Genomic DNA, 258,367 nt, shown 5'->3' with positions numbered 1-258,367 from the left:
TGGAGTGCAGTGTTGTGATCTCAGCTCACTGCAACCTCCGCCACCCAGGTTCACGCAATTCTCCTGCCTCAGCCTCCCGAATACCTGGGATTACAGGCACACACCACCAAGCCCGGGGTAATTTTTGTATTTTTAGTAGATGGGGTTTCACTATGTTGGCTAGGCTGGTCTTGAACTCCTGACCTCAAGTGATCCGCCCACCTCAGCCTTCCAAAGTGCTGGGATTACAGGGATGAGCCACTGCTCTGGGCTGCCCTGTTGTTTTAATTTGCTGGAGGTTTCTGGGTTTTGGGGGGGGATTTTTTTTGGAGGGAGTTATTTGTGGTTTGTTTTTTGTTTTTGTTTTTTAAAAAGGAAGGCATTTATTTATTTATTTATGAGACAGAGTCTCACTCTGTCGCCCAGGCTGGAGTGCAGTGGCCATCTCAGCTCACTGCAACCTCTACCTCCTGGGTTCAAGCAATTCTCCTGCCTCAGCCTCCCAAGTAGCTGGGATTATAGGCACCTGCCACCATGCCTGGCTAAATTTTGTATTTTTAGTAGAGACAGGGTTTCATCATGTTGGCCAGGTTGGTCTCGAACTCCTGACCTCAAGTGATCTGCCCGCCTCAGCCTCCCAAAGTGCTGGGAATACAGGTGTGAGCCATCATGCCTGGCCTTTGCTGGAGGTTTAAACATTTATTTTGAATTGTCACATGATGTTAAAGAGGACATGACTTTTATGTTTTACAAAGGGAGATGTAATGTACGGCAAGGCGCAGTGGCTCATGCCTGTAATCCCAGCACTTTGGGAGGCCGAGGCAGGCAGATCACTTGAGGTCAGGAGTTCGAGACCAGCCTGGCTGACATGGCAAAACCCTGTCTCTACCAAAAAATACAAAAATTAGCCAAGCGTGGTGGCGGGTGCCTGAAGTCCCAGCTGCTCAGGAGGCTGAGGTGGGAGAATCGCCTGACCCTAGGAGGCAGAGGTTGCAGTGAGCCAAGATCGTACCACTGCACTCCAGCCTGGGCAACAGAATGAGACCCTATCTCAAAAAAAAGTGGGGGTGGGGGGAGAGATGTGCTAATGTTTTTTAAAAGGCTGATAAATCTTGTGCTTGGTCCTGCTTTGGCACAAGAGACACCGTGTTGCACCCTCTGTGGGTCCCTTCCCCTTCCTTGGCACACATGCCAGCCCTGTGATTCTCAGTGTGGCACCCTGTCCGCAAGGCCATGCCCAGCTCCTGAGCTGAGAGGGTTCTCTGCTGGGCCGTCTGCCACCACTCATGCCCCAGCCTCCCACCCCATGAAGGGAGAGAGTTCCACACAGAGGCACCCTCATATAAAAAGAACAACAACAAATTGATCTCCTGCCTCTCCAGCCCCTGCCTGCTGGCTTCACTGTCCCACTCCCTGTTCTTCCACCATCCCTATCTCTCCTCTGTGGGCCCCTGTTCAGCGGGCACTGGGGAAACCAGAGGAGCCTGCCAGTTCTGCCAAGGCACCATGTTGACTCATGAGGCAGACCCTCAGGAGTATACAGGTTACAGTTGGGGGTGACTTCTGGCTGAGGTGATCAGAGACAGGGCCTTTCAGGGCAAGAGGGAAGGATCTGATGGGCCTGAAAGGCAGGCGTTCCAGGTGGCTGGAGCCTCCCTGCAAAGGCCCAGCCGCAGGAAGAGCACAGCACATTCCCATCCCTGCTCCGTGTTCAGGGATCTGGCACGGCCCTTCCCTGTGGATGTGGGAAACGCAGTGGGACAGCAGTAGCCCCTTGTGAGGACTCCCTGGGAACCAGAAGCATCTGGGTGAATATTCCTGGGCAAGAGAGCTGCTCGACATCCTGCCACAGAGGAGATCAGGGAAAATGCCACGAGGGCCTCATCCATCTCACTCACAGTGGCTTCCCCAGTACCTGGCACCTAGTAGATACTCAAAAAATAGTCATTGAATGAATGGAAGTCTCCTATAAGAACGGTACTTTATAAAGGCACTGGCTGTCCTTGAAGGGACCAGCTGGCCTCATTCCCTGATGCTGAGAATGTCCTGGTCCCAGGGCAATGAAAAATATCCACCCTCGAGTGAAAAGGGTGGGATTATGGGGGAGGTGATTTCACTTTCCAAGCTATACATTTTGTATTGATGTAACCTGGACAACTGGCATGCTTCGCTTTTATAATCAAATGATACAGGAAATCCATACACACACAACTCAGGACCTCAAATGGCTGCATGGGTGACTTGCCCCTGTGGCTTGTCCTAAAAGGAAGACAAAATCATAGACTTAGGTCGAAGCTTGGAGGGCATCCTGACCCCCCCAACCTCAATCCAGCATCTGCCTGGATGGGATGCCTCTTTGCTCAAGGCAACTTTTTGTTTGTGTGGTTCAAGACTAGAAATCATGGCTGAGAATTAATTGTTACTGGATAAACAAGAATGGTTTGGCCCCCCTGGGGAATGTGGTGGCTCTTGAATCCAGCAAACAATAGATCAGAGCAGAACTCTGTGTCCTGGGGGAAAACAGAAGTGGGAGAGAGAAGATCATTAGCTCCCCTGGTGCTGGGCACCAGGAGAGCCCTGTCTGGGGCCTGAAAGCAGAGCTTGAGACACCTGCATGCAGGTGGTTCAACTGGGGAAGTGATTCCAGGGAAACAGAGCAGGAGCCTGGGAAGCTCAAAACAGAGAAGGCAGGAAAGCCAGTAAATATGAGGGTTTGTGACGGAGTTGGCAACTGGTGTGGGAGGGGGCCTTGATCCTGCTGGGACCCTCTGATGAGCCTTGCAGAAGGCACCTCAGAGCTTTCCACTGGAGGGCTGGCAAAGGTGGGTGTTTGTCCTCCTTCCATCCTTCCCTGTTGGTTAAGGGTTGCCAGTCGGGGTGTTCTCTCTCTGGCTCTTGTGCAAAGGAGGCTAAGCGGTGAGCGAGTGGACAGGAAACGAGGGATCCTCAGTGCAGATACCTGGCAAGGTGCTGCTGGGGTGTGCCTGCAGCAGTAACGGGAGTGGAGAGGGGGACCGGGGGGATGTGGCATGTGATACTCAAGCATCCTGTGCAGGGCCCACACCCCTCATCCATTCCTGCTGGCTCACAGGCTCAGCAGTTTGGACCCTGTCACCTGGAGGAGAGGCGTGTGGTACCCTAGGGAAAGCTGGCTCCCTGGAATCAGAGAGCTCAGCTTTGAGCATGGCCTTGATGAGAGCTGAGCACCTCGGACCAATTACTCAGCACCCCCAAGCCTGTGTCTCTGTGGTGCAGTGACAGCACTAACCCCTCGTCAGGATCCTTGTCAGGAAGGAGGGGATTCATGGGACCAATATGGTGGGCAGATCTCAACGGAACAAATCAACTGGAGTTACCATTATCTCACAGCAGACAGCTGAGCAGCCCTGAGCACTTCTGCCCCAGCATGGCCTGCACAGCTGGCTGGCTGCCTGCCCCCAGTCCCCTCCTTGGCTGCATCTGGGGCCCCGCGACTCCAGCGCAGTCTTCCTCTGACAGTATCGACAGCACTGGCCCATCTGTCCCTGTGTCCTCCCTTCTTTGTCTCTGTCCCTGGTCTCTCCCTTCTGCCCCGTGTTGGAGCCTCCCTGACTCTCACAGGGTCACTCCTTGGGCACTGTGGATGGGTGTGAGAGCGTGTGTGTAGGGCTGTGAATGTGAGGAGGGGTGTGAGGAATGTGTGTGGGTGTGAGAGTGGGGAGTGTGTGTGTGTGTGAGAACGTTCCTTCACATTTGTGTGTATGAGTGGATATGTGAGTGTGCATGTCTGAGAATGTACATTCATGTTGGCATGTGTGTGAGAATTGTACCTTCATGTTTGTGTGTGAGCGCGTGTGTGAGAACATATGTTCGTGTTTGTGTGTGGGGGTGGGGGTGTAAATGTGCATGTGAAAATGCGTTTGCATTTGTGTGTGAGTGGGTATGTGAGTGCAAGTGTGTGAGAATGTAGCTTCATGTTTGTGTGAGTGGGTGTGTGTGATTGTGTGCGTGTGAGAATGTACCTTCGTGTTTGTGTGTGCGAGTGGGTATGTGAGCATGATTGTGTGAGAACGTACTTCACGTTTGTGTGTGTGGGTGGGTGTGATTGTGTATGAGAGAATGTACCTTCATGTTTGTGTGAGTGTAAGTGGGTGTGTGTGTGTGAGAACGTACCTTCATGTTTCTGTGTGTTGGTGTGTGTGATTGTGTGTGAGAATGTACTTCACGTTTGTGTGGATGTGTGTGATTGTGTGAGAACGTACCTTCGTGTTTGTGTGTGTGTGTGATTGTGTGTATGAGAATGTACCTTCACGTTTGTGTGAGTGGGTGTGTGAGTGTGATTGTGTGTGTGAGAATATACCTTCACGTTTGTGTGTGAATGGCTGTGTGATTGTGAGAACGTACCTTCGTGTGTGAGTGGGTATGTGTGGTTGTATGTACTTTCACATTTGTGTGTGAGTGTGAATGGGTGTGTGTGATTGGGTGTAAGAATGTACCTTCATGTTTGTGTGTGTGAGTGGGTGTGTGAGCGTGACTGTGTGTGAGACGTACCTTCACGTTTGTGTGTGAATGTGAGTGGGTATGATTGTGAGTTTGTGAGAACACACCTTTGCGTTTGTGTGTGATTCCGAGTGGTTGTGTGAGATTGTGAGAACGTACCTTCATGTTTGTGTGTGAGTGGGTGTGTGTGATTGTGAGAACGTACCTTCACGTTTGTGAGTGTGTATGATTGTGTGTGAAAACGAACCTTCACGTGTGTGTGTAAGTGTGCATGCATGTGCCTGGGTTGCATCATCCGTCCTGGTGGGTGCCCGCCTCACCTCTTCCCTCTCCTCTCCTCGATCGGTGCCATCCACACAGGACGTGGGCCCTGCTGGCTGCCCTCGGGTGCTGTTTCTAGGCCCCTGACGCAGGCAGAGGGAAGCGGGCTGAGGATGCGCAGTGAAAACATCCAGGCACCCAGGCTGGTGCTGGGCTTGGTTCCGGGTCTTTGCCCCTTGGCAGGTGTGAGCGTCTCCTTGGGAGCAAGGACCAGGGTCCCTGGTTCCTCCTGCCCAGTATTTGAAACAGAGTGGCTATTCCACAGTCTGTCATTGAAATAATGTCACCGGCACACTAGCCACAGTGCCAGTGACACCCATGGGCCCGATCCCCAGACAGCGGCAGCAGCTCCCCTTCCTGCGCCCTGCCCTGCAGGCACCGCGCGCTGCCTTCTTCCCTTTGGTTTCCGCGGTGGGGACTCCCGGCGTCCCTGTTGTGCGGGTGGAGAAGCGGGAGCGCAGAGACATGAGGTAACTTGCTCCGGCCCCAGCTAGGAAGGGGCGGAGGCCCAGGCTCTAGCCACCCAGAAGTCCGGCTGTACTAGGAAGGCTCAGGAAGCTTCCTTTGCTTGTCACTGCTTCTCTGTAGCCAAGGGTGCCCTTGACCTCAGGGACTCAGAGCGAATCCTGGAGAGTCACAGCTCACTGCTGGCAGTTGAAAGAGACTCCAAACACCATTCTGCTGCAGCCCTGGTGGAGACATTGAGGCCCAGAGGGGTTAAATTTGGGGAGAGAAGGACACGTGCCCACGGAGCGTGAAACGGCATGTGAATGCTGAGTAATTCCGAGGCCTCTGCGGGACATCACGTTTCCAAAAGCGCGCGAGCCCTGCCCCTCCGGGAAGAGGCACCATAGAAATGTGTGCTAACAAGCCTCCCTGCGGCCTGCGGGGAATAGGAGAGAGCAGGAAGCTTTCAGAACAACAAGAGTGGCTAGAAAAGGCCCAGGATGGGAGGAGACGAACAGCCCAGCCCCACGGTCTTTCTCATGGGTGGAAAGTCACCAGCACCCAGAAAAGCAAGGCTAAGAGATCCTGGGGAGCTGGCACAAGTTCTCTGGTCTTAAAGACGCATGTGATTAGATCTGGCTCACTGGGATGTTCCAGGAGAATCTCTCCATCTCGAGGTCCTTCAGTTAATCACGTTTGCAAAGTCACTTTTGCCATGTAAGGCATCATAGTCACAGTTTCTGGGGGTTAGGGTGGTGACGTTTTGCGTGGACATGATTCTGCCTATTACGGCAGGCTCCTAATGTGATATAGATCCCGGTAGTACTGATTAGAGGAAGGACTCATCTTAATTCCTCCCATTAAAACTTTTTCTAATGTTTCTAATCTCGATGCTGAAATAAATGAGCCTTTGCCATGTTAAATTGGAGGAGAGGAAATCATCTCAACGGTCTGTGAAAGGGTGATTTTTGAGAAGAAAGAGGTCCTATACATTTTTATGTTTATTTTTTCTCACTCTTGTCGCCCAGGCTGGAGCGCAAAGGCACGATCTCCGCTCACTGCAAACTCCATCTCCTGAGTTCAAGTGATTCTCCTGCCTCAGCTTCCCGAGTAGCTGGGACTACAGGCATATGCCACCACGCCTAGCTAATTTTTGTATTTTTATTACAGATGGGGTTTCATCATGTTGGCCAGGTTGGTCTCAAACTCCTGACCTCAGGTGATCCACCCGCCTCAGCCTCCCAAAGTGTTGGGATTACAGGCGTGAGCCACCATGCCCGGCCACCCTAGAAATCTTTTAATGCAAGAGAATGCTGTAGAAAGAACTCCCACCTGTGGTTCCTCACCACCCTCACCCCTTCCAAGTTACCCTCAGCTGCAACAGGCCAGATCCCTTGTTCCAGGAAGGCTGGTTGGGAACAAGGGACCACCTGGAGTCAGCAGCTGAATGGATGCCTGAGGTTCATGGATTCTAAGACTTTTCCAAGCCCCCTTTCTGCTGCCACTGGAATTGTCTCCCAGAAACACAGTTCAGACTGTTTGACTTCCCAATTCTTTAGCATCCAGGCTTTTCCTTGGTTAGGCCCCAGCCTACTTATTCTCTCATATAATCTGCACACCAGTCATATGAGGTAAGTACAATTGCCATATCCATTTTACAGATGAAAACACTGAGATTAGATTCCTAACATGCCCAAGGTTCCACAACTGGCAAAGGGCACTGCCCATGTTTACACCCACACCTCTGAGTCCAAGGCCCGGCACTTAGACACTGTGGCCTGCTCGACATCCTGGGTCATTGCTAGAGGAATTGGGGGGCTCATGCCTTCTCCTCTGCTTGGATGGGGGCCAACTTAACTGTGGACCAGAAGGGGTGGGCCATGGGAAAGACAAAGCAGGAGGAGTCAGCAGTACTGGAGGGGAGGCAGGGCCTTTATCTTAGCAGCCCTATCTGTTCAAATCCAGAGACATCTTCTCCACCCTGGGAGGCAGGAAAGCAGCCCAGTCAGAGAGGTGGAGCCCCGGACAGCAGATCTGCAACAGGGCAACACCCAACCCTGGCCCAGGGGAGGCCTGCAGCCTGGCCGGGAAGGGCTCAGGCCAGCTTGATTAACATACTGCTGACCCGGCTGGGCGCGGTGGCTGATACCTGTAATCCCAGCACTTTGGGAGGCCGAGATGGGTGGATCACGAGGTCAGGAGATCAAGACCATCCTGGCTAACACGGTGAAACCCCGTCTCTACTAAAAATACAAAAAATTAGCCAGGCGTGGTGGCGGGCACCTATAGTCCCAGCTAATAGGGAGGCTGAGGCAGGAGAAAGGTGTGAACCCCGGAGGCAGAGCTTGCAGTGAGCCAAGATTGCGCCACTGCACTCCAGCCTGGGCGACAGAGCGAGACTCCATCTAAAACACAAACAAACAAACAAAAACAACAATAACAACAAAAAAACCATATTGCTGACCCATTTTCATATCTTAAAATTATAAACAAAAGTACAAGCTCCGGCTATTCTATTTATCAAGTCAGAGCAGAGTGAGGCTGATATTTGTGGAAACTGAGGTTTCTCTGCTCACCTTGGTCATTTAGGGCACCCTCTCCTTGTTCCCCTCTCAGTGTCCAGGTCTCCCCAGTTCTTGCCATCTTCCCTCTCTCCTGTCTCAAAACACTGTGTCAGGACCAGATCCCAGAGAGTGCCCCACCTGGAGGTGATAATGATTTGAATGTTAAGTCTAGGTCTTTAATTCCGTTTCTTCATGCTCCTGCTCCCAACCACTTAGGAAGTAGATCCAGAAATCAGGCAGTTGGGGCGCAACAGATCAGTTTCAGATGGATGAAAGTTGAGTTGGAGGCTGGGGCTTAGGTGTGTGGCCACAGCCTGAGATAATGCTTCACTTTGGACTTGAACTCCTCACCCCATCACAGACATGTGGTTGCCACAGGCCTCCCTGGAGGGTTGGAGCCTGCCCTGGGGAATATGGAATGGTAGGAAGGGGCTAGATCACAGAAGGCCTTGAATGCCTAGCTAAAACATCTAAATTTGGGCTTTGTGTTTTATAGGAGTTGTTGAGGATTCTTTTGAGTAGATGACATGTCCTGACCTGCTACATTCTTCCAGAGGATTGATTTGGGATAAAAGATGGTTTGGAAAAGAAAGGCTGTCAAGAGAAAACTGGGCCGGGCGCAGTGGCTCACGCTTGTAATCCCAGCACTGTGGGAGGCTGATCACCTCCCACCTCAGGCGGGTGGGTCAACCAAGGTCAGGAGTTTGAGACCAGCCTGGCCACCATGGCGAAACCCCGTCTCTACTCAAAATACAAAAATTAGCTGGGCGTGGTGGTGTGTGCCTGTAATCCCAGCTACTCGGGAGACTGAGGCAGAGGAATCACTTGAACCTGGGAGGCGGAGGTTGCAGTGAGCCAAGATCGTGCCGCTGCACTCCATCCTGGGTGACAGAGCGAGACTCTGTCTCAAAAAAAAAAAAAAAAAAAAAAAAAAGAGGGAGAAAACCGGTGAGAAGATGCAAACTAATCACTCCTGGAAGACAGTGGTCCAAATCTAAGAATGCTCTCTAGTATTCATTCCACAAGGGTCTCAGGCCTCTCAAGAAATCTCAGGCTGACTTACATTCACATTAGACACATTCAGGTTTTGGGCTGAGCATATCCATGAGTATTTGCAGATAGTAATTTTTATAACTATTAAATAATTCATGCTGACATTGTTTTCCCTCTTGTGTTCTTGAAAAAGATGCTGTTTCCCGCACAGGCAGTGGTGAAAATAAATTAGCCACCTGCTTTGCCATCCTTTTTCCAATCTTGCTGTGTCCCATGGGGGATGCCAGGCACTGCTGGGCACCTTTCTGAAAGTGTTCTATTCAGTAGAATATGTGCTGAGTTTTTTTTTTTTTTTGGCAAAATCAGGCCTTAAAAAAAGTTACACTTTTTAATTTTCATTTAAAAAATTTCTTTTTCACTCCATTAAAATTCATCTCCGTGAAATGGGTTCAGAGTAGTTTTAGCAATTCTGTCTGTCACCCATTCTGAGATGCTGCTGGCGCCACGTGCAGCCATCCCCTGCTGAATGGGAAGCAAGTGGCAGAGCTGAGTGTGCACCCAGAACCCTAGTGTTGGGGTCTGTGGTCAAGGAGGCCCCCACTCTCCTTTCATTCGCAGTCCCCCACGCCCAGCCCACACTACCTGCCAGTTTTACATCTGTTTGGACAGGAAGGCTTACAACCCTGCTCTGCTATTTTTAGGAAGCACTCACATTGAGTCAGCCTTTCTGCTGGCTTCACACCCTCTGCTCGCTGGTTCTCGGGCTGTCTGCCTCTTCAGCAGGAGCCCGGGGCTCACATCCTCAGACAGTGAGCACAACGCTTCTCTTCTCCCTGCCCATCTCAGCTTTGGTCTGCACCCCCGTTTTTATCACCTTCCTAGAACAAGGGCAGGCTTTTCTAGGGGTCCATATTTTCTTGTTTCTCTCATTAAGAGCTTCCCAACAAGTCATGCACATTAATGTGGATAGAGCTGGAGGCCCTTCCTCTTGTTCACAATTTTGCATTAATGTAGCTATAAGTGGGAATCTTTTTTTTTTTAAATCAAGTCTACATTCAAACATGCTTTTAAACTAAAAATAACTGCATTTAAATAACTTTAGAGAGAATGATATAAAGGAGGATTTAAATGTTAGCTGTAAATTGATACTCACTCTTCATTATTTCTTATCCCAGAGTATAGCCAAGTGACTGGCATAGAAAAGGTGCTTAATAAATGCTTGGAGGAAGGAATAAATGAATAAATTCTAAAATGTTAATAGTTTTGTGATGTGTCCCTCTCAAGGGTGAAACTTGTAATTTAACATGCAGAACTTTTCTTTTTTTCTTTTTTTTTTTTTAGACTGAGTCTCGTTCTGTCGCCCAGGCTGGAGTGTGCAATGGCACGATCTCGGCTCGCTGCAAGCTCTGCCTCCCGGGTTCACGCCATTCTCCTGCCTCAGCCTCCTGAGTAGCTGGGACTACAGGCGCCCGCCACCGCGCCCAGCTAATTTTTGGTATTTTTAGTAGGGACAGGGTTTCACCGTGGTCTCGATCTCCTGACCTCGTGATCTGCCCGCCTCAGGCTCCCAAAGTGCTGGGATTACAGGCGTGAGCCACCGCGCCTGGCCAGAACTTTTCTTTAATAAATTGCAAATGGTAGAGTTTTCAGGCGTCTGTCTAGGTTGCACCAGAAATATTTCAGGTGACTGAGTTGTATTACAGTTGTTGGGATGATTTCTTTCTTAAGTTACCCCATATTCAATTTAAAATGGCTTAACCAGGAGAGAAAATGTATTACCTCTAAAACAAGCAGTCTTTGGATAGGACAGGTCTAAGGTTAGTTATTCTAGTGGCTCGATAATGACTAGGCCAGGTCTGATTCCCAATGAAGCCAACTCTAGTCATTTTCCTAGGAGATTTTATAAACCAGGGAACTAGTTAAACACATTTCATTGAGAAAGTTACACCAAGATTTGATCAGCTAATGAGAAGTACATTTAGCTGTTAAGGGTACCCCCACTTTTCTTGCTTCCTTACTCTCAAGGAGACCCCTGTTTTCAACATTTTCAGTTGTATTCTGTGACTTTTTTCATTTGGCTGGGAATGATGGGGTTGAAGGATCTACAATCTATTTCACAGTTCAGCAACAGAGGCCATTCATTCATTCATTCATTTATCAAATATTTCTTATGCTTTTATTAAGCACTGCAGATACAAAGATTTTTTAAAAGGTCAGGTTTTTGTGGAGACCCTGCCCTCCTGAGGAGAAGATCTACTAAATGTGCCTGGGCAGCAGAGGAGACTCCTGAAAACCTTTCAGAAAAGGAGTTGTTGGAGCTGGATGTAAAAGTTGAGTGAGAGTTTTCCAGGTGGACAGAGGGGGAGGGAGGGCGTGTTGGGTCGAGGGCAGCATGACAAAGGCACAGGCCGTGTGCCATGGTGTGTTCAGAGAACACCACGCTCAGTGTGCCTAGAGGACGGGAGAGGGTAAAGAGGTGGAAACACAGAGGCGGCAGATGGAAGGAGGTCGGATAGGGATGGGCTCTGAAGTCAGGCCCCAGTTTGAATCCAGGTCCCACTTTTGCAACAGCTCAATGGTTGCCTTCATGTCCCAGGGCTGCATAACAAATTACCACAAACTGGGTGGCTTAAAACAAGTTATTCACTCATGCTTCTGAAGGTCAGAGGTCCAAAATCGGGGTGTGTTGGGTGTTGGCAAGGCTGTTTCCCTCTGAAGGCTCTGAGGACGAATCCAGCCCATGCCTCTCTGCCAGCTGCTGGTGGCTGCTGGCAGCCTCAGGTGCTCCTTTGCTTGGGGCTTTAAGATTCCATGCTCTGCCTCTGGCTTCACTAAGCCTCCCTTTCTCTGTGTGCCTCTCTGTCTCTCCTCTTCTCTTCTCTTTGGAGTTGACAATGGATTTAGGGCCTGCCTTAACCCAGGATGATCGCCTCTCAAGGTCCTTACCTTAATCACATCTGCAAAGACCCTATTCCAAATAAGGTCACACTTTGAAGTTCTAGGTGGGCCCATCTTTGGTAGACCGTAAGGCAGCCACTACAGTAGTCTTAGATAATTAACTTACCCTCTCTAAGCACTTTTCCTTATGCAAAGTATAGGGATAAAATATTTATCCTAAGGGGTTATTGTGAGATTCAAATATAATGCTTTTTCATTGCTTAGGAAGTACTTGGTCTATAGTAAGTGCTCAATAAATGGTAGGAACGTGGATATTATCCTATAGGCAACAGAAAGCTTCGTAATGTAGGCGTTTGAGGAGGGAGAAAAAGAAGTTGCTTTCCAAATTTGCCCTCTTTTTTTTTTTTGAGACAGAGTCCCACTGTGTCACCCAGGCTGGAGTGCAGTGGTGCAATCTCAGCTCACTGCAACCTCCACCTCCTGGGTTCAAGCGATTCTCCTGCCTCAGCCTCCCGAGTAGCTGGGATTACAGGCACGCGCCACCATGCCGGCTAATTTTGCATTTTTTAGTAGAGACAGGGTTTTGCCATGTTGGCCAGGCTGATCTCAAACTCCTGACCTCAGGTAATCCGCCTGCCTTGGCCTCCCAAAATGCTGGGACTACAGGCGTGAGCCACCACGCCTGGCCAGGGATGTGCAAGCGCCCAGGCGATGCTGAGGCCACTTTGAAAATCACTGTCCTGCACATCTGCTGTGCTTTGCAAATAGGAGGTGCTCAATAAGTCCTTGTTGCAATGAATCCTATACTTTCTAAAATGAAGCTTCTCTCTTAGGGCGACAAAGACTATTCAAGACTTAATACCAACTAATAATGCCGATTGTAGACTGCTAGTGAGTTGTCAGGTCTTCCTGCATACCACTTTAAACCATGATATCAATTAATTAGACTTCAGCCAAATCCATCCCAATAAATACACTTTACAAAACCCCAAACCTTGCTCCATTAAACATTCCTTGGCAATATGGAAGGGATACTCTCTGGCACAAGATTGAGGAGCTTTGGGGCATTGGTTAACTTCATCAGGTCTACAGGGAAAATCACAAGAGGTGAGTTGCCTTTATGCCTCTGATAGTGAAAAACAGTGTGGTGTAGCCTTTATCAGATATATATATATATTATATATATATATATATTTTTTTTTTTTTGAGATGGAGTCTCACTCTTGTTGCCCAGGCTGGAGGACAATGGCATGATCTCGGCTCACTGCAACCTCTGCCTCCCAGGTTCAAGCAATCCTCCTGCCTTAGCCTCCTAAGTAGCTGGGATTACAGGCGCCTGCCACCACACCTGGCTAATTTATGTATTTTTAGTAGAGACGGGGTTTCACCATGTTGACCAGGCTGGTCTCGAACTCCTGACCTCAGGTGATCTGCCTGCCTTGGCCTCTCAAAGTGCTGGGATTACAGGCATGAGCCACCGCGCTCGGCCTAACAGCAATATTTTAAAATACTGTCATCAGTCAACATACTTAGTGCCTCCTCAAGTGCCCTGTGAGGAATCCTATGAGAGAGAAGACTTTGAGACATCATCCCTACCCCAAGCACTAAGAATGTAGTTGAGGAGTTGAGATCAGAGGGAAGGTTCCTGAGGGGTGGGAGGAAAGCTTGGTTGCTGGAGGCCACATTAGAGCCAAGCTCACTTTCCCCCTTTCCTGGAGTCAACAAAGTGCCAAGCCAGAGTTTGCTGTCACAGCTTGTGAGATCTTATTGGTCGGTGATGTTATTTCTCCTCAACTTGAAATCAACCATAGTGAGTATCTATACTATAGGAATCAAGCAAAAGCTACCAATCAGGGTTTCTCCCAACTCCCTCCCAAGGGAGCCAGTTCGCCAGCACACCAGTCACTCCTCGGGCCTAGTAGAAAACTTGAAGCAGCCTGAGAGGTTGCAGTTGCAGTTTCCAAGAGGAGCCTGGCATGAAATTGGGTCTGACATGGCACCAGAGCCTCAGAGTGGTGATGGCTGGAAGAGAGGCCTAAGGGGATGGGCCTCATGGCTGGGATGGGGAAAGTGGCCCAGAGTTACCAACCCTCCAGGGGGCAGGGGGCAGAGCAGGGAGGCCTAGGGCCAGCCTGGACAACTAGGAGGACCAGTGCTCATACCTTCAGTCTGGAGGCCACGGAGGGACCAATGACATCAGTGGGAGATCGACCAGTAGGACCAGCTAGAGGCAGCCAAGGCTGTGAGGGTAGGGGATGGCAAGTGGACAGAAAACGTTACTCTTGGCCAGAACGAGAGGTGAGGCACCCCCACCCCAACTTTAGATCTCTCCTGGGGGGAAAGAGGGGAGCAGAAATGTGAGGGGGAGATGATCTTGCATTTACTGAGTTTTAATCTTGAGTTAATTGTGTTTAAAACCAGAAGTGACTAACTTACCTTAAGAGGCAAATTTTAAGTTTTCCCATCCTTGGTGAAAATGTGAGCGTGGGAGCCAAGATAACTTCTGTTTCGTAAAAGAATGTCTTTGAACATCTGTATCTTATGGACTTGCTACTGAAAAAAAATTTCTTTTTGCTTCTCCCACCCCCACCAAAATCAAGTCAGGGTTAGCTCTTTTCCAGGAAACATTTTTCCTTTCTTTTCTTTTCTTATTTTTTTTTCTGAGTTGGGATCTCACCTGTCACCCAGGCTAGAGTGCAGTGGCATGATCATGGCTCACTATAGCCTCAAACTCCTCAGCTCAAGTGATCATCCCTCCTCAGCCTCCTGGGTAGCTGGGATTACAGGCCCAAACCACCACACCACCGCAAACAGATAATTTTTTAAATTTTTATTTTTTAACTTTTTATAAAGACAGGGTCTTTACGTTGCCCAGGCTAGTTTCAAACTCCTGGCCTCAAGTGATCCTCCCACCTCGGCCTCCCAAAGTGCTGAGACTATAGGCGTAAGCCACCATACCCATACTACTGAAAATTTCAGACCTGTGATTTCATCTCAAACCTTTGTAAAATGAGATGCCATAATCACTATTTCATGTAGTAAGAATTTAAGGTTTTTCTTTAATTAAAATAAAAGAGGGCTTACCCAGGCATGGTGGTACACACCTACAGCCCCTGTTCCTCAGGAGACTGAGGCAGGTGGATTGCTTGAGTCCAGGAGTTCAAGTCCAGTCTGGGCAACATGGCAAAAACCCGTCTCCAAAAAAAAAATACAAAAATTAGCTGGGTTGGTGGTGTACACCTGTAGTCTCGGGAGGCTGAGATGGGAGGATCACTTGAGCCTGGAAAGTGGAGGCTGCAGTGAGCCAAGATCACACCATTGCATTCCAGCCTGGGTGACAGAGGGAGACTCTATCTCAAAAAAAAATCTATATCTATCTCTGTATATAATTGCTTAAAAAAATAAGGGTTCAACAATGCCTGCTATTCCAAACTTTAGGAAAAGCCTAATTCACACACACACACACACACACACACATTTATTTATTTATTTATTTATTTTTCTTTTCTGAGACGGAGTTTCACTCTTGTGATCAGGCTGGAGTGAAGTGGCATGATCCCAGCTCACAAGTGGCGCAATCTTGGCTTACTGCAACCTCCGCCCCCCCAACTGGGTTCAAGCAATTCTCCTGCCTCAGCCTCCCAAGTAGCTGGGATTATAGGCACCTGTGACCACTCCTGGCTAATTTTTGTATTTTTAGTAGAGACAGGATTTTGCCATGTTGGCCAGGCTGGTCGCGAACTCCTGACCTCAGGCGATCCACCCGCCTTGGCCTCCCAAAGTGCTAGGATTACAGGTGTGAGCCACCATGCCCAGCCAATTCACTAATATTTTAAAAATTAATTTTTATTTTTTCCTCTCCTTTTTTTGCAGGGATGGGGGGTGTTGAAGAAATCCCCCCAAAGAGTAGGTCTCTCCCAGCATCCCCACCTGTTCTTAGATTATTAAACTCTCAGTTAATGTTGCAGTGGAATTATATGCAAGAAGCCTGGGAAACCTAGTTTTTACTGGCTTTGTAAAATTTCATAAAATAATGGTCTTTCAAAAGGACCTCAGGTGTTATCTAATTAAATGGCCTCATCTAATAACGGAGGAAACCTAATCTCAGAAGGTGAATCCACTTGCCCAAGGCTACTCTATTAATGAACAGGAGAGATAAGACTCTATCCCAAGTCTTCTAATTTCAATTCTGCTGCTGCTGTGTTATGTGAGAGTAGAGTTTACGGATATGTAACTACCTTAAGTGGATTTGAAATCCCAGCCAGGGAGCACTGATTGCTATGTTAGCTTTCTGAAAAATTTCTAAGTGATTAAAAGCTTGTTTTCCCTGTAGTCTGAAATTTCTACTAATGTAAAGAAGCAGGATTCATGACAGCCTAGAGCCACCATACTATAAGAGGTCCCCACAAACAGCTTCAGAGTGAGCTTAAAAAAAAACTGGTGCTATGCTTAGTTTTTGGTTTTGTATAGCTTTTTAGATGACCAAAGTACACTGTAATTGACATTCATTTGGAAAACTCAAGCAATATAGACAGGATTGGACGAAAAGTGAAACTATCCTAACCCCATTCCCTAAATTACACTTCCCGGGGAAAAGCTTTAGAGTCTGGTGAATATAAACCACCTTTTTCTTGTGTAGTGCTAGTGAATCTAACACAAAATGCCTGACCACATTTGGGGGCGAGGATGGGGTGGGAAACAGCCCTTTTAGAGCTTCCTGGGTTTTAACTATGACAAAAGAATGTTAGGAACATGAAAATCACTCAGAAACAAAATCCTTAGAGTGGGTCTCTCCCTGTCTCCTGCCTCATAGGTTATTTAATTCTCAGTTACTGGCTTGGGTGGAGGTCCCTTTAGACATGATTTTCAAGCCATTCTGGAGGCATCAGAGGTCCTATAAGAGTTTAAAATTTCATTAAAAAAAAAAAAAAAGTGGCCAGGCATGACAGCTCACGCCTGTAATCTCAGCACTTTGAGAGGCCAAGGCAGGTGGATTGCTTGAGCCCAGGAGTTCGAGAGCAGCCTGGGCAACACAGGGAGACACTGTCTCTACAAAAAATAGGAAAAATTAGCCAGGTGTGGTGGCATGTGCCTGTGGTCCTAGCTACTCAAGAGGCTGAGGTAGGAGGATCACTTAGGCCCAGGAGGTGGAGGTTGCAGTGAGCCGAGATTGCACCACTGCACTCCAGCCTGGGTGACAGAGTGAGACCTTGTCTCAAAAAAAAAAAAATTAAAAAAAAAGAAAGCAAGAAAAGAAAGAAAACATAGGCTCGGTGCGGTGGCTCACACCTGTAATCCCAGCACTTTGGGAGGCCGAGGCAGGAGGATCACGAGGTCAGGAGATCGAGACCATCCTGGCCAACATGGTGAAACCCCATCTCTACTAAAAATACAAAAATTAGCTGGGCGTGGTGGTGCATGCCTGTAATCCCAGCTACTCGGGAGGCTGAGGCAGGAGAATTGCTTGAACCAGGGAGTTGGAGGTTGCAATGAGCCGAGATCGTGCTACTGCACTCCAGTCTGGCGACAGAGAGAGACTCTGTCTCAAAAAAAAAAAAAAAGAAAAGAAAACGTAATAAGTACATCCACCAAATTCCATATTCTAAAGCACTCATGTTAACTCTTTCTTGGTTTGGGCACACCTCAGAAAGAAGTTTCTGTCATTCCTCTGCATACATGCAGGATTTGATGAGGAAAATTATCTATGGTGGTCTTTTAAAAATATATAGACCTCTTTAGGAGAACTGCTTGAATCCAGGAGGCAGAGATTGTGGTGAGTCAAGATCGCGCCATTGCACTCCAGCTTGGGCAACAAGAGCAAAACTCCCTCTCAAAAAAAAAAAATATATATGTATATATATTATATTATATATATTATATATATCATATGATATATATAATATATATATACTATATTATATATATTATATATATCATATGATATATATAATATATATATACTATATTATATATATTATATATATCATATGATATATATAATATATATATACCTCTTTATGTCCATCTAAGCAACCTGGTAAAGCAGGTACAATATGACTTATGAGTGGGAAGCAGAATATTTTAAAATTTGGATCCTGAGCCTGATAGTATATAGTGGGAAGCTGAGTTCTGAAAATGGGCAGTCTTGGGTTTTAATAGCTTTTTCCCCCTGCCCCCCAGGCTGGAGTGCAGTGGTGCAATCACGGCTCACTGCAGCCTTGATCTCCCGGGCTCATGTCATCCTCCCACCTCAGCCTCCCGAGTAGCTGGGACTACACGTGTGCCACCATGCCTGGCTAATTTTTGTGTTTTTTGTGGAAACAGGATTTCACCATGTTGCCCAAAGTGATCTTGAACTCCTGAGCTCAAGCAATCCGCTGTGTCTTGGCCTTCTAAAGTACTGGGATTGCAGGTGTGAGCTACCTCTCCCGGCGTGAATAGCTTCCTGTGTGGCCTCGGGCAAGGCATTTAACCCCTCTGAGCCTCGGTTTTCTCATCCATAAAATGGGGATAACAATATAAAAATAAAAGACATCCATGTTCTTAAGAGTCATTGGTTATTTCTGGAACTTCTCTTTGACTATCTTTCTTTCTTTTCTTAATTCTTTCACTTTTTTTTTTTTTCCCAGCTGGAATCTTGTTCTGTCACCAGGCTGGAGTGCAGTGGCACGATCTGGCTCGCTGCAACCTCCGCCTCCTGGGTTCAAGCTATTCTCCTGCCTCAGCCTCCCGAGTAGCTGGGATTACAGGCATGCACCACCACACCCAGCTAATTTTTGTATTTTTAGTAGAGACGGGTTTCACCATGTTGGCCAGGATGGTCTTGATCTCCTGACCTCATGATCCTCCTGCCTCGGCCTCCTAAAGTGCTGGGATTACAGGTGTGAGCCACCGTACCCGGCCCTCTTTGGCTATCTTTCTAAGGTTATTTAATATCTCATAATTTCTACCATCTAGCATCTTTCTAACTACCCTTCTCAAGACCTCAGTCTTCTATTCCATCTAATCAAATCTTTCTCTTCCTTTAGGCAGTCCCCAACCTCTGGGAGTCTTGTTCATTTCTTTGGAAGAGCGGCTTAGCTCTTTGCCTCACAGCACAATGTCGGAGTACCTTCCCTCATAGCTAAAATTTCATCAGGAAGCAGCATTAAACAGAGCTTCTGCCTAGCACTGCCTTCAGCACGAGGCCCAGCAAAAGCTCTTAACCCAGTTTCCTTGAATACGATTCATTTTCTTGGGCAAGGTGCTCTCCTCCACCAGCATCTGTGGGCAGGAGAGATTACCATCTTAGATCTAAACCCTGCCATCTTCCTCAGGAGGCACAACTGCCTATTCGCTTCTTCTAGAAGGGGTAAAGTTACCAATGTGAACTTACAGATTTGTCCTAATAAAATGTTGCTTTTAGCTCTTTAATATATAGGGGTCCCATGTTGGAGTTTACTAGAAATACAGGGTTTAGTCACTAAAAAAACAGTTGACAACCACCGACTTGGGGCTTTTCTGTTTGCTCCCTGCTGCTCAGAAGGGAGACAGTTTCTTCTATTTTTCCTTTTTTTTTTTTTTTTGAGACAGAGTTTCGCTCTTGTCGCCCAGGCTGGAGTGCGTGGTGCGATCTCGGTTCACTGCAACCTCCGCATCCCGGGTTCAAGCAATTCTCCTGCCTCAGCCTCCCGAGTAGCTGGGATTACAGGCATGTACCACCACTCCCAGCTAATTTTTGTATTTTTAGTAAAGATGGGGGGTTTCACCATGTTGGCCAGGCTGGTCTCGAACTCCTGACCTCAGGTGATCCACCCGCCTTGCCTCCTAAATTGCTAGGATTACAGGCATGAGCCACCGTACTTGGCCTTATTTTCCTTTTGAACCACTAAGATCCTTTCTTTCTTCAGTATTTATTCAATTAACTTTTCCTTCTCTCATACTCCAAAACTAGCAGAATGTTTACATCCTGACATCTGAGGACATAAGACCTTCTCATCTTAATTTCTCTCAATCATAGCAGATTTTTACATTCTCTTCCTAATACAAATGCGTTCATGAGTTACAGCTGCTGATTTTATAATTACCAACGAATTGCTTTTGGATGCAAGGAGACATTTTCTTAAAGTCACAGCATTTAGAACAGTCAACTGACCAGAATTTTAACAAGGTGGTATTATAGGTACACATTGGTTTATATAACTAAAACAACAAACTTAGATTTTAGATATTTTCCCTTAAAATGAATCCAGCTTTCAACTGCTTTAGAAGAATTTGTTAATATTTTCATTATAAATATACAAACTTGTATATAAAGAAAGCCCTAACTAAAGGTTGGAACTATTTCCTTTAATTATTTTATTTTATTTTGAGACAGAGTCTCACTCTGTTACCCAGGCTGGAGTGCAGTGGCATGATCTCAGCTCACTGCAACCTCCGCTTCCTGGGTTCAAGCACTTCTCTTGCCTCAGCCTCCTTAGTAGCTGGGACTACAGGTGTTCACCACCACCCCCGGGAAATTTTTGTAATTTTAGTAGAGACGGGGGTTTCGCCATGCTGGCCAGGCTGGTCTTGAACTCCTGACCTCAAGTGATTCCTGCCCCCACCTTGGCCTTTCAAAGTGCTGGGATTATAGGTGTGAGCCACTGCGCCCAGCTGGAACTATTTCCTTTAGGCCAACCTGAAAAACTGAGCTTGGCATAATGATAATGGTTGTGCTCTCAAAAAAATAAAAGCATTTAACAACCTACATTATCTTCAGTATATAGTAGCAATAAGAGTATTAATTCTGAAATTGTATATCTTGAAGATTTCTAAAAAATGCGAACTTGCTTCTTCAGAAATAAATTACAGAAAAAAAGAAACTCTTCAAAACACAAATTTTAAAAAATGACACTAGACTGTAAGCTCCACAGGGCAGGGATTCTTGTCACTTCTGTGCTCTGCTAGATCTCCAGTGCCTAGAACAGGGCCTGGCACATGGTAGATGCTCAGTAAATACATGGTGAATGAATATATATATATATATTTTTTTTTTGAGATGGAGTCTCGCACTGACACCGGGGCTGGAGGGCAGTGGTGCGATCTCGGCTCACTGCAACCTCTGCCTCCCAGGTTCAAGCGATTCTCCTGCCTCAGCCTCCAGAGTAGCTGGGATTACAGGTGCCCGCCACCATGCCCAGCTAATTTTTTGTATTTTTAGTAGAGACAGGGTTTCACTATGTTGGCCAGGCTGGTCTCGAATGCCTGACCCCGTGATCCACCCACCTCGGCCTCCCAAAGCGCTGGAATTACAGGTGTGAACCACTGCACCCGGCTGGTGAATGAACACTTTAACAATAAAGTTTGATTAAAAATTTAAGAAATTACAGGTGCCCTCGATAGGCAATGGATCAACTGGAAACTAAAAAGCCAGATAATTTTGTATCTTAAATTGACCCTGAAATGAACTGAATAAGTCCAGTTCTTTTCCATTTACAACTGGTTATTGGTTTAAAAAGCAGCCAAAGACTCCAGTTGAGAAAAACTAAGTAATTGGATATATTTTAATACATAAAATGTTACACTTGTTAAATGTTACTGACCATAGCTTTCTCATCCCTGCTTATGATCCTTGTTGGCTTTTAGTTTCTAACATTCTTTAGGCTGCAGGTAACAGAAAGCAAACTCCAACTAAACTGAAGCAGTAAACAAGTGGAAGGACTCCAAGGTGGCTGACGAGCTTGACAAACAAGCTCACGGGCCCTCCCTCAAGGACTAGAAGGCAAGGCTGAAAACCATCAGGACTCTGCCTCTCGCTGGATGTCTGCTTCATTCTCAATTTTTTCCCATGAGGTTGGAATCAAGGTTGTCAGCCATCACTGGGACTTCTTCCTTTCCTGAGAGAAAGTATCTTCCTAGCTTCAGTTGGAGAGATCCTGGGGAAGGACACCTATGTGACCTATTTGGGGTCACATTCCTGTCCTGTGGACTGGTGTCTGTGACCAGGGAGGAAAGATGGGAAAGAACTTGAACTTTGAGGCTGGGCGCAATGGCTCAGCAGTGGCTCACGCCTGTAATCCCAGCACTTTGGGAGGCCAAGGCAGGTGGATCATGAGGTCAGGAGATCCAGACCAGCCTGGCCAACATGGCTAAAATTACAAAAATCTACTAAAAATACAAAAATTAGCCAGGTATGGTGGCGGGCACCTGTAATCCCAGCTAATTGGGAGGCTGAGGCAGGAGAATTGCTTGAACCCAGGAGGTAGAGGTTGCAGTGAGCTGAGATCACACCACTGCACTCCAGCCTGGGTGACAAGAATGAGACTCCATCTCAAAAAAGAAAAGAAAAGAAAAGAAAAAAGACCTTGAACATTTTGAACGTCTCCCCCTTAGACCATGTTAGTAGGATGAAGAGGACAGAGTAGCTCCCCTGAAAGAGGGGTGGGCCATTCTCAGGAATGTCTTACTGAGGGTCACAGTCGGTGAGGAACTGGATTGGCATCTAGCTTAGTATGTTTTCCATTAAAGACCAGTGTTTCCACAAATAAATGCAGCCCACAGACCGGTGTTTGATACTTGGCTTTACTTTATAAAAATACACAACTTAAATACATATGACACTCTGTTTACAAGACATAAACTGGTAGATTTAACATTTTCAGTTATTTCAACAGAAAGAAAATATGTAAATTACCTTGTAAGAGCAAAGAGTTCATTTATAGACTCTGCTTTCACAGTTAAGGGGGAAGAACGCCCAGGGGCAATCAATGCAGGAAGCTAACCAACACTGTCCAGCTCTCCAGCAAAACTCATCTTGCCAACAGGGCCTCTATTGCACCGCCTAATATTGCACTGCTCGTTAGACACCATCTCACTTATCCATGTCACCAGTGTAAGCTTTTGTCTTCTCTAGAAAAGTTTAATGGAAAAAAACGATGTACAAACAGTAAAACTGTATCTTACAATTGTGCTAAATACCAATTATGAGAAGTACGAACCTCTCTTCACTTTGCAAAGCTTGCAATGGAAAGTGGTTAGCTATATTTTGCAGCTAAGTTCATTTTCAAAAGTTTTACAAAACCTTTGATTCAGAGTAAGCTTGATGGGGTACAGTGGCAAAGGAGGTGACATTCCCATGCCTAGTGGAATTAGTTGTAAGACGGGCACTGTCACTGTCAAAGGCAACAAGCACATGGCTTACAGCTCCACCTTTCTAACTTTTGGCAAAATCCCTCCCTTCCCCTTGTGATGTTGTCATTGTTCAATGGGGCACAGCTCCTTTTTTTTTTTTCTTTTTTTTAAAAAACTGATTCAGAGCTTGCAGTGGCTGCTTACTTACTCTGGCTATCTTTCAGAAATTTAGCTGCCTTATCTATGGCTCGTTTAACTAACAGTGAATTAGGTACTAGTTTATAGGTATAAGGAAATAGTTACTTAGTTGAGAATTCAATATATGAGAACATACTAGAGTAAGTTTCCTGAGGTAAATGTATGCCTTAAAGAATGATGTGCAATCTATAAAACTGTGGCGTTTTCTCTTGGGTAGCAACACAATGACCCCCAAGTCTGGATTTTTAAATTAACAGGCTAAGAAAACTAAGGACACATTGATATAGAGAAATAAAATAACAATGCTGAAGTCAAAGAAATATTGACAGCTGAGATATCAATTCAAAAGGAGGCATGAAGGGGAACAGAGGAACAGAAGGAGGCTGTATTTTAAAGTGCTTAGGTAGGTTAGAAGATGAATTTGAAATGCCTCCAGGGATTTCTAACAAGTTTAAAAAGTGTTACTTCTTGGTGACTCAGATGTTGAAGACATGGCTTTTCTTTAATAATAGCTATTCAAACTTTTTATTCTTTTTTGAAAAACAAGATTCTCTATAAAAACGTTTTAGCCATTGTAATTATTCTGCTAGCTGTTACTCTCACTAACGTATTTTGAAATCCTAACTGGCTGAAGAATTTTTAATAAGGTTGAACTACAAAGCACACATTTGCACCAAGAATTTAAATTAATGCATAGATGTCTGTGAAATTCTGCATGAAGTTAGTGCCAAAAAAACCTTTCCATTGCAGATCATGCTTTATTTCTTAATATTCTGCTGAAGGATTATAGAAATCAGAAAAATTCTAGGACCCTGAAGCTTAACTTGCTTATTTTATTCCTTTTACATAAATGAAGTGGTATATGGCCATTCTTAACATTAATAATGAAGGTGTTGGAAACTGAGTCTCAAGACCTAAGAATCAAGCTCAGGCTAAATTTCACCAACTCACACATAAGGATATGAGTGGGAGCACTAATGAATTTTCTCTGCTGTAATTGCTCATCTGTGCAATACGGCTGAATGAGGTTCCCAATCTAGTATTTAATAACAGTGATGAAAACTGGCACCAGCTTTCATAGAGGGCCACACATTCAGTGAGTTGTCGTGTCAATTCGGGCTGACGCTACCATGCACGATCCCTCATTCATATGACTTCTACATTCTGCTGTGAGGACAGACATGTCTGAGTGCTTTCAGCATGATAAAGGCCTTCCTTAAGCAAAATTTAGGTCCCGAAGAACTCTGGGTTGGAGTTCTGTAGCCTCAGAAGCCAGTTAAAGGCCAGAGGGAAACCTCGCAAGAAATAACATATATCAATCAGTTCATTTAAAAAGTTGTTTTGATATTACCAAGATGAAAAGTGCGATGATAAAGCAACGCTCTGGTTTCCTGAAGACAAGCTTAGTGCAGCCCAAGTACAGGCATACAGTGAAAAGCTGCTGTGTGGAAAATCCACAAGACTGCAGTGGGCTTGGATTGGAAGAAAGTGGCTTTTCTTCTTAGGTGGTAAGGTAGATGCTCTTTGGCAATCGATATGGGATAGCTTTTTAAAATTCACAGGACAGGAAGATTTTATATACTTTCAAGCCCCAATTAGTACAGCTAACTGAAAGTATATAAAAATGTGAATTAGTGTGGTTGCAGCTAAAAGTATGAGTGATGTAACAAGAATGACGACGTAATGAGTCAAGTGGTGAGACTAGTTCTATAAGCACCGTAAGGAGTGCCAGTCCTAATACATGAACTTCATCCATCCCTTGTATATCAAGGAGGAGACTGTGGCCAGAGAATGTATTTTGTAAGCTATAGTTTAAAAATACTACTCTTCAGAAATTTGGAGCCCAAGCAGGAATTACAGAGATTCCTCCCAACAGAGGCCCTGAGATCTCCCCTGACTGCCACCCAAAGGATCCACACTTGCCTCTGGTCAACCAGATTCAGGCCAAGGCTTAGAAGAGGGAGGAGGCAGTGGCCAGAAGCCAGGGACTCTAGAGGAGAGAAATGATGGCAGATGTGGGGTTCAGAAAAAACACAAGAGGGGAAGGGGAAGAGGGGAAAAAAGGAAGAAACAACACTGGTGAGGAAGTGTAGAAGAGGCCAACTTTGCTGAGGAGTGGCCCTGCCTTTCTCACCTGCCTGTGGCAAAGGCTGGCAGTAAGACAAGGGCTAAGCCTCATAAGGAGTCTCTCCTACTGCATCAAGCTTGCCCCGAGCTTGGCTGGCCTTTTCCTCTGCTGATGTGCATAATCTTTAAGTGTGACCTCTAAGTACCTTTTTTTTTTTTTTTTCTTTAAGAGACAAGATCTTACTATGTTGCCCAGGTGGGACTTGAGCTCCTGGGCTTAAGCAATCCTCCTGTCTCAGCCTCCTGAGTAGCTGGGACTACAGGCGGATACTACTGCAGCTGGCTCCTCCAAGTACTTCTGTCTTGGGGCCTGATTCCTCATTCCCAGGTGCACAGTGCTCTCTACTGCTACCAGCAACCATTTCTATGGCAAGGGAAAGGCCTCAGATCCAGGGACAGGATAGGCAGCAGCCAGTGTACCTAGAATTTGTGGCTGCCACCACCTTTTCTCTTAGGACTGGCTTGTCTCTCCCACTGGTGGCTGCAGAAGAGGAACAGAGTGAATATCATAAACGAATGCTCAATTCAGAACTGTATCACCTCATTTTACAAACTCCCAAAGGGCTGCCAAGAGTCATCATTATAGATCGATGGGTTAAAATACCACCTAAGGAACTCATTGTAAAAGCAGCAACTTGTCTGTAAGGTCACACCAAACTTACAGGGGTTCTGATGTTGTTTGCTTCCATTTTTGTTATTTTCTTCTCTGATGATGAATTCCGTAAAAAAGAAAAAGTGAAAGGGTCCTCTTGTCCTCTCTTCCCTCCCTCCAGGAACCTCGTGGATTTCCCCAAGTGAAATGTCTAAGGGATACTATAATTACAGAGCTGACGAATGAGAAAAAAATTCAGAATTATCTAGAAATATGAAATGAAGTACAGGGTGTAAGTGACGCTCAGTTCTCTTCACTTCATACAAATGCAGGTCATTTCTCAGTAAAATGTCTATGAAATGGGCACCTGAATTACTGATATACAAATGACAACACATGAATGAAAAGAGCAGTGAGATTCTGGGAAGGAAAACTCCACGTTGGTTATTTCACCTCTAAGGAAAGTCTGTTTGCATTTGAGTCCCACATGTGGCTTTTTTCTGTACTTTCTACTTGATGTTTTTCAGGAGGGCTGTCCGAGCATTCACAACTGCTTTGAAGGCATCTTCACTGCCAGGTGCTACACATTTGTCAGGGTGAAGAAGCACAGCAAGTTTCCGATACGCTTTATTGACTTCATCCCTGGGAAAAGAAGCCAAGATCTATGTTAGTAACAGAGTCAGCCCAACCCACTGCATGTTAGCTGTTTGGACACACATAGTATCTCTTACAGTGAACATATCCTAAATTATTACCCTTTCTCAAAGGCAGGATTAAAGGACTAGAAAACAGACAACCAACCAATAAATAATATGTAATATATAACACAAATTGAAAAAGTTATTATTGCACAATGCAAAAAGTATATAAATGCTAACACTTAGTAAAATAATAATCAGATGAAAACAGGCAGTACTTGGCACCTCACAGGCACTCAGCATATCTTTGCTGATTGAAAGAATAAGGGCTTGGGCACCAGGGAAGGCATCCAGAGTTGCCTTCTGAAAGAAGGGGTTCTGGGAGAGAACCAACAGTGGCCTGGAATGGAGCCCGAACACAGCACAGATGGGAAGCAAAACAACCCCAACACCTGGGCTTGATAAACAATCACAACAGTAGGTGTTTCATGACAAGTGTGTGCTGGGAAAACTGTTTCTTGAAGTTAGGATACAGGAGGTTGTTACATAACCCAGGCATGAGTGAGTACAAGTTTAGATTAAGGTATTTATGGAAGGAAACAAGGGAAGATAAAAGATAAAGAAAGAAATGGCAGAAGTGGATGATGAGCTGAATATCCGGGAGGAGAAGATGAAAAGAAAGGGGCTGAAATGAGCTCCAGGGTCAAGGTCACGAGGAATCTGAGGCCCAAGAAGGTGACACCACTGAGCAAGCAAGGGATGCTGGAAAGGGGTAGCCCAGAATGACAATGAGCTCACGAGACCAAAGAAGAAACACGACAGAGATCAGTATTATCCAGAGAGGAAAGGAGCAGTAGCAGTGCTTCTCCAATCCGGCGGTTCCCATAAACCAGCAGCGCTCCAGGAGAGAGCTGCAGGCTTCTGAGCTCCTCAAAGAGCCAAAACTGGCTGGGGAGGGGCCTGGACCCATCTGTCCCTGTCCCCACTGGTCATCATCCTCTGGTGTCAGGCCTCCCAGAGGGCTCTAAGTACCCAGCCACTCCCCAGTCAGATTAAGCTCTGTCTCTACCAGATGGTTTTATTTCCCACCTTCCTTTTGTAATTCAGGGTTCCAGTGATCCTATAAGCTATATGGTGCTTTACCAAATGCCTTAGCCTTTCTCCTTTATTTTTATCGAAGGATTTCTAATGTGGCTCTTCAAATCAGATGGCCTTTGATACCTTGGCTATGATGGAAAGTTTTATGTATCAGCTTGGAGAGACTGAGGTCATAGGGTCATGTTAACAGTTCTCCAAGTCTTAGGCGTACATTCTAGGGCCTTTTCTGCTTTCTGCTCTTAGAGGGGTCCTGAATTTTCTTGTTCTAGCAAGAACCTCCTTCTTTCATAAGGATACTCTGGGGGACCTTCCTGGTGCCCTGCGTGTTGTTTTTCTACATGTGTAATTCTGATAATTCGCTAACAAGAATGACATTCTCCCTCTCTGAAGCAATTTGAATTGTAAGAATTTTTATTTGTCCCAAAGACCCCGTGTCCTTGAGGAAGGTACAGCATCCTCCCTCTTCCCCACAAGGGAGTCCTGGGAAGGGCCCTTCCAGCCACTCTGCCTCCCCAGAGAGGGTGACCACATGGGGTCAGTAGTTACACCCGATCCTCTGCACTAAGAGTGCCTTTCAAGATTTGCAGGTAGCAGGAGAAACTCTCAAGATGTAACAAATACATCAATTCCGTTGAAGACGAAGATTTTCTTAAAGTTCAAGAACAGTAAACACAGTTAACAGTCAACAAATACCAAAACTCTCTGTAACTTAAGAAAAAAATGTTTTAAGGTTTTTTCCCAAATGTACTTAGTGCCATATAAAATTAGTTTGCTAGGCCCAGTGGAATAAAGGTAAGAGAAGCACATGTTTCTATTGGTTAAGGATATGAAACCTATAGGGGCCTGTAAGTTCTGGTAAATTTCAATTAACCAAAGTGAATACATAAGGAACCCTAAGTTTCTTCTTTCTTAATGAATATTGTTCTAAGTCTACTAACAAGTAGATAAAGTAATTGTTTCTTAAGTTTAGAGCCAGTATCCCTTGGAGATGACACAGAAGAATTCAGAAAGAGACTATGAAGGTCTAAAAAGAAATGTAAAATATACAGATATACAGATTCAGTGCAATCTTACTGAAACCCTACTGGCTTTTTTTTTTTTTTCATAAATGGAGAAGCTGATCTTAAAATATATATGGAATTACAACAGATCCTTAATAGTCAAATAATCTTGAAAAAAAATAGGAAGACTCACATTTTCGAATTTCAAAACCCACTAAAAATCTACAATAAACCAAAGAGTATAGCACTGAAAAAAAAAAAAAAAGATCCCGATAAACTCTGTGCCCTACACGAGGTCATCTGAATTCCCTGACAGTTTTAAAGCATCCTCAATATCACCTGGTGAATGAGTGTGCCCAATAACAGTTTTCCCCTTCCCTTCCCCGCTTTCCTTCTGGACTTGAAGATACGCTGTGAGGTCAGAATGGAGAAGAGATGTGTAGTGCTTTGGGTGCTGACATGGCAATTTCAAGACATACTTTTTTCTTTTGTGAGAATCAAGGTGAAAAAGTAGGAAGGGTGAAGTATGTGGGGGGAGTCTGGGCGCATATTGTACTATACTACAATATGTGTAGTAACGGTAGAATTAGACCGTTGAAAGTTACATAACCATAATGAATAATAATTTAATTTTTGTACAAGCAACAAAGAATAGTGATTGAATTTTTTTCTTAAATAACTCTTTTGACTAAAATAATTAACATAAATACACACACAGAGGGCTGGGTGTGGTGGCTCACGCCTGTAATCCCAGTAGTTTGGGAGGCTGAGGCAGTTGGATCACCTGAGGCCAGGAGTTCAAGACCAGCCTGGCCAACATGGCAAAACCCCATCTCTACTAAACATATAAAAATTAGCCGGGCGAGGTGGCGTGTGCCTGTAATCCCAGCTACTCAGGAGGCCGAGGCAGGAGTATTGCTTGAACCCAGGAGGCAGAGGTTTCAGTGAGCTGAGATCACGCCACTGCACTCCAGCCGGGGTGATAGAGTGAGACTCTGTTTCAAAAATAAAAATAAAAAAATAATAAATAAACAAATACACACACAGATGAGGAACTTGCAGGGCTTTAGAGACAAAGACAGAGACAGTCAAACATACAGTGTTCCAGGGTAAGAACCAATTATACCACTAACTCCGGGGATTCTTGAACATGTTTAATCTCACTGAATCCCAGTTTTCCCACCTATAAAATGAAATGTTTGACAAGTTGATTGCCAACATGCTTTCCTCCTCTAACATTCTATGATTGAAGAATTCTCTTTTGTTAGTTCTTTTTTAAGGTTACATTAGCTTCAAGGCTCTTCTTGTTCCACACAGATGAAAGCAGAGCATACCATTTCATGAAGTATTTATCCACGTACATGACACAGTTTTCTCACCAGGCAACTGTGCCCTCTATTTTGTCTCTTTGGTATTCAGCTAATTCAGTGAAACTGAGTCATTCTAATATATTTTCATACATCTTCGTATTTCCAGCCAACTGGAGGAAGATATACTGCACCTATAATTTTGGTGATGGAGTCTTTCTTTATGATAGCAATCAGCACTAAGTATCCCAGAGCGCTTACCTTGAGGCCCCAGGTTTGACTCCCAGCATGTCCCAACTGTCTTTACTATTTCGAATTCTGCGAATGGCATCTGCTTGTTCTTTGGTGAAACTAGCACTGCTATTTGTGGTAGGGCGTTTCCCGCCATTTTCACATAAATCAACTATGGATATATAAAAGGTCTACAAGAAGAAAACATAACCCAGGGTAGAAATGATTTTGTGAAAATAGGAATTCCTTTTAAGCATCAACTTAAAAGACTTTTAATATATTCCAGCAACTCTTAGAAGTCATGTATAAAGCAAATACACACTTTGGAAGATTTTTTTCTACTATTTAAATATATATATTCATATATTTTAATACACAAAAAGTATAAGGAATAAAATTAAAGTGGCTAATAATCCTACTTTCAGATAACCACAATTGAAGTTAAAAAGTAACAGATGGGCAGGGCATGGTGGCTCACACCTGTAATCCCAGCATTTTGGGAGGCCGAGGCAGGTGGACTGCTTGAGCTCAGGAGTTTGAGACCAGCCTGGGCAACATGGCAAACCCACGTCTCCACACACACAAAAAATACAAAAATTACCCGAGTGTGGTGGTGCACGCCTGTAGTCCCAGATACTTGGGTGGCTGAGGTAGGAGGATGCTTGAGCCCAGGAAGTGAAGGCTGCAGTGAGCCCAGATCATGCCACTGTACTCCAGCCTGGGTGACAGAGCCAGACCCTGTCTCAAAAACAAACCAACCAACCAAAACAACAAAAGTAATGATGAACATTGTTAGAAAAATTCAAATAGTAAAGAAAAGTGTAAAATGAAAACTGTGTCTCTCTACTCCTCAAGTTCCTCTCCTGGAGGTAACCATTGTTGATTTTTTTTGAGCATCCTTCCAGAAAAATTTACCATCAGTATGCCAGTATATACACAGATCCATACTCTTTCAACATGTACTAAAGGAGATCAGACTAAACACATCTTAGCACCTTGTATTTTTTTCCACATAATGCATCCTGGAATCTTTCTATAGCTACATGTAGAGACTTTCTTTGTTCTTCTAAATGACTGTTCAGTATTGTATTGTGTAGCTGTACCATAATTTGTGTAACCAACTCTCTATTCTTGGACAAGTCAGTTGTTTCTAGTTTTTTTTGCTACTATAAACAGTGCTTCAGTAAATTTTTCTTTTGTGTATACATCTCAGTACACTTGTGGGGATACTGCTTTAGGATAAATTCCTAAAAGCAGAACTGTTGAGAAAGAGTATATGCGCATTTTAATTTTTGAGTTTGACAACCGTTGTTAAAAAAAAAAAAGCTGTACCAGTTTACATTCCCATCACCGTGTGTGTGAGACAGAGTGCCTACTTCTCCATACCCTCATTAACACTGACCATTATCAAACATCCTAAGTGTTACTAATCTGATATATATCTAATATAGTTTGATTTGCATTTCTTTAATTAGAAGTGAAAGTGGGTATCTTTCCAAATGCTTATGGCCTTTTCTTTTTCTGCAAACTTCTTATTCTTTGCCCATTTTTACAATTTTTTTTCTTTTTTTTGAGACAGGGTCTCTCTATGTTGGCCAGGCTGGTCTCAAACTCCTTGGCTCAAGTGATCCTGTCTCAGCCTCCTGAGCAGCTGGGATTACAGGTATGTGCCACTGCACCTGGCTACACTTTTCTGATTTTTTTTTAGGTGAAAGCTTTTTTGACCCTGCTCATGTTTCATGTTCTGTGCACTGTAATTATTACTGAATAATACTCATTTACCACACTACAGCTACTTTTAAATGGACATATCTCCTCCTAATTTCTTTAAAAATCTTTTCCTCTTCTTTTTTGGATTCTTTTATAGTTCCTGTTATCTTCTAAAATTTTTATCTTTCTTTTAGACTCTCCTTTCTGATGTCTAGTATTAGCTAATCAACTTGGTAACCTAACAAGAAGCCCTGACGTCTGAAAAGGGGTGTCAAAGGAATACCACTAGAGACCAAGACACAAGACGTATTAGTTTGGCTTTAGTCTGTCTTAATATTGCTCTCTCTGTTAACAGTTATCAATCAGATAAAACCATGTTACTTCCTGACATAAAATGTCTATTAAGTAGATAGGAAATAAAATATTTATTAAATTGAACCAGCAGGAAAGCACTACTTTTAAGTACTTACTTATAGAATACTGTAATTATTCTCTTCTTGTTAGCTTTTTTTTTTTAAACAGACTAATTTATCCATTAGTTCTATCCAAGATGTATCTAAAAAGATAAAAGCCACATAAAAGGGATCACAGTTGCTAGTTGTGTATCAGTAAGACTGTCTTCTAGCCTACGAGTTAACCTGAAATATGAATATTCATAGATTTCTGAGGGCACAAGGATTCATTCATCACACACATGGTTATAGGAGACAAGCCATAGTGTAGGCTATAGAATACTAGGATTGAGACCAAAGCCTGTTTAAATTTCATGTCTGAGTTCCAGCCATGACAGAGTAATGAATACTGGACTAGACTTCCTGCCATCAACTACTATCGAACTGGAAAAAAACTGTTGGCAGTGGACAACAGCAAGTGCAAGACGGCTCCCTGAGAGATAAGCCCCCCAATCACCTGGTTGTCTGCTTGGAGTCCATTTCCTGACCACGTCACAGAGAGCTGGAGTCTGAGCAGACACAAGTCTCATTGAGCTAAGGAGGAGGTGGCTAGACTCTGCAGAGCAGGCCATTGGAGAGGAGAGAGCTGTGCAGAGCTGGGCACCAAGTCCATATGGGGGTCTCTCATGAGTCTGTGGCCAAAGGCTGGGCTATATATGCATAGGGTGAGATCACTCAAGGCTTACCAGATAACAGCTGCTATGGGGTTGAAACAAAACCAATATCCTGAGGTCTAGTGGTGCTAGAGAAGAGCTATCCTGGGAACAGTAGGGTTTAGCCTTGTCAGAGTGGAGATATTGCCTTAACCCCTCATTAATTGCCCCACCATCTACTGAGGCACCACAGAAAGGCTGTGCCCTAAAAATTATAGACTCATCCTAACAAAACCTAAAACCGAGAGCTGACAAGATCTGCAAAAGGGACAGAATTTGGAAGCTGAGTCCTGCCAAATTAGAAGGGCTTGGGAAACACTTTGAACTTCCTTCAAATCCTTGCTATTAAGGCAAAAAAACAAGCCAACACAAGTTCACTGTAATTTGCCAATAATTAAACTGCCTCCTGAGGAATCAAAAATCAACACTAAACATTCTTCAATCAAGAATCAATAGTCAGGCTAGGTGCGGTGGCTCATGCCTGTAATCCCAGCACTTTGGGAGGCCGAGGCGGGCGGATCACGAGGTCACGAGATCGAGACCATCCTGGCTAACTCGGTGAAACCCTGTCTCTACTAAAAATACAAAAAATTAGCCAGGCATGGTGGCAGGCACCTGTAATCCAGCTACTCAGGAGGCTGAGGCAGGAGAATGGCATGAACCCGGGAGGCGGAGCTTGCCGTGAGCCGAGATCGCGCCACTGCACTCCAGCCTGGGCAACAGAGCCAGATTCCGTCTCAAAAAAAGAAAAAAAAAAAATCAACGGTCTTCTGAGGAAGATAAAAGAATCTAGAGTCTCTACAATGTGTTATCCACAAGGTCTGGTGTTCAATCAAAAACCACTACTCATACAAAGAAACATGTAAATGTGATCCATAGTCAGGAAAAAAGGTAGTAAATAGAAACTGAACCCAAGATGGTTCAAATGTTGGACTTAGCAGATGAAGACTGTAAAACAGCTATTATAAATATTTCAAAGAGGTAAAGAAAAATACATTCAAAGAATTAAAGGAAAATATACTCTTAATGAGTGAGCAGAGAATCTAATAGAGAACTGAGAACTATACTGGGAACCAAATGCAAATTCTAGAGCTGAAAACTTCCCTCAGGGAGTTTAACAGTAGATTGTCAGTGGTGAAGTCAAATCAACAGAGACTATGCAATCTGAAAAATGCATAAAAAAAGGGAAGAAAAATAAATATAGCCTCAGGGACTCTGGGACAAAATCAAATGGTCTAATATACATGTAATTGGAGGCCAAGAAGGTAAAGAGAGCCAGAATGTGGCCAAAAAAACTCTGAAGAAATAATAGTAAAACAAAAACAAAACAGAAAACTCCCCAAATTTGATGAAAAACACCCACCTACCAATCTTAGAAACTCAGTAAATCCTAAATAGAATAAAAATGAAGAGAATCACATCTTGGCACATCATATTCTAACTGCTGAAAACCAAAGAAAAGAGAAACTCTTGAAAGCAGCCAGGGGGAAAAAAGGGCACATTAGGTACAGAGATTAATAAGAGTCAGAATGAGTGCTAACATCTCATGACACACAACGGAGGCCAGAAGAGAATGGACCAGCATCTTTAAAGTGTTGAAAAAAATCTCATTTCTAACAAGTATGTCCCTTGGACAAATCACTTTACTACCCTTAGATGCTCTCATATATGAAATGATAACAATACTTGCCACACATTGTTGTTGTAAGTCTCCATGAGATGAAATGTGTAAAATTCTCCAGAATGGTGAAGTACTATTCAAATGGTTAGGTATCATTATTGTACACATACAGGCACAAAGTCACATAGCTCCAAGTACTCAAAAGAATAGAAAGCATGGCAAACCAGCATCAACTTTATTTGATCTTGAAATAGAAAATACTTTTGCTTAATTCAGCCTGTCAGCCAAGGAAGAAATCTGTCTTCTAGTAGGAGGAGTGACATCTTGTGAGAAGGAAATTCAGCATAAAAGATTAAGTACAATCCCACTCAATAATTAAGAACAACTCTTTATAGTGTAACTACATTATTTGAAATGCTAAAAATTCCCAAAATATCAGATATATTCATAAGAAGAAAGCTACATTATTCATGCTACCACTTACTTCCAAATGTATCTATAATTAAGGGCTGACTTTATAAGTTATTGTTTTAAATAGCCCATTTCCCTTAAAATTACTCAAGATGAGTAGGTTTTTTTAAAGTGGCCATCTGTTCAGGTTGTGATGTGAGCGCCTCCCTCTATTTCCTGCTTGATTGGCGAGGCCTTATTTTTATGTGTGACTGGATGGAGTCTATACTGACAGTCTCCTATTCTCTAACTGCACCCCTGTGGGCTACAATATAGGATTATACTAGCGGTGGCAAGGCAATTTTGCCACAGTAATGCTTCTATCTGATTATGCATATAAATGTAATACCATTAGCCAAAGGTAGCTTTGAAGAAAATCTCTGTCCTGCTTAAACAGTGTATAATAACTTTTGTTAAACTTGATATCTTCAGAATCGCCTGGAGAGAGAGCTTTTTCAAAATATAGATTCCTGGGCTCCATTGCAACATAAGCTTCCAGTAGGTCTGAAGCCCAGAAGTATGTATTTTAAGAATTTCCTCAGGTAATTCTGGTGATCAGCTAAGTCTCATCTAAAATAGACAGCAGTCAGATCACTCATTCTCATTCTCTCTTCCTTTCTCTCCCCCTTTCTCTATTTCTATCTCACTAGATTCTTTGAAAAGAAAGAGCTTATTCTAATGAGAAATTCCTATTACTTTTTTGCTTCCTCTAATTTAAACTGAAAATTGGCACAGTGGCCTTGACACAAACCTTAAAACAACAAAATGCTAGCTTACCTGGAACATCTCATTGATGCCTTCTCCAGTTTGTGCTGAAGTTTCAAAGTACAGGAACCCTTTGCTTTCAGCCCAAAGACGTCCTTCACTTTCATCTACACAGCGATGTTTGGTACAATCAATCTGAAATAGAAGGGGCGGGGGACAGAGAGAAGATTACAATCTTGTTCTACTAGAATGCACCCAGTGAGGGTCTCTGTCAATCCTTTACTAAGGCAAAGCTATTCTTAGTAAATGCCTGCACTAGTGTGTAAAATTACCAGGACCAAAGGGACAGAAACAAAACTTAATATTGAATGTAGACTGATATTCTATGGCAACAGGACTAGTGCCTGCTGCTGCAATGTCCCACCTGATCCCTTGGGAAAACAGCTGTTACTCAGTTCTGTGAAAGTTGGCTTCATGACATCTGCCATACCCTTGGGGCCATAGTCTGCTTTTCACACCTTTCCATAGTCCACATCACCTAATTAATGCCCCTACTCCAGTCGGGTCAGAGTCTGATTATTAGGAACCATTGCCCCCACTCAGTCACCAACATCCTTCCCCATGTATGGCACCAGAAAAAAAAAAATGTATACAAATTTTGATATAGCAGGTTTTAGGCTGCTGTGTTGTTTTGTGTTTGTCTTAGGGACATTATGTTTTGAAAGGTTATTGATTTCCATATTACACAATAAGGAATTTTTCTTTTCTTTTTGTTTCCCAACACTCAAAGCTCCACTCTTTCCCTAGAAATCTGAACACACCATTTCCAGAGGGGTTACCTTGTTGGCACAAACTACAAATATAATATTTTCCATGTTTCCATGAGGTCCAAGCTCTTGCTTCATTTCTGCCAGCCATGCATCAAGGGCGTCAAAGGAGTCTTTCTGCCCAACATCATAGACCAGTATCACACCCTGTGTGTCCTTGTAAAACTCATTTCGAACCTTCAAATAAAAGGACAGATACACAAAACGTAGTTTTTGTGATGTTATAAGAATGTATCTCACAGTCATTAACCTGGCAAAGTGTGTTCTTTTGTGTATTCTTAGTGTTTGCTATTGTATCTGTTTCTACTGGTCATTAGAGGGTTTTTTATAGAATCAAAGTAATGTCATTCTAAAAATGTATTAGCATAGAAGGACTTACAATGGAAAACAACAGCCTCCTGCCCCACCCCATCCCACCTCCAGTTCCACTCCCTAGAGGCAATCAGTCTTTAATTATAGTAGACCTTAAAAGAACATCAATTATATAAAATTCTTCTTAGGAAGAATTAGGAAGGTGAGTGAGCAATTCAAAAGAACTTAAGGCCAAAATGACATAAGTGTCAGCAATGGGTACAGCCATTTATAAATCACATCCCAAAGCTGGCTTCCCCCAGGGTGCTAGGCAGAGCTTCCCTGACTCTCGGGTCTGCACACCAACTTTAGAACTCCAAACTCAGAGCCTCAGTGTAATACAATGGAAAAGAGCACAGGCTCTGGAGTCAGACAGATCTGGGTTCACACTTACTTACTAGTTTTGTGATCTTGGGCAAGTCACTTAACCTCTCTGCGTCTCAGTTTCCTCATCTGTAAAATGGGGATAATACTACTTACTTCACAGGGTTATTATGACAGTTAAATGAGATAATGCAGGCAAAGTACTTAGCATGGTGCCTGAAAAACAATGTCTATTTAACACCTTCCCCTTCCTTCCTTGCATTCATTCTCTGGGCTTCATTCCAAATGTGGGAAGAGGCAGCATGAAATATGGGCATACTCAAACATTAGGGCCAGAGAGAAGTTAAGGAGCAGCATTGACACATGGGGTTTCCGGGACAAAGTTCCAGAAAGAATCCTGACAGAGCCCATATATTACATGTTCTTTTCACAAAATTCCCAAATGTACTCAGACCCACACAAGCTATGTAGTAAGAAATGAAAACATGTTATACACATCGGGTAGGGTTTCTGGGCATAGGCAGATATATGGACCAAGGATATTAAGTGCTCCTATTTGTTTACAGAAACCTAAGAAGCTATCCCCTAAGGTTAAAACCAACAAAATCAGAAAGAACTGAAGATGATGAAGCCCACCAGTCCTTTCCCTCAGTACTCATGGTCCTTGGCCCTTCTACAGCAGTTAACGACGGGCTCTCTCTTCTTTTCTAAAACTCTCACTGCCTTGGCTCCCATACATCACATTCCCTAGGCTCTTAAATTCTCTTTCACCAACTCCTCTTCTCTCTATTGCTCCCACTCCAGCTTACCACCAAAATCCCCCAAATCCTGTCCTATGCCTTCTTCCTTTCTTTTTGAATCCTTCCTCCCAAATCAGCAACATCAACCACTTGTACAGTTTCAACTGTGAGAATCTCCAAGATGAGCCCTCTCCTCTGAGGTTCCAGACCTGCATTTCTAATTAGCACCAGATTCTTCCAGCTGAATGTCCTGTTGGAATCTCAAATTCAATATGCACACAGGAAACCCCTCAACTTCTTCCTTCTTAAACCATTCTCCAAAGTTCCAACTTTCTCAAATGATGTTAAAAGTTTCTGATCAGTCCTCCACCAACCTTCCCAGTCTTATCCTCCCACTAGCTCCTGACCTTCAAACTGGGGAATCTCTCATTCCCCAAACTTGCCCAAGCCTTCCTAACTCCATCTGGAAACAGATACCTCTTTATCTTTAATCGTTCAAGCCCTGGCTATAATGATGTATCTTTCATGCAGCTTTCTCTGTTCCATTCCTCACCATCCAGCCCCCTACTCCTGCAAAACAGAATGTAATCTCTATGTCCCCTGGAGTACCATACTGTTTTGTACTTTCATAGTGCCATCACTTCCTGCCCAGTTTTACAGTTAGTAGCATATCCAGCTGTCTTCCCTCCTACACTAGAAGAAATGTGAAGACATGCATCATCTTCATGTATCCTCCCTTGTGTCACCCACAGGGCCTAGCAGATGCAGGCACACCCCACTTTATTGCACCTATGTAAGGCACATAGGCACACCTCACTTTATTGCACAGTATGTACATATCGTGTTTTTTTACAAAGTGAAGATCTGTGGCAACCCTAAGTCAAGCAAGTCTATTGATGCCATTTTTCCACAGTGTGTGTTCACTTTATGTGTGTGTCACATTTTGGTAACACTTATAATACTTCAAACTTTTCATCATTATTATGTCTGTTATGATCATCTGTGATCACTGATATCTGTTACTATTTTAAGTGTTTTGGGATACCATGAACATATAAGGTCATTTAAGACAGCAAACTTAATAAATGTTGTCTATATTCTGACTGTTCCACCAAATGGCTGTTGCCCCATCTCTCTCCCACTCCTGGAGCCTTCCTCTTCCCTGAGACAAAACCATATTGAAAGTAGGCCAATTAATAACAATACAACGGCCTCTAAGTGTTCAAGTAAAAGGAAGAGTCATGTATCTCTCATTTTAAATCAAAACCTTTAAATGATTAAGCTTAGTGAGGAAGGCATTTCAAAAACAGATAGGCCAAAAGCTGGGCCTTTTGTACCAAACAGCTAGCCAAGTTATGAATGCAAAGGAAAACTTCTTGAATGAAATTAAAAATGCTACTCTAGTGAACACATGAATGATAAGAAAGTGAGACAGCATATTGCTGATATGGAGAAAGCGTTAGTGGTCTGGATAGAAGTCCAAACCAGCCACAACCTTCTCTTAAGCCAAAACCTAATGCACAGCAAGTCTCTAACTCTCTTCATTTCCATGAAGGCTGAGAGAGATGAGGAAGCTGCAGAGGAAAAGTCGGAAGCTAGCAGTTGTTGGTTCATGAGGTTTAGGGAAAGAAGCCATCTTCGTAACATAAAAGGGCAACATGAAGCAGCACATGCTGATGTAGTGCTGCAAGTTATTCAAAATATCTAGCTAAGATCATTGATGAAGGTGGCTAATCAAAGCAACAGATTTTCAATGCAGATGAAACAGGCTTGGAATAGATAGATCTAATGGAAGAAGATGATATCTAGGACTTTCAAGGCTAGAGAGGAAAAGTCGATGCCTGGCTTCAAAAGCTTCAAAGGACAGGCTGACTCTCTTGTTACGGGCTGACAGAGCTGTTACGGGCTATATGAGCTGATGCTCATTTGCCGTAATGAAAATCCTAGGGCCCTTAAGAATTATGCTAAATCTACTCTGCCTGTGCTCTATAAATGGAACAGCAAGGTCTGGATGACAGCAGATCTGTTTAAGCATAGTTTACTGAATATTTTAAGCCCACTACTGAGACCTACTACTCAGAAAAAAGGATTCCTTTCAAAATATTACTGCTCATTCACAATGCACCTAATTACCCAAGAGTTCTGATGGAGACATACGAAGAGATTAAAGCTGTTTTTATTATGCCTGCTAACACAACATCCATTCTGCAACCCATGGATCAAGGAATAATTTTGACTTTGAAGTCTTACTGTTTAAAAAATACATTTTGCAAGGCTACAGCTGCCATAGTGATTACTCTAGGCAAAGCAAATTGAAAACCTTGTAGAAAGCATTCGCCATTCTAGATGCCATTAAGAACATTCGTGATTCAGGGGAGAGGTCAAAGTATCAACCTTAACAAGAGTTTGGAAGTTGATTCCAACCCTTACAGATAACTCTGTGGGAGTTCAAGACATCAGTGGAGGAAGTAACTGCAGATGTGGTGGAAATAGGAAGAGAACTAGAATTAGAAGTAGGGCCTGAAGATGTGACTGAATTACTGCAGTCTCACGATAAAAAATAAATAAGGAGTTGCTTCATATCAATGAGCAAAGAAAGTGGTTTCTTGAGATGGAATCTACTCTTAGTGAAGATGCTATGAACATTGTTGAAATGACAAGCAAGAATTTAGAGTATTACATAAACTTAGTTGATAAGGCAGCAGCAGAGTTTAACTGAATTGACTCCAATTTTGAATGAAGTTCTAATGTGGGTGAAAATGCTGTCAAATAGCATTGCATGGTACAGAGAAATCTTTCATGAAAGGAAGAGTCAATCAATGTGCCAAACTTTATTGTTGTCTTATTTTAAGAAACTGCCACATCAACCACCACCCTCATCAGTCAGCAGCCATCATCACCGAGGCAGCCTCTGATCACAATGGAATCAAACTAGAAATCAGTAACAGAAGGATTAACAGGAAAATCTCCTAACACTTGGAAACTAAACAACATACTTTTTTCTTTTGTTTTTTGTGTTTTTTGTTTGTTTGTTTTTGAATAACACACTCTCTTTTTTGAGATGGAGTTTCACTCTTTCACCCAGGCTGGAGTGAAGTGGCACGATTTTGGATCCCTGCAACCTCCGCCTGTTCAAGCGATTCTCCTACCTCAGCCTCCCAGGAAGCTGGGATTACAGGGATGCGCCACTACACCTGGCTGATTTTTGTGTGTTTAGTAGAGACAGGGTTTCCCCATGTTGGCCAGGCTGGTCTCGAATTCCTGACCTCAGGTGATCCACCCTTCTCGGCCTCCCAAAGTGCTGGGATTACAGACGTGAGCTACTGCTCCCGGCCTGAATAACACACTTCTAAATAACTCATACATCAAACAGAAAGTCTCAAGGGAAATTAAAGAAATACATTGAACTGAATGAAAATGAAAATACAACATCTCAGAATTTGTGGGACACACAGTTGTGCTGAGAGGGAAATATGTAGCATTAAATGAATTTATTAAAAAAGGAAAAAGTCTCAAATCAATAATCTAAGATCCCACCTCAAGAATCTAAAACAAAAAGAGCAAAATAAGCTTAAAGCAAGCAGAGAGAAGGAAATGATAAAGATTAAGGCAGAAGTGAAACGGCCAAACCAGAAAAGAGCAAAAAACCTCCTTAAGAAAAATGAAAAAGCCCAAGGAAGGAAAAACAAAAGAGAATGGTCATGAGATTCATTTGGTGATTACTTAGAGCTGGTAAGCAGATGAAAATAAATCAAGTAGTTGCTTTAGCTTCTTCTCTGGAAAGAATGCAGATGACTCGGCATGAATAGGAACGATCACCCCAGTACCCTGCTGTGAAAGAAGTCGCATCACTGAGTTCTTAAGCCCAAGCATAAATGTAATTTTTTTTTTTTCACATTTTAGGCTAAAGTATGAGGTAAAAAGCAAAAGTCCTCTGAAAGTCAAAATGTCTTATTGAAATGTTTGAAATATTGGCAATGAAATTTCCTACCACTATTTAACAGGATAACCTAAAAGATCAACAGTTGTCTATTAACTCAAGGCTCTGAAGGCAAGCCACGATCAAGCTAAAATTATGCAATTTTACACATGATATCAATATTGGTTGTTTCATATAATTCTGGATCTCTCCCCAAACCACCAACAATACTGGATATAGGTTTTGTCAAAAAGGCTTTCTTACCTCATAGAAGAAGGGATGTCCAGCCATATCAAAGATGTTAACTTTGATTTCTCTGTCTCTGACGTGTACCCTGAAATGTTCAAATGGAAACAATCCGAAAGTAAGTCATGGTTTCTCCATTTACCTTAATATCATTTATAAATTTCAAAAGGATATGTGTATGCAATTTAAGAAGCTTTCTTAGTGCCTCTTTCTCATTCCAGATCATCTTTACAATAGCAGTCAGCAACCTGACAGATGATCCTGCCTTCTTATCCCAAGAACACTGAACCCACATGGAGTAGGCATTCTCAATTACTTCACTTTCACCTTCACTTCTAGAAACTTTGGTCCACAGCTCCCAACCAACAAAGGGTAGCTATTACTATGGTATTAAGAAAAATTGATTTGGGATAAGTAGGAGCAAGATGAAGGAAAATGAAAAGTTTTATTTCACTTAGTAAGAGACATCTTAATTACCACTGGTTATATTTGGTTATCACACAGCAGAATAACAAAGATGTATATTAATGACATCTGTTTAATTTTCTTGTGATCTTTATTTGAGCAAGAGTAATAGTGAATTTGTTTTCAGATATTTGGAAATAAAGAATAAAACCAAAGGGGAAACAATAACCATTCATATTAGAATTAACTACTGTTAACATCATAGCATATTTGTTCCTAGTCTTTTTTTTCATGAAAAATCACCATTGGAAAATGATAAAGGAACATTAGAAATAATTCAAACACTAGGCTGGACACGGTGGCTCACGCCTGTAATCCCAGCACTATGGGAGGCCGAGATGGGCGGATCATGAGGTCAGGAGATCGAGACCATCCTGGCTAACATAGTGAAACCCCGTCCCTACTAAAAAAATAAAAAAAATTAGCCGGGCGTGGTGGTGGGCACCTGTAGTCCCAGCTACTCAGGAGGCTGAGGCAGGAGAATGGCATGAACCCGGGAGGTGGAGCTTGCAGTGAGCCGAGATCACGCCACTGCACTCCAACCTGGGCGACTGAATGAGACTCCGTCTCAAAAAAAAAAAAAAAAAAAAGAAAAATAATTCAAACACTAAAGAAAAACACAAAGATGAATGTTTAAAAGTTATTCCAGGCCAACAGGTAGAGAGGGAGAGAGATGTAGTGAAATGACCTATCTATATTCCCTACGATTCCAGCCATCTCTGAGGCCCAGCTGCATCCTTGTTGCTAGATTATGTGAACTGATTAATATCCATTTTCTTTTATTTTGCTTAAGTTGGTTTGAAATAGGTTTCTGTCAATTATATCCTCCTGACTCATCATGGGACAAACATCTCTTCCAAAAAAATTTCTGCCAGAAACAAAATAGTCTGTTGACTATACCACGGTCCTTTGGCATAATATGGTAATTCTCACATCTTAGATAAATAAACTAGCTACTTATATGAATTCAGAACAAAACTATCTTAAATAGGATGTCCTACTATATCACTGATGAAATCCTATGCTTTGAAGCAGGAAAGAGGAAAAGAAAACTAGAAAGAAAGGTAAATTTCAGGCTGGACGCGGTGGCTCACACCTGTAATCCGAACACTTTGGGAGGCCGAGGTGGACGGATCACGAGGTCAGGAGTTTGAGACCAGCCTGGCCAACATTGTGAAACCCTGTCTCTACTAAGAATACAAAAATTAGCTGGGCGTGGTAACATGTGCCTGTAATCCCAGCTACTTGGGAGGCTGAGGCAGGAGAATCACTTAAACCCGGGAGGCGGAAGTTGCAGCAAGCTGAGGTTGCAGTGAGCCGAGATCGCGCCACTGCACTCCAGCCTGAGCGACAAGAGCGAAACTCTGTCTCGGGGAAAAGAAAAAAAAAAGAATGTGAATTTCATTTTTATTTTTATTTATTTTTGAGAAGGAGTCTCACTCTGTTGCCCAGGCTGGAGTGCAGTGGCATAATCTTGGCTCACTGCAACCTCCGCCTCCAGGGTTCAAGTGATTCTCCCACCTCAGCCTCCCAAGTAGTTGGGATTATAGGCAACTGCCACCACGTCCGGCTAATTTTTGTATTTTTAGTAGAGATAGGGTTTCACCATGTTGGCCAGGCTGGTCTCAAACTCCTGGCCTCAGGTGATCTGCCTGCCTTGGCCTCCCAAAGTGCTAGGATTACAGGCATGAGCCACCGTGCCAAGCCAGAAATGTGAATTTCAAATGAAGAGCTTCATACATTTCACTGCCAAGAGCTACAATTTTCATTCTTTAAAGAAAATTTGCAGAAATACCCTCTGCTGCTGTCAGTTGAAAAATGGTGCTGTAAGAGCATTACACAGAACTCTTGAGTTTTACTCTACCATTTACTGGGGCCACTTTAAAAAGCCATGAAGGATACATCTGAACTTGACTCCACTCTTCACCTAATCGACATTCTGCTAGCTATATGTCAAAACTTTAGTCTACCTTCTTAAATATTGCCCTCACAGTCTAATCTGGCAAACTTCCTCTTTAGATGTACCTATCTTACCTAACAATAAATATTTGTTGAGTACCTATTAGGTATAAGCACTATGCCAGGCACTTGGAGAAAATTTATACTAATAAATTTTCAGGGAGTTTATAATCTAGCAGGAGACATTACACATATACAAATAATAACAATACAAGGCAATTTTTGGTAAGTACCACAAATACCATAGACAACTTTAGGATTTCTGTCATTTGCAACCAAAAAGAGTCCTGACCAATAAAGGGCATGTTTAGAAGACCTTACGGGAACAGGAGAATGTTTATATCTTGGAGAAATTGGCAGGGCTGTTCCAAGTGGACAGGCTGGATAATGGTGCTGAGGTAGAAAGTCTGAGGGTAGCAGTTCAGCATGGATGGAAAGTAAAGTGTGTAACAGAAAAGACAAAAGGGGAAAGGCCAGAGTGGGGCCAAGATAGTGAACACCTGAAATTTCATGTTTAAGGAGTATGCTATCTACCCCAATTCTACTGTATGGGTATTTCCTGCTAATTATATCCAACTCTTCAAGCTCAACCCCCTCCTGACTCATCTCCAGATAAATCCCCAATTGGACCCAACTTTACTTTTCCCAATTCATTTTTTTTTCTTTTTTTGGGATGAAGTCTCACTGTCGCCCAGGCTGGAGTGCAATGGCACGGTCTCAGCTCACTGCAACCTCTGCCTCCCGGGTTCAAGTGATTCTCCTGCCTCAGCATCCTGAGTAGCTGGGACTACAGGTGTGTGCCACCACACCCGGCTAATTTTTGCATTTTTCTTAGAGACAGGGTTTCACTGTGTTGGTCAGGCTGGTCTTGAACTCCTGACCTCGTTATCCGCCCGTCTCGGCCTCCCAACGTGCTGGGATTACAGGTATGAGCCACTGCATCTGGCCCATTTTTGCTGGATTCTAATAGCTATGAAGATCATAAACCAATAAAAAAACTTCTCTGGTAGAAAATGTTCCACACAATATTTATAGACTTTTTAGAGAGAATATTTCAAAATGCTCTAAAAACACACCTGCTGGAAGGACCTGCTAATATAAAAACATGTTTCCTGGAAAGTTACACCTGCCATTTAGGCTTTGTGTTGACATGTTCATTGCTGTAGCCTACACCTAACACGAGGCCTGGTGAATGGGATGTGCTCAATACCAATACACGGGCTGAATGAATGATATGATCACTAGATACCTGTAAAGGTCTACTATTCCTATCTTTCCCAACTTATCTTCAAAGTCTCCATTTCAAGATTACCTACACAAGAGCACTGATGCAAATATGGATCATTTTGGAAAGTTCTGAACTTCTATGTAACTTACAAACCCAGGGAAACAATATACTTACTTTGTGACTCCATAGTCAATTCCAATTGTTGCCAGGTATTTAGACACGAATCTTTTCTCACAGTATCGCTTTATAATACAGCTCTAAAAAGGTAAAAAATACAGGCATTTAGTAAATACATAGTGAGAACACATACAGAATAAGTATATTTCTTCATTATGTTTCCTCCATTCATCACTATGAAAAAGCATTTTCAAAAGACAAAAGTGGCGGGGCGCGGTGGCTCACGCCTGTCATCTCAGCACTTTCAGAGGCCAAGGCGGGTGGATCACCTGAGGTCAGGAATTCAAGATTAGCCTGGCCAACATGGCGAAACCCCGTCTCTACAAAAATACAAAAATCAGCCGGGCATGGTGGCAGGCACCTGTAATCCCAGCTACTCGGGAGGCTGAGGCAGGAGAATTGTGTAAACCCGGGAGGCGGAGGTTGCAGTGAGCTGAGATTGCTGCCATTGCACTCCAGCCTGGGTGGTAAGAGTGAACGCTTGTCTAAAAAAAAAAAAAGACAAAACTATAAAATAACTGAAACAAGTGTTAAAAGATTTTAAGAAAAATTATTTTTAAATTCTTCCCTTATTACTAAATATGCATATGTTTTCAGTTGAGTTCTCAATCCTGTGCTCTTTTCTTCTGAAGATGTCTTCTATTCTTATGCTTTCAATGATACCACCAAAATATCTGTCTAGCCTTGACCTCACTGCCAAGACCAGATCCACATCTCTAAATATCTATTAGATTAATTCCTTTTTTTTTTTTTTTTTTTGAGCCTAGGAGGAGAGGCTGCAGTGAGCCACGATGATGCCACTGCACTCCAGCCTGGGTGGCAGAGGGAGACCCTGTCTCAAAAAGAGAAAAAAAATTTCCTGTTAAATCAATTGAATTGGGTTTGTCCTACTTGCAGTAAAAAGTACTCACTTCACAGAGTATTGTACATACTTCTAGAGTTTGCTTTTCTCTCTTAACAATAATAAATTATGGTTCCCAAGTTAACTTTAAAATAGCTCTACTCACTTTTTTATGGTTACACAATAGTCTGTGATATGCAAATATTCCCTCCATTTCATTGCTTGCTAGTTACTTTGTCATTTGTTTTAATTTGCTGTTTGAGTCAATGATTATTTACTAAGGCATTCCTTAATTTTTAACTTTAAAATGCTTTACCTGTATATTATCCTATATTTTCCAAATCCTTTAAAATGGGTAAGTATGTGTTACTTTTACAACTAAGGCAAAATAATACGTTTTTTTAAAAGTTACACTTAAATCTTTTATCCATCTAGAATTTATTTATTTATTTATTTATTTATTATTTTTTTTTTGTAGAGACGGGGTTTCACCATGTTGGCCAGGATGGTCTCGATCTGACCCCGTGAACCGCCCGCCTCGGTCTCCCAAAGTGCTGAGATTACAGGCGTGAGCCACCGTGTCCGGCCTAGAATTTATTTTTGAGAAAGGAATGTAATAGGAATCCAACCTACTCTCAGATAGTAGACAGTTGTTCCAACAATATTTACTAAATGGTCTCTATTTTCCCATAATTTTACATTTGTGTAAATTGAATTTCCTTACGTATCTGGGTTTATTACTGGACTCTACTCTGTTCCACTGATGTCTCCATATTTCCTTCCCAATACCAATGGGAAAAGTTTGGTAGCTTAAAAAAATTTTTTTTTAAATTAAACAATCATTTTATTGCTTGAGTACATAGACAAATTTATATGACCAGGACAGAGGCTGTAGATTACTCATTTCCAACTGGGAGGGAGGATTTGCTTGGTCTTACAATATTGAGCCAAAGGGTGACTCTACCTCTCTATCAGAATCAGACAGAATTTACCATCCTTATCCTTTCTGTTCATCTCAAGATGCTTTTGAACAATAACTACTTCTTAATTAAATGGTAGAGATCTTCAGGGAGATCAGGAGCAAGTCCCTTCTTGGACTTAAGAATTCTTAAGATGCTATTGCCTGTCACAAAACGTACTTGAGCAACACCATGTGAGTCTCTCAAGAACCAAACTTGAAAAGGGAATCATGTTTTAACTTCCAATACCAAACACAAACTGGAGAACGTGATGATGTCAAGGCTCAGCTATCATGGCATAGTTTCCTATTTGTAAGATGGGGGTCTACTTTTATACATCACAGAAACCAACATGGGAATGCATGCAAAGCTCTCATAGACATCCAAGGAAGGTTTACCGAACACTAAGGAAAATCTTTCTGGTGGAAACTGTGAACGTTGAAAAACCATCATCACAGTGAAAAAAAATTTTTTTTTTCTTTTTAGAGTCTCACTCTGTCGCCTAGGCTGGAGTGCAGTGGCACAATCTGGGCTCACTGCAACCTCCGCCTCCCAGGTTCAAGGCAATTCTCCTGCCTCAGCCTCCTGAGTAGCTGGGACTACAAGCATGCGCCACCATGCCTGGCTAATTTTTTGTATTTTAGTAGAGATGGGGTTTCACCATGTTGCCCAGGCTGGTCTCGAACTCCTGAGCTCAGGCAACCCACCTGCCTCGGCCTCCCAAAGTGCTAGAATTACAGGCGTGAGCCACTGCGCCCGGCCTGAAAAATATTTTTAAATGGCTGATACAGTTGGTCTTCTTTCATTTCTCTTTTTTTTCCCCACAATTTTCTTTGTTGTTTTCACATTAATTTTTCATAAAGACTTTAGTAGTCTTGTATTATGTTCTGGGAAAAAAAAACCCTTATTGATGTTTTCACTGGAATTGAATTTCATTTGTAGGTTGAGTAATTCACATCTATACAATATTGTGTAATCCCACGTAAGGAAAAACTATATCTTTCCATTTGCCTAAGTAATTTATATCCCTTTGTAGAGTTTGAAACTTGTCTTCATATAGGTGCTGCCTATTTCATGTTAAGTTTAAACCTAGGAACTTTATTTTTGTTGTAACTGTAAATTAAAATTGTTTTTCAATTACACATTCCAACTGAATATAATTTGGACACAATAAAGTTATTAATTTGTGGGTAATAATTTTGCTTTATTGAATTTTTATAATGTTTCTAATAGTTTTTCAGTTAATTCTCTTTGGGTTTCCAGGTAAACAATCACATTATTAGCAAATAATGTTAATTTTACCTTCTCTTTTCTAATATTTTTATATTCTCTTACTCTTGTCTAATTGCACTGGCTAATAAAACTAGAAAAATGTTAAGTAGATGTGGTGACACTGGGCATTCTGAGCTGCTTCTAATGTTGTATCATTAGGCACAGTAAAATTACTTTTTTTTTTTTTTTTTTTGAGACGGCGTCTCACTCTGCCGCCCAGGCTGGAGTGCAATGGCGTGATCTCGGCTCACTGCAGCCTCTGCCTCCCCGGCTTAAGCGATTCTCCCGCCTCGGCCTCCCAAGTAGTTGGGATTAAAGGCGTGCACCACCATGCCTGGCTAATTTTGCATTTTTAGTAGAGACAGGATTTCACTATGCTGGTCTTGAACTCCTGACCTCAAGTGATCCGCCCGCCTCGTCCTCCCAAAGTGCTGATGTATCACAGGCCTGAGCTACCGTGCCCAGTCCCTAGAAAAAAAAAAAACCTCGTACACAGCTGACGTTCAAAAAAATGTTGACTTTCAGTGAATACTATGCTAGCACATACCCACAAAAGTAGTACGGGATCATGCTACATAGAAATAAACACTAAGTAAACATTTACTGAGCATCTCCTGGGTGCCAGGCACTGGACTAGGCACTGCCTTAACAGCTCTTTCGGAGTTGATTTTGAACGCATACAACGACGGAAAGAGCACCGCAGTGGGAATGTGAAGACTTAGGTTCTAATCTTTCCTCGGTCACTGATTTGATGACCTTGGGAAGTTCTTAACCAACAGATTCCACTTGCCCAAAAGGAAAGAATTTGAGTGAAGAGGAGGCCGTCTTGGAATTCATAAGGGAAAAGGCCTCAGGTTACCTCTGGCCTTCCCTCCCCACATACTAAAGGAGAGTTTATAGCTGATGAACCACAGATGGGGCAGAGAAGGGCGGTGGAACTAACAGATATGGGGACACCACCAGAAATAAAACACAACGCAAAACAAAACAGCGCGGACCCTGGCCATCTCTTGCACCTCCCCTGTGAAACACGTCAACGTCAGTTACGCTCTCTCGTGACGGGAATGCAGAATCTGGGCTGCCGGGCACCGTTTCGCGAACCCTAAATTCTCACACGCACCCCATAACGTTCCGCCGGCTCCCAGGCCCGGCTGGGGGAACTAAACTTTCTTCCTCCATCTCCCGGTCCCGGACGGCCCCCTAGAACGCGGGCAAGGTATCTAGGCCGACGGCCCCTCATGGGGACCCAGGCCTTCTTACTCTTTTGGGGGTACATTCAAGGCTTAGAGGCCACCCCAGACACCATCTCCGGGAGAGTGACGTCGGAGGACGAGGGGGCAACGGAAAGGTCAAAAAGGTCGGGGAGTTTCATTCGCGGAGCCGCACCCCTCGGCTGAGACCCGGGCCTGCTTGGGGGCGGAGAGGAGGCCGGGCCCCAGGCTGTTGAGTGGCCGCCCTTCCAGCCAATGGACACGTCGCCCCGCCACGCTGGGGCCCGCCCCTCCCGGCTCGCTGTACTCACTTTCCCCACTTCGGCGTTGCCCATGGAGATGACTTTGATGCGGAGAGACCTGCCGGGCTCCTTCCGCTTCGGCATGTTGGCCTCCATGGCCCTGGCTCTCTCGGGGCCACCCGCCTCGGTCTCTTCTTGTGCACCGCTGGCCCGTCCCTCAGGCCTCCTCGTCCAATGGCGGAGCCGCTGCTCTCGTCACCGCCTCGCCTCCGCTGCTCGCCATCCCCGCCGCTGCCTGGCAGCAGGCGCGGGCGGTTGGGAGCGTGGGGAGCCGGGGGAGGGAGACGGGAGTCTCGCGATGCTAGCGCGGGGCTGCTGACGTCATCTGCAGGCCCTGGAGACGCGACTGCAGTTACCGAGTTTCTAAGGCCTCGTCCCCTGACGGGAAGGCGGCGCTGGGGGGCGGCTGGGTTTACCCTTCGAGGTGAGCGCGTCCTTGTTTTCAGGGACGCCCGGACGGGAGGCGTTTGTTGCTTTCGCAGCCGAGTGGTGGAAATGTATTGGGTCTTCAGGGCGGGTCTGGTAGTGTCTCGTCCGTTTGGGAGTGTTTTTTTTTTTTTTTTTCTGGATTCTTTTTCGGTTCCATGGGCCGGTCTGCTGCTCCTCTTCCCCCTCCAATATTTTGTTCCCCTTGCTCGAGATCCCCGAGAGGCAGACCCCAGAGCCAGGAAAGTGGGGAGGTCGGAACCCTGGTTCTGGAAGAGGGCCTTGGGCAAGGCGTGAAGCGATTCTGAATCTGGTTCCTATTGTTTTTTATTTTAAATGGAGTTGTCTATTTGGAGTCAAGGCAAGAGTGTTTAGTCTTGGCCCTCCTATTACAGAGCTCTGATGGATTTGTTGACTCCTCTGTGGGAGAAAGGCTTGGTCTACTGCAGGTGTTAACGCTAAGCCAGGCTGGAGCTGTGGACGTCAGTTTCCTCAGCTCCCCGCTGTTCGCTTCGAACGTGACCTCGACGTCTGCTCTCCCCTTCCCTTTAGCTGACAATGTGACAGTGCTTGAATAAAAGTCAGTCTGACAGGAACGGTAATTTTTTTTCAGTGAATATCTTCAGTTACAGAAGATAAATAGAACTTGACAATGATTATTTATAGTGCCCTGAAAAAGAATGGCTGCCAATTTCCCTGTATATTACAAAGACAAAAGTAGCATTGCTTCTTTTCTCACCTAACTTTAAACATCTTAAGGGAAGTGCATTACAGGAAGGCAATGAACAAAGGCTCAACATTTCACAGTAAAGTCAGATTTTCCACATTTTAATTTTAAAATGTGTTTTTTAAACATTAAGTTTTTTTTAAGACAAGTTTATTCTGGATTGTTTTGATAATCAAATAATATAACTTAATTCACTGAAGCTTCTAAAATTATTTACAAATATGAAATATAAGTCCTGATTAGAATTTGGATAGTTTTAAAGCTTAAAAGAATCCACGTGCTAACTTCTCAGTATGATTTAATAAATCAAATTACTAAACATGTAATTTCTTCGACAGTTCACCTTTGGCCCTGTAATAGGGTAACTGGTATTGTGGAAGAATAATTATAAAATGTCAAATCTTCAGCTGTTATGACTGATTAAGTATGGTGCTGTTGAGACTAAGCAGTAAAACATGCCACAGATTTAAATTGATTACTATTTTTTTCATATTGATGGGGGTTTTTTTGTTTTTGTTTTTTTTTTGAGACAGAGTTTCCCTCTTGTTGCCCAGGCTAGAGTGCAGTGGCGCAATCTCTGCTCACTGCAACCCCCGCGTCCCGGGTTCAAGCAATTCACCTGCCTCAGCCACCTGAGTAGCTGGGATTACAGGCACCCACCACTATACGCAGATAATTTTTGTATTTTTAGTAGAGATGGGGTTTCGCCATATTGGCCAGGCTGGTCTCGAACTCCTGACCTCAGGTGACCCTCCTGCCTTTGCCTCCCAAAGTGTTGGGATTACAGGCATGAGCCACAGCATCCGGCCCATATTGATGCTTTTGACACTTTATTGTATATAGCTACATTTTCTACTGTATGTATTAAAGTAGTTTGGAATCGAAAGAGCAAGAAAGTTGTTTTTTTTCCCCCACTCTTTGAATATAAAAAAATAAAAATCAGCACGAGTTAGCTGCTTTTTCCATAGTATGGACCTGGGAGGTATAGTGTGAGCATGGATTCTGGAGCCAGCCCGATACACTTAATCTTGGCATATATTGTAGGCATGAGGTGGTGATAAGGATTGTAGGAGATAATGCACAGGAAGTACGTAGTAGTCTCCCAGCAAACAGCAGCCACATGCTCTCATTTGCTCATACTTTTTTATGTGTTAAGAAAAATCCTACATCTTTTTAATGTGTATTTTTAGAAAGTAAATTATGAAATATTTTGGACATACTTAAAGGTATAAAGTATAATGGAATGAACAGCCATGTATCCCCCACCCAATTTAAGAAATAAAATATCACCACTGGGCATGGTAGCCCACCCCATAATCCCAGCACCTTGGGAGGCCAAGGCCAGTGGATCATTTGAGCCCAGGAGTTTGAGATCAGCCTGGGCAACATGGCAGAACCCTGTCTCTATGAAAAAAGAAGTTAGCCGTTGTGGTAGCCCAAGCCTGTAGTCCCAGCCACGCGGGAGGCTGAGGTTGGAGAATCACCTGAGCCTGGGAGGTTGAGGCCACAGTGAGCTGTGGTCGTGCCACTGCACTCCAGCCTGGGCAACAAAGTTGGACCCTGTCTCTAAATAAATAAATGAAACAAGAAAACATCACTGATACTGTGCGTAGCCTTTCCCAATACATCCCTCTTCCCTCTCTACAAACAGTTGCAACAATCTGAATGCTGCTTTAATTTCCAGGCATTTAAAATTGTTTTACTATATATGAATATATACGTTAAAATGTAGTATTGCATTTCATCTTTCAAAACTGTTTTGAAATAATTTTACACAGAAAATTTCAAGAATGAGACCAAAAAATCTTGTCTACCCTTTATCCAAATTCATCAGTTGTTAACATTTTGTCCCATTTTTTCTATCACTTGTGCTATCTATATGTACATGTATACTCAAATGTTTCTGAGTAGTTTGAGGTTTATTTGCAGACATTTTAATAGATAGATATACATAGATAGATATAAACACAGGCCCAGCTGGGTGGCTCACACCTATAATCCCAGCACTTTGGGATGCCAAGACGGGTAGATCACTTGAGGTTAGGAGTTCGAGACCAGCCTTGCCAACATGGTGAAACCCCATCTGTACTAAAAATACAAAAATTAGCCAGATGTGGTGGCAGGCACCTGTAATCCCAGTGACTTGGGAGGCTGAGGCAGGAGAATTGCTCAAAAATATATATAAAGACATATATAATATATACACATATATATAGTGTGTGTATATATACATATATAAATATATGTCATACTTACCTATATATGTATTTCTTTTTTTTTAGAGAAGGAGTCTCACTGTGTTGCCCAGGCTGGTTTTGAACTCCTGGGCTCAAGCAGTCCTCCTGCCTCAGCCTCCCAAAGTGCTGAGATTATAGGCATGAGCCAATGTGCCCAGCCAGCTTGTTTCTTTATCCATAAATAATGTGTGTTTCCTCAGAAGGACTTTCTTCTACATGGCAACAGTAATTTATCAAAATCAGAAAATGCAGCATTTATACAGCACTATTATAAAATCCTGTGGTTTGAATCAAACTGTACACTGAGGTACCTCACATCCCCACAGTAAATCCACGGGGGGATATCTGTGGAATAGCTTGCATTCTAAATTTTCAAGGCAAACAAAATGAAATCTAAATGACTGTACAAAACTACTAGCTTGAAGTTGTTTACAGTTTCAACAATAGATGGCGCCAAATTCCTTGGCTATGTCATGTCTTGGGGCATCTAGGCTTTCCAGTTGGTTGTGATGAAAAGTGAGTACACTGGGCCGGGCGCAGTGGCTCACGCCTGTAATCCCAGCACTCTGGGAGGCCGAGGCGGGCGGATCACGAGGTCAGGAGATCGAGACCATTCTGGCTAACACAGTGAAACCTCGTCACTACTAAAAAATACAAAAAATTAGCCGGATGTGGTGGTAGGTGCCTGTAATCCCAGCTACTCGGGAGGCTGAGGCAGGAGGATACCTTGAACCTGGAAGGCGGAGGTTGCAGTGAGCCGAGATAGCACCACTGCACTCCAGCCTGGGTGACAGAGCGAGACTCCATCTCAAAACAAAACCCTGAGATGCTGCAAGCACTGTGAACAAAGAAAATTTGGGAAACTTTTATCTAATTCACAGTTAACACTCAAATTTCACCATTTGTCCCAATAATATTCTTTATAGCTGTGTTCGACTTGGTCAACTGGTCTAGGATCTAATCTAGGATCATTTAGTTACATATCTTTAGTCTTTAAGCTGGAATGGTTCCTCAGCTTTTCTTTTTCTTTCAAAATGACAGTTATTTTTAGAATATTCCTCAATTTGTGTTTGTTTGTGTATTCTTGAAATTAGAGTCAGTTATGTTATATTTGGCTGGAATACCACAGAAAAGATGTTATGGGCCAGGTGCGGTGGCTCATACCTGTAATCCCAGCACTTTGGGAGGCCAAGGTGAGCAGATTACCTGAGGTCAGGAGTTCGAGAGCAGCCTGGCCGACATGGTGAAACCGTGTCCCTACCAAAAGTACAAAAAAATTAGCTGAGCATGGTTGCACGTGTCTGTAGTCCCAGCTACTCGGGAGGCTGAGGCACAAGAATTGCTTGAACGTGGGAGGCAGAGGTTACGGTGAGCCGAGATCATGCCACTGCACTCTAGCCTGGGTGACAGAGCAAGACTCCATCTAAACAAACAAACAAACAAAGATACTATGTCCTTTTTGGGCAGCATATCAGTTGGGATGCCAATTTTTTCCATTTATTAATGATGCTTACTTTAGTTCATTGGTTAAGGTGGGGTTCATGAAGCTGATCTACAGTAAAGTGACTTTTCCCTTTGTAATAAGTAGTTTTTAAAGGGATACTTGGAGATTATATGGCTATCCTTTCTTCACTGAACTTTCACCCACAAATTTTTAGAATCCAGTGATTACTTATGGCTGAAGAGATTATTACTATGATGGATGCAAAATGCTGATTTTCCAACTCCATCATTCCATTTATATTTATTACTTGGTATTCTACCATAAGGGAAAGCTTTCCTTTCTCATTCATTTGTATCAGTATGGCCTTGTATATGCTTATTTTACTCCATGAATATTATTATTTATTTTGATACTCAGGTTGGCTCCTATGTCCTTTTGATGTCTTCACCTTTGTTGTTGTTGTTGTTTCTGTGTTTGTTTAGCACTTTCTTACTTTTTTTTTTTTAATTTTTTTTAGAGACAGTGTCTCGCTCTGCTGCCCAGGCTGGAGTGCAGTGGCTCAATCTTGGCTCACTGCAACCTCCGCATCCCGGGTTCTAGCAATTCTCCTGCTTCAGCCTCCTGAGTAGCTGGGATTACAGGCGCATGCCACCACGCTTGGCTAATTTTTTGTATTTTAGTAGAGATGGGGTTTCCCAGGCTGGTCTCGAACTCCTGAGCTCAGGCAATCCACCCGCCTCAGCCTCCCAAAGTGCTAGGATTACAGGCTTGAGCCACCATGCCCAGTCACTTTCTTACTTTCTTAGCACAGCAACAAGCCCTGCTTCCAAGGATCCTTTTAATGGAGGATGGTATTTAGAAACCAAGATCTGGGTGCTAGGTGTTCTCAGTAGTACTAGAGTGTCTTTGCTTTTGGACCTTTCAGTTGATTGAGCCAAAAAAGAGATATATGTACATATATACATGCATCTGAATCCATTTATTAAAGTATAGTTTATATGGATAATACCAATGCATTTTAGCATAACAGGATTTGTTCTAGTCTTCCCCCTTTCCATAATTATGACTTCCTGCTTCAACAGTGAGAAACTTGGCTCCTTTTATCCTCAGTATATTTACTCATTTGCTCAATCCTACACTACATAGGAAGTAGTTTCGGAGTTGCTAACCCATACCATTTTAAAAAACAAAAGCCCTTTGAACTAGAGTTCAGTATTTGTTTATGACTTTTTGTCCAAAACTGACAAATACAGTTTGTCATATAGTATAAGTATTGTGTTCAAACGTTAGTTGGGTTAATCCTTTTTTTTCCTTCTTCAGTGTGGTTATGGTTTGCATTCGAAATACAATTAAGCTAATTTGTTTCTTTAGTATTGTAGCTTCAGTTTTTTGCCCCTCATGATTAGTGACTTTATTAACGTTTTTGGGTATGTAAAACATTAACAGATTCAAAGTTAAAGCAATACAATCAGTATACCCACATGAGTGTCACTTTCACCCTTCATTCCAACCCTTTTCACCACTTCCCACCTACCTGCTGTGGGCAACCAATCACATAGACTGTGATTTACTCCTTCCTGTGTTTCTTTTTATAGAAAATAGACAGTTACATGTATATTTTCTCATTTCTCTTTATGACACAAAAAAGTAACATTATATGTGTGTGCACAATTTTGAAATTTGCTTTTACACTTAATATATTCTGGAAAGGACCACATGCTATTTCACTATTATGTAAAAAAAGATCATACTCCTTTTTTATAGCTACACAGCACAGTATCCCATTGTGTGTATATAAATTTTTTTTCAGTTAATATATTTAGGGGCATTTATGTATTTTTGTACTATTATGGGTATGTCTTCAAGGTAAAATTCTTTAAAAAGTGGAATTACTGGGTCAAAGGTAAATGTAAATTTACTTTTATTATATATTGCCGAATTCTGTAAGGTAACATTTTGAGAATTTTTGCATTAATATTCTTAAGTAATGTTGGAAGTAAGTAATATTATTAAGTAATACTAAAGTAATTTTATGCTACCTTTGCCTTGTTTAGATACTAATGTTATACTTGCATCATAGGCCAGGTGCCGTGGCTCATGTCTGTAATCCCAGCACTTTCATAAGTGGAAGTGGGAGGATCTGTTGAGGCCGGGAGATCAAGACCAGCCCTGGCAACATAGTGAGACCTTGTCTCTCTAAAAATAAAGACTCAGGCAGGAGAATCACTTGAGCCCAGGAGTTCAAGGTTACAGTGAACTATGATCTCACTGCTGCACTCCAGCCTGGGTGACAGACCAAGACCTTGTCCCTCAAAATCCCACCAACACACACATAGTTGAAAGTTTTAAAAAATGTTTCTATGCTCTGGAATAATTTATCTGACAAAATTTATTTTTTATTTTTTATTTTTTATTTTTTTTTCAGAGATGGGGCTTCGCCATCTTTCCCAGGCTGGTCTCAAACTCCTGAGCTCAAGTGACCCTCCTGCCTTGGCCTCCCAGAGTGCTGGGATTACAGGCATGAGCAATGGTGCCTGGCCCAAAATTCATACATTAGCAAAAGTAGGGAGAATAAAGTAATGAACACTCATTTTCCACCTTCAGCAATATCAACGTGGATCAATCTTGTTTCATCTATACCCCAGATTATTTTGGGGCAAACTATACATATAGTTATACTGTAACTATCCATATCTTATTATGTACTTTAGAAGGTGAAGCTCTTAAAATACAGACATAAATGAAATCTAACTGGCATACTGTGGTAAGCCGAATTCTAAGATGGCCTCTAAGATTCCTGGCCCCTGGTACACACATACCTTTTCCCAGTTAGTTAATCAAACATGAATTTGGGTGCTGCTACAAAGGGATTTTGGTAATTAAGTTCCCAGATCAGTTGTTTTTACGCTGAAGATATTATCCTCCATGGGCCTGACCCAATCAGATGAGTCCTTAAGTAGGATAGGGCTTTTCCTGGCAAAAGATATTAAAAATGTGAGAAGCATTCAATAGGAGGAAGGTTCTCCAGGATGGAAGGGGATACTTAGCAAGGACCTAAGAGTGGCCCCCAGCCAACAGCAAGAAAATGAGCAGCTCAGTCCTACAACCAGAAGTAACTGAATTCTGCCAAAAACCTGAATGAGCTTGGAAGGAGCTCCTGAGCTCTGATGAGAACCCAGCTGTCTGCTACCTTCATTGCAGCCTTGTGAGACTTTTTTTTTTGAGACAGGGTCTCGCTCTGTTGCCCAGGCTGGAGTGCAGTGGCACGATGTCAGCTCATTGCAGCCTCTGGCTCCCAGGTTCAAGTGATTCTCCTGCCTCAGTCTCCCGAGTAGCTGGGATTACAGGCGCCTGTCACCACACCCGGCTAATTCTGTATTTTTAGTAGAGATGGGGTTTCACCACGTTGGCCAGGATGGTCTCGAACTCCTGATCTCAAGCGATCTGCCCACCTCAGCCTCCCAAAGTGCTGGGATTACAGGCGTGAACCACTGCACCCAGCCTACTTTTTTTTTTTTTTTAGATAGGCTCTCTCTGTTGCCCAGGCTGGAATGCAGTGGCACAATCATAACTCACTGCAGCCTTGACCTCCTGGGCTCAAGTGATCCTCCTATCTCAGTCTTCCGAGTAGCTGTGACTACAGGTCTGTAGCACCATGCCTGGCTAGTTATTTTTTGTAGAGGCAAGCTCTCACTATGTTGCCCAGGCTAGTCTTAAATTCCTCGCCTCAAATGAGCCTCCCACCACAGCCTCCCAAAATGCTGGGATTACAGGCCTGAGCCACCATCCTGGCCCCTTGTGAGATTTCTGGGCTAGAGAACCCAGCCTCTGTATGCCTTATCATCTGACCTACAGGACTGCAAGATGTTTAATGTCTGTTGTTTGAAACTGTTGAATTTGCAGTAATTTGTTATGCAGCAATAGAAAACTAATATACATACTGAAAAGTTGGTAGTAATTCCTCTCAGTGACCAAGTTTTTGTGGGAAAGTTTTTAACTACAAATTCAATTTTTTAAGGAGTTCTGCTTCCAGTATGGTAGTGTAAACCCTTTCAGATAATTCTCCCACTGATTAAAAAACAATAACAGGGCTGGGCGTGGTAGCTCATGCCTGTAATTCCAGCACTTTGGGAGGCCAAGGCAGGCAGATCACTTGAGGCCAGGAGTTCGAGACCAGCCTGCACAACATGACAAAACCCCATCTGTACTAAAAATACAAAAATCAGCTGGGTGTGGTGGTACACACCTGTACTCCTAGTGACTTGGGAGGCTGAGGTGGGAGGATTGGTTGAATCCAAGAGCCAGAGATTGCAATGAGCCGAGATCATGCCATCACACTCCAGTCTGGGTAACACAGTGAGACTCTTCCTCAAGAAAGAAAAAAAAGAGAGAGAGAAGAAGGAGGGGGAGGGGGGAGAGGGAGGGAGGGAGGGAAGAGAGGAAAGGAAGGAAAAAACTACTGGGAGATTCTGAAGAGTAACAGAAACCAGGCAAATGGTAGAGGGGAGTGGAAATCTTGGAGAAGCACCTGGCATGGGGATGAGTCTCTCCTAAGCAATGTAAGAACCTTAGAACCCTGACTCTGCTGAGCCTTCCGACCTTCCTTATTAGGGGTAGAGGGTCTTAGTTTGGAGTCTGCGAGCATGGATATTGTGCTTCCATGTTCATATCCATGTATTCATCCTACTACAGACTATCCCAAAAAGTGTGTGGGAGTTCGTATTTTCCAAAAATGGCTGTGACAACATCTCCCATTCCATATGACCTTTTTTTATATAGTGGCAAAATACACATAACATAAAATGTATCATTTTAACCATTTAAAAATGTGCAGCTCAGTGGCATTAAGCACATTCACATTGTACAACCATCACTGCCATCTTTCCCAGAACTTTTTCATCTTCCCAAACTGACATTCCATACCACTGAGCACTAACTCTCCATTCTCTCCTCCCCCCAGCCCATGGGACCCATCATTCTACTTTTGTCTCTATTAATTTGAGTACTCTAGGCACCTCATACGAGTAGAATGGCTGGCTTATTTCACTTAGCATAATGTCTTCAAGGTTCCCATATGAAATTCTTACAGTAGGATTGAGACTCCTCTCCATAGGTCTATGTTCCTCTCCTTTGAATCTGGGTGGAATTGTAACTATGGTGTTAGTGACGTTATGCCACCTCCAAAGCTAAGTCATAAAAGGCAATGCAATTTCCTTCTGGTTCTCTTGGAATGCTCACTTTTGGAATCTAGCCACCAAACTGTGAAGATTCCAGCTCTTCATGGAGAGGACCATGGAGAGAGAAACGAGCTCCCCACTCACACCCACAACCACAGCTGAGCTCCCATATGACAATCAGCACCAACTTGCCAGCTATGGGATTGAGCCATCTTGAAAGTGCCAAGACAATGAAGCAAAGATGCCAACAAGCAGTGGAATGTAGCAATAAGGAACACATAACAAGTGATATTCAGTAATATGGACAGGTAGAAAATTGTCATTAACCCCGCCAAGAAATTTGAGCTCAGAGCAAGGTGCCAATTTCTTGGGAGATATCCTGGGGTACCTAGCAGATTACTAGTAGTGCTCAAATGCTATCTTCCTTCTGTTCTTTGAACGCCAAGTTCACTTGCAGCTCATGGCCTTTGTATATAGACCGCTGCCTAAAACACCCTTCTCTAGATCTTGAGACTCTCCAGCCATACTGCTCTGGCTCCTCAGAGAGAGGAGATTTTGGCACAAACCAGTGTTTCCACCTATGTATCTAATTGCAGTTAATGGCACCCAATTGCCTAATAAAAATGTAGGGAAGGGAAGGGAAAGGAAGGGAAAGGTAAGGAAGGGTAGCAGAGGGAAGGGGAGGGGAGGGAAGGAGAGGGAGAAGGGAAAGGAAAGAAAAGAAAGGAGGGAAATCTTTAGAGCTATGGCACAGGGCTCTACTTTTTAACCCAGCTCTCTTTAATAATTTGGGTAAATATATAGGAGAGATATATTAAAAAGTTGTGGATTGGCTGGGTGCGATGGCTCACACCTGTAATCCTAGCACTTTGGGAGGCCGAGGTTGGTGTATTGCTTGAGGTCAGGAGTTCAAGACCAGCCTGGGCAACATAATGAGACAATCTCCACCAAAAAATACAAAAATTATCTGAGTGTGGTGGCAGGCACTTGTAGTCCCAGCTGGTCTGAGGTCAGAGGAGGGAGGATTACTTGAACCTGGGAGGCAGAGGTTGCAATGGGCTGGGATCGAGCCATTGCACTCCAGCCTGGGTGAAAGAACGAGACCTTGTCTCAAAAAAAAAAAAAGTTTTGGATAACAATTCAAAATTGCGAACAATGTTGGTTTTTGTTTTACCTTTTTAGACACAGGGTCGTGCTCAGTCACCCAGGGTAGAGTGTGGTGGTATGATCATACCTCACTACAGCCTCAACCTCCTAGCCTCAAGGAATCCTCCCATCTGAGTCTCCCAAGTAGTTAGGGCTACAGGCATATGCCACCACGCCAGGCTAATTTTGTTTTCTTTTTTGCAGAGACGCCTTGCTATGTTGACCAGGCTGGTCTTGAACTCTTGGCCTTGAGTTGTCCTCCTGCCTCAGCCTCCCAAAGTGATCTAGCCAACAATATTGCTTATAATGGACAACTGAAAAAGGTTTTTTGTTTTTTGTTTCTTTTTTTTTGAGACAGAGTCTCACTCTGTCACCCAGGCTGGAGTGTAGCGGCGTGATCTCAGCTCGCTGCAATCTCTGCCTCCCGGGTTCAAGTGATTCTCCTGCCTTAGCCTCCTGAGTAACTGGGACTACAGGCATGTGCCACCACCCCCATATAATTTTTGAATTTTTAATAGAGACGGGGTTTCACTATGTTGGCCAGGCACATGTTGAACTCCTGACCTCAGGTGATCCACCCGCCTTGGCCTCCCAAAGTGGTGGGATTACAGGCATGAGCCACCATTCCTGGCGCTGAAAGAATATTTTAAATGATCATTCTGCTGCTGATTGATTATGCATACTAGCAGCTTGACTCAATTTTAACATTTTGCAGTTGAAGTCCATCAACATTACTTATACAGTACTCACATTTCTAAGAGGTATATACCTAGGAGTTGAATTGCTTTGTCATAGGGTACGTCTGTTCAGCTTTGGTTGGTACTGCCAAACAGTGTTCCAAAGTGGCTGTCAATTTACACTCCCACCAACAGTGAATGAGAGTTCCAGCTGTTCAAAATTCTCATTGGCCCCTCAATTTTGCTAGTCTTTTAATTTTAGCCTTCCTTAGACATTTGTAGTAGTATCTAATTGTAGTTTTAATTTGCATTTTCCTGGTGACTAATGAGATTGAGTGCCTTTTCGTATTTTTAAAGGTCGTTTCTTCTTATGTTAATTACCTGTTGCATGGCACAATGGCTCAAACCTGTAATCCCACCACTTTGGGAGGCCAAGGCGGGCAGGCTTACTTGAGCCCAGGAGTTCAAGACCAGCCTGGGCAACATTAGGGAGACCCTGTCTGTACAAAAATTAGCTGGACATGGTGGCGCGGGCCTGTGAGCCCAGCTACTTGGGAGGCTGAGGTGGGAGGATCACCTGAGCCCAGGAGGTTGAGGCTGCAATGAGCTATGATTCCACCACTGCACCCTAGCCTGGGTGACAGAGAGAGACCCTGTCTCAAAAAAAAAAAAAAAAAGTACTTGTTCAATTAATGTTTTATTGAATTGCTTATTTTTTTCTTATTGATTTGTAAAAATCTTTATATATTCTACATATATTATTTATCTATATTCTTTATCAGATATATACACTTTGCACCAGCATATTTGTAGCACTACTATTAGTAATAGTAAACAACTGGAAACAACTCATTTGTCTGGCAGTGGAGGAGTGGATAAATAGTGGTATATTCTTCCAATGGAATACTAAATCATTGCTATATAATACTATGGTACTGCTATGAATCTCACAGATGTAATAATGAGTTAAAGAAGCTAGGAACAGAAGAATATTACTGTATGATTCCAATCATATAAAGTTCAAACCAGATCAAACTAATCAATGAACGAGGAGTCAGGATTCTGGTTATATTCAGGGATAGTGATGGAAGAGAGGGCTATAAGGAGGGTGTCTGGGTGCAGGTCATGTTCTAGATCTTGATCTGAGTGGGGGTTACATAGGTGTATTCACTTCATGAGAATTCAGAGGGCTGCACACTAATGATCTGTATAATGCTCCTCTATAGTATGTCACTCTTCAAAAAAGTTTACAGAAACAGTTCCTTCCTAATTTTCACAGGGCCTAAGAGCTAAAAACGCAGCCCCAGCCTGATGTTTCTCTCTGCTCAGGGTTTCTTGTGCTGTGCCTGTGATAGCTCTTGGTGTCCATGGAAACCAGACAGAGACAGCGTGGTGGGGAAACAAGCCAGAGGGAAACTGTAGCCAAGAAGCTTTGCGCATGCGACAGAGGAACAGACTCCCCTCCCCTGCCCACCACGAGTCTTCCCTCCCTGTACTCTCAGATCTGTCAGCTATAGCCAGTTCCCTGCCACCACGACTGTCCACCTAGGACAACTCTGGCTGTTGCTTGTCATAATTTACACCCATAACTGCTTCCAGCCCACCTTCTCCGTCACTGGCTTTCATCTTCCCCAACCCAGCAGGAAAGTTGGCCTGGCAGGGACTCAAAACAAAACAAAAAAAAGGCCTTACCTGGATCAGGGGACACTAATGCCTCATTAACCTTACTGAGGGCATAAGCCCAAAAAAGGCCTTTGAGTAGCCATGGTGAATGTTACAGATTCTGTGCATAAGAGCATAAGCTCTTTACTCACAGTAGAGTTCTCCAGATCCTTGCTCAGAGCTTATGAATCCCTATTTTAAACAGAGTTGTATCACCTTGTTATCTGATTTTTTAGGTCTGCAAAAACACAGGGTAGAAGTGAGTGGGTGAAATTCTCCCGAGGGTGCCCACGTGACTGGCTTTGTTAAGTTTGGGAATTATTCTGGATATATCTGGGTACGAATGTATGTATGCAAGCATATGTGTGGGGCTTCTGGGTATACTCATGTGTTGGTTATAATGACTTTGTGTGCCTGAGTGTGTGCATTAGCATTTCCTGCATCTGTCGGCTTCGTGTGTGCATATTGAATGTATGCTATATGAGGACGTTTGTGAATGAATTTGTCGTTTTGTGGGTTTATATGTGTACATGTGATCAGATGTAAAATATGTAAATGAGAATTTACACTTTTTTGACTGTAGGAAATATGACAGAGCATTTGTAGGGCTGCTTATAAGTTTATGTCTTCAAGCTAAACTGTAAGTTTGTATGTGGATTTATATAGGGATAGCTCTAGGGAAAGTTTCCAAGTCATATGGTTGAACCATATGGAATTGCCATTTTGTGGGCTAAAAATGGTTAAGTATGCTATAATTTTTGTATGATTCTAATTAATGGGTGTGTATGTACATGCGTATAAACACATACATAAATTCAAGTTAGCATAGCCCCTACACCAATTAGTAATACCATCAGAGCTGAGAAGACGATCACCATGAGCATGAGATCCAGGAAGAAACTTAACATGGACCTTGAGGGAAAGATAAGATATGGAAAGAATGATGAATAATGGAACAGAAAGTTGCAAAAGGGAAATAGTGGGAAATGAGGTTGAAAGTTCTTTACCCGGGAAAGCCTTCTCTGACACTTGTTTTGTATTCACGCACCCCAAGTTTGGCTCTGCCTCAGGCTTCTACAAACCCCCATGAAGTGACTCTATGACAACACTTGTCACCCTGAACTGTAATTGTTAATCTAATTGGCTGTCTTCCCCACCAGGCAACAAGTTCACTGAGGGCAATAACTGTCTCTCTGGTTCACTTATATTCCCAACACTTAGGACAAAGCTTGGTACAGAATGGAAACTTAGCTAGCATTTGTTGAAGAAACAGATGGCTGAAAGCCAGGTCTTCTGATACAGCATTGCATTGTCAGGCTAAGGAGTGCAACTCGTTCTGGCCAGTACATGTGACTGTCAGTTCTTTGGCAACTGACAGACATTTTGGAGAGTTGATTAACATGCACAAAACATCATTTAAAAATACTAATTTGGGAGTGGTATCAAGAATAGACAGAAGTAGGCTAGGTGAGGTGGCTCACGTCTGTAATCCCAGCATTTTTAGAAGGCCAAGGCAGGATCGCTTGAGACTAGGAGTTCAGGACCAGCTTGGGCAACATAGAGAGACCCTGTCTCTTAAAAAAATAAAAATTAAAAAAAGGCCAGGTGTGGTGGCACACACCTGTAGTCCTGGAACTTTGGGAGGCTGAGGCAGGAGGATCACTTGAGCCCAGGAATTCAAGACCAGCTTGGGCAACACAGGGAGACCCCATCTCTACAAAAAATAAAAAAATTAGCCCAGGCATGATGGCTCACACCTGTAATCCCAGCACTTTGGAATACTGAGGTGGGTGGATCACTTGAAGTCAGGAGTTTGAGACTGGCTTGGCCCAAATGCAAAACCCTGTCTGTACTAAAAAAAAAAAAAAATACAAAAAGTAGCCAGGCATGGTGGTGCACAGAACAAGTCACCCTATCCACTTGTGCATGCCTGTAATCCCAGGCACTCAGGAGGCTGAGGCATGAGAATCGCTTGAACCTGGGAGGTGGATGTTGCAGAGAGCTGAGATCGCACCACTGCACTCCAGCCTGAGCAACAGAGCAAGACTCTGTCTCAAAAAAAAAAAAAAAAAGAAAAGAAAAAGCCAGGGATGGTGGAACACACATGTAGTCTCAGCCACTGAGGAGGCTGAGGTGGGAGGATCGCTTCAGCCAGGGAGATTGAGGCTGCAGTGAGCTGAGATCAACACTACTGCACTCCACCCTGGCTGCCAGAGTGAGACCCGGTCTTAAAAAAAAAAAAGAGAGAGAGAAAAGAAAAGAAGGTTATGTAGGTTATGGTTAGCCATCAGAAGCCCAGTAGTTCCTAGGCATCTGGCAATAAATACCTACATGACAATGGCAATGGGAATGGACAGCAAGGAAGAGATGAAAAAACTACAATAGGAACAGCTTCTTGGTGACTGCTAGGTGTGGGGCAAACCGAGAAAGTGGAGTGAAGGCTGACCCCACGTTCTGGAGCCCGAGTGGCTGAGATGATGACAGTTACTCTGACAGAAATGAGACCCCAAAGGAGAGCTATTTAAACAGTGACAAGATCTGTTTTTAACACGCTGTAGTTTTGGATGTTGATATGGTTTGGCTGTGTCCCCATCCAAATCTTATCTTGAATTGTAAACCCCATAATCCTCATGTGTTGTGGGAGGGATTTGGTAGGAGGTAATTGAATCATGGGGGCGGTTTTCCCCATGTTGTTCTCGTGATAGTGAGTGAGTTTTCACAAGATCTTAATCATTTTCCCCTTCCACAAGATATCACACTGGTCCATTACATTGATGACATTGTGCTGATTGGATCCAGTGAGCAAGAAGTAGCAAGCCCGCTGGACTTACTGGTGAGACATTTGTGTGCCAGGGGATGGGAAATAAATCTAAAATCTAAAATCCCTGACTAAAAATCAGGGACCTTCCACCTCAGTAAAATTTCTAGGAGTCCAGTGCTGTGGGGCCTGTGGAGTATTAGATATTCCTTCTAAGGTGAGGGATAAGTTGCTGCATTTGGCCCCTCCTACAACCAAGAAAGAGGCACAGTGCCTAGTGGGCCTATTTGGATTTTGGAGGCAACACATTCCTCATTTAGGGGTGTTACTCCTGCCCATTTATTGAGTGACCTGAAAGGCTGCCAGTTTTGAGTGGGGTCCAGAAAGGAGAAGGCTCTGCAGTAGGTCCAGGCTGCTATGCAAGCTGCTCTGCCACTTGGGCCATATGACCCAGTGGATCCAATGGTGCTTGAGGTGTCAGTGGCAGATAAGGATGCTGTTTGGAGTCTTTGGCAGGCCTGCATAGGTGAATTACAGTGGAGGCCTCTAGGATTTTGGAGCAAGGCTCTGCCATCTTCTGCAGATAAATACTCTCCTTTTGAGAGACAGCTCTTGGCCTGTTACTGGTCTTTGGTGGAAACTGAACATTTGACTATGGATCATCAAGTCACCATGCAACCTGAACTGCCTATCATAAACTGGGTGCTTTCTGACCCATCTAGCCATAAAGTGGGTTATGCACAGCAGCATTCCATCATCAAATGGAAGTGGTATATATGTGATCAGGCTCAAGCAGGTCCTGAAGGCACAAGTAAGTTACATGAGGAAGTGATTCAAATGCCCATGGTCTCCACTCCTGCCACCCTGCCTTCTCTCCCCAAGCCTTCACTGATGGCCTCATAGAGAGTTACCTATGATCAGAGGAAGAGAAGACTAGGGCCTGGTTTCTAGATGATTCTTCATGATATGCAGGAACTACCCGAAAGTGGACAGCTGCAGCACTACAGCCTCTTTCTAGGACATCCCTGAAGGACAGTGGCAAAGGGAAATCTTCCAAGTGGGCAGAACTTCAAGCAGAGCACCTGGTTGTGCACTTTGCTTGGAAGGAGAAATGATCATGAGCTGTAGCCAATGGTTTGGCTGGATGGTCAGGGACTTGGAAGAAGCATGATTGGAAAATTGGTGACAAAGAAATTTGGGGAAGAGGTATGTAGATGGACCTCTCTTGAGTGGTCAAAAACTGTGAAGATATTTGTATCCCATGTGAGTGCTCATCAGAGTGTGAGGAGGATTTTAATAATCAAGTGGATAGGATGACTTGTTCTGTGGATACCACTCAGTCTCTTTCCCCACCCTCCCCTGTCATCACCCAATGGGCTCATGAACAAAGTGGCTATGGTGGCAGAGACGAAGGTTTTGCATGCGTTCAGCAACATGGACTTCCACTCACCAAGGCTGCCCTTTCTATGGTCACTGCTGAGTGCCCAATTTGCCAGCAGCAAAGACCAATGCTGGGCCCTTGATATAGCATCATTCCTTGGGGTGATCAGCCACCTACTTGGTGGCAGGTTTATTATATTGGACGTTTCCATCATGGAAATATGATTGTCCTCACTGGAATAGCCACTTACTCTGAATATGGTTTTGCCTATCCTGCCTGCAATGCTTCTGCCTAGGAGAATTGCATAGTAGACTGCATATGGAATTGCAGTCCATAGAAACATCTATGGACTCATGGAATGCCTTATCCACTGTCTTGGTATTCCACACAGCACTGCCTCTGATCAAGGCACTTTGTGACTAAAGAAGTGCAGCAGTGGGCTCATGCTAATGGAATTTGGTGGTCTTACCATGTTCACCATCATCCTGAAGCAACTGGATTAATAGAACAGTGGAGTAGCCTTTTGAAGTCACAATTACAATGGCAACTAGGTGACAGTACTTTGCAGGGCTGGGTCAAAGTTCTCCGGAAGGTTGTATATGCCCTGAATTAGCTTCCAAAATGTGGTACTATTTCTCCCATAGCCAGGATTCATGGGTCCAGGAATCAAGGGGTGGAAGTGGAAGTGGTACCACTCACCATCACCCCTAGTGACCCACTAGCAAAATTTTTGCTTCCTGTTGCAGTTACATTACGTTCTGCTGGCCTAGAGGTCTTAGTTCCAGAGGGAGGAATGCTGCCACCAGGAGACACACAATGATTCCATTAAAGTGGAAGTTAAGACTGCCACTTGGCCACTTTGGGCTCCTCCTACTTCTAAGTCAACAGGCTAAGAAAGGAGTTACAGTGCTGGCTAAGATGATTTACCCAAACTATCAAGATGAAATCAGTCTGCTACTCCACAATGGAGGTAAGGAAGAGTATGCATGGAATACAGGACATTCCTTTGGGCGTCTCTTAGTATTACCATGCCCTATGATTAGGGTCAATCAGAAACTACAACAACCCAATCCAGGCAGGACTACGAATGGCCCAGACCCTTCAGGAATGAAAGTTTGAGTCACTACACCAGGTAAAAACCATGACCCCCTGAGGTGCTTGCTGAAGGCAAAGGTAATAGAGAAGGGGTAGTAGAAGAAGGTAGTCATCAATACCAGCTATGCCCACATGACCAGTTGCAGTAATGAGGAGCCAAATGTTAATCACCAAGATGGTGGAGAAAATGTCTCCAGGACATGTCAGAGGTCCTAATGGCCGCTCCTCCCATCACAGATCTGAAGGCTTAGGAGGGAAAAAATGGTTTTGTGGGCCAGGTCTGGGGCTTTGCTGCTTTGTGCAGTCTCCAGACTTGGTGCCCTGTGTCCTAGCCATGGATAAAAGGGGCCAATGTACAGCTCAGGCCATTGGTTTAGAGGCTGCAATCCCCAAGCCTTGGTGGCTTCCACATGGTGTTAGGCCTGCGGGTGCACAGAAGTGAAGAATTGAGGTTTGGGAATCTCCACCTAGATTTCAGAGGATGTATGGAAATGCCTGGATATCCAGGTAGGAGTTTGCTGCAGGGATGGAGCCCTCATGGAGAACCTCTGCTAGGGCAGTGCAGAAGGGAAATCTGGGGTTGAAGACCCCACACCGAGTCCCCACCGGGGCATTGCCTAGTGGAGCTGTGAGAAGAGGGCCACTGTCCTCCAGACCCCAGAATGGTAGATCCACCGACGGCTTGCACCATGCACCTGGAAAAGCTGCAGACACTCAGTGCTAGCCTGTGAAAGCAGCTGGAAGGGGCGCTGCACCCTGCAAAGCCACAGTGGCGGAGCTTCCCAAGGCCATGAGAGCCCACCTCTTGCATCAGCTTGACTTGGATGTGAGACATGGAGTCATAGGAGATCATTTTGGAACTTTAAGGTTTAATGACTGCTGTTATTGGTTTGTGGATTTGCATGGGGCCTGTAGCCCCTTTGTTTTGGCCAATTTCTCCCATTTGGAATGGGTGTATTTACCCAGTGCCTGTACCCCCATTGTATCTAGGAAGTAACTAGCTTGTTTTTGATTTTACAGGCTCATTGGCAAAAGGGACTTGCCTTGTCTCAAATGAGACTTTGGACTTGGACTTTTGGGTGTATGCTGGAATGAATTAAGACTTTTGGGGACTGTTGGGAAGGCATGATTATGTTTTGAAATGTGAGGACATGAGATTTGGGAGGGGGCAGGAGTAGGATGGTATGGTTTGGCTGTGTCCCCACCCAAATCTCATCTTGAATTTTAATCTCCATAATCCCCACGTGTCATGAGAGGGACCTGGTGGGATATAATTGAATCATGGGGGTGGTTTCCCCCATGCTGTTCTCATGATAGTGAGTAAGTTCTCACAAGATCTGATAGTTTTATAAGTGTCTGGCATTTCCCCTGCTGGCACTCATTCTCTCTTCTGCCACCCTGTGAAGAGGTGCCTTCTACCATGATTGTAAGCTTCCTGAGGCCTCCCCAGCCATGGGGAACTGTGAGTCAGTTAAACCTCTTTTCTTTCTAAATTACCCAGTCACAATTATTTCTTCATAGTGATAGTGACAGGAGTCAGACAAATGCCTAAGCAGATAGGGGTGGGTCCCTGGTGAAACCCAACCTTCAAGCTGAAGACAGTCCCAGGTAAATTCTCAGACCAGATCAAAAACCTGTCTTCCCATTTGGTGCACTTTCCTCTGATGGATCCCACCCTTCACCTATTTTATGTATACCTACCCTTCCCTAATTGTTTTTTTTACACTGTCGTGCCCATCTTTGAGTGGTAACTTTGTTTTAATTTTTATTTGCATACTCACAAACCAATCAGCATGCACTCACCTATTCTGAGCCCATAAAAGCCCTGGACTCAGCCACATTGGGAGAGAAACCAACAGACTACAGGGTTGCGGGACCACCCCACATCCCCTTTTTGCTGAGAGTTGTTCCATCGCTCAATAAAATTATTCTCTGCCCTCCTCACCCTTTGAATCATCAGCATATCCTCATTCTTCTTGGTTGCAGAACAAGAGGTTGGGAACCACTGTATGCTGGTACAAGCTATAACGCAGGTGGACCAAGTGAGTGGGGCACCTCCAGCAGTAGGCCTGGGGCCCAGCAAGGCCCAGGCTGGGGGTGGAGGTTGGAGCATCACTGGCCATGGAGGTCCCTGGGTGGCAAAGTAGCCGAGAAAAATCCTGCATCATATCTGGGGGCTCATCTGAGATTTATCAGAAGGGGTGAGTGAATGTGAACATATAATTTCACTTTTTTCCAAGGCTTCTTGTCCTTATACTTTTTTCTGAAGGTAGACAAAGCACCAAACCTCTGATTAGCTAGTTAAGAGCAAATAGTGCAGCCAGGGGCGGTAGCTCACGCCTGTAATTCCAGCACTTTGGGAGGCTGAGGTGGGTGAATCACCTGAGGTCAGGACTTCAAGACCAGCCTGGCCAACATGGTGAAATCCCATCTTTACCAAAAATATATATTTAAAAAAAATTAGCTGAGTGTGGTGGTGCACACCTGTAATCCCAGTTACTTGAGAGGCTAAGGCAGGAGAATCTCTTGAACCAAGGAGGAGGAGGTTGCAGTGAGTTGAGATTATGCCACTGCACTCCAGCCTGGGTGACAGAGCAAGACTCTGTCTCAAAACAAACAAACAAACAAACCCCAGCAAATGGTGCAACTGCAGAGGACAGGATGCTGAAAAGGAACCCCCACTTTCGCTCTCGGGAGTTGAGAATGTCGGCCTCGTTCCAATCCAGTCTTTTCTATGGCATTTCTCATCTTTCTATTGGGGCTGTCATGGCATCCATCTCTGCTTTTACAATGCTGAGAGTGTTGTTGCAAACTACAGAAATTACTGGGAAGAATGGGCATTTGGCCCAGTCATCAAAAATGTAATTCAGAACAATGCAGTTTCTGTCTTCTTAGAAGAGGAGAGGAAGCAGTGATTAGGAGTTTCTCTCCCTGTTGGGGTAACCCATTTGCAGGAGAGCAAGAGGCTTTTTCCCCCAGTTACCTTCCCCTCCCTGCACTTAAGCTGTTTTTTTTTTTTTTTCTCCATGATGTCAGGAGTTAACACAGCCCTGTGAATACAGGGAGCTTTTCTATGCAAGAGTGTTTTTTTTTTTTGTTTTTTTGTTTTGTTTTGTTTTTTTTGTTTTTTTTGAAAGGGGGAAGGCATCTTACTAGGCCAGGACACCAATTCACAGGACTCCTTTTTCACTGCTTTGTTTGAGGAGGACCCAATTCCACAGCTTCACCTTAGCATTTGGCTTATGATAAGGAAGCACCAAAGGAGTGGCCCTGCCAGCTACTGGCTACAGTCTAGCGAGGGCCACCTGGGACTTAACATAAGAGTCCATGTACCCTTCTGAGGTACCTTTTTGTCCCAAACTCAATTCCAAGCTTTTGGTCGAAGTCCTAGAAAGGAAAACTGGATCTAAGGGATCCAGAGACAGATGACAACGGAAGTCAAGGGGCACAGCATAGCTGAGTATGACTAATTCCTGCTGATTAGGCCTCCCTTCATTTCATGGATGAGGGTCATACCTGTATCCATGGCATAGATGAGGTTACCGACAGCAGGGAGGACAGGCCAGTGTGTAGGTGAGTGTGGATAGTTCCTACCCTCTAGGCCTTCCTGTTACATGGGTGAAAGCCATGTTGGCACCCATGGGTGGCACTCTGCTGAGGTTGCTGGAACTTGGGTATATAAGGATGGAAGAAAAGGGATGCCTCTTCTTTCTCTCCCTTACATGCCTCACATATTCACTGAGAAGAGGAAGGAAAAAAGGGACTCATTTTTCCCCTCTTTCCAGATGAGTAACCAACAATCTTCAGTGTGTATTTGTCTCTAATGCATCCTGAATCACTGGGACTCCTTTGGGGAAAAAAAAATGGTTTCTTTTTTCTTTTTCCTCCTTGTCCTCTCTTCACGGATGGGTAATTGTGTCCCCATTACCACAGGACACTCCCCTCGGATGCATCCCCCAAATTGGAAAAAGTTTAATTTCTCCAAACCTTCAACGGTTTGGCTTAAAAATAAACCAGGAAGAAATTACAGATCAAACGGAGCAAATCTCCTGAGGAGAGACCACTTTTACAGTATGCAAAAACCTCTTTATCTGCTCCTCCTTTAGGAGACTCCAGGGTCAAAAGGGCACCATAGCTCAGGGGAAGGGAACCAAGAAGCCTGACTTGCCAGCAAAAGGGTAAAGGTTTTTACCAGTCAGACTTCTGGCCTCTCTTTCTCTGTGCAGACCAGTTGAATGAATGATAAAAATCATTGTTTATATCCTCTGCAAAGTTTTGATTAGTGGAAAAAAGGATTTATGAGGCTAGTCTTAAGCTGTAGCCAATCTGGTGTGCTTTGTGTGTTTTTCAGTATGGTTCTGTCATAAGGAGGAGTACCTCAGGATAAAAGATGGGTTACTGCTCATGCCAGCCCATCAAACTGATCAGTAACAAACTTTGCTGCAGGTCTCTTAAGAAAAAAAAGCAAAAAACAAAAAACTGAATGAGGTCTCCATCTTGTTTTACATCCTTGGGAACTTGACCTTGTAACCATGGTGCAGTACTTTCTTTTGATCTCTGCCATTTTACAGTGGTGACCTGAGTTCAATCCTGGCTTAGAGAATGAGTACTTTCTGGTTAATATTTGTGTGACTTTTACCATTTGCTGATTCTCTTTTCCTCCATGAACAACTTCTAGCTTCCTTTCTTAAATCTTCCTTTCTCTGAGCTACCTTTAAAGATTCTAGGTTTTGTAAAAACTGCTTACTGCCTGTTTGACAATACCTCATACACTCACAGTTAAATCATAACCTTAGTTGAGGCTTGTTGGTTTCATCTGTGAGGTTACTTTTGGTAAAGTTCAAAAGCCAGAAATATTGGCTGTTTGGTATGGTTAAAGTCAGGTAATAAGGGATTTAAAAGGATTTTTTTAAAGAGCGCTGTGGTTAAAAGTCAGCTCAATTAAAAGTGGATATCCAAGCTATAGGTTTATCTAAAAGGCCTTTACGTTTTTTTCTTTTCTTTTTTTTTTTCCTCTTCTTGGATCTTGTTTTGCTGGAAAAGGGTTTTTTTCTTCTCAGTTGACTGAATTATTTTTCCCATTCTGCCTTGCCACTCTTAATGCATGTATGAGAGGCTCTAAGATAACTTCTGATAGTCTGGGACTGCTTGGGGAAAACCTCTGTTTTCCTCATGGAACCCCAGAAATTAAAAGTGAATAACTCCATTTCAAAATCTGTTTTTGTCTTCCAGCTATATCTGCTTATTAGGCCCTAGAAACTGCATGATTTCCTAGACCTGCTTCTTGAAGGGCTCCACCCTGAGGCCAGTAACCCAATTAAGAAACCAGCAGATGACAAATCTTACAACTACAGGATCTTCTTCTGTTTGTCTGTTTAGTTACATATGTGTATGTATGTAATGTTTATATAAAAACAGCTCTAATTAATTGGCTTCTAAGAAAAATAAGTGCTTAGATCAAATATTTTTTGAAGAAAAAAGAAAAGCTGTAATGCATTTTAGTTCATGTGACTTTAATCTTTGGAAAATAAAAACAGTTTTAAAGATTTTTGGCAAAATACAAATGTCTTGAAAATGTAAACATGTAGTCTAAATTATGTTCACATATTAGGTTTGCTAAATGCTTTAAGACCATGAATTGCTTCTTTGGCTTTTGAAAATTGTTCAAGTTGCTTGCTTTACAATTTGGTGAGGCCTGGGGACATATGGAATTAACCACACCCTTAGCTGTTCTGGAAAGGGCCAGGCCTTATCTGCACCTAGTACATAATTAAAATAACATACCAGGTTTTACATTAAAATTAAAAATTGCTAACAGTCACCATTATAACATGCAATTGAGACTACTGAAAATAGATTTACATGCAAGGTGTGTAAGGGAAGTAAAATGTGTTTTTAGTAAAAGATTATAAGAAGGCATGGGAATGTAAGTTTTTGCCTAGTTTAGAGGGTTAAAGGACTGTTTCCAATTAAATAAGATAAAGCTAAAGGTCTAAACAAGTTGCAGGAGGTTTGTAAAAATTAATCTTACAAAAGAAATTTTACGTGAACATATTGACTAAATTCAAAAGGGTATTATATGTTTTTTCTGTAAATTGAGCATTGGAATAAAAGCACAACAAGGATTTCTTAAGGCATTGATCTGCTCTTTAACAAAAATTTGTACAGGGTTATAAAAGGTTTATAAGAATCTCACGTCACAGTCAAACTTGTTAAGATTGGATAGAATTATCTATGAGGACTCACTAAAAAAAATGAGATTGACATTAATAGTAGACTAATGCAAGGGTGAAATTTGACTTTCTCTCCCTTGAACAAGATTTTCATGTAATGGTAAAATATAATGAAAGATTTTTTTTTGCCTTGTGAATAAACTACCAAAAAAAAAGAAGGAGAAGACAGGAGACAGATTGTTTGGAAAGCTAAGTCTTCTCTCTTAATGAGTAAAGATTTTTGCCTTCTTGTAATTTTTGAGTCATTGTTTTAGCTAAGTAAAATGACTTATGGTGATCTAGAATTCTGCTTCATAATATCAAGTGTTTAAACCTCTAATGTATTCAACATGCTTTCCAAAATCAAATTTCAGCTTCAAAAATTGTCTTTTTTGACCTCTGTCTTTTGAATACTACAGAGAGCCCCTGGAGCATCCAAAACAGAGGTAAACAGGATTACGTGACATGCTTAGTTACATGGAATTGCCAAAATAAAAATAAGATGTAATCTTCTTCAGGTTATATTTTAGTGAATAATATTAATATATGTTCCAAAATTGTATGGGATTTCTAAAATTCTAATGTCTGAGTATATGCTATCAATCATAATTAAGGTTATTACGTTAAGTTGTTGTAAACCACAGAAATAACCAAATTTCTTTGTCAATCATGTTTTTGACCGTGACTACCTGAAAACATCTTGTCATTCACAGACATTGTTGTAATCTTGTTAGGATCCTCTTCGAAAGATGGTTTATAATCAGCTATAGGACTTTGACAGGTGCTCTTAATTGCAGGTTTCTGATAACTTTGGAGATTTAGAACGGAGGAAAAACATACAGGACTCATGAAGAGCTGAAATGTTCATGAATATCAAGCAGAACAAGAGTTGATGGAATGGGCTGAACTAATAGAAAACTGAAATAATCTTTTTTAACTGTTTGCTTAAAACATTGCTGATCCTTGTTTTGTTTTTCAAAGTCAGGAAAACTTTTATTTTGAACTATTTACAGCTTTTAACAATTGAGTAGGGTATACTCCTATGAACAAAATTTGCTTGTCTATGCTTGGAGAATGTTTCTCCAGAATTTGGAAACAAGTTGTGAGTTTTTTTTGTTTCGTTTTGTTTTTGTTTTTATTTTTTGACAGAATTTTGCTCTGTCACCAAGGCTGCAGTGCAGTGGCATGATCATGATCTTGGCTCACTGCAACCTCCACCTCCTGGGTTCAAGCAATTCTGCCTCAGCCTCCCGAGAAGCTGAGATTACAGGCACCCACCACCATGCCTGGCTAATTTTTTTGTATTTTTAGTAGAGATGGGGTTTCACCATGTTGGCCAGGCTGGTCTCAAACTTCTTACCTCAGGTGATCTGCCCGCCTTGGCCTCCCAAAGTGCTGGGATTACAGGCGTGAGCCACCACACCCAGCCTATTTGTGAGTTTTTTTTTAACTTATGGCAATATATTTATTTGTGTCAGTGCAGTAAGAATCCATTTTATTTTGCAACACGATGCAATTGGAGAAACTGGTTGTTTTACCAGGCTTTGACCGGAAGGGTGTGCTCCCCTTTACAGGATCAAGCTTGACTTGTAGAGCCAATAAAAGCCCCGGGAAAATCTGGCCTCATACCTTGTCTACATAGTCCCTGTACAGGGTTCCTAACCTGTGGTGAGTAAAAATTGTCACTTTCTAACAGGCCCAGGATCCCCAAGTTATCTTGGGACTTCAAGAGGAGAGAAATTTACCCAACTCATAGGTATTTGAGGGTACAAACCCATGGCTGAGCTCAGATTTAAAAAGTCTTATCTGAGATTCCTTGTGGAACAGAATTCCATCAAAGCCAATTTTAAAAGCCTATGTGAAAAATAATTATTCTTGTACTGTATGCAAATAATCAGGCCAAGTATAATACTAAAGTTTATTTTGCAAATAACTCAGTCCTATTATGATTTGTTTTTAACAAAAATGAAGACTGGAGAGGGAAAACTTATCATACACTTGTCATTAAATTATAGTCTCATTAGTCATTTTTATATTTTGCCAGGCTGGGTACAGTGGCACACCCTGTAATTGTAGCACTTTGGGAGGCCGAGGCAGGTAATCACCCGAGGTCAGGAGTTCAAGACCAGCCTGGCCAACATGGTGAAACCCCATCTCTACTAAAAATACAAAAATTAGCTGGGCTTGGTGGTGGGCACTGGTAATACCAGCTACTTAGGAGGCTGAGGCAGGAGAATCGCTTGAACTTGGGAGGCTGAGGTTGCAGTAAGCTGAGATCATGCCACTGCACTCCAGCCTGGGCAGCAGAGTAAGACTCCCTCTAAAAAAAAAAAAAAAAAGTTTTTGCCTACATTTTAGACTAACCCTGCTTATTCCTGCGAACCAACCAGCAATCTCCAGCTGCAGTTCAGAAGAAACAAAAGGGCTGGGTAATGTAAAAATCTGGATCAATATTCTAGTTCTGGGCAATTATCCTGCAAATCCTGCCAGGTGATAGGAGTAAATAGTTGCCCATAACCCAGGGGTTTCTTTGTTTGGGAAAATAAGACCAAGGGAGCTAACCAAACAAGCCTCATACACCCAAATCTTAGCAGGCGTAACTATAGCCACCAGTTATCTGGGTGTGTTGGCAGCCTTGGGACCTTTTAGCTGTCCTTACCCCCTTGTTTCATTTTGGTACATGTTTGGTACATGTCTTCTAATAACTGGTTTATCTCTTCTTGCCTTCAGGCCATCAAACTCCAAACAGTCATGCAACCGGAGCCTCAGATGATGGCTTCATTTTACTAGGGATCCTTAGATAGGCCTCTGAGAGAGATCTGACTCTGTCTTCCCAAAACAGCACTCCCTGTCAGCAGGGAGCAGTTAAGATCAGTCACCATCCTTATCCTAATGGCAGTTATCCTAATGGCAGTTAGATGTACCTCTTCAGAGTGGGGAATTGATAGTAATGGGAGGCAGACAAATGCTGAGGCAGATAGGGGCAAGTCCCCGGTGAAACCTGACCTTCAAGCCAAAGATAGTCCTGAGTAAATCCTCGGACGAGATAGAACCTGCACGCTTTCCTCTGATTGATCCCCACCCTTCACCTATTTTACCCTTCCTTAGTTGGTTTTTTACACTGTCATGCCCACCTTTGGTGCCCTTGTTTTAATTTTTTTTTTGCATACTCACAAACCAATTAGCATATACTCCCCTATTCTGAGCCCATAAAAGCCCCAGACTCAGCCACACTGGGAGAGAAACCACCCCCATATCCCCTCTCTGCTGAGATCTGTTCTATTGCTTAATAAAATTCTTATCTGCCCTCCTCACCCTTTGAATTGTCAGTGTATCCTCATTCTTCTTGGATGCACGAGAAGAGCTCAGGAACTGCCAAACACAGGTACAGGCCATAATACGATGGGCTGAGTGGGTGGGGTGCCTCCAGTAGCAGGTCTGGGTCCCTGGTTGGCAAAGTGGCCGAGAAAAATTTTGTGTCAATAGCAGCATGAGAACAGACAAATACAGTAAATGTTGGATAGGAATTGAAGATAACAAACAAAATGACATCCTAATAAAAATGGCCAGTACACAGTTAGATATCTGAGATGAGCACAGGCAGGAAGCCTCGGGTGCAGATATTCAGTCACTCCCTCAAACTTAATCTTATTATGTGTTCAACAATGGTCTAGGTACTGGGCATATACCAGTGAACAAAACCAAGTTTCTATCAACTTTTAGAGTTTCCTCATTTCTGAAAATATTTTTCAACTATTTCTTTACTTACTTACATATAGTAAGCATAGTTATATTATAATCTGTATCTAAAGAAAAGTTTTATATCTGAAGTCTTTGCTGGTCTGTTTCTACTGTCTGTTGTTTCTGCTGCATCTCACTCTATGATCTTATTTCTTTGCATGCTTGGTTATCTTTGAGTTTAGATTTACATTTTACTCATAGGGATCTCCTGAGAATTAAAACGAAGCTATCTTTCTCTAGAAAAGATTTACTTGTTTTTGTTTATGGCAGTTTAGATAGTATACCTTTAATTCCAAGGCTTGTGGTTACTTGGTCTACCCTAGAGATGTGAATTAGGCTTCAAGTCTATGTAAGGACTGGCTCATGGTTTCAACCAATCAGAGATGATTTTCTTTTTTATCTTCCCCTGCTCTCTTCAGCATGCAGGCAACTCTTCCTATAGTTCCCTGGATGTGAGAGGGAGAAGGCAGTTTACTTCTGTAAATTATCCTAGTAGCCCTTTGGGGGTCCAGCTTTATATGTGGGTCTATTAGGTTGCATTGGGCTTTGATTTTTTTGTCCTCTCCCTTATGAGTCTGTCAAAATTACCATTTGGTTTCACAGTTTATATAAACAAATACTCTCAAAGTATAAAATGGCTGCTTGCTGCTTTGGGTTCTACCTTTCTCTTAGATTTTTTGCTTAATGAATTCTTTCTAGATTTTGATATCTTTGGTGCTTTTATGAAGATATTTGGAATGTTTTATTTAGCATTTTTGTTGTTTTCAGCAGAATACTGGCCAAATAATCCAGTCCATGGTTATCAGAAATCTTCCTAATGTGAGTTAATTTCTGTCCTGAGATGAATTTGTGTTACACCTTTATTTGGAACTGAGTCATGTGGGGAGAGAGGCAGGGAACAGGGCATCCGTTTCCTGGTATAAATTATGAGAGAATTGGCATAGTTCTGGAGCTAGCTGCTGTCATGGTGATTTTCTGAGGTAGTGTCTTCTGGGGCCAGCATTTGTTGCAGCAGTTTTCTGTTTCTGCAGTTTCCTGATCATGGAGGAAGTAGCAGCCCATTTCAGTGGTGGTGTTTTGGAAGTTGTTTGTATGAAACCTCAGAATGCTCTTTATTTCTTCATCCTACCCATTGATTCCATGAGCTATTGCCCTTAATAAATTTCTTCTATTTAAAAATGATTATAGTTTTAATACAATAATTTAATTGCATATGCCAACATTGTACATTTTAATTGCATATGCCAAAATTATACATTTTTTGGTACAATTTGTTTGAGAAAATAAGACCAAGGGAGCTAGCCAAACCAAGCATGCATTTTGGCATATGCAATTAAAAACTGTAACCAAAGTAGCAATCTATTAAAAACTTATAACAAGCACCATTCTTAATGATAAAACATTAGAAGCATTCCCTTTAAAAAAGACAATGTTATCCAATATTGCCACTTCTGTTTAACATTGTCTTGAAGAACCCAGCCAGTTCAGGAAACTGTGGAAAAGAAAAAGAAAAAAATGTATAAGGATTGAAAGTGAATGTACAAAAGTACCATTATTTTCAGATCATATGGTTCTCTACATAGAAACCCCCAAAGTCTATAGATAAATTTATTAGATATAAAATCAATATTTCCAAATTGATTAGATTTCTAAAATAGCAGTAGACAGAAAATATAATTTGAAAATATCATTTACAGTAGCAACAAGCTACAACAAATATATCATACAAAAGATTAGTAAAACCTCTAAGAGAAAATAAACTTTATTTAGAGCTGTTAAAGAATACCTAAGCCGGCCTGACGCAGTGGCTCATGCCTTTAATCCCAGCACTTTAGGAGGCTGAGGCGGGCAGATCATTTGAGGTCAGGAGTTCGAGACTAGCCTGGCCAACATGGTGAAACCCTCTCTGTACTAAAAATACAAAAATTATCTGGGTGTGGTTGTGCAGGTCTGTAATCCTAGCTACTCAGGAAGCTGAGGCAGGAGAATTGCTTGAACCCAGGAGACAAATGTTGCAGTGAGTTGAGATTGTGCCACTGCACTCCAGCCTGGGTGACAGAGTGAGACTCTTGTCTCAAAAAAAAAAAAAAAAAAAAAAAAAAAAAATACCTAAACTTGGCGCGGTAGCTCACACCTGTAATCCCAGCAGTTTGGGAGGCTGAGGCAGGAGGATTTCTTGAGCCCAGGAGTTCAAGACCAGCTGTGGCAACATAGTGAGACCCTGCTTCTACAAAAAATAAACAAAATCAGCCAAGCATGAAGGCATGTGCCTGTGGTCCCATCTAGTTGGGAAGCTGAGGTGGAAGGATCATTTGAGCCTGGGAGGTTGAGGCTGCAGTGAGCTGAGCTCATACCACTGTACTCCAGCCTGGGCAACAGAGCAAGACCTTGTCTTAAAAAAAAAGAAAAGTAAGTAAATGAGAAGATATACCATATTCATTGTTAGCTAAAAGTGTAAAGATGTCAGTTCCCCTTAAATTAATCTATAGAACCAATGCTATTACAGGTACAATCCCAAAGAGAATTTGACAAGATGATTCTAAATTTTATGTGGAGGCACAAAGGATTGATAATAGTTAAGGCACTCCTAAAAAAGAACAAGTTGGGAATACCGGATATCCAGACTTATCTTAGACCCTCTAAGAGTAAATATAAGCTTGCCATCCATGTATTCAGATCCTCCAGAATCACACTCCACTTTATCTGTCCTATCTCATCTGCCTGTGCTCCTCAGCATGAAACGTTTGTTCCAGTCTGCTTGATCTCACGGTCTGCTGAATTTGAGCTGTGGCCACCTCCCTTTGCCTTTGCTCTTTCTGTTTTCCTTGCCTTTAATTTACTAACTCCTCCTTTCTATCAACCCCTGGCCTGGCCCTACTCAAATATTACCTCCAATATATTTATATATTTTTGGTTCTCCAGTTTACATAAGTCTCTTTCCTCCAAACTCTTATACCACTTTTTGGTTCTGCTATTTATTCTTATATTTTTTTCATATATAGCATAGAAAGAGAGGAGAAAAGGGAGAAGGGAACACAGAGCTGGGCATTCAGAATTAGCCATATGTATGCCTGATACAGCTGATTAGGAGCTCTACAGTTTCCCTGAACATGGATCTAAGATCTGACAGAAAGCTTGCCAAGAGCCATTGAACACTCACCGGCTGACTTATATGGGAAGCGTCTTACAGCCTGATAAGATCTTACAGAATCGGTGGCAACCTGAAGTTGTTTTCAGGACATGAGAGCTATTTTTACCTCTCTTCATCTGGTTAACAGTTTGTCCATGAAAACAAAAAGACTAAAAACCCAGACACAACCTGAATGTCCACCAATAGGGGTTCTGGCTACATTACAGAACAACCACAGGCAGCTAGTTAAAAAAAAAAAAGGAGACAACTCCATGTGACTGACAGGGAATTATCACCAAGAGATAGATAAGAGAAAAAAAAATCAAGGTGCAAAACAACATCACCATGTGTGGCTTTTCTTGTTTGTTTGTTTGTTTAATACTCATGGTTTTGAACCTGCAGAGAGACTTTGGTAATTGTGGGTGCCTAAGAAGAGGGACTGAGGGTTGGAAGTTAAGAGTAGGAGACTGGCTTTCCACTGAATATCCTTTTACAACTTTTGTATTTTGTACCCTGTGTAGCTATTGACTACTCAACAAATAAATGTTCAAGAGGAAATAAAAGGAAACAAAGATATTGAAAACAAACCAGCAAATTAGATGGTGTCAAAGGACAGAATTCTGACTTTTGTACTGTATCTTAGAAGACCAAAAGCAATGCCTAGCCAGGACAGCACGGTCCTCATTAAAACTAAGATGACCTTCTATCCTGACTTTCAGCTAAAGTGTGAAGTGGAGGAAGCACAGAGCTAAGCTACAGCTGCAAAATTCAGTACCTTTAAAAAGATACTTGCATCAGAATTATAACTGGGAGAGAATGGGTTGCTTAGCACTGGTTATTCCAGAAAGAGAACCAAATTACAAACCATGCCTGTAATCCCAGCACTTTCGGAGGCTGAGGCAGATGGATCACAAGGTCAGGAGTTCGACACCAGCCTGGCCAATATGGCGAAACCCCATCTCTACTAAAAATACAAAAAAAATTAGCTGGGCATGGTGGCACACGCCTGTAATCCCAGCTACTCAGGAGGCCGAGGCAGGAGAATTGAACCCAGGAGGTGGAGGATGCAGTGAGCCGAGATGGGGCCACTGCACTACAGCCTGGGCGACAGAGAGAGACTCTATCTCAAAAAAAAAAAAAAAGAAAAAGGCAAAAAATAACCCTTTGTAGCTGCAAACCACAAGCTAGTTATTTTGTTTGTTTGTTTGTTTTTGGTTTTTTTGTTGTTGTTTTTTGTTAATGGCACAATGAAGTCAGGGACTCAGGTTCTTTTTTTTTTTTTTTTTTTTTTTGAGACAGAGTTTCACTCGTCGCCAGGCTAGAGTGCAGAGGCGCGATCTCAGCTCACCACAACCTCCACCACCTGGGTTCAAGTGATTCTCCTGCCTCAGCCTCCCGAGTAGCTCGGATTACAGGTGTGCGCCACTACACCCAGCTAATTTTTAAATATTTTTGGTAGAGACAGGGTTTCACCATGTTGGCCAGGCTGGTCTCGAACTCCTGACCTCAAGTGATCCGCCCACCTCGGCCTCCCAAAGTGCTGGGATTACAGGTGTGAGCCACCGCGCCCAGCTCACATGCTAGTTTTTAACCCACTTCCTGCTGGAAGGAGAGAAGAGGTCTGTGACTTCTGCTCAGCTCCACCATGGAGATCAAATCAAGCAGGCTTTGAAACTGCTGCTTCAGGTGAATGGTAACCAGAAACCCAGGGAATTTATAGAAAGGGCAAGGTCAAAGAGCTGAGAAAAAGACTTAAGTCATGGTCAACACCTGCCAATGCAATGGTGTAGGCATGAAAGGGCTTGAAGGCTGAGAAATGCCACTAAACTAAGTGACAATCCCCAGCATCTCCCTTGAAAAGGTATTAATGGGCTTCGAAATAGAAAAACTGTTAGTTTGCTGTGAGGCTTCTTGTTTGTTTATTTATTTATTTATTTATTTTTGAGACAGAATCTCGCTGTGTTGCCCCAGATGGAGTGCAGTGACGTGATCTTGGCTCATTGTAACCTCTGCCTCTGCAGGCGATTCTCCTGCCTCAGCCTCCCGAATAGCTGGGATTACAGGCGTGTGCCACCACACCCAGCTAATTTTTGTATTTTTAGTAGAGATGGGGTTTTGCCATGTTAGCCAGACTGGTCTCAAACTCCTGACCTCAAGTGATCCACCCATCTCGGCCTCCCAAAGTGCTGAGATTACCGGTGTGAGCCACCGCACCTGGCTGAAGCTTCTTTACTCTCTAAGTAATTAAGTATGGCAGGATGGATGGATAATTTTTGGGATTCAAATGTCAGATTCATAACCATATTGTTCAGCAAGGAAAGGAAAGCAGGTCCACTGATGTGTTCGTGCAAGAATAGCTATTAACAGGGGTCCATGGAACAAGGTCTAGAGGATCTTGGCACTTAAATCAAGATAAGGATTTTTTATATTAAAAATATTTAATAAAGACATTATCACAACCTCCACAGTCCCAATGAATTCTCAGGATTGGTGAATTTTACAGGGCTAAAGAAGAGAAAAAGAAACCAGAATATCCCTTAGAAAAAGTGAACACGTGGCAGAATTAAGGTCTGGAGTAGCAAAACAAATGGTATAGGTGGGCCTCTGCCACTTATCCAGATCTCTGGCCAGTGAGTTTCAGTGCATGGGGGCCAGTTGATCTCCAACCCCAATCGGAGTTCTGGTGAGCCAGCTGGGCTCAGATGAGAGACTTCACAGCCTGATTTGCTTTCAGCGTGAGAGAGTATGTCATAAGCAGTATCACTGTGAATATTTGGCCACTTATTTTTTGGCATTTTTCACACCCCAATTTATTGACCACATTTGAAGCTTGGGGAGATGAGAGATGGCCCCATATTTTCTTTTGCTTTGGCAAAGAAGACCATCTAATGGGAGCCTGCAGTCTTGAGGATTTTTGCCTAGTGAACATATCCCTTCTTGCCTGTGACTGTGCAATTTCTAGATAATTTCCCCATTCTTCAACCTTAAGGATTTCAGGCACAAGGTATGAATCACTAAGAATCTAGCAGCAGCTCTAGAAGCCTCCAAAGATAATTGCACTTCCCCAACAGGGGGACGGGGGTGGAGTGTAAATATGAAAGAACAGTGGATGGCCTAAATCAGTATGTGTCACTCTTTGTAAAGAGCCACAAGTGTTTGACTAGGGAAAAAGGAAAAGAGGCGAGAGTAACGAGAAAGAGACACCAAGATCGAGAGGAATGGGGGAAAGGAGATCTGTATGAGGTGTTACTGTGAGTCATGGATAGGTTTTTATTAATAGACTCTGAAGGATATAAATAGAATTGGAATTCCTTTTATTTTATTTTTATTGTTTTTTTTTGATATGGAGTCTCTGCTGCCCAGGCTGCAGTGCAGTGGCACAATCTCGGCTCACTGCAACCTCTGCCTCCCGGGTCAAGTGATTCTCCTACCTCAGGATTACAGGCGTGGGCCACCAAGCCCGTCTAATTTTTTTATTTTTAGTAGAGCCGGGGTTTCACCATGTTGGCCAGGCCGGCCTTGAACTCCTGACCTCAGGTGATTCACCTGCCTCGGCCTCCCAAAGTGCTGGGATTACAGGCGTGAGCCACCACACCCAGCCTGGAAATCTTTTTAAATACTTCTTGTTGATGACCACTGTTTATTTGACTGTGACATCATGCAGATACATGGGACCATGGAGCTCAGGCCTCCTTTTGGGTCACACTAGGCTCCTGAAAGGTGATGGTGTAACAGTAGTGCAGTAAATGGGCAAGTGGGTTCATTGTTCTTGGAGAATGAGAGACTGGATTGAAATAAAGAATACGAGTGGGCTGGGTGTGATGGCTCACACCTGTAATCCCAACACTTTGGGAGGCCAAAGCAGGAGGATCACTTGAGGTCAGGAGTTCAACACCAGCCTGGCCAACATGCTGAAACCCCATCTCTACTAAAAATACAAAAATTAGCCAGACCTGGTGGTGCATGCCTGTAGTCCCAGCTACTCGGGAGGCTGAGGCAGGAGAATCACTTGAACCCAGGAGGTGGAGGTTGCAGTGAGCTGAGATTGCACCACTGCACTCCAGCCTGGGCAACAGAATGAGACTCCATCTCAAAAAAAAAAAAAAAAAAAAAAAAATAGAAGTGATTGTGTGGTTTAAAAAAGCAAAGTCCAGGAGTATGGAAGTAGACATGGCTTTATGCATAGGCCGGAGAGAATGTCACCAAGGTACTCTTTAAAGGCATAGCTCCATGTTGGATAACAAAGCATTTGATTCATTCACTCATACATTCATTTATTCAGCAAACCTACTTACTTGACAGGTATTGTATTAGGTGCTGAAGATTAATTCTAAACAAGGCACACACCCTGACTGTATGAATCTTAAAGACTAGGACTGAGCACAGCAACTACGGCTTATGGGCCAAATCTAGCCTGTGTTTGTAAGTAGTTTTATTGAAACGCAGCCATACACATTCATCTACATATTGTCTTTTTCTTTTTCTTTCTTCTTCTTCTTTTTTTCTTTTTTTTTTTTTTTTGAGACAAGGTCTCACTCTTTCCCAGGCTGGAGTTCAGTAACACTCAAGCCATCCTCCCACCTCTGCCTCCCACGTAGCTGAACTATAGGGGCACGCCACCACACCCTGCTAATTTTTTTAATTTATTATAGAGATGGGGTCTTGCTATGTTGCCCAGATTGGTCTCAAATTCCTATCCTCAAGTGATCCTCCCACCTCAGCCTCCCAAAGTGCTGGGATTACAGGTGTGAGCCACTGCACCCCACCTTAACCTTTATTTCTAAATGTTAAATACAAAGATAAATGATGAGGCCAGGCATGGTGGCTTATGCCTGTAATCTCAGCAGTTTGGGAGGCTGAGGAAGGTGGATCACTTGAGGCCAGGAGTTCAAGACCAGCGTGGCCAACATGGTGAAACCCCATCTCTACTAAAAATATAAAAATTAGCCAGGTGGTGGCAGGTGCCTGTAATCTCAGCTACTCGGGAGGCTGAGGCACAAAAATCGCTTGAGCCCGGGAGGCAGAGGTTGTAGTGAGCCGAGATCACTCCACTGCATTCCAGCATGGGCAACAGAGTGAGACCCTGTCTCAAAAAAATAAATAAATAAATAAATAAATATCTTACTTTTCTGAAATCCAAACTTATTCATTACAAGTAGGCACAAGCATCTGCCTGCTTATTATGTCTTCTAGTTTAGCTGGACCTTAGCCTTTATGTATTAAAATACAATTGATTTCATTATAAATTATTATTCTTTATTTCTCTATCTTTACTTTATTTACTTTTTTGAGACCGAGTCATGCTCTGTTGCCCAGGCTGGAGTGCAATGGCGCAATCTTGGCTCACTGCAACCTCCACCTCTTGGGTTCAAGCGATTCTCCTGCCTCACCCTCCTGAGTAGCTGGAATTACTGGTGAGTGCCACCACGCCCGGCTAATTTTTGAATTTTTAGTAGAGACGGGGTTTCACCATGTTGACCAGGCTGGTCTCGAACTCCTGACCTCAGGTGATCCGCCCACCTCGGCCTCCGAAAGTGCTGGGATTACAGGTGTAAGCCACCATGCCCGGCCTTATTTCTCTTTTATATCACAGGTAAATAAGAATTTTAAGAAATCGTGTGATTATAAAGGCTATATCACTTGTGAATTGCATTTCAGCAAATTAGAAATACTTTTTTAAAAAGCTAATGGTGGGTTTTATAGGATTAGAACCCCTGTCTTGGAACATTAAATGAACTTTTTTTTTCTTAATTTATTTTTGAGATGGAGTCTCACTCTGTCACCCAGACTGGAGTACAGTGGCGCAATCTCGGCTCACTGCAACCTCCACCTCCTGGGTTCAAGCGATTCTCCTGCCTCAGCCTCCCAAATAGCTGGGATTATAGGTGTCCACTACCATGCCTGGCTGATTTTTGTATTTTTAGTAGAGACGGGGTTTCAGCATGTTGACCAGGCTGGTGTTGAACTCCTGACCTCAGGTTATCCGCCTACCTCGGCCTCCCAAAGTGCTGGGATTACAGGTGTGAGCCACTGTGCCCAGCCACATGAACTTTTAAATATAGCTGTAGACCTATAGTCTGTACATACAAACCCCTATGTGTCCATATATACTGCACAAACAAAGCAAATCTCTTTTTATAATATAGTTTGTTATTATAAACCGTCACATATAACATATGTCATAACTACCTCCCATGGACATAACAACTTCCTGTGGAAAGAGTGAACCTCACTTGTCTTTAAATATCCTTCCTGGCCAGGCTCATTTTCTTGGAGCAGGACCAAACTAAAACAGTTTTGGCATATATTATTACCTCTCTAGCGTGAAAAGAGCCATGGTTCTTGTCCTTAAGAGTTCACTGTCTATATAAATCTGAATTTGGATATGCAGTATACATGATACTGTACTGCAAGTTTCAGTAGCTGCAAGTATGCTAACATCCTCGTCTAACTTTCATCCTCTCTTCCCTTGGAGTAATATCCAACAAGACTGCAGGACTGTTGTAGAAGATGTGTATCTCACCATTTTAATCACTGCAGAGGCCACAGTGGGGAGGGCAGCTTTGCAGATTTCAAGAATCTGAGGCCTTTCTTCCCTTGCTTTTTCTCTGCCTACTCCCCCTCTTCATCTTTGTTTTCCTCCGTGTTCCTCTCTTCTCCCTCCCACTCTCTTGCATTTGCTGAGCCTCCACAGTTTGAGTCACAGGCTGCATCCCGTCTTGAAGGCGTGATCATTAGTCAGGGATGCAGGATCAGCCTTCCCTGGGCTTTCTGTGGGCATCTGGGAGGCTGCAGGGAGACCAGGGCTGCTGGCACAGCCGATGCACCTCCAGAATTTTTGCTGAGACCAAGGGCAGTGACAGCCCTAGAGACAGAAGGGATACAGGAGAATCAGTACTGGACATTGACGGAGGCTGTGCAGGGGAGGTGGAGAGGGAGTGTTGCCGTCTGGGGACTCAACAGGGGCACAGATGGAGTGGCAGATAGGGCTCAATGTGCCTTCCTGGTCTCTGAGGAGAAACCTCTGACTGAATGGGACCCAGAGTGCAGCTATTAAGCTGGTCATCTCCCTGGGGTGTCACTAGGGATAGGCATGACACAGAGTGAGTCCCCCCACCTGCAGCTGCACCTGGGACCAGGCTTTAACCTCCCTTCTCTCTCCTCTACCTTGGTTCTCATCCCTCCTCCCACTCCCTCTAGGCAAACAGTATTCTGATGCTTCCTAGCATTTGCTATGAGGTAATGCTCTGGAATCCCTAGTTATTCAAATTATATAAACCAGGGGACTCAGAGAAAGAGAGGGTGCTCTCAGAATCCAGTCCTGCAGCCAAGGAGGAAGTCCTTCCTTCCTTCATTTTACCAGGCTGTTTCAAACCAAGGCACTGGGTTTTTTTGAAACTTATGGTAAGTCTCCTTTCTTATCTTTTCAACTTAGAGTCCGTGTGAGAACCGGGACACCTGTCCTGTTGAAAAGGGGGACGCAAAAGCTGAAAATGCCCGGAAGGATATGGCTTCCTTGAACTGCGGGACGTGTAGCTGCAGCTGTGGGGTGGACCATGGAAACAGGTTTGAAGAGAGAAGCTCTGTTCTTCTCCATCTCCAGTCATTGTTCTGAGCCAGTGTTCTGCCTCCTCCCTAGGGATGAAGTTTGGTAGCAAGGGCCAGAAAAATTAAAGTTCAAGGTTGGCACAGATTCCCAGGGAATGAAGGTGGAAACCACTGTCTACCCTTCTCCAAACTCAAAAACGTGAAATAATGGATTCTTTTCGTGTGTGACATGGAGTCTTGCTCTGACGTCACCCAGGCTGGAGTGCAGTGGCACGATTTTGGCTCACTGTAACCTCCTCCTCCCAGGCTCAAACCATCCTGCCACCTCAGCCTCCTGTGTAGCTGGAACTACAGGCGCCCACCACCATGCCCAGCTAATTTTTGTAGTTTTAGTAGAGATGGTGTTTCACCATGTTGGCCAGGCTGGTTTCAAACTCCTGACCTCAAGTGATCTGCCCGCCTTGGCCTCCCAAAGTGTTGGGATTGCAGGCATGAGCCACTGGGCCCAGCCAAGAGGGACTCAGTTTTCACCTTGGCATCTCTAGAAAGGGAAAACTTGAGGAAAACCCACACCTCTACCCTTGAGTGAAGATGCCAAGTAATTATATTATAGTTGATCTTGAGTGTCCTTTTTTTTTCTGTGCCTCTCTCTCATCCCTTCCTGTTGTTCTTCTCTTCTTCCAATTTATTTCTGTCCGGGGGATTATGTGCTCTATCCAGAAACGCCCCACCCAGGCCTCTGGGGCAGGAGTTCATGCTGTAAGATTACTTTCCTTTCTCCTTCTCCTGCACTTCATCACAACTCTGGTTCCCTGGAGGGTGCAGTTTATCTTAGCTAGTAGTTAGGAGAAAAGCATCTAGTTAAGCTAATTCAAATTAAAACCATGAAAATGCTCTTCTTAAAGAGCTTGGCTATTTCCCCTTACTCCTGAAAACAGCCACACAGGATGCCCAAGTGGCCTGACATGAGGGAATCATCTTTAAACCAAGATGCTCCTCTCTCCCTTGCCTGTAGTCTATGAGCTCTATAGGCTGCTTTAAAGAAGGCAGGGCTTGCTTTCTTCCTCTCATGCCTCTGAGAAATTTTCCAGAAATTTAAGGTGAAAGATGGAAAATGTCCTCAATATTGGTTCTCTAAAATGCACTTGCATTTTTTTTTTTTTTTTTTTTTTTTAGACAGAGTCTCACTCTGTCGCCCAGGCTGGAGTGCCATGGTACGATCTTGGCTCACTGCAACCTCTGCCTCCTGGGTTCAAGTGATTCTCCTGCCTCAGCCTCCTGAGTAGCTGGGATTACAGGTGCGTGCCACCACACCCAGCTAATGTATTTGTATTTTTAGTAGAGACAGGGTTTCATCATGTTGGCTAGGCTGGTCTCGAACTCCTGACCTCAGGTGATCCACCCACCTCGACCTCCCAAAGTGCTGGGATTACAGGTGTGAGGCACCGTGCCCAATCTGTACTTGACATTTTTAACTCCTAGGGTCCTTGGGCAGATATCCACATCCTGTCTTGGGAGGCAGTCCTGGTCCTTAGCTCTCCACCCCAACCCCCTCATATCCCTGGAAATTGAGAGCTGCCAGGAGCAAAGCAGATTGTTGCTGACCTCAGAAGAACACAAGTTGGCCATTTGTGAGGAGGAGGGATTCAATAACCTCCTGGAACAGAAATAATGAAGATGAGGCCAGTCTTTCACGTGTGGCATGTTTTCTTGGTGTGCTTTGCTCCTTTGGAAGAGACTCAGGGGACAGGAGCATGAGAATGGGGCCCCCAAATATACCTGTTCCTTCTGAGGCAGATGAGAGGCAGCCCAAATGAAAGCCCTCTTCCTGACTGGTAAGGGCGGCAGAGATGGTGCTGAGACAGCTGTCTCTACATCATTTCTCAAAAAGCAGCAAAGGACTACATGGAGGTGAAATTCTTCCCCATCTCAATTTGCCTGCTTAGCCAAATGTGGAATGTTGTAGAATGCATATCTTGAATATTAGTCAGGATTTTGTCAGCTTCCAAGGCAAGAAGGAAGAGATTCGTTGACTCCAGTACCGGGAAGTTTAAAACATGACTCTTCAGATGTGACTGGGTTTAGGGATTTAAATAATATCATTAAAGCCCGGTGCGGTGGCTCACGCCTGTAATCCCAGCACTTTGGGAGGCCAAGGTGGGCAGATCATTTGAGGTCAGGAGTTTGAGAGCAGCCTGGCCAACATGGTGAAACCCCATCTCTACTGAAAATACAAAAATTAGCTGGGTGTGGTGGCAAGCACCTGTAATCTCAGCTATTGGGGAGGCTGAGGAAGGAGAATCACCTGAACCCAGGAGGTGGAGGTTGCAGTGAGTTGAGATCATGCCACTGCATTCCAGCCTGAGTGACAGAGTAAGACTCTGTTTCAAATAATAAATATTAATAAATAAATAAAGTCATTAGTTCCATCTCTCTCCCTCGGTTGACTTGTTTGTCTTAACATTGGCTTTTTTCTCAGGTAGGATCTCTCTGCTGAGTGGCAGATGGCCTTGGGCAGCGATGAGTATTACATTGTTTTCCCTGCGTGTCTTTCCCGTCAACTCCATCAGAAGTCCCAGGGAGGACTCTGACAGGCCTGGCCTGGGTGAGGTGTCCTTGCCTGAACCAATCATTGCAGCCAGGAGGATGAAGTCCTCTAATTGGCTAGCTCACATTATGACCCCAACATGTGTGGGGAAGACCAGGCAAGGAATTAGCCACCTTGTTAGGCAGAGGAGGAGCAATTCTCAAAAGGAAAATATACTAGGCGGATAAAAAGTAATATAACTATACACTTTTATAAGTGTCAACTTACTCATTACTAATGCAAATTAACCAGCAATAGGGTGGGAGATGTGAGCAATACCAAGATTTATAAGACATGTTTTTTGTCCTTAAAGATCATATAATCTATTTGTTCCAGAAGCTAGTCACATTCTCTAATAATTTGAGGAAACATGAATGAATTCATTGGAAAATATTTGCTAAGTGCTTACTTAATGCCAGACATAGCTCTAGATTCCTGTTATACAAAGATAAAAGACAGCTTTCTTCCCATAAAAACCTTACAATCAAGTGAGAGAGACAAGCAAACTAACAAACATTTAAAGTGCAGGACTTGGCTGGGCGCAGTGGCTCACACCTATAATCCCGGCCTTGGGAGGCCGAGGCAGGAGGATCACTTGAGCCCAGGAGTTTAAGACCAACCTGGGAAACATAGGGATGCCCTGTCTCTACAAAATTTAAAAATTAGCCTGGCATGGTGGTGTGCACCTGTAGTCCCAGCTACTCAGGAGGCTGAGGCAGGAAGATCACTTGAGCCCAGGAGGTTGAGGCTGCAGTGAGCTGTGACTGCGCCACTGCACTCAGCCTGGGCGGCAGAGCAAGACCCTGTCTCAAAAATCAATTAATCAATCAATCAATCAATACAAATAAAGTTTAAGGCCACAGTTGCAATGACAGAAGTATGCACAGTTATCATGAAAGCCCCCAAAAGGCACCAACTCAACCTTGGGCTCAGAGGAAGCGATTTGTAAGCCAGAGCTTGGAAAACAAGTGGGAGTCAGATGAGATTGGACGATGGGGAAGGATCTTGCAGGCAGAGGGGCTAGTTTGTGCAGAGGTACAGGGTGTGGAGTAGGGTGGCGTGTTTGGAGAACCGTAAATACTGACATGCATCACTTAACAACAGGGTTATGTTGTGAGAAATGCATTGTTAGGCAATTTTACCCTTGTGCAAACATCATAGAGTACTTACACACATCTAAATGGCATAGCCTGCTATGTACCTTGACTATATGGTACAGCCTATTGCTCCTAGGCTATGCGCCCGTACAGCATGTTCCTGCACTGAATACTGCAGGCAACTGGAATGCAACGGTAAGAGTTTGTGTATCTAAACCTCTAAACATAGGAAAGGCATAGTAAAAATGCAGTATTTTGGGCCGGGTGCGGTGGCTCACGCCTGTAATCCCAGCACTTTGGGAGGCCGAGGTGGGTGGATCACGAGGCCAGGAGATCGAGACCATCCTGGCTAACACGGTAAAACCCCGTCTCTACTAAAAAATACAAAAAATTAGCCGGGCGTAGTGGTGGGCTCCTGTAGTCCCAGCTACTTGGGAGGCTGAGGCAGGAGAATGGCATGAACCTGGGAGGTGGAGCTTGCAGTGAGCTGAGATCGCACCACAGCACTCCAGCCTGGGCCACAGAGTGAGACTCCATCTCAAAAAAAAAAAAAAAGAAAAAAAATGCACTATTTTAATCTTATGAGACCACTGTTGTATATGAGGTCTGTTGTTTACCAAAACGTCATTCTGCAGCACATGCCTGTAGTTTGAATGGAGTACATGAGTGGGTACAGGGAGAGATGAACCCAAAGCGGTAGGCAGGAGACAGATCACAAAGGGCCCTGTGTCAAGCATAGATTTCAGCTTGCCCCTGATTTCGAACAGGGGCATGGACGTGTCCAGATTTGTAATAGAGCATGTTCATTCTGGCAGCATGTGAGTGGAGTGAGCCAGACTGGAGGCAGGAAGGAGAGTCAGGGGACTGCCGTGGGAAGGCACTCGAGACGTGGTGGGGACTCCTTCTGTGCAGGCAATGTCAGCTGATAAAATAGATAATTAGAAAAGTCACCGTTCTGCAACCCCAATTCAGGCAAGGATCCAGATTATCAGCAGATGCTAAGATATTCACATGGTTTTAAAGAGTCACTCCACAGATTTTTAAAAATAATTTTTTATTTTTTTTGGCCAAGTACGGTGGCTTTACCCCTGTAATCCTAGCACTTTGGGAGGCTGAGGTGGGTGGATCATTCGAGGTCAGGAGTTCAAGACCAGCCTGACCAACACGGCAAAACTGGGTCTCTACTAAAAATACAAAAAAATTGGCCAGGTGTGGTGGCGCAAACCTGTATCTCAGCTACTTAGAAGACTGAGGCAGGAAAATCAGTTGAACCTGGGAGGTAGAGGTTGCAGTGAGCCAAGATTGTGCCACTGCACTCCAGCCTGGGCAACAGAATAAGACTCTGTCTCAAAAAGAAAAAAGTTTATTTTTAATTTTTGTGGGTACATAGTAGGTGTATATATTTATGGGGTATGGGAGATGTTTTGACACAGGCATGCAATGCATAATAATCACATCATGGAAAATGGGTATCTATCCCCTCAAGCATTTATCCTTTCATTTCATGGATTATTATTATTATTTGAGATGGAGTTTTGCTTTTGTTGCCTCGGCTGGAGTGTAATGGCGAGATCTCGGCTCACTGCAACCTCCACCTCCCGGGTTCAAGTGATTCTCCTGTCTCAGCCTCCTGAGTAGCTGGGATTACAGGCATGTGCCACCATGCCCAAGGATTAATGACAAAATACAAAATTTTGTATTTTTAGTACAGATGGGGTTTCACCATGTTGGTCAGGCTGGTCTCGAACTCCTAACCTCAGGTGATCCACTCGCCTTGGCCTCCCAAAGTGCTGGGATTACAGGCATGAGCCACCGCGCCCGGCCATTCCACGGATTATTAACTACACGGTGGAAACTGTACCTTTGCAGTGGAAAGATCTGGTGGCCATCATCTTAAGCAAGAGATCAGGCTCCACATAGTGGGACAACCTGACGTTATGGACCTTCCAAGGGATGTGATAAGCGATGGGTAACATCTCCTGTACAGTATTCTTTCCAAAGAGCTTCAACCTGAATCTAATAATGAGGAAACAACTAGACAAATCCAGAATGTGGGAGGTTACATAGGAAAACAGGCTGGAACTGTTCAAAAACTCAGTGTCATAAAAAGCAAAAATAAAAACAAAATGGGAGGAGAATGTTCTAAATCAAAAGAAGGAGAACCAACCACCACATGAAATATGTAACCCCTAATGAGATCCTGACACTTAAAGCTGCCTGAAAGATGGCTGAGCACAGTGGCTGACGCCTGTAATCCCAGCACTGTCTCAAAACAAAAAACAAAAAACAATAAAAACCACATGAAGGACACTAGGGAATAGTTGGGGACAGTTAAGTTTGAACTAAATATGAGGTACTGGTTTTCTTTTTTTTTTTTTTTTTTTTGGAATGTTAGAAATTTCTTTATTATTACTTATTCTTATTAAGCGCCAGCTTAATGCTGCAGAAAATTTCAAATCACCCTTGATAACCCACTTTCTTTTCTCCCACCCAAATTCTTGATCAAGAGTTTTTCAAGTAAAGACATGCTCTTCTCTCTTCTGTATAAAACTTTACGAAATAAAGGCAAAAGATTGTGTACATCTTGCTGGAAAATGCTGCCCAGGCCTCTGGAGACGGTGGCTGCCCGGGCTCCCTTCACTGTCCAGGTCCTGAAAGACTCTTGTTCATGAACTGTCTCTTCACAAAGCAAGTCCACCACTTGCTGGGTTTATCATTCTGAGGGTCGAAAACTTTCTCACAAAGTCTCAGTCCAGTCTCTTGCCTTAGCTGTTGTAAATAGGCTCTCATCACTTCATCTTCCTGTTTGTTTGCAGGTTTGGCATAAATTGCGTTAAGTGGAAAACCAGGCTCTCCAGGAATGGGAAAATTAGTGATTCCCAGCGTATACATTTCTTTCTCACCTTGGCTTTTGGAATTGCACTTTTGCAGTTTCTTCAGACATTCAGAAATGTAGAGAGTTATATATATCAAGGTCCTATCAGCTTCATTCTTAATTTCATAGTTTTTGAAGAAGACATTGGCCTTGAAGTAATAGATGGCTTCATCCACAATATCTGTATCTTTTGTCTCTCTGGGGGCAGGTCCTTTGAATTGACTTCTGATAGGCAACAGTGCCATGTTTCCGATGAGTTTGGTATCAGGATCCATGAGAGAAGAGTGGTAAGCCGGCATCTTGGCGGCGCCCGGGTTTCAACCCAGAGGAGCAGGATCCACGAGGTACTGGTTTTCTTAGGTGTGATAATGATATCATGGTTATGTAGGAGAATGACTTTATGCTTAGGTGATGCTGCAGCATTGAGGGGTGAAGTGTAATGATGTCGCCAACCTACGTCCAAATGACTCAGGAAAATATGCGTGTTCTTATGTACCTACATGACATAGGGATGCTTTTACATATATATGATATATGGAAACTATCATATATATGACAGCTAGGGGTGTTCTTACCAATGTGGCAAAATTTTAACAATGTTTCTGTTTGCATGAAGGATCATGGGAATTCTTATATGATTCTTTCAGGGTTTTTGGTTTTTTTTGGTAGTTTAAACACCATGAAAAAGAATGAAAATAAGAAGCGGAAGTAGAAGGAGAGGAATTAATGGCAGTTTGACCCAAGACAGTGGCAGTGGTTTGGGGGAGTGTCCTAGGCTGCCGTAACAAAGTACCCCAGCCTGGGTACTTATAAACGACAGAAATGTACTTCTCACCGTCCTGGACGTTGGAAGTCTGAGATCAGAGCACCAGCATGGTTGGGTTCTGGTGAGGACTGTCCTCAGGGTTGCAGACTGCTGACTTCTGGTTGTATCCTCACATGGCAGAAAGAGGGCTAGAGAGCTCTCTGGGATCCCTCTCTCTCTCTTTTTTCTTTTTTTTTTTGAGAGAGGGTCTCACTCTCTCGTCCAGGCTGGATGGAGTGCGGTGGAGTGATCCTGGTTTGCTGTAACCGTAACTTCCCGGGCTCAAGCAATCCTCCCACCTCCCGAGTAGCTGGGAATACAGGTGTGCTCCACCTTGCCTGGCTAATTTTAGTATTTTCTGTAGAGATGGAGTCTCACTATGTTGCCCAGGCTGGTCTCTAACTCCTGGACTCAAGCAGTCTGCCCACCTTGGCCTCCCAAAGTGCTGGGATTACAGGCGTCAGCCCCCACACCCGGCCTGCTTTCTCTCTCTTTTCTTTTTTGTTTTTAAGGCTAGTCAAGTGAAGCAGTAGGAGTGGAGAAGGAACAAAGAAGTCTGTAATTAGTTGTTATCAATTAGGTGTAAACACCACTGCTCTTGGCCCAGCCTGGAGTCTCTTTTATAAGGTACTAATCCCATTTATGAGGGCTCCAGTCTCATAACCTAATTACCTCCCAAAGGCCCCACCTCCTAATAGTGTCACATTGGGGGTTAGAATTTTATATATGAGGCCAGGCATGGTGGCTCATGCCTGTAATCCCAGCACTTTGGGAGGCTGAGGCAGGTGGATCACTTGCAAGACCAGCCTGGCCAACATAGTGTAATCCTGTCTCTACTAAAAATATAAAAATTAGCCGGGCATGGTGTTGGGTGCCTGTGGTCCCAGCTACTTAGGTGGCTGAGGCACAAGAATCACTTGAACCCAGGTGGCAGAGGTGGCTGTGAGCTGAGATCACACCACTGCACTCCAGCCTGGGCGACAGAGAGAGACTCTATCTAAAAAAGAAAAAAAAAAAAAAAAAAAAAAAAGGCTGGACGTGGTGGCTCACACTTGTAATCCTAGCACTTTGGGTGGCCGAGGTGGGTCACTTGAGGTCAGGAGTTCGAGACCAGCTTGGCCAACATGGTGAAACCCCGTCTCTACTAAAAATACAAAAATTAGCCAGGCATGGTAGTGCACTGCTGTAATCCCAGCCACTCGGGCGGCTGAGGCATGAGAATCGCTTGAACCCAGGAGGTAGAGGTTGCAGTGAGCCAGTGAGCCGAGATCACGCCATTGCACTCCAGCATGGGGGACAAGAGTGAAACTCTGTCTCAAAAAAAAAAAAAAGAATTTTATATATGAATTTTAGAGAGACACAAACATTAGGTTCGGTTCATTGTAGGGAAGAAGTTGGAATTAAGAGAAATACAGGAATATTGGGAATCTGTCCTGATGTGGAATAATGTTTGGGGATTCAGCTAGCATGAAGTTAGGGAAACAAGCCCAGTCAGAGGGGTTCCAGTCCCGGACATAGATTATATGACATACTTTCCTAATGCAAACCGTGACAAAAATCACCATAAATCAACCATAGATCACCAAAAATCACCATAAATACTTACCTTACCACACCAAACAGAGAGCTGTGAACAGTGCTGAATCCGGAATCAGGATGCTGGAGTTCTGATCCCGGCTCTACCACTGAGCAGCTGTGAGTGAGGTGAGCTCTTCTGGGGCTCTTCCTCTGAAAAATGAGAAGATTGGAGCACACGTTCCCTGAGGCCCTGTTCTATCTTTCACAAGTACACAGTTGTAGTCACCCTTCCTTATTGACGTTACTGAGTCATCTGAGCTAAGTGTTAATGAGATGTTGTTGCGTCTGCCATTTCATTCTCGCTGTCTTGATTTATTTCTCCAACCATCTTGGCCACCCTCTCATGAGAGCCTGTCCTTGACTAAACAAGGTCCTCACTAAATGCTGCACTTTACGGGAGAGCTGTAATAATTGCCACTTCCTCATGGTGTCTGCCCTAGATTTAGTGACGAGGTTTCTTCCTGGACTCTTGGATGTTGCTTTCTATTAATAACACATCTGACTTTCTCTTTGTTATGAAGCTAACACATACTTATGGTAGAAAATCTATAACATTTGGGAAACTCTGTAAAATAAAACTTTTTTTTTTTTTTGAGATGGAATCTCGCTCTGTTGCCCAGGCTGGAGTGCAGTGCCGCAGTCTCAGCTCACTGCAACCTCTGCCTCCCAGGTCCCAGTGATTCTCCTGTCTCAGCCTTCCAAGTAGCTGAGACTACAGGCACATGCCAACACATCTGGCTAATTTTTTTTGTGTGTGTTGTATTTTCAGTAGAGATGGGGTTTCGCCATGTTGGCCAGGCTGGTCTTGAACTCCTGATCTCAGGTGATATGCCCGCCTCGGCCTCCCAAAGTGCTGGGATTACAGGCGTAAGCTATAGTGCCTGGCCTTGTAAAAGAAAATTTAAGTTACTCACAATTCCAATTTGCCAATAGCCACTATTAAATTTTTTTCTGAATGGTGTGTGTGTGTGTTGCATAGTTCATCTCTTATCATATACATAATTTTGTATTCTTTTTTTTCATTTAATAATATATGTTGCACACTCTCTTGGGAGGGAATGGAACAGACTCCCATTCTATAATTTCTTCTTCAGAATTTTACAAGCTTGGAATATCCTTATGGCATTTTATATATTACATTATATATTACATTATATACCCAAGAAATGTAATGCTAAAATGTGTTTCTTTATCATATCTTTTTCCATATAATTAAAATATTCAGTATTTTCATATAAGAAAATTTCCAGGCTAGGCCAGGCATGGTGACTCACGCCTGTAATCCCAGCACTTCAGGAGGCTAGATGGGCAGATCACTTGAGGACAGGAGTTCAAGACCAGCCTAGCCAACATGGCAAAAACCCATATCTACTAAAAGTACAAAAACTGGCCAGGCGTGGTTGCGAATGCCTGTAATTCCAGCTACTCAGGTGGCTGAGCCATGAGAATCACTTGAACCCAGGAGGCAGAGGTTGCAGTGAGCCAAGATCAGACCACTGCACTCCAGCTTGGGCAACAGAGCAAGACTCTGTAAAAAGAAAGAGAGGGAGATAAAGAAAGAGAGAGAGAGAGAAAGAAAGAAAGAAAGAAGAAAAGAAAGAAAGAAAGGAAAGAGAGAAAGAGAAAGAGGGAAGGAGGGAAGGAGGGAGGGAGGGAGGGAGGAAGGTAGGAAGGAAGGAAGGAAAGAAAGAAAAAGAAAGGAAGAAAGAAAGAGAGAGAGAAAAGACATTTTCCAGGCCAGGCATGGTGTCTCAGGCCTGTAATCCCGGCACTTTGGGAGGCCAAGGTGGGAGGATCACTTGAGCCCAGGAGTTTGAGACCAGCCTGGGCAACATGTCAAGACCCCGTCTCTACAATGTTAAAAATTAGCTGGGTGTGGTGGTGGTACCTGTGGTCCCAGCTAGTCAGGAGGCTGAGATGAGATGAGAGTAACACTTGTGCCCAGGAGGTTGAGGATCACAGTGAGCTGTGATCGTGTCACTGCACTCTAGCCTGGGTGACAAAGCGAGACTGCAATTAGAAAAAAAAAAAAAAAAAAAAAAATGAGAGAATTTTCCAAATAACTGGGCAACTCTTTTCCCACCTTCTCTTGTTTTGATGTAAGGCTGGCCTGTTACATCATCAATACTATTGGGGAAATACCAGGACACAGAAAAAATGAGGGGAAGAAATATAGTACAATGTCTTAGTTTATGATACTACATTGTTAATGGTGGATCCATAGAAATACATCTGGGTGATGGTGGCATTTGTAGGGTGTGTATGCAGTGAGTGGGTGGTAGGGGAGAGGCAAGTGGGGAGAGTAAAAAAAATGAATTAAATCAGATGGGTGTTGAGTGAGGCATGGTAACTACTTTGGGAATTTTTTCTCTTCCTTTGTTACTAATGCCAAATAGCAAAGGCTAATGTTAATGTGGTGGGTATATGTGTGTCTAAGTGGAGGGACAGACAGACAGACATCATGGGGGGATGCATCCTAGAGTCGTTTTAAAATCAAAACCAGCACTAATGAAGAGCATTTTCTAATGTCATTATATTAATTCAAAAACATCCTAACACTTGACAGATGGATATTCTTAAATGTCTCCAAGGAAGAACCTAAACCATTTGCTCATTCTAGAGTCTCATATTTTGATCCGAAAATTTCAAACCACTTAATTCATCTTCATGGCTCTCCCGGGAAGTAAGGAGAAAGAAGAAATTACTCTCCACCACCTCTTTTATATGATTATGTCTATATACACTTACATTTTTATTACACACTTAACTTTACAGGAAAGGAAATCCCATAAACTAGGTGCATCTCTCTGAAATCACTTTTAACCCTCATTAGCTTGGAGACATTCAATTGAAACCGTTGCCTGCATACTCTCTGTCTCTCTGCATTCTTTCCAAATATACACATTTCAGTGACCATTGCACTTATTATTATTATTATTATTATTTTTTTTTTTTTTTTGAGAGAGAGTCTCGCTCTGTAACCCAGGCTGGAGTGCAGGGCGCAATCTCGGCTCACTGCAAGCTCCGCCTCCCGGGTTCACGCCATTCTCCTGCCTCAGCTTCCTGAGTAGCTGGGACTACAAGTGCCCGCCACCACGCCTGGCTAATTTTTTTTTTTTTTGTATTTTTTGTATTTTTAGTAGAGATGGGGTTTCACCATGTTAGCCAGGATGGTCTCGATCTCCTGACCTCATGATCTGCCCACCTCAGCCTCCCAAACTGCTGGGATTACAGGCGTGAGCCACCGCGCCCGGCCACAGTTACTGTTTTTAATGACTGCATAGCATCTCGTTGTATCAGTACGTCATTGTTTACACAATTATTTTATTGTGAGAGCTTTTGGGGTTGTCTTTGAATTATTTGAAACATCATAAGTAATATTATGAATGCATCATTGTGCAAAATATTCTTTTTCCTTTTGGATTCTTTGAGTCCCATCGATGCTGGCTTTTATTGTTATACACTTTGCTCATGTATAATAATAAAAGGTAGATAACAGAACTGCTAAGCTGTTTGTTTGTCTAATTTCTATCAATGGTTTAGGTTATGGCTTCTATTTTCCTGTGTATAAAATTGTCTATTCTTATTCTTTTACACTCTGGCTGTTTGCCAAGTAGAAGCTAAGGATTAACCATATACATTTTTATTAAATCTAGATTTTTTAGGAATCTCAGCTTTTTTTCTTTTTTCTTTTTTTTTTTTGAGATGGAGTCTTGCTCTGTGGCCCAGGCTGGAGTGCAGTGGCGCGATCTCAGCTCACTGCAACCTCCACCTCCCGGATTCAAGCAATTCTCTGCCTCAGCCTCCGGAGTAGCTGGGATTACAAGTGCCCACCACCACACCCAGCTAATTTTTTTTGTATTTTTTTGTAGAGATGGGGTTTCACCATCTTGGCCAGGCTGGCCTTGAACTCCTGACCTCGTGATCCACCCGCCTCAGCCTCCCAAAGTGCTGGGATTACAGCCACAAGCCACCGCGCCTGACCGGAATCTAAGCTTTTATGAGTTATACTTGTCATGAATCATTTTCATATTCTGTGCCCTTTTTTTATATTTTTTGAGATGGAGTCTCACTCTGTCGCCAGGCTGGAGTGCAGTGGCATGATCTCGACTCACTGCAACCTCTGCCTCCCAGGTTCAAGTGATTCTCCTGCCTCAGCCTCCCGAGTAGCTGGGATTACAGGCACATGCCACCATGCCCAGCTAATTTTTGTATTTTCAGTAGAGACTGAGTTTCACCATGTTGGCCAGGATGGTCTCGATCTCCTGAACTTGTGATCCGCCCGCCTTGGCCTCCTAAAGTGCTGGGATTACAAGCGTGAGCCACCGCACCTAGCCTGTGCCCTTCTCTTTAAACTTTGTTCCATTGCATTATTTTTTATGATGTAGTTTTAGATGTTATAAAGGGAGTGTAACGGGACTCACTCATGGACTCTTTTCCAAGAATTTCTGCAGCCCTTTGAAACTCCCACATCACCAATGCAAAAAACCTAGTACCTGAATCCTGTGGTCTCAGCATAAGAAAATAGCCTTGGCTCATGGTTGAAATGGGGACTGGGATATCCTAGGAAATGATCTCCTCTGTGGGGAGTATGGCGAGAGCTGGGTTGTCAGTCTCCAGGGACACTGCTATCAGTATCCTCCTTTTCCACTTTATTCTTTGTTCCAAAATAATCATTGGAATATCTCAGAATTAAATCTCTGGCTGTCCTTTCAACCATGTGGTTAGGGACCAGAACTGATTATTCCCAGAGCTGCCCATAGGTCACAGGGAAGGCAAGGACTGCGTGTTTCCTTGACTTAAACATGCTTGCTCTGGGCCACTGTGATCACACAGTTGTCTTTCTTCCATTATCCTGGGCCTGAACGCATCACACGCTTCCCTGGCTTGAGGCAAGAGGTGCAAGATAACTGAAGGTTATCTTCATGGTCATCTCGAGTATGACCATTTGGGGCGGGGGTTGCTTGTGCACGTGCATGTCTGTGCATGTGTGCATACTGCTTATCTCTCTGCGTGTCTGTTGGGCTGCACTTGCTATGCTTGCACTACAGCCCCTCTTCTACAGTCCTGGCTGGGAGATGGAGGCGAGATGGCTGGATGATAGTGGCAGGGAAGGGTGTTCACATGGCTGCTGAGCCACATTTACAGGCTCAGGCCATTCTGCTCAGCTGTGCACAGTTGGAATACAGTGGGTTATTGTTACTGGAAGTGAGCTCCCTGTTCTAAATTCCACCAAAGTGTAAGTAACATGCCCCAGGATGAGAATTCATCATGATTCGGCCAGGCACGGTGGCTCACACCTGTAATCCCAGCACTTTGGGAGGCTGAGGCGGGTGGATCACCTGAGGTCGGAAGCTGGAGACCAGCCTGACCAACATGGAGAAACCCTGTCTCTATTAAAAATAGAAAATTAGCCGGGCGTGGTGGCACATGCCTGTAGTCCCAGCTACTCGGGAGGGTGAAGTGGGAGAATTGCTTGAACCCGGGAGGGGAAGGTTGTGGTGAGCCAAGATCACACCATTGCACTCCAGCCTGAGCAACAAGATCAAAACTCCGTCTCAAAAAAAAAAAAAAAAAAAAAAAAAAAGAGAATTCATCATGATGCTAGAGAGGCTGGGAGTTCCTATGGGCTTGAGGGAGGGGAGTGGTGGAGCGGGGAGGAGAAAAGTACAGAAATTATCATACAATTGTTTGCTGATGTTTTTCAAAGGTGCACTCTAAAGCTTTTATATAAAAGGATATATGTTTCTTAAAAAAATAAAAAATAAAATGGGCTGGATGCAGTGGCCCATGCCTGTGACCCCAGCACTTTGGGAGGCCAAGGCCGGAGGATCACTTGAGGCCAGGAGTTCGAGACCAGCCTGGCCAACATGGTGAAACCCCATCTCTACTAAAAATACAAAAATTAGCGTGTGGTGGGGCATGCCTATAATCCCAGCTACTTGGGAGGCTGAGGCAGGAGAATTGCTTGAACCTGGAAGGCGAAGTTTGCAGTGAGCCAAGATTATGCCACTGAACTCCAGCCTGGGCAACAGAGTGAGACTCTGTCTCAAAAAAGAAAAGAAAGAAAAGAAAAAATGCCACTAGGATCTCTGAAACTCCTATTGAACAGAAGACTGCAAAAGCCAGTATTGAGGAGATGGTGAGAGAAGGCTGTTCATGTGTAGGCAGAGTGAGAAAATTCTAAAACGAGACAAAGAAGGAAAAGAGTGGGGCAAACATGGTGTAAAGAAAGGGCCGAAGAGAGAGGGTAAAGTGAAGGAGAGGGTCTGTTGTTACCGGCAGGGCTAATCCCAGGCAATGCTGTGTGCCCGACAATCTTCTAGCCCAGCCCCCTACCGATAAGTCTCTAAGTACAATGCCACCAATATATAATGTGCTAAATATTTTAAATCAACTTTCTTTTCAAAACAAGTATCTAATTCATCTTAAATAATACCATGTGGGAAATAGTAAGTTTGATATCTAGTTATATGTTTTCTAATACATGTTAGGATAAACACACAATTAGTATCTGTCCATCTATCCATCTATGAAGCGCCAAAAACAATCCCGGTTGCTGCGCAGTGGTGTGCACACAATTCCATGGAAAGTCCATTCCCTCCTCACCCCAAAACCCATCCCTTAGCCGTCATCATCTCTTACTGGAATTATCCAAACAGCCGTCTCGTAGATGTCCCAGCCTTCAGTATTGGCCCCACTCCAATCCTGACTATGACTACAAACTAAAGCCAGGGTGATAAATTCTAAAGTGAAAATTATATTATAATTAAAGATGGTTGATGAAATGCATATATTTAGCACTGTTCTCTTCTAATACTGTTGAAACCATAATAAAGAATTTTCTTGGCTGGGCGCGGTGGCTCACGCCTGTAATCCCAGCACTTTGGGAGGCTGAGGCAGGCGGATCACAAGGTCAGGAGATCAAGACCATCCTGGCTAACACGGTGAAACCCCGTCTCTACTAAAATACAAAAAAATTAGCCAGGTGTGGTGGCGGGCACCTGTAGTCCCAGCTACTCGGGAGGCTGAGGCAGGAGAATGGCGTGAACCTGGGAGGCGGAGCTTGCAGTGAGCCGAGATTGTGCCACTGCACTCCAGCCTGGGCAACAGAGCAAGACTCCGTCTCAAAAAAAAAAAAAAAAAAAGAATTTTCTTGAGGTGTGAAGTCACAAGAACAAAGAGAACAGGGGAAGCTACCAGAACCCACTTGGAAGAAGCTAGCAATCAGATGGCGAAATGGTCCTAGAGAACGTGGGCCCTCAGAAGTAAGAAGCACACCAAGATGGGAAGAAGACGTGGGACTCAGGAAACAAGAATCCAACCCATGAGAGAGCATGATGGGCAAGGGAGATGCCAAGATCACAGCTGCTGGTCCAGACTGGAGCAGGTGAGCAGGTTCAGGAGAGTTTCCTCCACAACAGGAAACTGATAGAATCCCTGAGGTGTCTGAAGACATTGAGAGACCTGGAAGCGGTGGTTCACGCCTGTAATCCCAACATTTTGGGAGGCCAAAGTGGGAGGAGTTCAAGACCAACCTGGGCAATATGGTGAGATCCCATCTCTACAAAACATTTTATTTTACTTTATTTTATTTTATTTTTTTGAGACAGAGTCAGTCTCTATTACCCAGGCTGGAGTACACTGGTGCGATCTCTGCTCACTGCAACCTCCGCCTCCTGGTTTCAAGTGATTCTCCTGCCTCAGCCTCCTGAGTAGCTGGGACTACGGGCTCGCGCCACCATGCCCAGATAATTTTTTTGTATTTTTAGTAGAGATGGGTTTCACCATGTTGGCCAGGCTGGTCTCAAATTCCTGACCTCAAGTGATTACCCTGCCTTGGCCTCCCAAAGTGCTGGAATTACACTGGTTTTCACTTTCAGTGCAATATTTGATAAATTACATGAGATATTCAACTCTTATTATAAAATAGGTTTTGTGTTAAGTGGTTTTGCCTAACTGTAGGCTACTGTAAGGCCACCATGCCCGGCCTCTACAAAATATTTTTAAAAATTAGCCAGGCATGGGGGTGCATGGCTGTGGTCCCAGCTACTCAGGAGGCTAAGGTAGGAGGACCACTTGAGCCCAGGAGGTCGAGGCTCCAGTAAGCTGTGATCACACCACTGCACTCCAGCCTGGGCGACAGACTGAGACCCTGTCTCAAAACAAACCAAACATACATTAAGGGAGCTTTACACAACTACAGGGGACTCAAATTTGTGATAGCACACAGAAAAGTGGACAACCAATAAAACAGCAGTCATTAACTCCAGATAGAATGCTCTATAGGAAACGTGATTCCAATGCATGACATGGCTCCGCTGTGAATAGACCCCGGGGGATGTGGGACTGACTATAATTCTGGAGACCAGCATGGGAAGAGAAGGGGATGGCAAGTGAGAACAGGGCAGCGGCAGTAAGGGGCCAGTGCTCATTCTCCGTGGCAGGAGTGGATGGATAATGACGAAACTGGAAAACCACGTTTGAGATACCTGAAACTGAAAAGCTGAAGTATTTGAAAGTGGCTGGCTGTGGGGAGGAAGTAAGGGTATGAAACAATTTGCCTTTTTTTTTTTTTTTTTTTTTAATGAGATGGAGTCTTACTCTCTCACCCAGGCTGGAGTGCAGTGGTGCGATCTCAGCTCACTGCAACCTCTGCCTCCTGGGTTCAAGTGATTCTCCTGCGTCAACCCGCAGCCCACCCACACACCCCCCACCCACCTCCAACACCACCCCCGGCCCCCGCCCTCCAGTAGATGGGACTACAGGCATGCATCACCATGCCCGGCTAATTTTTGTATTTTTAGTAGAGACAGGATTTCACCATGTTGGCCAGTCTGGTCTCAAACTCACGGACTCAAGTGATCTGCCTGCCTTAGCCTCCCAGAGTGCTGGGATTATAGGCAGGAGCCACTGGCCACAATTTGCCCCCTTGAAACTGTAAGCAGTGCATAAATTTGAATTTAAAACACCAGATCATGTTACCTCCCTGCTTAAAACCTTATAAGCAATCCTCGACTTAACAATAGTTGGACTTAGGACTTTTCAACTTTACGATGGTGCAAAAGCGAGACACATTCCATTGTATTACACATTCCATTCCTCTACACATTCAGTAGAAACCATTCTTTGAATTTTGATCTTTTCCTCTGCTGGCGAAATGTGGTATGATGAGATTCTGGGAAGAACGGCGAGCGATTCTGGTTTTCACTTTCAGTGCAGTATTTGATAAATTACATGAGATATTCAACACTTTATTATAAAATAGGCTTTGTGTTAAGTGGTTTTGCCTAACTGTAGGCTACTGTAAGTGTTTCGAGGTTGGGAGTACTAAATGCATTTTCAACTTAATGATATTCACAACTTACAATGAATTTGTCAGAATGCAACCCTTTCATAAGTCAAGGAGCATCTGTAATGGCCTCTGTAAAATAGCTTTCGAGGCCTCTTCTGGGTAAGTCCTACCTACTGCCAGGGCCTCACCTTTCCCTGGTCCATATTGCACACTTCGTGTCAAGATACGCTTCGTCCCTACAGCCAGCCATATCCTCTCATCTCACATATCTAGAATTTTGAACATACGCCTCCGGACTCTCCCCCTCCTCTCCATTCCCTTCTCTGGGCAAACTTTGATTCAACTTCAAGTTTCCATTTGGCCTTCATTTTTGAAGGAAATGCACCTCCACCCCCTAAACTCCTACCCTGCTAGACTGGGGAAGATTTCCCTCCCATCTGATTCCGTAATTCCCCTTCTTTCCTTACTCACTTCCCATACTTGCTGCTATTGCTTCCTTAATTATTTTCAACCCTCCACTGGAGAACTCTGCCAGGGCAAAGAAAACAGTCTTTTTCATCATTATATTATCAGGGACTACCACTGTACCAAGGACATTGTAAAACTCAATATAGAGTTGTTGAATGAATGAATCCTACTGTCTAGACCCTGGGGCAATTTTTATCAAAATGTCTGTTATAAAAATGTTTTCTCAGCTGACTTTTTTTTTTTTTTGAGACTGAGTCTCACTCTGTCACCCAGGCTGGAGTGCAGTGGCACGATCTTGGCTCACTGCAACCTCCGCCTCCCGGGTTCAAGCAATTCTCTTGCCTTAGCCTCCTGAGTAGCTGGGATTACAGATGTGTGCCACCACGCCCAGCTAATTTTTGTATTTTTGGTAGAGAGGGCATTTCACCATGTTGACCAGGCTGGTCTTGAACACTTGACCTCAGGTGATCCGCCTGCCTCAGACTTCCAAAGTGCTGGGATTACAGGCATGAGCCACCACGCCTGGACTGACTTTCAATTAGAAGAGTATTTAGGCGTCTAGATATGAATGAACTATATAAAGCCAAATGCATAATTGGCCTGTTTGTATGATCCAGCTAGCCAGTGAGATATTTCTCTGTAGAGGATCCTTTCAGAGTCCCTCAAATCACACTTAGATGGTGAAGTCACCTGTTTGGCTTCATATTACTCAGATAAGCAATGTCGCGTGGTGGTTGACCACATAGTCGGTAGGACTGGACTCCAGGGTTCAAATCTCAGCTTTCTTACTTAGACCTTAGCAAGTGATTTAGCTTCCCACGACTCAAGTTCCCTATCTGTAAAATTGGTATAAGATAATGCTTGCTTCATATATATATGTATTTTTTTTTTTTTTTTTTTTGAGACAGAGTGTTGATCTGTCACACTGGCTGGAGTGCAGTGGCGCGATCTCAGCTCACTGCAATCTCTGCCTCCTGGATTCAAGAGATTCTCCTGCCTCAGCCTCCTGAGTAGCTGGGATTACAGGCATGCACCACTACACCCAGCTAATTTTTGTATTTTCAGTAGAGATGGAGTTTTTCCATGTTGGCCAGGCTGGTCTTGAATTCCTGACCCTGGTTGATCCACCCACCTTGGCCCCCCAGAGTGCTGGGATTACAGGTGTGAGCCACTGCACCTGGCCCTTCATGGGTGTTTTTAGAGTGTTTTCAGCATGGTGCCTGGCACATAGTAAGCACTCAGTATATTATCATTATAGCTTCCAGATATCTTTCTCTATATGCACTCCAGTTTGTTAATTTTTTTTTAAGTGTAACTGGTCAAAATTAAACCCAAAACTATTTTGTCTGACTGCGACAAAAGGTACAGGGTCCTAGCACTGCCCTAGATCTGGAAATTTTACTTCTTTTAATGCAGCCTAAAATTATACTGGCTTTTTTTTCATAAGCAGCCTTATCATACTGTGGAGTCATATCAACCTTGCATTTAATAAACCCCTCAGACCTTTTAGTGTGAATCTCTGTCCAAATAGCACTTACCCTTCCTGTATCAGCGTAATCAATTTTTAAAAATATTTTAATTTTGTTTTTTAAGATGGAGTCTCCCTTTGTGGCCCAGGCTAGAGTGCAGTGGCGTGATCTCGGCTCACTGGAACCTCCACCTCCCGGGTTCAAGTGATTCTCCTGCCTCAGCCTCCCAAGTAGCTGGGATTACAGGCACCCACCACCAAGCCCGGCTAATTTTTGTATTTTTAATAGAGACGGGGCTTTACGATGTTGGCCAGGCTGGTCTTGAACAGTCCAGCAATGTTCTTCACATGCAATCTTTCAGCCTGTAATTCCTCATCTCTGTCAATAAGGATGTCATGATAAAGGTCCCAAATTACCATTTCTTAGAGATGTCTGCAAAATATGGGCTCTAAGGGTGTTTGTTTATAATAGCAAAAAACAGAAAACAACCTTAATGTCCAACAAGAAGAGATTGATTGCATCCATGTTTGTACATATTTTCAGTGGACAGCTTTTGCATTACAAAAAAATTAAAATTCTGCACATTCATGTGGCCTAAACTTATTTTTAACCATAGATAGTGTGGCTATTTGGGATTTCACTCCCTAGTTTTCCTTCCCTCTTCTGGTAATATCACTCTGACTTTCTTTGGGTGGAGGGAATTTCCCTTTCCCACTGGGTTACTTTTAGTGAAACTGTCTAATAAAGCAACTCTTGCTTCCCTACCAGAGGGAGGATAGCTGCCCCAAGCTAGGACATTGAACTGTCTCTTCAAGGACTTTAGGGACTAAGAAAAATTGGAACTGATGTGTCACAGCATTGTGCCGTGATCCAACTGGCTATTAATTCCTGCTGCCAGAAGCCCAGAGCTGCCCCGGTTCCTGCTCTTTCTAATTCTGATTTTCTATCTTTTCCTTTGATGTGGTGAACTCCCCATAACTCCCAATGAATGGCATTTTGCTTAAATTGTCCAGTGTTAGTTTCTATTGCTTATGATAAAAAACTTTAATTGGTTCAGTCAAGTCCCTTAAAATATTTTAGAACTGTTTTTAAAACCCCAATATATAAAACAGAGTGCAGGTTGAGTGCAATGGCTCACATCTATAATCTCAGCATTTTGGGGGACTGAGGCAGGTGGATTGCTTGAGACTGAGGTAGGTGGATTGCCTGGGCAACACAGTGAGACCTCATATCTACAAAAAAAAAAATACACACAAACAAAAATTAGCTAGGTGTGGGGGCACATGCCTGTAGTCCCAGCTACTTGGGAGGATGAGGTGTAAGGATCACTTGAGCCCGAGAGGCAGAGGTTGCACTGAGCCAAGATCATGCCATTGCACTCCAGCCTGGGTGACAGAGTGAGACCCTGACTCGAAAAATAATCATACAGGCCAGGCGCAGTGGCTCATGCCTGTAATCCCAGCCCTTTGGGAGGTCGAGGTGGGCAGATCACGAGGTCAGGAGTTCGAGACCAGCTTGGCCAACATGCTGAAACCCTGTCACTACTAAAAAGACAAAAATTAGCTGGTCGTGGTGGCATGCGCCTGTAGTCCCAGCTACTCGGGAGGCTGAGGCAGGAGAATTACTTGAACCCAGGAGGCAGACGTTGCAGTGAGCCGAGATCATGCCACTCTAGCCTGGGTGACAGAGTAAAACTCCGTCTTCAGAAAACAAACAAAACAAAACAAAACAAAAACATACAAACAAAAACCCAAACAGAAAAACAAGAAAAAACCAGAGTGCTCTTGCACGTGGGTGGTCTGTCCATTTGGCTCTTACCTGTGCAATAAACTCCCAGAGCTCTACAAATGCAGTGTAAAGTAGACGTCATCTTTTGAGAATGGAGTGTCTCCTCTTCTCTCTCTGGTGATGTTAAATGTATTGACTTGTTATTTCCTATAAATCTTAATGTTTGTTGTTATTTCCTACAAATATTAATGTTTGTCCTGTCTTTCATGTTAGAAGCTTTTCCCAAATGTCTGATGATTTTTGGCTGTCAGTTTCTATTTAAAAGCAACCCAGTAAAATGATTACCAGAAATGTACATGAGCAGGGCTTGTACCCAATTCTCCTGTTTTCAACTCCACTCCTTGCTTCTGAGGTCCTCGGTGCTTCAGATTCCTGAGCCTTCCTGGCGTTCTGTTGCCCAAATTGTCTTCCTTCGTTGGCATCTCCTTTTGGAGTCACTTGCTTCCAGCTTTCTCTGTTCTGCCAAGTCAGTTACCACTCATCCATTTATTTTCCACCTTCCAAAAATGCGTTGTCATTGCTGGTCCTGTCGTTTCCTCTCCTAATCTCTTTATCTGCGGATTTTTATCTTTCTTATTCCTTTCATGTAATTTTAGTGTTTTTTAGTGAGAAGGAAGTAGAGATAATAGTTTGGGTTCATTATTTCAGTAGAAATCTCTACCTTTTCTGGAGTTACCACGTTTTATTTTTATACTAAATATAAATACGAGTATTTTTAACTTTATAAAGACACAGTCCTATAACATTTGTTTGTTGTCTACCAGTAGTCTACAAATCTATTAGTCAAATCAAAAAGGAAATAAAGACGGTTACAATGATTTGTCCTTAATAAATTCATTGTGGCTCCAAGTATTCACTTAATTATTTTCTGGGTGTTCACAACAAGCAACACTGTTTAACCAGGTGATCCTATTAATTGCCAATATTCAACACCAAGCTGGTGATTAGCAGAACCCACTATTTTCCTACCCAATTGCAATTCCTTTCTAATTTATCATGAAATTTTTAAAGCATATTGATAGTTACTTTGCAATCCCTTTTCCAAGTCCTTTAGCATCTTATAAATAAATGTGTCTAGACATGAGGTATTTATTAAAATAATTACTTTAAATAAATTACTTCACCTACTGTAGGCTTTCATCCTCTTTTTGCAACGTTTGTCCTAAATCTTTTTAGTTTGAAGACTGTACTAATTTTTTCTGGGAGAAGTGGGACTGCCTAGCATCTAAACGCCCTTCTTATCTGGGGGAATCCAAACATATGTGGAGAAAGGGCTCGTCTGTGAAAACCAAAGAGGTAGAAATTCTCTCTCTTGTCCTCTAGCAAGACAGCATGTGATCCAGGCTCAGTGAATCAGGATTTTGAATGATGGGGGAATGATGTAAAGACACAGAAGGTGGGAGTTTTTTCACTGCAGTGGTAGAGGAGTGGAGAGTAGAGACGTGTGGGAGTGGGCATCCTTTGCCAGTGATACCTAGAGTGGAAGCACCAAGTAGCCACTGGTGGCAGTTCCAGCCATGGTGGCCCTATTCTGGTGGCAGGACCTTGATAGAATTTGGCTGCCCAACCTCTCTTTGTCCCTGGATGGGGTTTTTTGTTTTGTTTTGTTTTTTCAAGAAGGAGTTTCACTCTGTTGCCCAGGCTGGAGTGCAATGGCGTGATCTCGGCTCACTGCAACCTCCACCCTCTGGGTTCAAGTGATTCTCCTGCCTCAGCCTCCCAAGTAGCTGGGATTATGGGCCCCTGCCACCACACCCGACTAATTTTTGTATTTTTAGTAGAGACTGGTTTCACCACGTTGGTCAGGCTGGTCTTGAACTCTTGATCTCAGGTGATCTGCCCGCCTTGGCCTCCCAAAGTGCTGGGATTACAGGCGTGAGCCACCGCGGCCCGGCCTCTGGCTGGGTTTTCATCTTGGTGTTGTGGACTTCCCCTTGATTCTGTGAACTGTCTTACACCGTTCCAGCAAATTTCTTTTCTGCGGAAGTTAGCAAGAGTCAGTTTCTGATATCTGGACAAAGAACCTTGACTGGTACAGAGAAATTGGTACAAGGAGATGGTTGCAGATGACAGAACCCTGGAGAAATTGATGAGGGAAGGAATCTGAGCTGTCTACCTAGTTACTTAGGACTGAGAGCAGTAAAAATTCTGTTAGTATGTAGGGATAATATGTGCTTGATATTGTATAGTGGCAGAAAAAAATTAAAAGATAAATATTTTCCAGATCACTACTTATTAAAGCAATTATTTGCCCCTGCAAACTATAGGAAAGTCAAAAGAAATTCAAGAACTTGAGAGTGGTGTTCATTTCTTTTCTTGGCTCTAGTCTGCTTCAACAAAAATAGATGACAAGCTCAGCTCCTTAAATTCTCAGATCATAACACAGATTGACACACAGACACTTTCTAAGACCATACTAAAAGGGATCTCATTTCTCACAGCCATAGGACAGAGGTAACTGAAAGACAAACTCCAGGAATTACCAAAATTACAAAGTCAGCTGAATTTTTAGCCTCACTAGGACCCGTATGTGAAAGAGCATTGGTCAGGACCGCGTTTCCGCTCAAGAACTGGAATGAGAAAACATGATAATATCTGAAAAACTCAGGAAACTCTGTACCCCCAAGCCATACTAAGCCTTCATCACCAGCCAAAACAGAGCCTGCGCCTATATGTAATGAGGCTATTGTTGCTGTACATGAAGATGCACCTAAGAGAGTTATCTTGCAAAAGAAAGCCAATTATTTTCCTGTTCTACTCCCCTCACTCCTCATTATCTCCAAACATATAACTAGAATTAGGTACCAGCATGTCCAGGAGGGCCAATTATAAAATACAACCAGAAAGTTAATGATTAGCACACACTGGACAAGACACACACACACACACACACACACACATACACACACACACGCGCGCACACACACCCCCAAGATTTGCTAATTTACAGTAATGTGGAGGAACAGACATAGGAATGGATTTTCTGAGGAGGAAAAAACGAAATTTTAGATTCCGGCTGAATTTATCAATGCAGATATGCTTTCTAGAAATTCAGATTTAGCAAATTGACTCAAGTAGCTGGAAATGTTTCTAAATATTTTCTTGGTTGGTTGCCTGCCTGAAACCTAGTCACTATGAAGGACAATGCCAAATGAAGCGCAGGTGCACAGTGGTGTCGCGTTGAGGAAGGAATTCAGAAACGCCGGAAGACAGAAATACTGGAGGGCATTCACATGTCCTCTTTTTATGTCCCCAAGGTGGCCCAGAAAGCCAGTAAAGAAAATACCCGCATCTTTGAGAATGTTTAGTGACTGTCTAAGTAGGCCAGGAATGCCTGTGGGAGAAGCTGCAGCTGCCATGGCTTCCCTTATTTTAACGGCAATGGACAGATCCCCAGTCAGCAGAGGCCAAATGGTGGCACTTAACTGCCAGTGGTGTGGGGACGTGACTTTCATCTTAGGCATCAAGGCCAGCATGATGACCAGAAGCTTCAGGCCTTCAAGCTCTTTTTTTTCGGTTTTTCGTGTTTTTTTTTTTTATTTTTTATTTTTGGTTGGTTGGTTGGTTGGTTGGTTGGTTGGTTTTTGAGACAGAATCTTGCTCTGTCGCCCAGGCTGTAGTACAGTGGCACAGTCATGGCTCACTGCAGCTTCCACCTCCCAGGCTCAAGCAATCCTCTTACCTCAGCCTCCAGAGAGTAGCTGGGACTACAGGCTCAAGCCACCATGCCTGGCTAATTTTCATACTTTTTGGTGGAGATGGGGCTTTGGCCTGTTGCCCAGGCTGTCTCAAGCTCCTGGGCTCAAGGAATCTGCCCACCTCAGTCTCCCAAAGTGCTGGGATTACAGGCGTGAACCAGCATGCCCATCCCCTTCAAGGCTTTTTTAACATAGGTCATCAGTACCAAAACAAATGATTAGCCACTAGACATCCTCAGAATCACAGAAATGGCCTCCTGACCTGTGGAATAAGGCCTATAGGTAAACAGGGTCATCTGGAAGTACCTGCACTTCCCCCTGCCTATCCAAAATCAGTCAAAACAACACTACATCCCCAGGGAAATCATCACCAGGATCTCATTAGGCGCAAGGTGCAGAGTTATATTATATTTCCATTAACTATTTAGTTTGGCTACTACAGAAACTGGCTGGATCTTGAAAAACCACATGGGTCCTCAGTGCTCTTGTATCTGCTGTTCCAGATGGGGTCTCCTAATATAGCCGGTGGTATCTGAAAGACTGCAATGATCCTTAATGCCTTTGTTCTCTATCCCAGGAGTTAGAAAACACCAGGAAAAGGGTTGTTTCCACCTGGAAGAGAAATGCTAGAGCAACACGCCATCTTCCTCAACATTATCATCTGTCTCTGGATGACAATGAAATTCACAGGACACCGATTGTCTTTTTATCCCATTGGACATCGTGATAGTCTACAATACTGATAACACCACGATGATAGGATCTGAAGACCTGGAAGTACCAGGTACCTGAAGTACCAGGTACCCAAAGTACCTTGATAAAATACATACCAGAGTAAAGGAAGGAGGATGGGAAGATGAGAGATTCTAAGAAGATGCAGGAGTTGGCCAGGCTCTGTGGCTCACGCCTATAATCCCAGCACTTTGGGAGGCTGAGGCGGGTGGATCACCTGAGGTCAGGAGTTTGAGACCAGCCTGGCCAACATGGTGAAACCCCGTCTCTACCAAAAATACAAAAATTAGCTGGGCATGGTGGCAGGTGCCTGTAATCCCAGCTACTCAGGAAGGTGAGGCAGGAGAATCACTTGAACCTGGGAGGCGGAGGTTGCAGTGAGCTGAGATCGCACCATTGCACTCCAGCCTGGGCAACAAAGCAAGACTGTCTCAAAAAAAAAAAAAAAAAAGACAACGCAGGAGTCTGTCACCTCAGTGACGTTTCTAGAGGTTGGTGGGGGATCTAACTCCCATCAGAATAGCCCATACAAAATGAAGACTAGGTTTAGCACCATTTACTCTCATCACTAAGAAAGAGGCATAACTGGCCAGGTGCAGTGGCTCACGCCCGTAATCCTAGCACTTTGGGAGGCTGAGGTGAGTGGATCACCTGGGGTCAGGAGTTCGAGACCAGCCTGGCCAACATGGTAAAACCCTGTCTCTACTAGAATACAAAAAAAATTCAGCTGGGCATGGTGGCACGTGCCTGTAATCCCAGCTACTCAGGAGGCTGAGTCAGGGAGAATTGCTTGAACCTGGAAGGCAGAGGTTGCAACCAAGATCACACCACTGCACTCCAGCCTGGGCAACAGAGCAAAACTCTGTTTCCAAAAAAAAAAAAAAAAAAAAAAAAAAAAAAAAAGAGGCACAAGCTTTGCTGCTTTGCTGGCCTTTTTAGACTTTTTTTTTTTTTTCTTTCCCGAGACAAGGTCTCCCTCTGTCAACCAGTCTGGAGTGCAGTGGTGTGATCTCGGCTCACTGCAGCCTTAACCTCCCAGGCTCAGGCTCAGGCAATTCTCCCACCTCATCTCCCAAGTAGCTGGAACAGGCACATGCCACCATGCCTGACTAATTTTTGTATTTTTTGTAGAGACAGGGTTTCACCATGTTGCCCAGGCTGGTCTCGAACTGGACGCAAGCAATCCTCCTGCCTTGGCCTGCCAAAGAGCTGGGATTACTGGCGTGAGTCATGGAGTCCCGCCTTATTTATTTATTTATTTATTTATTTTTGAACTCTCTTGCCCAGACTGGGATGCAGTGGCACAATCTCAGCTCACCGCAACCCCCACCTCCCAGGCTCAAGCAATTCTCCTGCCTCAGCCTCCCAAGTAGCTGGGATTACAGGCACATGCCACTACCACTCAGCTAATTTTTGTATTTTTAGTAGAGATGGGGTTTCACTATGTTGACCAGGCTGGTCTCAAACTCCTGACCTGAAATGATCCAACGTTTGGCCTCCTAAAGTGTTGGGATTACAGGTGTGAGCCACCGTGCCCGGCCCGGCCCTTTTTAGACTGTCTAGCTAACACATACCACAGTTTGGTGTGCGTCTCCAATCCATTTACCAAGTGACTTGAAAGGCTTCCCAGTTTTCAGCAGGGGCCAGAGAAAGAAAATATTCTCCAAGTTGCAGCATGTGTGATTCGGCCACTTGACCTTAACAACCCAGTGGATCCAAATGGTGCTTGAGTTATCAATGGCAAATTGGGTTGCAGCATGTAGCTTGTGGCAAGCCTGATCAAGAGAATCACGGTGGAGACCTTTATTGTTTTGCGTCAATCCGTGACCTCTTCAGTAAGCAGCTGTTACCTTTGTAAGAGATACTCTTGGCCTGCTACTGAGCCTTGAAAAAGACAGAGTGTTGCCCACGGAACATCGGTCACAGTGAGATCTTGAGTTATCCATTGTGAATTTGGTAATATTTGAGCCACAGTGCCATAAAGTTGGGTGTGGTTAGCATCTTACTAGAAAGCAGTGAGAACAGGTTCAAGTAGGTCCTGGAGGCACAATAAGAGAGAATTTGTTCACATGTCTAGTACGTCAACTCCTGCCACATTGCTGCCCCTTCCTCAGCCCACATCTGTGGTCTCATGTGGAGCAGCCTACCAGCCGCATCTATTAACAACCCCACTCGGATTTTTTCTAAAGGACATGAGAGAAAGGACATCCTTTCAGTAGGCAGAACATATAGCATACCTCACTGTCCATTTTCTCTTGAAGAATTGATAACTTGAGGTAAGAGTTTACAATGAGTGTCTGGTAGTGTCTGGTGTTTTGGTTGTATAACAAGGGACTTGGAACAAGACTGCAGAATAGTTTTGGGAAAGAAGTACTTTTAATGACCTGTTGGTCAGAAATGATGTTGTCATTTTGGAGCAAGTCGTTTGGGGAAGAAGAAAGTGAAATGGGCCAGGCACAGTGGCTCACGCCTGTAATCCCAGCACTTTGGGAGGCTGAGGTGGGCAGATGACCTGAGGTCAGGAGATAGAGAACAGCCTGGCCAACATGGTGAAACCGCATCGCTACTAAAAATGCAAAAATTAGCTGAATGTGATGGCTCTCATCTATAATCCCAGCTACTTGGGAGGCTGGGGCAGGAGAATCACTTGACCCGAGCTGCGGAGGTTGCAGTGAGCCAAGATCATGCCACTGCACTCCAGCCTGGGCAACAGAGTGACTCTGCTTCCAAAAACAAAAAACAAAAAAAGAAAAGAAAAGAAAAAGTGAAATGACCCATAGAATGAACCCAGTTAATCAGATGAACAGATGATTACCTACTGTGCCATTCAACTTCCTTCCCAAACTACCTTAATGTTTGTCCAATGGGATTAAGCAAAATAGAAGCTCTGCGTTAACACAACCACAGGGAAATTCCTGCTACTGAGTCCATTTTACCTGTGTTTCCTTCCTTAGTATGCTAAATACTTTTATGTATCTACTTTAAAAAGAAAAGAATTGTAGGCTGGGCGTGGTGGCTTACGCTGCAATCCTAGCACTTTGGGAGGCCAAGGTGGTTGGATCACCTGAGGTCAGGAGTTTAAGACCAGCCTGACCAACATGGTGAAACCCTGTCTGTACTAAAAACAAAAATTAGCTGAGTGTGGTGGCGCACGCATGTAATCCCAGCTACTCGAGAGGCTGAGGCAGGAGAATTGCTTGAATCTGGGAGATGGAGGTTACAGTGAGCCGAGATCATGCCATCGCATTCCAGCTTGGGCAACAGAGCAAGACTCCATCTCCAAAAAAAAAAAAAAAAAAAAAAAGACTGCATTCCTTTGTTTCTTCTACTTTTTGAAGAGTTTAAATCATAAGGCAAGTAAGGAATTGACTCACACTCATATCTCATCAAGATCCCTTTTTGCAATTATTGCTTCTCTACAGAGAGAGAAACAGGAAGTAGAGGAAACAGAGTTGAATATTTGAAAGGCAGGACATCCTCAGGGGGTAGGCCTCAGTAAAGTCAGCAATGGACAGATGTGACTACACTCTTGGGGATATATCATGCTAAGCAGATTCACAAGAAATGGATGTTTCCAGAGTGCCCATGTATAGTTAGAAATGTAAGTACATAGGGGACTTAAATGTTCAAATTGGCTGATTTGCCAGCCACATAGATAAGCTAAAATATAAACAGAAGATCCTGGCGAACCAGGGAAAAGAACAAAGGGAATCAGCAGGTTCATCTAAAGTCATTAAGCTTGATCATCGGATTCATCCATCTTCCCTATGGGAACATACCTGCCAATGGGCCTGAAATATCTGGGTTTGCTGGTCAGGGATGCCCGTCCCCCAGAGAGTCGTTTGCTTCAGGTCCACTGCCAAAGTCAGGCTCCCTGAGCACTCCTTTCCCAGGCTTCAGTCTGACCATCTGCATTATTTTCATACACATCTTCTTTTAGGGTGAGTATGGGTCCAGCACAGTGGCTCAAACCTATAATCCTTGCACTTTGGGAGGCCAAGGCAGGAGGATCACTTAAGCCCAGGAGTTCAAGACCAGCCTGGGCAACATAGTGAGACCCCATGTCTACAAAGTAAAAAATAAAAAAGATTAGCTGGGAGTGGTGGCGTGTGTCTGTAGTCCCAGCTACTCGGGAGGCTGAGGCATAAGAATCGCTTGAATCTGGGAGGTAAAGGTTGCAGTGAGACAAGATTGTGCCACTGGACTCCAGCCTAGGTTACAGAGCAAGACCCTGTCTCAAAAAAACACAACAAAACAAAAAAGAGCGAGTACAACATAGTAGATAAGGGCAGAGCCCGAGAATGTTAATACCGTCCTCTGAAAGTGTGACAACACCCACACACTCTGTCCCTCGTATTCCCCAATGCCTGGGACTCCCATTGTGAATAGTTACCTCCCCCATTGGCTTCTCTCACTGACAGTTACTGTGTCAATTGAAGTTGTGAATTACTTTGCCCTTACACACACCCAGCATTATATTCAGTCGTGCTGCTAGTTCTCATCTCTTTATTACAAAACCAGCTCCTTTTCTAGAGTCTCATGTTGCGCGCATTTCTGTTTCCCCTTAGCGGTGTCCCCTTACCACCACCACTAAAGGAAGCTCCCCTTCTTTATCCTGTGACAGCCTCCTCCTTGCTCTATGACCTGGGTCTCTTATGCTGCCTGCTCTCAACTCCTCGCAGCCATGTCCACCAGTTCCCTCTACCTGTGGAACCCAGGCTTCTTCCATGGGTCTGGAGTGGAGCTCAAGAATCTACCTTGCAGCAAGCTCCCCAGGGGCTGCTTGGTGCAAGCTGAAGGGAAGCCCTCTGTGAATCACCTCCTTCAGTTCCCCAGCGAGCTTCCTAGAAGAGTGACATTGGCCAGACTCATCTGCTACTTCATCTGTTGCCACATCACAAACCTGCAGCTTAGCTACTTGCAATCTGGTGAGAAACAGAAGAAAGAGAACAGAGCTTAGAAAAAGGCAGACCTAGGCTGGAATCCTGCTTGTACCATTTATTCTTTTTGTTGTTGTTGCTGTTGTTGTTGAGATGAAGTCTCGCTCTGTTGCCCAGGCTGGAGTGCAATGGCACGATCTCGGCTCACTGCAACTTCCGCCTCCCAGGTTCAAGTGATTCCTCTGGCTCAGCCTCCCAAGTAGCTGGGATTACAGGCGCCCGCCACCATGCCCAACTAATTTTTGTATTTTTAGTAGAGACGGGTTTTCACCAGGTTGGCCAGGCTGGTCTCGAACTCCTGACCTCAGGTGATCCACTCGCCTTGGCCTCCCAAAGTGCTGGGATTACAGGTGTGAACCACCATGCCCGGCCGCTTCTACCATTCATTGTGTGACTCTGGGAATGGCTCTTTTAAAAATGCGTCTCCTAATTCCAATCTAGTTCACAGGGTTGTTGTGAGGCTTAGAGGGAGAAAGATGCTTCCTTCAATGAGTGTGTGTTGAGCCCCTCCTACGTGCCAGGCACGGGGTACTGGGCTAGGTGCAGTGCCTAACACCTAGTGGGAGCTTGGCAACTACTCATTCCTTTTTTCTTCCCTCTCCCTCACATCGCCCTGAAACCTGAAGGTCAACATTTGAGTTCTCCCTTCTCTTGGCTGGCCTTGTATCTTGTCCAGCTGCCTCCTGCCACTCTTAGATTCCTGAGAGGTGACACGGCACATTGCTGATGAAGTCCTTGTCTTGATTCCTGATCAAGGCATCTCTGTCTCCAGTCTCTGGGTGGGAAACCCAGTATGCCAAGCTAGGCAATGTGGAAACCAGTATGGACCCATTTCCCCCTTGCCAATGCAGCTGAGAGCCAGAGTCAGCCGTAAGGAGCCAGCTTATTGTCTCCTGTCCCCTTGGCCCAACGGAGCCCTTTAAAGCCAAAGGAGCCTCCCAGGTAGGAGGCTTGCACGGCCCATGTCTTGACATCCTAAGGGCCACTTCCTAAGGGAAGGAGAAAGAGAACGCATGGGGATGCAGATGAATTTTATAAGCTCTTCCCATTCTTTCCTGGGAAACAGGAAGAGACTTGGTTCAACCTTGGTATAACCCTGCTGTGCATCTTCAATGCCCCCAATGCCAGGAACCGCCTTTCCGAAAGAGGTGGTCATGAGTCAGGGAGGAAATGTGTTCGATCACCAGTGACCTCCTAGCTCCACATCCATCAGCCCTTTCTGCTCCTTCCTCCACCTATTAGCAGCATCTCACACTGTTGATACCCCGTAGCTTCCAGCAGAATCTTCCTCACTGAATAGAGGCCAAAGTCCTTAGGTACTCAAGGCCTTCTGTGACTGGACCAAAGCCCACATTTCTTACTGCATCTCTCCCTGTATCCCTTCAGTTAGCATATGTTCCTATCAAATGTGCCATTTGCTTTTCTTTATACATAGCCGTGACTTTCCAACACCTGCTTTTGCTCAAGTTAGGTTCTTTCTCCATGTCTATCTCCTTCCCTAACTCCCTCCCAGTCCACCCAGGTGGAGCCTCTCTCCTAGGCTTCTGCCAGGACTCCATTTTTCTCTCTCTCTGAGACATCTCTCTGTCCTGACTTGCCTTCTCAACTGAACTGTGAGTTTTCTGGATGGCAGGGACTTTTTATTCTTTCCCCACCATGTCTTGTATGTAGTAGTAGGCTTGTAGTAGGCTCTCAATAAACACATGTGTCATAATTGAGAACATGAGCGAGTCCTAACCTACCAGACATCAGATGTAGACTCAAACTTCAACTCAACTTTGTCTGCCATGTGCATGTTGGCGTGTAGATGTCTGAGCTTCTCCATCATGTTCACTGAGAATTGCTGAACATCCTCTTCCTTGGGCCATCGTCATGAGACTGAAGTCAGCTGTCATCCTTGAGCCAGAAAAGTGAGGGTTGGGCTAGAGATTTGGAAGCTGAGGATTGGGGCTGAGTATCATAGAGGAGTCCTGTGGCCAAGAAGAGTCCAGAAAATGGAAAGTGGGCATGGCCAGGGATCCTTAACTGCAGAGCTGCCAAACCCTGAGGGGGCTCGGGTGAATGTAAAAAGCAGCATGCTTTATTGGGAAAGAGGGGTGATTTCAGGGTCCAAAGCCCATATGAGGCAGTGGCTCTACAAGGCCTGGAGGGCAGGGTTTGGCTTAGGTGGGCGAGAGTAACTTCCCTAGAGAGGTTGCATCTGGCCCTATCGCAGAGCTGGGGCTCTTCCTACACCAGTACCAATTTTCAGGTCTTAGGGGTTCAGCATCTCACATGTTCTTTTTGTATTCTTCTGTTAGCCAGGTTTACAATTTCCTGGAGGCATTTTTCTTTTTATATATTTAGTTTTTTGACACAGGGTTTTACTCTGTTGCCCAGGCTGAAGTACAGTGGCACAACCATGACTCACTGCAGCCTCAACCTCCCAGGCTCAAGTGATTCCCCTAATCTCAGCCTCCCCAATATCTGGGACTACAGGCACATGCCACCATGCTTGGTTAATCTTTTTTATTTTTAATTTCTTTTTAATTTTTATTTTGCAGAGACAGGGTCTCACCGTATTGCCAGGGCTGGTCACGAACTGCTGGGCTCGCACAATCCTCCTGTCTTGGTCTCCCAAAGAGCTGGGATTACAGGCATGAGCCACCACGCCTGGCCCTGGAGGCATTTTTCTCCCTCTCCTTTCATTTTGTTTAAACCATTCTTTGATCGGGTTGGCCAGTTTCTGGGCAAGCCTGTTCCTTGGCTGTGGTGAGATGCAGGTTTCCTCAGCTATGGCCAGGAAAGCCATATCTGACTTTTTAAGATCACCTATGTGACCAGCTATTCATTTCCTATCTCTTCTTTTCTCTTCCATGTCATGCAGATCAGCAGGAAGAAGAGATGGAAGCAACGCCATGGACCTTCACGTCCTTCAGAGTGTGGGTGGGCTTTGGCTTTGCAGTGAGAGCAAGTATCACCCAGGATGGAGATGGGAGGTAATGGGTGGCCCCGACAGGTGCCTCCTACTGCTGGCAGCAAGGAGAGAGTGAAGAGGCAGAATTTCCTTGGTCTAGACTAGTGTCTGGGTCATGGGCATGGCAGTGCTTGAGCTTTTGACCAGAAGCAAGTGGACATGGATTTGAGCTTCGGGTAAGAAGGGAGACTTCTCTCCAGGGACCATAGGGGCTGGCAGCTGAAGAAGGTGACTTGGCCCCTCTCTAGAGGGTGAACGCAGGATCAATTCAAGGCCATGAAGTGGATGCAGCTGGGAGAGCCTGCTTGGTGCTTTTAAACCTCAACATGTCCACCGCAAATACCTCAAACACTGCTCACACCGTGGTAAAATCTAGTTGCGAAATCTGTCCTGCGGCAGCCTTCTCCATCCCAGGCGCCCAGGCCCCATCTCCTGGGAGCAGGCAGCTCTCCCGACCCCGCTTCATGCCCCTCCTACAGCCCAAGGCAACTCCCTGCAACCTTGGTGAATGAAGCACATCCTGCTGCCCAGGCTCCTGAGCTGTTTGCCGTGTTGCGGAGATGCAGCCTTCAGCCTTGGATACCCACCCACTCCTCTACTTGGGCGTTGTTTTCACAGGCTGCTCTTCCCTGTAGCTTCAGAGAAGTAGGTCAAGTAGGTTAACTCGCTTTAAGGGAGAAGTGCCAGGGGTTCAAGTCACCCAGCCTGGAGGCAGGAATCCTGGGTTCTATTTTTGGCTTCACAGCTAATCTGCTGTGTGACAGTCGTTAGGAGCTCATTCTCCCCTCTGGGTCTCCCTGAGCCCTTCTCTAGGTCCCACAATTTTTTTTTTTCCCCTGAAGCTATATTCCCTGGACTGTCATATTCTTCCCTCTTCCCTCCCTCTGGGAGGTGCTTTAAAGCCGTTGGCTGCTCAAGGCTGGCGCCCTGGGCAAGAGGGGCTGCAGTTGTTGTAGCTGATGAGGAGGAGATAAGAGGCTTTTCTGTAGACACAGTTGAGCTGATGGGCTGTGTGAGGCTGGAGTGCCAGGAAACCAGACTCCTGTAACTACAGGACAGGCCCTGGTGATGTGATGATGGGGATGTGACGGGGATGCTGAAGCCCGGAATGCGAGTGGGGGTTCCTGCGTTTTATGCAATGGCTGTAGATTTCCTCCCACTTCTAAGCCTCCCTTTCTGTGACACGCAGGGAAATTCAGTCTCTAGTTCATATGGAAACTTGGGACTTCACTGTGCTGCTTGCTCTTGGCAGAGGATATCATTTGAGCTGTCACAGCAGAGGACCACATTTACCAGGGTGCACTTTGGCCAAAGAATAGTAACCTTTCTAAGGCTTAGTTCCTCTGGCCTGACCAAACCAGTCCCAGGAGGCCCCTGGGTTCCAGTCAAGGTCATGGGAGAGGCCCACCATGGATGAGGCCTGGGGGAGCAGGGTGGAAATTAAGTGCCCAGGTATGGTATGGATAGCCTGCAGCCCTCTCCAATCCCTACCCTCCAAACCCAGTGAGGGGGGACATGAAACAGGTGAGGCAGAGGAGCAAATGCGGGTCAAGAATTCCGAACTCTACTTGACTTACAGTGCAGCTGTGATGTGCACATTGGTGTGTGCCACGAGACAGCATAGTGTGGTGGAAAGAAAATGGGTTTTGAACAGAGTGTCCTGGGTTTGAATCTCTGCTTGCCCATGTACTAGAGAGTAGTCGAACCTCTCTGGGCCTCAATTTCCCAGATGTAAAATGGGAATAGTAGTACTTACCTTGCACGGGTGCTGAGAGAATTCCATGAGACGAGACAACCTGTGTAAAGTGCCTGGCATAGGCGCATCACATTAGGGCACTCAGTAAATGTGATGTCTTTTCTACTTGCCTTCCTGTCATACCTGTCCCCATGTTTTGGATTTCTGCAGCTAAAGTTAAGAAGCTTTTTAAGACAGGAATCCCAATTCTCACTTTGCCTCCTTTTCATAGCTCACCTAAATGGCTGACTTCTGTTCAGCACCTCTTCATGGGTGCACTATTCTGGAGAGCGAGATCCTAGAGTTCCGACCTTCTGTTTGTTTTTTTTTTTTGTTTTGTTTTTTGTTTGGTTTGTTTGTTTTTGAGACAGAGTCTCGCTCTGTCACCCAGGCTGGATTGCAGTGGCGCGATCTCGGCTCACTGCAACCTCCGCCTCCCAGTTTCAAGCAATTCTCCTGCCTCAGCCTCCCAAGTAGCTGAGACAACAGGTGCCTGCCACCACGCCCAGCTAATTTTGTATTTTTAGTAGAGATGGGGTTTCACCATATTCACCAGGCTGGTCTTGAACTCCTGACCTTGTGATCCACCCACCTCGGCCTCCCAAAGTGCTGGGATTACAGGTGTGAGCCACCATACCTGGCCAGCCCTTCTGTTCTAGACTGTGAGCCCGAAGACTGCATTCTCTCCCAGGCTCAGTTTCCTCACATACATAATGCCACCATGATCAACTTCTACAGCACCATTTCCTGCATATATTTTGTCTAAACACCTTGACTGCACCTCAGAGAAGCTGGGTATGGGCCAGATTCCTTTGCCATTTAATGCATACAGCCCAGAGAACAATGTTGTCTGCTGAGCCCCTGGCGGACAGCAGAGAATTGGAGCCTCTTTTCATGGTTCTCACAGGCCATGTGACACACAGATGGGAGAAGCTGGCATCTGCAGGGCCAAAGGCCTCTGGCCAAGGCACCCATACCAAAGGGGACAGACTGGCCAAAGCAGCCTTATCCCTGTCTCCTTAGGAACCACATTCTAGTGGGATCTGTTTGGTGATACAGGTTGGGAGCATGGTGGGGAGGCCTACCCCAGGCCTGATTGAGTCATGAGGATCCAGGAGCACCCTCCAATGGCTGGTGTTAACTACAGTTGCCAGATAAAACTTAGGTGGAATCTGAGTTTCAGAAAACAAACAAAAAATGTTTTTAGTATGTCTCACATACTGCCTGGGGCGTACATTACAAATCAGTCCTTATATATTTGAAACTCAAATTACATTGGGCATCTTGTATTTTTATTTTTTTTGAGACAGAGTCTCACACTGTTGCCCAGGCTGGAGTGCAGTGGCGCGATCTCGGCTCACTGCAACCTCTGTCTCCTGGGTTCAAGTGATTCTCCTGCCTCAGCCTCCTGGGTAGCTGAGATTACAGGCACCTGCCACCATGCCCAGCTAATTTTTGTATTTTTAGTAGAGACAGGGTTTTGCCATGTTGGCTAAGCTTGTCTGCTAACCCTAGAGCTGACAGGAAGGCTTTTGGGTTGGGCGGTTTTATGGGGAAAATTCTCTATAACAGCATTTTTCCTTTACTCTCACATCACAACAATCAACGCAGAAGAGTTATGACCAAATGTCGGGGCGGGGTGGGGGGGCCGTTTCCCCACACATCAAGCAGCTGGGTGTCCTCTAATGCAGTCTGACACTGAAAAGTAGTGTCAGATCCCACATTGGAGGGCTCAGTCCCCAAGACTGTTCCCCCAACACCAGTTGTAAGTCCAGACCTCCAGAACTTCTGACCAACTGGCTTCAAGTTGGGGTTCCTGTGACTCCCTCTTCAGCTTCAATTAATTTGCTGAAGTTGTTCAGAGGGACTGAAATTTACAAAGGTCAGAGATGGTAGAGGAAAGAGTATGGTAAGTGTGGTGTGCAAGCCCATCTAGTGGGAGCACAGTTGAGGAGGGAACAGAAGGTGGAAGCCAGGTGGGAAAGGAAGTCTGGGGCCCTGTTGGGAGGACCTTGAATGCTGTGTTGTTATGATAGACAGTTTTCCTCCATGATTCCTGGCTCATAACTCCCATAGCCCTTGTTACAGTCTTTTCTTGTAATATTGAGTGTGTTAGGCCACAGGAAACAGACTCTCTCCTTCTCCTGCCCTCCTTTCACCTGCCCCCAGGCAGGACTCTAATCTTTCCTGGACTTTCCAATGGTTGTTCTTAAGACCATTCCCAGAGAGGTTCCCACCCTATACCCCGGGGGAAGGAATGCTGACGTTAAAAAGCTTTCATAAAAACCCAAGAGGGCAGGGTTCAGGGAGCTTTTGGATAACTGAACACATCGAGGTTCCTGGAGGGTGGTGCCTGGGGGAGGGCTTGGAAGCCCTGTGCCCCTCCTCCCACACCTGAATTGTTGTTTTTTCTTTTTCCCTTCATGAAACTCTTCCCTGCTCCTTGTATGTGCCTCCATAGTCATTATAAGATTTTATGATAATTTTTACATGTCTCCCCGCTCCTAAGTACCTTCCACAGTGTCTAGCATGTCATAGGGAGTGATTGGTAAATAGCTGATAGAAAGAACAAATTAAACTATCAGCCTTGTGAATTATCTAAATAGAGGTCTGTACTTCTCATGCAGAATTGACTATGTTTTTTTCCTGCCCAGTAATTTTTTTTGTTTTTTTTTGTTTTGTTTTTTGAGACAGTGTCTCGCTCTGTCGCCCAGGCTGGAGTGCAGAGGCACAATTTCAGCTCACTGAAATCTCCGCCTCCCAGGCTTAAGCGATTCTCCTGCCTCAGCCTCCCGAGTAGCTGGGACTACAGGCATGCACCACCATGCCCGGCTAATTTTGTATTTTTAGTAGAGATGTGGTTTCACCATGTTGGCCAGGCTGGTCTTGAACTCCTGATCACAGGTGATCCACCTGCCTTGGCCTCCCAAAGTGCTGGGATTACAGGTGTGAGCCACCGCATCTGGCCTCAAGTAATGTTTTTATCAGTATTCACCTGGAATTCTCTGCTAGACCTTTCATTCTTTGAAGACAGACACTGCATTTCCTTCTGTACTGTAGACACCAACGTTTCATGAGTATATTTTGTGTTGAGCAGAATTGTGGGAAGGGAGTGTCTCTGGGTGATCATATCAAGCTAGAGCCGAGATTCTCCTTCCTGCTCCAGTTCAAGTCTGACTCTCAGTCAATCTTAAAGCCACCTGGCCTGGTCCTGGAACTGAAGAACAGAGACAGAGGTTATTTGTGAGATGCAGGGAGTGTGTGCCCAGGGTGGGGGGGTCTAGACTAAATGTGTGTTCCAGGAACCATCCCAGGGTTTCCCTTGGGGCTGGCATGCTGCTAAGAGAGTCAAAGAGGTCAAGGAAGAAGAAGAAAACCTGGAAACAGCAAGAGAGTGGGGCGCGGGCGGGAGGTGGAGGCCCAGGCCAGAGAAAAATAGGAAACATAAGTTTTGAGTGCAACAGACTGAGCACTGTTTCAAGAGTCTGGCAACCTGGATTCTTTCTCTGGCTCTGTTCCCGCCTTGAGCCATGAAGGAAGGAAAAAATATACATGAGTGCCCACTGTGTCATTTCATGTAGATTTTATTCCAGTTTCCCAACAGTCCTGCAGGAAGCTGGGGTTGAGAGAGTAGATCATTGGCCTACAGACACACAGCCCAGCCTAACAACATAAATTAAACTCTCAACGTTAAATGAAGTAAAATGAAGTTAAGTTCAGTTCTTAAGTATCTTTAAGTTCCTTTCCTCTCTAACTTCTACTAGTAGAATATTTCTACCAGTAGAAAAAAACAAAACAAAACCCAAACAACTCTCAACCATGGGGCAAGAGAAACTAAGAAATCGATATTGAAAGGCCAGGAGGGGCAGGAGAAGTGGCTCAGGCCTGTAATCTCAGCACTTTGGGAGGCCGAGGCGGGCGGATCACTTGAGGTCAGGAGTTTCAGACCAGCCTGGCCAACATGGTGAAATCCCTTCTCTACCAAAAAATACAAAAATTAGCCGGGCGTGGTGGTACGCACCTGTAGTCCCAGCTACTCTGGAGGCTGAGGTGGAAGAATCGCTTGAACCCAGGAGGCGGAGTTTGCAGGGAGCCGCGATAGCGCCACTGTACTCCACCCTGGGCGAGAGTGAGACTCCATGTCAAAAAAAAAAAAAAGACGGGAACGTGTGCAATGTAAAGAAGGCTGGATGAGAAGCCCAGGGAAGTCCTGAGCTAGCTTAGGAGAGATCTTCAGGTGTGGGCGTAGGCATGAGCCCCTGCCTCTCTGTGCCTGTTCCTCATAGGGTCACGGCAGGTGCAGAGCTGGAATTCAAGTCGGCGCTGGGGCTCAGCTGGAGAGGATCCTGGCGGCAAAGCTTGCGAATTACACATATAAATCAGGGAGAGGAAAAGCAAGCGGACTTCCTGCAGCCCTTGGGGGTTGGGAGTGGGGTGCGTTTCCTGCGTCCCTGACCCGGGAAGGACGCTGTTTGGTGGTAGCAAGCACCTAGCCAGAGAGTGGCTGGGCACCTAGCCAGAGAGTAGCTGGTAGGGCGCAGCTGAGGGCTGGAGGGCTTCATCAGAGAACGGCGCTCAGCTAAGGTACCTAGCCAGGAGAAGGTGGAAGTTATTCCCCAATTCCCATCCTTGCGCCCCCTGGCTTAGCCCACGCAGCCTGGACAGAACTGGAGGAGGGGTGCACCTGCAGCTCTCAGCGCCCCGGCTGACCTCGAGGACCCCAGGTTAGGGAGAGCTTCCGAGCGCTCCGACAGGAGCAGGGAGTTGGGGTGGGTAGCTCCGCAGGTGCACGCTGCGGCCCTTAGGGCGACAGCCTGGGAAAAGGCGCATCTCCGGCTGTGGGTTTCTCGGGGGCGGGGCGCAGGGGCGGGGCGGGGCGGGGCGAGGCGAGGGGCTCGCAGCGGCCACGGGTTGGCCGAGCCGGGAGGGAGGAGCATTAGCATTAGCATAGCCCCCGCCCGCTGCGCGCAGCAAGGCCCAGCAACCCGAGCGGAGGCGGCCGCGGCAGCCAGGCGCTGAATGGGCTGGCGGCGCCCGGCTCCGTCCTGCCCGCGGCCGGCCCCCGCGTCTGCTCCCTCCCCGCCCGGGCCCCTGTCGGCCGCCGCCAGTCCCCGCCCCGACTGTGAATGAAAGGCGGGCGCCGCCGAGGGCTGGCTGGGAACGCCGCAGCGACGCCGGCCTCCCGGGAGGCGCGCGCCCCGCCGAGATGTACGGTAAGGAGGGCTCCGCGCCCGGGCCCGGGCCCGCGGGGGCGACTCCGCAAACTTCCCCGGCGCGGACCATTGTCCCCCTGCACGGCCCCGGCGCGGGGCCAGGCCGCTGACCTGGTGCCCGGCGGGGCTGTTGCGGTCGCTCTGTGCGCGCGCGTCTGCGCTGCGAGGACAAAGATGCCTCGGGCCGGGGACCCTGGGGTCCTCTCCAGGCCCGGCGCGTGCCGGTGCTGGGCGGTGGTCCTTCGGGGGGCGGAGGCTCAGGGGAAAGCGGGTCTCCCGGAGCCGAGCAGACCGGGAGTGCTGGAGGAGGTGGTCGTGTGGCAGCATTTGCGGAATTAACAAAAGCGGTTTGTGCCTGGGAGTTTTCTGTGGGAAGCCGGTCCAGGGCTGAGGGAGACGCCCGCGGCCGGTCGTCTGCGCGGCTCGGAGAAGGCGGGAGGCGGCGCCGGCGGCGCAGAGGCCCGGGGAGCAGCCAGTGGCCGAGTCTCGTCTCGCCCGCCTGAATGGACTCGGCCTCTGCCTGCCCCTGCCGCCCCGTGGGATCCAGGTTCACCAACTTCCAGATTTTCCCTCCGCAGTGATGAAGGGAGGAGACGCTGCTGAGAGGGTGCAGCACAGCCCTGACCTCTCCCCGCCTCCACCGCCATCCCCTCAACTGCCGTGCAACAGTTAGCCAGACCCTCACGATGCACGGCTCTGCTCGATCATTTGCTAGGACTCCCTCTGGTTTTGCAGGCAGTGTGGGTGAAGAAGAGAGAGCGCATTGGGTCCCACATTGCAGCTCTGATGAATGGAGCACTGGAGACCTAGACCAGTCTAGGAATGGACTGCATTCCTGAGCCTGCAGCCCACCAAGGGCTGTGCGTGTGTGTGTGATCCCGGTAGACATAAGTCCATGAAAACCCAGGTCTCTGGCAGCTCTTCTAGTGCCAGCAAAATAATTGGAGCTGTGCTCACCTCCCACCCCCACTGCAAGGTAGGGGCTCAGGCTGCACTTGAGGGGTCAGTGTTTGGAGAAGAGTGCGTTCCCAATTTAACCCATCACTGAGGCTGCTCGGCTGCTCAGCTGCCTCGCTCCGCGAACAGACTGTGAGTCACAAAGTTTGTTAGAGGCAGAGGAAGCTGAGAGCCTGGTGGAAAGGCTCAGCAATTGGTGGGCCCCCTTACTGAGAGAGAGAGAGAGAGACTGACTCAACTTTTTCATCGGTCTCCTTCCCTGCCCAGTTGCTCAGAAATAAGTTTGCATTTCTGATCCAGGGTGAGACATCAGCGGGTCCCCTCAGCAAGTACCATTTCTCTTGGACCAAGTGGGAGGAGGGGGAGGTTGGCCTGAGAGGCTGTGCTGCTGACCACTGGGGACTCTGGGGAAAGGTAAAAAGGCGGTTATGCTTTATAAGCCAGAGGTTGTGATATGTATGTATATATATACGAGTATGTGTGTATTTTTTTACTCTCTCTGTTTTCCCCCTCTTCTTTTCTGCAGAGGTAGCAGCCTGAAGCTGCAGATCATTTGACAAAAGCATGTGACTGCAGGGGCACCTGCAGTGGGGAAGGAGTTAGGACAGGCTCATCAGAATGGGTCAGAATTAGGAACTGGGTTCTGCTGGGCTGCCTCATTGCATTTAGTCCAAGATAATTTGGTCGTTTACCCGAGATATCTGAAGGTGGGGGTCCCAGGCTGCCTCTGTTGTATGAAGCAAGACAAGGAAGAGCTGGATAGTCAGAAAGTTGAACTGGGGAATCAAAGCATCTGGGTGCTATTTTCAGACACATCTCAGGTTTTCATTTCTCTTTTATAATATATTTTTATTTCCCCAGATGCAAACAGAGATGGTATTTACCCTGAATGATTCATAGAAAGATTGTAATGGAGGAATCCTCTGGGCAGTTGCCTGCAGCAAAGGAAAGTCACACCAAGCTTGGGTGGGAAATTACTACTGAGTTGCTGGGTGCAGAGTCTGATCTTAGGAGGTGTAGGAGGGAGCCCACTCCCCCTGGTGAGGACTCAACTGCTTGGATTTTCGTATATTCCTAACTTTCATGAAAAGAAAGGGTTCATGTGATATTTAAAATCATTTTCTCACCAGAAGTCAATAGAGTGATGAAAAAAAGTGAGTAAGGAGGTTTGGGGGCGGGGATCATAGAATTATAGACTTCTTATAATTGCAATTTTCCTCTTGTTTTACAAGTTATTTTTCCAGGGTGACAGAGTTAGATGGAACAGGGCAGAATGAAAATGGGGGCCTCCTGGCACTGCGCTTCTCCCCCTCCCACCTCCTGACCTCCCCTGTGTGTCCTATAAAGTCTCATTAGAAAAATACCACCAGGGGTTTTATTAACGTGATGGGCAGAGAGGCCCCCCTATGGAGCCGAAAGTCACCTAAGAGCTTTAGGTAAAGGTGTACCTTGTCCACCCACCTTGGTGACTTGTGCCACTATAAATTTGTCTTCCCATCTGTCCAGCTCTGGAGGATCTCCATTTCCCATCCCTCCCCCTCCTCACCCTGCCTCTGCCCTCCACAGCTCAGCCTTCTTCCTTCTGCTTATTGGAGGCTGGGAACCCCATGTCTTTGCTGGACACAGTGCTATCTAGGATAGAAGGAATCCTTGTTCTGGGGTCATCCCATCTGAATCCAGGAGCCCTTTCATGGCTGGGTGACCTCAGGCAAGTGGGATTGTCACTCAGAATTAAATCCCTGTATACAAAAGTGAAACGCATGTCTGTCTACCTTCCAGGTCTGTTGTGAGCATCACAAGAGGTTCCGAGCTCCTGAAACTGGTTGCTCAAGAGCCTGTCCTCTTTGGGCCCCCTTGGACCTGTTCCCTCCTTTCCTCTCTGCCAACTCGGGCACAGCCTGTTTGTATCACCTGCCACCCCCGCTTACACAGGCACATCACCTCGACTGTGCCAGTGCCAAGCCGCTGAGCCACTTCCCTTTCTCAGACTCACCCCAGCTGTCTCCTCACCACTCAGTCATTCCTAAACCCATCAGTTTCTGGAAATGGCTCTCTAAAAGGACACAGTGACTGCCCACAGATTTGTGTGGGAATCCTATGAAGGCAGACTGACAAGGGACATGAAAAAATGAAAGCATTTTTACTGGGGTGGGAAGATCATTAGCAAATTCTATGCAAAAATGGATTCCCATGAGCTTTTCTTTTTGTTAGCATTATACAGCTAAGGCTGGGCACGGTGGCTCACGCCTGTTATCCCAGCACTTTAGGAGGCTGAGGCGGGCAGATCACCTGAGGTCAGGAGGTCAAGACCAGCCTGGCCAACATGGCGAAACCCCGTCTCTACCAAAAGTACAGAAATTAGCCGGGCGTGGTGGCAGGTACCTGTAATCCCGGTTACTCGGGAGACTGAGGCAGGAGAATCACTTGAACCCGGGAGGCGGAGGTTGCAGTGAGCTGAGATTGGCGCCACTGCACTCCAGCCTGGGAGACAAGAGCGAGACTCCATCTCAAAAAAAAAAAAAATTATACAGCTAAGAGTTTCCCTGTTGCTCTCATCTGGGCTGGAGCATCCCGTTTCCCCGCTGAGGTGAAACAGAGCTCTGAGAAATGCCACCCTCTGAATTAGGGCAGCCAGCTAGGAGGGACGTTTGGAAAGGATTTCCCCAACCACAGTCTGTGCACCCCGATCCCACTAACACCAAAGCTGCCCTAATTCTTCCTCACCTCTGAGTGCTGCCTCATCCTCAGCAAATGCCTCTCGTCCCGCTTAGTGGTTGAGAATGCTGACTGTAAATAGCGACAGTGAACAACTTTTTGAAAATGTGCTTGGGCTGGGCACAGTGGCTCACGCCTGTAATCCCAGCACTTTGGGAGGCCAGGGTGGGTGGATCACCTGAGGTCAGGAATTTGAGACCAGCCTGGCCAACATGGTGAAACCCCGTCTCTACTAAAAACACAAATTAGCCAGGCATGGTGGCGTGCACCTGTAATCCCAGCTAATGGGGAGGCTGAGGCAGGAGAATTGCTTGAACCTGGGAGGCAGAGGTTGCAGTGATCAGAGATAGCATCACTGCACTCCAGCCTGGGTGACAAAGCAAGACTCCATCTCAAAACAAAACAAAAAACCACACCGAAAATGTGCTTGACGGAATCCTATTTGGTGAGTGAGACTGTTGCCAAAAGGTTGGAGAAACTGCAGGGCAAGGCAGGCTCCCCCTGAAGTACAAAGTCTTACCTCTGCAGAAATCTCCATAGACGCCCTGCTCCTCCTCAGGGCGATCCCACAGCACATGTGCGCATGTGCACACACATAAACCAGCTTCCTCCCCCAGATCCTAAGGTTTCTGCAGCCCCATGATGCCAGGTATGGCCTATGCATGTGGGAGCTGTGTGCCCTTCCCCCTCCCACCCACCACTCCAACTCCTTTATTCCCCTTGAGAAGGGGGCCAGGTGAGCCTGTTTTCTCTCTTGCTGCTCACAGTTCAGTGAATACAAGTGGTCACAGTTTTTTTCTTGTACATAAATAAAAATAAAAAGGTAATATTATATTACAGAAAAATCTGGAAAAGAGTGGAGAAAAAAATCATCCACAGTTCTACCCATTTAAAGCAACCTTCTATCTATGACATCAATTACTGCTCTGGTTTTGTGTTCACCTCCTTCAGCCCTTTCTTTGCTATTTCTTTTTGATCCTGGCTTCAAGGAGCACCAAGAACCCCACAGCCTGGGTCTGAACCCTAGCTCCGACCCTCGGGTAATCTTGAACCTGAGCATTTCTGAGCCTCTTTCCTGCCTCTGGAAAGATGACAGCAGTGTTTATCTCATGGCAGAGATGAATTAGGATAAGAGAGCTGCCCCCACTTTCCCTTCCCCTTTTCTTAACTCTCTTTTCTCTGTTTCTTAATTTTTTTTATTTTTTAATTATTTATTTATTTTAAGACAGTCTCATTCTGTTGCCCAGGCTGAAGTGCAGTGGCGTGGTCTTGACTCACTGCAACCTCCACCTCCCAGGTTCAAGCAGTTCTCATGTCTCAGCCTCCCGAGTAGCTGGGATTACAGGCGTGTGCCACCACACCTGGCTAATTTTTGTATTTTTAGTAGAGATGGGGTTTCACCACATTGGCCAGGCTAGTCTCGAACTCCTGACCTCACACTGATACGCTCACCTTGGCCTCCCAAAGTGCTGGGATTACAGGTGTAAGCCACCATGCCTGGCCCTTAATTTTTCTTTTAAAGGCAAAAATAAAACAAATAAAAATTTATGTTCCATAAGATTAAGAACAGTACTGTGATACCGTTCCTTCTATCAAACAAAGGAAAAATATAAAAAATCATCTAATCCCTCTAGAAAATCTAGAAAATACAGTAAACTATAAACAATATAACATTTACTGCTCTAATATCTTTCTTTCCATGTGTTTGTTTAGACGGTTGGAACCTTTTATTTATTTTAGAGACAGGATCTTACTCTCCCCCAGGCTGGAGTGCAGTGACACTATCATGGCTTACTGTAGCCTCAACCTCTTGAGCTTAAGTGATCCTCCTGCTTCAGCCTCCTGAGTAGCTGGGACTACAGGAATGTGCAACCATGCCCAGCTAATTTTTTGTTTTTTGTAGGATGGGGTCCCGCTATATTGCCTAGGCTGGTCTTGATCTCCTGGCCTTAAGTGATTCTCCCACCTCAGCCTCCCAAAGTGCTGGGATTACAGGCATGAACTACCACAGCTGGTCTGGAATCATTCATTTTATATCCTTTTTTTAAAAATTAGCACTAGAATATAATCATGCCCCACAAGTTAGTAAACTCCTTGGCTATCATTTTTAATGTCTATGTAACGGTGCACTGAAAGGATGTATAATTTTCTTTCTGTACATTTAGGGGTGTTTCTGAATTACAGCCCCTGGAGAAGTACTTGGTACTCAAAGCTTTCTGTGAACTTTGGAATTTTTCCCTAGACTGTAGCCCTTCAAATGGATTGGTCAAGGTATATAAACATTTTAAGACTTGTGGGTGGCAAGCCACCCAGGTGCTGAGGGCACGAGCTGTTCCAGTATAATACAATATATAAAATAACAAGAGTTACACTAGATATAGATCATAGGTATGATTATATATGAATATCATTACTCATTAGTTTGTAGCAATTACTCTCTGTTCCAATATTATAATAATCCTTGCTCTACAATCATAACCTAGGAAAAGCCAGGCATTTGGGGCCACTACCAGTCTCCACGTCTTGGTGGTAGTGGTCCCCCGGGCCCAGCTGTCTTTTCTTTTATCTCTGTCTTGTGTCTTTATTTCTACAATCTCTTGTCTCCACACATGGGGAGAAAAACCCACCCACCCTGTGGGGCTGCTCCCTACAAAGACTAGTTACATATTGTCCAATTGTTTTCAGTTTGTATCCGTTGTACTCCTACTAGCGGAATTTTTCCCTGGACTGTAGCCCTTCAAATGGATTGGCCAAGGTATATAAACATTTTAAGACTAGTTACATATTGTTCAATTGCTTTCAGTTTGTATCCATTATACTCCTAATAGCAGTTATAAAATCACCTATCTCCCTATACTCTCGAGAGCGTTCAATATTAAGATTTTTCCCCTAGTACTTGCTAATTTGATAGAAAATGTATATCACTTTAACTTACATTCTTTATTATTAGTGAAACACTTCTTTGTCTTCTAACTATTTGCGTTTTAGTAAATCGTCATAGGAGTATGAGTTATTAACTACTTGCCTGTCTTTTGCTGTCTGCTCTGTGTTTGGAAGGGATATAGACTAGGGATATAAGCTATCAAGTATTTATGGAGTAGCAGCTATGTATGATACTACAGAGGCCATCATGAGGGATAGAAGAATATATAAAAGTAGTTTCTGTCAAGAACATTAGAATTTAACTGGGCAAACAAGTTATAAAACATGCAAACAATTAAATGATATAAAGTTCAGTAAAGTTGCACTGTTTTGCAAGGTGGAATGGAGTTACTCATCAGATGTTCAACCAGCAATATCTTGAAGTGGAAGAGACCAGTGCGAGGTGGAGTCATCTGGGCAGGCTTCAGAAACAACAGCCCTTTCTCCTCTACCGAGGGGCAGAGAAGGGAGGCAGGTGTGGCTGGTGGAGGCACCAATGTGAGGATGTGTGCGTGGAGGTGGGGATGGGGAAGACCTGTCCAGTGAGAGTCAGGGGGAGCTGCCTGGGTTTGAGCAGAGTTTAAGTGGAGAATTATGTGATAGATAAGGAGATAGGCTGGTCGCGGTGGCTCAAGCCTGCAATCTCAGCACTTTGGAAGGCCGAGGTGGGTGGATCACCTGAGGTCAGGAGTTCGAGTCCAGCCTAACCAACATTGTGAAACGACATTTCTACTAAAAAAAAAAAAAAAAAAAAATAGAAAATTAGCCAGGGGTGGTGGCGCATGCCTATAATCCCAGCTACTTGGGAGGCTGAGGTAGGAGAATCACTTCAACCCTGGAGGTGGAGGTTGCTGTGAGCGGAGATCGTGCCATTGCACTCCAGCCTGGGCAACAAGAGTGAAACTCCATCTGAAAAAAAAAAAAATAGATAAGGAGATAATGTCAAGATAAGGAGTTTTCACTCATTCCTATGAGCAGTGGGAGCCATTGATGGTTTGAACCTGTCAAAGGACTGATTTGCTCAAGTGATGTGAAGTGAAATCAAGCTGGGGGCAGCTGTGCAGGGTGGTGGGAGGTGATGTGAAAATGAAGAGAAGCAGAGGAGGAGACGTTGTTGCAGCCACAGGTGTGGCTTAAGGAGCAAGAAAGCTTTGGACCACAAGTTTCTGTGCATATGCAAAGGATGATGTTGGCTCCTTTTTAAAAAAAGCTCTGTGTGGGGGTGCAGGGGTAAGGGTGAGGATAAGGTGAATTGAAACTTAAAAAAATTTTTTTCCATGGTACATAAAATGGGGGTTATATAAGCAGTTATTTTTAAAAAGTTGATTTTAAAATAGAAAATAAATTACCTAGAGCTATACATTTATTCTAAAGAAGATTTGAGGCATATGTTTTACACACACACATGACAATACATAAAGAGATCAAAGCAAAGAAAATCTTAGACACAAAAAAGCCAGGAATAAAGTTATTTCAGAGAAAAAAATGCATATAAGCAGGCCATGTTGCAAATTCCATTTTGAGCTTACTGTAGGCCACAATTAAGAGGGGGAAAGTCATTTACAAGATTCATTAGCATTGTAAAATTAATGAGATTGCCTAGGACGAATACAGCTTTTGTGGGATGCTAAGATTTGAGAGGAATTCATCCTAGAAGAGGAGACACTTCCTAAACCTTAGTCTAAATTAGATATTTCTTTTCAAAATATAGTCACTTTAATCTGCTCTTTATCTGTTTGCATGGTATTAAGATTGGTCCAAATGCGAGTTTGTGGAGAGGTTGAGTGACTGATTCCCCTCGGTGAAATTGCCACTGGCCCTGCTCTCAGCTGCCTCCTGGTTTGCTCGCAGAGGCTCCAGCCCCTTTGCAGTTGTGGATTTGATTTCTCTTTTTTTTCTTCTGTTTTTTGAGACCAAGTCTCACTCTGTTGCCCAGGCTGGAGTGCAGTGGCATGATCTCAGCTCACTGCAACCTCTACCTCCTGGGTTCAAGCAATTCTCATGCCTCAGCCTCCCGAGTAGCTAGGACTACAGGCGTGAGCCACCATGTCTGGCTAATTTTTTTGTATTTTTAGTAGAGATGGGGGTTTCACCCTGTTGGCCAGGCGGGTCTCGACCTCCTGACCTCAGGTCATCCACCTGCCTCAGCCTCCCAGAGTGCTGGGATTACAGGCGTGAGCCACCACGCCCAGCCTGATTTCTCTTTTGATGGATGATGTGATCTTCTGAGATCTTTCACTGAAAAGCTGTTCTTGCTTTCACCATCTCAGGAGGCCATCTGGTCACACTCCTTTGCGTACCATATTTTAATTCACCGCATGGCCATTCATCACTAATATTTCTCTTGTTTGTTTCCCCCAGTAAACTGTAAGCTCCATGAAAGCAGAGAACACATTTCTCTTTTGTGTGTGTGTGTGTGTGTGTGTTTTTTTTTTTTTCAGACACAGCCTTGCTGTGTCGCCCAGGCTGGAGCGCAGTGGCGCAATCTCAGCTCACTGCAACCTCCGCTTCCCGGGTTCAAGTGATTCTCCTGCCTCAGCCTCCCAAGTAGCTGGGTTTGCAGGCGTGCACCACCACTTCTGCCTGGCTAGTTTTTGTATTTTTAGTGAAGACAGGGTTTCACCATGTTGGCCAGGCTGATCTTGATCTCCTGACCTCAGGTGATCCGCCCACCTCGGCCTCCCAAAGTGCTGGGATTGGCTGGGTTCGGTGGCTGACTCCTGTAATCCCAGCCCTTTGGGAGGCTGAGGTGGGTGGATCACCTGAGGTCAGGAGTTCAGGACCAACCTGGCCAAAATGGTGAAACCCAGTCTCCACTAAAAATACAAAAATTAGCCGAGCATGGTGGCACATGCCTGTAATCCCAGCTACTCAGGAGGCTGAGGCAGGAGAATCACCTGAACCCGGGAGGCGGAGGTTGCAGTGAGCCAAGATCACACCATTGGGCTCCAGCCTGGGCAACAAGAGTGAAACTTAGTCTCAAAAAATAAAAATAAATAAATAAATAAATAAATAAATAAATAAAGTGCTGGGGTTACAGGCATGAGCCACTGCGCCTGGCAGAGAACACATTTCTCTTGTTCTCTACTGCATCTTTAGGGCACAGAACACTGCCCGGTCCTCAAAAACCGTGTTGAATGAATGCATTCTGAGGCATCATCTTTTTCATTCGCTTCTTTGTAAATTCTTACTCACTCTGTATATTTCAGCCTCAGGTGGGTTCTGAGTAACAACACAGTTACTGTTAATGTGGCTTCCATTAATTGGGCACCACTATGTGCCAGGCAGAATTCTTTTTTTTTTTTTTTTTTTTGAGACGGAGTCTCGCTCTGTCGCCCAGGCTGGAGTGCAGTGGCGTGATCTCTGCTCACCGCAACCTCTGCCTCCTGGGTTCAAGCGATTCTCCTGCCTCAGCCTCCTGAGTAGCTGGGATTAACAGGTGTGTGCCACCATGCCCGGCTAATGTTTTTGTATTTTTAGTCGAGACGGGGTTTAACCATGTTGGTCAGGCTGATCTTGAACTCCTGACCTTGTGATCTGCCCGCCTTGGCCTCCCAAAGTGCTGGGATTACAGGCATGAGCCACTTTGCCCAGCCTGTGCCAGGCAGAATTCTAAGCACTTTTTTTATGGTGATAAATTTGTCTGTACTAAGCAGTTTTTATGTCTTATATAATCTTCCCCCAACTCCATGATGAAGGATTAGTATTCCCATTTTAGAAATGAGAAAACTGAGGCATTGAGAGGTTTAATAACTTCTCCATGGCCACCCAGTTATGTGAAAAGTCTGGGATTTGAACCTCAGCATTCCAGCTCCAGAGTGTGGACTCAGCCTCCTATCACACTGTCCCTAGAACATTCTGAATAGTCCAGAGAATACAGGTCTTTCCTCTGTGGAGCTCACTGTATTTCAGACTCATGTGTTATTAATAATTTGGGAAGGGCAAGAGAATGTAAGAGGCAGGGCTGAAGGTCCCAGGCCAGTCAACAGCGAGGCTGGGAGCTCTCACTTCTGGATCACTTCTCTCACTTCTGGATCACTTCTCTCACTTCTCATTCTTGACACCTTTCCCAGCTCCCTTAGCTTTGCTTTGTCAAAGAGAAAGAAAGGCCCCAGGAAGAGCTTTGGGGACCACAATGAGGATAGGTCCTGAGAGACAGGCCAGAGAGTAGGCTGAGGAGGGCGGAAGACAGTACAAGCACCGACAATGGCCTGGAAAGAAAGCATGGGCATGCCTTTCAGAGACAGGCAGACTGCAGAGTGGGGTGTCACCACCAAGGCTGGGCCACACACACACCTGGATGGGCAGTGTTCTTAGAGATGGGTTCCGTGGTCAGTCAGTGCTTGGCCTGGAGAAGAGCAGAAACCAGGAACCTGGCATTGCAGGAGAGCTTCTGCTCTTCTGATGGTTTGGGTGTGAATTAAAACTCGTTCCCTGGCCGGGCGCGGTGGCTCACACCTGCAATCCAAGCACTTTGGGAGGCTGAGGTGGGCGGATCACGAGGTCAAGAGATTGAGACCATCCTGGCCAACATGGTGAATGAAACCCCATCTCTACTAAAAATACAAAAATTGGCTGGGCATGGTGGCATGTGCCTGTAGTCCCAGCTACTCAGGAGGCTGAGGCAGGAGAATCGCTTGAATCCGGGAGGCAGAGGTTGCAGTGAGCCAAGATCGCACCACTGCATTCCAGCCTGGGCGACAGAGCGAGACTCCGTCAAACAAACAAACAAAACCAAAAAACACACAAACAAAAAATTCCTTCCCTACATCTTCAGGTCTAAGCAGCAATTGGTGCTTCTAAGAGGTGGACCTGGGACTGGGCTGTGTGGTGCAGGCCCAGTCCTGCGCAGATCCCTTATCCCTAGACGGCAAAGCTGTGCAGTCCATGGGTTAGGCTGGAATTGATGGACACGTGGTGGTCCAAGTCCCAGATGACCGTCTTCCAGCCAGAGGGCCCTGGACATTTGGTTCATCTTTCCCTGAGCTCATTCGTCCCCCTGGAGAAGTGGGGTAATTAGTCTGCCCCACTCGTGAGGATGTATGAGGGGGGTCAAATGAGATAATGTCTATGTACATGGACTTGGACACTGTACCTGTGAAAGGTGATATTATTACCATGCAAGTAATTATTATTATTTTTTTTTTGGAGATGGAGTCTCCCTCTGTCACTCAGGCTGGAGTACAGTGGCATGATCTCGCCTCACTGCAACTTCTGCCTCCCAGGTTCAAGCGATTCTTCTGCCCCAGCCTCCCAAGTAGCTGGGATTACAGGCAGCTGCCACCACTCCCGGCTATTTTTTTGTATTTTTAGTAGAGATGGGGTTTTGCCACGTAGGTTGGCCTTGAACGCCTGATCTGAGGTGATCCGCCTGCCAAAGTGTTGGGATTACAGGCATGAGCTACCGCACCTGACCCATGCAAGTAATTTTTATGGATGCTTCTGAAATATAGCCATACCCTTTCCAGAAAGTGACAATCCCTGCATACAAGGATGAGTGTGTCATATATAGGCTGTATTTGTTAATAAAAATCCTTAGAAGGGTCTGGTTAGTAAGAACATAGAAACAGGGCTCCTGCAATACTGAGGAGCCTGCCTTGGTGCTGTCTGTCCACCCTGAGAGGGGACAACCATGAACTGATCACCGTGAACACTTCCTTGTCCTCTAGAGGGCTGCCCACAGGTCAGCAATCCATGACTGTGTCCCTCTCATCTCTGCACTGGAAAGATAAGAACATCTCTTAAGCCACAAAGAGGACAGAGGTGACATCTTTATCTAAATCCTTATGCAATTCTAAATTCGTATGCATGACTAAAATTTTGCAATGTTTATTCCATGCCATTCTATTCATTATCTCAATTCAGGAGAACTCTTTGGAGGTGGATGTCATCATCATTTCTGTGGTTGGGTGAGAATGCTGAGATTCAGGAGTTCAATAACTTACCCAATGTCATGCAGCTGGTTCAAGTCTGTTCACTCCATTGCCTCCTAAGCAAGCATTCACAGAGCTTCATGTGACATTAAAACACCACTTTGTGCCTGATGGCAATTGCACATGTCATATGCCAAACAGCAAATTTCACTATTAAAGAACTCCAAATTGAATATTTTCATAGATTTTACATAGTTAACTTGTGGCCTTACATCTAGGACTTGGGTTATACGAGTCCCTCACTGGGGACCCATAGGGACTTTTAAGCTTGGTACTCTATAGTATGTCCTTTATCCTGACCGAGAGGTTTGTCTATAAATCTGAGAATTAGGATTCCTGGATTCAAACGCTAACTGTCTTATTACCGTGCAGAAGGACCCAGATAAACTCAAGCATTCAGAAGCCAGGAGTCTTGAATCTTAGCTTGGCAGAGCTCCCATCCCACCCTTGTCGTAGCTATTCATAAAGACTTCTTTCCATATCCCCACTTTCTTTTTAGCTGGAGAAAAAGAAATACTGTTTGTACATTGCATGAACAATAATCCCTAAATTACGAGAACATTTATAAAGACCTTGCCTGAAGATCTTGTAGAAAGGAACGACTTACAATGAAGGGATGCATTCCTAGCACCTTATAGCTGCTCACAGCGTGTGCAGGAGGGATGCTTCTAGAGCAGAAGCATACAGGGTGGATGCTGGGAAAATCTGGAGCTCTGCAGCCTCCCTCCAGGTCTCCTCTACTGTATCTTAGAGTTTACTGTTGTCGTTTATTTCTTTACACAACAGATCTGTGAACCTCTTGAGGACACTATCTTAATCAGCTTTGTTTTTCTAGCATCTAACCGGGAACTTTGGTATGTAGTAGTAAGAGTCCAAATGTTTGCATCTGACTATAAAACAATGATACATATCATCCATTCATCTATACCTACATAGCAGCCGGTGTTTCCAGGGTATCAATGAGCATGGGCTAGGAATTTCTCTAAGGTCAGAGAGAGTCCTGTAGTGACAGCAATAATATTTTGTCATCTCAGCGTGTCTTTTCATGGATTTTTGTTCCAAATAAATAAAGAATATATTAGAATACAGCCATTTGATTTTTTCCTCCACACTTGGAGGCGTTAGTTGTAGACACAGCCCTTTGGCCTTCCTGCTGAAACGGTTAAGGCCGTTAGAAGGACTTCTCGTGTATTTCCTCCTTGGTTTGTGGCACTCAGGATAAATGTCACAGTCTTCTTTTGAAAGGAAGGTCATTTAATGGTATAATTACGGATAAGTCTCTATTTTGATTTCCATTCATATTACTTGTGCTTTTTTTTTTTTTTTTTAACAAAACAAGAATGATGAAAAGGCCCTTTGAGGCAAAGGCAATAAATGTCTGTATCTCGTTGCCTGGAAGCAGCCAGCTGGAATGTTCCTGATAAACCACTAAGCAGCCTTGTGCACCTTCAGCTTGTGTGCAGTAGCAGGTCTTCAGGTCACATACAGACAAAGCAGAAGAGGGAAAAACAGCAGGGTCTTCCCATTGCTGTCATCCAGCTCCAAAAAGTGCCTGATCCTACAGGCAGGCCTGGGCCCAGCAGCTGGCAAACACAGTAAGCACGTCTGACCATCCAAAAGCTTTTCCACAGGGCTGCTCAAAACGTTCTCCTCTCCCCCAGACAGCACTCTCAGAGAGCAGGCTGAATGTTCTGGAGAGGCGTGGGTGGCACTGGGAGGCACCAGCACTGTCCTTCTATTTTATCAAGGACATTTCTGGACAAGGGGGAGAGTTGGCCATTAGAGCTGATTGCTGTGTAAATTTGGGCAAGATTCTTAACCTCTCTCAGCTTCAGTTTCACCATCCATAAACTGGGAGAGCTGGAATGAATGGGCTGGAAGGGTTTTCCAGCTCTTCTATCCTGCAGCTGAGGCACCCGGGGCTGGTGGTACAGCCAGAGTAGGAGTTTTCAGAAGATCCCAGAGGGAATGTAGGTGCTGCCATCTCAGGTTCTTTATGTAACCTGGCTATGTGTAAATTTCCTCATTGGTAAGACAGGGATAATTCTCCCTTTGTGAATTCAGTGTCTGTTGTAGAGGTCCTGTCTAATGGCATGACCCCCACTGGGGTAGGGGTAGGTAGGAGCCATGTCCCTTTCAAGTGCTGGTGCTACAATTCTTGCTTTGCATGCATTCTAGTTTCACAAAACTTCTGCATGCTGGGTATGCCTTTGCCTGCTTCCTCTGCCATTTTCAGATAAGTTAAATGCCTTATGCAAGTCACCCAGCTCGTTAAGTGGCATGGCTAACAACAACAAAAAAAAGGTCTGTTTTATTCCAACGTTATTCTCTTATATCCCACATAGATTCTTATTGAAAACACCATTATCAGGCTGAGCACAGTGGCTCACGCCTGTAATCCCAACACTTTGGGAGGCTGAGGCGGGTGGATCACCTGAGGTCAGGAGTTTGAGACCAGCCTGACCAACATGGAGAAACCCCATCTCTACCAAAAATCCAAAAACTAGCTGGGCACGGTGGCACATGCCTGTAATCCCAGCTACTTGGGAGGCTGAGGCAGGAGAATCGCTTGAACCTGGGAGGCAGAGGTTGTAGTGAGCCGAGATTGCACTATTATTGCACTCCATCCTGAGCAACAAGAGCAAAACTCCGTCAAAAAAAAAAAAAAAAAAAGACCATTATCAATTGAGCTACAGTAAAATTAAAAACTTTTGTGCATCAAATGATGCTTTTCAACAGTGAAAAGGCAACCTACAGAATGGGAGAAAATATTTACAAATAATATCCTGGATAATAGGTTAACCTCCAGAATGTATAAAAAGCACCTATATAACTCAACAAAAACAAGCAACTTTGATTAAAAATGGGCAAAGGATTTGACTATACATTTCTTCAAAACAGATATGTAGCTGGCATGGTGACATGTGCCTGTAGTCCCAGCTACTCCAGATGCTGAGGCGGGATGATCACTGGAGCCCAGGAGTTCTGGGCCGTAGTTCACTATGCCAGTCTGGTGTCTGCATTAAGTTTGGCATCAATATGGTAACCTCCAGAGAGCAGGGGACCACCAGGTTACCTAAGGAGGAGTGAGCCAGCCCAGGTTGAAAATGGAACAGGCCAAAACTCTCATGCTGATTAGTAGTGAGATTGAGCCTGTGAATAGCCACTGCACTCTAGCCTGGGCAACATCGTGAGACCCCATCTCTTTTAAAAAAGAAGTGGCCAAGAAGCATATGAAAAGATGCTCAACATCACTCATCATTAGGGAAATAGGAATCAAAACCACAGTGAAATACTACTTCACACCCGTTAGGATGGCTATATCAAAAAAAGCAGAAAATAAGCAAGTGTTGGCCAGGCGCGGTGGCTCATGCCTGTAATCCCAGCACTTTGAGAGGCTGAGGCAGGCAGATCACCTGAGGTCAGGAGTTTGAGACCAGCCTGGCCAACATGATAAAACCTCATCTCTTCTAAAAATATAAAAATTAGCCAGGCATGGTGGCGAGTGCCTGTAGTTCCAGCTACTCAGGAGGGTGAGGCACGATAATTGCTTGAACCCTGGAGGGGGAGCTTGCAGTGAGCCGAGATCACGCCCCTGCACTCCAGCCTAGGAGACAGAGCGAGACTCTGTCTCCCCGCACCCCCCCCCCCCAAAAAAAACAATAACCAAGTGTTGGTGAGGTTGTGGAGAAACTGGAACCATCATTGTGTACGGCTAGTGGGAAAAAATGGTGCAGCCACTATGGGAAAACAGTATGGTGACTCCTCAAAGAGGGAAAAATAGAATTACCATATGATCTAGCAATCCCACTAGTAGACATAAACCCCAAAGAAATGAATGCAAAGACTTAAGACATCTGTACACCCATGTTCACAGCAGCATTATTCACAATGGCCTAACCATAGAAGCAGCCTAAGTGTCCATCGACAGACAAACGGATAAACAAAATGCAATATCTGTGTATGATAGAATATTATTCAGTGATTTTTTTTTTGTTTTTTTTTTTTTTTTTTTGTTTTTTTTTTTTTTTTGAGATGGAGTCTCGCTCTGTCTCCCAGGCTGGAGTGCAATGGCACGATCTTGGCTCACTGCAGCCTCCGCCTCCTGGGGCCAAGCCATTCTCTTGCCTCAGCCTCCCGAGTAGGTGGGATTACAAGCATGCTAATAAGAGATGGGGTTTCACCATGTTGGTCAGGCTGGTCTCGATCTCCTGACCTCAGGTGATCCACCTGCCTGGGTTTCCCAAAGTGCTGGGATTACAGGCATGAACCACCACACCCGGCCAATATTCAGTCTTAAAAAAGAAGAAAATCTTGACACATAGTACAACATGGATGAACCTTGAGGATATTATGGTAATGGAAATAAGCCAGTCACACAAGGACAAGTAGTATATGATTCCAGTAGTATGAGGAAGCTACAGTAGTCAAATTCATAGAGACAGAAAGTAGAATAGACGTTACCAGGGACTGGGGGGTGGGGTGGAGATTGGGGAATTGTTGTTACTGGGTAGAGTTTCAGTTTTGCAAGGTGAAAAGAATTTTGGAGATAGATGATGGTGATGGTTGCACAACAGTGTGAATGGACTTCATGCCGCTGAACTGCATTTAAAAATGGCTAAAATGCCAGGCGTGGTGGCACATTCCTGTAATCCCAGCTACTCGGCAGGCCGAGGCAGGAGAATCGCTTGAACCCAGGAGGCAGAGGTTGTGGTGAGCCAAGATCGCGCCATTGCACTCCAACCTGGACAACAAGAGCGAAACTCTGTCTCAAAAAAAAAAAAAAAAAAAAAGACTAAAATGGGCCAGGTGCAGTGGCTTAGGCCTGTAATCTAATCCCAGCACTTTGGGAGGCTGAGATGGGCGGATCACGAGGTCAGGAATTCGAGACCAGCCCGGCCAACATGGTGAAACCCCATCTCTACTAAAAATACAAAAATGAGCCAGGTGTGGTGGCGCGGCCTGTAGTCCCAGCTACTTGGGAGGCTGAGGCAGGAGAATCACTTGAACCTGGGAGGCGGAGGTTGCAGTGAGCTGAGATCACGCCATTGCACTCCAGCCTGGGTGGCAGAGTGAGACTCTGTCTCAAAAAAAAAAAAAAGAAAAAGAAAAGGCTAAAATGGCAAATTGAATATTATATATATATTTTACCATAATTTTTTAAAAAAGTTTTCATACACATGTTATCAGAGTTGATCATACCCTCTGCCAATAGCATGAATCAGACCACGTCGATGGCTTTGTGTTAGTCACCTTATTGATCAGGGGTGTCTATAAAAGGAGACTTAGAAACTGGCATCTTCATATTCTTTGGATCTCTGGAAAACTCTTCCAACTCAAATTAAGAATATCATTAAAGTGCCATTTTTTTTTCAGGAAAGAAAGTTTGGATAAAATTAAGAGAATGTCTGCTACTGTGTTTTGTGAAAGTGGCTGGAGGGATGATTATCAAAATTGGAGTACCTGTTAGGGGTGGTCTGAGTTAATGGCAAATGGGCTTTTCACCTTGGAGAGGGGGTGATATCAGAAAACTAGCCACTGTCGGCCGGGCGCGGTGGCTCACGCCTGTAATCCCAGCACTTTGGGAGGCCGAGGTGGGTGGATCACGAGGTCAGGAGATCGAGACCATCATGGCTAACACAGCAAAACCCCGTCTCTACTAAAAATACAAAAAAATTAGCCGGGCATGGTGGCGGGTGCCTGTAGTCCCAGCTACTCGGGAGGCTGAGGCAGGAGAATGGTGTGAACCCGGGAGACGGAGCTTGCAGTGAGCCGAGATCGCCCCACTGCACTCCAGCCTGGGCGACACGACGAGACTCCGAATCAAAAAACAAACAACAACAACAACAACAACAACAACAAAAGCCAAAAAACTAGCCACTGTCCTGAGTGACAAAACCGAGGTGCTGCGAGAGGCCCATATGACTGCCAATGGAGAGAACAGAGCCAGACGTATTCCACAGAAGAGAATAAATGTGAATTTCAATGTTGGCTCCAACTCAGCCACAGGGGTTGGCACCTTGAATTGGAGGTTGATTTTTTTTTTTTTTTTTTTGAAACAGTCTCACTTTGTCGCCCAGGCTGGAATGCAGTGGTGCAATCTTGGCTCACTGCAACCTCTGCCTCCTGGGTTCAAGTGATTCTCGTCCCTCAGCCTCCGGAGTAGCTCCGTGTGCCACCACGTCCAGCTAATTTCTGTTTTTTGGTAGAGACGGGGTTTCACCATGTTGGCCAGGCTGGTCTTGAACTCCTGAGCTCAAGTGATCCCCCTGCCTTAGCCTCCCAAAGTGCTGGGATTACAGGCGGGATGCACCGTGCCCAACCTGGAGTTTGATTTTTGATCGAGCTGCCTCTCACATGGGCAACGTAGATGGCCTACTCAGAAGTGAACACCAATAAGCTTTATTTACTTTTTTTTTTCCTGAGACGGAGTCTCCCTCTGTTGCCCAGGCTGGAGTGCTGTGGCGTGATCTCGGCTCACTGCAACCTCCACCTCCCAGGTTCAAGTGATTCTCCTGTGTCAGCCTCCTGAGCAGCTGGGATTACAGGCGTGCGCCACCACGCCTGGCTAGTTCTTTTGTATTTTTAGTAGAGACGGGATTTCACCATGTTGGCCAGGCTAGTCTCAAACTCCTGACCTCAGGTGATCCACCCGCCTTGGCCTCCCAAAGTGCTGGGATTATAGGCGTGAGCCACCCTGCCTGGCCTACTTATTAAAAAAAAAAAAAAAAAAAAAAAAAAACTAATGCCACACCAGGGAGCCAGCCTGTAATTGTGGATGTACTGGCCCTGAAAGAAACCCACTAGAACACTAACAGTGGTTATTTCTAGGTGGAAGGATCATGGATGATTTAAATTTTCTTTTAATTTATTTTTATTTTATTTTATTTTTTTTAGTGCTCTTTGAGGAGCAGGGCCACCTTATAGGCAGTGTAAGCAATGGTTTTAATTTTCTTTTAAAACATTTTGTATTTTCTCTTCTTCGTGTAGTGAGTGCATGTTTTTAATTTTTAATTTTTTTCCCTATAACTTAATGCTCAGAAGTGAGCATGTATTTTTAATGGCAGAACGTAAATATAATTAAAAGTGTTCTTCATCACCAGAGGCCTTGTGGATAACTGTCTAGACTCTTCTAATTACGTTTCAGAAATGATTATGTAAGAATACATGCAAAACCAAATCTATGCTAATAGAAATCAGATAGTTGGGCCAGTGGGTTGACTGGAAAGGGGGACTTTGTGAGGGGATTAGCAATGTCCTACCTCTTGTTTGGGTGATGGTTACACAAGTGTAAAAGCAGTTGTCAAAACTCAAGGTACTGAATGCTTAAATGTGTGCATCTTACTGCATGTTAATTATACTGCAGTAAAACAGTAGGAAACCCTGGAAGAGAAGAAAACATCCGTGCAAACAATCCCAGGGCTGTTTTACAGTGCTGGCAGTGGGTATACTAGGAGACGGACGGTCAAGGGCCTGTGCCAGCCCGCACCAGGGCTCTTACCAGCAGCCTAGCACCAGTGAAAGGGCTCATTGAGAACTGCTGGTCAGGGCCGCAGGCTACTAGACAACTTACGTGCCGAGTAGCAAGCAGAGGAAGCTGACCCGGGAAGTCCATCCCATTGGCAGCTGGGAAGCTGATGGTGCCGGCAGGGCAGTGGGGGGAGGCCCATACGGCAGGGCCATCTGAGTGTGAGGCCTGCCTTTTGGGCACTGCCATTGGCGTTGCTGACTCTCAGGGGACCTTCAATGACAAAACAAAGCCTGACTCTCGTAGGCCTCCGGCACTGTCTCAGCACAATCACAGACATGGCTGAGCAGGGCTGGGTATGAAGGATTGATTTTTCTTTTTTCTTTTTTTTTTTTTTTGAGACAAGTCTCGCTCTGTCGCCCAGGCTGGCGTGTAGTGGCGCGACCTCGGCTCACTGCAACCTCTGCCTCCCATGTTCAAGCGATTCTCCTGCCTCAGCCTCCTGAGTAGTTGGGATTATAGGTGCCCCCCAACCCGCCCCACCCACCACCCCTGGCTAATTTTTTTGTATTTTTAGTAGAGACGGGGTTTCACCATGTTGGCCAGGCTGGTTTTGAACTCCTGACCTCAAGTGATCTGCCTGCCTCAGCCTCCCGAAGTGCTGGGATTACAGGCGTGAGCCACTGTGCCTGGCCGAAGGATTGATTTTTCCATTTCCTCCTTGGGGCTTTTGTGACCTCACAGCCCACAGTAATGTCATTCTCCTAAGTACACAGAGGCTTTAATGACCTTATTATTCACCTGTTCCTTAATAATGTGCTGGCTTGTGACATCTCTGTATAAGGACCTATACTCCCTGGCTAGGAATGGTATATATTTTTTCTAATGGCACACTGAAATGGATTAATCTCAGTGTGTTCTTTGCAGGCCAGGGGTTAAGTGTGAAGACCCTGTAGTCGGACAGCCCTGGGTTTGAATCCAGCTACCCCATTTAGCAGTTAATGTGACTTTGGAAGTGTTACTTAACTGCCCTAAGCCTCATTTTCCTCATCTGTAAAATGGAGATGATAGACCCCACCTCAGTGTTGTTGGGAGGATTAAGTAAAAATGCATTCAAACCTCCTAACCGATTGTGAGAGCTTCATAGATGTTAGCTGAGGCTGATGTTAATTACAGAGCTTGTAATACATATTTTACCATCAACCGATCCTTTTGATGACAGTGTGGCAGTAACAGGGTCACCCTCTCCAGGGGCCTGAGGGTCTGCATTGGAGGAAGGGTTCTCCACTCCTCATTTAGAGCTTTTCAGGAGCTGTCTCTTTCCAGCTGCGTTCTCACTCCATCTGCTCCTGGCTTCTTGAGATGGGCAGAATCTGCTTGAGGGACTTCCTACCTCGTGCAGGTGTTCCCAGAAGGCCCATGTGCGGTAGAGCTGCTGCATTAAGAATGGGTCTTGGCTCTGATTGGCCTGCTGCTTACTTGGCATTTTTAGTAGGGCTCAACCTAGTACTTGTTTTGCATTTTTGCAGAATTCTGGTGCTTGCTTCTGATTCTGTTTTGCATTTCAAAAGTGTTGCTTCTGAAATTTCTCTTTGGCACCGTGACCACCCTGGCCCTGGCTCTACGTTTCGGAGGCTCTGGGCATGGCGCCTGTCTTGTGTTCTGGCACTGCGTGCATGCTGCAACAGTCTCTCTGATGATATATTTGGGCGTTCGAATGATTGATCTTGGATCTTTAGCTTTTCAGAATCTGCATCTTAAATCTGTGAGTTCATCTGTATATTTAAAGCACTTACTCTTGATCTCAATCAGTTTGGCTCCATAAAAATAAAGCTTCCTCTGTTTCTATATTTGATACTGTGTGTTCATTTAGAAAGCTGAAGGTGAGTAACCCTGCTTTTTATAGGCTGCCTGCTGACCACAATAGGAAACTGGGCATATTTTGGGAAAGGGGAAAGCATAAATGTGTTGTAAAGCCCAAATCCTGATTTCTAACACTATTGTTTTCATGTGATAGATTCTACTCGCTATGATGCAAGCTCTTTGAGAGTATGAGTTATTTATTGGAATGCTTCTTACCCCCAGAGTCCACATGTACTTAAAAAAATCGAATGCCTCGACGTGCCAAGTAGTAGGTATTCAGATGAATGAATTCCTACGAGGAGCTCAGATCACATTAAAGAAAGCTGTATACAGAAGCATTAACTTTTTTCCCTTTGCTTCCATTTATTGGGATTCCTGGAGCTTAAAAGGCTTACAAAGCACTTCCTTCCAAAAATGTAACCAATACATTACTTACACTGATAAATAATATTTTTAAAGTGAATACCAATCAAGTTATAAAATACCAACAATAAATTAACAGTAATTTTATCATCAAAGCTACAAAACACATTTTGGATTCTAAGGACACACTGAAGCCAGGTGTCAGGACCACCTTGGCAGTTCACCCCTAGCCCAGGGTCACTGGTTCCCAAGGATCTGCACTGCTGCTGTTAGAAGCAGCCTGCATCCCTCAATTGTTCCCACCTGGCGGGGGGGCGGGGCACACCAAGGCAGCACATCTGCCCCCATCTATTCAGAGACAAAGCAACAACAGCTTCTGTTGTTATTGTTGTTAAATAAATGATTCCTATAATATTTATTTATTTTGAGACAAGGTCTCGCTCTGTCACCCCAGTACGAATTCAGTGGCACAGTCATAGCTCACTGCAGCCTCGAACTCCCTGGCTCAAGTGATCCTCCCGCTTCAGCCTCCCGAGCAGCTGGGACTACAGGTGCACATCACCACACCCAGCTATTTTTTTTTTTTTTTTTGGTTCAGATGAGTTCTCACTGTGTTGCCCAGGATGATCTCAAACTCCTGTGCTCAAGCGATCCTCCCACCTTGGCCTCCCAAAGTGCTGAGATTACAGGTGTCAGTCACCATGCTCAGCTGATTATATAATATTTTACAATGCTCTTGAGCCAGCGGTCATTGAAGCTGAGATTGCACCTTTCCCCCTTTCATAGTCATTATTCACTTCACGCTGTTTGAAATTCCAGTGTCACCTCCCCACTGACAACCTCTTGGGAAGGTCACCAGTGCAGGCCTGAGGGCCGGGCCCTGTGCCTTCACCTGCTTCTCAGTTCTCACTGCTTCTTCCTCTCTCAGCCATTTTTCTTCTTGAAATTCACCTCCCCTAAGCTGCCAGGACTCAGTGCCCCTGGGGTCCTTGTCTCCTTTTGTGATGATGGCCTCTGCTCTGGGCTGTTCCCAGCCCACCCGTGTCACACACTCACCCAGTGTGAATGGGCAGGTGCTGGGAGGCTCTTCCTGACGCTCTCTGCTGTCTCCTGCCTCTGAATGTCTCCTTGGAAACCCCTCCCGCATGAAGGGAGGGAGAGCAGCAGATGTAGCCTGTGTTCCACCCACCTCATCTCTGGTCCTCTACTCTGATCCCACATGTCACCACTTGGCTATGGGGCAGGTGGATGCCAGTCAGAAGCCTCTGCTTTCCTTCTGACTTCCTTTCATAACTCCTTAGCACTTCACTGCGGGCTGGAGACCAGATATCCCCCCACCTCCCCACGTCACACACTAGCCCAGTGTGACGCCCCCAAGTTTGTCACACTTCCAGCTGGACACTTATAGTTCAGGGCCTTGTCTTGCTCTTCTTCCAGGATAGGGACATTCTTAGTGGCCTCCTGGGAGGGTCAGGGCTTGCTCCATCCGTTTATCCACTGGAAGTAGATTCCTTATGCATTCTAAGAGCACAATAGAAGGTGATAGTGGCTGTTATTTAGTCATAATGACAGCTCTCCCCTCTTGGCCTAGCATTTGAGGGCCTTTCACCTTCGGTCCCCTCCCTGACACCTCCAGCTTTACCAGTGCTACTCCAGACAGTCTGGCCAGCTGATGTCTCTCAGAACATTCCCTTGTGCTTGGCACCCCCACGCTTTTGCTGATGCTATTCCCCCTGCCTGGAATGCCTTCCTTTCTTGTCTTTGTCCACATGTTACTGATACTTCATCTCCATGGGGAGGCATCTAAACCAAAACAATGTCTTCACCCTCTGAAGGAAGTCCCAGCACGCTGGCTCTCTGACCTCAGTGACACTTGTGCTTCCTTTTATTATGGCCACATGCTGTTACTCTAGGGGGACAGGGACTTGTGCATTCTATTTCTTTTCACCTTCTACTATGTCTAATGCACTTGATGCATTTTGTGTTGCATGCTGTGTGTGTGTGTGAATAAACAACATGACTTCTAGATCTTCAATCAGCTCCTTTGGTTCAAAATTCCAGCAAGAACAGAGCCGAACAAGTTTAGAAAACAGTTCCTGTGTGTATATGTGTGTGCGTGTGTGCTTTAACTCCAAGATTCCAAATCTTTAAAGACAACTTTTGCTCATCAGATTTTGTGAGGAGTTTTATCCTGAAGAGAAAATGGGAGAAACAATAAAAATTACATTTATTTTCAATTACATGAGTAATACTTCTGCAATGATGTCAGTGCTGTGTGTCTCCACTGTCCAGTGTGGTAGCCATTAGCCACATGTGGCTAGTGAACACATAAAATGTGGCTAGTTTGCTGGAGGAACTGAATTTTTTAATTTTATTTAATTTAAGTAGCCACAAGTGACTAGTGGCTACCATATTGGGTAGTGCAGTTTAAGTCACTACTCACCCTCTCCATCCCTAGGCACCCCCACCCAGCTCTACTCGGTGACCAGCGTTAACACTGTGCTGTGTATCTTTACAGATATTTCTTTGTTCATGACAGCATATTTCACGCACATATTTACATACACACCCCATTGGTTTGGCCTGTGAGGGTGCACACAAACGGAATCATATCATAGGTGTTCTACAGCCTCCTTTTTAGTTTTTGTTTTTTTTTTGTTTTTTGTTTTTGAGATAGAGTCTCACTCTGTTGCCCAGGCTGGAGTGCAGTGGCATGATCTCGGCTCACTGCAACCTCCGCCTCCTGGGTTCAAGCAATTCTCCTGCCTGAGCCTCCCAAGTAGCTGGGACTACAGGCGCCTGCCACCCCGCCTGGCTAATTTTTTTATTTTTAGTAGAGACGGGGTTCACCGTGTTAACCAGGGTTGTCTCGATCTCCTGACCTCGTGATCTGCCTGCCTCAGCCTCCCAAAGTGCTGGGATTACAGGCATGAGCCAGCGTGCCCGGCCACAGCCTCCTTTTGAATTAACAGTATGTTTGAGAGCTGTCTGGGGCGGTGCTCAGAGCTCTGCTTCGTTCAATTCAGCTGCTGCCTAGTGTGCATTGCATGGCTGTTCCCTGCCTTATTTAGCCAGCCCTCTATTTTCTTTTTTAATGTTAAAACTTTTTTTTCTTTTGGAAAAAAAAAATAGAGATGGGGATCTCGCCATATTGCTCAGGCTGGTCTCAAACTCCTGGGCTTAAGTGATCCACCCACCTTGGCCCCCAAAGTGCTGGGATTACAGGTGTGAGCCACCGCACCTGGCCTTTCCAGTCCCCTATGGATGAGCATTGTAGGCTGTTTCCAAACAAAGGCACCAGATCCATCTCTTACCTGCTTCCCTGTGCATACGAGCAGGTGCAGATACCCAGACGTGGGCTTTCTGAGCCAAGGGGAGGAAAAGCATCCATGCTTCTCCTGTGGTGCTCTCACCCCTGGTTCTCCTGGACTGTGTGTGTAGGGTCAGGGCTGACGTGTGTATGAGCCATAAGTCTGAGATGCTGCTGGGGAGCCATTATTTATTTAGTTTTTTTGAGGAAGCCGACAGTCGTGTCCTACTCTGATCTCTGTTTCCACTCCCCACACTGAGGAGCTGAAACTTAAATTTTATCAAACAGACTGTGATGAGCCCTAAAAATACTGAGACATTAATAACAATTTGAAGCTGACAGACATAGACAGCAGGCATCTGCAAGCTGAGTCAATGCAGGCTTGAGGAAGATCGGGAAGTCTCCACGCCTCATTTTCTAAGTTAGATTTCTCAAGCCTCGTTCATTACGCTCATCCTGGGGCACAAGCATAAGATAACTGGGTTTAAGGGCCTGTGTGTTTGCTAGCATTTGAATATTAGGTGTTGAGCAGTGAATAAAACAAAGATTCACCATATGATCTGTGCTGGAGTCACTTTTGTTTTTTTTATGTTGTTTTTTTTTTTTTTGAGACAGAGTCTCGCTCTGTCCCCCAGGCTGGAGTACAGTGGCGCGATCTCGGCTCACTGCAAGCTCCACCTCCCGGGTTCATGCCATTCTTCTGCCTTAGCCTCCAGAGTAGCTGGAACTACAGGTGCCTGTCACCACGCCCAGCTAATTTTTTGTGTTTTTAGTAGTGATGGGGTTTCACCGTGTTAGCCAGGATGGTCTCTATCTCCTGACCTTGTGGTCCGCCCACCTTGGCCTCCCAAAGTGCTGGGATTACAGGCGTGAGCCACCGCGCCCGGCATCTTTTTTTTTTTTTTTTTTTCTGAGACAGAGTCTCACTCTGTCACCCAGGCTGGAATGCAGTGGCGCGATCTTGGCTCACTGCAACCTCCGCCTCCTGGATTCAAGTGATTCTCCTGCCTCAGCCTCACCACCACACCCAGCTAATTTTTGTATTTTTAGTAGAGATGGGGTTTCACCATGTTGGCCAGGCTGGTCTTGAACTCCTGACCTCAGGTGATCCGCCCACCTCGGCCTCCCAAAGTGTTGGGATTACAGGCATGAGCCATTGCGCCTGGCCTGTACTGGAGTCACTTTCTAAGTAAGCAAAGGAGGCCAGGCCTTGGGCACAGCAGCAAAGCCAGGGTCAATTAAAGCGAGATGAGAAGCCATCGCTTGTCTCTGGTGGCCACGATGTATCTTGTCTGATGCTTTTTTCCCCTCTTCCTGATTTCAAACCATGCTAAAATAAAGATTATTAAAGATTCCATACTAATGTAGGCTAGGCGACCCCCAAAGTGAGGCTTAGTCTGTGACGGTTCTTGGCTTTGCCCAGGAAAGAATTCAAGGGCAAGCTAGTGATAGAGTAGAAGAAAACAGCTTTATTGAAGTGGCAGCATTACAGCTCCAGCGGTGTTCCAGCTCCATGACTGCTCCTGCAGGGCAGGGCTACCATGCAGACAATCTGTCTGAGAGTAGCAGCTCAGGGCAGTTTTGCAGTCGTGTTTATACCACTTTTAATTATATGCAGATTAAGGGGCAGTATGTGCAGAAATCTCTAGGGAAGGGGTAGTAACTTTTTGTTTTTGAGACGGAGTCTTGCTCTGTTGCCCAGGCTAGAGTGCAATGGCACGATCTCGGCTCACTGCAACCTCTGCCTCCCAGGTTCAGGCCATTCTCCTGCCTCAGCCTCCCAAGTAGCTGGGACTACAGGCATGCGCCACCACGCCTGGCTAATTTTTTTGTATTTTCAGTAGAGACGGGGTTTCACCATGTTAGCCAGGATGGTCTCAATCTCCTGACCTCGTGATCTGCCTGCCTCGGCCTCCCAAAGTGCTGGGATTACAGGCCTGAGCCCCCACACCCAGCCAGGGTTGTAACTTTTGATTCATCAGGTCATTGATTATTCATCAGGTCCTTGCTGTCGAAAGGACAGTGACTCCTGGCTATTGCCATGGCAATGGTAAACTGACATGGCACACTGGTGGGTGTGGCTTATGAAAAGCTGCTTCTGCCTTGTTTTAGCTAGTCCTCAATTTGGTCCAGTGTTCAAGCCCCACCCCCAGAGTCGAGTCCCACCTCCTACCTCATTACACAATATTTTCCCTGTGATTACCGGGGGCTTCTAATGATTTTATTTATTTATTTACTTTGAGACAGAGTCTTGCTCTGTCTCCCAGGCTGGACTGCAGTGGTGCAATCTTGGCTCACTGCAACCTCCGCCTCCTGGGTTCAAGCAATTCTCCCACCTCAATCTCCTGAGTAGCTGGGATTACAGGCGCATGCCACCACGCCCGGCTAATATTTACATTTTTAGTAGAGATGGGGGTTTCACCATGTTGGCCAGCCTGGTCTCGAACTCCTGGTCTCAAGTGATCCACCTGCCTCAGCCTCCCAAACTGCTAGGATTACAGGCGTGAGCCACCGCATCCTACTGGCTTCTGATGATTTTAAAATTCAAATCTGGAGGAGCTAGTGATGGCTGATAAGAAAATGAAGGAGGAAAGCAGTGAACAGCAGGTGACATCCTTTCCATTTGAAACATCCCTCCAGCAGCCAGGAGTGGGAGATATTTGGCAGGAATGGGCCACTGTCAATGAAGAGCTGAGGAAGGGAGAGAGGCGGGGTGGCAGTGGGAAGAGATGGAGGGCACAGAGGCTCAGAGGGACAGACTCTACTAAGCTGCTCATCTGACAAACTGTGAAGGCACACAACATTGGGAGGGTGAAGATATCCATTCGGATTAATGCAGAGATCCGCACGTTAATGGAAATGAAAACAAAGGAGAAAATTCACTGTTGCTTAATACACCACAGGCCAGGCTCAAGCTCTTTTCTTTTCTTTTCTTTTTTGAGACGGAGTCTCGCTCTGTCGCCCAGACTGGAGTGCACTGGTGCGATCTGGGCTCACTGCAAGCTCCGCCTCCCGGGTTCATGCCATTCTCCTGCCTCAGCCTCCCAAGTAGCTGGGACTACAGGCGCCCGTCACCATGCCCAGCTAATTTTTTGTATTTTTAGTAGAGATGGGGTTTCACTGTGTTAGCCAGGATGGTCTTGATCTCCTGACCTCGTGATCCGCCTGCCTTGGCCTCCCAAAGTGCTGGGATTACAGGCATGAGCCACCGTGCCCGGCCTTTTTTTTTTTTTTTTTTTCTGAGACAGAGTCTCGCTCTGTTGCTCAGGCTGGAGTGCAGTGGTGCGATCTCGGCTCACTGCAATGTCTGCCTCCTGGGTTCAAGCGATTCTCCTGCCTCGGCCTCCTGAGTAGCTGGGATTACAGGTTCACGCCACCACACCTGGCTATTTTTTGTATTTTTAGTAGAGATGAGGTTTCACTATGTTGGCCAGGCCGGTCTTGAACTCCTGACCTCGCGATCCACCCGCCTCGGCCTCCCAAAGTGCTGGGATTACAGGTGTGAGCCACTGCACCCAGCCAGCCAAGTTCTTTTCTTTTCTGCACATCCCCTGTCCTAATGTAATCGTAACTTTCATAGTTTTGGTCCTACTTTGGATGCAGTTGAGTATATACCTTTCTCATTAAATGGTCTAGCCTAGGAATTTTTCCATGTGGTTGTCCAAATTATGTCTTGTTTGTCGCCGAAATTATTTTGTTGTCTTCCAAATTGTGTCATGGAGGTTTGCACTTAATCGATACCTTTCAGCCAGCTGGCTAAGCTCCACTCAGAGTTCCTTTGTTTACAAACATCCTGGTGAAGTGTGTCCTGTGCCTGTGATTAGCAGGTGTGAGAGAAGTAGATGCTGGTTCTGGAAGGCTCCTGCCTGTGGCTTTCTCCCCTGAGTTTTATCAGCTTTGCAATGTATCTGTTTTACTGGGCAGTCTTCAGACTCTGGCCCCAGTTCCTCTTGTTTCTTACGGCTGGTCTCAAATCTCGCACATCACCCTGGTGGTGTGGTTTTATTGGTGCCAGCCTTCCTTAGTGGTGGGATGAGTTTCTAATCCAGTTTGCATTGCCAGTGTGGCTATGAAGCTCCGGGAGTGGGGTCCCCGCTTTCGTCACCAGTTCCAGGCTCTCAGCTTCTCCCTCTGCGTGCTGGCAGTTGTGGATGTGGGTGGCTGTTACTCAGTGCTTGGGCCATCTGGCCCTTCCTTTCTGTTCTCTTTCCCCACCACCCTGGCTCCAGCCCTTATTTTCTTTTCTTATCTTTATCTTTTTGAGACAAGATTTTGCTCTGTCACCCAGGCTGGAGTGCAGTGGTGTGATCTCGGCTCACTGCAACCTCTGCCTCCCAGGTTCAAGTGATCCTCCAACCTCAGCCTCCTGAATAGCTGGAATTACAGGTGCATGCTACCACACTGGGCTAATTTTTGCATTTTTTGGTGGAGACAGAATTTGACTATGTTGCCTGCGCTGGTCTTGAACTCCTGGGCCCAAGCAATCCTCCCACCTCAGCCTCCCAAAGTGCTAGGATTACAGGCGTGAGCCACTGCACCCGGCATCCTTATTTTCTTATGCCTTGACTTCTGCTTCTTCTCTAGATGGTCTCCCTTCTTCTTAGCTCTCTAAACTCAAATTCAACCATAGCCAGACCCATGGCTACCCTTCCTAATAAACCATTCTTATCCTCCAGTACCTCCTCTTCAGAAAGCCCTCAAACGGCTGCAGAATGCCACGGAGTTCCTCCCTGGGCAGTCAGAGCTTCTTGCAGCCTTGGGGCCCACAGGACTGCTGCTTGGAATCTCCCCTCCAGCTACTCTCAGGCCTTTTCTGCTCCTGAAGAGACCATTGAAATTCTTGAGTCTTAAAAATATGCATACCTTTTGACTCTATTTCTGGAAATCCAGCCTAATGAAATAATCTAGAAAATGGAAAAAGCTGTAATGTCTACACACTCTTTTCAGCATTGTTTTAAATAGCATGAAAGTGTAAACAAGATATATGTCAAACAATATGGAAAAGATTTGATGCATTATTGTGGATCTTCTTACTGGAATTTGAAGCATACATTCACAACGATAGTTATGATGACAATTCAACACCCAGATAAACACTTAAGAAATAGAATGAAGAGGACCAGGGAGCTGCCAGTTATGGAGTGTTGTCCCAGCCACACTCGGTGTTTTGCTCACCTCCCACAGACAAAGAAACCCACAGAGGGCGTGGCACACCTGCCTGAGGTCACATAGCTCATGGTCCCAGTTTTGCTGTATTCCAAGGCATGCTCTCTCTATGCTATAAAATACAAAACTGTGTATATTATTTAAGCTATTTAATACTTTTTTTTTTTTTTTTTTTTTTTTTTTTAGACAGAGTCTTGCTCTATTACCCAGTCTGGAGTACAGTGGTGCGATCTCAGCTCACTGCAACCTCCACCTCCCAGGCTCAAGTGATCCTCCCACCTCACCCTCCCAAATAGCTGGGACTACAGGTGTGTGCCACCATGCCTGGCTAATTTTTGTATTTTTTGTAGAGATGGAGTTTCGCCATGTTTCCCAGGCTGGTCTTGAACTCCTGAGCTCAAGTAATCCACCTGCCTCGGTCTCCCAAAGTGTTGGCATGAGCCACTGCGCCCAGCCCACTATGTAATGATTCTCCGGAATGCCTGCTGTACACTGAGATCTGGGTGCCAGGTGCCTGCAAGGAGCTCCCAGGCAAGCTTAGGTTCTGAAACCACATGCATGTGTGCCCCTTTGCTCAACAGTTTCTCTTGCCAGGACCCCCTTTTTCTCCTGTTCTCCTGGTAGGCCCACCTCCTTCCAGGCTCTGCCTCAATTCTTCCTCCCCTGTGATGCCCTCCTTGACCAACCAGCCTGAGGAGCACACACCCTCCTTTGAGCTTTTGCAACACATAAAACTTTCCATGAGAAACATCAGTATACCCAAGCCGCTTATATTTTATTGATTGTGCCTTTTCTCTCCAACTAGACTGTAAGAGCCTCCAAACCAGCCCTGTGTCTTGGCAATGTCTCATATAGCCAGGTAGCTCTTGGCACAGTGGGGGGGACTCATAATGGATACTCAATATATGAGTCAGCAAATCTTATTCTCCCTCCAGTTGTGACCAACCTGGTGTGGGGCTGGTTGGTCGCTCTAAGGGGTGGAGGGAGAGGCTCTGGCATGATGCTGGGATGCTCTTGTGCCTCCATGGCCCATCAGACTCCTGAACCAGAATCCTCCGCCAGTTACCACCTCTACTCAAAGGAAGCATCTTTGGCTGAGCACAGTGGCTCACGCCTGTAATCTCAGCACTTTGGGAGGCCGAGGCGGATGGATCACTTGAGGTCAGGAGTTCAAGACCACCCTGGCCAATATGGCAAAATCCCGTCTCTACTAAAATACAAAAATTAGCCAGGCGTGGTGGTGTGTGCCTGTAATCCCAGCTACTCAGGAGGCTGAGGCAGGAGAATCGCTTGAACCCGGGAGGCAGAGGTTGCAGTGAGCCAAGTTTGCGCCACTGCACTCCAGTCTGAGTGACAGAGCGAGACTCCATCTCAAAAAGAAAGAAAAAAAGAAAAGAAAGAAGCATCTTTCCCTTCACTATCTGCCAACTTTTTTTTTTTTTTTTTTTTTTTTTTTGAGACAAGAGTTTTGCTGTGTCACCCAGGCTGGAGTACCGTGGCGTGATCTCGGCTCACTGCAACCTCCGTCTCCCAGGTTCAAGTGATTCTCCTGGGACTACAGGTGCATGCATCACATTAGGCTAATTTTTGTATTTTTAGTAGAGATGGGGTTTTACCATGTTCGCCAGACTGGTCTTGAACTCCTGACCTCAAGTGATCCTCCTGTCTCCACCTCCTAAAGTGCTGGGATTATAGGCATAAGCCACCATGCCTGGCCTATCTGCCAACTTTTTAAAAAACTTTTTATTTTGAAATATGGATTCATGGGCAGTTGCAAAGAAATGCGCAGAGAGGTCCTTTGTACCCTTCACCCAGCCTCCCCTAGTGTGAACATCCTGCGTAACTATAGTTCAGTGTCCACACCAGGAACTTGGGGGGTGCCATCCACAGAGTCTGTTCAGATTTCGTCAGTTACACCTGACTTTTCAAGAATAATCCATCCTGGAAATTGTCCTTTCCTACTTGAGCACATTTTCTTCATATCCCCACCTGGCATATTTATTCTCAGTTCAAATCTCCTGCAGCTCTGAAGTCAGAGGGCCTCCCTGGCTCTGTTCCTGACTCTGTTCCTCACTTCCTGTGTGATCGTAGGCAAATTAACTAACCTCTGTGAGCCCTGGTTTTCTCTTCTGAAGATTAACAATACTAACCTCATGGGATTTTATTTTTTTAACAAAGTGCTCAAGTTAGGCAGTTAAAATAATAGGCACTCAGGAAATGTCTATTTTCTTTTCACCCTTTCTGACATGGAAAACCCTCTTTCTCACTAAACAATGGAATCCTTCTCATTTAAATAATGTTCAAAATTAGTCTCCTCTGACCCCTTCCCATCCCATCTCTAGTTTCCTCAGCAACCTTGCTCTGTGTGTGTTTAACAGTTAATTCTTATGATCCTGATTATATGTTCCATGTTCCTGGTGAATATATTTTCAATTCTATTTTTTACCTACCAACAATATAAGGTATTTGCAGGCAGAGACCTCAGTTCTTTATTTTTACAAGTCAACATATTAGATAAGAGCCTAGGTTTAGTGCCATCTGTAAAACAAGGATAACTGTATCAACCTCATAGGGTTTTTGTAAAGATTAAATGAAAGAATGCATAATGCCTGGAACAGACAAGCTCAAAACACTTTAGCTGTTGTTGACAGTCATGATGATGCCCTTTCACTTGTGTTTCCTCATGGAGCCTTGTCCTCGGGTAGGGTCTCACTCTGTCACTCAGGCTGGAGTATGGTGGTATGCAGTGCAAGGTATGATCACTGCTCACTGTAGCCTTGACCTCCCAGTCTCAAGCGATCCTCCCACCTCAGCCTCCCAAGTAGCTGGGACTACAGGCATGCGCCACCATGCCTGGCTGATTTTATTTTTATTTTTAGAGATGAGGTCTCACTTTGTTGCCGTGGCTGGTCTCAAACTCCTGGGCTCAAGTGATCCTCCCACCTCGACCTCCCAAAGTGTTGAGATTACAGGTGTGAGCCACCATGCTTGGCCTTGGATTTAGATGTCTTAATAGCGATTGGTACTTCACATCCAAGAATAAAATAAAGATAAAGGACATTAAGGGCTATCGTTGCTCCAACATTCCATTTTATTCTACCCTGCCTTTTTTCTCCTAAGTTGGGAAAAAGATTTTAATAATAATTATCATAGTAATACTGATGATGATGAAAGCTAACAATTACTGAGTTCTTACTGTGTGCTAGGAATAGTTGTAAGAACTTCACTCTGTTAACTTATCTAGTCTTCACCACAACCCTATTAAGTAGATTCCCTTCCTTCCATTTTGCGGATAAGTAGACCAAGGCACACAAGATTGTACAGCTTTGCCAAAGCTGAAGCTGGGTTTGAGACCAGGCTTTCTATTTCCCCAAAATGGTTGGGATAAAATTTTCCTGCTGTTAGTGGTCCCGAGAGACAGAGAATGGAAAAACATTCTGTTTATTTTCATCTATTCTTTGCTTGAAGAGCATATCGAAGCCCAAAGAAGCCTGTAGTTCATGAAGAATTGAAGCCCTGACATTAAATCAATCAGACACGTTTCTCTCCTTTTAAATCCCCATCCTCAATTAAGGTGGCAATCAGATTAACCAAGATTGGCCGGAAACGGGTGAGCGTCTCGGAAGCTCTGGAGCTCCAAAAGGTCAGGCCACTGACAGCTACTGATTTGTGTGTTACTTCAGGCAAGTCTCACCCACACTATCTCCCCAGGGAGAGTTCAGCTGCTGTTTAATTCTACTCCCGGTAAGATCTGTTTGGAAACTCAAATCCTGCCTCCTTCCCCAAATTCATTTTCATCAGCATTTCCTCTTGATCTCTTCAATCCTGAATCTTTCCCAGATGAGATACATGTCCCGGCCCCTGCAGATATACCCCTCTGCTGCACACCAGTCCTGCAGCCACATGGTGCTGTTTGATTTCCTTAGCACCAATAAAACAAAACCAGGCTCTCCCTGAATGATTCCTGGCTTTAATTACCAAAGGCAAATTGCTGCGTCACTCAGAATAATGAAAAACTGGAAACAACAGAGAATGATTAAATAAATCAGGATCCAGTCAAAAGATGAAGTAATAAGTAGCCATTAAAATGAAGTTTTAAAACTTTTTTTTTTGAGATGGAGTCTTGCTGTTGTCGCCTAGGCTGGAGTGCAATGGCACGATCTCAGCTCATTGCAACCTCTGCCTCCTAGGTTGAAGCAATTCTCCTGCCTCAGCCTCCTAAGTAGCTGGGATTATAGGTGCCCGCCACCATGCCTGGCTAATTTTTTGTGTATTTTTAGTAGAGATGGGGTTTCACCATGTTGGCCAGGCTAGTCTTGAACTCCTGACCTCCTGATCCGCCTGCCTTGGCCTCCCAAAGTGTTGGGATTACAGGCGTGAGCCACCATGCCTGGCCGAAAAGCCTTCAGTAAGAAAGTAAGTGCTCACAATATAAGAAGACATTCAGTTTTAACACTATCCTGTAGGATCCCAATTTTATACATATATATTTTAAAATATACATAAACATGGACACAAAAACTAGAACAAATACACTGAAATTCTAATAGTTATCTTTGAATTACGTGATTCTAAGTGATACTCATTTTCTTTTTTCCCCCGTTTTATAAATTTATACCCATGAGCATCTATTCCTTTTAAATTCAGAAGCAAGGAAAAGGGGAAAAGAAAAGAGGGAACCTTTTTGTTTTTCTTAAAATTGTCCCCATTGGAGGGTTGTTGATTTTTTGTTTCATGGATTCACCAGTACTTACCAGCTGTCTCCACCCCTAGTGAGGCAGCTCACATCTCACCTCTTCCAGGAAGCCTTCCTAGATTCATTAAACTCAGAGATTTCTTCAGTTTTATGGACTCCTTAGTCTCATTGTGACATATCCTTGACCTTAAATGTGTGCAAGTTTTGTGTCCCCAACTATAGAGTAAGTTCCTCGATGGCAGAACCTGTCTATTTTAAACTTCTTTCTCTTCCCCACGCCACCCAGCAAGTGCCCTGCGAACTGCTGGAGTTCATTAATGTCAGTGAACACAAGTGCCTCGTGGGAGGCACTTGAATCAGACGCACCTCTCTCTCTGAACTTTGTTCCATTTCCTCCAATTCATTTGAAGGGGGTGTCCATGCCATTAGCCCTGGGTCAGATTTTATTGTAAATTGTTTAAAAAGAATTCCATTTGCTTTAGTAGGAATAATCAAGTCCAGCCCTTGTCTTTACAAGAAGATTGCAAAGCTGAGAAAATAAATACAAACTATTTTGAGCAAAAAGGCATTTTTCTTGGTGAATGGGGAGGAGGGAGTTGATGTTTATAAGAAGGAAAGGAGAGGCCAGGAGGGGAGGTGACTTCCCTGAGTCTCACGCTGATCAAAGGCAGGTGAAGTCACACATCACGCCAGCTTCCCTCCAGCCCTGCTGGGCTCAGGATACTGTATTGAGGTCAGAAGAAAATGAGACCTAGGAATTTACAGTTTATCTTGGGAGAAGAAAAGATGAGTCACTGAAATAACTTTGCCTGAACAAGCAGTGGGAGAAGATTATATAAGGTAATACAGTGTGAAGGATGCACAGAAGTCGAGCTGGCAGAGAGCACGCTGTGCCTGTGGTCGGAGAGTGTTGTTCATGGAAGGCTTCCAGGGAGCTCAGCAGGTGTCAGGATCCGCCAGGTGTCAGGTCTGTGGCGCTGACTCTCCTGCCCCTTCAACATCTCCAGCTTGTGGCCGGTGCCTGTCACCAAAACATCCTTTCATTCACTGCCACGAGGCTGCGTGGCTCCCCTAATCTGCTCTGCTTCCGACCTCCCAACCCTTCTCACTGTGGACTCTGGCTGCTAGACACAGAGTGTTCCAGGAGGCAGAGCATGAGTGAGAGGACCCCCTACAGTGGAGGAAGGACTTGAAGATGAAGCAACTGTCCCCACCTCTACTGGGGCATCCCTTGTTAAATCCTAAGTTGAATGGTTGACATTTAATGCAGCACAGGTCATGCTACCTGCTTGACCATGAAGCAAACTAAATTAAATATTTGCCTTAGAGCTACATAAAGAATGAATTGAAGTGAAGAGACTGGCCAGGTCCCCGGGACTGGGTTGCAGGTGTTCAGGAGGCTTCCAGCAAGGTGGCTGTGGCGAAGGAGAGCACAAGATGAACTTGGGAAATTGTTAGAGATATATTTTTTGGAAAGTGATGGAAGATTTAGGGGAGTTTCATGGCAGAGAAGAACATGCTATGTGACCTTGGGCAGGGCACTTAACCTCTCTGATCCTGCCTCTTTATCTGTAAAATGAGAATAATAGTATCTACTTTATGGGGTTGTTACGAGACTTATATGAAATATTTGTAAAGTGCTTGTCCTAGTGCTTAGTGCAGAGCTGGTGGTAAACCCTGGAATTTTTTAAAATTTATTTTATTTGTAGGACTCTTATCAATGAAGAACTTTGTATCCAACAATAATAAACAGACATATTGCAAGTTACATTTTGTAGGAGAAGCAAATAAGACTGGCTGCAACAAAAGAAATTAGTTACCTGCATTATAGGTTCTTTATACAGTGTTCTATAAATAGTAGAATTAAATGCAAACCAAATGCTTTTAAAAGTTTGTATACCTACATGGCAATTACAATCTCCACACACCAAAAAGAAGAACAATAACACAGAACACAGTATCCTTAATGATTATAGCACATTTAATACCTTCAGCCATCCTCTGGGTTTTCAGATCATATTGGCAACTGAAATTTCACATCCTCATGTGCTTGCTTGGCTAAGGCCGCTGTTTCAGAGAGCCTTCTGAACATTCTAGCAGTTTCCTCCAAGTCGTCACAAGCAAGAATTTTAAGCCCACTGTCTGCTCTCGGTGCCTTAGCATCATCAACTCGTGTACCTTGTAACCCCCACAACAGGTATTTCAATTTCCACATCTTTTGCTGCCGTGACTATACCCTGTGCAATAACATCACAGTGCCTGATTCTTCAAAAAATGTTGATCAGAATAGCCAGTACGTTTTTATCTGAAGTGATAAGCTTAAATGCTTCTGTTACTTGATGGACTGTAGCACCACCACCAACATCAAGGAAGCTGGCTGGAGTCCCTCCCCAAAGCTTTTTTTTTTTTTTTTTTTTGAGATGGAGTTTTGCTCTTGTCGTCCAGGCTGGAGTGCAGTGGCACCATCTCGGCTCACTGCAACCTCCGCCTCCCATGTTCGAGCGATTCTGCTGCCTCAGCCTCCTGAGTAGCTGGGATTACAGGTGTCCGCCATCACACCTGGCTAATTTTTGTATTTTTATTAGAGACGGGGTTTCACCGTGTTGGCCAGACTGTTCTTGACCTCCTGACCTCAGGTATCTGCCCGCCTCGGCCTCCCAAAGTGTTGGGATTACAGGCATGAGCCACCACTCCTGGCCCCTGAAGTTTTATTATATCCATTGAGGCCATGGCCAAACCAGCACCATTTACTAGACAGTCTGTATTTCCTTTCAGGCCAATGTAGTTGAGATCTGCCTTAGCAGCGTCTTTGTCATTTTCATCTTCCTGGGTTCAGTCCTGTAGATCAAAGATTTTCTTTTGGCGATAGGCTGAATTAGAGTCAAAATTGATCTTTGCATCCATCACAGCACAGCTCCGTCTGAATCTTCACCATTGGATTTATTTCTTATCATGGTTGCATCATATTTCAGAAAAAGGCTGTAAAGCTTGACCATGTTTTCTGCTGTGGAATCCACAATATTAGGTGGAAATCCCATCTTCTGTTCAAGCCGGAGAGCTTGTTCCTTTTTGATGCCTTCTACAATATCAACAGGTTCTTTAATTGCATCAGGAGTCTCAGCAGCAACATCTGCAATGTTGACACCACCATGTGAACTTCCTATTAATACAGGACCTTGAAATGACCTTTCCATCCCTATTGCAAAGTAGTCTTCTCCCCTAGGGTATTTTCGCTCCAATGCTTGATTGCATATTCCGCCCTTTTCTCCCATTTGCTTGGTAAACAACTTTTTCCCAATCATTTCTGAGGAAACAGCTTTTGCTTCTTCTGGAGAGAAAACTATCTTCACTCCTCCTTTGAGGCCACTTTCAAATGTTCCTTTTCCTCGACCATCCGCTAAAACCTGCGCCTTCATCTCAACTTCTTTTGAACCTGCTTCTTACTACTTGTGAGTCCCAGAGAACTTGCCAGCAGTACTCATAGTTACAGTTTATCCTGCACATGTTATTTCTTTCTTCTGTACCTACTTTTTTGGCAATTGCGTAAGCTTCATCTGGTGATTTTGCCACATATCCTTTGGAAACGGAGACACCAGCTTCTTGCAATAATTCCATACTCATGTATTCATGTAGTGACAGATTCCTGTGCTATTGCTGCTGTACTTGGAGTCCATGGTTATTCAACAATCCATAACTTCCTAGAGCCTGAGCAGTGGCCCGCAGGGCTGTCCAGAGAAGGTGGCTCCGAAGGGTGGCTGCGGCCAACAGCTGGCTGTAGAACATGGAGGCTGCCATTTCCGAGTGAGACCCGTTCCCTTGGTACCGCCTGCAGCCACACAGGCCCCTGGAATTTTTTTAGATTTTAAAATCAGTGTGAGAGAGACTGGAGTGGCAATGAAGGAGAGGAAATAATTCAAAGGAAATAATGTATCTCAGTGGGCCTGGCAGGTGATGCTGGGTTACTAGTAGGGAGTTTGGGGGAGGGGACCTAGATTTTGAAAAGCATGATGTAGTTAGTGTTTGAGACTTTGTTTCAAACCACCAATCGCCCTGAGTAGAGGGCAGCTCTGATCAAGGGGACAGCTCAGTCAGGCAAACAAGATCCAGCAAGCAGGCCAAAGGAGAAACAGGGCTGCGACGCCTAGGGGTCACAGGGACGCAGATGCTGCTGGCGGCCCAGGTGAGGGGTCCCGCGTCCTCTGTCGCAAGGCTGCCAGCAGCTGCAGGATCTGCTCTCACATGTTGGACAGGCAAGGAGCTGGTGGCACTTCTCACCCTGGCTGTGTGCCGGAATTGTGGTGGAGCATTTTAAACACCTCTGGGCCCTCTTCACAGCACAGGGGTCGTTCTGATGAGCAGCCAGGATTGCGGCCACAGGCCAAGCCAGGAGCCAGCTAAGGGGGTTGGGGGAGTGAGGACAAGGCAGGCTAGAGGCCTTGGGCAGACAGGAGGAACTCTGACCCAGGCTCCCTGATGCCCAGTATGTCTGCCTGGAGAGAGACTGGTCCCAGTGAGCCTGACCTCAGGAGCTACAGGTGTTGGCAGCCCTAGAAGATGGGCTGGGCACCAAGTTCAGGAACAGGAGCCAACTGTTCTATAACAGGAACTTTTCCCTGAAGTTCCCCTGGGAGTACTGTCTTGCAAGCACCCAGAGATCTTTTGCTAAGTGCCTCATAGACTTTGACTTACTGACTTAGAAATTACTGACCTTGAAATTCATGATTGCTTTTCTGCTCAATCACACTGTCCTCCCTTTATTCCACAAACCTGTATGAGCACCCCCTGCCACCACCACCCGTGGGTTGGACCCTATTCCAGCCCTGGGACACAGTGGGGACAAATGGACAAAGGTCTCACTCTTGAGGAGCTTACCTTCGAGTGGGGAGATGGAGTGTAGACGCGGATGAAATGTGTCCATTGGTAAAAAGCACTATGAAAAGGAATTAACCAGGACAGAAAATTAAAGTGGAATGCTGGTCAGGGAAGCTCTTTCCAGCTAGGTGACATTTGGACAGAGACCTTAGGGACATGAGAGTGGGAGGTCAGAGGACATGGGGAAGAACATTCTGGACAGGGGGTTTGGGGCAAAATGAGCCATCGAGGGAGGTGTCACCATTCTCATGGTTTTAAAGGAGGAAGCTGCCAAAATCATGTGTCATTGAACATTTGGTTTATTCCGACTGATTTGCCTTTTCAGTGGCAGTGCAGCTACATACTAGGGAATTGGCCATATCACATTTCCCTCTCTTCCTTAAAATAGGTATGAAAATATCAGGTAACACAGCTCCTAGTGACAGAAGAGGATCCTTCATAAATTTACCTTCAGCTACTGTGGTTGGATCTGCCAGACACGATCCCTAGAGAGTGAAAGAGGACCCGTTGGAAAGTGCTTCTGTTTTAGAAATAAAATGGCTCAGAATTAAATGATTCTTTTATAGGCATATAGTTGTGAGTTAAACTCCACAATTTGTATGTATGAATACTAACATTAAGAATAAATACCATCAGAAGTAAGATTGAAGAAATATATAAAAACATTACTTAGTGTCTCGTTACAATGAACTGTTTTTAGTTTCTTTTTAATGTCTATTATTTGTTTCTTTCCTAGATGGGTTTTGTGGCTACTTAGAATTCACCATTGTTGGGCTGGAAGCTTTCTAGGGGTGCTTGTGGGTTCCCAGCACCCACTAAGCTGCTTTGGGACCCAGAGGCTGGGCGCTCCTGACCAAAGCGTCTCCAGCTCTCAACTCGGAGAGGAGAGCTGGGAATCTCCTGCCATCAGCTTTGATTACCTACCCAGGAAGTGTGGAGTATTGCACAGGGCCCGACAGTAAGAAAAGGGAAGAGCTAGAATTTCATCCTAAGCCCATCTGACCTCTGAGCCCAAATTCTTAACCACCATGCTCTGGTGGTTTGCAGACTCAAAGTGTGGTCCTGGGACCAGGGGCATCAGCATCCCCAGAGTCTAATCAGAGCTTGCATTTTAACCAGATCCCCGAGGGACACGTGCACTCTACAGCCTGAGATGCACTGGCCTAGTGGTTCTCTTTCCACATAGGCCTCAGTTTCCCTAGCTCTGTGACAACTGTAACCTATCCCTGCCCTGGTTTTGTATTTCAGAACATGGACTCTGAGAATAGATTTTTGGGGTTCAGATTCTAGTCTGCCATTTATTAGCTGTGTGGCTCTAGGCAGGTAACTTAACCACTTAATGCCTCAGTTTTCTCATCTATAAAATGAGGATAAAAATAGTACCTATGCCATGGGTTTGTGAACCTCGAAAATCTGAGACAGGTCTCAGTTAATTAATTAATTTTTTTTAATTTTTATTTATTTATTTTTTTGAGAATGAGTCTCACTCTGTCACCCAGGCTGGAGTGCAGTGGTGCTATCTCGGCTCACTGCAACCTCTGCCTCCCAGATTCAAGCGATTCTTGTGCCTCCGCCTCCCGAATAGCTGGGATTACAGGTGCGCGCTGCCACGCCCTGCTAATTTTTTTGTATTTTTAGTAGAGAAGGGGTTTCACCATGTTGGCCAGGCTGGTCTCGAACTCCTGATCTCACATGATCCACCTGTGTTGACCTCCCAAAGTGTTGGGATTACAGGCGTGAGCCACCGTGACCGGCCAGTCTCAGTTAATTTAGAAAGTTTATTTTGCCAGGCTGAGGACATGCCCGTGACACAGCCTCAGGAGGTCCTGACGACACGTGCCCAAGGTGGTTGAGGCACAGTTTGGTTTTATACATTTTAGGGAGATATGAGACATCAATCAATATATGTAAGATGTACACTGGTTCAGTCCAGAAAGGTGGGACAACTTGAGGCGAAGGCGGTATGACTCAAAGTGGAGAGGGGGCTTCCAGGCCATAGGCAGATAAAAGAGAAAGGGTTGCATTTTTTAGAGTTTCTGATTAGCCTCTTCAAATGAGGCAGTCAGATATACATTTATCTCAGTGAGCAGAGAGGGGACTTTGAATAGAATGGGAGGCAGGTTGGCCCTAAGCAGTTCCCAGCTTGACTTTTCCCTTTAGCTTAGTGATTTGGGGGCCCCAAGATTTATTTTCCTTTCACAGGTTGTTGTAAGGATTACAAAAGTTGGTGCTTGTGAAGTATTTTAGAGCTGTGCCTGGCTCACAAGGAATAAGGCACCTACTGTCTTTTTCACTGCTATGAACCCTACCCCCTGTCTTCTTGTACCTCTCTTCTGGGAAGCCTTCCCCAACTATCAGAGCTCAAGATAATTTCTCTCTTTTTCGATTCTTTGGCAAATGATCTGGGATTTCCATCGTAAAACTGTAACTTAGGGAAAATCTGTTATTGTATTGATAAGGAAACTTAAGTCTCAAAGGTCAGATGACAGAATTGGGCCTGGAACTCAAAGGTCAAATGACAGAAGCAGGACTTAAACACCAGTACTCTTTAAACTCTAAAATTAGGGCTGTTCCCAATGTGCTACATTTATAGTATTATATTCCTTCCTATTTCCCACCTATTTTTAAAGTAGGTAATAAATGTCTTGAAAAAAGCATAATAAAAATATTCATCACAATGATTTTATTTATTTATTTATTGAGACGGAATCTCTTTCTGTTGCCCAGGCTGGAGTGTGGTGGCACAATCTCAGCTCACTGCATCCTCCACGTCCCTGGCTCAAGTGATTCTCCTGCCTCAGTCTCCCAAGTAGCTGGGACTACAGGCCTGCACCACCACACCTGACTAATTTTTGTATTTTTAGTAGAAACGGGATTTCACCATGTTGGCCAGGCTGGTCTCGAACTCATGACCTCAAGTGATTCGCCTGCCTCAGCCTCCCAAAGTGGTGGGATTACAGGTGTGAGCCACCACGCCTGACCAAAATGAGGGTGCTAGTGGCTGTTGACTTTTCAGAATATGTTAATTTGTGCTATGAATCTGGGATAGGGGGATTTAGTATGCCTGACTTCGTATATTTATTTGTCCTTGGAGCCTTTTTCTGGGAAATGCTTGTTAGCATCACACAGCTAGTGTTTCATGGAACACAGTTTGGGGACTGTGGCTCTGCTCTCCAGAGCATCTACTCTCCTACCCCATGTACTTTTTCTTTTTAAGACTCTATTTTTTAGAGCATACAGTATGTAGCTTTTTCAGATTGGCTTCTTTCCCTTAGTAATATACATTTAAGTTTCCTCCATGTCTTTTCATGGCTTGATCGTTCATTTCTTTTTAGTGCTGGATAATATTCCGTTGTCTGGATGTACCACAGTTTATTCACCCACTGCAGGACATCTTGGTTGCTTCCAAGTTTTGGCCATTCTACATAAAGCTGCGGTAAACATCCACGTGCAGGTTTTTGTGTAGACATAGTTTTCATTTCCTTTGGGTAAATAACAAGGGGTGTGATTGCTGGATCGTATGTTAAGAGTTTATTTAATTTTTTAAGAAGCTGCCAAACTGTCTTCCAAAGTGGCTGTACCAGTTTGCATTCCCACCAGCAATGAATGAGGGTTCCTGCTGCTCCACATCCCTGCCAGCATGCACTGTTAGTGTTCTGGATCTGGGCCATTCTAATAGGTGTGCAGTGGTATCTCATTGTTGTTTTAATTTACATTTCCCAGATGACATATGATGTGGAGCATCTTTTCATAGGCATATTTGCCACCTGCATATCTCCTTTGGTGCGATGTCTATTAAGGTTTCAGGGCCTCTATTTATTTATTTTTCGAGACAGAGTCTTGCTCTGTCTCCCAGGCTAGAGCGCAGTGACGTGATCTTGGCTCACTGCAACCTCTGCCTCCTGGGTTCGAGTGATTCTGTTACCTCAGCCTCCCAAGTAGCTGGGATTACAGGCATACGCCACCACACCTGGCTAATTTTTGTATCTTTAGTAGAGGCAGAGTTTTGCCATGTTGGCCAGGCTGGTCTTAAACTCCTGACCTCAAGTGATCTGCCCGCCTCAGCCTCCCAAAGTGCTGAGATTACAGGCATGAACCACCCCGTCTGGCCCCATTTTTAATTGGGTTATTTTCTTATTGTTTAGTTTTAAGTGTTTGTATTAGTCCATTCTCATGCTGTGAACGAAGACATACCTGAGACTGCGTAATTTATAAAGGAAAGAGCTTTAATTGACTCACAGTTCAGCATGGCTGGGGAGGCCTCAGGAAACTTACAATTACGGCAGAAGGGGAAGCAAACACGTCCTTCTTCATATGGCGGCGGCAAGGAGAAGTGCAGAGTGAAGCAGGGAAAAGCCCCTCATAAAACTGTCAGATCTCGTGAGAACTCACCCACTGTCACAAGAACAGCATGAGGGTAATTGTCCCCATGATTAAATTACCTCCCCCTAGGTCCCTCCCATAACACGTGGGGATTATGAGAACTACGATTCAAGATGAGATTTGGGTAGGGACACAGCCAAACCATGTCAGTGTTCCTTATATTTTGAAGATTATATATATATAATCTTCATATATGTATATATATATATACACACACACATATATTCTTTATTAGCTATGTCTTCTACAAATACTTTCTCCTAGTCTATGACTTTTCATTCTTTTGACAGCACCTTTTGAAGAGCAGGAATTTTTTTTTTTTTGAGATGGAGTCTCGCTCTGTTGCCCAGGCTGTAGTGCAATGGCACGATCTCGGCTCACTGCAATCTCCGGGTTCAAGTGATTCTCCTGCCTCAGCCTCCCAAGTAGCTGGGACTACAGGCACCCGCCACCATGCCCAGCTAGTTTTTGTATTTTTAGTAGAGATGGGGTTTCACCATGTTGGCCAGGCTGGTCTCGAACTCCTGACCTCAAGTGATCCACCTACATCAGCCTCCCAAAGTGCCAGGATTACAGGCTTGAGCCACCATGCCCAGCCAAAGAGCAGGAATTTTTAATCTTCATGAATTCCATTTTATCAGTTCTTTCTGTTGTGGATTGTGCCCTTGGTTTTTTATCTAAGAAGTCATCGCCAAAAGCGAAGGTCATCTAGGCTTTTTCCTATGTTATCTTCAAGAAGTTTTATAGCTTTGAGTTTGACATTCAGGTGAATGATCTATTTTGAGTAAGCTTCTGTCCAGGGTGTAAGGGCTGTGTTTATGTTCATTTTTTTTTGCATGTGGATGTCCACCTGATCCACCTGTCAGTTCTTTAACTAGAAGTGCACTGCCTTGATTGCTGAAGCTTCCTCGTGCACTCGTCAGTCCCTTAAGCTTCACCTCCTCTTCCCCTACCGCACGGCAGCCACTCCACTAGTGGCCTTCCAATGGCAAGTCCCATGGATTCTCTCCAGCGTGCCTCTTGTTTGTAGCTCCATTCTGTTGTGTGAGCTCATGTTGTGTCACCTTTGCATTGGGGTTTGTAGAGTTGGTGCTGAGATTCTGGCTTTGGGAAGGTGGCCAGACAGGAATGCAGGTTGAGGTCAAGGTATCGTTACTTGGCAAGTGCACAGAGCTGCCTTGGGGAAGTGGCACGTGTTTCAGACCCACAGTATTCTGAAGGGGTGTTCTGTGATTCTCACTTCTTAGGCCTTTGGATGTCTAAGGGCCTTGGTCGCTGTGGCCAAGCAAGTGGTCAGTGGGATAGCCCTGCTAAGATGTACCAAGCCAGCATTGACCAGCTGGCATGGATGGAAGGGCTCAATGGCACTGGGCCTGGGGGAAAGCAGAAAGGGGCGGGCAGCTTCCAGAACCTTCCTGGGGCCTGACAGTCCTGGCCCTGCTATAAGTGCTTTGTAGCCCTGGACTGGCTCTGGTCTTCTACCAGCCCTGTGGGATAGCCCTAGCCCTGTTATAGAGATAGGACACCCATGCATAGAGAATGTTGTTACTTGTTCCAAGTCACAGTTTAGGAAGTGGCAGTGCCAGGATTTGACCTGAGAGTCCATGCTGTTGGCCACGCTGCCTCCCTAGCCCCTGCCCTCAGAGGGCTGAAGAGGTTAGGAAGAAAGGAAAGACAAGAAAGAAGTGTTGGGGAGTAAGTCGGGAAGCCCTCACCTTCCCCTGTTATTCTTTAGGCCTTCTTACCTCCTTTCTGCTGGTGCAGAAAGGCCCTGGGGCCCTGCTTGGGACTGGTTCCCGCCCACCGTGGTTCCCGCCCTGTGTGGTGGCGGCTCCTGGAGGCCTCTGTGCTGGAGAAGGTGCCTTCCCTGGAGGGCCTGTGGACCAGAGAGGGAAGGATATAGCAAGGGGTGGCCTGAGGAGCTCCCCTTCTGGAATACAAGAGAGCAGGAGGCAGCAGCCTATCTGGTTTTCATTTGAGAAGAACTGAGTTGGTGTCCCCAGACCAGGACTGTCCCGGCCTGATGTCTCAGGGAACCCTCTCCAGCCAGAGTAGCTGCACTGACAACCCCACAGCCCCCTTGGGGCACTGTGTGGAAGTTTCTACCGTGAGTACCCAGGATGGTATTGAGCTCTCTCCTTGACAAGCCTGGGTTCTAGCAGCTGTGAGCTTGGCCTTTGTCCAGCGCAGGCCTCAGCTCACAGGCCCTTCAGAAAGTTTCAAAGGAGGAACTGACACTACAATTTTTTTAGTCCTAACTTCCCCATGTTTCTATTTCCTCACTCCCTTAAAATGCAAAAGGGCCAATGTTCCTGGTTTAGGGACTGTGACGAGGGAGGCTGCTGGGAGAGCATGGAGCGTGTGCTACCTGGGCACCTTGGAAAGACACATCCTGGCAGCTGCGCCAGGCAGAAGACTGGGCAGCTGCAGGTTTAAACCCTGGGCTTCCAGGCCCAAGAAGGGGGACTGGGCCCCTGGGAGCTGTCCCATCACAAGAAATAACCCTGGATGCCAACCAGAACCCTAACACCTTTTCTCAGGCAGGGGCAGGGAGAGGGTGAGGAGATGCCAGGAACGAGGTCAAGCAAGGAGGCTGAACCTGGAGAGCCTGGGCATGCAGCCCACCCACTGGTCTGCCTGGTCCCTTCCGTGCTGGGGCGGGTGGAAGCTGAGGGTGGTGGAGGGGATCACAAATAAGTTATCTGCCCCTGGGTGCCCGCCATCCTCTTGGTGCCCCATGGCTACTCTAAGGACATGCCCATCCCCAAACCCAAATCACCTCAGAGCCAAAACTACTGCTCTTTCCTCCTCGAGTGGCACCCACCCCATCCCCCTCCCAATCAAAACTCCCAAAGACTCTTTTCTCCGCCCTATGTAAACCTCTTTTGTGATTAAAGTAATTCCCAATGAAGGAACTCATTCTTTTCTGAATGACCTGTAGGCTTAATCTTCCCAGGGCACATTTGCATTTCAAGTGGTGCGCTTGTACAGATAGAGTTCATCTTTAATTGGCAGAATGAAGGGGTGCTTACTGGGCGGGAGGGAGGAGGAGGTGGACTTTCCCAGGCCCCCCGGGGCCCTCCCTGAAGTCCTCCTCTCTCCTCCTCCATGCCCGCCCGCCCCCTCAGTGAGGGGTGAAGCTGGGTGGATTTGGAGGTTGACTGAAGAAGTGCAATGGCTATTATTCCTTTACTAATTAAAACTTTTTATGGTGAGACCTAGAGTTGCCAACTTCTAATTTTGCCAGTTTGTTTTATCACTGGTTTCCTAACACCATCACTTCACAGAACCAAAACATGAAGGAGGAGGTCACTTCAGTCTTCTCAATGGAGTAAATTTAGCTTTACACAAACATACCACAGGGTTGTTAGATTTTTCATTTTGCTACAGATTGGTGCAAACCTCACTGGGGGCCAGCATTTGAGAACCACAAACCGGATGCCCCTCAAGGCCCTGCCCAACTCTAAAAGGCCGCAGTTTTCAAATTCCACTGTCACACTGCGTTAAAGATGCATCGTCAAATGTGAATCGTTGATGATGATGTTAATTTTATCATAGTTGCACATAACTTTCTATAATGGAAATGGCTCCAGGAGATAGGACGATAGAGGGAGACTGAAGAGCAGGGAATAAAGAAAGTTAGGGGCAAACGAGGTGGCAGATAGGGAATAACACCTGCCCCCGAAACCTGTATCCATCTTCCCAGGATGCTTGGTTAGATTCTTGGGCTGCAGGAGGCAGTTTCATATTCCTGCCTCCGGGACTCACATGTCCCGGAAATGTGAGTGTGTGTCTGTGTGTGTGTGTGTGTAATAGCACAGTAGGCGGGCGCAGCACCTGACCTTTATGTAAGCTCCCACCCACGAAGCCTCACCCCTCAAAATGCTCCCTGTGGCCTGGCCTTGCATATGGCACTGTGCCCAACCCCCAAGCAAAAGACATGAAGGTGCCAGAATGGCACATGGCAGATGTCTTAGAGTGTGGGGGTAGGGGACAATGAGAGATGCCAGCTCTGGGAAGACAAGGCCCCGAGCCCTCCAAGGGAGGGGTCTGTCTGATTCCAGCCTGTCTGTTTCCTGCCACTCACAGGCTGCCCTGGCCCTGGCTCCAACCTTTCTTGGGCCTGACCAGGAGGCTTTGCTCACAGTTCTTCCCATTCTCATTCCAGGTGTGTGTGGCTGCTGTGGTGCCCTACGCCCCAGGTACAAAAGGCTGGTTGACAACATCTTCCCTGAGGATCCCGAGGTGGGTCATGTCTCTGGCAGGCATCGTGGCTCTCATGGTCCAGGCAGGGCCTCTGACGGGGGCAGCTTGGAAGCCAGGCCTCCTGCCGGGTGGTGAAGGCAGGGCCTCTCAGGGTCCCTGGGCACTGAGGCTTCCCAGAGAAACTAGAACCTGGGCCACAGCCATGGGCAGTGGTGAGAGGCCGCTAGGGACATGAAGGATGAGGGCATTTGGATCTGCAGAAGGCAGCTGGAAGTGCGTCTTGGCATGCTTGTGGCCATCACTGTCCAACCGAGACATCTTTCTCCTGCATGTCTCTCTGTGTGATTGCCTCTGGAGCTGCTAACTCTTTGAGTGATCGTAGCTCCCTGCCGGTCAGTGTGAAGACTCCCCTGTCTTGGGTTGGGCTCAGGAGCCCAGGTCTTTCCCCCTGGCTGCCACTCTCTGGTGTCTGCCAGGTGTCTAGGGGCACACACACAGGGCCTGGCCTCCAAGCCGCCTCTCCACCCGTCAGGCTGCTTTGTGGGTCGTGGGCTGGGAAACATTGGGATCTGATGTACTTGACTTGCTCTCTGGGAACCAATGGCCTGTCTTGATGGGAGCATCCTTTGTAGAGTTCCCTAAGAGCTGCAGAGCTGCCTTCGTCCTGTGTGTGTCTTGGTGCCGGCTATCCAACATGCTTTAATTTGGGGTGGCTTTTTTTTTTCTGAGACGGAGTTTCGCTCTGTTGCCAGGCTGGGGTGCAGTGGCGCCATCTCGGCTCACTGCAACCTCTGACTCCCTGGTTTAAGCAATTCTTCTGCCTCAGCCTCCTGAGTAGCTGGGATTACAGGCACGTGCCACCATGCCCAGCTAATTTTTTGTACTTTTAGCAGAGACGGGATTTCACCATGTTGGCCAGGATGGTCTCGATATCCTGACCTTGTGATCCGCCCACCTCAGGCTCCCAAAGTGCTGGGATTACAGGCGTGAGCCACCACACCCGGCCTGGGTGGCTTTTAATGATGCTGTATCATCCATTCCTACACACACACACACACACACACACACACAGTATATATATACACACCCATACACACACACATGTATACATTCATGTATATATATCCACACACATGCACACACATATATACATTTTATACGTTTGTATCACTTACAATTCTTTTTCTCCCCCCGAGACGGAGTCTCACTCTGTCGTCCAGGCTAGAGTGCAATGGTGCAATCTTGGCTCACTGCAACCTCCGCTCCCCGGGTTCAAGCAATTCTCCTGCCTCAGCCTCCTGAGTAGCTGGGATTACAGGCACTCGCCACCATGCCTGGCTAATTTTTGTATTTTTAGTAAAGACAGGTGTTTCACCATGTTGGCCAGGCCGGTCTTAAACTCGTGATCTGCCCACCTCAGCCTCCCAAAGTGCTGGGATTATAGGCGTGAGCCTATAACTAAAACTATGTTTTAATCATCTGCCTGTCCCTGAAACCCACATGTGCTCCGGCACATCCATAAAGGGCACTCTGTAAATGTTGATTCCGTCGAATTATTATTTTTCTCTAGACTTGAACTCGTCTAGCCATAGTGTGGCCATAGTGAGCACAAGCTGTTTTCTCCTACAGGATGGTCTGGTGAAGACCAACATGGAGAAGCTGACCTTCTATGCCCTCTCAGCTCCAGAAAAACTTGATCGTATTGGCGCCTACCTCTCTGAGAGGCTCATCCGTGACGTGGGTCGCCATCGATATGGGTAAGTAGTTTGGAAGAGAGGGAGAGAGATTGTCAGGAACTATATTGTTAGGCTAAACATAGGGTCCTTTTAAGAAAATGATGGCCAGGCAGAGTGGCTCACGCCTGTAATCCCAGCGCTTTGGGAGGTCAAGGTGGGAGGATCACTGAGGCCAAAAGTTCAAGACTAACCTGGGCAATGTAGTGAGATTCCATCTCTACAAAAAATTTAAAAATTAGCCAGGTGTGGTGGTGCACACCTGTAGTGCCAGCTACTTGGGAGGCTGAAGCAGAAGGATCACTTGAGCCCAGAAGGTCGAGGCTGCAGGGAACCATGATTGTGCCACTGCATTCCAACCTGGGTGACTCTCAGAGTAAGATTTTGTCTCAAAAAAAAGAAAAAAAAAAAAAAAGAAATAGATTATCAAATAGACCAAGAAAACTGGGGACTGGGGCTAAGGAGTATATCCCATGTGATCTTCCAAAGGCAGGGTCTAGTGTGATGCTGCTGCTGAGGTTTGGGAAGAAAAGGGTGTTGGCTTCCTACAAGCACCTCTTCCAGCATCCATTCTCTCTTGTGTTTCCATACAGAAGCCCTCATACAGTCTGGGGCCTTAAAAAAAATTAAGGCTATGATTGCACCACCATCCTCATCCAACCTGTCCTGCCTTATCCCACTTACTGTCTTGAAAACAAAGGAGGAGTCATCTACATTCTAGTAAGAAGACAGAGTTAAGGGCAATTTGTCCATTAAAAATACACTTAGGTGAAATATTTTTCAATCTTCTGAAAGAGAAGGGCTTTCTATGTTTAAAGAGAGAAGAAATCTTAAAGCAAGTGACTGATCAATAGACTTAACTGTTGAAAAATTTAAATATTTTGATGTCAATATAGAAACACTCAGACCAGGCACAGTGGCTCATACCTATAATCCCAGCACTTTAGGAGGCTTAGGTGGGAGGATCACTTGAGCCCAGGAGTTCAAAACCAGCCTGGACAACATACTGCCCATCTCTACAAAAAATAAACAAAAATTAGCTGGGCGTGGTGGTATGCACCTGTAGTCCCAGCTACTCAGAAAGCTGAGGTGGGAGGATGGCTTGAGCCCAAGAGGTCAAGGCTGCAGTGAGCTGTGTTTGCACCACTGCACTCTAGCCTGGGAGACAGATTGAGACTGTCTCAAAAAAAAAAAAAAAAAAAGAAAAGAAAAAAGAAACACTCAAAGTTTAAGAGACGAACAACAAAAAAGTATATTCGAAAATTAAGACAAAGGATTCAAACTTATATATTAGTAGCTCATACCAAATAGTGGGTGGAGTGGAGAAACTGAGACACTAAGAGGTTTGAGGCAAGAGCCACAAACAGGCGACTTACGGGAGAGGAGAGAGAGCTTGCCACACACGAGGGATGACACTCAACAGACTTGTGATCAAAGGTGCATACTGAAATACTAAGATGCTAACTTATTAAATTCATCACAAAGGAAATATAATTTCCAGTATTAACCAATAGATGGCAAAACGGGAAGCATTTTCATTCTTTTCTAGAAAGAGTACAAATTGGTTGAAACTCTCTAGAAAGTAATTTTGAAATAATGTGTCAAGAGCTTTAAAAACACTTATGCCCTTTCACTCAGTAATTCCATTTCTATTTGTTGATCCCAAAGAATCAAATTTTTTATTATTTATTTATTATTATTATTTTTTTAAGACAAGGTCTTGCTGTGTTACCCAGACTGGAGTGCAGTGGCATGATCTTGGCTCACTGCAGCCTCAGCCTCCTGGGCTCAAGACGCCCTCCCACCTCAGCCTCCCATATAACTGGGACTACAGGCGAGTGCTACCATGCCTGGCTTATTTTTTGTATTTTTTGTGGAAATGGAGTTTCACCATGTTGCCCAGCCTGGTCTGGAACTCCCAGGCTCAAGCAATCCTCCCGCCTCAGCCTGCCAAAGTGTTGGGATTACAGGCATGAGCTACTGCGCCAGGCCCCAAGGAATCAAGCTTAAATACAGTCTACCTTCACACACAGAGATGTTTGTTATCTTGTTATTTATAATAATGAAAAAGTAGAAGTAAAATGTCCAGTCGGAGGAGAATATTTCAGTGAATTATGGTGTATGTCATTTGATAAAATGTTATCTAGTCAATAAAAATTGTGTTTATAAAGATACTTTCCATGTAATTTGAAAAATGCTTTAAGTAAATGAAAACCAGAATCCATAATTATGTAGACAGTATTTGCAATCAAGTTAAAAAATCAACAACAACAACAAATCTCAATGGCTGGAAAATACAGTAAAACGAACATACTGGCCAGGTGCGGTGGCTCATGCCTGTAATCCCAGCACTTTGGGAGGCTGAGGCGGGTGGATCACTTGAGGTCAGGAATTCAAGACCAGCCTGGTCAACATGGTGAAACCTCATCTCTATCAAAAATACAAAAATTAGCTGGGTGTGGGGGCATGCACCTATAGTCCCAGCTACTCAGGAGGCTAAGATGGGGTAATCGCTTGAACCCAGGAGGCAGAGGTTGCAGTGAGCTGAGATCACACCACTGCACTCCAGCCTGGGCAACAGAGCGAGACCCTGTCTCAAAAACAACAACAAAAAAGAATGTACCAATATGTTAGGAGTATTCATTTTATGAACAGTGGGGCTGGGGTTTTTTGGTTTTGTTTTGTTTCGTATCTATTTTTTCTACGTTTTTCCTAAATATTCTTTATGTGGATGTGTTACTTCCACAATAAAAAACACGAACTGCAGAGCACGTTGTGTTTGCTCCCCAACCATCATGCTACAATTCAGAGACCAAATGTCAGGAGAACACTCAGATATTCCTGGTGGCGTTGCTCATGGAGCTGAGGGTTGGGTGGATTCAGGCAGAGGTTCTCAGTCCTGTTGGTTCCATTCCCCACTGAGTCTTTTTTTTTTTGAGATGGAGTCTCAGTCTGTCGCCCAGGCTGGAGTGCATTGGTGTGATCTTGGCTCACTGCAACCTCTGCCTCCTGGGTTCAAGCGATTCTCCTGCCTCAGCCTCCTGAATAGCTGGGACTACAGGCACGTGCCACCACACCTGGCTAATTTTTGTGTTTTTAATAGAGACGGTGTTTCACCATGTTGGTTAGGCTGGTCTTGAACTTCTGACCTCGTGATCCACCTGCCTCAGCCTCCCAAAATGCTGGGATTACAGGCGGGAGCCACCGCACCTGGCCTCCATGGAATCTTTCATAGCCATCCTCTACTTTCATCTCCTCTAGCCTTTCTCCTGGTCCAGGGTCTTCTCTTTTCGTTCAGATGATGGCAGTAGCCTTGGACATAGTCTCCTTGCTCCCTGTCTTTCCTGCTTTGGTCCTTCTGGGTTAATACTGCTATGTATGATCTTCAACACACAGACCCCAAGCTGCGCTTTCCTAGCTCTTTGAGAAAAAACCCAGCATCCTCAGCTTGACTTCTGGGGTCTTCCACAACCTGCCTGTAACCCAGCCAAGTCCACCACCCCCGCCACACCTGCCGTAGACCCACTCCACATGAACTGCTGACCACCCGGCTGGCTCTGTGGGTCTTTCTGGTGTCCTCTCTCACTTTGACCTCTTTGATGGGCCTCCCCCTGCAGCTGCCCATCAGCCCCACTGCTGTCCAAGGCCCCTTCCTCCTGGCAGGAGAAGACGGAGCTGGTCTTGAACTACAGTGAAATGTACATGGTGCTGATGGGGTGGAGAGGTCTAGAAAGCACAGGCCTCACCAGCAAATCTTAAATCAAGCCACCCCTTGTGTAAAAAGCAGGATCCAAACCAATATGTTTCTGTGATCATTTTATATAATAAAATGAGGTTACATCCTGAATAAGAGCAAATCTACTCTGCATGCTGATTATATTAAGGGCCTTGACATATTGTAAATTATACTCAAGCAAGTAAAAATGACTTGATCCTAGGTTGAACCTAAAACTAATATGCTAGCTCCAACATTAAACATTTAATACTAATTTCACTGGCTGTCTCTGCAGTGATGGTTCTCTCAGTAAAAAAATGTCCTAGAGTCAGAAGAGCCACTTAGAATCATTCTGCTGCCCTTACAACTGCAATTAAAATTTAGTACCATTCTGTTAAAAATAGCCATTGTAGCCTCTAAGTAATTAAAACCTGAAGGCCTCACTGAGGGCTTTGTTCCTAAACATTTGGAGAAGAAAAATCTGTTAGATTTGATCTCTTATTCTCTTTGCCCTCCCTGTCTTTCCGTACCCAACGCCACATACATCATCATTATCTTCCTCATCACTGATGGCAGCTTTGGAAGAGTAAAATATTCTCATGCAGACAGGGTGAGAGGCTGTGTCTACCTGCCGTGATGCAGGTGTCTGTATTTGGGGTTTGACCATATGGACATGAACCTTGGATGCTGGACCCAGGGGCAGAACCACCCTCATCTGCCCCACTGCCTCCCCACATTGTCACCCCATTTCAGTTGTGTGTGGACTCTGGCTCATAGGTGTTTAGCATGGGGACGGTGGTGGGCAGCCCAATGTGGGCAGAGAGAGGATGAGATGTGAATTTCAAGGCATCGTTCATGGGCATGCAATATGATGGGCAGTGATGTGCAGAGCAGCAAAAACCATGCAGTCCTTCTATTTTCCCTTCTCTTTACATTTCCCTTCCAGTTCAACTCCAATGCGAGTAAGTCCCCTAGAAACTAAGGGAGAGCAGGGGAGGGAACAGCAGTGCTGGGTAAGACTCGCTCAGTCGACAGTGACCCCTGAGCATTGATGGGTGCAGAATGCCATATAAGATGCCGTCAGGATCCCCAGTGCCTGGAGCTCTCACCCAGCCAGGACCAAGCCCTGGCGGATGGAGATGGCCATGCCAGAGAGTTGAGCTTCTCTAATCTGAGGACCCTGGCCCTGGAGCTGACCCAGCGGCACTCCTAAGAGATACACATTCACCAGAAGGACCCTGAACCTGACTGGAGGATGGCTGACCTTGAGATAGGGATACCACAGACCCCTACTAGATGAGGAGGGTCATCCCTCCCTTCCTGAGCTGAGGTCAGCCCTCTCTCCCTACATCTGGACTCCTAAAACCCAGAATATTCTGTCTAGGAGTGGGCTGACCAAATGCACTCAAACTGCCTGGAACAAGAGGTTCTTTGTGCAGGCCACTGCTCTTGAGCGATTCTTGCGCAAATGACTGGCCCTACTAAAGCTGCCTCCCTCATCCTGCCTGCTGACCCTAATCCCTGACCCTGTATCTGCCTTTCCTCTCCAACTAAGCCTGGTTCCCAGACTTTACTCCCCACTCCTCCTTTCTTAGGCCAGTTCAGATTCTCAGACCTGTTATGACTTTGTACCCCTTCCAGGACACCCGCCCCAGATCAGATCTCTGCTGGTAGTAATCTTCTGACCCGGGGATCCCAGGCTCTATTCCTTTTGAGTGTGTAACAGATTAGACACACTCGAGAAGATTACAATAAAATAGCACAAACATGGAGAGCATTAGACTCGGGGCTTCCAAGGTCCCATTGACTTCGAATTATGTAAGATGCTTTGAAAAGCTCAAGTTCATAATTATAAACATTCCATCCTTACTATTGGGATCAGAGATGAGGAACAAAGGATCATGTGTTCAAAGAACTGGGCCTTATACTTCTTTACTTTTCAGTTTCACTTCTACCATAATTTTCACCTTCTACCAAAATGGAAATTTTCCACTTTCCACTCCTGGTAAGTAGCCAATTTTTTTTTTTTTTTTTTTTTTTTTCTGTTGCAAAGGATGGTTTTTCCATATCAGGAATTTCTGGAATTTTTTTCAGGAAGAGGAAAAGCAGTAATCTAAGCCCTGGGGCTCGCGAGGCCTTGAGTTTCTTCTCTTGCCCAACCCCACCCCTTCCTTTACGTCATGTAAACACTGTAATAATGGTGAAATGCTGCAGATCCCTTCATACAGAAGGACGCTGGGATGATTCATAAGGGAAGAGAATCCCATGCTGCCTGCCCTCATTTCCTACCCGCCATGCTTGGCTGCCTGAAGGTGTCCAGGTCTCTCTGCAGGGAAAGCCTGTCCCCTTTGGAAGGGCTCCAGCCCAGTCTGCTTCCCAAACCCTGCAGAATTCAGTCTCTACACAGTGGACCTGAAACATGCTGGGACTGGGTCTGCAAGGCACAGCAGGTTTCCTGGATGGTGATTGTGATGGTCTCTGAAGGGTGAGGCTGCAGAGCCAGGAATGGCTGTCCTGGGAGCAAGGAGGAATGGTAGGCATGGCTCCCATTCACCAGAGGAGCTCAAAGAGCCAAGGCTGCCTTTGTATTTGAAAGACATTCTGTGGATAGAGCACACCTTGATCCATATGTGGGTGGGCCCAGAGACAACTATTCGATAATACTTTTATTTAATATCATTAAAGAATCATTTAATAATAGTTGACGCGGCTATTCTAGATAAAAGAAATAAACATTTTATAAAAGTGGAAAAGAAAATGTCAGCATTTAAAGGCTGTTTAATTTTCTGGTTGCTTGGTATAGAAGTTAGCTCAAAGGTACGTAAGAAATGGCTGATGTCTTTAAAAAAATTTAGAAGTCATGACTGCTGTTAATTTTTTTTATGTTTGGATTTGCAAAGCTAGCTCATGTCTGAGGCAGTCTGACTGTGCAATATCTGAAAGTGGGTAGCTGTCCCAGGAGGTATCATGGAGCCTTGAGTTGTAGCCTTGAAAGAGCTCCTGAAATTGTCCTATAGTCATCCTCCCTGTGCTTTCTGTTCACCCAAACTTTGTTTAAAAAAAAAAAAAAAAAGATGAAGACTAGCTAATCAAGAATTTTTAAATAGGCTGGGTGCAGTGGCTCACACCTGTAATCCCAGCACTTTGGGAGGCCGAGGTGGGTGGGTCACCTGAGGTCAGGAGTTCAAGACCAACCTGGTCAACATGGTGAAACCCCATCTCTACAAAAAATACAAAAAATTAGCCAGGCATGGTGGTGGGCGCCTGTAATCCCAGCTACCTAGGAGGCTAAGGCAGGAGAATCGCTTGAACCTGGGAGGCAGAGGTTGTAGTGAGCCGAGATTGCGCCATTGCACTCCAGCCTAAGCAACGAGAGCAAAACTCCATCTCAAAAAAAAATTTTTTTTTTTAAATATCTGCCTAACATTCAATGATGGATATGATTTAGGTCAAGACATAAAGAAGAACGAATCTTTTAATTCATCCTTTATTACATTTACGGCATGTGAACCTGACTTTAGAGTTTTGGGCACCTTTAACATTTTAAAATCCCGTGATGACAGCTTTGCTGCTACTTTATTTTGACTTAGGGAACATTGACCTGATTCCTGGGCACCCCATTAGGCTTTACAGTTTTCTGCTTACTTTACCTCCCCTGTATTTTCTTTTTTTTGAGACGGAGTCTCACTCTTTTGCCCAGGCCGGAGTGCAGTGGCGCTATCTCGGCTCACTGCAAGCTCTGCCTCCTGAGTTCACACCATTCTCCTGCCTCAGCCTCCCGAGTAGCTGGAACTACAGGCACCTGCCACCGCGCCCGGCTAATTTTTTGTATTTTTAGTAGAGACGGTGTTTCACTGTGTTAGCCAGGATGGTCTCAATCTCCTGACCTCGTGATCTGCCCGCCTCGGCCTCCCAAAGTGCTGGGATTACAGGTGTGAGCCACAGCGCCCGGCCTCCCCTGTATTTTCTTTGTGTCAGGAGGTACTTTTCTATTCCACATGATTTGACATTACAAGTAGAAAGATCACCATCCTGCAATGGGCACATGAGTCCAAACTCTGAGTCCATGAAGCCTTGCAATGGTCTCCCATCTAGCAGGATAGGAAACATTTCTAGCTCTAACTTTCCTTTCCAATGAGGTCAGTCACTTGGTTTGCTTTGGATTGCTCAGAATTCACCTTTATTTGTGCCATCAGGTTTCTAAAGCACTCCCAAACCTGATTATTAGGTGCTTGTGCTATTTAGAGTATAAAGAAACTCAAAAGACAGTGGCTCCAGCAATATGGAAGTGCTTTTCCTCTCTTTCACATCAGTCTGGAGTGGGCCAGTGGGCTCTGCTCCATGAGGTCATTCAGGGATCTTCAGCACATGGCTTTCCTCTCTGGGTCTCCAGTTGTTTCCACTTCCCAGCTGGTAGGAAGAGGGAAAGAGAAAGGACACAGAGGGCAGTCATGTCTTATAATCAACAGATGCTGATGTCGTTCACATCACTTTCTCTTAATTAATTAATTTATATGTTTGTTTATTTTTGAGACAAGATCTCACCCTGTCCCCCAGGCTGGAGTACAGTGGCTCAATCATGGCTCACTGCAGCCTCGACCTCTCAGGCTCAAGCGATCCTCCCACTTCAGCCTTTGAGTAGCTGGGATTACAGGCATACACCACCACGCCTGGCTAATTTTTGCATTTATCATAAAGAAGGGGTCTCGCCATGTTGCCCAGGCTGTCTTGAACTCCTGGCTCAAGCAATCTGCCCACCTCAGCTTCCCAAACTGTTGGGATTCCAGGTGTGAGCCACCATGCCCTGGCCACTTCCCCTCATTTTAATGGCAATGTTTTAGTCATGTGGTCTCACCTCACAGCAAGAGAGACTGGGAAATGGAGTCCCAAATGAGCAGCCACATGCACAGCTAAAATTCTGAATTTCTAGGGAAAGGCAAAGGGACATATTTTAGGGGAGACATCTAGCATTCTGCCCGGGAAACTTAACTCCGAAACTGTAAAGATTTTAACCAGAATAATTTCTGAAAGGTTTGCAGCAGCTTCCTTGTTAGAAGTTCAAAACAAAACAAAACAAAAACAAAAAACAAAACCTCTCTTTCTTTAGAATGTAAATGCTTTGTAAGTGAAAGATGTATGTTTTATGATGTAGACATTACTAGTTATGTCATACTCTTGGAACAAATTTGGAGTTTGAGCTTAGAGGTGCCTTTCTCCTTCTCATTAGGAATTTGATTCTTGGCATTTTTCTTGGGATTTATGAGAAGCATTGAAGAAGACGACTAAGATAATTCGGTTGTCCTGTAAAGGCTAGTTTGGGAGAGCTTGGGTATATTTAGCACAGAGGAGAGAACAGCAAGAATAACACATGAGATTGTTATCTTCAGGGGTTGAGGAGCTGGAGGTAGGAGATGGCATGGCCCTCTTTTTTGCTTCTCCTGAGAGTAGAATTGTGAATAGGGGATAGAGGTTATTAGGCTTCAGGTTGACATTTTATTTCATTATATTAGTCCATTCTCATGCTGCTATGAAGAAATACCCAAGACTGGGTAATTTATAAAGAAAAGAGGTTTAATTGACTCACACAGTTCTGCAGGGCTGGGGAGGCCTCAGGAAACTTACAATCATAGCGAAAGTCACCTCTTCACATGGCAGCAGGGGAGAGAATGAGAGCTGAGTGAAGGGGGAAGCCCCTTATAAAACCATCAGATCTCATGAGAACACACTATCACAAGAACAGTATGGGGAAAACCGCCCCCATGATTCAATTATCTCCACCTGGTGCCCCCCTTGACACGTGGGGATTATTACAATTCAAGGTGAGATTCGGGTGGGGACGCGGAGCCAAACCATACTAGTTGTCAGTCATCTAGTGAGAGGACTTGGCTCTTTGCTATTGGATGTTGTGTATTCCTAGTTTCCGAAGTTGTTCACTCAGGCTTTAGACTTCAGAGGAATTGTTTAAGTAATTTAAAGACTTAGTTAACATAGGGAACATTCCTCATAAGGAGGAAAAAAAAAAATTATTCTGTGTCCATCTTGTCTGTCTTATTCCCTAAGTAAGAAGTATCATCCAAACATAGTAATGCTGCCAACCATATTGCTTGCATAGTACTTTATCATGGAACTTCTGAGGCTTTCAAACACAATACCTGCAAATTTTCTATTCCTTAAAGCTGGTCCTCAGGCCTGTCTCAGATTCTTCATAAAGATCTTGACTTCCTCCCCACTCGAGCCATCTCTCTCCATCCTTGGAAACCTCATGGGCCATCATGCATGATTTTCTTGTAGGATTTATTTTCTCTTTAAAGGAATATCTATGTATTTATCTCAGCTCATTAAGTTGAATGACTGCCTTCTTCATCCTTACACCCCCTGCACTGTCTAGGACAGAGCCTTTCCACAGTGGGCACTCAATAAATACTTCTTGACTTGGATTGGATAATTCCCCGACCTCATAGAGTTTAGACTTAGAGTTTGCTATTGTGAGCATCAATCTTGCTCTTTGTGTTGACTCATGAAATGCTCTATCTCATCCGTCGTCCTGTTCTTAATCTGTAAAAGGAGGGGCTGGATGAGTTGGTCTCTAGGCTTCCTTCCAGCCCTAATTCATTCTGACTCAGTTCTGGGCCAGAGCAGACACTTGTTGGAAAGGCTATCCAGACGTTGGCAGCCTGTGGGGGAGCCTCATTACCCGGATGCTGCATTGCCCAGGTCACCACACTGACACCTTGCATGCCCTGGTTGGGCCATGGGGTGGCAGGGGCGTGGCCAGTGACGGCATGTGCTGCCCTCCCCAGGTACGTGTGCATTGCTATGGAGGCTTTGGACCAGCTGCTCATGGCCTGCCACTGCCAGAGCATCAACCTCTTCGTGGAGAGCTTCCTCAAGATGGTGGCCAAGCTGCTGGAGTCAGAGAAACCCAACCTGCAGATCCTCGGCACCAACTCGGTAAGGAGCGGCCCAGGGGGCTCCAGGTCTCCCAGCCGCATCCTGGGGGGTGGCAGGGGAGAGGGAGACCTCGGGGTCGGCACTGTCATGTTCTGTTCCTTCTTGGTTCCCAACCCTAAGTGTGACACACTGCTTGTTTTAGGGTCTCCCTTTGTGTGAACAAAGGGCCCTTTCATTTTTTAATTTAAACAAATATATAATTTATATAGATATATAATAAAATAATTTTTAAAAATAAAATTCACCACTTTCAAGCATCCCATTTTAAACCCCGTGGTGGCCAGGCACAGTGGCTCACACTTGTAATACCAGCACTTTGGGAGACCAAGGCAGGTGGATCACTTGAGGTAAGGAGTTTGAGACCAGCCTGGCCAACATGGCAAAACCCCATCTCTACTAAAAATACAAAAAAAACAAAAAAATTAGCCGGATGTCATGGCACACACCTGTAATCCGATCCCAGCTACTTGGGAGGCTGAGGCAGGAAAATCACTTGAACCCAGGAAGCAGAGGTTGCGGTGAGTCGAGATCATGCCACTGCACTCCAACCTGGGTGACAGAGACTCCATCTCAAAAAACAAACAAACAACAACAACAAAAAATGTGGTTTCAGTGTATTCACAAAGTTGTGTAACCATTAACACCATCTAATGTGTTTAGCGTTAGATTGATGATCTCCAAACTGTTTTTACTAATAGAATTTTTCCCCTCAAATAATTTTAAGTGGGGCCCCCAATAGATATAAAAATCGATGGAAACAGAGGCTTTCTTTTGAGGGCAGGAAGAACCCAGGGCTCTCACCACTCAGCACGCTATGGGGGCATACCTTGAAAGCTGTCCAGGTTATGCCTCTTTCAAAGATAGAGTAAAGTGATGTCCCCAGGACAAAGGTACCAGATCAGAGGAAAGACCACGGGGAAGCAGGACACGGGGCTTCTGGCTTAGTTCTGCCCTTCCCTCGCTGTGAATCGTTGAGCAGGTTACCTTTTATGGGCCTCAGTCTTTTCATCAGTACCATGAGCAGGTTCAGCTTGGTCTCTGTTAGTCCTCCAAGCTAATGCTGGTCTCAGTGCAAATGGCTGCGGTCGTGGGAGAGTATGATTTTGTTAGAGAAGAGCTATCAGATATGTCAGAAATTCCCTGCTTCTTGTGTGCATTTAAACATACTCCTACGCCCTGGTTGTCTTTAATATCTTGCTGTCTCTCCCATTCCTTCCCCTTTCGGACATACTTTAAGCTCCAGGTCTTCATGCAGCTTAGATACAACTATTTTACAGATCTTAAGTGAAGCTTTTATCTATCTGCAGGTATCACAAAAGTTTAAGGTTTGCCCCTTAGCCTTCCAACCTGAATTTTTATTATTTTATTTTATTTTATTTTTTTAGACTGAGCCTCGCTCTGTCACCTAGGCTGGAGTGCAGTGGCACAATCTCGGCTCACTGCAACCTCCGCCTCCTGGGTTCAAGTAATTCTCTTGCTTCAGCCTCCCAAGTAGCTGGGATTATAGGCATGCACCACCACACCTGGCTAATATTTGTTTTTAGAAGAGACGGGGTTTCACCATGTTGTCCAGGCTGGTCTTAAACTCCTGGGCTCAAGTGATTCACCCGCCTCAGCCTCCCAAAGTGCTGGAATTACAGGCGTGAGCCACCACGCCCAGCCCTCAATCTGAATTTTTATGGCATGGGTCAGAGCTGCTTTCCTGTTCTACATAAGTTGATTTAACCAGAAGAGAGTCTTCCAACTTTCCTTCCAAGGACCAAGAGTAGCAACCTATACAGATTCCCTTCTCTTTCCTCTCCCTGGGAGCCAGCTGCCTTTGACACATTACACATATACTAACTGAGGGGAAAGTCCTTTGTCAAGTTGCCCTGGCAACAGCTTCAGATACTGTTTTAGTTGTCCTGTTTAAGATAACTACAGCCTAGAAGAGAACATCTGAATGGAAAATGAACCAGCCACCATGCATCCGTGGGGGCCACTGGAAGCAGGTGGCCACCACCTCTAGCTTCCCCCACAGGAAATCCTAGCCCAGGGTAGGTGTTTTGTCAGCTACAGCATGAAAAATTCAGTGTCCTGCAAATTCCCCATCGCAGTGAATCATCGCATCAGCCAGAGAGCAAGCTGACTAATGATTGCTATGCTGCAGACAATGAAGATGATATAAGGACAAGCTATTGTCAGTGAGTTAAGTCAAATATTTGCAGTAGCTCCAGAGTGCAGCTTGGAAGGCAGCCTTTTCTCTTGCTGTCCCTGTCTGATGCTCTTTCCAGCTCTCTGCGCCCAGACCTTCTTGAGCCTTCCTGAGAAGAGTGTCCTTTTGCTCCTCATCGTTTTAGACCTGCTAGCATGCTAATGCATGACATTATCTTAGCGTCTAGCCCGGAAGTTCCAAACAGGTCTTCACAGGGATTCAGGGCTTTGTGAGGGGAAAGGGGGCCTAGGAGAGGAGGAATAGAAGTCTCTAGGCCCTTTACTGCTACTTCATCCAGTAGCCACCTCTGGAGTTTTTTTTTTTTTGAGGCAGAGCCTCGCTGTGTCACCCCGGATGGAGTGCACTGGCATGATCTCGGCTCACTGCAACCTCCGCCTCCGAGGTTCAAGTGATTCTTCTACTTCAGCCTCTCCAGTAGCTAGGATTAGAGGTGTGTGCCACCATGCCCAGCTAATTTTTTTTTTTTTTGAGATAGAGTCTCACTCTGTTGCCCAGGCTGGAATGCAGTGGCACAATCTTGGCTCACTGCAACCTCTACCTCCCAGGTTCAAGTGATTCTCCTGCCAAAGCCTCCCGAGTAACTGGGATTATAGGCGCCTGCCACCACACCCAACTAAGGGAGACAGGGTTTCACCATGTTGGTCAGGCTGGTCTCGAACTCCTGATGTCAAGTGATCCGCCTGCCTCGGCCTCCCAAAGTGCTGGGATTACAGGCATGAGCTACAGTGTCTGGCCCCAGTTAATTTTTTGTATTTTTGGTAGAGACAGGGTTTCACTGTGTTGGCCAGGCTGGTCTCGAACTCCTGACCTCAAGTGATCCACCTGCCTTGGCCTCCCAAAATGCTGAGATTACAGGTGTGAGCTACCACGCCCGGTCCTTTCCATTGTTTGTATGGAAGTTTGCAGCATTTTATTTGGATAAAAGGTTTTGCTGCCAGGAAATCAAAAGAAAGGGAAGGAGAAAAAGGAAGAGAAAGCAAAATGAATCAAGCTCATTGTAACCCCTCATTTTGTTGGATTTCTCAGTGTAGAGATGGGACCCCAAGAAGCGAGATGATTTGTCTGTGCTCACACAGCTAGAGCGCTGGCTTTAGACAGTGATTCTTTAGGCCCCTGTGCATCTATTAATATTCTCCCTAGAATCTGGGGGGTGGCAAGGTCAGAAGCCCCTCACTGGGCCCTTGATTCCAAAGTGTGGCACCCAGCCTCTGTGCAGATAGCCCCCATGACCAGACTTAGTCTATCACAAGGCAGCCCCCGGCCTTGTGGGTGAGAAGTCAAGAAAAAGCCTCACCCTGAGCCCACTCTGCCTCCCTGTAGCTTTTCCCTCAGACCTGGTTTTGCTCCCTGAATTGGCATAGCACAAATCTCCCCTCTGTAGAACGTCTCTTCAGAAACCATACCCCCTTCAAGGTCCCCACCTCAGACCAATGAGCTTTGGAAACCTACCGATTCCCAGGGCTCAACCAGACAACCAGGCCCGCATCTCTGGAGAGGAGACCTGGGAGTCTCTATATTTTTGCTTCCCATGTGATGCCATTTAGGTCTGGGAACTACTGACCCGTTCTAGTCTTAAGCCTGTGTAGGATTCCTTCCCTCCTTTCCTTCTTTTATTCTTTCTTTCTTCTCTCCCTCTCCATATCCCTCCCTTGCTTCCCTCATTCCAGATAGATATTCATACAGCTTGTGCTTGATTACCCCAAGGATGAAGTTGTCCAGAGACTTGTCACAAAATCCAAATTAGCTAATACCACTCCTGTACATTACATGCAGTAAAGTACAACTTTAAAAATTTAAGTGAGCTTTTTTTTTTTTTTTACTTTCTTCTTGTTCTTCATTTTTTATTTTATTTTTATTTTTGAGATGGGGTCTCCCTCTGTTGCCCAGTCTGGAGTGCAGTGGTGCCATCTTGGCTCGCTGCAACCTCCGCCTCCCGGGTTCAAGGCCTCAGCCTCCCGAATAGCTGGGATTACAGGCGTGCACCACCATGCCTGGCTAGTTTTTGTATTTTTAGTAGGGACGGGGTTTCACCATGTTGGCCAGGCTCTTCTCAAACTCTTGACCTCAAGTGATCCACCTGCCTCGGCCTCCCAAAGTGCTGGGATTACAGGTGTGAGCCACCATGCCCAGTGAAAATTTAAGCGATGCTTTCCAGCCCTTAATGAGAATACCTGGGCTTTGGATCATGATGAGGGACTGGAAACGCCAGGAGAAGGTGGGGGAGTCAGGGCCAGCTAAGCTCCTTACTTACTGGGGATTCACTTCTGCACACCTGCCTCATTGCATGATGGGTCCAGATGCATGTCTTGAGGACAGTGTCAATCACCACATGTCCTGATTTTTTAAGGGCACTTACTAATGATAAACTAAAAATATTAAATCTGATGATGCCAAGATCCTCTACATAAACAATCTAATATATTAGCCTAGTGTATACAAACGGTAAAATATTATGAAGATTCATAGATTGAAAGTTTATACTTTCACTTCTATTTCACACCACACACAAAAATTAACTCAAAATAGATCAAAGCCTTAAATGTAAGAGCTAAAACTATAAGACTCTTAGAAGAAACTATAGGGATAAGTCTTTATGATCTTGGACTTGGCAATGGATTCTTAGATATGATATCAAAAGCAAAAGCAATTATAGAAACAACGTAGATAAATTGGACTTCGTCAAAATTTAAAACTTTGTCTGGGCGCAGTGGCTTATTCTTATAATCCCAGCACTTTGGGAGGCCGAGGTGGGTGGATCGCTTGAGGTCAGGAGTTCCAGACCAGCCTGGCCAACATTATGAAACCCCATCTCTACTAAAAATACAAAATTCAGCCGGGGTGTGGTGGTGCTACTTGGGAGCTGTAATCCCAGCTACTTGGGAGGCTGAGGTGGGAGAATTGCTTGAACCCAGGAGGCGAAGGTTGCAGTGAGCCGAGATCGCTCCACTGCACTCCAGCCTGGATGACAAAGTAAGACTGTCTCAAAAAAAATAAAAAATAAAATTAAATTAAAATTAAAACTTGTATGCACCAAAGGACACAATCAGACAGTAAAAAGATAACCCACAGAAAGGGAGAAAATATTTACCAATCATATATCTAATAAGGGTTCCATAACCAGAATATACAAATAATTCTTAAGACTTAACAACAAAAAAAAAACCTAATTAAAAACGGGCAAAGAACTCTCATAGATATTTTCACAAAAAAGATATACAAATGGCAAGAAGCACATGAAAAGATCCTTAACATCGCTAATCATTAAGGAAATACAAATCAAAACCACAACAAGACACCACTTCACACCCCCTAAGATGGCAATTAAAAACACAGTCCCACACACAAAAGATGGCAAATGTTTGCAAGGATGTGTGGAAACCGGAACCATCATACTTGCTGGTGGAAATGTAAAATGGTGCAGCGCCTTTGGAAAATAGTTTGGTGCTTCCTCAAAAAGTTCAACATATGGAATTATATGGCCCAGCAATTCTGCCGGGTATATACCCAAAATAATTAACAACAGGTTCTCAAACAAATAGTTGTACACAATTGTTCATAGCAACACTATTCACAAGAGCTGAAAGGTAGAAACAACCAAAAAGGCACCTATTTATCGTCCCATTTATATGAGATATTCAATTAGGTAAATCTGTAGAGACAGGAAGTAGATTTGTGTTTGCCAGGTGAAGGGGGAGAGAGGAATGGGGAGGGACTGCTGAGTGGTATAGGGTTTCCTTTTGGGGTGAGGAAAATGTTTTGGTTGCAAAACATTGTGAATGGATTAAATGCCGCTGAATTGGGCACTTTAAAATGGCTAATTTTATGTTATGTGAATTTTACTTCAATTTTTTTAAAAGTTGTACTCTGAGTAACCCAGAGTCAATGGCACACAGGCGTTTTTGCTTTTACTGTGCCACAACCTCAAACCAAGCCCACTCGGAGGCTGGTGCAAAGCGAGTCACCCAGCAGGTTGGGGGGAGGGCGGCTCCCCTGTGGCAGGCCAGGGTCATGGGGATCCTGGAGACGTCCCTCCTTGTGACTCAGGCTGTGCAGCACCCTGTTCCCCCCCATCTTGCTTCCTTGCTCCCCTGCCCCTCACGAGATCTCACCTCCCTGGGTCTCCTCGTTTCGTTCCAAGCTCCAGCTCTTGCTGAGACTCCCTTCCTCTGCCACCCTCCGGGGCCCTCGGGACACCCTCTGTCCACCTGCCTTACCCTCCCAGGGCCTGCACAGCCACCCGGCCTTCTCTACCCTAATGCCCCCACCTCAGAAAACCACACAGCCTGTGGGTTGGGGCCTCTACACATATGTGCGTTAGGAGTTTACCTGGCTGGGCTTTCAGGCAGCCTCCTCTCACATCCTCCAAGTGATCCTTACAAACCTTCCATTTTCCCCTAAACTCCCCTCCCAAATCAGCTTCTTCAGTCTCAAGATGCCTTTGCCTTCTTCTCCCACTCAGGAAATGGGGGCTGTCCCAGGGGGCTTCTTCCACTTCCTGTGCCCATCTTCTTCCTCTCCAAAGGGTTCCCAGCCCCTCTGGAGCCTCCCTGCATCCATTCTTTCTGCCCCTTCCCCATCTCCACCCTTTGCCTTGCTTTGATTCCTTCCCTCAATCTAAACACAAGTTCAAGTCTCTTGCAGTGTAGAAATAAATTAAATTAATAAACAAGAGAAAAACAAAAAAATTACGTTCTCCTGCATAACTACAAAATGCCATTAGCTTGCCTGACAGAATCAACAGTCATTCCCTGATCTTATTTTAATATGTCGTCTAAATCCAGATTTCCCTAATTTTCCCCCGTTGTCTGCATTGCTATCCTTTTTCAAATCAGAACTTAGTAAAGACTATTTATTTGTTTTCTACATCCCTTAACTCTCTTAGCAGCTTCGCAACCTCTCTCTGCCCCTCTTTTATTCATGACATTGACTTTTTGAAGAGGGCAGGTCAGTTGCTTTGTAGAATGCCCTCCATTCTGGATTTGTCTGGTTCTTTGCTGCGGTGTCACTTATCTGACTCTCCTGTCTCTTGTATTTCCTGCAAACTGAAATTAGATCTGGAAATTTGATTGGATGCAGGTAACTACTTTCGGCTATAATACTTCATGGGGGTTTTGGGTTGCTATACCGGGTATCACAGCAGGAGGCACAAACGTCTGTGTCCCACCTTTACAGATGCCAAGTGTGATCCCGGCCTAGGGTGTGGCCAGCCACCCCTCTCCATTGTAAAATTACATTTTTATCTTTGCAGTTAGAATCTGTGGAAACCATGAAAATAACCCACTCCCCACCCACCTTGCCCCTCATGTTTTTATCTTTTGGTGGCATTTCTCCCTGGGATCGTGCCCATTTCTCCCTGGGATCACGCCCATTTCTCCCTGGGATCCCACCCTTGTTCACACTCCCTTCACTTCCTCAGGCCTGTCACTCCACCTCTTCCCACCGGATGTGCCCTGCTTAGTTTCTGTGGTAGGCTGAATGATGCCCCCATCCCACGGTTGCCTATGTCCTAATCCCTGGAACCTGTGAATGCCACCTTATATGACAAAAGGGACTTTGCAGATGTGATCAAGTTAAGAATCTCGAGCTGGGGGAGATTATCCTGGATAATCCAGGTGGGCCTGATATAATCTCAAGGGTCATTATAAGAGGGACGCAGGAGGATCAGAGTCGGACAGAAGGGGACGTGATGATGGAAGCAGAGGGACAGAGACAAAGAGATCTGAAGATGCCCTGCTGCTGGCTTTGAAGATAGAGAAGGGGGCACAAGCCAAAGGATGGAGGTGGCTTCTGGAAGCTGGAAAGCCTGAGGAAATGAATGTTCCCCAGAACCCCCAGAAGGAATGCAGCCATGCAGAACTATTGCAGACTTCTGAGCTCCAGAACTCAGATAATAAGCGTGTGCTGTTTTAAGCCACTAAATTGTGGTAACTTGTTACAGCAGCCACAGGAAGCCAAGACAGTGTCCTTCAAATAATTCTCTTTTTCCTCATCCCCCTGAGTGTCTGTGGTCTCCTAGGCTCTGTGCTCTACCCTCTTCTCACTGGATATGCTGCCCCTGGACAATTTCATCAACTCTTGTGGTTTTAACTGTCACCTGTCAACTAGATATGCCCCAATTTTCAGCACTTTGGTTCAAAAATCAGCACTGCTAGAGACCAAGGCCAGTGGAACGGCCCAAGGCATGGGGCTTAGCCCCAGGTAGGGACAGGCTCTGAGAGCAGAGGCAGCCAGCTGGTGTTCCCCGAGGTCTGTGCTTCCTGAGTGCAGTCCTTGGAGTCCAGCAGATGGGGCTGCCCAGGGCCAGCAGGGATGGTGTCCTGGGGCCAGCAAGGACTAGACTTTCCCAGGAGTCCTTAAAACCACAGCCAGTTTTGCAAAGAGTCTTGAAGGAGGGACTGTGTAATGTGGGTGGACAGGAGAGTATGTCATAGATCTGGGGAATTACTATGCCTTGGCTGGTAGTCAGGAGGTTGGCAGGACATGATCAAGTTAAGATGGGATGGACTGTGCCTCTGGCTACAGTGAAAACTGCTCTAGGGAATTGCTATAAACAAGGACAGTGGGGAGAAAGGGACAGGCAACGGTAAACTCAAAACCATGTGGTTGGCAAGATCTGCTTTCCAGCTAGGACTTGTCTTAAATTTGGGCAATGTTCTTTGGTGCTGATTTTTCTACCCAGATTAAGTCTAGTGAAGCAAAGAAGCAGTTCTCCTTTCTCTTTGTAGGTAAATGCAGCAAAAAGGCCTTCAGTCCTTGAACTGTGAGAAAGTTGTGTTTTATGTATGCCCAGTATTTTTAACTATAGTTCTGTCACTGACAGCAGGAAGTTGGTTGGTTCAGAAGGCACACCTATAGAAGAGGGAATGGCTATCTTCTGTTTGGAGAGACTTGGCCTGTGATAAGACCGGGAGAGAGCTGTTCCTGCAAGGCCAATCTTTGGAGCTTTTACTCTCTATTGACCCTTAGTAACCCTCAGTTTTCACACCATTTTGCCTCCTAGCTGCCTATACTACAGGGTGGGTGATCACTCCAGCAAGCTTGCTGCCCTTTGTTGTATATAAAAAGCTGAAACTTTGATCTTGAAAGGGTGGCCCTAGCAGTGCCCCCGGCCTTTGAAATGTCACATGTTCGAAATCTTCAGTTTGTTGCTATGGCGACTTTCCTCATCATTGCTATATCTTAAAAACAAACAAAAAAAAAACCAAATAACCAACCAAACAAACAAAAAACCATGATCTTTCATGATCTCATGCATTAGAACTCGCATTTTAATAAAAGTCATCTGTAAAGTCTGAGTTCTCAGTTGTAGGGGTGAAACAGATAGGAGTTCCTGCTGTATTATGGATTTAAAGAAATAGTGACCAGGCCGGGCGCGGGGGCTCACGCCTGTAATCCCAGCACTTTGGGAGGCCGAGGCAGGCGGATCACAAGGTCAGGAGATCGAGACCATCCTGGCTAACACGGTGAAACCCCGTCTCTACTAAAAATACAAAAAATTAGCCGGGCGTGGTGGCGGGCGCCTGTAGTGCCAGCTACTCGGGAGGCTGAGTCAGGAGAATGGCGTGAACCTGGGAGGCGGAGCTTGCAGCAAGCCGAGATCGCGCCACTGCACTCCAGCCTGGACGACAGAGTGAGACTCTGTCTCAAAAAAAAAAAAAAAAGAAAAGAAAAAAAAAGAAATAGTGACCAGTCACACAGGTAAATGGGCCCAGTGGAAATTCATGGAGTATGGATGACAGGCCAAAAATGCCCTGGGGGAGAAAATGAGGAGGCAGTGCCTAACTGTGACAGGCGAGGCAGGTAGAGCGCTGGTCATACCAAGCCTACAAGGCAGGTGCTTGGGTTACCCCTATTTGAAAGACAGGGAAACTGAGGCACAAGGAGCTTTAAGTAAGCTGGGACAAGTAAGCTTGTCCCAGATCACCCTACTAATAATTAGGATTCAAATATGTGGTCTGGCTCCAAACCCCTTCTTGTAATCATAGCACTACACTGCCTCTTTAAGAGGGAAAAGGCCTTACTCGCTCTAAAACCCGAGGGTCCCAACCTCATCTCAGCCAGACATTGGCACATTCCGAGGTGGACTTACGCAGTAGGTGTGGTCCTTTGACCAGGGCCCCCGGGAAAAACCCCATCAGACCCTCTGAATCACTGTCACCAAAATTTCCAGCTTGGCCCCCTCATGTCAACCCCTGGAAGATTCAGGAACCACATAGGGTGGGCTCTCTAGGAGCTGCCCCAACAGGGACCCACGGACAGCGCTCCCTGGCCAGGTGACCTAGCTGGGCTGCTGCGACTGCACTTTCATACTTCCAGCCTCAGGGAAGGGAAGCGTCTCCCCACAAGCTATCAAACCAAGGGATCCTAAGGAGGCTCGAGATCCTGGTACCAAAAAGTTGCTTATTTTATTTGATAGCCCTGTTGCACACACCGCTTCTCCACGGGAGATCGGGGACTGGCATTAAGTGCAGTCTTACTAGAATATCTAACAGAGCAAGAGTCCTGGCAGCCAAAGGGAATGGAATGGTCAACAGCCCGAGCCTCAAGTCTGCAACCTCCTAGGCAGTCCTGGGCCCCAGAGGGCAAACAGTGTGCTCCAGAGATGGAGCCATGCTACCGTTGGTTCAAGCCCAAACCACCCCAGTTCTCCCCTTCAGAGGAAGTGGCTGTCCATCCATCCAGCCTTGACGGACCTCCCTGACCAAGAACATGCTTCCCTAGCTTTTCCCAAGGTTCTGCGAGAGCTTTCTTCCCCTGACCCTGCCTCAGAACATTTCTATAGCTGTGGGACCAGTTTACCCTGGGCCAAGTACATGCGACCTGTAGATCCCCTGCCCCAGAGTAGGGGGAGCGGGCACTTAAGGATGCAGATACCTGGCCGGGCGCAGTGGCTCGCGCCCGTAATCCCAGCACTTTGGGAAGCCAAGCTGGGTGGATCACTTGAGCCCAGGAATTCAAGACCAGCCTGGACAACACTGAAACCCCATCTGTACAAAATAAAAAATTAGCCGGACGTTGTGGCACATACCTGTAGTTCCAGCTACTCGGGAGGCAGAGGTGGGAGAATCGCCTGAGTCCAGGAAGTCAAGGCTGCAGTGAGCTGTGATCACGCCTCTGCACTCCAGCCTGGGTGACAGGAGTGAGATACTGTCTCAAAAAAAAGAAAAGAAAAGAAAATGCAGATACCTAAGCCCAACCCCTAGAGAGTCTGTTCAGTAGGATGGCAGTAGGCTGGAGTGGCTCAGAAATCTGTATTTTAAACAAGCTCCCTAGGTAGTTCTGATACACATTAAAATGTAAAGAGCTAAGATCATGCGACCCAGTGTGAGAATTCCCAAGCCTGAGGCTCAGCTCCACCTGTCGCAAGCGGGTTGAGCTGAAATAATTCACTTGCTCCCTTTAAGCCTCAGTTTTTTCATCTCTCTAACGGGAGCAACACAAGTTCTGCTAAACTCACTAGTTTGCTGAAAATCGTATCAGATAATGGATGTTGTGATCAGCTGGAAAATGATGCGTCAGTAGGTGTCTCCATCTTAATCCCTGGAACCTCTGCACGTTACCTTATATGGAAACAGGGTCTTGGCGGCTGTGATTAAATTAAGGACTAACTTAATTTGAGATTGGGAGATTATCTTGGATTTTCCAGGTGGGTCTAAATGCAATCACAAGCATTTTATTAGAGATAAGCAGAGGGAGATTTGACACACAGAGGAGAAGATGATGTCAAGACTGAGGCAGAGACAACACAGAGACAGCTAACACTGACGTGTTAAGCAGTGAGTGCCACAGAAATATTTACTGCTGTTATTACTTAGACTGTAGGTGTTAACTGGGCCTGGCCTCGCCATTCCTGATGAAAACTCCTATGTCTATGAATAGCCTCTTCTAGAACTTGGGCTTTGTGATGTCTTTCGGATATTTTGAAGGCTTCCAACAGAACAAGGCATGCATTAAACGAAAGCAAATAAGCTTTACTACAACCATATCTGAAATGTGTTTTTCTGGTCAAGTGGGATGGGAAAGAACAGTGAGTGGAGTCCCAGGCATGTTAAGAATGGCGTGCTGTTTTTTAAGTGGTGAGTGGAATGTATTTGTACATTGCCCCAGCAAACACTGCTGTTCAATGATTGTGTGGTGCTGAATCCTGTAGGGTCATAAAAAGTCTAAGCCTCTCAGAATAAGAACCTTACTAATAATATGCCTTGAGTTCACACAGTTCCTGTTACTCCAGGAGCTCAGGGAGCTTTTCTGAATCTTCTCGACTTTATTCATGTTCCTAGGAGGTGATAAATACATTTTAAAGAAAAGGAAACAGGCCAGGTGCGGTGGCTCATGCCTGTAACCCCAGCACTTTGGGAGGCCAAGGCAGGCAGATTGCTTGAGACCAGGAGTTTGAGACCAGCCTGGTCAACATGGCAAAACCCCGTCTCTACTAAAAATACAAAAATTATCCAGGTGTGGTGGTGGGCACCTGTAATCCTAGCTTTTTGGGAGGCTGAGGCATGAGAATTGCTTGAACCCAGGAGGCAGAGGTTGCAGCAAACCAAGATGGCGCCACTGCACTCCAGCTTGGGCAGCAGGGCGAGACTGTCTCAAAAAAAAAATTTTTTTTTTTTTTGAAGATTCAAAACTAATATGTCAGGGAAGAGGAGTACAGAAGAACACACATCCAGGGACTCATGGAGCCTCAGAAGGAGAGAGCAAGGGAGTTTTCCAGTGAGGTTAGCAGCTGTGGCTGACCCGCTTGGGACAGATTCACGAGAAACTGCTGACCTGGTCTGGAATGAGACCTTCTGTGGTTTTAGGAAAGGGATTCCCACTTATGTTTTCTACCTCGCACCACCTCAGGGGTAGCTGCAGAACTCTCATTTTTAAAAATTTGATTTTAATGTCAATTCTGACCTTACAGCCAGGGATAATGATTGAAATATTTAACAGCATAGACAGCAGGGATAATGAGGACAGACGCTGGCCGTGAGCAGCTGCACTGGCTGTGTGGCCTGACTGGCCTCAGTCCTATGCCGCCACGGCTCGCTGAGGAAGAGGAAAGTCAAAGTTGAACGTGGAGGGGTCTTGGTGTCCCCGTTCCACCAGGATCAGGAATGGGTTCCGAGGGGCATGGGTGTAGGGAGGCGAGAGGAAGAGAGTAGGCGGGACTGCCCGTCAGCCCCTGCCTGCGGCTCCCAGGCGTGGCTTCCCAGGTGTGGGCCTCAGACTGGCCCACTGAGATTCCCCAGCCTCTTCCAGGACAGACTCAGCATGTCTGGGAGGGGTAGGGGACAGAAACCAGTGTGGTCAGCAGCGCCCTGTGACTCTGCTGTCTGGAAGTGTTTGAAAAGCCAAGTCCTCCCACCTCCAGCCCCACCCTACCTGTCCCCCACCCTCTTTTTTTTTTTTTTGAAACGGAGTTTTTTGCTCTTATTACCCAGGCTGGAGTGCAATGGTGCAATCTCGGCTCACTGCAACCTCCACTTCCCAGGTTCAAGCGATTCTCTTGCCTCAGCCTTCCCAAGTAGCTGGGATTATAGGCATGCGCCACCAAGCCCTGCTAATTTTGTATTTTTAGTGGAGATGGGGTTTCTCCATGTGGGCAGGCTGGTCTCGAACTCCTGACCTCAGGTGATCTGCCCACCTTGGCCTCCCCAAGTGCTGGGATTACAGGCATGAGCCACCGCGCCCGGCTCCTCTTAATAAAATAATACTAAGGTGCCTGTTGCCCACTTTCTCATCCACCTCTTGTTCTTCCCTAACAATATCATCTCCCACTCCCCAGCAGCAATGCTCCTGGATCATCTAGCCTGAGGCTAGAGGAAGCAGAAGGCAGGAATAAAAACTGGAGAAAGTTTGTACCCTTTGACCAACGTCTCCCTATTTCCACTCCCCCCAGCCCCTGGCAATCACCCTTCTACTCTGCTTCTGCGAGCTTGACATTTTATTTTATTTTATATTTAATTTTAACTTAATTTTATTTTGAGACTGAGTCTCACTCTATCGCCCAGGCTGGAGTGCAGTGGTGTGATCTTGGCTTACTACGACCTCTGCCTCCTGAGTTTAAGCAATTCTCCTGCCTCAGCCTCCCGAGTAGCTGGGATTACAGGCGCGTACCACCATGCCTGGCAAATTTTTTGTATTTTTAGTAGAGACGGGGTTTCACCCTGTTGTCCGGGCTGGTCTCGAACTCCTGACCTCAAGTGATCTGCCTGCCTCCGCCTCCAAAAGTGCTGGGATTACAGGCGTGAGTCACTGCGCCTGGCTGAGCTTAACTATTTTAGATTGCATATATGAGTGAGATCAGGCAGTGTTTGTCTTTCTGCATCTGATTTGTTTTACTGAGCATAATGTCTTCCAGGTTCATCCATGTTGTTGCAGCTGTCAGGATTCCCTTCTTCTTTAAGGCTGAATAATATTCCACTGTGTGTGTGTGTATACACAGATATGCCACATTTTCTAGATCCATTTATTTGTCAGACATTTAGGTTATTTCCACATCTTAGCTATCTTAAATGTAATTACCACAGAAAGGAAGGAGGGAAGAGGAAAGACAGTGGCAACTATGTGAGGTGTTACATTAACTGGCTTAACCATGGTAACTATTTCACAGCGTATGTCAAAAACAGCAAGTTGGAGGCCAAGGTGGGAGGATTGCTTGATCCCAGGAGTTTGAGACCAGCCTGGACAACACAATGAGACCCTGTCTCTACAAAAAAAAAAAAAAAAAAAAAAGGCAGGGCGTGGTGGTTCACGCCTGTAATCCCAGCAATTTGGGAGGCCAAGGCGGGCGGATCATGACGTCAGGAGATGGAGACCATCCTGGCTAACATGGTGAAACCCCGTCTCAACTAAAAATACAAAATCAGCCAGGCATCGTGGCTGTAGTCCCAGCTACTAGGGAGGCTGAGGTGGGAGAATCAGACTCCCAAACCAGTGAACATTAATTTTGGCCATTCATTCTCCTGATGTACATTTGAGTCTACACAGTCACTACATGCTGGGGACAAAGTCTGTGTTTGTTTCTTTCCCTTTATTATTGGCCTCTTTTTTTCATCATTTCTTTTATTAAAATTCATGCAGTCTTACACACACAGGGAGTCTTAATCTGCCTCATAATATTCGAAGTAGACATAGTATACATTTTTGAAACTTTAAAAGAACCTCAGTGACAACCGGGCTGCTTGTTTTGCACATGGGAAAACCAAAACATAAAAAGAAGTTAAATGTCTCATTCAAAGTCCACACCTCCTAATGCAGAGCTAGATCTGCATTTAGAACCTGCTAGAGCTGTGTGTCTCCTTTGAGTGGACAGACACCCTGACCGGACCAGCCTTTGGCTGTGAGGAGTGCAGCCGGGGAACATGCTGCCGGTGGCTAAGGGCAGTGATGCACCCAAACTTAACTTCAGCCAAACGTGGCTTCAGCACCTCAAGTCTGTTCCAGCCTTGGGGGCTTATGAAGGCCAGGCAGCTGAAGGCCGACTTCAGCCTTCTTTCTGGAACTCTCCTGAACTTGTACGTAATCGATGATCTTGTGATCACGTGGATTACCACTGTGCCTCTTCTGCGTCACATCAGTCATGCCAGCAATGCCACTTGGATTTATTGCTAACATCGGAATATTCACTCCCAAATATATGAATCCATTTTAGATGTAGCTTGGAAGGAAAGATCTCCTTATTTGCTTGTATGTTGGGATTCTCTCAGTCAACAGAAAATAGCTGTTGTATTTATTATTGTAAGAATAAAACACTACAATAATTAATGATGTTTGTGGAAGCTGCTAATTTTCATCCAGAAAAAGTTATTAACAACTTTTAAGTTGTTAAATACAGACACAAATTGACAATACTAAATATTATGAGAGTCCACTAACTAGATACTTTTGGGAAGAATACTATATCCTTTTTGACCCAACACATGTTTATAAAAATTAAATAATAATAGAGGGCTGAATAATGGAGAATATATTTTATTGTGAATCTAACCTTTTTAGTTGTTTGGGGGTACTAGATTAATAACAGTAAACCAAATAACCTATAAAGGCTGGGCACGGCGGCCGATGCCTATAATCCCAGCACTTTGGGAGGCCGAGGTGGGTGGATCACCTGAGGTCAGGAGTTCAAGACCAGCCTGACCAACATGGTGAAACGCTGTCTCTACAAAAAAAAAATTAGCTGGGCATGATGGCAGGTGCCTGTAATCCTAGCTAGTCAGGAGGCTGAGTCGGGAGAATCGCTTGAACCCGAGAGGAGGAAGTTGCAGTGAGCCGAGATCATGTCATTGCATGCCAGCCTGGGCAACAGAGTGAGACTTCATCTCAAAAAAAAACCCTGGCTGGGCGCAGTGGCTCATGCCTGTAATCCCAGCACTTTGGGAGGCTGAGGCGGGCGGATCACAAGGTCAAGAGATCGAGACCATCCTGGCCAACATGGTGAAACCCCGTCTCTACTAAAAATACAAAAATTAGCTGGGCATGGTGGCGCGCATCTGTAGTCCCAGCTACCCAGGAGGCTGAGGCAAGAGAATCGCTTGAACCCGGGAGGTGGAGGTTGTAGTGAGCTGAGATCATGCCACTGCATTCCAGCCTGGCGACAGAGCAAGACTCCGTCTCAAAAACAACAACAACAACAACAACAGCAACAAAAACCCTGTAAGAATCATATTAAATATTTAGTAATTTAACTTCATTTAGTTCATGGCTGTTGCTTCTCTGCAGGACTCAGTTGAAATTAAGTCTCTATTTAGAATTGCAAATGTGCAGCACCCTGGTGCAGGAGGAATCTAGCTGCCCAGGATGCCGATCAAGACCTACTGAACTGAAATGGCAAACTTTAAAAATGGACTCCAATTTTTGTTGTTATCATTGTTTTTGTTTGTTTTTGTTTTTGTTTGAGATGGAGTCTCGCTCTATCGCCCAGGCTGGAGTGCAGTGGTATGATCTCGGCTCACTACAACCTCCACCTCCCGGGTTCAAGCAATTCTCTTGCCTCAGCCTCCCAAAGTAGCTGGGATTACAGGTGCCTGCCACCAAGCCTGGCTAATTTTGCATTTCTAGTAGAGACAGGGTTTCACCATGTTGGCCAGGCTGGTCTCGAACTCCTGACCTCAAATGATCCACCTGCCTCGGCCTCCCAAAGTGCTGGGATTACAGGCATGAGCCACTGTACCTGGCCAAACTCCAGTTTCTAACGATAAAGTGTAATTACATTTTAAAGTCAAATTTCAGATTTGTTCTTGTGTCCTCGAATTCATTGAGGGTGGTGCTCCTGCTTCGTCGCTGGCTTTCACTCAGGTTCCGTATTATTCCTAACAGCCTCCCCGCCCCCGTGTGTTTGCGCAGCTCTGGATGGAGGGATGAGGGCAGGTGCTTCTGTGAGCCCCTTCATGTTCCCTTCTCTTCTGTCCTCTGCTCCTGCAGCAGGGGAGGCCTGAGAAGGGCCATGGTTTCCAATCTTATTGTGCAACAGGAGAGGCGAGCGGGATTGGGAACTCATCTCCCCAGTGTGCTCTGCAAGGCCGGCCAAGCTGGCTCCAGGATGCGTGGTTCCCATGGCTTGACCATGGCAGGGGGTCTGGGGATGCCCAGCAGTGAGAAGCATGGTGGGTCACCTCTCTCGTGTGTTTCTCTCCTTCCTCCCTGATAGTTTGTGAAGTTTGCCAACATCGAGGAGGACACCCCATCCTATCACCGGAGCTATGACTTCTTTGTGTCCCGATTCAGTGAAATGTGCCACTCGAGCCACGATGACTTAGAAATCAAGACCAAGTGAGTAGGGGAAGGCAAGGGTGGTTGGTTCAGCTTACAGCAGAAGCAACGGTGGGTCCTGTAGATAACTTCCAACCTGCCATTGCGTGTCTGCTTTTGTTAGTATCTGTGTCTGCTCTGATGTTGCCGGGCAGGTGGGCCAGCACCCAGCTCCCTACATGTGGTTTCTGTTTTTTTTTTTTTCTTTTTGAGACCGAGTTTCACTCTGTTGCCCAGGCTAGAGTGCAGTGGTGCGATCTTGGCTAACTGCAACCTCCGCCTCCCAGGTTCAAGTGATTCTCATGCCTCAGGCTCCCAAGTAGCTGGGATTACAGACGTGCACCACCACGCCCGGCTAATATTTGTATTTTTAGTAGAGATGGGGTTTTACCATGTTGGCCAGGCTCATCTCAAACTCCTGACCTCAGGTGATCCACCCACATCGGCCTCCCAAAGTGTTAGGATTACAGGCGGGAGCCACTACACCCGGCCCCCACATGTGGTTTCTAAAGGAAAAACTGCTTGGGCTGGACAAAGGGGCTCAATGTAAGATAACAGTCCTTTGAGCCCAATTTGAGAGCCAGTGACAGAACACACATGTGTACACACACACAGCCCTCCATACACTCTTTTGTTCAGAATTATATGCATTTATACTCCAGAAACACACCCACTCACCATTAACCATCAAAATCTACACCTACCAATAAAAAGCCAAAGTTCACACTTTGGCTGATCCCAGCTGCATTCTCCACTCCATCTCCTTGGCCCTCCTGCTTGCTCGTTCCCCTCCAGCACACCACAGACACTGCCTCAGGGCCTTTGCACAGTCTGTGCTTGTGCTGGGAATGCTTCCTCCAGGGATCTGCATGGCTCACTGCATCTCCTCTGTCAAACCTTTGCTCAAATGTCCCCTTGTCAGTGAAGCTGCCCTGCACACCCCCACATGCCCACTCCTCCCTCACTCTGCCGGGGTTTCTTTCCCCTTTTAACATGTTTCATACATTACTCTCCGTGTTTCTTGTTCACCACCTGTCTCTTCCCACTGGGATGTAAGCTCTGTGAGGGCAGGGTCCGTCGTTTTACTCACGGATGCATCCCAAGCACTAACACTGCCTGGAGAGCAGTGGCACTTGATAAATTCTTGTTGAGTGAATAACAGAATGAATGAACACTCTCAGACAAGCATCTTGCCTTACGGGATACGCTTTTACATACACATACTCCAATTTATAAAAACACTTAGCTCACAGAAGCATACTTGGACATAGAAGCAAAATCTCTCAAATAAAATCACAGAGAAATTGACCAGGTGCAGTGGCTCATGTCTGTAATCTCAGTACTTTGGGAGGCTGAGGCAGGAGGATCACTTGAACCCAGGAGTTTGAGGCCAGCCTGGGCAACATAATAAGACCCCACCTCTACAAAAAATAAAATTAGCTGGGCATGACTGCACGTGCCTGTATTCTCAGCTACTTAGGAGGCAGAGGTGGGAGGATCACTTGAGCCTGGGAGGTCGAGGCTGCAGTGAGCCATGATCGCACCCCTGCACTCCAGCCTGGGTGACGGAGTGAGACCCTGTCTCAAAAAAAAAAAAAAAAAAAAAAAAAACAATCACAAAGAAATTAAAATGAATATATGCTTCCAAGGCAGTAGACCGACTCCTGGGCAGGGCCTGGTGCAACTGTGTGGCATTGTCTGGGTTCCCCCAGTCCCCGAGGCTCTCATAAGCCAGGTGTGGACTCTGCAGCTGCCCTGCCTGAGTGCCTCTGGTGAGGCCAGAGTGGGGTATGGGAGGAAGGAGCCCCTCATCCTCTCCCAGAATTAGCTTCCTGAGTCACCACCATTGCAAAATGGCTATGAAGAGCCAGAGGGGCTGGAGCTGTGGGGGCACGTCCAGAAACAGGTGTTAGGGGAGGTATAGGACCATGGCCACATATGTCTGTAACACATGCTGCCCACGCAGGCCCTGCCAAGCTGTCCCAGGGTGGTGGGGGAGTGGATGGGCCACTCATGCCACTGCACACACACACGTGCACACACGCACACATGCACACAGACACATGTGCACATACACATGATCTGTAGTGTGTGATGTGGTCAGCACTGTGTTCCAGCAGGATCAGGAGTTTCCTGAACATCAGGAGGAAGGCTGCTGAGGTTGGCTCCCAGCCACCAGCAGTGCCATTACACCCACAGGCTGGCGCTGGTCACCCATGACAGGAAGGCCTGCGGGTGAGAGAGGGTGGAGGAGGGATCTTCTGGTGTCAATTTTCTTCCTTCCTCCTCTTCTTGCCTTTCTCTTCCGTCCCCTCCCTGCACCCCTTTTTCCCTGAGATCTCTCCTGTTGTTCATTCTCAGCCTTTTTAGACTCAGCTGACCCGGTGGCAGCTGTGCTGGGCTGTCCACACACACAGCATCATTTTGGTCTAGGAACCCAGAGGCTGCCTCTGAATGCCATTGACTGCCCTTTCCAGTAACACCGTTGGGTCCAGCAGTGGGCCTGTGCATGCAAGTGTGTGTGTGTGTGTGTGTGTGTGTGTGTGTGATTCCTCAGGGCCAGTGGATCAGTATTATCTGATCTTTCCTTGGATTCAGAGACTTCATGGGGCCCTTGGTCATGGGTAGATCTCCACTGTGCCCATTAAGAGGAGCAGTAGGGACGGGCGCAGTGGCTCACGCCTGTAATCCCAGCACTTTGGGAGGCCGAGCGGGGCGGATCACAAGGTCAGGAGATCGAGATGGAGACCATCCTGGCTAACACGGTGAAACCCCTATTTAGTCTCTACTAAAAATACAAAAAAAATTAGCCAGGCGTGGTGGCGGGCACCTGTAATCCCAGCTACTCGGGAGGCTGAGGCAGGAGAATTGTGTAAACCCGGAGGCAGAGCTTGCAGTGAGCCGAGATAGTGCCACTGCACTCCAGCCTGGGCAACACAGCGAGACTCTGTCTCAAAAAAAAAAAAAAAAAAAAAGGAGCAGTAAGGGCCAGGTGTGGTGGCTAATGCCTATATGGCCAGCACTTTGGGAGGCTGAGGCAGGCAGATTACTTGAGGCCAGGAGTTCAAGACCAGCCTGGTCAACATGGTGAAACCCCGTCTCTATTGAAAACACAAAAAATTAGCCAGGCATGGTAGCGCACAACTGTAGTCCCAGCTACTCAGGTGGCTGAGGTACAAGAATCACTTGAACCTGGGAGGTGGAAGTTGCAGTGAGCTAAGATTGTGCCACTGCACTCCAGCCGGGGCAACGGAGTGAGACTCCGTGTCGAAAAATAAATAAATAAATGAATAGGAAGAGTAAGAAGCTTCCTCCCCCTCCAGGCCTGATCTTTCTGAACTTCTTTTGAAAGGCACGGTCAGCTCTGGGTGTCACAGAATGAATCACGTGCATTTGTGGAAGGGATTCTGGGGAGACTGAAGGTGAAGGAGTGCAAGGTAGTTAGGAAAAGAAGAAAGATTAATTCACATGTACACATAAGGGAGCCCTGGGTAGAAGTTTTTCTGCCAACCAGGCATTGTTTCCTGCCAGCCAGGCCCACTTGGACGGGACAAACGAGTCCAGCATGCTGGGGATGTGTGTCACTTGTCCCTTGGTTAGGGAGTGCCTTTTAAAACTGGAACTAAGAAGAGTCAGCAGGACAGTATTCCTGATCGTTCATTCCCAAGTCTGGACAGCTGCCAGCTCAGGGTCTTGAATGTGGTCAGGGTCAGGTCAGCGTGGCCAGGTGCTTCCAGGGAATCCTTGCCCATTGCCAGTGGCCCTAAAAGTTTCTGGGCCAGGGTATCCTGTTTCTCCTAGGCTCCTGCCACCTCCAGCCACAGTTCCTTGGTAAGGCCCAGGGTAGCACCCTGGCAACCCCAGTTAAAACCAAAGTTAAGGCCAGGCACGGTGGCTCACGCCTGTAATCCCAGCACTTTGGGAGGCCAAGGCGGGCGGATCACAAGGTCAGGAGATCGAGACCATCCTGGCTAACACGGCGAAACCCCATCTCTACTAAAAATACAAAAAAATAGCCAGGCGTGGTGGCGGGTGCCTGTAGTCCCAGCTACTGGGGAGGCTGAGGCAGGAGAATGGCGTGAACCCGGGAGGCGGAGGTTGCCGTGAGCCGAGATCGTGCCACTGCACTCCAGCCTGGGTGACAGAGCGAGACTCCGTCTCAAAAAAAAACGAAGTTAAAAATGCAACTGGCAACTCAACCTTGAGAAAAACTGCTCATCTCCAATAATCACAAAAGGATGTGAATTGAAATAGCTACAAAATGTGAGGATTTTTTGGAGTCATAAAATTAGAACAGATGTTTAAAATGAGATCCTCAATACTGCCACAGGCACTGTGAGAGTGGCATTCTCCTGCGGCTTGCGCATGGTCAGGGGGTGGGGGCAGTTATTTTGGCAAATTGGGAGCCTTTCATTTCTTTTTTTGAGACAAAGTCTCACTCTTTCATCCAGGCTGGAGTGCAGTGCCATGATCTCACATGATCTCAGCTCACTGCAACCTTTGCCTCCCAGGCTCAATCAGTACTTCCACCCCAGCCTCCTGAGTATCTGTGACTACAGGTGCGCACCACCATACCTGGCTAATTTCTTTCTTTCTTTTTTTTTTTTTTTTGAGACAGGGTCTTACTCTGTCGCCTAGGCAGGAGTGCAGTGGCATGATCTCCGCTTACTGTAACCTCCACCTCCTGGGTTCAAGCAATTCTTTCACCTCAACCTCCCGAGTAGCTGGGATTACAGGTGCCTGCTACCATGCCTGGCTAATTTTTGTATTGTTAGTAGAGACGGGGTTTCACCATGTTGACCAGGCTGGTCTCAAACTCCTGACCTCAGGTGATCCACCCACCTCGGCCTCCCAAAGTGCTGGGATTACAGGCGTGAGTCACCGCGCCCGGCCTAATGTTTTAATTTTTTGTAGAGATGAGATTTTGCCATGTTGCCCAGGCTGGTCTCGAACTCCTGAGCTCAAGCTATATACTGGCCTTGCCTCCCAAAGTGCTGGGGTTACAAGTGTGAGCCACTGTGTCTGGCTGCCTTTTATTTCTTACCTTTTGACTCAGTGATTCCACTCATGGCAATGACTTGAAACATAGTAAAATATTTCATACAATGATGCCCATCATAGCATTATTATAAAAGTGAAACGTTTGGCCAGGCACGGTGGCTCACACCTGTAATCCCAGCATTTTGGGAGGCTGAGGCGGGTGGATCGTGAGGTCAGGAGTTCAAGACCAGCCTGACCAACACAGTGAAACCCTGTCTCTACTAAAAATATAAAAATTAGCTGGGCATAGTGGCACATGCCTGTAATCCCAGCTACTCAGGAGGCCAAGGCAGAAGAATTGCTTGAACCCGGGAGGCAGAGGTTGCAGTAAGCCAAGATCGCACCATTGCACTCCAGCCTGGGCGACAGAGCCAGACTCCACCTCAAAAAAAAAAAAAAAAAAAAAGCAAAACGTTTGGAAACAACTTAAATGACTAATAGTCACTAGTTTAGAAAGGTCTTATGATAGTCTATCAGGCAACCATTCAACATGTTTATGAAGAGTTAATGACATAGGAAAATGCATAGAATGTATGTGAAAAAAGCCAATACAAATAAAATACGCAATAGGTTCTTAATTCTGTTATATATTATGCACAGAAGAAAGGAATTACATCAAAATGCCAATAACAGTTATCTTTGATAACAAAGATAACAGTGGTAGTGGTGGTGGTAGTGGTAAATCTTCTCTTCTCTATACTTTTCTATGATTAGTATGTATTATTTTATAACCAGAAAAAAGGTTTTATAAAAAAGAAAGAAAGAAACTTCGGTCTGAAATAAATGGCTAGTAAAGAGGGCTCCCTGCCACAGAGCTGTGCTGACCGTGGGTTCACATAGCAGGGACTGGGGGTGTACAAAAGGGGCTCCTGCTGTGCTGTTACTCAGTTTCCCCTCTGGTTAAGCCTAGCTCCAAGCCGAAACCCCTTTGTGCCCAGAGAGCCTGCAGCTCTGTGCCTCTCCCGCTGGATCCGCCTCCCCCTCCGGATCCGCCTCCCCCTCCCCCCGCAAGTTGCTCACAGCCTCGGATTCTGCTTCATCAGTTCTTGGCAGCGTTTTGAGCTCTTACATCTTGGGCCCAAGCTAGAACAACCCCAGCTAAGTACTAAAGATGGGGAGCTGGAGCCCAGATGGTACCAGGGCAAGGGCAGCCTGGGAGTCTCCAAGATGATTAAAAAGACATGGCTTCCTGGGCTCATGTCTGCCAGCACCAGGAGGTCTCATGAGAGTAGCAGCTGGTCTCCATTCTGCCTTCTGATGGACAAATGTATCCCTGACTCCTAAGCTGTGCTCCTCTCTTAGCCACCGAAGCTGGACTTCTCAGGGCTAGAGGACTTCCGAGTCCCACTTCACCCTTTTCCTTACAGAATTCGAATGTCAGGCATCAAAGGCCTGCAAGGGGTGGTGAGGAAGACGGTGAATGATGAACTGCAGGCCAATATCTGGGACCCACAGCACATGGATAAGATCGTCCCATCACTGCTTTTCAATCTACAGCATGTAGAGGAGGCAGAGAGGTAAGCAGGCCGGGGTGGGGCAGGACAGTGGATATAATCAACCCTCCAAGGGCTGCTTGGGAACCACATGGTTTGGGTTGGTCAGTAAAACTCAGCTACAAGGCCAGGGACATGGCTTTGTGGCTTGTTCTGCAGTGAGTCCAAAGCTGGCTCCCTAGAAGCCATGGGTCTGACTTTGTGCCAGCCCACAGTGTCCCTTAACATCTGCGTTACCGAAGGAGGACAGTGTTGGTGCTGGGCTCCCTGGTGGGTAAGTCTGTTGGTAATAACACACAGAACCAAGAGTCTGGTTACCTTTGTCTCCCTGGAAGCAGGGCCAAGGAGGCTTTAAGATGCCTTTTGTGGGCTGGGCGCGGTGGCTCACGCCTGTAATCCCAGCACTTTGGGAGGCCGAGGCGGGCAGATCACGAGGTCAGGAGATCGAGACCATCCTGGCTAACACGATGAAACCGCGTCTCTACTAAAAAAAAAAATGCAAAAAAATTAGCTGGGCGTGGTGGCGGGCGCCTGTAGTCCCAGCTACTCGGGAGGCTGAGGCAGGAGAACGGGAGCCCGGGAGGCAGAACTTGCAGTGAGCCGAGATCGCGCCGCTGCACTTACAGCCTGGGCGACAGAGCGAGACTCCGTCTCAAAAAAAAAAAAAAAAGATGCCTTTCATGGCTCCAATCACTGCGGACTTTCCATCTGGACCTTCCTTCCTCTGTTGCTTCCTGATGCTATTTCAGGCCCTGAAAACGTGCATGCTTGACCAGCCCGCAGCCACTCAGTAAGAGCTTGCAGATACTGGGTTTTAATCCTGGATCCCCTAAGCATGGGATTCATTCCTGTCCCTGCACCCTCATTTTTCCCCTCGGTGAAATGGAATGGGGAGAAAGGCCCACGTTGCTGTCCCACCTGGGCTATCTGTGCACTAGGCTAGTTAGGTCGGTTGATCCCAGGCTACTAGAGCTAGACTCGGGTCGACGGGGGCGGGGGCGGGGGCGGGGCGTGGGGTGGGGTGGGGTTCGTATGCCCTCTGGTGGCTGTTTCTGGAATAGCATCTCACTGACAAGCTGCTGTGGTCTCTGGGCTGGGAGTCCTCCGGCTCCTGTTCTGTCCAGATGTGGGCCCACTCCCTGTGACTTGAGTATCATTGACTCTTGCCTGAGCCAACCACTGTGCCTTTCCTTTTCCCTCCCTCTCTTTCCTCTCCTTTCTTCCACTTCTGTTTTGTTTTTTGCCTCCCTTTCCTATCTTCATCTCCCATCTCCTTTTCCTTCTGAAGTCTTAGGTGCATCAAGACACACATGTTCTACACCTCACCTGGCCCATGGGGCTCAGAGCATCCTTCCCACAGTGGCACATCTGGAAATCTTTAAGGATTTCCAGAAAAAGAACTTTATCTTTTCTTCTCCGGTCTTCCCCCACTTCCCCCAGTGGGGGCTTCTTTACCCCCATTTAATTTCTGACAGCTGTGACGCCTCCCCTATTGCCTAGTGCAACCCATGTCAAATCCCTGCTTGTCTTGTGTGGATGAAACACGGAAAGCCGGGATTGTACAGAGCCTGACCCCAGCCTGCATGCCACCCTCTACCCATGTGCCTCTGTCTCCCCAGCCGGTCTCCCTCACCCCTCCAAGCACCCGAGAAGGAGAAAGAGAGCCCCGCGGAGCTGGCTGAGAGGTGTCTTCGGGAGCTGCTGGGCCGGGCTGCCTTTGGCAACATCAAAAACGCCATCAAGCCTGTTCTTATGTGAGTGCCCCCACCCACTGCCTTGGCCCCAGCCTTCAGCCTGGATGTGTTTCAGGTCCCTGGCATCTCCTGGCTGGCTGGGGGGAAGGGGATATTACAGTTGTGGTGCCGCAGCCGAGTCGATCCCTTCCCTGTGCCTGTGTTCCCTGCACTGTGACAGCAAAAGCTGCCACGGGGTGGCCAAGTGCTGCCAGTAGGAAGGCACCCAACGCTAAGCAAAGGTGCCCAGCTTCACCACACACGTCCACAGCTGCAGAGCGCTGTCCTTGGCCTCTCTCCAGCACTGGACTGGGACTACCCCAAGGCCCTTCAGGCTTCACTTCCTCACCCGGAAACTGTGCGAGGGGCTCTGAGGAGGTGTCCCTCTGCCTCCAAGCTAATCTCTTCTCCCTAACACTGCCGGGAGTTTCATAGTTGTTCCCCCACGTTTTCTCCCTCACAGCCATCTGGATAACCATTCTCTTTGGGAACCCAAGGTGTTTGCCATCCGTTGCTTTAAAATCATCATGTACTCAATTCAGGTATGGTGGCTCCCCTGGGCCAGCCGGATCCCAGGACAAAGGCCTCTCTAGAAGCCAGACGGGTGCTAAAATAGAAAGCCAGAAGTCCCCTGTGACTCCTCTGAAGCCCCCAGTTGCCGAAACCAGTGCTGCTTAAGCTAGCTGTGGAGAAGGGCCGGCTGATTTTATTTCCAGTACATCACAGACCAATACTTTTATAAAATACAATTAAAACAATAATTTCTAGAAAAATTAAATAAAAAACTCATGCAAAATGCAAGCCTACAGATCACACCCTTGGCTGCTACAGCATTGACAAATTGTTTACTAAACACTGACTCTCCATCCCATCCTTATCTCAGTGTAAACCAATATCAGACCTATCTTGAATGGGCACCAGCCCAGGGGCCCCACTTTAGGCAGCACTGGACTAAGCCATGTGGCCTCCTGTGGCTCTTGCCGGAAAGACCTGAAGAAATGAAAGGAAGACCCTATTTTAAAATGGTCTTTTGACCAATTTTGAAGTAAAAGGGCCCTGGAAAACTGTCAGCCGAGGCCTCCACTGGGATTTGGCTCTTTGTTGGAGGGAGAAGGGAAGGATCCAGTAAAGGGCACGAGGTGTCAGTGCCAACTGCAGTGCCCGGGGCCTTGGAACGTCCCTTTAGTTTACCCCCGCCTTTGGGTGCCAGGAGAGGGCTGCGCAGCCCAGGGACCCCGTGGGGTTGCTGTCCAGGCCCAGCTCATCTTCCTCCCGCAGCCGCAGCACTCGCACCTGGTCATCCAGCAGCTCCTGGGCCACCTGGACGCCAACAGCCGCAGCGCTGCGACGGTGCGCGCGGGCATCGTGGAAGTCTTGTCGGAAGCCGCGGTCATCGCTGCCACCGGCTCTGTGGGTAAGGGGCATGGCTAGGGCCTGAGGGCCGGGGACCCCGCGGAGGCTGCCGCCTCTTACAGAGAGAGGCAAGGGACAACAGGGAGGGGTCGGAGTCCGTTTTCCTCGGGAGAAGTCCGCCGGGAAGTTGGTAGCGCAGAGGAAGCCCAGGCTGGAAGGGGGCGTGACCCTGCCCTGCCTGCGTGCGGTGCACGGAGGAGGAGGGTGCCAGCCTTGGATCTCGGGTGTCCCGCCCCACCGCTCTCAGGGCCCACAGTACTGGAGATGTTCAACACGCTGCTGAGGCAGCTGCGGCTCAGCATCGACTACGCGCTGACCGGGAGCTACGACGGGGCGGTCAGCCTCGGCACCAAGATCATCAAGGAGCACGAGGAGCGCATGTTCCAGGAGGCCGTCATCAAGACCGTGGGTGCGGCGCGGGGCCGAGGCGCGGAGAGGGGAGGGGAGGGACGGGGCGGGGCCCAGGGGCTCAAGACTGAGGCGCAGGGCGGGGTGGGGCCAAGGGGAGGAAAGAGGGACCCTGGAAAGGGGCGGGGCACCGGGGGCGGCCCGGGGATGGGGGTTGGAGAGGGAGGGACCGCACTGGGGCGAAGGGCATCCAACCGGGCCCCTGAAGGATTGTCCAGCACCCACATGCTATTCACGGACCTCGGAGAGAATGAAGTCGGGAAATGAAAGGACTGGCTGGGCAGGGCCTGAGCGACAGCGCAAGCAGTCAGATGAGTGTCTCAGATCTGAAGTCTCAGGCGAACCTTCTTTAGTCCCAGTCACCATCAGACCTGCCTGATGCTTCCAGGTTAGGGCTTCCAGGAGGGAGAGATGGGGACTAAGAGAAAAGAATGAGGAAGGGGGCCAGCCGCGGAGAAAATGTGTGTGCTCTTGGGAGCGGAGATTAGATAAAGCCTCTTTCACAGCCTGCCTGCCCTAGCCATGTGAGCTTCCCTTCAGCCTGGAGTAGGCAGGTTAGGAATGCAGAACCATTCTTCTCTCTTAGTTCGTGGGAGGAGGATTTACCCTAGGGCAGCCAGTGAAAGAAGCACCCAACGAGAACTCGGGCTCCCCCCGCCCCCCCGCTCCGCCCTGGTCCCAGGGCCCAGCATTCACCATCCCCACCCCCTAGCCAAGGAGTCAAGACCTTAACCACAGCCTCAGGAACAAGTGAAAAAACGGAGCCTGGAAGAGACCTCCAAAACCACCTGATGCCTCCCTTTCCTGGAGAGGCCGAATCACACCCTGGCTATCCTGAATCCCTTTCTCTGGTCCTGGATTGACTCTGGAGAGAGGCAGCCCTCGCTCTCTGCAGCTGAAAGGCTGAACCAGGAGGGGCCCTGGAGCCTGTGCCTCACTGGGCACCCTCTCCGCCACCTCCTGCAGGCTCCTTTGCCAGCACGCTGCCCACCTACCAGCGCTCCGAGGTGATCCTCTTCATCATGAGCAAGGTCCCGCGGCCGTCCCTGCACCAGGCGGTGGACACAGGCAGGACGGGGTGAGCCACCAATCTCCCCCAGCCTGGAGTCCTCCTCTCCCCCGGCTGCATTTTCTGACCCCCTCCTTTATCCCTCTTAATTTTCTTGGCTCTGCCCTCTGCTCTCTTTTTACTCCCAAATCCCTCAGCAGCCTTTAATGGGGCTCTTGGATCCCACAGTTTCTCAGGCTGCCCCACCAATAACCACCTCCCAACGTGGGGGGAGCCAGTCATCCCTTGGTCGGCTTCCTGGGTCCGGAAGTCACTGTCCTGGGTAACCCAACACGATAAGCCTCATGGAGAAACGAATCAGGGGTAGAACTAAGCTGGCAAGTGTGTGACCTCTGCCCTATTACCATCCTGGTGAGTGTTTGTGTCTCTGGTCTACAGGGAGAATAGGAACCGTCTGACCCAGATTATGCTGCTAAAATCCCTCCTGCAGGTGAGCCCCATCTATCCCCATTCCTGCTCTTCCTCTGCAGGAGACAGCTCCTTCCAAGGGACCAAGTGAAGGCCTCCACATACAGTCGTGCATGTTGCATACTGCACAAATACACCCAGTCAGTTGAGTCGGGGCTGAAATCTAGCCTACGTTCCACTCCCTAGCCAGGCTGGGCACCCACAGAGCTGGGTCAGCCACAGCAAATGGGGAACCTGTTTCTAATTTTCACAGAGGTTCCTTATTGGCTACTGATAGCGTTGTCACTCAGACGTGATCTGTCTTGAGATGGAATCTGTTGGTTCCCGCCCTGGTTCCCTCCTGGTACCCCCTCTTTCCCTTTTCCCCTCTGTTTCCCCTGTTTTGCCAGCACATGTTCTTGGCACATGTGCCCACCTCAGTCTCCCAGCCCCCATCCTTCCCATGCTGTGTTTTATTTAACTCTTCTTTACATCTTTGCAGCCATCACTGGAGTCTAGATCCATTGCTCTCAAACACCATTCCGATGACAGTCTTGTGATAAATATATGATTCCTCAGAGGTTTTGAGCTGTTAGCCTGAGTGAGGTCCTGGAGTCTGTATTTGTAACAAGTTCCCCAGGTATTCTGAAGCACAACCCCTGGCCTAAACCAGACATCTCACAACCACCTCTCCCCACCTGTCAGAAACTCAGCTACAACAGTAATTGTCTAGAAATGCTGTTCTCTACCAGATGCCTCTTATTTCACAGTAGGTCTCAGTTTATAATTTTTTATTTTTATTTTTTGAGATGGAGTTTCGCTCTTGTTGCTTAGGCTGGAGTGCAGTGGTGCGATCTTGGCTTACTGCAACCTTTGCCTCCCAGGTTCAAGTGATTCTTGAGTAGCTGGGATTACAGGCGCATGCCACCACCACGCCTAGCTAATTTTTTTGTATTTTTAGTAGAGACGGTGTTTTACCATGTTGGCCAGGCTGGTCTTGAACTCCTGACCTCAAGTGATCCGCCTGCCTCGGCCTCCCAAAGTGTTGGGATTACAGGCATGAGCCACTGTGCCCGGCCTCGGTCTATAATTCATGTACAACCAGATTTCAAACTTCTCAGACTGAAGTTGGGAGGTCCCCAGTCCCCTCTCCCTCCCTAGACCTCCTGTCTCATCTCTCAATCTCTGTCTCAGTTCTGGCCATGCCAACCTAAACAGAACTCCCCCCACCCCACCGCCACCTCACACCTTCCCTTCCCTCCCCTCCAGTCCACACTCTTCATGGCACTAGATTTTTATAAACCCTTTGTGCTCCAACACTGCCCTCATTTAGTTATCACCTTGGTCTCCATATTCCTGCCATTTCTTTGCTGAGTTTATCCTCATTAATTTGTACCCAGCATTTTCTTAAGATAACAGTTTGGGGTACATCCTTAGGGACCTTCTGAATCATCAAAAGCATTGTTTTACAATATGGATTTAACAGTAAAGGTGCTTTGCTGCATTTGAATGCTTTGACAACAGCATGTATGGCATGTCTATTTATGCCAAACTGGCTTTAGTCACAAAGCGCCATTATTGCCAGGCTAACAGACATGTTACAAAATACTACCTATGTGCACTATTTGGTGGTTGCCGTGTGTGTGAGTTCTGATCCTTCAGCCCAGCTGTGAGTTCTTCCACTGTCTCGTTCTTTGTGATGGTCATACTCTTAATGAGGCATTGTGTTCCTGGTGGCTGTTCATCAGTTGTGCCCTAACTGGCTGGAATGTTAGGTTCAGAGACTGCCTGGCTCCCGCTTCCCTCCAGGGCTCATCCCTTGCTTGCTTTTTAACACCCGAATGTCCCTGCACGCTGTCCCCATCCATTCACATGTCTACTGAGCTCGGTGTCATCTAGGTGGATGTTGGAGTGTTCAAAGAGTTGCCTGGGCTGTAGGGTAGGGGAGGCTGGATTGGGCGATGTCTAGAGAGGATGTGTACATCAGACCTGACTTCCTCTGGCTGCTCCTCCATCTCCTCCTGCACCTGAGAGGGACAGCATTCCTAGGCATAGCTGTCCATACCTCCCTTGCAGGTATCCACAGGTTTCCAGTGCAACAACATGATGTCAGCCCTGCCTAGCAACTTCCTGGACCGCCTTCTCTCCACCGCCCTCATGGAGGATGCAGAAATTCGACTCTTTGTTCTAGAGATTCTCATCAGTTTCATTGATCGTCATGGCAACCGCCACAAGTTCTCTACCATCAGGTGAAATTGGGGTGTCTCCTCCAGGCAATGCAAGATGGGGAGAGGACTCTCCATTAGGTCCTATCCTTTGGTCCTGTCCTCACACCCAGGTTCCCACCTCAGTATCTGAGTATTGTGGGATCTGAGTATCCCACAATTCAGATACTCAGTGAGACTCACCAGGAGTTGATCACCAACATTGACCCTGGGGTCCTGCAAGAGAAGGAGAGACTAAAGGGCACTTGTGTCTGGGAGAGGAGGAGGGTGAACTGAAGATTTGGAAGATAGAGAGTAGGCATTAAAGGGAGTTGCAAGCGTGAGAAGGAAGGGGATGCAGGTTATCAGTAGAGACTGAAGGGATTTGGGGGGAATAAGAGGAGGAAGAAAATCAGGATGAAGATTTAAGAGAAAGGGGGTCAGGGCGGTGGCTCGTGCCTGTAATCTCACACTTTGAGAGGCCAAGGCGGGATGATCACTTAAGCCCAAGAGTTCAAGACCAGCCAGGGCAACATAGTGAGACCCCCATCTCTACAAGAAAATTTAAAAATTAGCCGAGTGTGGTGGCTCACACCTGTGGTCCCAGCTCTTTGGGAGGCTGAGTTGGGAGGATTGCTTGAGCCCTGGAGGTTAAGGCTGCAGAGAGCTGTGATTATGGAACAACTGCACTCCAGCCTAGGTGACAGAATAAGACCCTGTCTCAAAAAGGAAAAAAGAGAGAGAGATAAAGGGACAAATTCTTGAGAACTTGGGAGGAAAAGGTAATTGGGCTGAGAACCAGGGCCAGGGGAGCACTGGAGGCTTTGTACCAACTAACAATGTTGGGGATAAAGCTCAGTGACCCCGTGTGAGCTCAGGCTGGCCTCATGCAAGGGCTAAGGAGGCCCTTTGCATCCCTTCCCAGTACCCTCAGTGACATCTCTGTCCTGAAGCTGAAAGTGGACAAGTGCTCTCGACAGGACACCGTCTTCATGAAGAAGGTAAACAAGCATGGCCTCCAGGCACAGTGAAGGGCGGGCACAGTGGCTCACGCCTGCAATCCCAGCACTTTGGGAGGCTGAGGCGGGCGGATAGATCACTTGAGGTGGGGAGCTCGAGACCAGCCTGACCAACATGGTAAAATCCCATCTTTACTAAAACTACAAAAATTAACCGGGCATGGTGGTGGGCACCTGCAATCCCAGCTACTCGGGAGGCTGAGGCAGGAGAATCGCTTGAACCCAGGAGGCGGAGGTTGCAGTGAACCGAGATTGCGCCAATGTACTTCAGCCTGGGTGACAGAGCAAAAGTCACTGCTGACCACTGACTGCCCTTGGAGCCTGCCTCCTCCCTCTGTAGCTATGTCTCCTCCCTCTGTAGCTCTGTCTCCTCTCTCTGTAGCTACGTCTCCTCCCTCTGTGGCTATGTGTTAAGCTGACCTCTCTGAGGAGTCAAGCCCAGAGTGATGAGCCAGTCCAGGGCCAGTGACTGTGTTCTGCTCCTACACCTGGATTTGGGCAGCAGCTTCTGGTGCTGGTTTCACTGGAGCCCATCCTTCCCTACGTGAGCCTTCCTGTGTGTGTCTGCTTCTGCCAGAGCCCGCTTTAAAGGCATCCCCTCCCCAAGGGAGGAGGGGGCACACAGCCATCCTGCCCCCCTTCAGATTGGTCTTCCTCCGTGTTCTCCTTGCCCCTCCTGTCCCCATCCCTCCGACCCTGGCCTTCTGCCCGCTTCTGTCCCCAGCACTCCCAGCAGCTCTACAGACACATCTACCTGAGCTGCAAGGAGGAAACAAACGTGCAGAAACACTACGAGGCGCTCTATGGCTTGCTGGCCCTCATCAGCATCGAGCTGGCTAACGAGGAGGTGGTGGTGGACCTCATCCGTCTGGTGCTGGCTGTTCAGGTGGGGCCTGGTGTGCGCAGGGCATGGGGCTTGGGATCAGGGGAGGGACCTGTTTTGGGCAAGCCCTGATAAGAGTATTGAGTAGCAACTGCTTAACACTGTTTTGGAGCCCAGGAATATTGTACTCGTGGTTGGCCACGCCTCCCTGAGGACCCCAAACCATGGTCCTGTTTGGGGAACCCCAAAGAATGCTTCATTCATGGTCTTGGCCCGTCCTTAAGCTAAAGAAGACCCAGGGAACCGGTCGTTCAGAAACATCCCTTAGCTACTACATGTCAAGTCTCTCGCAGAGTCTGAGTGAGACTCCAGGGATTCTTAAAAGGATGCTCATAAGCCCTGAGTGATCCCAGACAAACTCATTTGTCTAAAGATTCTCTGGTTCCCTTGGCCGGGCGTGGTGGCTCATGCCTGTAATCCCAGCACTTTGGGAGGCCGAGGTGGGTGGACCACTTGAGGTCAGGAGTTCAAGACCAGCCTGGCCAACATGGTGAAACCCCATCTCCACTAAAAATACAAAAATTAGCCGGACGTGGTGGTGCATGCGTGTAGTCCCAGCTACTTGGGAGACTGAGGCAGGAGAATCACTTGAACCAGGGAGGTGGAGGTTGCAGTGAGCAGAGATCTCACCACTGCATGCCAGCCTGGGCAACAGAGCAAGACTCCATCTAAAAATTTAAAAAATTAAAAATTAAAAAAAGATTCTCTAGTTCCCAAATTGAGCTGTGCTTCAGAATTGCTTTGAGCACTTGTTTAAAGTGTCTATTTCCTGGGAAGGTAAGTCAGAGTCTGGAAGCCTGGGGACCTGTCTACCAAGCCTCCTTTGCGATGCACAGGCAGCCAGTGTGGCACCGGACAGGGCTTGAGGCTTTCATGGTCTTCCTGGGTGTGTGTGTACACCCAAGGCTACTGGGAGTCAGGGTGGGTCCTTTGGACCTCAAAGGCTGGGTATCCAGGGTCCTGAAGCCAGGAGGGCATCATATTCCTGAATCGGGGCAAGCCTGGGAATTCAGTGACAGTCTCAGACCACCTGTCTGTTGGTGCTAAATCCTGCAGGGCCAGCCTAGATGCTATAATTTTTAAATTCTGTTTACCGTCAAGAACTAGAACTTGGGGTTCCTTTATATCCCAATCCCCTGGTAACTCCCACAGCTAATTTAGCTTAACATATGAGCCCAGTTTAGCAAGCCAATCCAGTCCTCTAAGAATCCGCTATAGTGAAGGAGACAGCACCCTGGCAGTGGGATTAATGACGAGGGTTTGGGCAGTGAAGGTCACCACAGCTGGAACTGCAGAGTGGGGAGTTGAGGTCATTGCCTCTGTAGTCTGTGAGTACTCAAGAGCCTCCCAGTTCACGGACTGTTCTAGGGACCCCTCCCTTCAGCTTTAATGAAGGTGACTTTTTTTCCCCAGGAAGGTTTGGGTCAAATGCTGAGAAAGACTTAGTCTAGGAAAGCAAGCATTTCTAAAGAAGATTGGGAAGAGGTCGGGTGGAGCGTTGGCACCCAGTGTAGTCTGTCAGTGAAAAACTCCGGAGGCCTTGTCTATGTTGCTGCAGGACGTGGCCCAAGTCAATGAGGAGAACTTGCCTGTCTACAACCGCTGTGCCCTCTATGCTCTGGGCGCAGCCTACCTGAACCTCATCAGTCAGCTCACAACAGTGCCTGCCTTCTGCCAGCACATCCATGAGGTTGGTGTTCTCACGACCAAGAGCTCAGGGGGCCCTCAACTTGGGGTTTCCTGGGAACAGCTTTTCCTTAATTGCATTAGTCCTGTACCTACACTTAGGCAGCGAAGACAGGGTTGAAGTAAGAACCACTAATGGTGAGAAGTTACTCGTGGCATCTTTCCCTCCTGTATGACTTGACAGAGCAGGGTGGGGTTAGGCACAGGGGTTGGGGGGGGTCTTCTATACCTGTTTCTAATACTGTCTGCCCCCTCCACTTCCTGCCCCTCTGTCTTTCCCCTACTCACGGGAGCACACCCGCACACATGCCTCAGATCATGCAGACTACAGCTATGAAATACCGCAAAAGTGACCTCAGATCATGCAGACTACAGCTATGAAATACCGCAAAAGTGACCTCAGATCATGCAGACTAAAGCTATCAAATACCGCAAAGGTGGCCCGAGTAGAATGGTGAACGAACATCTGTTCACGCCCACTTATATGAAATGAACAGTTATGAAAATTTCTCCCCATTTGCTTCATCTATCTCCTTTTCTTTTCCTTTGCTGAACAAATTTTAAATACTTTAAACAAATATTTTAAAACAAATCCCAGCTATCCTGTCCTTTCACTCTATGTATATCTGTCTGCATGCCTGAAACAGCATGAACACCTCCCTACATGACTGCCATGCTCTTAACACAGCTCATTAAGTGATCAGTAATTCCTTGGTGTTATCTGACACCCATTCTGTAGTCAAATGTGTTCTCAGTTGTTGCATAAAGATCTTTTAAAACACATGGAAGTGCTTAGAGGTTGAATGATACCAACATGTAGGATTAACTTTAAAATACATTAGCAAGCCAGGCGCAGTGGCTCAAGCCTGTAATCCCAGCACTTTGGGAGGCCGAGGCTGGTGGATCACTTGAGATCAGGAGTTCGAGACCAGCCTGGGCAACATGGTGAAACCCCGTCTCTACTAAAAATACAAAAATTAGCTGGGCATGGTGGCGCACACCTGTAGTCCCAGCTACTCGGGAAGCTGAGGCAGGAGAATCGCTTGAACCTGGGAGATGGAGTTGAGCCAAGATTGCACCACTGCACCCCAGCCTGGGTGACAGAGCGAGACTCTGTCTCAAAAATAAAATAAAATGAAATACATTAGCAAAACAAAATAAAACAAAACAAGAAAATTTAGGTCTTAACTAGCCTGGGTTGGCTGGGAGTCACAGGGGAGGGTGCCGTGACTGTGACAGAGACCACTCAAAGGGAAGCAGGAGTCTTCCAGCTTCTGGGCTGATAAGGGAGTATAAGAAAGGCAATGCCCAGACATCCTCTGCCTGACAATTGTGGGACCTTTACCTCCTCACCCCCGACACACACCGGTATGCTGACCATCCCTCCACTTCTCACCACCTTAGTAACTTTCACTTTTCTTGTCAAAAATTTGCAAAGAATACTGAGTAAAGCTCAAGATGTCACTGTCCATCAGGGTGTTTTGCAATGCACTTGGGTACTGCAGTACCCAGGTTTGGGACAAGGTGTGAACTACATTCCTTTGTACCTGTTTAAATAAAAAACACAGGAATGAGGCCAGGTGCAGCGGCTCAGCCTTAATCCCAGCACTTTGGGAGGCCAAGGCAGGTGGATCACTTGGGGTCAGGAGTTTGAGATCAGCCTGGCCAACATGGTGAAACCTCATCTCTACTAAAAATATAAAAATTTGCCAGGCGTGGTGGCATGCACCTGCAGTCTCAGTTACTCAGGAGGCTGAGGCAGGAGAATTGCTTGAAACTGGGAGGTGGAGGCTGCTGTGAGCCAAGATTGTGCCATTGCACTCTAGCCTGGACAAGACAGCGAGACTCCGTCTCAGAAAAAAAAAAAAAAAGCATAGGAATGAGGCATTGGAGCCAGCAGCTGCAGTCTCTTAAGAGTTAAGTTCCCTGCATTGGAGGACACTTAGTGCACATGTGTCATTGATGGCCATGGCCTGAGCAGGCAGCTTGAGCTTCTCAGGCTGCCCTGAGGGTCCCTGTTGATGCGAGTTTCCACTGAAAAGCTCAGCTGAGGACACTGTGCTGAGGAGGCTGTGGGAGGGAGGAAGCACCGAGCCGGGCATGGGAGCTCTTTCGTTGCCTGTGAGCTCCCTCTCCCTGCTGAACCAGCTCTTATCTGATTCCTCCCAACTGCCAGGTGATAGAGACCAGGAAGAAAGAGGCTCCATACATGCTCCCCGAGGATGTGTTTGTGGAGAGGCCCAGGTGAGGAGAGGACGGGGGACGTGGTCAGGGATCCCCAGGGCAGCTGAGTAAGCAGGTGGGTGGTCTGAGGTCAGGAGGGGTCAATGCCAGGAGGCTCAGACTTCTGTGGACTCAAGGGCAGAAGGTGGGCTCTGCCTGTGGTCCAGGAGTCCTGGGTAAAGTTCAACCCCATCACATTACTGCAGTCCATGCCTCGAGCATGCAATGCTGAGCCATGTTTGCAGATGAGACACAGCCTCCGGGGGCTTTGGCCAAGCCCATGCTAAATGCATCCTGGAGGAGTCATTCCTGACAAGACGTTACTGTAAATCCAAGTGATGTTTTCGGATCATAGTGGGTGCTGTGGGCCAGTGTCATTTCAACATCAGAGGAACTCAAGGGAAAGATGTTTTGCAAAACCAAAATGTCTAACAGTAGGGGATGGCTTTATAAATTATGGCCCATCCATACAGTAGACAATCATGACAATGTTTTAGAAGAATATTTAATGTAAAATACCCATTACATAATAGGTCAATAAAATAGATCACAGAACAGCGGGTGGGGAAGGGGATATCTGTGTATATTTAAAAATACGGGTCTAAGCTGGGTGCGGTGGCTCACGCCTGCAGGCCCAGCGACTCAGAAGACTGAGCAGGAGGATCTCTTGAGCCCATGAGTTCGAGACAACCATGGGCCGCAAAGCAAGAACCCATCTCTACAAAAAATGTTTAAAAATTTTGCCCGGGCTGGGCACAGTGACTCACGCCTGTAATCCCAGCACTTTGGGAGGCTGAGGTGGGCGGATCACTTGAGGTCAGAAGTTCGAGACCATCCTGGCCAACATGGTGAAACCCCATCTCTACTAAAAATACAAAAATTAGCCAGGTATGGTGGCGCACACCTGTAGTCCCAGCTACTCTACTCGGGAGGCTGAGGCAGGAGAATCTGCTTGAATCCAGGAGGCAAAGGTTGCAGTGAGCCAAGATCGTGCCACTGCACTCCAGCCTGGGCAACAGAGCAAGACTCTGTCTGAAAAAAAAAAAAAAAAAATTAGGCCGGTCACAGTGGCTTATGCCTATGTAATCCCAGCACTAGCACTTTGGGTGGTTGAGGCGGGCAGATCACTTGAGATCAGGAGTTGGAGACTAGCCTGGCCAACACAGTAAAACCCTGTCTCTACTAAAAATACAAAAATTAGCCAGGTGTGGTGGCGTGCGCCTGTAATCCCAGCTACTTGGGAGGCTGAGGCAGGAGAATCCCTTGAACCTGGGAGGCAGAGGTTGCAGTGAGCTGAGATCATGTCACTGCACTCCAGCCTGGGCAACAGGGAGAGACTTGGTCTAAGAAATAATAATAATAATAAATAAATAAATAAATAAAATTAGCCAGGTATGGTGGAGCGTACCTGTTGGGAGGCAGAGCAGGAAGATCACTTTAGCCTGGCAGGTCAAGGCTGTAGTGTGCTATGATGGTGCCTGTGAACAGCCACTGCACTCCAGCCTGGGAAACACAGTGAGGACCCTGTCTTTAAAAAAAAAAAAAAAAAAAAAAGGCTGGGCACGGCGGCTCATGCCTGTAATCCCAGCATTTTGGGAGGCCGAGGCGGGCGGGTCACGAGGTCAGAAGATCGAGACCATCCTGGCTAACATGGTGAAACCCCGTCTCTACTAAAAATACAAAAAATTAGCCGGGCGTGGAGGCTGAGGTAGGAGAATGGTGTGAACCCGGGAGGTGGAGCTTGCGGTGAGCAGAGATGGTGCCACTGCACTCCGGTCTGGGTGACAGAGCGAGACTCCGTCTCAAAGAAAAAAAAAAGTGACTGAAGGATGTGATTGTTGTACATAAGAATATATTATAACATGTGAATAGTGGTTATCTCTGGAAATGGGACTGGGGGTGACTGTTCCTTTTGCTTCTCTGTCATCTTGCATAGTGAAGATGTTACTTTTTTAATAAGAAAAGTTGGCCGGGCATGGTGGCTCACGCCTGTAATCCCAGCATTTTGGGAGGCTGAGGCGGGTGGATCACCCGAGGTCAGGAGTTCAAGACCAGCCTGGCCAACATGATGAAACTCCGTCTCTACTAAAAATACAAAAAATTAGCCTGGCGTGGTGGCAGGTGCCTTTAATCCCAGCTACTCGGGAGGCTGAGGCAGGAGAATCGCTTGAACCTGGAAGGCGGAGGTTGCAATGAGCCGAGATCGCACCACCACACTCCAGCCTGGGCGACAAGAGCAAAACCCTGTCTTAAAAAAAAAAAATTGTTCAGAAGTCACTCTAGATACCGCGGTTCTAACGAACTTTCTCCCTCCTTCATCTTCCAGGCTGTCTCAGAATCTTGATGGGGTGGTCATTGAGCTCCTCTTCCGCCAGAGCAAGATCAGTGAAGTCCTGGGAGGCAGTGGCTACAACTCGGACCGGCTCTGCCTGCCCTACATTCCTCAGCTGACAGGTATGAGTTCTGTGCAGGGATGCCCAGGCCTGCCTCTGTCTTTACTTGGCCAGGTAAGGGCCTGAGCATAACGGACTTATGGCCCTTTGATTGCCTGTGAGGCACCTTGGATGTCGTGAGAGCTGAAAGACACAGTGGAAATTTATGGTGAGGTCCTCTTGATTGCCCCACCTCTCCTCCTCAGGACAGGGTCCTTGGAAGTACCCGGCCCATGAGATGGCCTGGCCTGAGGATGGGAGAGGTTCCATTGTGCTGGAAAGAGCATATATGGCTATGGAACCAGAGACCCAGTTTGAGACCCCTGTGCAACTTACTGCCTGAAAGATCTTAGACAAGTCCTTTGCATCCCTGAATTTCAGTTTCCTTGACTGTAAAACAGGAATGTTAACAATAGCTGCCTGCTGGGTGCAGAGGTTCACACCTGTAATCCCAGCACTTTGGGAGGCTGAGGCGGATGGATTGCCTAAGCTCAAGGGTTCAAGACCAGCCTAGGCAACACGGTGAAACCCCGTCTCTACTAAAAATACAAAAAATTAGCTTCATGTGGTGGTGGGTGCCTGTAGTCCCAGCTACTCTGGAGGCTGAAACAGGAGAATTGCTTGAACCCGGGAGGCGAAGATAGCAGTGAGCCAAGATCGTGCCATTGCACTCCAGCCTGGGCGACAGAGCAAGACTCCGTCTAAAAAAAAAACAAAAACAATAGCTGCCTTAGAGGGCTGGCATGATAAGGTACCTGTATTAATGCAAATGCGCTTAGTAAATGCTTCATGAAGAGCTACTGGTGCTCTTAGCAGATCATGCTTACACATAAGGTGAGATATGTATTCTGGTCATAAGCACCTTCTTTGTGTTCTCGTTGACGATTTCAAAATTTTAGCCCCAAAGAACAAAAGTGACCACCCTAAGATGGACAGAGAAGGCCCACAGCAATCGGAAGCTTCTATAAACTCCACGTGTAGCCTGAGTGTGCACTGAGCCTTAGAGGACTGTGGACCAAGCAGAGGCAGAGGGGTTGGGAGGTGGGACTAGCAGCTCAGTCCTGGATCTCCGAGGGCTGGGAACTAAAGCCTCTGGGCTGCTTCTTCCCCAGATGAGGATCGTTTATCCAAGAGGAGGAGCATTGGAGAGACCATCTCCCTGCAGGTGGAGGTAGAATCGAGGAACAGTCCGGAGAAGGAGGAGGTGAGTGTCTGTGCCACCGTCCTGGGGCAGCCCCACCTCCTGTAGATTGGACGCTGGACTCCAGGCTCCCCTGCCTGCATAGTGAGCTTAAGGCTGCATGGAAAGCAAGCTTCTCGAGTAATTCCACACTTGTACTGACTCTCCCCACGTATGCGTCATAGATACTTCCCTTTGGAAAAATTGTTAGGGTCCTCCCTGCTCCCATGAGGATATCATAAAACTCACTCTTGAAAGGCCTGGCTGGGGATGGTGGCTCACACCTGTGATCCCAACATTTTGGAGGCTGAGGCAGGAGGATTGCTTGACCCCAGGAGTTTGAGATGATCTGGGGCAATATAAGGAGACCCCATCTCTACAAAAAATAATTGAAAAATCAGCCAGGCATGGTGGACGTGCACCTGTGGTCCCAGGTACTCAGGATGCTGAGGTGGGAGAATCACCTGAGCCTGGGAGGTCAAGGCTGCTGTAAGCCATGATGGCAGCACGGCACTTCAGCCTAGGTGACAGAGTGAGACCTCGTCTCAAAAAATTAAAAAGAAAGGCATGCTGGTCATCATTCCCCACTCACAGAGGGACCGATATGCTCTGGGTTGGAAACTAGAAGACTTAACTGGAGAGATAAGGGTGAGAACAGCTTTCATAGTGTTGCTTCTGTATGTATCAATAAAGAATCTTTTTTTAAATTTACACTATTTTTAAAGCAATTTTAGTTACAGCAAAACTGAGAGGAAGGTACAGAGATCGCCCTTTGCCCCCTCCCCTCCCCCGACACATGCACAGCCTCCCCTCCTATCCATATCCCCCAGCAGCGTGGTGCATTTCTTACAGTTCAACCTGCCTTAACACAACAGTATCATCTGAAGTCTGTCGTTTACACTGGGGTTCGCCCTCAGCGTTGTACATTCTGTGGGTTTGGACAAATGCGTAATGACATGCATCCCCCACCAGAGTACCATACAGAGTCATTTCCTGCCCTAAAACCCCCTGTGCTCCACCTCTTCATCTCTCCCCTAACCACTGACAGCCAAGATTTTTTTTTTTTTTTTTTTTTTTAATGCTGACTGTTACAGTTCACAAGAAGTACGGAGGACACACATCTGGGTGGGACCGGGACAGAAAGACTTACATGGTCCTCAGGCATGGATAGGCTGGCATTCCCCAGCCTCTCTGCCCATTAGGGCTGATATAGACATGGAGGACAGCTTTGACATCAAGCCTTTCCCCAGATGCAATCAGAGGTAGGAGAAGTCTCTAGGGGTCAGGATCAAGCCTCCCCCTAACTGTGCCCTCGACCACTTCATTTATTGGGGCAGATCTCTACCCCAGGGCCCTCAAAGCTTATCCAGAACCTTCCCACGGAAGGAAGCTCTGACTTGGGCTAATTGGACAAGTAAAATGAGGTTGAACGAGGCATCCTCCATGGCCCTTCCAGCTCCAAGGACTGGGAACCTCCAATGCGTTAGGCATCGGGGTGAGTTGGCTGCTCTCTCCCCATAGTGGCGATTCTCCCTTCCCAAGAGGTAAGAGACCCTCGGGAATTGAGGAGTGAAGTGACTCAGAAGCGCAAGGCGAAATGCTTACACAGCTACAGAGCCACCTCCTCACTAGTGGCCTCCTGGGCCACCAGTATCAGTTCCTTCCTCCCTTCAAGAGTCAGCTTAGCCCAGAGGTAGCTTGGTGGCAAAGCAGGGGTGCAGGGGCCTTCATCCTGTGCCCTTCTGCCATGCCACAACTCTCTCCACTCTCAGCCATCAGTGCCAGTCCAGAGTCCCACGGTGGTTCCTAGGGCCGTACTGCCCAGGCTTGCCGCAGGGGTGAATAAATGCTGCAAGGGTGAATAAATGCTTGTTTGGTCAAATCTGAATCCTGGTGCCTGGCATTCCCAGCCATGCATAGTCTGGGCTCTGCCATTTCATTTTCCCCCACCTGCTCTGGCCCGTATCCACTGTCCCACTCTGGTGGGGCTGCTCTCGATCTCTCCCACGCTGCGCTCCGCCATCTCCAGGCCTTTGCTAGTGCAGAATGCCACATCTGAACCACCCTTCCCTCCACACTGGTGCAGCTGAGCACCTGTGAACTGTCTGTTCTCCAGCGCCCGGCCCCTGTTCAGTTTCCTCATAAACTTCTCTCTCCCTGCTCTTGCCCAGGGAGCATCCCTTCTCTCTTGCCCAGAGAGCGGCATTTTCTTTGACTGTTGCCACCACACAGTTCCCTAGCACCCTGCAGGTGAATATCCAGTGTTGCTCGGTGCTGACAGTGGATGAATGGATGGACGTACAGAGGATAAGTCCTCAGAGCGAGTTAAAGCTGAGCATAGCTCTCTCTTGCATGTAATTCCTATGCTAACAAATTGTGCAGTTTCTATAGACTCACCTACAGTCCTGCATGTAGTTGGTGCTCACTTAATGTTTGTTAAATGACTTTATCTCATACGTATACTTCTTTCCTCTCCTACTCAAACAAAAATGCCAAACAAATCAAAAAATGCACGACTCAGTGAATTTTCATAAAGTGTGTATGCCCACGCAACCACGCCTGGATGAGAGAGTGGAACATTGTCATCATCCAGGGGCCCTGCCTCTGTGCCCCCTCCCCTAAGGGAGCTCCCAGCCTGAGTTGCATTACTTCTGGAACTTTATATCAATGAAATCATTCTGTTCTGTGTCTGCTGCTTTTGCTTAAGATTATGTTTAAATGATAGAGCATGAGGCTGGGCGTGGTGGCTCATGCCTGTAATCTCAGCACTTTGGGAGGCCAAGGCAGGTGGATCACCTGAGGTTAGGAGTTCAAGACCAGCCTGATCAACATGGTGAAACCCCGTCTTTACTAAAACTACAAAAAATTAGCCGGGCATGGTGGCGGCCACCTGTAACTCAGCTACTGGGGAGGCTGAGGCAGGAGAATCACTGGAAACCAACCAGGAGGTGGAGGTTGTAGTGAGCTGAGATCATACCATAGTACTCTAGCCTGGGTGATGAGAGCGAAACTCCATCTCAAAAAAAAAAAAAAAAAAAAAAAAAAGAGAGCATGAGTAAATCGTAGGTCTAATAGCTCTTTGTCTAGTGAGTAAGTTCTGGAATTTAGTCCAAATTCCTTCATTATTTTCAGCATCTATGGATCTCCCTTCTTTGAGTTTTATTATTTTCTACTTCCTTTTATAGGCTCTGCAGAGGACTGAGTGGGGTAACTCCTTGGAACCTCAGCAGCCGGGGAGGGCCGGTCACTTCTTTTTAAAAAAAAAAAAAAAAAACAGAGTCTCCCTCTGTCGCCCAGGCTGGAGTGCAGTGGTGTGATCTTGGCTCACTGCAATCTCCACCTCCCGGTTTCAAGCAATTCTCTTGCCTCAGACTCCCCAAGTAGCTGGGATTACCGGCACGAGCCACCATGCCTGGCTAGTTTTTGCATTTTTAGTAGAGATGGGGTTTCACCATGTTGACCAGGCTGGTCTCGAACTCCTGACCTCAAGTGATCTGCCCGCCTCAACCTCCCAAAGTGCTGTGATTCCAAGCATGAGCCACCGCATCCGGCCTGTCACTTCTAACCTTCCATTTCTTATCTTTATTAAATGCTCAAGTCGCATTGGTGGGTAATTTAATACTTTAAGACTTCAGAACTGATATTCAGTTCCTGAAATTTACATCTGAGATTCTATTCACCACCTCTCTTCCCTTGCTTCCAATGTTTTCTGTTGTGTTCTCTGAAGATGTTTTAAAATTGCAGTATTGGCTGGGCACGGTGGCTCACACCTATAATCCCAGCACTTTGGGAGGCCGAGGCGGGCAGATCATGAGTTCAGGAGTTCGGGACCAGCCTGATCAACATGGTGAAACCCGTCTCTACTAAAAATATAAAAATTAGCCAGGCATGGTGGTGCACGCCTATAATCCCAGCTACTTGGGAGGCTGAGGCAGAAGAATCACTTGAACCCAGGAGGCAGAGGTTGCAGTGAGCCAAGATCATGCCACTACACTCCAGCCTGGGCGACAGAGTAAGACTCTGTCTCAAAATAAAATAAAATGAAATAAAATTGCAGTGTTTTCCTCCCATGGTGCTTGATGGACAGGCTTGGGGAGGGAGCAGGGGACAGTGTGTTCTTTTATGTGAGATTCAGGACTCTGTCTAAGTCTGAATCTGATGAGGAATGAGCTTCCCCGCTGCATCTCGCTGTCCTCTGTGCCTGCTCAGGGAGCTTCTGAGACCCTGAGGGGGGTGGGGGTGTCCTGAGGGACTTCCTGCCCACTGGGACTTTCTTCCAACAAGCAAGGGGCTGCCAGAGAGCTGGGGGTGCCAGGGCTGCCTCCTTTCTCTGCCCCCTGCCTTTCTGAGCATCTCTGTCCCTTCTCCTTCAGCGAGTGCCTGCCGAGGAGATCACCTATGAGACACTGAAGAAAGCCATTGGTAAGTCAGGGCAAAGGGACTCTGGTTAGAGGGCAAAATGGGGTGGGGTCCTTGGGCCTGTTCCTGCAGATGCAGCAGGACACACCACCCTCCGCAGTGGGATCCAGCACCTGCGTGAAGGGAGAGGCTGGTGTCTTTTGACAAACTCATCACAGCCACCAAAGCTGCCATTGAATATTCCTGCTCTCCTGATGGGGGTCAGTAGTGAGGCCCTGTGTGGCCCACAGTGGGCAATGCTTTTGCCAGTAAAGACAGCTGCCTTTAAAAGTAATCAGTTGGCCAGGCATGGTGGCTCACGCCTGTAATCCCAGCACTTTGGGAGGGTGAGGTGGGCGGATCTCAAGGTCAGGAGTTGGAGACCAGCCTGACCAATGTGGTGAAACCCTGTCTCTACTGAAAAAATACAAAAATTAGCCAGGCATGGTGGCATGCCTGTAATCACAGCTACTTGGGAGGCTGAGGCAGGAGAATTGCTTGAACCTAGGAGGTGGAGGTTGCAGTGAGCTGAGATTGCACCACTGCACTCCAGCCTGGGTGACACAGCAAGACTCCCATCTCAAAAAAAAAAGCAATCAGTTGATGGCTATAGGCAGAAAGCAATTCGGGATAAATTTTTTGTTTTTTTGGTGAAGTGTGATACAAAAGAACAAGCTGGCCAATGGAAGATATTAATAACGAATCATATGAATGTCTATTTAATAAGGGCAGATGATTTTAAAATGCATGTTACCTCTCTATCTGGATCATTGGACAACAACAGATTTTTCTAACTGTTGACAGATTATGCCTGTAAATGCCAAACTTTTAAATTTTTGTCATCATTAATGATAGTCTCTCTGAATGTACACATTTCTTGCCCTTTTTTTTTTTTTTTTTCTGAGACAGAGTCTCGCCCTGTCACCCAGGCTAGAGTGCAGTGGCACCATCTTGGCTCACTACAACCTCTGCCTCCCAGGTTCAAGCAATTCTCCTGCCTCAGCCTCCCGCGTGACTGGGATTACAGGTGCCCGCCACCACACCCGGCTAATTTTTGTATTTTTAGTAGAGACAGGGTTTCACCATGTTGGCCAGGCTGGTCTCGAACTCCTGACCTTAGGCAGTCAGCCCTCCTCAGCCTCCCAAAGTGCTAGGCTTACAGGCATAACCCACTGCACCTGGCTATTTCTTGCCTTCTTAAACTGAGTATGGGCCAGGCATGGTGGCTCACACCTGTAATCCCAGCACTTTGGGAGGCCAAGGTGGCAGGATCCCTTGAGCCCAGAAGTTTGAGACCAGCCTGGGCAACATAGTGAGACCTCATCTCTATTAAAAAAAAAAAAAACAAACTCAACAGTATTATGGACATGTGTGACACACACCCCTTTTTCTTCTTGGTGCTAACTCATCTTGGATACCAAGCAGCATGTGTAGAAGCCTTAAACTAAATGGCCTCGGGCTGCCCTGCCACACGTGTTTCATGTTGGCTTTCGTGGTCTGTGTGGCTTTACCATTGTCAATGTCCCTTTTCTTTTTTTGTTCATTTTTGAGATGGAGTCTCGCTCTGTCACCCAGGCTAGAGTGCAATGGCGTGATCTTGGCTCACTGCAACCTCCACCTCCCTGGTTCAAGCAATCCTCCTGCCTCAGCCTCCCAAGTAACTGAGACTACAGGCATATGCCACCACGCCTGGCTAATTTTTGTATTTTTAGTAGAGAGGGGGTTTCACCATGATGGCCAGGCTGGTCTCAAACTCCTGACCTCAAGGTGTCCTCCTGCCTCGGCCTCCCAAAATGCTGGGATTACAAGTGTGAGCCACCGTGCCCAGCCTCAATGTCCCTTTTCAAAATACCCACAGAGTACTCAAAGGACCAACTGTTCAGGAGCTTCAATTTAAGAGTCCCGGTGGGAGAGCAGCTACTTGGGGCTGTAAGAGCCCCGCTGAAAGGGCCTCCCACATAGCTCTCAAATTCTTACATGAGGAAGAAGGCTGAGCCCTCAGGCAGAATCAGGAAGAGGTCCCACCTTCCAGGGCCAAGTGAGGGCACCGCACCTCCACGCCACTGTCCCCTACTCTTCAGAAGAGAGGAGAGCCCAAGCAGTGCTCATAGACAGTGCTCCCTGGAGGAGTCCCTCCCCTTCACCTCAGTGAGCAGGGCCTGGCACTAACCCAGCTCTCTGTGTCGAAGTGGACAGCGTAGCAGTGGAGGAGCAGGAGCGTGAGCGGCGGCGGCAGGTGGTGGAGAAGTTCCAGAAGGCACCCTTCGAGGAGATTGCTGCACACTGCGGGGCCCGGGTAAGTGAAGCATGACATGGGCGAGTCCCTGGGAGCCAAGTCAAGACTGAATTTGGGTCCAGGACAGGATTAAGTTCCTAGGAGATCTTGGCTCTTTGACCACCAACCTCCCCCACCCCCACCCCGCCAGACATCAGGGCTTGTATTCCAATGCAGGGAGCTCCGCTGTTGCCCTGCCAGGCTTTCCCCAACACCCTGGCGCTGCACTGCTCCCCCATGAACCAAAAGACTTGGGTGTTTGTCTTGGGGTCTCTCTGAGACCTCACACTTTTCACATAAGGAAGAAGTCCTGAGCTGAGGCACCTGTCTGGCAGTCAGATCATGCTCACTGTGGTCCTGACAGCAGGCACGTGAACAGCACTCACTGCAGATGACAGCTTCTTCTACTGATGAGCCGCTTTCATTCTCATGATAACTCCATGAAGTTGGTGCCATTATGATCCCCACGTTACAGAGTGATGGGGGAGGGGTGTGTGGTAAAGGAAGATGGTCAACGTTGGCAGCAGGACCCTCTTCCAACCAGGGTACCTTGGCAGGGGGATGGAACAGCCAGGCCTTGGCAAAGAGATCAGAGAGAGAGGCAGCTGGACATGTAGAAATAAGGAGCCATGTCTAGACTGGAGGGAGGAGCTCAGACAATCTTGAAATTGATTCTATGCCGGGATTTATTAGCCCCGAATGTCAAGCTTAGTAACAATGAAACATAACTGTAAACATTCAAAATCTACAAATAACCTATTCTCCCAACAAAATATAATATATATAAATATTTTATATATAATATTCATATAGAAGAGTGTGTGTGTGTGTGTGTGTGTGTATGTATGTGTATATATATATATATATATATATATATATATATATATATATATATAACACATATAGATTTTCCTGGGCCTGTGTTGTTCTAACCTCTCATCCCACTTTGAGAGGGATGCCCATGTCATGAGCTAGGAATCAGGGCCCAGTCACGGAACACGTGCAGTCCCACTCTCTGCATTCATTAACCTCATTAGAGCCAGAAGTAATCAGAGATCATCTCTAAGCCACCAGTTTTGCAGAGCTGCTCCTTGCAAGTTAGAAAAGAGCTGGCACAGGCTGGGCACAGTGGCTCATGCCTGTACTCCCAGCACTTTGGGAGGCTGAGGCAGGCAGATCACCTGAGGTCAGGAGTTCGAGACCAGCCTGGCCAACATAGCAAAACTCCATCTCTACTAAAAATACAAAAATTAGCCGCGCATGGTGGCAGGCACCTGTAATCCCAGCTACTCAGGAGGCTGAGTTGGGAGACTTGCTTGAACCCAGGAGGTAGAGGTTGTAGTGAGCTGAGGTCATGCCACCGCACTCCAGCCTGGGTAACAGAGCAAGACTCCTTCTCAATTAAAAAAAAGAAAAGAAAAGAGCCGGCACTAGTGCAGTCTCCCGACTCCATGCCCAGCAGCCCCTACTGCCCCATCTTAAGGAAAAGGACCTTCCAGAACTGCCTGCTGACGTCCTCCCTGGTGATTCTGAGCCTCTGTCCTGTCCCCAGCCAGCCTTCAGTAGGTGGCTTTCCCTGATCCGAATCTGCAGTCAGGGTCCAGTGGATGAGTGCTGGAGCGTGTTCACCTCTGCCTGCCTTCCTAAGGCTGTGGCTGCCCTGTACCTCCAGCGTATACTCTGGACACCCTGAGCCGGCTGGCAGAGGTTCTGGACCCCCCACCCCTGCCAGCTCACTTCCGTGTGTTTGTGTCTAGGCATCGCTGCTCCAGAGCAAACTCAATCAGATCTTTGAAATCACCATCCGGTAAGTGACACCCTGGGCAGGGGACCCTGACCTCTGTGGCCCAGTATTGGGGTTCCTCATCCTGAGTCCTCTCACCCCTGTCTTTTCTCTCCTCCCCACCTCCTGCCACCGCAATCTCTATCCCCTGGGCTGGAGTCAGCCACCAACTCTAACCCTCCCTAGACAAGGAAATAGAGACCAGAGAGGGAAAGAGCCTGCCTCAATGAAACCTGGAAAGACGCAAGAGTCCTAGTGTTCCAGGCTGGCACTTTCTAAAGCAGCAGTGTCACTGCGGAGCCTGCAGGGAAGCTTGACTCCAAGCTGTAGATTCTAGTAGAACGTGGAATCCTGGGAACCTGTGGAATGAAGGGGTCTCTGGTGCCTGTGCAAAAAGAAACCCAAGTCACCTACTCTGTTTGGTTGCACAAGGGTGGGATCCTAAAATTCTCTTTTCATGCCTTTCTCCCCATGTGTTCCTGCCCCCTAGGCCCCCACCAAGCCCATCAGGAACCATCACTGCAGCCTACGGTCAGCCGCAGAACCACTCCATCCCCGTCTACGAAATGAAGTTTCCCGATCTGTGTGTATACTGAATTCCAAGAGCCGGAGCTCCTCAAGGAGATGGGGTCTGAGGAGGGGCTCACCTCACGCCCACCCTGACCACATGGAGATCTGGCTGGGATCTCTGAGAAAACATCACCTTAGATGGCAGCGCCTCCCAGGCTAAGCCAAGGTGGAGACTCTCTGGTCCTTCTTGGCCCTCCTACCTCCTCCTCGTCTTCCCTGAGGGAGGTCTCACCAATCAGCATCTCACCTGTGCCCTCTTCTCTTGTGTCAGCCAGGGGCAGAGAATCATGGGGTGTCTCTCAGGAGAAGCCGGGGGGAGGGGGCTGAGAATCTCCTACTTGGTGTTTTGAGTGAAGGGCATGTCCTCCCCAGAGGACAGAGCTGGATGGAGACTTGGTTGGTGAGAGGAAGCTAAGGACTCTACTCCCCTGGGGAAGGAAGCTGAGATGGGGATGGCTCTCTCCTCCCCAGCACTCCCCCTGCTCCCCGCCCATGTCCCTGCTGTGTCTCTCACTCTCTTGCTCATCTCCCAGTTGTCTGTTCATGTTTCTTTCTACTATTAATGAATGCTGAGCCCTTATAACAGGAGCTGGGGTGGAGACATCACGAGGGGTCGGGGGACAGCAAAGGGCAGGAAGCAGGATGCAGGGCTGGCAGGAGGTGGGCCTGTGGCATCGCAGGCCCAGCGGGCGAGTGTGGTCCCTGCAGCAGCTTCTCACCTCCTTTGTTCATAAGGAGCTTGTGTTGGCCTCCCACAGTCCTGTCTGCTGGATGTTTTTCAGAGTTGGGTTCTCTCTCTTTGATGTCTTTCTTCTGAGGGTCCCAAGGTGTTCCTGGAGCCTCTGGGTTGAGGAAAGGCAGAGCAAGATAATCTTGGAGGGGAACTGCAGGGTCCCCAAGATTTGCCCATATCACCTCCTATGGAAAAGGCTCCCAGCCTGACCTGGGTTGTAGGAGAGTGGGGAGGGTGGGATGAGTGGTGTTTTGGGGCTCAAGGATATCAGAAGCCAACTTTTTGGATGTTCCGTTTGAAGAAAGAAGGATCTAACACCTGATATTGGAATGATTTCTTCACCCTCTGGACAAAGTCTGGGACATCGGCACCACCTGGCAACGCTTGTGGCTTGGGAGGGGCCATGGAGACCCCTTTGGGTTCTGGGTTCCTGTTTTCCTGGTGTGCCGTCTGTGTCTCTGTGTAATGAGGATGTGCAGAGAGGAGCTAATGCGGAGCCGGGCAGAGCCACCCAGGAGGCAGTTTGTTGCCTTCTTTGCCAATTCCCCTTCCCGGCCCCTCCTCCAGGTGCCTTTGTGTCTCCCGGGGTGCCACTGACAGAACCTCACCTGGGGCTCCTCCCATGGCAGTGCCATGTGGTCCAAAATTGCCCTTTCCTTCTCCGTTAGTCACATTTCCCATAACTCCTCCGAGCCGACATAACCTACAGTAAGATGTGAGTGTCAGATGTTCTCTCCCTGGAGTCTGCTTTCCAAAGGAGGCAGGGTGAGTAGCTTTCTTGATCCAAAGGAATCCGTTTTTAATTTTTTTTTTTTCTAGAGATGGGGGTCTCACTATGTTGCCCAGGCTGGCCTCGAACTCCTGAGTTTAAGTGATTCTCCCACCTCAGTCTCCTGAGTAGCTGAGAATCCCTTTTTAGGGTACAATTTCAGGCAGTGTGGCATGGAGTCAGAAGCAGGCTGTTTCTCCTCAGGGGAGGGCAGGCTTCTCAGGACGGCCTCAGCTCATAGCCCCATGCGTGGTGTGCACGGATGTGCAGGGAGAACCTGATTGTTAGGTGGATGTATTTTCCAGAATCGGGGAGGGACTGAACACGAGCATTTCCCATTAATATGTGCAATAAATGTCTTGGGGAAGGGGCTATTTGACCCTCATTCCCATAGTTTTAGCACTTCAAATGAAGCTCTTCCTTGTGGTCACCATCTCTGCTGTGGGCACACAGCTTCTTTTTCTTGTTTTTTTTTTTTTTTTTTTTTTGAGACACAGTCTCGCTCTGTCGCCCAGGCTGGAGTACAATGGTGTGACCTCAACTCACTGTGACTTCCGCCTCCTGGGTTCAAGTGATTCTCCTGCCTCAGCCTCCTGAGTAGCTGGGATTACAGGCGTGCACCACCACGCCTGGCGAATTTTGTGTTTTTAGTAGAAATGAGGTTTCACCGTGTTGGCCAGGCTGGTCTAGAACTCCTGATCTCAAGTGATCCGCCTGCCTTGGCCTCCCAAAGTGCTGGGATTACAGGTGTGAGCCACTGCGCCTGCTTGGCACGTGGCTTCTGAATGGCCTGAGTGAGGGCAGGGCCCAGGCATGGAGGCTCCTGCACCCGCAAGGCTTTTTGGCTGTGCTTTATGGCCTCTGGCTTATACTCAACCCAATTTTACAAGCATGAACTTAGACTTCTCTTTAGTATTTATATATTTAAAAACCAAGTTTAAATTAACTCAAACTTGACAGCAACTAACCTCTGAAAGAAACTTTAAAGAAAATTGAAATCTTGAGCCACAAACATGTTCTTTCCTCACTAGCTCCTCCCAGGTTTTATCCTGCACCCAGCTTGGATGAGAGACCCACTGTTTCTTGTGCCTACTTGACATTAGGGTTCCCCGTGGCAGCTTCATCCTGAGCACTGCCTGTGAGCCCTGGTTCTGGGACTTGGCAGTCGCCTCCCTGGAGCATCTTTCCAGAGCCAGCATTAGAACCTGAGACCCCCAGATGTTTCTGCCCCTCATCCCCATCCTGTGAATAGAGAGACAAAAAAGGTGCAGGTTCCCATTCTGCATAGATTCTGCTGTTTCCTCTCCACCTGTCCCAGGCAGCTTTTCCTTTCCATCACTGCCGCTTAGCAAAAATGTGCTTCTTTTGAAGAACTGGTCATTTTTTTTTGAGTGCCCTCTTCTCAGTTTTGTTTAAACTTACACTCAGTAGAGTGTTGGGTTGTCTGCTGACATGGAGTAGAACCTGGATTCTGGCCAAATAGGCCAGAATCAGAAAGCTGAAGGTGAGTGTGATAGTAGGTAATCTCCTCACCCCAGCACAGGCCCTGGGAGAGAGGCAAAGCAGTTTGATGGGATCTGGAGGGGAGGGAGGTACCCTGGCCCTTGGCCTAGCATCAGTGAGTCCTGCCCTTCCAAGCCCCTGGAGGCTAGTGGCACTGCATTGTGCCCCTTTTTGCCACCCTTCTCTGATGTGATTTTGAGCGAAGAGGAGTCAGTAAGCCCACCGAGACTGGCTGCTCCCAAAGCCCGAGGACTCTAGCTCTGTGGGGAAGGGCTAGCGTTGGTCAGGACTCTGCTGACAGCACTGAGTAGGCGGGAATGTATTTGAGATTTGGAAGTACTGTTAATTTGGTGGAGTCAGGTGAATGGATAAGAAGCAGATCGGCAGAAAGCATCAGTGTGGTCCCGAGGCTCCCTCTGTTTTCCTTGCCATGGAGTCCCCAGCGCCTTGTGCCTGTTTCCATTTCCCTCTCTCTTTGAAAAGTAGAAATCAGTGGTTTCTTGACTCCTAAACAGCCTCCTCACTATAGAAGGAGCCTGAGCAGGTCAGAAGAACTAGAAAAGTCCTCAGATACCCCCCTCTGTCCAGCCCCCTTTCCCATACACAGATATCAATGGATGAGCAGGAAAAGAGGAGGCCTGGACTCACTAAAGTACTTGAAGAAGCACAAGTGTCGTAGATGTGCCGCCCTTTACCCTGGGTGTTCTAGATCACACAGAACACGTTTCAGCTGGACTAAGAATCAGACTAGCCAGGGGTTCTTCTGAACAGCTCAGGCCAGACCTCTGGGCTCCTCTGGGGGCCCTGGGACATGATGCCTTGCAGTTTCCATTCCATTGTCCCCAGGCCTCCTGACCTGGTGACAGAGAGTGCCCTGCGGAAGTGAGTCTATTTTTCCCAATTCCTCTTCATGACCAGAAAATGGCAGCTGGCCGGTTGGGGTCCTGGGGGAAAGGGCTAACCTGGGCTGTTAGGTAGACACTAGGTTTAAAGGTAGACAGGGAGATGGCATCATCAGGGCAGGCCAGGCCCACTTCCTGTGACCCCAGACCTTGGCAGGCGGGTCGTGCTGAAACCAGGCATCTCCCTCACACCTGGGGAAAGGTTTAGGGCAACATGTTGCCTCTTCATCCCATTAACCCTAGAAATCTTCTGGTTAGAGTGGCCCCTTACCCCAAATCTGGCCTAGGTCTGAAGACTGCAGGATAGTCATGATGGGCCCATCCTAGAGCCTGGCTAATTGGAAGACGGGGTATGGCAGGGACAGGAGGGCGGGAGGAAGGGCTTTGTGGCCCTGCTGGGGCCAAAGGCAGTTTTCTGTGCTCCCTTTAGCCCCAGCCTGGCTGGCCAGGTCTCCTGTACTTCAGGGGACCATGGGGCCACCCAAGCCAGTCACCTTCCCCTTCCAAGCTCTCCCCCCATGACTGTTGATTTCTGGCGCGTGGAGGCAGAGTTGTGAATCCACAAATGCTGTAGCCCATATCTCGTAATGTGTCCGTGTCCACTTAGAGCCTCACGACCTGGCTGTGTGTGTGCATGTGTGTGTAGTATAGTTTGTAGTTGACAATATGTGTATATAATAGCTGGTGTATTTATATGTGAGTGCAGAATTAGTGCCCGTGGCAGTTTTCTGTATTTTAAACCCATTGAATTGGTTAGTTTTATTTTAGGGAAGTGGGAAAGGCGGAGTGGGGGGAAGCATAGGAAGAAGGATTCTTAGCAAAATCATTCTCTAGGACTATTAGTCGCGATCTCCCAGTGAGCCATCACGATGCCCTTTTCAAATAAATGTTAATGTTGTCACCACATGGCTGTCTGTTTGATTTCTTTAAAGTAAATGGTTTTTTTGAGAAGCAAACGGGATCTGAAAATACCAACAGTATACCACTGACATTTAGCCACCTCCACCAACCATGACTTTACCTGTCTCAGAGGGAGAAGGTGTGGGGGAAAGGAGGCTACCAAGATGGAAACCTCAGGCCCAGCATGCCCAGCATGGGAGCATCCTCAGGAAGGCCTAGGCCATTATTCATTCTAGCACATTCCATGTAAGCCATACTGGGGAACACCTTGTCTTAAGAATCTGGCTTTCTGGCCAGGCGCAGTGGCTCATGCCTGTAACCCCAGCACTTTGGGAGGCCAAGGTGGGTGGATCACTTGAGGCCAGGAGTTCGAGACCAGCCTGGCCAACATGGTGAAACCCCATCTCTACTAAAAATACAAAAATTAACTGAGCATAGTGGCAGGTGCCTGTACTCCTAGGTACTCGGGAGGTTGAGACGGGGGAATCACTTGAACCCAGGAGGCAGAGGTTGCAGTGAGCCGAGATTGCACCAGTGCACTGCAGCCTGGGTGACAGAGCGAGACCCTGTCTCAAAAAAAAAAAAAAAAAAAAAAAGAATCTGGATTTCTGACTCACCGCATATCAAAACTTCACAGGGAGAATTCCCAATTATTTTTTCATTGTCAACTCCCAGAACATCAAAATAACACGGGGTACATATGTCAGTGCCACACACAGAGGCTTCCCAGCTAGCTTTACTCTATACTGCCCACTGGTCTATCTAATGCATTTGATATCTATGTGTGCATCTCTATGTGGTAAGTCTCATGTGAATTGTAAATGTGTAAATGTATGTAAAGGTGCAAACCTGTGGTCCCAGCATTGTGACAGCACTATGGGGAGATACAAAAGAAACACACACCTGGCTTCTGCCCTTGCAGAGCTTGGAATTTTCCTGAGAGTAGACAAGGCATGGATGCAGCAAGGAACTTGCCATCCGAACTGGACAGCATGCCCTCCTGTGCAGAAGGGGCTGACGGCAGAAACACTGAAAATGAACAGGGCACCTGGCAGAGATGCCCCACAGAGGTGGACATGAGCCTGAGCGAGACAGTTGCATTTAATATGGCAGAGGAGCCGGGGGCGGTGGCTCACACCTGTAATCCCAGCACTTTGGGAGGCCAAGGTGGGCAGATCACCTGGGGTCAGGAGTTCAAGACCAGCCTGGCCAACTTGGTGAAACCCCATCTCTACTAAAAATACAAAAGTTAGCCAGGCGTGGTGGCGCACTCTTGTAATCCCAGCTATTTGGAAGGTTGAGGCAGGAGAATTGCTTGAACCCAGGAGGCGAAGGTTGAAGTGAGATGAGATCACACCACTGCACTCCAGCCTGGGTGACAGAGCGAGATTCCATCTCAAAAACAACAACAATGACAACAAAATGGCAGGGGAAGGTGGGGTGTTCCAGGCAGAGGGTATAGGAGGATGCGAGACCTGTGAGGAGACCAGCGAGTGTGAGGCAGCGCCTTCATCCGGGGAAACTTGGGAAGCAGGGTTTGGTAAGGAGAGAGTGCCCGTCTACAAGGGCCCTGCCCACCATGCTTAGTAGTTTGGAATTGACAGAAATTGGGGTGGGGGCACTGTTTTGACTCTTGAGCCTGGGACTGTGGGAAAAAGCAAGATTTTGTGTAAACTAATGTGAAGAATTCGTATATGATGGGCTGAGGAGAGCAGCTGGAAACTAGGAGACCAGTTGGTTGGGAAGCTGTTATCAGAGAGGCCTGGGGGAAGTACTAAGGATGAGGAGAAGGGCTGGAGCTGAAACACGCGGGGAGGGAGGAGCCTGGGCACAGCAGGAGGGGTCAGAGGGCCTCAGTCAGGGCTTAAGCCCTAGGGGCTGGAAGAAGCAACTGCGTAGAGTATGTTGTATTAAACAGATGTGTGTCTCCATGAGTGTGTGTGTGAGACAGACCGTACGTCTGAGCGTATCTGTGAGTAGCCTGGGAGTGAAATTGGAACTGATACTAACTCTCAGCTCTCACACTTAGCTTCTATGATAAAAAGATTATGTCCATTTTCTCCTTTAATCTTCACAATAACCCTCATACTGGGAAGGGAGGGGTAGATGAAAGAACTAAATTTTGAAGAAGTTCAGAGACTTGCCTAAAGTCCCACGGATTGCTACGAGCAGTTCCCCGGAGACATTACCAAGACTTCTCACCTGACAGTCCAGAGCACTCCCAGGCGTGGGTAGGCCTCAACCTGTCCAACTGGCTTTTGGAGGTGGACCGGAGCCGGGGAGCCCCTGAGCGCCCGGGGTCACTCTTGCAGGAATCCTGCCTTTACACGTGTGCTAGCTGAGCAGTCTCCCACTCAGTGGAGTGTGTGGAAAATACGGCCATCCTAGAGGTGCTGGAGCCACCCTGTGCCTTCACCCAAACTATCTGATCCCTCGAAGATCCATTTGGGGGTGGGGGCAGGAAGCACATTTTCCTTTCACGCTCACTAAGTCCTGTGAAATATCCTACCGCATGGAAACCACTGTGCTCCTCCGATCCATGCTGCTGTTATTTGACGGCTACGTATTTTTACTTTATTCACACAGTTTACATTCAAAGTCAGAGGTGGATGTGAAATTTGAAAGGTTTTATTTCCTAACTACAGGCAGCTTTAAGAGGCTGATTATCTGCCACGACCCCCCAGGCTGGGAGGCGGCAGCAGGGCAGGGGAGAGCAAGGGGCTTTGGGGTCGACCTCCTGGGGGAGGGTAGCCCCGGGGCCCGGCTGTGCCCTCACTCGCCCTTCTTGTAGGCGTTCTTGATGATGGCGTTTTTGAACAGCGTCACCAGGGGCGTCTGGCTCTTCTCGGAGGTCATGAAACCGCCGTAGCGCTTGTCCTTGGGCGGGCTGCCCCAGCGGAAGTGCTCCATCCTGTAGGGGCCCTCGTCCTTCTTCTCGGCCGCCACCAGCAGGCTGTGCTCCAGGTCGGCCTGGGCCCCGGCGCCGTCATCGGCAGGGCCGTCGGGGCCATCTCCCTCCCGGGGTCGCTGGCCAGTCAGCTCCCTCTTGAACTCCAGGGGGAAGGCCTCGGCCGACTCGTCCTCGGCGCCGTTAGGGTACACCTTCACCGGGCGCCGCTTCTTGCCCACCGGCTTGCCCCAGCGGAAGTGCTCCATGGAGTAGGAGCGCTTGCCCTCGCGCGGGCCCGGCTTGGCACCATCGCTGCGGGGCTCGGGGCCGCCCTCAGGCAGCGGGCCGCGGTCTTCGCCCGCTGAGACGTCCTCGCGCTTCTGCCCTGCGCCGCTGCCGCTGCTGCTGCTGCTGCTGTTGCGGCGGCCGAATCGGTCCCAGCGGAAGTGGCCCATGACGTACTTCCGGGGGTTCTCGGTCAGAGGCTGCTCGTCGCCATTGCCCGGGAACATGGGAGTCTCGGCGGAGAGGTCGGGCTTGCAGGCCCGGATGCACTCCTGGGGGAAGACGCGAGGGCATGAGGGCAGCCCGTGCCCTGCACCCCGGCCCGGCTGCCGCGCCCGTCACTGCGCCTAGGCCCTGGCCGCCCTGGCCGCCCTCGCCACGTGCCGAGGACACAGGGCAGTGTCGGGCGTGTCAAGCGTCGAGGCCTCCCTACAGAGCAGGTCTGCCCACCTGCTTTCTTGGCACTCGTGGGCATCTAAGATCTTGCCACCGCCTCTTTTGTCCCATCCCCTGCATGCTTCTGCCTGGCAACTGCAACACACTTCCCATCCCATTCCATGGTTTGTCTAGCCATCTAGCCACCCCTAGCTTTTGTGAACAGGACCAAAGTCTTACTGTTATATGCCTGACATAAAGGAGTGGCTCCAAGAAAGGCAGACGGGTGGTAGTTGTTGGCACTTAATGAATATTGAGGGCCGGGCACGGTGGCTCACACCTATAATCCCAGCACTTTGGGAGGCCAAGGCAGGCAGATCACATGAGGTCAGGAGTTCAAGACCGGCCTGGCCAACTATGGTGAAATACCATCTCTAGTATAAATAAATAAATAAGCTGGGTGTGGTGGCGGGCGCCTGTAATCCCAGCTACTCTGGAGCCTGAGGCAGGAGAACCGCTTGAACCTGGGAGGTAGAGGTTGCAGTGAGCCAAGATCACACCACTGCACTCCACACTCCAGCCAGGGCAACAGAGCAAGACTCCGTCTCAAAAAAATAAATAAATAAAAAGAATATTGAATAAATACATATGGTTTAATTCAAGTCCAGGAGGGGAGTGGGGCTGAAATTTGGGGGATAATCTCTCCAGGTGATAGAAGTCTAGCTACTAGGGCCCATATTTTTAAACATATTTTTAATAATGCTTCAACCTGTGTGAACCTGGGAGGTGGAGCTTGCAGTGAGGGGAGATCGCGCCACTGCACTCCAGCCTGGGTGATAGAGCGAGACCCCGTCTCAAAAATAAACAAATAAATAAATAAACAAAAAAATAAAAAATAATGCCTCAACCTTACCTCAGTGATGGAAAACCTACTTTATGCCCTACCCCAGCTCCATCTCTGCACTAAGCCTCCAAAACTGCACCTTGGTTCTTTCACGACTTCTGAGCTGATTTCTGAGAGATCACCCAGTGAGCTCTGGGGCAAGCTTATTTCCCTGTAACCTCATTCTGACTGGAGGGAGGGGTGGAAAGCTAGCGTTGTTTCCATTGCACCGTCTGTGGAACCTGTGTCTCTGCTCCTTGTCCCTAGAGGACTCTATTGTGGTACATATTAGCTTAGGAAAATGGCTGCATAGGCTGCAGCCTTGAGTTTTCAGTGATAAAAAGATGAAAAGCTCACTGGCTGCTCTCTTTCTTGGGAATAGCAAAGGAGAAAATAAAGGGATCCTACCCACTCTGTTGAGCTGGACATTGCCTACTCCAGGTGTTCAGAATTACAACTCTGTGGAACGTTAACAATGGAAAAAACTAATTTACACTCCCCTCCCCTGGACAGATAGTGAAACAGGAGACTCAGAGAGGTGATAGGACCTGGTCAAGGTCCCACAGCTCACAACTGGGTCTAGAACCCATGGGTCCTGACTGTGTCCAATGCACCCTCCCTGGTGAGCTGTGCTGTGGGTGTCTCAAGTCAAGAGACTCTTGGGTCTTTCTAAACTGGAACTCACAGAATCCTCTGGGCTCTTTGCTTCTATTTTATATTACACATGAAAACTGGTCTGTGTCTTTGAGGACCTCATTCTATCTTCACCTTAACTCAGCTTCTGCATTGACAAAATACACAGAATGTAGTTATGTACATTCCACCCTCAGCACCTGCCAGGTGATGGCAACAAGATTAAAATCCCAGTCACTGACACTAACAGTATGGGGGTTTGTTTGTTTGTTTGTTTCATTTTGTTTTGTTTTGAGACAAGGTCCCATTCTGTTACCCAGACTGGAGTGCAATGGTGTGATCATAGCTTACTGTGACGTCAAACTCCTGGCCTCAAGTGAACCTCCCAAGTAGCTAGGACTACAGGCACATGCCACCACATCTGCTAACTTTTTTATTTTTTGTAGAAGTGGAGGTCTCACTACGTTGCCCAGGCTTGTCTTGAATCCCTGGGCTCAAGCAATCCTCCCACCTTAGCATCTAAAAATGCTGGGATTACAGCCATGAGCCATCTCGCCTGGTCTCAGTGTGCCTTTTAATCTCTGGATTTGGCATCATTACTCATTTATGCCCCCCAACACACACACACACACACACACACACACACACACACACAGGCAGATACGTACACCCTGTGGTGACCTGGAGGGAGCTCCTGCCTGATGCAAAGGGCCTTCACATGCTCTGGAAAGACTGTAGAGGAACACAGCAGAAGGCCAGTCCTCCAGAAGAAACACGAGACATTTGGCACCAATTAAAGAAAAAAAAAAAGGGCCCCTGGTTTTTCCTTCTTCCAGAGATGATTTGAAGAACTACCTGGCTGGTTTTTGCAACCAGTAGTAGATAAAAGGGTAAGAAATATGGAATGAAAATGGCAAGTGATATGAGCTTCTTAAAAAGGAATAGTTTGGGAAGCTAAAGATTTAAAGTACAGAATAGATTGAGGGGTCCATTATTGCTCTTATAGCACCATCTCTAGCTTAAAGGGTTCAAGGTCTCCATAAAAGATGGGGCAAGAAGTAAGGATAACCGAGAAGAAATTGTGGACTCAGCCCCTCTCCCTGAAGCTGCTTCCTTCCCTCATTTCTTCTCCCATTTCTTACTTCACTGCAAAGTTTTGCTCCTGCCCTGGGTTGAATCACGCCTATCACTGGGAATGAATTTCCCTTTCCCCACACCCTTTTCTTTTGAGCTTTCCCAGCTCCAGTCCCATCTAATGTCTAAGCCAAGATGGCAGTCATGGCCCACGTACCAGCAGGTTGCTTTCCGTGGTGAGGTCCTGACACTGGCTGCTCTCCAGGCACCAGCCACGCACTTCCATGGAGGCCTGAAGCAGCAAGGCCAGCAACAGGGCCCCCGAGCGGCTGCAGCACGATCTCGGCATCTTCCAGGCAGGCTGAGGCTCTGCAGAAGCAAACAAGATTGGTGGGACCCCTGCAAGGAGCAAAACAATGTTGGCCACTCACCAGGAAGGACCTTGAGCCAACATTAACAACACACTCTCTTGTGGAGTTAAAGGCATTTTAAGGACAGCAGCAATGCTGAGAAAGGAGGTGTGCAGTACAGCAGTGATATAAGTTGTGATAAGGAGGAGGGAATGCACCTGGGTAAACTGTGACCATTTCCCTGTTATCTTCTATTTAAACGAGACCCCTAAAAAGGTTAAGGCTGGAAGCTATTTTGGGGATTGCTTGGTTCAGCCCCTCCCATGAGAGATGGGAAAATTGAAGCCCAAAGAGAGACCATTACTTTAATGTCCATGACAAGGTAAGGCTAAGCTCCTAACAGAGAACTTTCCTATTTCACTACATTAAGCTGTAGTTCTAACATGCAAGATCTAAGGGGTGAAAGTAACTTGGGAAAAACAGAGGACCCTGAAATTCCTGCTCAAGATGGTCTTTTCCCTTTTTATTCCACCAGGATCCTATCATTCCTCTGAAACTCTATTTCCTATGAATATTAGGTTGACAGAAAAGCAAATAAAACCACTGGCCAATTTAGGCAGCATTTCGAGCAGCCTGATTTGATGTCCTGCACACAAATTACTCTGGTGATCACTATTATCCAGACTCCAGTAACTTTGGAGAGCTTCGTTTTTAAAGCAGATCTCAGTTCTTTGAAATCTGGCTCATCTTCTGAACACGTCACGTGTCAGATGTCTTGTTCTCTAGCTCTCTCAAATGTGGTCTGAAATGGCAGGATTTGAAGAGGATGCAGATGTGGAGGGGAAAGAGACCAGAAGGGAATTACCTCCTGGTGGAACAGCCACTGCAGATACTTTTGGAGAATCCAGAAAGTGCCTGTGGGCAGAAGCTGAGGTCAAGACACCAGGGGACAGTAAGGAGGGGGCATCCATGGTGCCTCTAGTCCCTTGTGCCTACCCCTTTCTCCAGCACTACCCTCACACTGCCAAATTTCCCTTAACCAGGTGGGCCCCCTGAAGCCACCTCGAGGCTGGAGATCAGCTCACCACCAACCCTACAATCATTTTGGATTTCAGAAGATCTTCTCAGCCAGCTGCTAGAAAGAAATGTAATTAGATGAGAAAAGTAATTCACATTAAAGTGTGGATGACTAAGTGTCTTGTCACTCCTAATGAACGCTGGCATTTTAAAATAAGTTTGCCTAAAATAAATCTCTCATTTGGGGAGGCGTGGGCCAAATCTTTTTTATATAGGGGAGGCTTTGGAAGTGAAAGTCCTCTGAAGCGCTGATTTCTACTTCAGGAGGCCACTTCCTTCTCTCTACCCCACCCTTGCCCTATTCCCCAGGTGCTGGGCCAGCACAGGGCTAGCTTCTGAAGGGTTGCCGGGCAAGGCTGAGCATTTTCAGAGCAGCCATTAGATGGTGCTGGCAGCCAGTGACTGGCCCAGGGGCGCTTCGGCTAAAGGGGCAACTGAACGAGCTTTGGTCAACCTTGGTGTCCTCTCCTGGCTCCAAGGGACAGGCTGTTCCCATTGTACCCTGCCAGTGATCCATTCAAGTACACAGCCAGAACTTGGTGGACCAGGCAATTAGATTAAAGCTCCAAGTTGACCATAGCACATTTAGCTCTGAAAAATGCCCAGATGTTACAGTCACCGAAACATGGTAGTTACGTATGTCGCCAAATGCAAATGTAAAGTAACATATTAGTAAAGGAAAAAATAAAATCTTACAGGTCTGATAGTTCCCTCAATTATATTTCAATTCTTGTCAAAGATAACTACTCTGGAGTGATTTCCATTTGCTAGAAGCAATGACTTCAGGCCTTCCTGGAAAGCCCCAGAGAGCATTTCCCCTCCTTATGCCCTATGTGCTGTGTTGTACAATGTGGTAACATATTCACTTCCACCCTCTCAGAGCTTATATTCTGTTGCTAAACTGGTTAGATGGCTGCTATTGCTAAAATTTCAGATTCTTCCCTGAAAGATGGTCTTGTGTTTGTATTGTATATTTTGCTTATGTGTATGTGTATTTGCTTATGTGTATTTTCAGTTTTCTACAATGAACAAATAGTACCTTTTGTGTCATTTTTAAAGCAACAAATTATTGGGGAAATATCAAATGTTGTGCTTTTTTAAGTAGGGAAAGTACTATAATCCAAAAATGGAAAGCTCTGGAAAAATAGAAACTTGAAATTTGCTCATCCTGAGATTAACTTTATAGTAGAACTACACTTATTAGAAATTCATAGGTGTGCGGGGCTCTCTATGAGCTCAACAAATCATTTTGCTTGTTACTCTAAAACTGCACGCTGGCCATGACCTTTTGTAAAGATTAGAGGAGCACAGGGGCCGAGTTTTGTCCTTACACCATGACATACATGCATCGAGTCCTATAACAAAAGCATCAAAGGAATAGTAAGTCATTAAAGTGGCCATAATCTGTGCAGAGTTTATAAACTGACACACACACTCACAAATCCACACACAATTTTATTTTCCTTGGCTCCTTCCAGCCATTCTGTAAGAACCCTCCCTGCCCCATTTAAACATGAAGAATTTGGGGAATCCAAATGCCAAGTGGACTGTCTCTCCTTCGCTGGAAACGCCCCTTACCTGAGCCTTGATCATTCCAAATGGCCGCCCGTGCCCTCAACCCAGGATCTGCGCCATAAACCGTCCACCCCGGTTCTGTTGAGGGCGTCCGAAACTAGACAGTGCGTTTCAGGACCTAGGACAGCTCCCGCCCCGGCCACCTGTTTTTAACCCCAGCTAGGTCTTGGAGAGAAGAGACCCAACTATTCTGCATTGTAATTGACCCAGTTATCATGTAATTATCATAGCGCGGCCACCTCGGGTGCGCTAAGGTGGGCAAGGAAACAAGGATTCAGGGGTCTGAATCCAAAAAAATCTGGAAGGCAGGGCGTTCATTATGACTTTTATCCTTTTCTCTGCTGCCCCGTTTCCAACATTAATTTGCGATAGCGTGTATGGAATTTGACTTTCAAGATGCGACACCTATCCTGGAAACTGGGAGCAAGAGATACTAAAAGACCGGGCTGGCCGGGGGCGGTGGCTCGCGCCTGTAATGCCAGAACTTTAGGGGGCCAAGGCGGGCGGATCACCTGTGGTCGGGAGTTTGAGACCAGCCTGACCAACATGGAGAAACTCCGTCTCTACTAAAAATACAAAAATTAGCCGGGCGTGGTGGCGCATGCCTGTAATCCCAGCTACTCGGGAGGCTGAAGCAGGAGAATCGCTTGAACCCGGGAGGTGGAGGTTGCGGTGAGCAGAGATCACCCGTTTGCTCTCCAGCATGGGCAACAAGAGCGAAACTCCGTCTCAAAAAAAAAAAAAAAAGAAAAGAAAAGAAAGAAAGAAAGAAAAAAGAAAAAAAAAAAAAAGACCGGGTTGTCCCAAGACCTCCTAGCAAGCTCTCGGAGCCTCCGGACCGCCGCGAGCCCCTGGGGGAGAGGAGGCCTCCCGCTCCCTGGAGACAGCGCCTGCAGCTTCGCGGCCGTCCGCCCAGGGGCCGGACGTGGGCCCTCCAGCTCAGCTACTGGCGGCTTCTCATGCCGCGTCGGCGCAGAAAGTTTGTCGAGAACTCGGGACCGCGGAGAGCCAGAGGCGCCCAGGTCCGCCTTCGGAGCCGGAGCCGGCCGACTGCATCGCGAGGACGGGGACAGGGGATCCCGGGGAAAGAGCACGGTTCCCCCACGCTGCGCCCTTACCTGTCTCGGGAGGCTGCTCTCTGAGGGCGGGGACGCTCGGCGGCCTCTCTTGGTCGCGGCTCTTCTTCCCCTCCTTCGCCGCCGCTTGGTCCCGCGCTCCTCTGTCCTTATATACTTGCCGAGCTCTCCTGGTGGGCGCGGGACTTTGACCTTCCCGGCAGCACAAGGAGCAGCTCCCCGGGCCAGGGGAAGGGGGGCCGCGGGGCGTGGGAGGGGGGCTTCCAGACGGGGGACGAGCGCGGGGAGACGCGCTGGAAAGGGGCTGGAATTAGCACTGTCCTGCCGAAGGCGCACCTGGCCGCTCGCCCTCAGGAAGAACTTAATTATGGATGGCGTTGGGTCTCCGCTTAGAACGGGCGGGAGGCTTAGCACCCCGGTGTGGGGCAGGCCGGGCAGCTTCTGAGGTCGTTGAGGCGAGGGTGAAGTTACCTGCGTGCGTGCTGGGGCTGGCATCTGCCTGGTTCGCATTTGGCGGTAAATATCACCGTCTGCACACGGGGAGGCCTCCGATTTCCCCATTGTTTGGAAACTGTGATGTGAAAGTCGTGGGGAATCATATTCTCTCTGTTCCACTTTGGGGAGGGGAGGAGGGAGCAGAAGTCAGGAGCCGTCTTGTGGTTGTGAAGGTGAGTTGCACTGCTCCCCTGGGGCCTGCTCTCCAAGGGCCTGGTTTAGGGGAGGCTCCCTTCCGTGTCCCAAGCCTCAAGGAAAAAGTCCTGTTAACCTAAACCATTAAATGGGGAGAGGGTGAAGCTGTGAAGAGCAGCTGAAGTGCTTTCCCTGTGGCCTCTGATCCCTCCCTTTGCCATGAGCTGGCAGGGTGGTCTGGGGACTCAGACAATTTTCAACATCCCCCTTGGCCCTGGAGTTCTGGCTTGGCTTTAGTTCCAAATATCAGACCAGAGAGAAGAGTACAGCACTCAAA

General features: G+C 46.3%; 3 protein-coding genes, 1 long non-coding RNA gene and 2 pseudogenes across 10 annotated transcripts; 1 reads left to right on the top strand and 5 right to left on the bottom strand.

Annotated features, from left to right (window-relative positions):
- Window positions 1–22,207: 22,207 nt before the first annotated feature.
- DNAJC27 (DnaJ heat shock protein family (Hsp40) member C27) lies at window positions 22,208–50,510 on the bottom strand. 3 transcript variants are annotated; one of them, XM_001147370.4, is made up of 7 exons: window positions 50,386–50,510; window positions 45,789–45,871; window positions 41,981–42,050; window positions 36,395–36,559; window positions 35,628–35,750; window positions 29,995–30,155; window positions 22,208–26,331 (listed from the first exon to the last, which is right to left on the bottom strand). In XM_001147370.4, the coding sequence occupies exons 1-7, from the start codon at window positions 50,470–50,472 to the stop codon at window positions 26,199–26,201; spliced, it is 822 nt and encodes a 273-aa protein (XP_001147370.1). In that variant the 5' UTR covers window positions 50,473–50,510; the 3' UTR covers window positions 22,208–26,198. The 3 variants fall into 3 exon arrangements, with proteins under 3 accessions (XP_001147370.1, XP_009440420.1, XP_001147289.1); XM_009442145.4 differs by lacking the exon at window positions 50,386–50,510 and adding an exon at window positions 49,984–50,284; XM_001147289.5 differs by lacking the exon at window positions 29,995–30,155.
- On the bottom strand, window positions 96,059–96,643 carry LOC738738 (actin related protein 2/3 complex subunit 3 pseudogene; annotated as a pseudogene).
- Window positions 130,319–247,186, top strand: EFR3B (EFR3 homolog B). Of its 4 annotated transcripts, none has more exons than XM_054677730.2 (23): window positions 130,319–130,484; window positions 179,790–179,866; window positions 181,457–181,584; window positions 192,076–192,226; window positions 210,079–210,200; window positions 216,587–216,736; window positions 218,332–218,466; window positions 218,909–218,987; window positions 219,724–219,859; window positions 220,106–220,267; window positions 221,233–221,344; window positions 221,714–221,765; window positions 223,799–223,971; window positions 224,852–224,927; window positions 225,670–225,831; window positions 227,387–227,518; window positions 229,691–229,758; window positions 232,064–232,191; window positions 233,282–233,373; window positions 237,723–237,771; window positions 239,937–240,043; window positions 241,780–241,829; window positions 242,296–247,186. In XM_054677730.2, the coding sequence occupies exons 3-23, from the start codon at window positions 181,478–181,480 to the stop codon at window positions 242,399–242,401; spliced, it is 2,349 nt and encodes a 782-aa protein (XP_054533705.1). In that variant the 5' UTR covers window positions 130,319–130,484; window positions 179,790–179,866; window positions 181,457–181,477; the 3' UTR covers window positions 242,402–247,186. The 4 variants fall into 4 exon arrangements, with proteins under 4 accessions (XP_054533705.1, XP_016803647.1, XP_063645288.1 ...); XM_016948158.4 differs by lacking the exon at window positions 130,319–130,484 and adding an exon at window positions 130,729–130,973; XM_063789218.1 differs by lacking the exon at window positions 130,319–130,484 and adding an exon at window positions 131,116–131,320.
- Window positions 168,308–170,179, bottom strand: LOC470330 (succinate--CoA ligase [ADP-forming] subunit beta, mitochondrial-like; annotated as a pseudogene).
- LOC134807827 (uncharacterized) lies at window positions 241,204–249,517 on the bottom strand. Its single transcript, XR_010149179.1, has 3 exons — window positions 249,385–249,517; window positions 243,095–243,217; window positions 241,204–242,190 (listed from the first exon to the last, which is right to left on the bottom strand). It is a non-coding gene; the product is annotated as an uncharacterized LOC134807827 (long non-coding RNA).
- Window positions 249,518–249,794: 277 nt separating this feature from the next.
- On the bottom strand, window positions 249,795–257,567 carry POMC (proopiomelanocortin). Of its 2 annotated transcripts, none has more exons than XM_001147888.6 (3): window positions 257,443–257,567; window positions 253,540–253,721; window positions 249,795–250,629 (listed from the first exon to the last, which is right to left on the bottom strand). In XM_001147888.6, the coding sequence occupies exons 2-3, from the start codon at window positions 253,669–253,671 to the stop codon at window positions 249,955–249,957; spliced, it is 807 nt and encodes a 268-aa protein (XP_001147888.1). In that variant the 5' UTR covers window positions 253,672–253,721; window positions 257,443–257,567; the 3' UTR covers window positions 249,795–249,954. The 2 variants fall into 2 exon arrangements, with proteins under 2 accessions (XP_001147888.1, XP_515334.1); XM_515334.7 differs by having other exon boundaries at window positions 253,540–253,691; window positions 257,443–257,557.
- Between the last annotated feature and the right edge of the window lie 800 nt (window positions 257,568–258,367).

This window comes from Pan troglodytes, chromosome 12 (genome assembly GCF_028858775.2).
Source record: "Pan troglodytes isolate AG18354 chromosome 12, NHGRI_mPanTro3-v2.0_pri, whole genome shotgun sequence".
Taxonomy (NCBI): Eukaryota; Metazoa; Chordata; class Mammalia; order Primates; family Hominidae; genus Pan; species Pan troglodytes.
This window is presented reverse-complemented; position numbering and strand designations above follow the sequence as displayed.

What these genes read in the sequence shown, in the direction of transcription:
- DNAJC27 (XM_009442145.4), bottom strand. Translation starts at nt 50,139, where the DNA reads ATGTACCCCCAAAAGAGTAAGAAGGCCTGGGTCCCCATGAGGGGCCGT. An exon ending in TTGTAGTTTGTGCCAACAAG is followed by an intron (nt 35,751 to 36,394) that starts GTAACCCCTCTG and finishes CTTCTATTTCAG; the next exon opens with ATTGATTGTACCAAACATCG. An exon ending in GTCAAACCTGGGGCCTCAAG is followed by an intron (nt 26,332 to 29,994) that starts GTAAGCGCTCTG and finishes TTCTTTTCCCAG; the next exon opens with GGATGAAGTCAATAAAGCGT.
- EFR3B (XM_016948158.4), top strand. An exon ending in CACAAGTTCTCTACCATCAG is followed by an intron (nt 223,972 to 224,851) that starts GTGAAATTGGGG and finishes ATCCCTTCCCAG; the next exon opens with TACCCTCAGTGACATCTCTG. An exon ending in TCTGCCAGCACATCCATGAG is followed by an intron (nt 227,519 to 229,690) that starts GTTGGTGTTCTC and finishes CCCAACTGCCAG; the next exon opens with GTGATAGAGACCAGGAAGAA.
- POMC (XM_001147888.6), bottom strand. Translation starts at nt 253,671, where the DNA reads ATGCCGAGATCGTGCTGCAGCCGCTCGGGGGCCCTGTTGCTGGCCTTG. An exon ending in CCACGGAAAGCAACCTGCTG is followed by an intron (nt 250,630 to 253,539) that starts GTACGTGGGCCA and finishes GTCTTCCCCCAG; the next exon opens with GAGTGCATCCGGGCCTGCAA.